General features: G+C 46.3%; 1 protein-coding gene across 3 annotated transcripts; it reads right to left on the bottom strand.

Moving 5' to 3' along the window:
- Positions 1 to 84,282: 84,282 nt before the first annotated feature.
- Positions 84,283 to 273,748, bottom strand: CYSLTR1 (cysteinyl leukotriene receptor 1). 3 transcript variants are annotated; one of them, XM_063937518.1, is made up of 3 exons: positions 273,645 to 273,748; positions 111,928 to 112,061; positions 84,283 to 94,193 (listed from the first exon to the last, which is right to left on the bottom strand). In XM_063937518.1, the coding sequence occupies exons 2-3, from the start codon at positions 111,946 to 111,948 to the stop codon at positions 93,153 to 93,155; spliced, it is 1,062 nt and encodes a 353-aa protein (XP_063793588.1). In that variant the 5' UTR covers positions 111,949 to 112,061; positions 273,645 to 273,748; the 3' UTR covers positions 84,283 to 93,152. The 3 variants fall into 3 exon arrangements, with proteins under 3 accessions (XP_063793588.1, XP_063793589.1, XP_063793587.1); XM_063937519.1 differs by lacking the exon at positions 273,645 to 273,748 and adding an exon at positions 273,216 to 273,340; XM_063937517.1 differs by lacking the exon at positions 273,645 to 273,748 and adding an exon at positions 272,929 to 273,116.
- Positions 273,749 to 288,358: the final 14,610 nt, after the last annotated feature.

The raw sequence follows: 288,358 nt of genomic DNA, 5'->3' as shown, positions 1-288,358 counted from the left end.
TTCAGTATCGCAGGCTAATCCCGAGGAGTTACAACTAGAGAAGGATCTATTATCTTAAAATTTTGGACACTGAGATCGATTTGCGCTATTATCGCCTAACTACAACAATACTATCGTGTGATTTGTATTATGTGGGCGTACCCAGACGCTCCGTTGCGTAATATACGCTCCGTGCGTCGACCCTTGCGTCGCATACGCTAGTCCCGCCCTTTGTTAGAGACACGTGTACGCCAGCCAGGTATATCCACAGAAATACAATTACACGTTGAGTATCCCATATCCAAATATTCCGAAATACGGAATATTCCGAAATACGGACTTTTTTGAGTGAGAGTGAGATAGTGAAACCTTTGTTTTTTGATGGCTCAATGTACACAAACTTTGTTTAATACACAAAGTTATTAAAAATATTGTATTAAATGACCTTCAGGCTGTGTGTATAAGGTGTATATGAAACATAAATGAATTGTGTAAATGTAGACACACTTTGTTTAATGCACAAATTTATAAAAAAATATTGGCTAGAAATACCTTCAGGCTGTGTGTATAAGGTGTATTTGTAACATAAATGCATTCTGTGCTTAGATTTAGGTCTAATCACCATGATATCTCATTATGGTATGCAATTATTCCAAAATACGGAAAAATCCCATATCCAAAATACCTCTGGTCCCAAGCATTTTGGATAAGGGAGACTCAACCTGTAACACGTTTATATCAATGTAGATGATCTTTAACTGTAATCATCTACCGAACACCACACCAAACTTCCTTGTATCTTAGGCAAGCCGTGCGCGTGTATTACAAAAATTCTCCTTAACGTATTAATATTACTTTTAACTACCAATAGCAACACATCTTTCTCAGCACGTTATCAATTGTGAAATGGCAAACAGGAAAGTGATATGTGAAAATACACAAATGAAAAGAAATACAGGTGTGTGCGTGCGTGCGTGTGTACGCAAAACAGAAATAAACATTTTTTTAAAAGACAATAGCGTATTGTTCTTACCTCCGGTTCCGGATTCCACCAGCACTCCATCAACGTAGCGAAACAGACGCTTATCTAGCCAGCACTACTGTATCCCGATACGAAGGGATACTGCCTTCCCGCCCTTGCTGACAGATAAAGTCTGTGTTCGCTAGTGCGGATATGTGGAGGACGGACGAGCCGCCAATTGATAAGGCTATCTATTTATCTTATAACATTCACAATAAATGGGTAAGAGACACAGTACGCAATTGGCGTATGGGGTACCGTAAGGGTACGCACTTAGCGTAGCATACGCTTGGCCGTGATCGAGACGCACATGCGACACGCTCGCTCACAGCTTAATGCGTGGTGTCGAGCACGCTATAGGCGGGGGACTACCGTAATGCTACGCTACCAGCGTAGCGGACGCTCGAGTCCACGAGGAGAACACGAACGGCGCAGACGCTCACGGGATGACAATCAGTAAACCTTGAATGTAACATACAGAAAGGATACTCTTATACTGTAAACCTTGTACTGAAATACTGTAGCAATGTAACGCTGCTTAACCTTATTAATACTAAAGCTGCTTGAGCGTTTGAGATGCTCCTATTACCTTCTGCAATATAATAAACACACGATACCTTGCTAAGGTTCCAACACCTTTACTAACAAGCTTTTAGTTATCTCGAAAAGGGGAAACAGTTTACAAGTCATACACTACAAGCTAACATATAATTCTAACAGAATATCTAGACAGAAATATACAATTGCGTCACAATCTTATACAATAACGGAGAGAGAGAGTATGGCCAATACAAACAGGGAACAAGTTAATTACAGAGAATTACTTACACACACTGGGAACGATCGCTGCGCAGCTTCTGGTACCAGCTCCAAGTTAGTCAAGATGAAAACCGATTGTGGAGAGTGAGAGAGCTGCCCAGGCTGGCTGATCTTATATACACTGAGTACAGTACACTACAAAGGGACCTATAATCTCATTGTTCATTGGACACAAGAATGTCTCCTCGCATCATAACAAAAGGTCATAGGTTAGTTTGAACAGGTGGGCTGTGACTATATCAAACTGCTCAGGTGGGAGGGAATCTGGAGATTCCCGCCGCATGGGTAATGAATCGCAAATATAGTAAATGTCCAGAAAATACTAATGGCCATAACTATACGCAGGAGCGACTAATCTTTACCTAACCAGCACCGGATTGTTTCTAATAAAAAGTTCTTTAGTTAGGTACCAGACACAGCTGTTCAAACCCTGTTTGACCCTTCGTACCATACAAAGAGGAATTCCTCTGTCCAGCGACCATTTACTTTAAACAAACTTACAGTCATTATTAAGGGGAACATTATCTATAAAACATACTATTTGGTTTTATTATTTAACGATTGAGTTGCCCGCTAGACGCACACAAACTCTACCGTAAATGCACATACCACGCGCTCGAGCGCATGGCCAAGGTGCCATCACGCGGCTGCGAGTATCCGCACGCACGGGAGAGAATGTGCACGTGCAGCAGGCACGCGCATGGGGTGGATATATGGCAACGTGTAGCATGATATTTTTCCGACTTTGACAGAGGTTACTTCCAGAAAATGTGGAGAAGATGATGTTCATCAAAATGAATTATAATCAATTCCTCCGTGGAGACATTGACCAGCAGCAATTGCCTCCACAAAGTACACAGGGACCTGAGATGGTGGATTCCAGTGGGGACGAATTAATAATCTGTGAGGAGGGGGATGTACACAGTGAAAGGGGTGAGGAATCGGAGGATGATGATGAGGTGGACATCTTGCCTCTGTAGAGCCAGTTTGTGCAAGGAGAGATTGATTGCTTCTTTTTTTGGTGGGGGCCCAAACCAACCAGTCATTTAAGTCACAGTCGTGTGGCAGACCCTGTCGCTGAAATGATGGGTTCGTTAAAGTGTGCATGTCCTGTTTATACAACATAAGGTTAGGTGGGAGGGCCCAAGGACAATTCCATCTTGCACCTCTTTTTTCTTTAATGTTTATTTGCATCATGTGCTGTTTGGGGACAATTTTTTTGAAGTGCCATCCTGCCTGACACTGCAGTGCCACTCCTAGATGGGCCAGGTGTTTGTGTCGGCCACTTGTGTCGCTTAGCTTAGTCACACAGCGACCTTGGTGCGCCTCTTTTTTTCTTTGCATCATGTGCTGTTTGGGGACAATTTTTTTGAAGTGCCATCCTGCCTGACACTGCAGTGCCACTCCTAGATGGGCCAGGTGTTTGTGTCGGCCACTTGTGTCGCTTAGCTTAGCCATCCAGCGACCTCGGTGCAAATTTTAGGACTAAAAATAATATTGTGAGGTGTGAGGTGTTCAGAATAGACTGGAAATGAGTGGAAATTATGGTTATTGAGGTTAATAAAACTATGGGATCAAAATGACCCCCAAATTCTATGATTTAAGGTGTTTTTTAGGGTTTTTTGTAAAAAACACCTGAATCCAAAACACACCCGAATCTAACACAAAATTTTCGGTGAGGTTTTGCCAAAACGCGTCCGAATCCAAAACACGGCCGCGGAACCGAATCCAAAACCAAAACACAAAACCCGAAAAATGTCCGGTGCACATCACTAACCGTAAGCCATTTAAGGTCCACAGACTCAAAAGCCTCAAATGGAGACTCTTGCAGGGCATTCAGAGCAAAAGACAATCCCATGGAACCACAGGAGGGACATAGGTAAGTTGAATCCATAAAACACCCTGAGTGAAAGTGTGAACGTCAGGAAGAGACACAATCTTTCTCTGAAACCACACCGACAAGGCAGATATATGAACCTTGAGGGAAGACAGATGAAGGCCTAAGCCCAGGCCCTGTTGCAGAAAAGCCAAAAGTTTTGTCAGTACTGAACTTGTATACATCATAATTCTTAGCCGCACACCAGGTGAAGTAAGAATTTCAGACCCTATAATAAATTTGAGCCGAAGCTGGTTTACAGGCTTTCAACATAGAGTGAATGACTGCCTCAGAAAATCCTTTGGCCCTCAGGAGGGAAACTTCAAGAGCCACGCTGTCAAAGCCAGTCGGGCCAGATCCTGGTAGACACAAGGGCCCTGAACGAGGAGGTCTGGGCATTGCGGAAGCAGAAGAGGACGCTCTATCGAGAGCCCCTGCAGGTCTGAGAACCAATGCCGTCTGGGCCACGCTGTAGCAATTAGAAGTAGTATTCCTCCTTGCTTGAACTTCCTTATTACCTTGGGCAGGAGTGACGCCGGAGGGAACACGTACGGCAGCTGAAAGTTCCATGGAATTGCCAGTGGATCCACGAATGCTGCTTGAGGATCCCTTGATCTTGCTTGGAAGATCGGAACCTTGTGATTGTGTCGAGATGCCATCAGGTCTACATCTGGTAGGCCCCACTTGTCCACTAGGAGTTGAAATATTTCTGTATCAAGGCTCCACTCTCTGGCATGTACGTCCTGACGACTGAGGAAGTCTGCTTCCCATTTGAGGACCCCCCGGAATGAACTGCCAATATGGCTGGCAGATGGCGTTCCGCCCATTGAAGAATCTTTGACACTTCCAACATTGCCATGCGGCTTCGTGTGCCGCATTGATGATTTATGTATGCCACCATGGTGGCATTGTCCGACTGTACTTGAACAGGCCTGTTCTGTACCAGAGGCAGGGCAAGTTTCAGAGCATTGAACACTGCCCGCAATTCCAGAATGTTTATCCGGAGGAGAGATTCCTCTCTGGTCCACGACCCAGAAGAGAGCGTTGCGCCAACACCGCACCCCATCCCCGCAGACTGGCATCCGTCTTTAGAGGGACCCAGTTGGAGATCCAGAAGGGACGACCCCTGCTCTATTGTTGGTCCTGTAGACACCAGCTCAGTGACAAACGAAGCTCCGGAGTCAAGGAGATCATGTGAGATCTGATCCGGTGAGGCAGTCCGTCCCACCTTGCAAGGATTAGCTTCTGCAGAGGGCGAGAGTGAAATTGAGCATACTCTACCATGTCGAAAGACGACACTACGAGGTCTAGTACTTGCATCGCCGAGTGTATCGACACTCGTGGGCGAGAGAGGAAGTAACTTATCCTGTCCTGAAGCTTCAGGACCTTCTCTGGAGACAAGAAAAAACTTTGTTTGTGTGTGTCCAGTAATGCCCCCAGGTGCACCGTGCTCTGAGCAGTAACCAGTGAGGATTTCTTCCAATTGATGAGCCAACCATGTGCTAGAAGGAATTGGACCATCAGTTTCCAATGACGTGTGAGAACCTCTGGGGAGTTCACCAGGATCAGCAAGTCATTCAGATATGGCAGGATCCTGATACCTTGCCGACGGAGAATGGCCATCATGACTGCCATGACCTTGGTGAAGATCCGAGGAGCTGTAGTCAGTCCAAAGGGCAAGGCTTGGAATTGATAATATAGGTTGCCAATAGCAAACCATAAATACTGCTGATGCGATACGGCAATAGGTATATGTAGGTAAGCATCCTGTATGTCCAGGGATGCCATATAATCCTTGGGCTCCAAAGCCAGAACAATAGAGCGACGAGTTTCCATACGGAATTTGGATACCTTCACAAATTTGTTCAAAAATTTGAGGTTGAGAATGGGCTGGGGGATCCATTCGGCATCGGGACTAGGAACATCGTTGAATAGTATCCCCTGCCCCTCTGAGACAGAGGCACCCTCACTATCACTCCCGTGTCCAGGAGTGATTGCACCACCAAACGTAGAGTTTTTGCCTTTAACGGATCCGAAGGGATAACCGTCGAGCAGAACCTATGAGGGGGACATGTCTTGAAATAGATGGCGTATCCGCGAGTGACGACTTCCCTCACCCAGGCATCCGAAGTGGTCTGTAACCATACCTGGGGGAACCGCAGAAGTCAGCCTCCTACCCTGGGATCCTCCAGGGGGAAGCCCACCCCATCATACAGTAGGCTTGTCTGGTTTGGAAGCAGGCTGACGGGCAGCCCAAGAACGTTTAGGCTCGGGCTTAGAGCTTTTGGAAGTGCGAGCCTGTTTTGGGTACGCCTGACCCTTTGCTTTACTTGGACATTGAAAGGAACAAAAGGAGGTACTTTTAGCCTTCAGATCCAAAGGATTAGTACTTGGTTGACATGCAGTTTTAGCAGACGCTAAATCAGCAACAATCTTGTTCAAATCTTCCCCAAATAGGATGTCTGCCTTAAAAGGGTTCACCTCCAAGGTCTTTTTAGAGTCCAGGTCTACCGACCAGGACCGCAACCACAGAATTCGGCAAGCCAGAATGGACGTAGTAGATGCTTTGGCCGCCAGAACACCGGCATGAGAGGTCACCTCCTAAATGTAATCAGAGGCTGTGGTAATATATGAAAGACACTGTCTGACATTATCAGAAAAATTCAGAGGTAGCTCTGCCTCAACAGCTTGAACCCAGGCTTCAATACCTATAGTGGGTCTATGTACAGCACCTGCATGAGTGTAAATAGACTTCAAGCAACCCTCCACGCGCTTATGCGTCGGTTCTTTCAGAGAAGTGATGGTAGTGACAGGCAGAGTAGAAGACACCACAAGACAAGCTACATGTGAGTCCACCGATGGTGGTGTTTCCCAATTCTTGCTTAACTCTGCAGAGAGGGGATAACAAGCTTGAATCTTTTTAGACAGGGAGAATTTGTTCCCTGGAGACTCCCAGGATTCCTGACGTATGTCAACCAAATGGTCAGAATGTGGCAAAACTAATTTAGTAACCTTCTGACATTTAAATTAATCAGGTTTCTTAGATGTATCTGGAGGATCAGTTTCATCCTCAATCTGAAGAATCAGTTTGATAGCCTCCAATAGGTTAGGGACATCAACCTGTAGATTCCTCATCAGAAGCATCTGCATCAGTGTCTGATGGGTTAGTATATACCCCATCTTCATCGAATGAAGTATCTGAAACTTGAGTGGATTGTGAGGAAGAAATGGCCTGCTTAGATGACACCTTGGTCCTAGGAGGGTGAGGGTTAGGCTTTTGTTTAACCAAAGACTGATTTATTGTTATAACTGAGTAGACAGAGTATCTACCCATGGTAGATTAACTACAGGGACAATATGTGACTGTAAATACACAGCGCTGATGAGGCAGGCGGCTTTACAGACAGTGCTCAGCAGTCCCAGAATCAGCGCAGCTCTGTGTAATGGCGCCCAAACTCTGACAGGGAGTGAGGGAGAGAGAGAGATGCAGCTCCAGGGTGGGAACATCTACTGTAGATGGAGCCTGGTGCTGGGGGAGGGGCTACAGGTCAGCGCCTTATCCCCTCTGCTGGGCTTCACCACTGGGTACTATGGAGCCTGTAATAAACGGATTTTTGTAAATCCGACCTGTGCTCCTTGCCCTGGTGGATATAGTGGAGTCCCTGCACGGCCACAGTGTTCATGCCAGCGGTGCGATCCGTCTCTGGGGACCGCGTCCGGATCGCGATTTCGGCGGGTCCCACCTGGGGGACCCTCTTACCTCCTCCCTGTAAATGCGGCCACGCGATCCAGAAGAGCAGCAGCAGTGATGTGTGCCTGATGAGACCGGAGCGCCTCCGCTGTAAGTACCCGGCAACCAGGGCGCGGGAGTATACAGCGCCACTGGGGGAGGTGATTGCGCCGCAGCATGATATGTCAGTATGACATATAGCATTTAGTGCCTGTGCCGCGACCCTTGAAGTCTTCTTTCTTCTCAGAAAAGCTCTTTTCAGGGTTGCCTAACGCAGCCCTCCCTGTTAGCTGCCTGCACTGCAGGCACCAACTTACAAACTGAGCTTCATTTCCTGGAGGCTGGGATATAGAGGAGGCGGTGCAATGCATCTTGGGAACATTCAAAGCTTTAGCCTGTTGGTGCCTCGGATCAAGATCCAACTCTACACCCCGATGTTATTCCCTGTGGAATCCCAGTGTACCCCGCTGCAGAAATGGGATTTTAATTACCTACCGGTAAATCCTTTTCTCATAGTCCGTAGAGGATACTGGGGTCAATTTAGTACCATGGGGTATAGACGTGTCCACTAGGAGCCATTGGCACTTTAAGAATTTGATAGTGTGGGCTGGATCCTCCCTCTATGCCCCTCCCCTCCTACCAGACTCAGTCTAGGAAACTGTGCCCCAGGAGACGGACATACTTTGAGAGAAGGATAGATAAGGATAGTAGTGAGATTCCGAAGCAGCACACACAACAAGAGTAAAGCCAAGCTAATCAAACTTGAAACAGGAACAGCAATGGCTGAACCAACATTACTTAACCAAGTAACAGTGCAGGAAGGATTTACCGGTAGGTAATTGAAATCCAATTTTTCTTACGTCCTAGAGGATGCTCGGGTCCATTTAGTACCATGGGGATGTACCAAAGATCCCAAACCGGGTGGGATAGTGCTGAGGTTCCTGCAGAACCTACTGACCAAACTGAAGGTCCTCAAAGGCCAAAGTATTGAACTTGTAGAACTTAGCAAACATGTTCAAACCTGACCAAGTAGCCGCCCAGGAAGAACCCACTGACCTAGTAGAGTGGGCCTGTACAGATTTTGGACACAGCAAACCTGCCGTGGAATAAGCATGCTGAATAGTAAGCCTGATCCAGCATGCAATGGACTGCTTTGAAGCAAGACACACAATTTTATTAGGATCATAAAGACCAAACAGCGAGTCAGATTTTCTGTGACGAGCTGTTCGCTTTACATACACCTTCAAAGCCCGGCCTCACAACATCCAAAGACTATGAAATAGCAGAGGCGTCGGTGACAACCGTAACCACAATAGGTTGGTTGATATGAAATGCGGACACCACTTTAGGAAGAAATTGCTGACGAGTTCTGAGTTCAGCTCTGTCCTCATGGAAAATTAAATAGGGACTTTTTGTGAGACAAAGCCCCCAGCTCTGACACACGTCTTGCTGAAGCCAAGGCCAACAGTGTGACGGTCTTCCACGTAAGATATTTTTTTACGTCCACCTACTGTAACGGTTTAAACCAGTCCGATTGGAGGAACTGCAGTACCACATTGAGATCCCAAGGTGCCGTGGGAAGCACAAAGGGAGGTTGGATGTGCAGAACACCTTTCAAAAACGTCTGGACCTCAGGGAGAGAAGCCTATTGTTTCTGAAAGAAAATGGACAAGGCCGAAATCTGGACTGTTGTGGAGCCCAGTCGCAGGCCCACATCCACGCCTGCCTGCAGAAAAAGCAGGAAACGTCCCAGATGAAATTCCACCACAGAATAATTTCTGCTCTCACACCAAGAGACGTATTTCATCCAAATACGATGGTAATGCTTAGACGTTACCCCCTTCCTGGTTTGGATCATAGGTGGTCATTCCGAGTTGTTCGCTAGCTGTTTTCGTTCGCAGCGCAGCGATTAGGCAAAAAAGTGGCACTTCTGCGCATGTGTATGCAGCGCAATGTGCATGCGCAACGTACTTTCACAACAGCCGATGGTTTTTTACACAAGGTCTAGCGAAGCTTTTCAGTCGCACTGATGGCTGCAGAGTGATTGACAGGAAGGGGGCGTTTCTGGGTGTCAGCTGACCATTTTCAGGGAGTGTTCGTAAAAACACAGGCGTGCCTGGAAAAACGCAGGCGTAGCTGGCCGAACGCAGGGCGTTTGTGACGTCAAAACAGGAACTGAATGGTCTGAAGTGTTCGCAAGCGCTGAGTAGGTCTGAAGCTACTCTGAAACTGCTGAAAAATATTTTGTAGCCGCTCTGTGATCCTTTCGTTCGCACTTCTGCTAAGCTAAGATACACTGCCAGAGGGCGGCGGCTTAGCGTTTGCACGGAAGGTAAAAGCAGCTAGCGAGCGAACAAATCAGAATGAGGGCCATAGTCGGGATGACCTTGTGAGAGATCCCTCTCCTGGCTATAATCAGCCATTTAACTTCCATGTCGTCAAACGTAACCGCGGTAAGTCCTGAAAGACGAACGGGCCTTGTTGTACAAGATCCTCACGAAGATGTAGAGGCCACGGATCTTCGAAGAGCATCTCTAGAAGGTCCGCATACCAGGCACTTCTTGGCCAGTCCAGAGCAATGAATATTGCTTGAATTCTTTCCCTTTTTTTTCCTCTTTAGAATTCTTGAGATCAGAGGAAGTGGAGGAAACACGTACACCATCTGATAGACCCATGGAGTCGTCAAGACGTCCACCGCCACTGCCTGTGGGTCTCTCGACCTGGAACAATACCGCTTGAGCTTCTTATTGATATGAGAGGCCATCATGTTGATCTGTGGATATCCCCATCGACTTGTCAAGCACCTGAACACTTCCGGGTGAAGGCCCTACTCCCCCGGGAGCAGGTCGTGTCTGCTGAGGAAGTCAGCTTCCCAGTTGTCTACTTTCGGAATGAAGACCGCTGACAATGTCACAGCGTTTCTTTCTGCCCAGAGGAGAATTCTTGATACCTCTGAAATTGCTGCTCTGCTTTTCTTCCACCCTGTCGGTTTATGTACATCACTGCCGTCACTGCCGTCACAATGTCCGACTGGACCTGAATGGCCCAATCTTGAATTAGATATGAGGCCTGCAGAAGGGCATTGTATATGGCCCTGGGATCCATAATGTTGATTGGAAGGATGACTTCCTGATGACCATCTTCCTTGAAACTGCACCCCCTGAGTGTTATGATTCCAGCACTCTGGTCAGAGGAGATCTTATGGCAAGGACCGGAGCACTGGAACGGAATGCTGGGGAAGGGAGCAGGACAGGAAAATAGCCCCTGGCGCCCTAACTCTGTTGTCTCACCCGTGTTGTCAGAAATCCCCTGCGAGACTATGGTTTCTTGAGCCCTTGGCAGCCGCGTTTGAAGGGCGGATTATGTCTGCCCAACTTCGATGCCCCCCGGTCTTAATGAGAGACAAAGGGAAACCCGAGACAGGGTGATAACAAGAGGCCCTCTAACTAAACAACCAGGCCAGGGGCTAAGTAAACTCAAAACTATAATATGTGCGGAGAAACCGCCAAGGAAAAGGACAACCAAAATATCCACTTGTCCAATTCTCCTACCCGGCACCGCCGAGTACCAGAGAGGACTTGTGGAAGCGGAACCCTCCGCAAATGCTCCAAACACAAAATATAAAAGGTAAAGCGGCTGAGCCGCAACACACGGCAGAGCCGCAACTCACGAACACCACTGGATATAAAACGGTGATCAGTCAGGACTCCAGGGAACCAAACGACCTCTTGGGATGAGATGACAACTCCCGAATACCGGACTTCTGAGGACTGGAATGACCGGATACAGCAGGACTGGAAACAGACTCTCAGCAAACAAAGGCAGCATGCAGGAAGCTATTACCGGCGTCTGTGAGAAGCCCTGGGAGTGTATTTAACAAGGAGTCCTCCAATCAGCTGCTAAAGGCTGATTAGAATAAATGCCGTGCAGCTGCCTTGCTGCACGGCCAGAGAGCAGGTGAATATCTGAATTTCCTAAAGCCTAGCAACGGGGAACGCGGTCCGCCAGTGGCGTCCCCGTTGCTAGGGTCCGTGCGGCTCAGCGCGCCCGGCGTCTAGCGTTGCTAGGGAGCCGGCGGCTGTACGCGCACAGCGTCTCTAGTTGCTAGGCGCCGGGCCGCGCAGACAAGCGGACCCCGGCGCCTAACACTGAGTAACTGCTCCCCAACCTCTGAGGCTTGCGTCTGTGGTTAACAGAATCCAGTTCTGAATTCCGAACCTCCAACCCTCGGTGAGGTGAGAAGTCTGTAGCCACCACAGAAGGGAGATCCTGGCTTTTGGCAACAGACGGATCCTCTGGTGCATATGAAGATGTGATCAGGACCATTTGTCCAAGAGATCGAGCTGGAAGGGTTGTGAGTGAAACCTTCCGTATTGAAGAGCCTCGTAAGAGGCCACCATTTTCCCCAGAAGGTGAATGCACAGATGCACCGACATCCAGGTTGGCTTCAGGACATCCCAAACCATCGACTGGATTACCAATGCCTTCTCCAATGGAAGGAACACTTTCTGCGACTCCGTGTCCAGTATCAATCCCAGGAATGGGAGCCTCCTTGTTGGCTCTAGGTGAGACTTTGAAAGGTTCAGAATCCACCCGTGATCCTGGAGGAGTTTGGTTGAGAGACCAGTGCTGTCCAGCAGCAACCTTTACCTGGAAGAAATCTTCTCTGCCATCACCTTAGTGAAAACTCTTGGTGCCGTGGAGAGACCAAATAGCAGGGCCTGGAACTGGTAGTGACAGTCCTGCAATGTAAACCGTAGATAAGCCTGATGAGGCGGACAGATCGGAATGTTAAGGTACACTTCCTTGATATCCAGAGACACTAGGAATTCCTCCTCCTCCAGACCTCCATCTTGAATTTGAACACTCGTAAGTACGGGTTCAAAGACTTGAGGTTCAGAAACGGTCTTACCGAACTGTCTGGTTTCGGTACTACAAACAAGTTGGAGTAGTACCCCTTGTTGAGCAGATGAGGTGGAACTGAAACAATGACCTGAGTCTGTATTAGTTTTTGGATGGCATGCTGTAAAGTAATACTTGCCTTTTGTGAAACTGGCAAGCCTGATTTGAAGAATCTGTGAGGTGGGAGCTTTTGGAACTCCAGTCTGTAGCCCTGGGAAATAAGATCTATGACCCAGGGATCCTGGCACGAACCTGAGCTCTGTTCCTGTGCACCTGCAGTTGCTGGTTTGTGTGGTTTACCACTTGCACCTCTGGAGGACATAGAGGCACCTCTGGATTTGCTCTTGAACTTGGCCGTACGAAGGACTGTAACATAGAAGCTGAATAAGTCTTCTTGGTTGGGGGGCTGAAGGAAGATATGTAGACTTACCGGCAGTAGCTGTGGAGATCCATTTATCTAGTTCAACTCCAAACAAGGCCTCTCCTGTGAATGGTAGGCCTTCCACGCCTTTCCTGGAGTCTTTGTCAGCAGTCAACTGGCGTAGCCACAAGCCTCTGCGTGCCGACACTGCCATAGTGGTGATGCGTGCGTTAAGCAAGCCTATCTCTTTTATGGCTTCCACCATAAAGTTTGCAGAGGCATGTTTATGCTGCAGGAGTAAAACAACATCCCCCTAGACAAGGAATCTAACCCCTCAATTAGGTTACCTGACCATTTTGCAGTGGCTTTTGTGATCCACGCACATGCAATAGTGGGTCTTTGGGCCACCCCAGCAGCTGTGTACAATGATTTGAATGTTGTCTCAATTTTACGATCAGCCGTGTCTTTTAGGGAGACTGCACCAGGAACAGGCAATATAATTTTTCGGGACAATCTAGAGACTGATGTGTCCACTTTCGGTGAATTTTCCCATTTTTTACTATCCTCGAGAGGAAAGGGAAAAGATGAGAGTAACCTTTTAGGGATCTGAAATTTCTTATTAGGATTAACCCACGGTTCTTCAAAAAGGGTATTCAATTGCTTTGACACAGGAAAAGTGACTGAGGACTTCTTTTTTACATTAAAATAAGATTCCTCACACTCCTCTGACACCTTATTAGAAATATGCAGAACATCTCTGATAGCCTCTATAAGGGCCTCTATTCCCTGTGACAGAGCCGCATCACCGCACTCCAAGTCCACCTCACCCACCTCCAAGTCTGACCCATCAGCATCACAGTCAGATTGCAGGATATGGGCCAGAGATCGCTTTTGCAGACAAATGAGGGGGGGAGGGGGGGATTGAGACGTTGTTTTGTGGACTGAGTCTCTGTTTATAAACTCATCCACAGTCTATTTTAAGTATTGTGTCTCTTTCTCCTTTAAGAGAATTAACCCACTCCGGTTCAGGCCCGCTGTTCTGTGAACCCCGAGTACCCAGTAGTGAGCCCCCTGTTGAAGAAGAACACTCCGCTGTACAGCACACACACACACACACACACACACACACACACACACACACACACACACACACACACACACACGAAAAGGTTAAGCACAAGTAACCCACAAAGAGCCCTTCAGGGAGACACAGAGTTGTTTGGAGCTAGCCCACACTGCGCCCTTGCCACTAATGCCAAGCTTAGCCAGGTCACAGACTAAGTACCCTGATAGGGGACTTAGTACACTAATAGTCGCTCTCCCCCTGCTATGACCCCCTGGTACCACTGAGGTAATTTGGAGTCACACCGGAGTAGCTGCGCATCCCTGTCAGTCAGCGTCTGTGTCCAATGCAGAGGGAAAATGGCGCTGGTGAGCTGCTGGATCCTCTCATAGTGAAACCCCGCCCCTTCAATGGCACGGTCTTCCTGCTTTTTTTATACTGGCTGAGGTTATTTATGTGCTTAATATGGTGCAGAACCGTTTTAAGGCTGTGTTTGCCAGTTTGTGTACTGTGTACACAGTCGTGTACTGTGTCTGGAGACGCATTCCACCCCGTTTAGAAGCCATGCATCTCCGTACCCTCGTGTCTTCATAATGGCCGGCACCCCGCTAACCGGGACGCCGGCTCAGTACTCCCCCGTTCTTCATTCTTCTGGCTCTATTAGGGGTGGCGGCATGCTGCGGGAATGTATGCTTGCTGGGGTGGGGCTTACGAATAGTTCCTTCAGGAGCTCAGTGTCCTGTCAGCAGCGAATGGGACCATTAACCCTTCAAGAGGTTGGGCCGTTCCCCCCTCTAAGTCCCATGAAGCAGGCATGCTGGTGCCAACCAGCCCTGCCTGAAAATAACAAACATAGAAAATAAATGCAGAAAACTCTTCAGGAGCTTCCTTCAGCGTGACCGGCTCCTCTGGGCACATTTTCTAAACTGAGTCTGGTAGGAGGGGCATAGAAGGAGGAGCCAGCCCACACTATCAAATTCTTAAAGTGCCCATGGCTCCTAGTGAACCCATCTATACCCCATGGTACTAAATGAACCCCAGTATCCTCTAGGACGTAAGAGAAAGAAGTAGACAGCAGCACACAGAGTCATGTGAAGCAAATCATTTGTATTCAGTGGTCACATAAATTTCAATGTTTCGGGGCCCATAGCCTTTTGTCAAGGTGTGTACTAAATAAAAGTGCAAACAATCTTACCTTTAAAGGATGGAAGCCTGCCAGTGAGGAAGAACAGTGCTGGCGAAAACGCTAACTTGCTGGTCGCCAAGAATTTTTGGAATCCCCAGCTTGTGACGTTACACGTGAAAACCGCCGGGTTTCCATGGCAACTCCAGATGCTGTCTGTCTTGCCCGTGCCAGCTCTGTAAATTAAACAATAAAGTGCATGATAGTAAATGGAGAAGCCGAAAGTAAGAAATATACAGCACACTTGTTATTCACTTATAGTATAATGTCTTTTTAAACACTATTTTATTCCCTTCAGGGTCTTAACCACCTTTTAGTATACCTCTGGGTTTCTACAATTGAAATATTTATTCTACAAATGAAATATTTTCCTATTATAACCTACTGTTGCTGGTGAAAACCCTGACAGCAGTACAGTCTGCTAGTTTTCGCTAGTAAAGCTTCCAATATGAACTGTATAGGTAATTCCTAGCGTGAAAACTTTTATTGCAAATGAAAATCAAACATTTTTTTTAAATTTTCATCTGCAATAAAAGGTTATACTCTAAGCGAATATAGATTTTGGCGCCCCTTAGAGGAATAAATGATATTATACATAAACTTAAAAGCACTTTGGGGTTTTAACTGTAGTTTCTGCATAATTTTATGAAGAACCACATTGATAAATAGGCCCCATAATGTTTTAACTTTATATGTGTATTATATAATTTATTCCACTAAGTGGCGCCAAAATCTATATTTTCTTGCCAAAACAATTAGGCTCGGGCTAACCCTGTATATTTGCCAAATAAATGTGTTTTTTGTATTGTTTTGCACATGGCCATCTCAACAGGTGTGCCGTGGTAAACCACACATTGACAGAAAACCTCTGGTCTGGACCGGCATATTACTCTATCATAATAAAAAGAATACACATGGTTTGGGAATAAAATAGTTTAAAAACTAAAACTGTTCCTTGTGATTGTCAGCACTAGAGGGCACCCACACTGCAGTCATTATTGTGTAAGCAATTCTTCTAAATCTCTGCAACCTCAGTAAGTGAAACAGGAGTATTGTTCTGCATTTATTAAAAGTTTATCAGTATTTCTACATGTATAAAAATGTGCCCCAGCAGAGCATTTGCCATGACAATATTATTGCTGTTCAGAGGTGCCATTGTCCATGCTGAAAAGCTCTATCAAATTGGTTTTTATCATTGCTATTTTATACTGATCTTGTAAATACTGTAAATACATCATCGCCATATCGTTGCATACCATATAAGGTTATTCAAATTTCTTTGATGTTTAAGACCCCTGATGAAGTCTATTGGACGAAATGCATTGGGTTACTCACGGTTGTGAGATCATCAAACATCCAATGATTCGCTTTGGAGATGTCATTGGATTAACCAAGGTTGCTGGATGACTAAGCTAAGCAAAACATGTGGACAACACAAACACCTGGCCCATCTAGGAGAGGCACTGCAGTGTAAGAAAGGAGGGCAGATATAAAAAAAGGCCCCAAACAGCACATGATGCAAAGAAGAAAAAGAGGTGCACCGAGGTGCACTTTAAACTTGTCATTTATTATGTACTGTCTGGACATGGCTACTACTAACAGATGCACAGACAAAAATCTTAAAGCTATGTGTGCAAATGCTAGGAGCTTAGGAGACAAAGTTCCAGAGATAATCGCGATAATTACAAGGGATAACCTGGATATTGTGGCAATTACAGAATCATGGTGCAATGAGAATCATGACTGGGTCATAGCTATACCAGGATACAATTTTTTTAGGAGAGATAGAATGGGAAGAATAGAATAGAATAGAAGAAGGGGTAGCAATGTATGTGAAAAAGTATAAATGCTACTTTAATACAAAATTTTGATGACAAAACCGGGGAGAAGGACATTATTCGCATTGGGGTGATCTATAGACCACAGGCCAGGGGCAGGATTTGGACAGGAACCAATTGTTGGACATCACTAAAATGACTTTAAAGGGAGAAGTCATAATTATGTGAGACTTTAATTTACCTGCTGTAAATTGGAAGGGGTCTTTTGCAAGTTCAGCTACAAGTGGCAAATTTCTAAATTCCTTACAGGGAGCATCTCTCAAGCAATTGGTGAGGAAGCCCACTCGCAAAGACTCAATATTAGATTTCATTCTTACAAATGGAGATAGGATATATGACATATATGTCGGTGAGCACCTGGGATCCAGTGATCATCAAGCAGTATGGTTTAATATAAAGACATGATCCAACTCTTGTCACACAAAAACAAAAGTGTTGGATTTTAGAAATGCTGACTTTGCAAAAATGGGGAGATGTTTAAGTGATTCATTGGTGGACTGGAAGAACTTGGAAGGAGTGCTGGAGAGGTGGGAAAAACTAAAAAGTGCAATACTAAGGGCAACAGACCTTTGTATCAAAAGGGTTAGGATAAGCACCAGGAAAAGGAAGCCAGTGTGGTTCGCAAAAGAAGTAGCAACTAGTGTGAAAGCAAAAAAGATGGCTTTTAGGAAATACAAACAGACTCAAAATAATAACGACAAAGAGGTGTATCTTGACAGATGGAAGGATGCTAAGAAAGTGATCAGACGTGCAAAGGCAGAAGGAGAAAATGGCCCAGTCAGTAGATAAAGGGGGCAAAACTTTTTTTAAGTATATAAGTGAAAGGAGAAAATCAAATGGAGGAATAATAAGACTTAAGACAGAGAGTGAGCATTTGGTGGAGGGAGACAAGGCAATAGCAGATCACCTAAATAATTATTTTTGCTCAGTATTTACTACAGAAGGAGAAGGGAAGGGGCCACAGTTAAGTTGCAAGGACATTCATAAAAATAAGGTAGATGAAAGTACATTTACAGAGTAGAAGGTCCTAACAGAACTTTCAAAACTATAAGTGGATAAATCAATGGGGTCAGACGGGATACACCCAAGGATACTAAAAGAGCTAAAAGATGTGCTGGTGACACCTTTAACAGAATTCTTTAACCAGTCACTAAATACAGTTGCCATTCCAGAGGACTGGAAAAGAGCAAATGTACAGTATATATATATATATATATATATATATATATATATATATATATAAAACAATCCAGCAGTAACAGCACTCGGAGACCATGCAGAAAGAGAAAAAAGGTGTATTTCACAACATTGACGTTTCGGAGCAGCAAGCCCCGTCCTCAGAATGTACACCACATCAAACAAAGTGAACAAACTTACCCCGTTAAGTAGCTCCCCACACCACCGGTGTCGCCATCCATCACTTCCGCCGCCGCGTCCCGCATCACCTAACTGAAAACACCACGTCATATCCGGGCGCAGAGTAGCAGTTACCAAGGGAACAGCAGCATGCGTTCCACCGGTGGCCTGCGCTGCGGTCCACAGCTGACGGGCGAATGGACTCAGTGAGGGAGGGATCTGCCGGAGGGGGAAAGAGATGCAGGACACCGCAGTTAAAGCATGAAACAAAATACATAAAACAAAATACATAAAAGACATCAAAAAAATATCAACTCAAAAATAAACGCACCAAAAACATAACCTAGAAAAAAGCAAAAAGAAACATAGAAAATACACTTTCTAGGAAATAAAGCATATAACAAACCAATACGCTAAAACACACACAAGGAGACCCATGACAGCCATCAAGAAAAAGACAGAGTTACACAAGGGTGTTTCAATTAATTTTCTCCTTGAGTCCACCGGGATAGGTGGTACCCAACCTAGTAATCCACTGTGCTTCTTTAATCAGTAGTGTTTTGGCTCTATCTCCCCCACGTAATGTCAAAGGGACATGGTCAATCATAAAATAGCGGAGAGAGTCTAGAGAGTGGCCTGCCTGTTTGAAATGTTTGGCCACAGGTTGGTCAACCTGTTTACCCTCAAGGGTCAATTTGATTGCCAACCTGTGTGCAGCCATGCGTTCTGAAAATTTCCGGATAGTTTGCCCTACATAAAACAGTCCACAAGGACAGATAATGATGTAAACGACATGGGTGGTAGAGCAAGTTAAAACAAACCTAATGTCATACTTATTCTGACAGTGGGGATGTTGGAAAGCTTTGCAGTTAAACATAAGACTACAGGTGGTACATCCACTACACCGGTAACGTCCTGGTGCTTTATAATGTACATTAGGAATTTTAGAAGCTCCCATACCCGTAATGTCGGTTCTAACTCCTTTGCATTTTGGATCTGCTCAGAATATATATGCATCAGTGATAGTGTTATTATAACTAGGTAATCTACACTCCTTTGCATTTTGGATCTGCTCAGAATACATATGCATCAGTGATAGTGTTATTATAACTAGGTAATCTACACTGTCAGTTTGTATATCATAAGCTATATTGTATTCTAGGATGAAACTGTTTTGCAGCTTTATATAGTTGGTAACTGCTATCTTAGTATTTGTTTTAGTTGAGTTTTATGGCATGCTCTGTAAACGGGGGTGGGATGTTAGGTCTTGATTGCAATTACTACAGACACATGGATACTTACCATTCATAAGGAAAGATGCTTGGCTGAACAACAGCCGGCTGAACAGGGCTTTATTATAATGGCTTTTTTAAAAGGGTTATGAAAATATTACAATATAGACTTACCCAGGACTTACCAGGACGAAAACAGACGGAAACAACCCACCGGCAAAACAGAAAACATCGTCCCTTCCTTACATTCCCAATCATCTGTGTATTTCAGCGTATGTAAATATTTTACCAACTAAAATCCTCATGACCTCTAAGAACAAAATGCAACCAATTTGGTAGACAACTATATACATTGTGATTTACATGTGATTGTACATACCTGTTTGTCACTTTGCTCTATAATGCACAGTTAACATACAGCAGAACAACACCAGTAGGCACCTGCACTTTTAACTTGAACAAGCTAAACCTTACACTCTCAGCCTAGAAAACACTGGTTTCATCTCAAACTATGTTCCACAAATTGATTTTCTGCATTGCTCTTCATGGAGTATTCATAAAGGCCATTGCATCATTCAGTCTCCCAGCTACTCACCCCTCTGTACATGTTGCCCCCTCAATTCTACACTCCCCTCTTATTAGCACTCATGAGCTTTTTACTTCCCTATACTCATTGACAATAACATCTACAACCTCTCACCATAAAAAACTTTCACAAACCTCTGACACCCACATTTATCTCTCTCTTCTGCTTCTGATAGCTGGTGACATTTCACCAAATCCAGGACCCAGCCACTTGCATCACTCGCATTCACCTGATTCACAGCAACATAGAAATCCAGCTAACCTCATAAACATCACATGTCTTCCATCACCCTCCAGATCACTAAAATGTGCCTTATGGAATGCACGCTCTGTTTGTAACAAATTAACATCCATCCATGACCTCTTCATATCTAACAACATCAATCTGCTGGCTATAACAGAAACCTGGCTCACACAATCTGACACAGCCTCCCCTGCAGCACTGGCACATGGTGGTCTCCACTTTACACACACCTCCAGACCCGATAACCATAAAGGAGGAGGAGTTGGACTTTTACTTTCCCAATCTTTTGCATATACTGTTCTACCACAGGTTCCATCACTCACATTTACATCATTTGAAGTACATTCCATTAGGGTTTACTCTCCTTTCTCTCTGCGTGTTGCAGCTATCTACCGCCCACCTGGGCATCCAAAACAATTTTTGGAAGATTTTTCTGCCTGGCTCCCTCACTTCCTATCCTCTGACATCTCCACCATTATCATGGGTGATTTCAATATTGCTATTGATTGTCCAAAATCTGCTGCGCATGCCTCCAAACTACTCTCTCTAGCCTCCTCTCTTGGCCTCTCCCAATGGACTGACTCCTCTACTCATCAGGCGGGCCACTGCCTTGATCTAGTATTCACCAGACTATGCTCCATCGCTGAACTCACCAACACTCCTTTCCCCCTCTCAGATCACAACCTTATCACCTGCATGCTTTCCTCTGTTAATTCAAACCCTGTGTTGCGGAAGTTCTCCAATCTTCCTCAAACTCGCAGAAATATTAACACAATTAATCTTCAAGAACTTTCCACTTCACTCCAACAACTGCTTTCACCTATTTCTGCATTCACCTCTCCTGAGATGGCTGTATCACACCTTAATGAGACTCTAGAACTAGCCCTTGATGAAGTGGCTCCAGCTACCCATCACACTCCACGTAGGCCTAGATGTCAACCATGGCACTCCAAATTAACAAGACAACTACAAAAACTCACACGAAAACTTGAACGTCAGTGGCGTAAATCTCGTATTTCAAGTGACTTCCTCACATATAAGAAAGTCTACCATTCTTATAAAAATGCCCTGGACACTGCCAAACAAACATATTTCCAAACTCTTATCTCTGCTCAAGCCTCTAACCCCAAACGACTCTTTAATACATTTAAATCACTTCTGAATCCTCCCGCACCTACCCCACCAGCCACTATCAAGGCACAGGATCTTGCTTCCTACTTCAAGGAGAAGATTGCTAAGATCCGAGATGAAATGGTATGCTCTTCGGCAGCCAGTGACCTGCTCCGTTCTTTACCTGAACCCTCTGGCACTCTTTCTTCATTTGATCCCACAAATGAAGATGAAGTATCATCACTCTTCTCATCCTGCTTCTCTACTACCTCTCCTCTTGATCCTTTACCCTCACAAATAAGTAAAGCTCTGTCTCTGGTGCTCATCCCTACCTTAACTAACATCTGTAATCCATCTCTCTCTACTGGTATTTTTCCTTCACTCTTCAAGCATGCAGTGATTACTCCAATTAAAAAAAAACAAAATTCTGATCCTAATGCTCTCTCAAACTACCGCCCTATCTCTTAGCTCCCTTGTCTCTCTAAGCTACTTGAGAGACTTGCCTACACTCGACTCACACACTTTCTTAACTCATACACTTTGTTGGACCCACTTCAGTCAGGCTTCCGTTCCCAACATTCCACAGAGACGGCACTGACTAAAGTGGTTAATGATTTGGTCACTACGAAGTCTAAAGGCCACTACTCACTACTTATTCTTGTAGACCTATCTGCTGCATTTGACACTGTAGACCACTCTCTTCTCATACAGACACTACAATCCCTAGGTCTTAAAGACACAGCCCTTTCTTGGTTCCTATCGTACCTATCTAATCGCTCCTTCAGTGTTCGCTTCTCTGAATCTACCTCCTCTTCGCTACCTCTTTCAGTTGGAGTACCGCAAGGCTCAGTCTTGGGTCCTCTGCTTTTCTATATCTATACCTCATCTCTTGGTAAACTAATCAGCTCTTTTGGTTTTCAGTATCATCTGTACGCAGATGATACTCAAATCTACCTATCCTCCCCTGACTTGTCCCTATCTGTACTGGACCGTGTCACTGAATGCCTTTCTGCCATCTCATCCTGGATGACATCTCGCCACCTCAAACTTAATATTTCAAAGACAGAGTTAATTATATTTCCACCAGCCAATAGTAGGTACCAACCTGATATCTCTATCACTGTTGAAAACTCGACTATCTACCCTACCCCACAAGCTCGCTGCCTAGGTGTCATCCTTGACTCTGATCTGTCCTTTGTTCCCCACATTCAATCTGTCTCAAGATCATGTTACATGCATCTAAAAAACATATCCAAAATACGACCATACCTTACACAAGACACTGCTAAAACTCTAATCCACACTCTCATTATCTCCCGCATTGATTATTGCAATAGTCTCCTAACTGGTCTTCCCAAAACGAGACTCTCACCACTACAATCCATTCTGAATGCAGCGGCGAGGCTTATCTTCCTCGCTAGACGTTCATCGTCTGCAGATCCACTCTGTCAGTCCCTCCATTGGTTACCTGTACTCTACCGCATTCAATATAAAATACTTTTACTCACACACAAGGCCATTAACCAAACTACACCAACGTACATCACTTCGCTTATCACAAAATATCTCCCAACCCGACCTCTTTGCTCTTCACAGGACCTGCGTCTCTCATCCACACTCATTACTCGCTCCCACTCACGACTGCAGGACTTTCATCGGGCTGCACCCACTCTGTGGAATGCCCTACCACACACAATAAGACTCTCCTCTAGTCTCCAAACCTTCAAGCGTTCCCTCAAAACTCACCTCTTTAGGCAAGCTTATCACATTCCAGAACCGCCCACATAACTTTCATAAACCTTCCTATCAAATTACATCCACTCTGTACAGTCCACACATATCCTCACATGTCTTTTCATTCTATGCAATAGATAGCACCTTTCCTTGTGTACATATACCTATTTCCCTATAGATTGTAAGCTTGCGAGCAGGGCCTTCCTACCTCTATGACTGTTATCACCCAGTTTGTTATTGTTATTTCAAATTGTAAAACGCAACGGAATTTGCTGCGCTATATAAGAAACTGTTAATAAATAAAATAAATAAATAACTACTCTGTCCCTAATATTCCTACCCCGTCTTAAGGCCATCATGGGTGCAGATTGGTTTAGCCCCTTAAGACCCGGGTCAGTGGCTACTATTGGCCATAAGGCCCGGGTGGCCCATCTCATAATTGGATTAGAGGTGGAAAAATCACAAGGGAACAGGATCTTAGCATTACATCTCCTGCTAACTGGTTCAAGTAGCGCTTGTCTAGATATCGACAGAACCTCCTCCGTTTGAGCAAATAAAGGCCCACTGTCATAGCCACGAGCCACAAACTTGGAGATCAATACATCTACTTTACTATTTAGTACACGGGGATCACTGATATTATGTGCTAGATGCATCATCTGTGATCGGGGTAAGCCCTTCTTCAGGGCTTCCGGATGGTAACTAGTTGCCATCAATAGGGTATTCCGATCGGTGGGTTTATGGAACACATCAGTAATCAGTGTACCATTATTGACCTTAATAGCAACATCCAAAAAGTGTGCTTCACTAGTGCTACAAGAAAAGGTAAATTTAATAGAAGAATCCCTAACATTGATGGCTGCCATCAGTTCTCTGAAGGCACTTTCGCCCCCCGTCCACAGAAGAAAAATATCGTCGATATAGCGACAGTATAATAAAATACTATTGCTAATCTTACGATCAGAAAAAAACATCTCACATTCTTGTGTAAACATGTATACATTAGCATGCGATGGGGCCACTGGGGACCCCATCGCCCACCCCCTTAGTTGCAGATAAAACTGTCCGTCGAACAAAAAATAGTTACGGCGGAGAGTTAATTCCCACAAGGACAAAAACAAATCATGGTCAAACACATCAGTGGGAAGATGAGAATTAAGAAACATGGTCATAGCCGCCATGCCCCCTACATGTGGAATCACAGTATAGAGGCTACAAACGTCCAAACAACAAAGCAACGTCCCTTCAGGAAAATGGCTAATCTCCTGCAATTTCAGCAAAAATGAAGTAATATCTTTCAGAAATGTTGATTGGAGAGGAAGAAGAGGCTGGAGAATAGAGTCTAGAAATTGTGCCATGGATCTGTAAAGCGAGTCCGGGGCCGAAATAATCGGCCTACCAGCGGGTTTTGTACTATGTTTGTGCAGTTTAGGCAAAGTGTAAAGAACTGGAACTTTAGATAATGCCTTCAGCATCTTGGGTGGTAGTTTTCCTTCCTGCACAGCCAGATTTAGGATGGACTCTAATTCCCTCTGATATTGTAACGTAGGATCCGTGGTCAACTTGCGGTACACTTCCACCTGTGCCAACTGTGAATTGATCTCTGCCTTGTAATCTTCCAGGTCAAGGATCACAATGGCTCCACCCTTGTCGGAGGGCCTAATTACTATGTCCTCATAGGACTCCAATGTTGACAAAGCTTGGGACTAAGAATGCCAAATTGATTTCTCACAAATATTTAAAATGCCCGCTCTAATATATATTGCAGACGCCAGGTGCATCTTATTACCATATACGTTAAAAGTGCGCTGTACATCGCAAAACACTGTATCCCATAAGAGAAAACAATACACCCACACATTATCTGAGTTCCAAAGCTCATTGATGTATATATTTGTTATTAAAAAGGATATGGATTCAATATATTACAAAGTACAGTATACCTATAGTTACATGGTTACACTCACACAGTAAGCAGATTTAACTTACAGTTACATACAGTTACATACAGTTACATGCCAGCGATACAATACCATTATCCTTGTTATATAAATTCGTCTTTCCATATCACTCTCTCTCTCTGTAAAGTAATGATGGGACTCCATCTTCCTCTGAGAGCTTACAGCAACTCTGAGACCAAAACAGGAACTACCTTCCTGTGTGATCAGCAAAATGTGTTATCTAGTTTGGGGGAGGGGACTCTCTCTCATTCATGATGAGTCACTAGTTTCTTTGTATATGCTGAACAGGTTTAGCCTTGGGGATGTCCAAAGGGGCTGGCTGAGTTTACTGTCCACCACCTGTTTGGAATATCTATTGTTCTAATAAAAGTGATTTTAGCTTTTATACATGTAATCATAATTATCCGCTGCAATGTCCCACAACTTCACAACAAGCATCAAATGAATCTACACATCAATCTGGTTGCTTCAATAGTAAACATGACCGGTCTATCTGGTTCCGTTCAAATAATACACATACATGACACCACTCCATCATATACAATTCTAAATCATCATGATGTCTGGCGCTTGATACCACCACAATTATGTACTGCATGAAATAAGTGTCGAATCCATCTCTGTGGCATGTCCGTGTAAATGCGTGTGTTACCATATATTGCTGTGCTCGCTGCGCGTATTTGCAAGTATAGCGACTTATATGTGTGTAGTTTGTATGTTCTCTTTATGTAATTTTTTTTTAACTTCGACAGTCCACCCTTTGGCGGTAAACAATAACTGCCATCAATTATTAACATAAGAAAAAAATATTTCATACCATAATCGGTGACCTAGATACAAGTATGTATGCATTTCGCAAATCAGACACTTGACTATATTTGGGGAAGACAGGGAGGAGGATGAGACATCCTCTATATGCACTCGGCGGTCACGGGACCACTGGTTGGGTGTGGGACAACATTCAACCTATAGAGTATGCTGGGACAGTGCTTTGGCCTATAATGTCTGATTTGCGACGAACATTTCACACATACATGTACCTACGTCTTTGTACACTGATGTTTGGATTCGATTGAGGTTCTGCTGGCTAGGTGAAGAAGACACAAATCGTGACAGTGACATATAAAATTTTCATGATCTACATATTCCTATCATTTTCTGAACATTGTTTCCATTTCTGGAACGTATGCTAGGTCTGTTTAATCATTGAACAAGGTTTATAAGTAGTGTCCTTCCTAAATAACGTAAACCTTTGGAGTTCGGTGAGAGCCACTCATAAACCTTTCTTCCACATATATTAATGAGCTTTTTATCTGCAATGTGTGAATAGCCATTGTCTGATTTTTCCTGATTACCTCTGAACTCCATAACTACTAGACCTTTGATTTTTCTCTGATTTTAACAAACTGATCGACTAATCCTGGGATCCTATAAGGAAATCACTCCTTCCTTCAGAACCAGTTCCAGTCCCACACTCGACTCCTCATAAAAAAACAACCTCGCAAAAAAATAGAATATCTTGAAAGAAAATGTTTGTCAGCGGGAAAGAGAGAAAAGAGAAATAGAACAAAACAACTCTTGTTCATAACAAATCAATTACAATGACTGGTCTTTCTGCAGTCCTTTAGTACGCTCAGGTAGTGTTCAACAGTGCCGCCTCTCAGTCTTCACGGAACAGAGTCTCTGGTGATATGAGGTTCTCTTTGCCTTGCTCTTTGGACACACAGTTCACTTGGAACACACAGTTCACTTTGTTCTCCACCTTGCTCTTTGAACACACAGTTCACTTCGAACACACAGTTCACAAACTCGATGAATGTGAGCAATAAACTACTTTGTCACGAGTTCTCTCCGGGTCAGCGACCTTCTTGCAGTGGGACGAGTGGACCAAAGTCTCTCTTTCGGCGACCTTTAGTGCTGTCAACAAATCTTGGTATGGTCCTTCCCACCTGTCTATTAGGCAACCTGAGCGTAAGAACAATCACACAGTCTCTTGGTTCACAATCAAGACAGTTAGCATTTGGCATACTAGCAATCAACAGTTTCAAGTTCTTTTGTCAAGTTCTCAAATGCTGTGCATCCTAAGTTCATAGGGAACCCGGTATCTGTGAGTTAATTTTCTCTACCTGTGATGGACATGCATCTAGAACAGTGAAATGTAACATTAGTCTTCAAGTTTTGTCAAAGGGTAATGTTGCATTTATTTTGTTCTTCCCATTAGACGAATCTGTGATTTCTATATGGCTCGTGATTCCTTACTATATGTCCCTTGGTCCCGTCTATGTGTTTAATAATGTGGCTTGTGTTTTCTGTCTAGGGGATCTATATTGACTATGTGTCCTACTGCTCCTACAATCTCTAGCAAAATGCCCTTCCTTCCTACAAGTGTAACATATTATTGACCATTAAGGATCTGGGGTTTGGACTGATGGGTCTTTCCTGTATGTGCCAGTATACTTACCATCCTCAACCTCTCCACCTATTGTTCTCTGCACCTAACACTATTCTTGTGATGTTCAATAGCACACTATCTAAGATTAGCTACTGTGACCTTTCCAATTTTGCAAAGAAGTCTGCACCCTGACACTTAATGCCTTATTGAGCCCGTCCATTTGCACAGAGACAGCCACCTCCCATTTGCCGAATTAGTGTTTACCAGTGGTCTTATCCAGATGGAGAGTTTTCTATTACTGCAAGAGACAAAAACAAAAAAAGTTTAACAAGCTTCTAGGTCATTCGAAGTATTTCATTCAATCCTTCTCATCCCGTATTAAGGGTCTGTACGTGGTCCAACAAACATTTCCAAGCTCATCTTTACTAGGGGCATTACTAGGAATGCATACTTCTTATATGGTAACTGAAAGAAATACCCTGGGGTTACCTTGTCTCTGTCCGCTTTCCTACTGGCAAATACTAATGTGCAGACAGTTTTTTTTCTCCATTTCTGACGTTACTTACTTGATTTTTATTTTTATTTTTGGGTTTTACTATATATGTACATGAATGATACCATGCTTACCTGTTCCACTGGTCTCAGCCACTTCCCCCACAGGCTACTGCTCTTCTTTTACCGGTTGGATACTCCTCTGGGTGCATGAGAAATGGCTGAAAACGATCAGGTCACCTTCTCCTCCTAAATAAAACTTCAACATTCATTAGTACATATATAGGTTACAGTCATATTTTTCATATTTTTATTATTTTCTATAGTTTGTATGTTGGCCGTAACTGCTTCCACATCTACATAAGGCGGTGTACTTGCATTCTCTTTTTTCTTCCTACTTGGTTATTGTTGCTACAAGTTCAAACAGTTCTTATATTTCCATTCTTGTCTTATATGACTTTGGTTAGACATACCACCTGCAATACCTTAGGATCAAACTCACCAACCCCTCTTGCTGTCACAGGTTTAAACAATTTGTATGTCTGACCCTTTGTTTTCGGGATTTTATCAGACATATTCTTATCCTTAATTTCTGCAATACCTCTGGTTCAAAGCTGTCCACCTTAGGGAATGGTACCCTATCTTTGTCAGTCATACATACCCATTCAGACAAAAAGTCTTCCATGTGTGATCCATATTTACTACACATAATAAACCTCGCTGACACCCTTGGGCCGCGGCACCTCAACCTGAACTCTTGTTACCAAATGCCCACTGCTTGTGCAATTGGATCCCATCTGGGACTTTTTCCTTTTTACGCAATCCCCAATGCACACCGCAGATAGACGGTGAAAGTTCTTAAAGCGCTTTCACCCACTCCTTCTCCACTGAGTACCACGACTCACTGCAATAGTGACTACCGCGTACCCAGCGAGGTCCCTATCTGATTTCTATTTACTGGAAGTGTTAGGAGTGACTTACCTATTCCAGTGAATATACACCGCTGGAGATTTTCCTGAGAGAGACCAGCGAAAACTCCCTATACACTTATACACAAATCACACTTGCGTATGCTCTATACAGCGCTAATGATACCGCGATTTTACGCACAAGCTCATAAAGGGGTATCCAGTTGCACTATATATATCGCACCCACAAATGCGCGGTCCAACCGCACAGCATATAGGTACTTGTTACCCATCTGCCATACAACCACGGGTCGATGTACAAACTGCGACCCTCAGTTCGGAGCATAATACAAAAACCTTTTAACTTCAATCGCAATACTATGCACTATCACGCTCCTCTGCAAATCTCCTCACGATTTGCGTATTTCAATCTATATTAACGTGAGTCAGCCACTTCACGCCACCAAGCCTCCTCTTACTTGATGTACCACGGGACCCGACTTCCGGGGTTCAGTTCCACTCACTCCTACGTTCACTCGCTCAAGTACGCTTTGTCTTTTCTGTACAGAAAATTTGGATTCATTCAGGTTGGCAGCTTTACCCCAGAGGCAATACAGTTTTTAAACTAAATTTAGAGTAACCTGCTTTTGAAATCTAATAGTTATGTGCTATTGTATTAAATGTCTACTATCCCACCTTTGAACTAAACGACACTATTGTATAATTTGTACTTAGCGCCCGCATTCTTACACACTTTGCGCAAACACGCAACCGTGCATGTCCCTTACGCTGCATGCGCAGTCCTTTACTTTGTCCGAGACACGTGTACAAAACCCTGCGTCTGCAATAAAACAAATCACACAGCTTCTATAAATGTGAGCAAAACTAACTACTATTGTCCACTAGACACAACTTGTTCTGTATAAACTTTTATGCAGACCTGCGTTTGTGTCTTTACGCTTACTTCCTTAAACACTGTTATTTTAGTTTTAACTATATAGCAACAAATGTATCCGGTTTCACACAGATCTATAATGACTCTAGCAATAATCAATAATTTAAATGATATGATTCAGATTGGATAGCTATCTTGCAGAACATACACTGATATAAATATACACATAATTATAATAATATTATATATATGTACCATTCACTGGTCTCCTATGAGACTCATTTACCCATTCAGTGCTTCTAATTTGCATATCAACAGAGGTTCATTTGCCTGTTCAAGAGGGTAGTGGGACAGGTTAATTAACATTTCAATGGCTATCCTAAACTAGCAAGCAGAGTTAACTGAATCCTAGAGGTAAAAGAAAAAAAAACTTTTTTTATATCTGTGTGTAATTCTTACATCAAGTATTCATCTATTAACTCTCACTAGGCCCAGCTGAAACTATTTGTAATTGACTATGGCATGGGTTAAATAAATGCATTGGTAACTCATAAATGGTGTTTGATGTGACCAAGGAAAGCTGATTATTCTGAGCAGTGAAAATCAGCCATTTAGAAAATGACCTTCCAAAAATGGCTGCTGCTACTCCCCCTTTCACATCCATGAGGGTTACACAAAATGGTGGATAGGCCATTTGGTTAGTCCAAAATGGAGGACAGACCATGCGGCTTCCTTTGTCACAAAGAAATCACACATCATAAAAGCAAAATAAGTTATTTTAGGCCTGAGTTAAAAATAAAAACTATATCAAGGCTATGCAGCAACTTTTAAATATACTTTTAATCCTACTTAAACAGATAAACAATCCAATCTGAATCAAACACAATATGACTTATTTGAATCTTGTTTTGCAACAATAAAAATACATTTTAGCATCTTAAATATTATGAGAAACGCATTGTCCCTTGAATTTCATATCAGCGTCTTACTAATAACACAACAATACACACGGATATGATTATTTTCTCAGCTTTAGGATGCGTCCATCACAAGCTGATCGACCACAGCGTTGCATTTATAATGTACAGTGCATCATTAAGAACGTGATATCGCGGACCAGCCCCCATCTAAGAATGCCAAATTGATTTCTCACAAATATTTAAAATGCCCGCTCTAATATATATTGCAGACGCCAGGCGCATCTTATTACCATATACGATAAAAGTGCACTGTGCATCGAAAAACACTGTATCCCATAAGAGAAAACAATGCACCCACACATTATCTGAGTTCCAAAGCTCATTGATGAATATATTTGTTATTAAAAAGGATATGGATTCAATATATTACAAAGTACAGTATACCTATAGTTACATGGTTACACTCACACAGTAAGCAGATTTAACTTACAGTTACATACAGTTAAATACAGTTACATGCCAGCGATACAATACCATTATCCTTAAGTTATATAAATTCGTCTTTCCATATCACTCTCTCTCTCTGTAAAGTAATGCTGGGACTCCATCTTCCTCTGAGACCTTACAGCAACTCTGAGACCAAAACAGGAACTACCTTCCTCTGTGATCTGCAAAATGTGTTATCTAGTTTGAGGGGAGGGGACTCTCTCTCATTCATGATGAGTCACTAGTTTCTTTGTATATGCTGAACAGGTTCAGCCTTGGGGACGTCCAAAGGGGCTGGCTGAGTTTCCTGTCCACCACCTGTTTGGAATATCTATTGTTCTAATAAAAGTGATTTTAGCTTTTATACATGTAATCATAATTATCTGCTGCAATGTCCCACAACTTCACAACAAGCATCAAATGAATCTACACATCAATCTGGTTGCTTCAATAGTAAACATGACCGGTCTATCTGGTTCCATTCAAATAATACACATACATGACACCACTCCATCATATACAATTCTAAATCATCATGATGTCTGGCGCTTGATACCACCACAATTATGTACTGCATGAAATAAGTGTCGAATCCATCTCTGTGGCATGTCCGTGTAAATGCGTGTGTTACCATATATTGCTGTGCTCGCTGCGCGTATTTGCAAGTATAGCGACTTATATGTGTGTAGTTTGTATGTTCTCTTTATGCAATATTTTTTTGACTTCGACAGGACTCTTCTCTGGAAAGATTAAATTTTATCTTAGACGGAGCAGAAGTAAATTTAATAACAGACTCATCAAGGAGTCTATGAAACGATTTCAAGGAGGCATTGGTGGAATATGGATCATAAGTAGATCTATAGGATTTTTTAAGGAAACTGGAAAAGATGGACGATATCCTAAAGTACCAGTTCTTTACACTTTGCCTAAACTGCACAAACATAGTACAAAACCCCCTGGTAGGCCGATTATTTCAGCCCCGAACTCGCTTTACAGATCCGAGGCACAATTTCTAGACTCTATTCTCCAGCCTCTTCTTCCTCTCCAATCAACATTTCTGAAAGATATTACTTCATTTTTGCTGAAATTGCAGGGGATTAGCCATTTTCCTGAAGGGACGTTGCTTTGTTGTTTGGACGTTTGTAGCCTCTATACTGTGTTTCCACATGTAGGGGGTATGTCGACTATGACCATGTTTCTTAATTCTAATCTTCCCACTGATGTGTTTGACCATGATTTGTTTTTGTCCTTGCTGGAATTAACTCTCCGCCGTAACTATTTTTTGTTCGACGGACAGTTTTATCTGCAACTAAGGGGGTGTGCGATGGGGTCCCCAGTGGCCCCATCATATGCTAATGTATACATGTTTACACTAGAACGTGAGATTTTTTTTCTGATCGTAAGATTAGCGACAGTATTTTATTATACTGCCGCTATATCGACGATATTTTTCTTCTGTGGACGGGGGGCGAAAGTGCCTTCAGAGAACTGATGGCAGCCATCAATGTTAGGGATTCTTTTATTAAATTTACCTTTTCTTGTAGCACTAGTGAAGCACACTTTTTGGATGTTGCTATTACACACTGATGTGTTCCATAAACCCACCGATCGGAATACCCTATTGATGGCATCTAGTTACCATCCAGAAGCCCTGAAGAAGGGCTTACCCCGTTCACAGATGATGCGTCTAGCACGTATTATCAGTGATCCCCGTATACTAAATAGTGAAGTAGATGTATTGATCTCCAAGTTTGTGGCTTGTGGCTATGACAGTGGGCCTTTATTGGCTCAAAAGGAGGAGGTTCTGTCGATATCTAGAAAAGCGCTACTTGAACTAGTTAGCAGGAGATGTAATGCTAAGATCCCGTTCCCTTGTGATTTTTCCACCTCTAATCCAATTATGAGACGGGCCACCCGGGCCTTATGGCCAATAGTAGCCACTGACCTGGATCTTAAGGGGCTAAACCAATCTGCACCCATGATGGCCTTTAGACGGGGTAGGAATATTAGGGACAGAGTAGTTAGAACAGACATTACGGGTATGGGAGCTTCTAAAATTCCTAATGTACATTATAAAGCACCAGGATGTTACCGGTGTAGTGGATATACCACCTGTAGTCTTATGTTTAACTGCAAAGCTTTCCAACATCCCCACTGTCAGAAGAAGTATGACATTAGGTTTGTTTTAACTTGCTCTACCACCCATGTCGTTTACATCATTATCTGTCCTTGTGGACTGTTTTATGTAGGGCAAACTATCCGGAAATTTTAAGAACGCATGGCTGCACACAGGTTGGCAATCAAATTGACCCTTGAGGGTAAACAGGTTGACCAACCTGTGGCCAAACATTTCAAACAGACAGGCCACTCTCTAGACTCTCTCCGCTATTTTATGATTAACCATGTCCCCTTGACATTACGTGGGGGAGATAGAGCCAAAACACTACTGATTAAAGAAGCACGGTGGATTACTAGGTTGGGTACCACCTATCCCGGTGGACTCAACGAGAAAATGAATTGGAACACACTTGTGTAACTCTGTCTTTTCCTTGATGGCTGTCATGGGTCTCCTTGTGTGTGTTTTAGAGTATTGGTTTGTTATATGCTTTATTTCCTAGAAAGTGTATTTCCTATGTTTCTTTTTGCTTTTTTCTAGGTTATGTTTTTGGTGCGTTTATTTTTGAGTTGATATTTTTTGGATGTCTTTTATGTATTTTGTTTTATGTATTTTGTTTCATGCTTTAACTGCGGTGTCCTGCATCTCTTTCCCCCTCCGGCAGATCCCTCCCCCACTGAGTCCATTTCGCCCGTCAGCTGTGGACCGCAGCGCAGGCCGCCGGTGGAACGCATGCTGTTCCCTTGGTAACCGCTACTCTGCGCCCAGATATGACGTGGTGATTTCAATTAGGTGACGCGGCGGCGGAAGTGATGGACCGCGACACCAGCGGTGTGGGGAGCTACTTAACGGGGTAAGTTTGTTCACTTTGTTTGATGTGGTGTACATTCTGAGGACGGGGCTTGCTGCTCCGAAACGTCAATGTTGTGAAATACGCCTCTTTTCTCTTTCTGCATGGTCTCCGAGTGCTGTTACTGCTGGATTGTTATTGTTTCATTCTGACATGCACCGGAGCAAGCTGTTTTCAAGTATGTGAGTGCCGGTGAACACTGTATGTAAGGATATATAATATATATATAATCTATAAGAGTTTAGACTATGAATGTTATTACCTAAGATAGCTAAATGTCTGGTATGTAATTTGTCAGCCATTGCTAATCGAGTTCCTTCCAGTTAATCAAGTTTCCTGGACATTGTCTTCTTGTTTGTCCTGTCTACAAGTAAGACAATGTCAGTCCACTATTTACTGTTTTTGACAGATACTGGACAACTCTAGAACAATGGGGGTAACCAAAGGTATTTGCCTTCTTCATAGGATTTCAAAGCTTTGCGTAAACTAGTCAGTCTGGTACATTGTGCTTGAGTTTCTAGGAGGATAATTTATGTGTGACCAGTAACTGGCTATTAGAAGGATGTACAGACAACGTGTGATTTATGCATTATATGGGCTAAATATTGAACATGGCTTTTGTTGGCTTTTCCGTGCGAATGCGTATGCTACCGTATTTACTCATACCACGTGCTAACAGGCAAGACCGCGTGAGCGGTTATACGTAGCTTGCATGTATGTGTACGCACAGCAGAACAAGCACACGCACGGAGATCATCTGTGTGGTGTTTGCACGTGATGTATGTACTGTAATATTTTCAGACTTCGACAGCCTTGTACTGTAAGTCATTGTTTTCTTGTTTTGCTCATTGTTTATGTACTTTGTTAGGCGCTGCGGAACCCTTATGGCTCCATATAAATAAATGATAATAATAATAATAATAATAATAATAATGTCACTACCACCACTACTATTACCATCCCTGCACTACAGCAATAATAAAACTACCACCATCATCATCACCATCATAGCTGCACTACAGCAATGCTATCACCACCATCATCCCTGAGCCACAGCAATACTATCACCACCATCATCATTCCTGCACCACAGCAATACTATCACCACCATCATTACCGCACTACAGCAATACTACCACCACCACCATCCCTGCACTACAGCAATACTATCCCCACCATTATCACTGCACTACAGCAATACTACCACCACCATCCCTGCACTACAAAATTATGCCACCACCATCATCTCTGCAGTACAGAAATACTACCACCACCATCATCCCTGCACTACAGCAATACTATTACCACCATCATCACTGCCCTACAGCAATACTATCACCACCATCATCCCTGCACCACAGCAATACTATCACCACCATGATCACTGCCCTACAGCAATACTATCACCATCATCATCCCTGCACTACAGCAATACTATCACCACCATCATCCCTGCACTACAGCAATACTACCACCACCATCATCCCTGCACTACAGCAATGCTAACACCACCATCATCCCTGCACTACAGCAATACTATCACCACCATCATCCCTGCACTACAGCAATGCTACCACCACCATCATCCATGCATTACAGCAAAATTAACACCACCGTTTCTGCACTACAGCAATAATGCCATCACCTCCATCCCAGCACTACAGAAATACTAAAACCAAAGAATCTATACGAATCATGAATAAAGGTGGAGATAGATACAGTAAAATATGTAGATGAGAGGCCTGCTGGATCTATACGTTGGGGTCACTTATGCCACATGGCATCAATCATACTATTGAATTGAATAATGTGTGATGTTTCAATTCCCTTGGGCATATACTGTAAGACATAACCAAATGATTTGTGTAGCACTGAAACTGTATAAAGTTCACTAAGACCCAAGCTAAGTCTGTGTGTACTTACCTGTATAAATGTAAAATACCTATATGTAAACCATGACTATACTCTGTGTGTGGAAAGGTAATAAGTTCTTTACCTCATTGCCTCAATAAAATGATACTAGAAAAGCATTTTATGTTAGGCCTTCTACTGTATGTATATTTTTGTACTTGTGTTAATTTATAATATTCATATGAAAACGGGTTGGGACTGAAATGCTGGCGGTCAGAATATAGACCGCGGCATCCCGCTATTAAGATTCCTGACAGGGGTCAGGGCGCTAGCTACCCCTCACCCCCTCACTTACTGCAGCCTAACCTTGAACCTCCATGGTTGTGCCTAAATCTAAACCCCACTCCGCGCAGTCTAAATCTAACCCTTCCCCCCGCAGCCTAACCCTCCCCAGGGGAGCCTAACTCTATTCCCCCATCCCCGCCGCCTAATACTAACCCCCCTTCCTGCAGCCTAACCCTAACCCTCCCCAGGGGTGCCTAACCCTACCCTTCCTCCCCACCCCTAAACTTAACCCCGCCCCCCACCAATGCGGCTAACCTCTCCGATGTACCGGCTTTCATGGATCAAGATGCTGGCTGTCGAGATGCAGGCGCCGGCATTCTGACCAGTGTCGGTATTCCGGCTACATTCTTTTCACCGTCGGGATCCCAACCGTGGGATCCTAATCGGATCCCATGTAAACTTTGAGTATAATCTGTGTGGAAAGAAACTTAATAAACTCTATACCTCACTACCTTCGTAAAAATATACTTGAATTATATACTATACAAAAAATGTATAATGCTATGCACACTATGAACACACTATGGGGGTAATTCAGAGTTGATCGCAGCAGCAGCAAATTTGTTAGCAGTTGGGAAAAACCATGGGGGTAATTCTGAGTTGATCGCAGCAGCAAGTTTGTTAGCAATTGGGCAAAACCATGTGCACTGCAGGGGGGGGCAGATATAACATTTACAGAGAGAGTTAGATTTGGATGGATTATTTCGTTTCTGTGCGGGGTAAATACTGGCTGCTTTATTTTGACACTGCAATTTAGATTTCAGTTTGAATACACCCCACCCAAATCTAACTCTTTCTGCACATGTTATATCTGTCCCCCCTGCAGTGCACATGGTTTTGCCCAACTGCAAACAAATTTGCTGCTGCGACCAACTCAGAATTAGGCCCCATGTGCACTGCAGGTGGGGCAGATACAACATGTGCAGAGAGAGTTAGATTTGTGTGGGGTGTGTTCAAACTGAAATCTAAATTGCAGTGTAAAAATAAACCAGCCAGAGTTTACCCTGCACATAAACAAAATAACCCACCCAATCTAACTCTCTCTGCAAATGTTATATCTGCCCCACCTGCAGTGCACATGGTTTTGGCCAACTGCTAACAAATATGCTGCTGCGATCAACCCTTAATTACGTACCATGTGTGTGAGAATAATAGTAGTTATATTTTCACTTTGTTTCACAATTATATATATATATATATATATATATATATATAACAAAAAGGAAGTGAAAGGCGCCTAATAGTGCATCAACCCAATCAATTTAGTTTCAACGATAGTGTATATTACCACACGTACCAGATAGGAAGCCCTAGGATAAACCTATATGGGCTAACAACGCATTATGATAGTAGATCCTGGAACCGTCCACCGCTAATATGGTCCACTGGACTCCAAATGCCCATTAGTGACCCAATAATAAATAATAAAATATATAGTGTAATACATTTAAAAAAAGGGGGGCATTTATTATACACACAGAAAAAAATAGTTAAGCGTAAATAAAAAATGTGCACAGATTTTTAGACCGTGCATAACAAGCTTTTCTGATCAAAGATAAACGGCTCAAAAATCCCCGAGCAGGAGTATCAGTGCCTCAACGCGTTTCGTGCTTCAACAATTCAGTAGGACTTCATCCTAATGAAGTGGATGGTTCCACGATCTACTATCATAATGCATTGTTAGCCCATAATGGTTTATCCTAGGCAGCGGCGTTCCTAGAGAGGAGGGGACCCGTGTGCAGACTCCGTGTGTGGGCCCCCTCCTCTCCTGTAGCTCTCACCACCGCTGTTAGCACTCTCAGTGCTGAGACTCTGGCACCGCCACGCCATTTTTCCGGAGTCCTGCGCATGCGCTGTAGACTCTGGCACTGTGCCAGAGTCTCTAGCGCTCAGTGCGCTAGCAGCGGCGGTGATGGCTACGGGAGCGGTGGGGGCCCACACACAGTCGCCGATGGACGCCGGAAAGGTAAGTATAGAAGAAATGGGTGCAGTGTGTCCGGTGTGGGCCCCCTCTGGACCCAGGGGCCCGTGTGCACCGCACACACTGCACCCATTAAGGATACGCCAGTGACCCTAGGGCTTCCTATCTTGTACGATTGGTAATATACACTATCGTTGAAAGTAAATTGATTTGGTTGATGCACTATTAGGCACCTTTTTGTCCCAGAAAATTGCCTATGGAGATATAGATCTCCGGCCTGTTCGGCAGCCAGTGGTCAACCCAGGAAGTGCATACACAGGGATTCAGCGGTGGAGGAATCTTCTCTAAAAATCTGGATGGTGATAAATTATAAGTTAAGCGCCCATTTCACTATTTGTTGTGTGTATGTATATATATATATATATATATATTTATATACCAGTCTGATTTAGCAGGCACTCCAAGACAAATCCATGTAAGGCTGCGGTGCACAGCTCAGAAAAAATACAGGGGCAAGGCAGCAGCACTCACAGCAGGCTCAAATAAAACACAAGACACCCAGGTCCAGCAGCAACGTTTCAGATTTTACTCCGTCCTCAGGCTACAGAAAAAAGCATAAGACAATACAAACACAGTACATACCTTTATACCTCTTCAAAAAACAGTGATATGATAGGTAACAGTATCCACCAAGCCGCTGGAGCCGGGGCCGCCCGCACTTCCGGCATCCTGTTCTCCGTGACGTAGCAGTACAGCACTGGGATCCTGGGGGCGTTGCCATGGCAACCAGACGCGGCATCGGCGGTGAGCGCTGAGGAACAAAAAGCAACAACATTATAATCCTATGTAAATAACACTTCTCCAGGGTGAACAAAAGTGGATCAAAGCTTAAATAGACACATATAACTAATATAACTATGTCATGCATAAATGGATAATAACTCCAACAAGAAAATCCTATAAATTTGACATGATTTTCTTGTTGGAGTTATTATCCATTTATGCATGACATAGTTATATTAGTTGTGACAGGGCCAGTGACATGATGTGAGGAGGGGAATGGAAGTAGCACTAACCCACACATTGACAGTTACATAGTGGAAGTAGCACGGTCCCCCAGCAGAACAGAATATATCAGGAAATACATAACATGGCCGTAACTAGGGAGGGGGGCTAAGGGGTTACGTGCCCCGGGCACTGGGTTTGAGGGGGCGCCGAGAACCGTGTCCGGCTCCCTCGACCAGCTGCTACTCTACTACTCCTGCCGCGATCTTCCGTAGTCAGGGCAACCGGCCCATTAAATAGTTATGGAGCCGCACATTGCGCTGTCATGTTAACAGTGCAGTCACAGTCCTGCGCCGCTGCACATCAGCGCCTGTCACCTTCCGCGCATCCATCTGCACGACCTTCCGCCAGAGCCTCCCTCTCACTGTCCGTGCGGCAAAGCTTCTCTCTCCCTGACCGCCCGCCAGAGCCTCCCTGTCCACCCGGCAAAGCCTCCCCCTGACTGAGAGTCCGGCAACCTCTACTGCCAATCCACCGCGCCGCTGCACGTCAGCGCCTGTCACCTCACGCGCATCCATCTGCACGACCTCCGGCCAGAGCCTCCCTCTCACTGTCCTTGCGGCAAAGCTTCTTTCTCCCTGACCACCCGCCAGAGCCTCCCTCTCCCTGACCACCCGCCAGAGCCTCCCTCTCCCTGTCCACCCTGTAAAGCCTCCCCCTGACTGACAGTCCGGCAACCTCTACTGCCAATCCACCTGCCTGGCTGCCTTTCCAGCGCCTTCCTGTACAGCAGACAGCCAGTGGCATGCAGCATCTGTAGAGAAGAGGGAGAAGACAGCCAGCAACAAAATCATCTCCTCTCATCTCCCACTGTGGGGCTGAGGCAAGTGGGCTATGTGAGGGGGGAGGCCGGGCAGGAGTACAGTATATGTGTTTTATATACCGTTGTGCTCATAAGTTTACATACCCTAGCAAAATTTGTGATTTTCTGGCCATTTGTCAGAGAATATGAATGATAACACACAAACTTTTCTTTCACTCATGGTTAGTGGTTGGGTGAAGCCATTTATTGTCAGACAACTGTGTTTACTCTTTTTAAATCATAATGACAACAGAAACTACCCAAATGACCCTGATCAAAAGTTTACATACCCTCGAGATTTTGGCCTGATAACATGCACACAAGTTGACACAAATGGGTTTGAATGGCTACTAAAGGTAACCATCCTCACCTGTGATCTGTTTTGCTTGTAATCAGTGTGTGTGTATAAAAGGTCAGTGAGTTTCTGGACTCCTGAAAGACCCTTGCATCTTTCATCCAGTGCTGCACTGACGTGTCTGGATTCTGAGTCATGGGGAAAGCAAAAGAATTGTCGAAGGATCTGCGTGAAAAGGTAATTGAACTGTATAAAACAGGAGAGGGATATAAAAAGATATCCAAGCAATTGAGAATGCCAATCAGCAGTGTTCAAACTCTAATTAAGAAGTGGAAAATGAGGAATTCTGTGGAAACCAAATTACGGTCAAGTAGACCAACAAAAATTTCAGCCACAACTGGCAGGAAAATTGTTCGGGATGCAAAGAAAAATCCACAAATAACTTCAGCTGAAATACAGGACTCTGTGAAAAAAAGTGGTGTGGTTATTTCAAGATGCACAATAAGGAGGCATTTGAAGAAAAATGGGCTGCATGGTCGAGTCGCCAGAAGAAAGCCATTACTACGCAAATGCCACAAAGCATCCCGCTTACAATACTCCAAACAGCACAGAGACAAGCCTCAAAACTTCTGGAACAAAGTCATTTGGAGTGATGAGACCAAAATTGAACTTTTTGGCCACAATCATAAACGTTACATTTGGAGAGGAGTCAACAAGGCCTATGATGAAAGGTACACCATTCCTACTGTGAAACACAAAGGTGGATCGCTGATGTTTTGGGGATGTGTGAGCTACAAAGGCACTGGAAACTTGGTCAGAATTGATGGCAAAACGAGAAAATACTGGAGGAAAATTTGCACTCATCAGCCCGGAAGCTGCGCATGGGACGTACTTGGACGTTCCAACATGACAATGATCCAAAACACAAGGCCAAGTCGACCTGTCATTGGCTACAGCAGAATAAAGTGAAGGTTCTGGAGTGGCCATCTCAGTCTCCTGACCTCAACATCATTGAGCCACTCTGGGGAGTGCAATTCATGCAAGACACCAGCCCAAGAATTTACAGGAACTGGAGGCTTTTTGCCAAGAAGAATGGGCAGCTTTACCATCTGAGAAAATAAAGAGCCTCATCCACAACTACCACAAAAGACTTCAAGCTGTCATTGATGTTAAAGGGGGCAATACACGATATTAAGAACTGGGGTATGTAAACTTTTGATCAGGGTCATTTGGGTAGTTTCTGTTGTCAGTCATTATGATTTAAAAAGAGTAACCACAGTTGTTTGACAATAATTGGCTTCACCCAACCACTAACCATGAGTGAAAGAAAAGCTTGTGAGTTATCATTCATATTCTCTGACAAATGGCCAGAAAATCACAGATTCTGTTAGGGTATGTAATTGTATGAGCACAACTGTGTGTGTGTGTGTGTGTGTGTGTGTGTGTGTGTGTATGTATATATATATCTATCTTAGAGCAAACTCATTTTCTTAGACCTAAGATGGGGTGCTATAGGTGTCTGGGATGTGCCACCTGTAACACTTTGCAGACTGGCACCACTTTTAATCATCCACAAACAGGCAAGAAAATACCCATTAAACACCGTCTCACATGTACTACCACCCATGTGATATATTTACTTACTTGCCTGTGTGGTCTTGCCTATGTAGGCAAGACCATACGACAATTTAGGGAAAGGATGGCCCTGCATAGGAGTGCAATTAAAAAGGCATTTGAGAAGGGATCCAGTGACCAGCCATTTGCTCGCCATTGCCTGTTGGCCAAACATGGGGTGGCTAGCATTCGAGCTATCCTTATTGACCATACCCCCATTATGTTGAGGGGTGGCAATAGGGATAAACTGCTTTTGAAAAAAGAGTCACGATGGATCTTTAAATTGGGAACACTGTCCCCTGGTGGCCTAAACGAGAACCTAGGGTTACAATGTTTTCTTTAACCCACCTAGTGATCTCTTGTTTTCTTCAGCTTTTTGTAATTTATTTTATTTCGCTATTATGATGTTTATATTCTTCTTACGGTAGAAAGCGTGGCTCCGGGACAAGTATATCAGGACCTTTTATCACTATAGAGTGGTCTTCTATCCAGCAAGGGTATAAGATAATATTCATGCATATGGTCTATTTATATATTAATGGTTATGGGCTGTTAGTATATTTCCCCGATTGGTGATATTCATGTATTTTAAGTGTGCTGTCTTTTGTTATTTTTGTATGTTCTCTACAGGCTCTACAGTGCGAGAGGAGCCTGTGATTTTGCTTCACTAGTTACCATGACAACGATCCTGTCCCGCGGCGCACCGTGACGTCACAGCCCGGCGACTCGGAAGCGAACAGCGTGTGCAGGCGGGCGGCAGCGCCGTGAGGACAGGTGAGTACAATCTGCACACTAATATCTTTGTACGTGATGTATTTATATGTTGTGTATGTGGGTTTTCACTGTTGTCTAGCCCTGAGGACGGGGAGCTTCCCCGAAACATGTAGGCTATTAAAGGGACACGTTTCTGCATCTTTGTACCAGTCTGCTTGAGTGCCGCCGATTCTTCCAGCTTGTTTAGTCCTTACCTGACCTGGAGGGCACCGCAGCCAAGTAACCCTTTGTCGTTTGGAGTGCCGGTATATTTTCTCCTTTTTTATATATATATATATATATATATATATATATATAAAATTTTGTTTTTATGAAGCATATACTGTGTGTGTATTACTGGCGGTCAGAAGGATGTCTGTAATATTTTCTCTCTCTCTGCCCTCTTCCATTTCTTTCCTCTCTCCCATTTCTCTCACCCCTCTCCCTATCTCCTTTCTTACCCTCCCTCTCTCTCTCCCCCTCTCTCCCCTGTGGGGAGTACTACTGTGCAGCTTAATGAGAATAAACTTGCACCACTGTGTGGCGTAGTTTGAATTTTATTTATTTATTGTTTTTTATTTATTTATTTATTTAATTATATTATTTGTTTTATTATTATTATTATTTTTTTAGGTCGGGGGGTGGGGGGGTGGGGGGTGGATAACTGAATTACTGCCTTGCCCCGGGTGCCGAAAATCCTAGTTTCAGACCTGTACATAATGTGCTACGCTATATAAGAAACTGTAAATAAATTGTTAATTTCACAGGGGCACTGACATGATGTGAGGAGGTGAATGGAGGAAGCAGGAAGCCACAGACTGAGAGTTGTGCAGTGGGAAGAGCAGGGTCCCTTGGGGGGACCAAAAAGGTGTCCGGCCACTACACAAAGTGCGTCACGGAAGCAACATATGCTTATATACTAGATCTCCAACCAACGTAAATTAAAGAACAACTATCATTCTAATTTACCATCCTCATCCCGTAGTGAAGCACGGGTATTCAGCTATCTACAATGTTATTTATACTGTGTGTTTAATATTTACATTTATTTTTAGAAACAGACATTCTTCAAATCCCAAGCAATGCCGGGTACTTAGCAATGCATAAAATGAGTTATAAATATAATAAATTAACATTTACATATATATTCATATGTGCTAGAAACACATGTTTTGGATAGGTGTTCAGAGAAATCAGAATAAGCCAAATGTCACATTAATTCTACACACTATGGGGCATATGTAATAGAGTCCGAGTTTGCCAGAGGTGAGGTATGCTGGCCGATCTCCGACGTTTCTTAAAGTGGCAATCATGTACAAGGCAAAACCATACCTTGTATATGATTGCCACTGTAAAAAACGTCTGAGATCTTCTGGCATCCAGCAGCTCCAGTAAACTCGGACCCTATTACTTATGGATTCACTATGGTATGCAGGCGGTCGGGCTCCCGGCGACCAGCATATCGGCGCCGGGAGCCCGACCGCCGGCTTACCGCTATTTTATTTTCCCTCCAGGGGGGTCGTGGACCCCCAGGAGGGAGAATAAGTGTCGGTATGCCGGCTGTCGGGATTCCGGCACCGGTATACTGTGTGCCGGCATCCCGTCAGTCGGCATACTGAAGACCACCCATTACATATGCCTCCATGTTTCTATGTCTCAGCCATATTATGTAATCACACTTTGAGCGCTGCGTATGCGTGATAAGAACAATAAAGGAGTATGTTTTGGAATGTCCAGATGGCGATAAGAAGGTGGCCTTCTTATCGAATTAATGAACAAAAAGTGATAAAATATGTCCAGGAATGCTAAAATGCTGTGAGACTGTGGGCAGAACTGCTGTGACGGAGAGTCGAGGAAGCCGGAAACCAGAAGTGACAGAGTAGCGGAGGGCACCCACGGTGGCTGTGAGGCTGTACAGCTCTAGCAGGACGGGTGACGTGAGCCGGTGCGGGGGGTGAGCGAGCCGGTGTGTGGGGTGAGCAAGTCAGGAGCCGGAGGCACAGAAGGAACAGGAGGGAGCTCAGCTCAGTGGTACAGTGCACAGAGACCAGCTGGAGAAGCACAAGAGGAGTGTGTGTGAGTGTGTGTAAGCTGTGAGAGCAGCGTGTGTGTCTGTGAGTACAGAGGGCTGAGCAAGGAGAGAGAGAGTGCTGCTGCTGATCAAAGTGTGAGTGTGTGTGCATGTGTCATAGCCAAAGACTGAGCCACTGCCTGAGCCACAGCATCTGAGCACTGATCGGAGGAGCAGCAGGCAGATAAATATTAACCTATAATTTATCTTATATTTATCCCTTATTGTCCTTTTGGTCCCTTATAGATTGTCCCTCTCTTTTTCATTTAATGTTTCTCTTGTCCCTTACTTAATTTGTATTTAATTTATCTTAAAATTGTCTTTTGTTAAATTTATTGCCCCTTTATATATTGCCCTTATATACAGACTGTCCCTCTCTCTTTAATTTTCAGAGGGATGCTTGCGAACGCAAGAAGCCTATCGGGTAAAATGTGGGAATTAGAATGGCTTGCATTATAGTCTATGTATAATATTATAGGTATTACGGAAACATGGTGGGACAACTCTCACGACTGGGTTGCGAATTTGGAGAGTTATTCTCTTTTTTTAGGAGGGACAGGGCTACCAAAAGGGGAGGAGGGGTATGTCTCTTTGTTAAACCATCTCTAAAACCAAACTTAATGGAGGGTATTTTCGAGGGGGCAGGAGATAACGTGGAGTCACTATTAGAGATGAGCGGGTTCGGTTTCTCTGAATCCGAACCCGCCAGAACTTCATGTTTTTTTTCACGGGTCCGAGCGACTCGGATCTTCCCGCCTTGCTCGGTTAACCCGAGCGCGCCCGAATGTCATCATGACGCTGTCGGATTCTCGCGAGGCTCGGATTCTATCGCGAGACTCGGATTCTATATAAGGAGCCGCGCGTCGCCGCCATTTTCACACGTGCATTGAGATTGATAGGGAGAGGACGTGGCTGGCGTCCTCTCCGTTTAGAATTAGAATAGATTAGAGAGACACTTGATTTACTAATTTTGGGGAGCATTAGGAGTACTCAGTAGTGTACAGTGCAGAGTTTTGCTGATAGTGACCAGTGACCACCACTTTTATTTATAATCCGTTCTCTGCCTGAAAAAAGCGATACACAGCACACAGTGACTCAGTCACATACCATATCTGTGTGCACTGCTCAGGCTCAGGCCAGTGTGCTGCATCATCTATATATATTATATATCTGTCTGACTGCTCAGCTCACACAGCTTATAATTGTGGGGGAGACTGGGGAGCACTACTGCAGTGCCAGTTATAGGTTATAGCAGGAGCCAGGAGTACATAATATTATATTAAAATTAAACAGTGCACACTTTTGCTGCAGGAGTGCCACTGCCAGTGTGACTAGTGACCAGTGACCTGACCACCAGTATATAATATTAGTAGTATACTATCTCTTTATCAACCAGTCTATATTAGCAGCAGACACAGTACAGTGCGGTAGTTCACGGCTGTGGCTACCTCTGTGTCGGCACTCGGCAGCCCGTCCATAATTGTATATACCAGTGACCTAACCGTGGTTTTTTTTTCTTTCTTTATACATACATACTAGTTACGAGTATACTATCTCTTTATCAACCAGTCTATATATTAGCAGCAGACACAGTACAGTGCGGTAGTTCACGGCTGTGGCTACCTCTGTGTCGGCACTCGGCAGCCCGTCCATAATTGTATATACCACCTAACCGTGGTTTTTTTTTCTTTCTTTATACATACATACTAGTTACGAGTATACTATCTCTTTATCAACCAGTCTATATATTAGCAGCAGACACAGTACAGTGCGGTAGTTCACGGCTGTGGCTACCTCTGTGTCGGCACTCGGCAGCCCGTCCATAATTGTATATACCACCTAACCGTGGTTTTTTTTTCTTTCTTTATACATACATACTAGTTACGAGTATACTATCTCTTTATCAACCAGTCTATATATTAGCAGCAGACACAGTACAGTGCGGTAGTTCACGGCTGTGGCTACCTCTTGGTCGGCACTCGGCAGCCCGTCCATAATTGTATATACCACCTAACCGTGGTTTTTTTTTCTTTCTTTATACATACATACTAGTTACGAGTATACTATCTCTTTATCAACCAGTCTATATATTAGCAGCAGACACAGTACAGTGCGGTAGTTCACGGCTGTGGCTACCTCTGTGTCGGCACTCGGCAGCCCGTCCATAATTGTATACTAGTATCCAATCCATCCATCTCCATTGTTTACCTGAGGTGCCTTTTAGTTGTGCCTATTAAAATATGGAGAACAAAAATGTTGAGGTTCCAAAATTAGGGAAAGATCAAGATCCACTTCCACCTCGTGCTGAAGCTGCTGCCACTAGTCATGGCCGAGACGATGAAATGCCAGCAACGTCGTCTGCCAAGGCCGATGCCCAATGGCATAGTACAGAGCATGTCAAAACCAAAACACCAAATATCAGTAAAAAAAGGACTCCAAAACCTAAAATAAAATTGTCGGAGGAGAAGCGTAAACTTGCCAATATGCCATTTACCACACGGAGTGGCAAGGAACGGCTGAGGCCCTGGCCTATGTTCATGGCTAGTGGTTCAGCTTCACATGAGGATGGAAGCACTCAGCCTCTCGCTAGAAAACTGAAAAGACTCAAGCTGGCAAAAGCACCGCAAAGAACTGTGCGTTCTTTGAAATCCCAAATCCACAAGGAGAGTCCAATTGTGTCGGTTGCGATGCCTGACCTTCCCAACACTGGACGTGAAGAGCATGCGCCTTCCACCATTTGCACGCCCCCTGCAAGTGCTGGAAGGAGCACCCGCAGTCCAGTTCCTGATAGTCAGATTGAAGATGTCAGTGTTGAAGTACACCAGGATGAGGAGGATATGGGTGTTGCTGGCGCTGGGGAGGAAATTGACCAGGAGGATTCTGATGGTGAGGTGGTTTGTTTAAGTCAGGCACCCGGGGAGACACCTGTTGTCCGTGGGAGGAATATGGCCGTTGACATGCCAGGTGTAAATACCAAAAAAATCAGCTCTTCGGTGTGGAGGTATTTCACCAGAAATGCGGACAACAGGTGTCAAGCCGTGTGTTCCCTTTGTCAAGCTGTAATAAGTAGGGGTAAGGACGTTAACCACCTCGGAACATCCTCCCTTATACGTCACCTGCAGCGCATTCATAATAAGTCAGTGACAAGTTCAAAAACTTTGGGTGACAGCGGAAGCAGTCCACTGACCAGTAAATCCCTTCCTCTTGTAACCAAGCTCACGCAAACCACCCCACCAACTCCCTCAGTGTCAATTTCCTCCTTCCCCAGGAATGCCAATAGTCCTGCAGGCCATGTCACTGGCAATTCTGACGAGTCCTCTCCTGCCTGGGATTCCTCCGATGCATCCTTGCGTGTAACGCCTACTGCTGCTGGCGCTGCTGTTGTTGCCGCTGGGAGTCGATGGTCATCCCAGAGGGGAAGTCGTAAGCCCACTTGTACTACTTCCAGTAAGCAATTGACTGTTCAACAGTCCTTTGCGAGGAAGATGAAATATCACAGCAGTCATCCTACTGCAAAGCGGATAACTGAGGCCTTGGCATCCTGGGTGGTGAGAAACGTGGTTCCGGTATCCATCATTACTGCAGAGCCAACTAGAGACTTGTTGGAGGTACTGTGTCCCCGGTACCAAATACCATCTAGGTTCCATTTCTCTAGGCAGGCGATACCGAAAATGTACACAGACCTCAGAAAAAGAGTCACCAGTGTCCTAAAAAATGCAGCTGTACCCAATGTCCACTTAACCACGGACATGTGGACAAGTGGAGCAGGGCAGGGTCAGGACTATATGACTGTGACAGCCCACTGGGTAGATGTATGGACTCCCGCCGCAAGAACAGCAGCGGCGGCACCAGTAGCAGCATCTCGCAAACGCCAACTCTTTCCTAGGCAGGCTACGCTTTGTATCACCGCTTTCCAGAATACGCACACAGCTGAAAACCTCTTACGGCAACTGAGGAAGATCATCGCGGAATGGTTTATCCCAATTGGACTCTCCTGTGGATTTGTGGCATCGGACAACGCCAGCAATATTGTGTGTGCATTAAATCTGGGCCAATTCCAGCACGTCCCATGTTTTGCACATACCTTGAATTTGGTGGTGCAGAATTTTTTTAAAAACGACAGGGGCGTGCAAGAGATGCTGTCGGTGGCCAGAAGAATTGCGGGACACTTTCGGCGTACAGGCACCACGTACAGAAAACTGGAGCACCACCAAAAACTACTGAACCTGCCCTGCCATCATCTGAAGCAAGAAGTGGTAACGAGGTGGAATTCAACCCTCTATATGCTTCAGAGGTTGGAGGAGCAGCAAAAGGCCATTCAAGCCTATACAATTGAGCACGATATAGTAGGTGGAATGCACCTGTCTCAAGTGCAGTGGAGAATGATTTCAACGTTGTGCAAGGTTCTGATGCCCTTTGAACTTGCCACACGTGAAGTCAGTTCAGACACTGCCAGCCTGAGTCAGGTCATTCCCCTCATCAGGCTTTTGCAGAAGAAGCTGGAGGCATTGAAGGAGGAGCTAACACGGAGCGATTCCGCTAGGCATGTGGGACTTGTGGATGCAGCCCTTAATTCGCTTAACAAGGATTCACGGGTGGTCAATCTGTTGAAATCAGAGCACTACATTTTGGCCACCGTGCTCGATCCTAGATTTAAAGCCTACCTTGGATCCCTCTTTCCGGCAGACACAGGTCTGCTGGGGTTGAAAGACCTGCTGGTGACAAAATTGTCAAGTCAAGCGGAACGCGACCTGTCAACATCTCCTCCTTCACATTCTCCCGCAACTGGGGGTGCGAGGAAAAGGCTCAGAATTCCGAGCCCACCCGCTGGCGGTGATGCAGGGCAGTCTGGAGCGACTGCTGATGCTGACATCTGGTCCGGACTGAAGGACCTGACAACGATTACGGACATGTCGTCTACTGTCACTGCATATGATTCTCTCAACATTGATAGAATGGTGGAGGATTATATGAGTGACCGCATCCAAGTAGGCACGTCACACAGTCCGTACTTATACTCGCAGGAAAAAGAGGCAATTTGGAGGCCCTTGCACAAACTGGCTTTATTCTACCTAAGTTGCCCTCCCACAAGTGTGTACTCCGAAAGAGTGTTTAGTGCCGCCGCTCACCTTGTCAGCAATCGGCGTACGAGGTTACATCCAGAAAATGTGGAGAAGATGATGTTCATTAAAATGAATTATAATCAATTCCTCCGCGGAGACATTGACCAGCAGCAATTGCCTCCACAAAGTACACAGGGAGCTGAGATGGTGGATTCCAGTGGGGACGAATTGATAATCTGTGAGGAGGGGGATGTACACGGTGATATATCGGAGGGTGAAGATGAGGTGGACATCTTGCCTCTGTAGAGCCAGTTTGTGCAAGGAGAGATTAATTGCTTCTTTTTTGGGGGGGGTCCAAACCAACCCGTCATATCAGTCACAGTCGTGTGGCAGACCCTGTCACTGAAATGATGGGTTGGTTAAAGTGTGCATGTCCTGTTTTGTTTATACAACATAAGGGTGGGTGGGAGGGCCCAAGGACAATTCCATCTTGCACCTCTTTTTTCTTTTCTTTTTCTTTGCATCATGTGCTGATTGGGGAGGGTTTTTTGGAAGGGACATCCTGCGTGACACTGCAGTGCCACTCCTAGATGGGCCCGGTGTTTGTGTCGGCCACTAGGGTCGCTAATCTTACTCACACAGTCAGCTACCTCATTGCGCCTCTTTTTTTCTTTGCGTCATGTGCTGTTTGGGGAGGGTTTTTTGGAAGGGACATCCTGCGTGACACTGCAGTGCCACTCCTAGATGGGCCCGGTGTTTGTGTCGGCCACTAGGGTCGCTAATCTTACTCACACAGTCAGCTACCTCATTGCGCCTCTTTTTTTCTTTGCGTCATGTGCTGTTTGGGGAGGGTTTTTTGGAAGGGACATCCTGCGTGACACTGCAGTGCCACTCCTAGATGGGCCCGGTGTTTGTGTCGGCCACTAGGGTCGCTAATCTTACTCACACAGTCAGCTACCTCATTGCGCCTCTTTTTTTCTTTGCGTCATGTGCTGTTTGGGGAGGGTTTTTTGGAAGGGACATCCTGCGTGACACTGCAGTGCCACTCCTAGATGTGCCCGGTGTTTGTGTCGGCCACTAGGGTCGCTAATCTTACTCACACAGCTACCTCATTGCGCCTCTTTTTTTCTTTGCGTCATGTGCTGTTTGGGGAGGGTTTTTTGGAAGGGCCATCCTGCGTGACACTGCAGTGCCACTCCTAGATGGGCCCGGTGTTTGTGTCGGCCACTAGGGTCGCTAATCTTACTCACACAGCTACCTCATTGCGCCTCTTTTTTTCTTTGCGTCATGTGCTGTTTGGGGATGGTTTTTTGGAAGGGACATCCTGCGTGACACTGCAGTGCCACTCCTAGATGGGCCCGGTGTTTGTGTCGGCCACTAGGGTCGCTAATCTTACTCACACAGTCAGCTACCTCATTGCGCCTCTTTTTTTCTTTGCGTCATGTGCTGTTTGGGGAGGGTTTTTTGGAAGGGCCATCCTGCGTGACACTGCAGTGCCACTCCTAGATGGGCCCGGTGTTTGTGTCGGCCACTAGGGTCGCTAATCTTACTCACACAGCTACCTCATTGCGCCTCTTTTTTTCTTTGCGTCATGTGCTGTTTGGGGAGGGTTTTTTGGAAGGGCCATCCTGCGTGACACTGCAGTGCCACTCCTAGATGGGCCCGGTGTTTGTGTCGGCCACTAGGGTCGCTAATCTTACTCACACAGCTACCTCATTGCGCCTCTTTTTTTCTTTGCGTCATGTGCTGTTTGGGGAGGGTTTTTTGGAAGGGACATCCTGCGTGACACTGCAGTGCCACTCCTAGATGGGCCCGGTGTTTGTGTCGGCCACTAGGGTCGCTTATCTTACTCACACAGCGACCTCGGTGCAAATTTTAGGACTAAAAATAATATTGTGAGGTGTGAGGTATTCAGACTAGACTGAAAATGAGTGTAAATTATGGTTTTTGAGGTTAATAATACTTTGGGATCAAAATGACCCCCAAATTCTATGATTTAAGCTGTTTTTTAGTGTTTTTGGAAAAAAACACCCGAATCCAAAACACACCCGAATCCGACAAAAAAAATTCGGTGAGGTTTTGCCAAAACGCGTTCGAACCCAAAACACGGCCGCGGAACCGAACCCAAAACCAAAACACAAAACCCGAAAAATTTCAGGCGCTCATCTCTAGTCACTATAGGTTGAGATCACTAGTGGGGGCACTGAGGCAAAGAAACTAGTCATTGGCACGTGCTAAAAGCAACCAGATATTAGTGTACATGACGAGGAACAACTCTTACACCAAATTGAAAAAGTAGCAGGAATGGGGGACATCCTAGTGTTAGGGGACTTTAACTATACTGATATAAATTGGAGTAATGATTCATGTGTAAAAACTAGGAGCAGCAGGTTTTTAAATATATTGAAGGATCAATTCTTGACTCAATTAGTTGAGGACTCAACTAGAGGTAAAACAATTCTGGACCTAGTTATTACCAATAACGTGGACATTATATCAAACACTAAAGTTGGGGAGACCCTGGGAAACAGTGATCAGTTTTAAGAAACATAGCTATAAGGGAGCGACCAAAACATTTAACTTTAGAAAAGCTAACTTCAATATGCTGAGATGGGCACTAAACGATATTGACTGGGAAGTTTTGTTTCAAGGCAAGGACACATCGGAAATGTGGGAGGCTTCATTCCCATCAGCAGTAAACGCAGGAGTAGTAAACAAAAACCAACGTGGCTTAATAAGGAGGTCAAGGAAGCAATAACTAATAAGAAACGTGCTTTCAAAACATTTAAATCTAATGGAGGGGAGGAGTCATTCCAGTATTACAAGGAATGCAATAAAAAAATTAAAAAAGCGATAAGGGCAGCTAAAATTATAAATATAAATTTAAAATTGCTATAGAGAGTAAAACCAATCCTAAAAAGTTTTATAAATATATAAACAGTAAAAGGTTAAATAAATAGAACGTAGGCCCTTTAAAAGATGAATTGGTAGCTTTGATAAATAATGACAAATTGAAAGCGGAAATATTGAACACATTTTTTTCATCTGTATTTACCATGGAGGATGATCTGGTGACATTAGTGCATAACGACAGTGAGGGTAATGACTCTTGGCTTGATGCTTGTTTAAGTGAGGAAGTAGTCCTGGAGAGAATAGGTAACTTGAAGATTAATAAATCCCCAGGTCCAGACGGTATTCATCCAAGGATTATTATTGAGTTTAGGTTACAGCTAGCAAAACCCCTGTACTTAATTTTCCATAGTTCAATTAGATCAGGCATGGTACCAAGGGATTGGCGCATAGCGGAGGTAGTGCCTTTATTCAAAAAGTGAAATAAAAATGATCCTGGAAACTATAGACCAGTTAGTTTAACCTCTATAGTGGGTAAAATATTGGAAGGCATTTTGAGGGATAGCATAGGGGATCACCTACAGGCTACAAAGTTTATTAGTAAAAGTCAGCATGGGTTTGTAAGGGACAGATCATGCCAAACCAACTTAATTAGCTTAAATGAGGAAGTGAGCAAGAATCTTGACCATGAAAAAGCAGTGGATGTGGTGTATTTAGATTTTGCAAAAGCCTTCGATACAGTGCTTCATAGGAGACTGATCAACAAATTACGGGAACTTGGCATAGGTAACATTATTTGTACATGGATAAGTAATTGGCTGGATAACAGAGTGCAACGAGTAGTGGTCAATGGGATGTTCTCCAGTTGGGCACCAGTAGTCAGGGGAATACCACAAGGGTCAGTTCTTGGCGCTCTGCTCTTCACTATATTTATCAATGATCTAGGAATAGGCCTGGAAAGCACAGTATCAATCTTTGCAGATGATACTAAACTGTGGGGGTCATTCCGAGTTGTTCGCTCTGTATTTTTTTCTCGCAATGGAGCGATTAGTCGCTAATGCGCATGCACAATATCCGCAGTGCGACTGCGCCAAGGAAATTTGCTATGCAGTTAGGTTTTTTACTCACGGCATTACGAGGTTTTTTCTTCGTTCTGGTGATCGTAATGTGATTGACAGGAAGTGGGTGTTTCTGGGCGGAAACTGGCCGTTTTATGGGTGTGTGCGAAAAAACGCTACCGTTTCTGGGAAAAACGCGGGAGTGGCTGGAGAAACGGAGGAGTGTCTGGGCGAACGCTGGGTGTGTTTGTGACGTCAAACCAGGAACGAAACTGACTGAACTGATCGCAGATGCAGAGTAAGTCTGGAGCTACTCAGAAACTGCTAAGAAGTGTCTATTCGCAATTCTGCTAATATTTCATTCGCAATTTTGATAAGCTAAGATTCACTCCCAGTAGGCGGCGGCTTAGCGTGTGCAAAGCTGCTAAAAGCAGCTTGCGAGCGAACAACTCGGAATGACCCCCTGTGTAAGGTAATTAATTCAGAAGGCGATGTGGAGTCCTTACAGAATGACTTAGTTAAACTGGAGACCTGGGCGTCTAAATGGGGAATGAGGTTTAATATAGACAAATGCAAAGTTATGTATTTTGGAGAAAAAACACATACATATATCCTACACTGTAGATGGGGAACATATAGGGGTAACTATGGTGGAAAAAGATTTGGGGGTGCTCATAGATAATAGGCTTTAATAACAGTACACAAAGTCAAAGTGCAGCAAAGAAGGCAAGTAAAGTGTTTGCGTGCATTAAATGGGGCATAGAGACAAGAGACGAGTGTTATGAGCCACGGCTGTGGCTCATTCCTGTTTTGCATTTTGGTTATGTATTTTATGTTATACTTCTGTTTATGTTCCCCGTGGGTGTCATGGGGTGTTCGGAGCTCACCCTTAAGGAGAGGGTACTGTTATGAACCACAGGTAGTGGTTCATTCCTATTCTATGTTTATAGTTGTCTTGCAGGCCAGGATTTCCCGTTGCTCTGGTTTGAGAAGACTCTTGTTTGCTGCCGGTTGTGAGTCTGTGTGATTGCAGCTTGTTCCCATGTGTTCAGCCTCACCTGTCTGTTGATTGCACCTCTAATTAAGACTCTCTGTTATATTCTGTTATATTCTGGCTCAGTGCAATTCACAGACGCTGGTGATATTTCCAGAGTTCCAGGGTTCTTGAGTTCTGAGCTAGTCCCTGCCAGTTCCTGAGCTCCTGTCTAGCAGTGTCTGTCTAGCTGCTTCCAGTGTAGGTTCCTGTGTCGGTTCCAGTGTCTGATCCCGTGTCCTGCCGTGAAGCGTTCCTGTCCAGAAGTCCTGTGGCTTTGTCTGTTCCTGGTCGAGTATCTGGCTTCTTGATGTCCACCGGTCTGTCGTTTGGGATTCTGCCTGTCCTCCGGTTCTGAGAGCCTGTGTCGGCTACATTGGGGGTTCCCGTCCGTTTGCCAGTATTTGTACCGGTTCCGTGAGTAGCGGCTTTGCCGCGTCCGTCGGCCTAGGCCGCTGTATTCCTTGGTTATATCTGTCACTGGTGTTTTGCAGAGGGTTCTGCATATGCTGTCACCGCCGGTACACAACAGTATTGTGCCGGCATGTGGACAGCATTTCCTTTGTTGTTCTTTTCCTTTGGCGGCGTGCCGCACATATACTTAGTTTTAGGGTTGTTAGTAGCCCCTAGCCTTCTGTTTGCTTTAGTTAGAGGTCCCCTTGTTATTATCCTGTCTCGGTTCACGCCTTGTCTCACTCTAAGACCTGGGGGCATCGGAGTTAATCCGCCCTTCAAACGCGGCTGCCGTGGGCCCAAGAAACCAAGAAACCATAGTCACTCAGGCGTGAACTGACCACACGGGTGAAACAATGGAGGTAGGGTGCTAGGGGCTATTTCCACACCACACCTTATTTCAGCGTCACGTTCTGGTGCTCTGGACTCACTACGCAACATCTCCCTTGTTCTGAGCACCAGGAACCTAACATTGAGGATGTAATCCTGCCACTGTACAAATCATTGGTACGTCTGCACTTGGAATATTGTGTTCAGTTCTGGGCACCGTATTATAAAAAAGAAAGAGTTCAAAGAAGAGCTACTAAACTGATAAAAGTGTTAGAGTCTCTGGAGTACGAGGAAAGGCTTGCTAGGTTAAATATGTATACACTAGAAAAGAGCTATCTAAGAGGAGACATTATTAATATCTTCAAATATGTAAAGGGTAATTACAAGGAGCTAGCAGCGGATTTATTTGTTAAAAGAACTCTATATAGGACGCGTGGGCACTCGCTTAGGTTAGAGGAGAGGAAATTCTGTACACAACATAGGAAAGGGTTCTTCACGGTAAGGGCAATAAAGATTTGGAACTTCCTGCCGGAGAGGGCAATAATGGGAGACTCTGTAAATGTATTTAAAAGCGGATTGGGCAAATTCCTAACTGGTAAATGTATCCAGGGCTATAGCATTTAACATATTGACATTATATTATCTGGGGGTGGTAAGAATCATTTGGTATTAAGCCATTACAGCAGCATACACATTATAATATGAATAGATTAATGCAGATTACAGGTTGAACCCGATGGGCAGTTTGCCTCTTTTCAACCTCACTGACTATGTAACTATGTAACTATGTAAAATTGATTTAATTAAAGAATTGTTTATCTTTGCACAGGGTGTACTTTGATTGGCTAATACACTGGCATGCCTTTATTCCTTTGTTCATTTGTGTATAAATAAACGCTCTTAGAGCAACGAGGCAGATTAGAAAAGACCTGCTGAGCTTCTACATATCTCCTGTGTGTTGTTTCATTATTTCTGGTCTCCAGCCGGCTGCTAAGTACAGAACCACTGATTGATGTTCAAAGGTATTTGATGTTCAGACCAAGAGGTGGTCCTTGAACCCTAACAGTGTCCAGACTCCCAACACCCCAAAGATAGCTTGCAGTTCTACATCTGCTCTTACACAGATCTTTCTGGCCACTGGATGACTCACCCTCCTATTTTTTAGCCAAAGGTAATACTTGCAAAGGTGTAACCGCTGTTTTGCTATTCTTAGAAATTACTTGATCACTGACATTTGAAAATGAGATTCAGATTCAGTCAAGCAGAATGATGAACATTCATAAGTCCTGCAGTTTGGGATAGACTCACCCCTCCCACTGCACCTTACGTTACTGGTGTAACAGCCAGGTGACTCCCCAACACTCTAAACATATGTTGCTGATCGATGAGAGGCCTATCTATAGCACAGGCTGGGTAATTCAACTTAAACAGAAGCAAAATACCTCTGCTAGAAATACAGAAATTGATGTAACAGAATATAAAATAAAATAACAAAAATGTTCTTTGTGGTAGAGTACCATTAATGAAGAGAATAATCCTATTAAATTACAACCTTAGGTGGTGTACAGAAAATATTTTACTTCCATTTTTACCACTGATTAATTATATACATAAAAAGCTAACAATATATTGTATATCTAGGTTTCAATATCAGGGCAAGCAGCCATGGCTATCTGTAAACCCTATTTTTTCAGAGAGGTGGAACAGATGTCAGTGCTACCAGCACACATGCACTTTATAAATGGGTCCCTAACCATGAAGAAGGACCCTGGCCTATTGCAAATAATCCCTGAAAATAACGATACAAATGTAAACTCTCCGACGTCAGAATAATGAAAGTCCTCAATGTAAACCTAAGTCATGAAGATACGGGGGCCCTGGGCTGGATGGGAAGGGGGCAGTGAGAAAGGGGTAGGAGGAACACTAGGCTGAGTAAGGGGGTGCACTGGGCTGAATGAAAGGAGGTCATTGTGACTGGACTGGGTTGGGGCTTCTTACTAGGGGAGCATTTAGTTGGGGCAGTGGGCTAATTGGGGAGGGACTGGGGGAGACAATGTGCTAGAAGTGTGGCAGACACTGTGATGGGAGGTCAGTGAGCTTGGAATGGATGGGGAACAGTATGTAAATGGGGGACACTGGGCAGGATGGGATGGGGGCTGTGACATATAGTTGAGAGGTGGGAACACTGGTCTGGACTGGTTGGGGGGTGCCAGGGGGGGCAGTGAGATGGGTGCAGTGGGCTGATTAAGTAGGAAAGGGGGGAGACGCTTGGATGGGGGGATCAGTAATCTTCGGGGACAATGGACTGGAGAAGGAGCAGACACTGGGACTGGAGCACTGACCTGCTGTTTTTCTGTTTATGCCGGGCCCCAGTGCTCACACAGCATCCCCAAGAGCAGCCCCTAAGCACTGGCTGCTGCTGGGATCTGGCTGACAGCAATCACTGCCTCACTTGCGGTGCGGCCCGGTGCAGTGGGAGGTCTCAGGCAGCCACTGTCAGTGAGTGGCCGGGCTTTGAGAAAAGAAGGCGGGGTATCTCTCCAGCTCTGTCTCCTGTGAACATGTGACACTATAGACTCATGATTCAGGGAGCCGGCCACAACAAGAGCCCAGTGTAAGTCAATGGCATGTGGGCGGTGCAGCGAAGCGGGGATGGTATACATTATTACAGAAGCACTCCCTATATTATACTGGGGTTACTACAATACTCTATTGTCTTTAATGGTCTAGATGGCAGTGCTTTCTGCATTATATGGTGGCCACAACAATGTTTTCTGAATTACCTGGCCATGATTACAATGCTCTCTGTATTATCTGGCTGTCACTACAATGCTCTTTATATTATATAGAAGTCACTGCGATGTTCCCTGTATTATATGGTGATCACTGATGTACTCTGCTTTATTGGTGCTCCAATATAATATTCTCTGCATTATATGGTAGTCACTATAATATTTTTAACATTATCTAGCAGACACTGCGATGCTCTTCGCAGGGTCAATGACAGGGGGACATACAGGGCCCCCAAAGTTCAGGGTGGCCCCAAAGATCAGGGGTACAAAAAATGGGTCTGCAGCACCCAATAATGCTTTTTAAAGTGTATGCTCCAACCCCCTTCCCCCTCCTTTTACCCAAAGATTTCTGTTGCCGGCCCTGCCTGGACGCAGCTTGTTCTGTGCATGAACGAACCGAAAAATGGCAGTATTTGAACATAGAAGTGCAGCATTGAAATATTTCCTTCTGAGAAAGCCATTGGTACTAACAAAAGGCAGGGTAATGTGTTAAGGACACTCTAAGGACATTGCACTTAATTCAACATCATACGCTAAAGTCCAAAAATCGCAAATTAGTGATTTTCAGTCTTCTGCGCATGTGCTGCATCCTCACAGCGCATATGTGGCCTAGCAAAGTGCGATAGCATCCTGGAGGGGTACAGTCACTCTTTGATTGACAGCGGCAGCTGTGTGTGTGTGTTTGTGGGGGGGCGGCGGCGATGGATCGTAGTGGGGAGTGGTCTGGTGGTCTGGCCAACGCAGACGTGGCCTGACCATTTTTGGGGCGGCTGCAGGACCTCACATGCAGCCGCTCCAATAAAGAAAATGGAGTCACTGCGCCATGCTGAGTATGTAGGAGGGCATCTGCAATTTCCTGGTCAGCAGTACGATTGCAATTAGATTGTGGTCGCAACGCTGGATGGGACTTGGCATACTGGGCGGCCTTACCGTGTGCTTTTTAATAGAATCTGCAACTCAACATGAATTGGGTCCTTTATACCATCATACCAGCTGGTATCTACCGGCATCCCTTATCCTCTGCATACCTGTGACGTGGGCACTCCAGAAAAGGCTGCGATATCAGCTGAGTACCAGCTGCTGGGAGTCACCATTTTTGTATACAGCACTCTCTACTTGATTGACAATAACGGACCCAATCTTATCAATAGTGCACACATATCCAGCGGCTATCGGGGGTCATTCCAAGTTGATCATAGCTGTGCTAAATTTAGCACAGCTACGATCTTCTTCCCTGACATGCGGGGGGATGCACAGCACAGGGCTAGCCCGCCCCGCATGTCAGTCCGCCCCCCCCCCCTCGCAGAAGTGCAAAGGCATCGCACAGCAGCGATGCCTTTGCACTTCAAGAGTAGCTCCCGGCCAGCGCAACTTTAGCGTGCTGGCTGAGAGCTACTCATCGCTTCCCGGCCCGCATCGGCTGCGAGTGACGTCACGCAGCCACAGCGGCATGCCCCCCGTTCGGTCCGGCCACGCCTGCGTTGGCAGGACCAAACCCACAAAACAGTCGACAAACGCTGCCGTTCCGCACCCTACCGCCCAGCGATCGCCTCTACCTGTCAATCAGGCAGAGGCGATTGCATCCCTTCTACGGCCTTTGGCCGTCTGGCATGCGCCGGCACACTACGCAGCGAGCGAACGGGCCAGAATGACCCCCATCATGCGTTGCCTGGCTGGGAATGTATATCAAAAGATCAAGCACTTGGAAAGCTTATAAGAACTACTGCAGAGTTTTAGGAGTTCAGTGCTGCAAATGCTTAACTACTCTGCATGCTGTATTGAGGAGTTAAAAACAAACTTTACCTGCACTAAGAGACTGCTTCACTAATCTAAAGGTGCATGCACACGGTTCAATATGAACTACTGATATGGACTATATAGTTCATATCGGTAGAAAACATAGTGCATATCACAACGCTTGTATACAACTTGCGATGCCAATGTGCGGTCCCGCGGGGTCGGTATCTCAAGAAAAAAAAGGCTGTGCAGGCATGGCAGTGTTCACTATATTATGTACAACCTAGTGCATATCGCATGTGTTTCCAATACTGACCGATATTAGCTTGAAATACTGATTTACGTCCCCCTGAAATAACATCCCAGTGTTCAAATAAGCTGTCAAAATCGGCCATAGCCAAAATCGTACATAGTCAAAATCGCAAGTACATACTGTATAGTCAAAATTGGTGGTTCTGGGCAACGGGGAGTTCAAGGGAGAACACATAGGAGGAAAGGAAACAGATTAAATGCATGCCATTATCCACACTTATTTGCAGCATGCAGATTCAGATGTGAAAATGTTTCATTAAAAATGTTGAACATGTTTACAATCTTAAAAAAAAACATTTATAGGCAATCTTATCTGTAATGTATTTTGCCCCAAAACATATATGTTTATTTTGTGCCAAACATGATTAATGTAGCTTATTAGGGGGTATATGCAATTAGCGGCGAATCGCTGCAATTTTTCGGCCGTTTTTTAATTCGACACAATTCGACCATCTGATTTCGGCAAGTGGGTGCCGAAATTGACCATATTCAATAAAAAAACGGATTCGACAGTCCCACTGACGAAAAACGGCCGATTTGACGGATTTTGTTCCGTTTTTTTAAAAATGGGGAAAAACGGGAAAAAAACGAAAAAAAATGGCGTGGGGTCCCCCCTCCAAAGCATAACCAGCCTCGGGCTCTTCGAGCCGGTCCTGGTTCTAAAAATCCGGGGGAAAAATGGACAGGGGATCCCCCATATTTTTAAAACCAGCACCGGGCTCTGCGCCTGGTGCAAAAAATATGGGGGACAAAAAGAGTAGGGGTCCCCCGTATTTTTTACATCAGCATCGGGCTCCACTAGCTGGACAGATAATGCCACAGCCGGGGGTCACTTTTATACAGCGCCCTGCGGCCGTGGCATTAAATATCCAACTAGTCACCCCTGGCCGGGGTACCCTGGGGGAGTGGGGACCCCTTCAATCAAGGGGTCCCCCCCCAGCCACCCACCCTGCCGACTGCCACGTCTCCTGATCCGACGATCCGGGGTACCTGTGAATAAAATTATACTCACCTCAATCCAGTGTCCAGATATAAATCCTTGTACTTGGCAAAACAAATAAACGAACACCCGGACCAGCGGACTGAAAGGGGTCCCATGTTACACATGGGACCCCTTTCCCCGAATGCCGGGACCCCACGTGACTCCTGTCACAGAGGTCCCTTCAGCCAATCAGGAAGCGCTACTTCGTTGCACTCACCTGATTGGCTGTATGCGCGTGTGAGCCCAGACAGCGCATCGCACAGCTCCCTCCATTACTCTCAATGGTGGGAACTTTGCCGTCAGCGGTGGGGTTACCCGCGGTCAGCCGCTGACCGCGGGTGACCTCACCGCTAACCGCAAAAGTTCCCACCATTGAGTATAATGGAGAGGCTTTGCGATACGCTGTCTGACAGCTCAGACGTGCAGCCAATCAGCAGAGTGCCAGGACGTTGCGCTCGCTGATTGGCTTAAGAGACCTTTCTGTGACAGCAGTCACGGGGGGGGGTCTCTGCATTCGGGAAAAGGGGTCCCATGTGTAACATGGGACCCCTTTCAGTCTGCTGGTCCAGGTGTTCGTTTATTTTTTTTGCCAAGTACGAGGATTCCATTTGGATATGAACAGTCAGGAACAAAGCCTTCATATATACCCAGTTTGGACATCACCTCAGTATATGTTTCTATGTTGTATGTCATTTGTCTGTATGTTTACCGATAATAGGCACAGTACTTTTCTTATACACTTTATAAATATATTTTTATTCAAGCCAAAACCTATTTAGGAACGTAAAGACTAGATACAAGTTATTTCATACTTTTTATTAATAAAAAAACAATAAACAAAAATAAATACCTTTATTGTGATATTGTTTTTATTCACTCTAGTTTACGCTGGGGATACTATCCATCCATACAGTAAAATGACCCAAAAATCAAAATTGAAAGCGTCTGAGGAGAAGCGTAAACATGCCAATATGCCATTTACGACACGGAGTGGCAAGGAACGGCTGAGGCCCTGGCCTATGTTCATGGCTAGTGGTTCAGATTCACATGAGGATGGAAGCACTCATCCTCTCGCTAAAAAAATAAAAAGACTTAAGCTGGCAAAAGCACAGCAAAGAACTGTGCGTTCTTCTAAATCACAAATACCCAAGGAGAGTCCAATTGTGTCGGTTGCGATGCCTGACCTTCCCAACACTGGACGGGAAGAGCTTGCGCCTTCCACCATTTGCACGCCCCCTGCAAGTGCTGGAAGGAGCATCTGCAGTCCAGTTCCTGATAGTCAAATTGAAGATGTCACTGTTGAAGTACACCAGGATGAGGATATGGGTGTTGCTGGCGCTGGGGAGGAAATTGACAAGGAGGATTTTGATGGTGAGGTTGTTTGTTTAAGTCAGGCACCCGGGGAGACACCTGTTGTCCGTGGGACGAATATGGCCATTAACATGCCTGGTCAAAATACAAAAAAAAATCAGCTCTTCGGTGTGGAATTATTTCAACACAAATGCGGACAACAGGTGTCAAGCCGTGTGTTGCCTTTGTCAAGCTGTAATAAGTAGGGGTAAGGACGTTAACCACCTCGGAACATCCTCCCTTATACGTCACCTGCAGCGCATTCATCATAAGTCAGTGACAAGTTCAAAAACTTTGGGTGACAGCGAAAGCAGTCCACTGACCACTAAATCCCTTCCTCTTGTAACCAAGCTCCTACAAACCACACCACCAACTCCCTCAGTGTCAATTTTCTCCTTACCCAGGAAAGCCAATAGTTCTGCAGGCAATGTCACTGGCAAGTCTGACGAGTCCTCTCCTGCCTGGGATTCCTCCGATGCATCCTTGAGTGTAACGCCTACTGCTGCTGGCGCTGCTGTTGTAGCTGCTGGGAGTCGATCGTCATCCCAGAGGGGAAGTCGGAAGACCACTTGTACTACTTCCAGTAAGCAATTGACTGTCCAACAGTCCTTTGCGAGGAAGATGAAATATCACAGCAGTCATCCTGCTGCAAAGCAGATAACTCAGGCCTTGGCAGCCTGGGCGGTGAGAAACGTGGTTCCGGTATCCACCGTTAATTCAGAGGCAACTAGAGACTTGATTGAGGTACTGTGTCCCCGGTACCAAATACCATCTAGGTTCCATTTCTCTAGGCAGGCGATACCGAAAATGTACACAGACCTCAGAAAAAGACTCACCAGTGTCCTAAAAAATGCAGTTGTACCCAATGTCCACTTAACCACGGACATGTGGACAAGTGGAGCAGGGCAGACTCAGGACTATATGACTGTGACAGCCCACTGGGGAGATGTATTGCCTCCCGCAGCAAGAACAGCAGCGGCAGCACCAGTAGCAGCATCTCGCAAACGCCAACTCGTTCCTAGGCAGGCTACGCTTTGTATCACCGCTTTTCAGAAGAGGCACACAGCTGACAACCTCTTACGGAAACTGAGGAAGATCATCGCAGAATGGCTTACCCCAATTGGATTCTCCTGGGGATTTGTGACATCGGACAACGCCAGCAATATTGTGCGTGCATTACATCTGGGCAAATTCCAGCACGACCCATGTTTTGCACATACATTGAATTTGGTGGTGCAGAATTATTTAAAAAACGACAGGGGCGTGCAAGAGATGCTGTCGGTGGCCCGAAGAATTGCGGGCCACTTTCGGCATTCAGCCACCGCGTACAGAAGACTGGAGCACCACCAAACATTCCTAAACCTGCCCTGCCATCATCTGAAGCAAGAGGTGGTAACGAGGTGGAATTCAACCCTTCAGAGGATGGAGGAGCAGCAAAAGGCCATTCAAGCCTATACATCTGCCCACGATATAGGCAAAGGAGGGGGAATGCACCTGACTCAAGCGCAGTGGAGAATGATTTCAACGTTGTGCAAGGTTCTGCAACCCTTTGAACTTGCCACACGTGAAGTCAGTTCAGACACTGCCAGCCTGAGTCAGGTCATTCCCCTCATCAGGCTTTTGCAGAAGAAGCTAGAGACATTGAAGGAGGAGCTAAAACAGAGCGATTCCGCTAGGCATGTGGGACTTGTGGATGGAGCCCTTAATTCGCTTAACCAGGATTCACGGGTGGTCAATCTGTTGAAATCAGAGCACTACATTTTGGCCACCGTGCTCGATCCTAGATTTAAAACCTACGTTGGATCTCTCTTTCCGGCAGACACAAGTCTGCAGAGGTTCAAAGACCTGCTGGTGAGAAAAATGTCAAGTCAAGCGGAACGTGACCCGTCAACATCTCCTCCTTCACATTCTCCCGCAACTGGGGGTGCGAGGAAAAGGCTAAGAATTCCGAGCCCACCCGCTGGCGGTGATGCAGGGCAGTCTGGAGCGAGTGCTGACATCTGGTCCGGACTGAAGGACCTGCCAACGATTACTGACATGTCGTCTACTGTCACTTCAAATGATTCTCTCACCATTGAAAGAATGGTGGAGGATTATATGAGTGACCGCATCCAAGTAGGCACGTCAGACAGTCCGTACGTATACTGGCAGGAAAAAGAGGCAATTTGGAGGCCCTTGCACAAACTGGCTTTATTCTACCTAAGTTGCCCTCCCTCCAGTGTGTACTCCGAAAGAGTGTTTAGTGCAGCCGCTCACCTTGTCAGCAATCGGCGTACGAGGTTACTTCCAGAAAATGTGGAGAAGATGATGTTCATCAAAATGAATTATAATCAATTCCTCCGTGGAGACATTCACCAGCAGCAATTGCCTCCACAAAGTACACAGGGATCTGAGATGGTGGATTCCAGTGGGGACGAATTAATAATCTGTGAGGAGGGGGATGTACACAGTGAAAGGGGTGAGGAATCGGAGGATGATGATGAGGTGGACATCTTGCCTCTGTAGAGCCAGTTTGTGCAAGGAGAGATTGATTGCTTCTTTTTTTGGTGGGGGCCCAAACCAACCAGTCATTTCAGTCACAGTCGTGTGGCAGACCCTGTCGCTGAAATGATGGGTTTGTTAAAGTGTGCATGTCCTGTTTATACAACATAAGGGTGGGTGGGAGGGCCCAAGGACAATTCCATCTTGCACCTCTTTTTTCTTTCATTTTTCTTTGCATCATGTGCTGTTTGGGGACAATTTTTTTGAAGTGCCATCCTGCCTGACACTGCAGTGCCACTCCTAGATGGGCCAGGGGTTTGTGTCGGCCACTTGTGTCGCTTAGCTTAGTCACACAGCGACCTTGGTGCGCCTCTTTATTTCTTTGCATCATGTGCTGTTTGGGGACTATTTTTTTGAAGTGCCATCCTGCCTGACACTGCAGTGCCACTCCTAGATGGGCCAGGTGTTTGTTTCGGCCACTTTTGTCGCTTAGCTTAGCCATCCAGCGACCTCGGTGCAAATTTTAGGACTAAAAATAATATTGTGAGGTGTGAGGTGTTCAGAATAGACTGAAAATTAGTGGAAATTATGGTTATTGAGGTTAGTAAAACTATGGGATCAAAATGACCCCCAAATTCTATGATTTAAGCTGTGTTTTAGGGTTTTTTGTAAACACACCCGAATCCGACAAAAAAATTTCGGTGAGGTTTTGCCAAAACGCGTCCGAATCCAAAACACGGCCGCGGAACCGAATCCAAAACCAAAACTCAAAACCCGAAAAATGTCCGGTGCACATCACAAGTTTTGAGTAGTCTTTTTATGTTGCTAAATCTTTTTTTAACGTTTACCACTTTTCGCTTGAAAATGCTAACCGCATTAACTGCGTCTGTAATATCCACCCACATTTTGCACTTCTGACTAGGGCACAGTTTTCCTCATAGGAGAAACCCACATGGCGACCACTGGGAGTACGCCCTGGCATTGGGCCTTCCTCACCCTCCTCATCCTCCTCTGCGGGCCTCCCTCTCCAACTGGCCCCAATCACACTCCTCCTCCTGCCAGTTGATGTCACTAAGGAGAGGCTCCTCCAGCTCTTCCTCCTGCTCCCTCTCAAAATCCTCCTCCTCTGTGTCAGTTGTTTGCCTGCTTCCAGCACCAGCCTCCACCTGCTCTTCATGCTGAGCCTGCTGCTCCTGACTCCCCCCATCCACTGCCCTCCTTGCCACCATGCTGTCTCTCTCCATGCTGCTCTCTCTGCATTGCACACTCTCCTCCCCATCTTACACTCCCCCCAGCCTAACAAAGGGCAAAATGGCGCCATAGCCCTTTTTATAGGGAGTGTGATGCAGATCAGTGACGTGCGGTGAGGTCACTGGTTGGGGAGGCACTGGCAGCTAACAAGCCAGCACTAGGCAGAACCAGCCAGGGGGAGTAATGCCATAGCAGGGGAGACACTCAGTGTGGGGTCCCCCTGCCATAACATTAATCATCCCCCCAGCCAGTCAGCCCAGGGTTGGAATTCCTCGGAAAGTGGGAACCCCAAAAAATAAAAATGGGGTCCCCCCTCCCGAGCAATAACCAGCACTGGGCTGATAGCCCAGTGCTATGCCCCGCACCCCTGGTGGCGGTGGGTGCGGGGTTCATTGTGTGTTAATATTGTTCTTTACAGGTGGTCTACAGGTCCCAGCAAGCCAACCCCAGCAGGCTGGCACTTGGAGAACCACAAGTGCCAGCATGCCCGGACATAAAGGGCCCGCTGGCACCTGTAGTCCACCTGCAAAGAATAGTAATATTGTTCTTTACAGGTGGCCTACAGGTCCCAGCAAGCCTGCCCCAGCATGCTGGCACTTGGAGAACCACAAGTGCCAGCATGCCCGGACATAAAGGGCCCGCTGGCACCTGTAGTCCACCTGTAAAGAAAATATTAAAATAAAACACCACACGGTCTTAAAAATAAGTTTTATTAAACTGGATCTTCACCTGGGGGCGGCGGCCTTTAAGCTCTTTTGCGTGGCCGCCGCCTTCCCAGGGCTTCCTGCGTCTTCACCTGGGGGGGCGCCACCTCCCCAGGGCTTCCAGCGTCTTCACCTGGTGGGCGGCGGCTGCTAAGCTCTTTTGCATAGCCGCCGCCCATCCAGGACTTCCGGCCGTCTTCTTTCTTCAGGAGCTCTTCACAGCTGACTCTGCCTCGCGCTGACTTATATAAGTCAGCCGGAGGGGGCGGGGTGATGACGCGGCGAGCCGTGATTGGCTCGCGGTGGCCATCTTGAATTTCAAAAATGACGCTGAGGCGCCATTTTTTAAACTGGTACCGCTCGGCTGCCAAACTCTGCAGGCTAAAGGTAATCCTCCGCCGCACCCAGCGCCGCCGCAACCCGCCGCCCGCTCCACCGCCGCCCGCACCACCGACGCATCCCGCCGCCCGCCCCACCGCCGCATCCCGCCGCCCGCACCACCGCCGCACCTCCTCCGCCAGCGTCGCCCACACAGTGATTGACAGCGGATCCAGTGACGGATCCACTGGCCAATCACTGTGGCCTCACTGACAGGAACGTGCTTTCATAGGTTGAAAGCACGTCCCTGTATGAAAGCGGCACCTCTAATGGTGCCGCTTTCCCATATGTTTTCAATGGGCTTTTACTGCCCATGGCTAGTCCCCGCCCGTGCCCGCCCCCCGCTCCCCATACTTTCCCCAGTGACAACGGGAGGCACCACGATCGGTGCCTCCCAAACACATAAGGAGGGGAGCAATGATCAGAATAATATTAAGAGGATACATATGACACAATATGTGTCGTATGCATCTTCTTTGTATTATCTTAATCATTAATGACAGGGGAGGCACTGCCTCCCCTGCCTCCCCTGACTGCACGTCCCTGATGCAGATTCCAGAGGACTTAGCTCGGCCAATTAGTGGGGTTCTTTGCTTGTGTGTAATGGTGGTGTTGTAAATCGCATTCTGGTTGGTCAGAAAAGCGCACATTACCGGGTCATAATATCACGACAAATCGCATGACATCACATGTTTCACTCCCGAATTCGCATCCTATTACATTTGCGATTTCGACAAAAAAATTAACACTTTCATAACATGCGATAGGGGGCGATTTCGGAATCTTACTAAAAATCGCATCCTATTACATGTCACCCATAGAGTGGAATGTGAGACTGTTAGTGGAGCATATCTTATATGTTTCTACACATGCACGAAACAGAGCAATACTACATATTTGGGTGTAATAGGGTGTTCTCACGAATATCAAATTCAGTGATAGTGTCCCGGCAGTGATCTAGGAAGACCTGGATAAAAGTGTAAGAAATTTCCACCAACAGACTTCAAGCTATTACTGCAGCGAAAGGTTATTATACCAAGTACTAGTTTAGTGCAGGGGTTGAATACTTATGCAAGCATTTAATTTTTTTTTTTTTAATCTTCAGACAAATAATGAATTATGAAGATTTACTTGAAGTGTCTACTGGGTCTGGAGCAATCTGTCAAAGTGTCATTTGTAATTTAGAAAAATTTGTAAATTTTTTTAGATGTTGAATACTTTTGCAAACTGTTATATATTAGCCAAGTTATTGCTACCTACAGTACATTACTAGCTACAATATGTTCAGCAGATATCACGCACACATAACATCCTTTAGTAGGACACAAAAACATTCAAAAACATTCATAAACCTTGGACAGGATGTAATGTAGTCTGAGTTCGGCGGCCGTGGAGGATGCCAGCAGAACTCGGACGTTTTTTTTAAAGGGGCAATCATGCACAAGGCATGGTTTAGACATGTATATGATTGCCCCTTTAAAAAGACAACCAAGTTCGGCTGGTATCCTGCGTGGCCGCTGAAGTCAGACTTCATTACATCCCGGCCCTTAGTAGAGTTTTGGGTAACTCCAGAAACTGGAAATGCTTGTATTGCCCCATTCCTTTTCTACCTGATATGACCATTACCTATTTGTACATGCAAGAAGAGTTCCAGGCATCTGAATGATGGCTCTGGTGGGTGTTTCCAGTGGTGGTAGTGCCTATTACAGTGGTTCACAAACTTTTTTGGATAACAGCACCATGGCACCATAGAGTATCAGACTTTTTTTCAGGGCACCCCTAGGCCTAAAATATATTACATTAAGTAAATTGTGTTTAAATGTCATCCTTAGGCTCAGTTATGTGGTGAGGGCCAGGATTCACTTCTGTTTGTCCATGTATTTTATGATTAGCAGTCACAAGCACTGGATTTGCTTATTGCATTGGCCATAAAAAATATTGATTTGGTCATGGACCACTAACCCAGGGTGCCCCAGAAAGTCCTCCAAGGCACCCCAGAGTGCCACATCGCTTAGTTTACGAACAATTTGCCTATTGTTAGGAAGCGCAAGTGTCACAAGGAGTGTGTACAGATGGAGCCTCCGTTATCTTGGCTGTTTCTCCACCTAAACGGAGGTTTAGTCGCACCTAGGTGATAGCTTAGGTTGCTGAGTTTCAGTGCCGTAACTAGGCATTTTAGTGCTGTGTGCAAGAAACGGCATTGGTTGCCCCCCCCCACCTTATGGAAAACATGGGCAGTGCGCGCCGTAGGCGCGCGCAAAAAAACATAGGGACGAGGCTTCATGGGGAAAGGGTGTGGCCACAAAATAATACCAATTCATACTACGGTGCACAGTAGTCTCCATTATTCAAATTACACCGCACAGTAGCGCCACTACACCAGGTAGAGCCCCTTTTACACATTACGGCAGACAGCGTCCCCCTTTTTACACATTACGGCAGACAGCGTCCCCCTTTTTATACATTACGGCAGACAACGTCCCCCTTTTTACACATTACGGCAGACAGCATCCCCCTATTTACGGAGTATGGGAGCGGGGAAGACCCGCCAACATGCCCCACCCGCAAGCCGCCTCAGCTCCACTGTACGGAGAGAGAGGTGATGGGGAAAAAGAGATGCGAGTTAGTGGGTGACAGGAGAGAGGTGACGGCCTGGGAGAAGCACTGGGTGAAAAGCAGTGGGAAAATGCATTAATTGACAAAAGAAACACATTAATATGCCACTTCCCCCCCCCCCAGCATACATTAATATGCCACTCCCCAGCACACATTTATATGGGTGGTCTTCAGTATGCCGACTGACGGGATCCCGGCGCACAGTATACCGGCGCCGGGATCCCGACAGCTGGCATACCGACAATTGTTCTCCCTCGTGGGGGTCCACGACCCCCCTTGAGGGAGAATAAAATAGCGTGGCGCGCACAGCGCGTCACCGTGCCCGTAGCGTGGCGAGCGCAGCGAGCCCGCAAGGGGCTCATTTGCGCTTGCCACACTGTCGGTAAGCCGGCGGTCGGGCTCCCGGCGGTCGGTATGCTGGTCGCCGGGAGCCAGTCCGCCGGCATACCATAGTGAACCTCATTTATATATCATTCCCCCTCTTTCCCAGCACACATTTATATACCATGCCCCCCCCATTCCCCAGCACACATTTATATACCATCCCCCCCCTTCCCCAGCACACATTTATATACCATCCCCCCCCCTTCCCTAGCACACGTTTATATACCAGTCCCCTCCCCTTCCCCAGCACACATTTATATACCAGTCCCCCCCCTTCCCCAGCACACATTTATATACCCCCCCCCCCTTCCCAAGCACACATTTATATACCAGCCCCCCCCTTCCCCAGCACACATTTATATACCAGTCCCCCCCCCCCCACTTCCCCAGCACACATTTATATACCATCCCCTTCCTCCCTCCCACCCTTAGCACACAATAATATATCAGTTTCCCCATGTGTGCCAGCAGCAGCATTTACCTGACTGTCTGCTCCTCCAGTAGGTATGGCTGCCTGCTAGATCTGCTGGGCTGGCTGCGCTGCTCCTCTTCTCATGTGTGAAGGATCCTCCAGTGCAGTCACATGTGCACACGTGACTTCCTGTTCCTGCCTAAGCCTAACGAGGAAGCAGGCACAGCAGAGCATCGTTGTCTGCCCGACTTCTGCAGTCTCAGCAAAGTGCAGCATGTGGCTGCAAAGGAAAAATAAAGGTGCCCGGGCCCCGCGGAATGTCCACTGATGGGAGGGGGCGAGGGAGCAGGCACCTGCTGAAGACTGCAGACTCTTTAGTGACAGGGGGAGGGAAGAGGGGGGGGGGGGGGGGTGGACGCGACGCTGCTGCCTGTCTGTCATCCGGATTGACAGGTGCAGCAGGGAGGTGGGAGGGCCCTGAAACCGGAGATCAGACTGAGGAGCCTTCTGTTTATGCTGCCAGTGCCGCCGCTGCTTGTCAGTGTGACAGGGTGCGGCAGCTGGCAGCAATACTAGAAAGCCAGGTGTAGCAGAGTGGAGAGAGCGCCTTTGATGTGCGGCGCCTCCCTGCATTGCTGAGCGAGTAGCGCCGGCACATTGGGCTGCGGCTGGGCAGTGGAGCTGTACGGAGCTCTGATGCTCCGTACAGTGTTAAACAGGGCCGTGACCGTGCGCTCCCCAGGGCTCTGCGCTGTGTGCGAGGCCCCTCTCGCACACACCTAGTTACGGACCTGCTGAGTTTAATCACGGATAGGTGCGTTGAGGCACGACTACATACTCAGCGTGCAATACACATCTCTACCACTGGGTGGCTAATGCTCCACTAATCCAGTACTTTAGAATAGCGGATAGCGGCAGAGTAATCTACAGTACAAGCTCTGGCAAATGGTCAGTGACGACTGTAATGTTAATGTACACACAGAACAATGGTCAGACGGAGAGGGTCAATTAAAAAAAAAAATATAGTTTATACAAATGCAAACAAACGTATTAAAACACTTGTCAATTGCCGTGATATTGCATACAAGCGCCCAAGTCCCGTAGACAAAGCAATAAAGTAAAAATGAATAATAAGATTTTAAACCTACCGGTAAATCTTTTTCTCCTAGTTCGTAGAGGATGCTGGGGACTCCGTAAGGACCATGGGGTATAGATGGGCTCCGCAGGAGACATGAGCACTATAAAGAACTTTAGAATGTGTGTGCACTGGCTCCTCCCTCTATGTCCCTCCTCCAGACCTCAGTTAGAGAAACTGTGCCCAGAGGAGACGGACAGTACGAGGAAAGGATTTTGGTAATCTAAGGGCAAGATTCATACCAGCCCACACCATCCACACCGTATAACCTGGAATATACACAACCAGTTAACAGTATGAACAAACAGTATCAGTCAACGACTGATCTTAACTGTAACATAACCCTTATGTAAGCAAGAACTATATACAAGTCATGCAGAAATATTTCCGCACTGGGACGGGCGCCCAGCATCCTCTACGGACTAGGAGAAAAAGATTTACCGGTAGGTTTAAAATCTTATTTTCTCTTACGTCCTAGAGGATGCTGGGGGCTCCGTAAGGACCATGGGGATTATACCAAAGCTCCAAACCGGGCGGGAGAGTGCGGATGACTCTACAGCACCGATTGAGCAAACATGAGGTCCTCATCAGCCAGGGTATCAAACTTGTAGAATTTAGCAAAAGTGTTTGAACCCGACCAAGTAGCTGCTCGGCAAAGCTGTAAAGCCGAGACGCCTCGGGCAGCCGCCCAGGAAGAGCCCACCTACCTAGTGGAATGGGCCTTTTTCCGAATTTGGTACTGACAATCCAGCTGTAGAATGAGCCTGCTGAATCGTGTTACAGATCCAGCGAGCAATAGTCTGCTTAGAAGCAGGAGCGCCAACCTTGTTGGCTGCATACAGGACAAACAGAGCTTCTGTTTTCCTAATTCGAGCCGTCATGGCTACGTAAATTTTTAAGGCCCTGACTACATCAAGGGATTTGGAATCCTCCAAATCTCCCATAGCCACAGGCACCACAATAGGTTGGTTCATATGAAACGATGACACCACCTTAGGCAAAAATTGAGAACGAGTCCTCAACTCTGCTCTATCCACATATAAAATGAGATAGTGGGTCTTATGAGACAAGGCCGCCAATTCGGACACCCGCCTTACAGATGCCAAGGCCAACAACATGACCACCTTCCAAGTGAGAAATTTTAACTCAACAGTTTGAAGAGGCTCAAACCAGTGAGATTTTAGGAACTGTAACACCACGTTAAGGTCCCATGGTGCAACTGGGGGCACAAAAGGAGGCTGGATGTGCAGCACTCCCTTTACAAAAGTCTGGACTTCTGGGAGAGAAGCCAATTCTTTCTGGAAGAATATAGAAAGGGACGAAATCTGTACCTGAATGGAGCCTAACTTTAGGCCCATATCCACTCCAGTCTGTAGAAAGTGGAGAAACCGGCCCAAGTGGAAGTCTTCCATAGGAGCATTCTTGGCTTCACACCAAGAAACATACTTCCTCCAGATACGGTGATAATGTTTCGCCGTCACTTCATTCCTAGCCTTTATCAGAGTAGGGATGACTTCTTCCGGAATACCCTTCCCAGCTAGGATTTGGTGTTCAACCGCCATGCCGTCAAACGTAACCGCGGTAAGTCTTGGAACACGCAGGGCCCCTGCTGTAACAGGTCCTCCCTGAGAGGTAGAGGCCATGGATCTTCTGTGAGCAGCTCCTGAAGATCTGAATACCAGGCCCTTCGAGGCCAATCTGGAACAATGAGTATTGTCTGCACTCTTTTTCGCCTTATGATTCTCAGTATCTTTGAGATGAGAGGAAGAGGAGGGAACACATAGACCGACTGAAACACCCATGGACGAGAGCGTCCACCGCTACTGCCTGACGGTCCCTTGACCTGGCACAATACCTCCGAAGCTTCTTGTTGCGGCGTGACGCCATCATGTCTATTTGAGGAAGTCCCCAAAGACTTGTTATTTCTGCAAAAACTTCTTGATGAAGTCCCCACTCTCCTGGATGGAGATCGTGTCTGCTGAGGAAGTCTGCTTCCCAGTTGTCCACTCCCGGAATGAATACCGCTGACAAAGCGCTTACGTGATTTTCTGCCCATCGCAGAATCCTGGTGGCTTCCGCCATTGCCACTCTGCTCCTTGTCCCGACTTGGCGGTTCACATGAGCCACGGCTGTGACGTTGTCTGATTGAAGCAGAACCGGTAGGTCGCAAAGAATATTCTCCGCTTGTCGTAGGCCGTTGTATATGGTCCTCAATTCCAGTATGTTGATGTGTAGACAAGCCTTCTGGCTTGACCAAAGTCCCTGAAAATTCCTTCCTTGTGTGACTGCCCCCCATCCTCGGAGGCTCGCGTCCGTGGTCACCAGAACCCAGTCCTGAATGCCGAACCTGCGACCCGCTAGAAGGTGAGCACTCTGGAGCCACCACAGGAGAGTCACCCTGGCCCTGGGGGACAGAGTTATTTTCTGATGTATTTGAAGGTGGGACCCGGACCACTTGTCCAGAAGGTCCCACTGAAACGTCCTCGCATGAAACCTGCCGAAGGGGATGGCCTCATAGGTCGCCACCATTTTCCCCAGTACTCGAGTGCATTGATGGACTGACACTCTTTTCGGTTTTAACAGGTCTCTGACCATGTTCTGGAGTTCCTGGGCTTTTTCCCTCGGGAGAAAAACCCTCTGTCATTCTGTGTCCAGAATCATGCCTAAGAAAGACAGCCGAGTTGTTGGAACCAACTGCGACTTTGGCAGATTTAGAATCCATCCATGTTGCTGTAGCACTCCCAGGGAGAGCGACATGCTTTTCTGCAACTGTTCCTTTGATCTCGCTTTTATCAGGAGATCGTCCAAGTACGGGATAATTGTGACTCCTTGCCTGCGTAGGAGCACCATCATTTCCGCCATTACCTTGGTGAACACCCTCGGGGCCGTGGAAAGCCCAAACGGCAACGTCTGAAACTGGTAATGACAGTCCTGTACAGCGAATCTCAGGTATGCCTGATGAGGAGGATATATGGGGACGTGAAGGTATGCATCCTTTATGTCTAATGACACCATAAAATCCCCCCCTTCCAGGCTGGGGATGACTGCCCTGAGCGATTCCATCTTGAACTTGAACCTTTTTAAGAACAGGTTCAGGGATTTTAGATTTAGAATGGGTCTGACCGAGCCATCTGGTTTCGGGACTACAAATAGGGTTGAATAGTACCCTTTCCCCTGTTGTGTTAGGGAAACCTTGATAATCACTTCCTGTTGACACAGCTTTTGAATTGCAGCTAAAATTATCTCCCTCTCTGGGGGAGAAGCTGGTAAAGCCGATTTGAAGAATCGACGAGGAGGCACGTCTTCGAATTCCAGCTTGTAGCCCTGGGATACAATTTCCATTGCCCAAGGATCCACGTCCGACTGAACCCAGACGTGGCTGAAGAGTCGAAGACGTGCCCCCACCGGTGCGGCCTCCCTCAGTGGAGCCCCAGCGTCATGCGGTGGATTTAGTAGAAGCCGGGGAGGACTTCTGTTCCTGGGTACTGGCCGTAGCAGGCATTTTTTTCCCTCTACCCTTGCCTCTGGCGAGGAAGGAAGAGCCCCGACCTCTTCTGGACTTATGCGACCGAAAGGACTGCATCTGATACTGTGGAGTTTTCTTTTGCTGTGGGGGAACATAAGGCAAAAAGGTAGATTTACCCGCGGTAGCTGTGGAAACTAGGTCCGCGAGACCTTCCCCAAATAAAAACTCACCCTTGTAAGGTAAAACTTCCATATGCCTCTTTGAGTCGGCATCACCCGTCCATTGGCGGGTCCACAGTGCTCGCCTAGCCGAGACCGCCATCGCGTTGGCCCTTGAACCTAGTAGTCACGTCAGACGTCTCTCTGAGCGTCTCTCATATATAAGACTGCGTCTTTGATGTGACCTAAGGTCAACAAAATGGTATCCCTATCTAGGGTATCAATATCAGCTGACAAGGTATCTGTCCAAGCTGCTACCGCGCTACAGACCCAAGCCGACGCTATAGCCGGTCTGAGTAAAGCACCAGTATGTGTATAAATTGATTTTAAAGTAATTTCCTGTCTGCGATCAGCAGGATCTTTGAGAGCTGCCGTGTCTGGGGAAAAGGCTTTGTCCACCCTGGGCGAGGATTCCCACCGTACCCTGTCCTGTGCCGGGAAAGGATACGCCATAAGAACTCTTTTGGGAATCTGCAGTTTTTTGTCTGGAGTTTCCCAAGCTTTTTCAAATAACGCGTTCAGCTCATGAGATGGGGGAGATGTTACCTCAGGTTTCTTTTCCTTAAACATGTGTACCCTCGTGTCAGGGACAGAGAGGTCATCTGTGATATGCAAAACATCTTTTATTGCAATAATCATATAATGAATACTTTTGGCCACCCTTGGGTGTAGCCTTGCATCATCGTAGTCGACACTGGAGTCAGAATCCGTGTCGGTATCAGTGTCTGCTATTTAGGATAGGGGATGTTTTTGAGACCCTGAAGGGCCCTGTGACACCGTCAAAGCCATTGATTGACTCCCCGTATTATCCCTGGACTCTGCTTTGTCCAATCTCTTATGTAACAAGGTCACATTTGCATTTAAAACATTCCACATGTCCAACCAATCAGGTGGTGGCATTGCCGACGGAGACACCACAATCATCTGCTCCACCTCCTCCCTAGAAGAGCCTTCCGCCTCAGACATGCCGACACAGGCGTACCGACACCCCAAACACACACAGGTATTGTATATATATATATATATATATATAGAGAGAGAGAGAGAGAGTCAGTTCCCCCAATAAGGCCCTTTGGAGAGACAGAGAGAGAGTATGCCAGCACACACCCAACGCCAATAACACTGGAAACAAAATTCTCAGATAAACAGCGCTTGTATATAATCATATAGATAAATCTATACACTCACTGCGCCTTACAAGTGCCCCCCCCCCCCCTCTTTTTTGCCCTCTGTCACCGTGTTCAGCAGGGGAGAGCCCGGGGAGTCAGCTTCTGCAGTGTGCTGTGGAGAAAATGGCGCTGGTTAGTGCTGTGAGATCAAGCTCCGCCCCCTCAGTGGCAGGCTTCTGTCCCGCTCAAATTTATTTATACTGGCGGGGGATTATAAAATATACTGCCTCCGCAGCCTGTCTATTCATATGAGCCAGTCCTAGAGGTTTATTGCTGCTCAGGGCGCCCCCCCCCTGCGCCCTGCACCCATCAGTGCCTGCAGTGTGTGTAGTGTGTGGGAGCAATGGTGCGCAGCGTTACCTCTGCGCGTTACCTCATAGAAGATCTGAAGTCTTCTGCCGCCTTTGAAGTCTTCTTTCATCATATACTCACCCGGCTTCTATCTTCCGGCTCTGCGAGGAGGATGGCGGTGCCGCTCCGGGACGAACGGCGAGGGTGAGACCTGCGTTCAGACTCTCTCCTCAGTCCCACGATGCAGGGAGCCTGTTGCCAGCAGTGCTCTCTGAAAATAAAAAACCTAACAAAATTCTTTTTCAGAGAAACTCGGGAGAGCTCCCCTGTAATGCACCCAGTCTCCTCTGGGCACAGGATCTAACTGAGTTCTGGAGGAGGGGCATAGAGGGAAGAGCCAGTGCACACCCATTCTAAAGTTCTTTATAGTGCCCATGTCTCCTGCAGAGCCCGTCTAAACCCCATGGTCCTTACGGAGTCCCCAGCATCCTCTAGGACGTAAGAGAAATAGTGTATGTAGACGCGGGTGGTCTTCAGGTTGCCGGCAGCTGGGCTCCCGGCGACCACCATACCGGCGCTGGAATCCCGACTGCCGGCATACCGACATCTTTTCTCCATCTTGGGGGTCCACGACCCCCCTGGATGGAGAATAGATAACATGGCGTGTATAGCGCACCACCGTACTCACAGTGTGGCGAGCGCAGCAAGCCCGCAAGGGGCTCATTTGCACTCGCCCAGCTGTCGTTATGCCGGCGGTCGGGATTCTGGTGCCGGTATGCTGGTCGCCGGGACCCCGACCACCGGCAAACCATACTACACCCGCAGACGCAACTAATGTGTGAAAGCAATAATGTAGTTCATTGACGTTAAAGTATGTACAGTATACTGTATGTTTTGTACAATATGAGCGTCCACGTCTCTTAATGGCATAAACAAACACCAATGGGAAGGAATCGCTGCTTACAGTACTTTTACACATGAGCTTGTGTATCATCCATGAAGCGGCATGGGCAAGCGGTGAAGTCTCCCATGCTGAGAGTCCCGGGTTTGATTCCCAAAGTGCAAATGTTTTTCTTTTTTTTCTGACACTCACTTTATAATTTTTTTTATCTATTGTAATATACCTTCACATTCAATAGAAGTGTGCACACAGGTTTTACATAAATCAGGGTAAATCTGCAGGAGCGACTCATTCTGTTATCTAAAATACACAGTGGCAATGAGGACCCATAGACATACCAATTAATATAAATTAGTGTATTCTGCCTCAACTAACTGTTTGAGCAACACAGTACTGTAGATCGTCGGCGTTAGAGAATCTGTGTTGTACATTATGAGAAAGGATCACTGCTACTGTACCATTTACACATCTACTGTATCATAGCAACTGCAGTTCTCTATCTGATTTTCATATACAGTACAGTATTGTGGTGTACATTTATTCTAACCTGCCTTCCCTCCCTCCCTCCCTCCCTGTCTACTGTATGAACTGTGCAGGCTCCCAAGGGGGAAGGGGGAAGTGGGATGGGGGTAGGGGGAGGTGGTGGCTAAACACCATGTTTTGTACAATATGAGCGTCCAAGTCTCTTAACGGCATAAACAAACACCAATGGGAAGGAATCGCTGCTTACATTACTTTTATACATGAGCTTGTGTATCATCCATGAAGCGGCATGGGCAAGCGGTGAAGTCTTCTGCCTCCCATGCTGAGAGTCCCGGGTTTGATTCCCAAAGTGCAAATGTTTTTATTTTTTTCTGACACTCACTTTATAATTTTTTTTATCTATTGTAATATACCTTCACATTCAATAGAAGTGTGCACACAGGTTTTACATAAATCAGGGTAAATCTGCAGGAGCGACTCATTCTGTTATCTAAAATACACAGTGGCAATAAGGACCCATAGACATACCAATTAATATAAATTGTGTATTCTGCCGCAACTAACTGTTTGAGCAACACAGTACTGTAGATCGTCGGCGTTAGAGAATCTGTGTTGTACATTATGAGATAGGATCACTGCTACTGTACCATTTACACATCTACTGTATCATAGCAACTGCAGTTCTCTATCTGATTTTCATACACAGTACAGTATTGTGGTGTACATTTATTCCAACCTGCCTTCCCTCCCTCCCTGTCTACTGTATTAACTGTGCAGGCTCCCAAGGGGGAAGGGGGGAGTGGGATGGGGGTAGGGGGAGGTGGTGGCTAAATACCATGTTTTGTACAATATGCGCGTCCAAGTCTCTTAACGGCATAAACAAACACCAATGGGAAGGAATCGCTGTTTACATTACTTTTATACATGAGCTTGTGTATCATCCATGAAGCGGCATAGGCAAGCAGTGAAGTCTTCTGCCTCCCATGCTGAGAGTCCCGGGTTTGATTCCCAAAGTGCAAATGTTTTTCTTTTTTTTCTGACACTCACTTTATAATTTTTTTTATCTATTGTAATATACCTTCACATTCAATAGAAGTGTGCACACAGGTTTTACATAAATCAGGGTAAATCTGCAGGAGCGACTCATTCTGTTATCTAAAATACACAGTGGCAATGAGGACCCATAGACATACCAATTAATATAAATTAGTGTATTCTGACGAAACTAACTGTTCGAGCAACACAGTACTGTAGATCGTCGGCGTTAGAGAATCTGTGTTGTACATTATGAGAAAGGATCACTGCTACTGTACCATTTACACACCTACTGTATCATAGCAACTGCAGTTCTCTATCTGATTTTCATATACAGCACAGTATTGTGGTGTACATTTATTCTAACCTGCCTTCCCTCCCTCCCTGTCTACTGTATGAACTGTGCAGGCTCCCAAGGGGGAAGGGGGAAGTGGGAAGTGGGATGGGGGTAGGGGGAGGTGGTGGCTAAATACCATGTTTTGTACAATATGAGCGTCCAAGTCTCTTAACGGCATAAACAAACACCAATTGGAAGGAATCGCTGCTTACATTACTTTTATACATGAGCTTGTGTATCATCCATGAAGCGGCATGGGCAAGTGGTGCCCATGCCGCTTCATGGCGCTCCCATGCTGAGAGTCCCGGCTTTGATTCCCAAAATGCAAGTGTTTTTCGTCTTTTTTTTCTGACACTCACTTTCTAATATTTTTTTTAATCTATTGTAATATACCTTCACATTCAATAGAAGTGTGCACACAGGTTTTACATAAATCAGGGTAAATCTGCAGGAGCGACTCATTCTGTTATCTAAAATACACAGCGGCAATGAGGACCCGTAGACATACCAATTAATATAAATTAGTGTATTCTGCCCCAACTAACTGTTCGAGCAACACAGTACTGTAGATCGTCGGCGTTAGACAATCTGTGTTGTACATTATGAGAAAGGATCACTGCTACTGTACCATTTACACATCTACTGTATCATAGCAACTGCAGTTCTCTATCTGATTTTCATATACAGTACAGTATTGTGGTGTACATTTATTCTAACCTGCCCTCCCTCCCTGTCTACTGTATGAACTGTGCAGGCTCCCAAGGGGGAAGTGGGATGGGGGTAGGGGGAGGTGATGGCTAAATACCATGTTATACCTTATGAGTGTCCAAGTCCCTTAAAAGCATAAACAAACACCAATGGGAAGGAATCGCTGCTGACAGTACTTTTACACATGAGCTTGGATATTTTCTGTAAAGTAGCGTGTGCAAGCGGTGAAGTCTTCTGCCTCCCATGCTGAGAGTCCTGGTTTTGATTACCAAAGTGTGAGTGTATTTTTTTTTTCTGACACTCACTTTATTAAAATTTTTTAAATCTATTTTAATATACCTTCACATTCAATAGAAGTGTGCACACAGGTTTTACATAAATCAGGGTAAATCTGCAGGAGCGACTCATTCCGCTATATAAAATACACAGCAGCAATGAGGACCCGTAAACATACCAATTAATATAAATTAGTGTATTCCGACGCAACTAACTGTTCGAGCAACACAGTACTGTAGATCGTCGGCGTTAGAGAATCTGTGTTGTACATTATGAGAAGGGATCACTGCTACTGTACCATTTACACATCTATCAAAGCAACTGCAGTTCTCTATCTGATTTTCATATACAGTACAGTATTGTGTTGTACATTTATTGTAACCTGATCTCCCTCCCTGTCTACTGTATGAACTGTGCAGGTTCCCAGGGGGGAAGTGCGATGAGGGTAGGTGGAGGTGGTCTTAACGGCATAAACCAACACCAATTGGGAGGAATCGCTGCTTTCAGTACTTTTACACATGAGCTTGTGTATCTTCCATGAAGCTGTATGGGCAAGCAGTGAAGTCTTCTGCCTCGCATGCTGAGAGTCCCGGGTTCGATTCCCAAAGTGCGAGTGTATTTTTTTGCCATTACAGCAGAGTACGTTACAAGCTGTTCATGCTATTTAGTACTCAAATACAAAATACTGTACAGAGATGCTAAGCATGGTAATTTGGCATCCAGGAACAGAGGGAGGATCTTTAATTTCTCCCCATTATACATATAAAGATAACGCTTGCTGCTGTAGTCATTACAGCAAAATACTGTACAGAGATACTAAGGACGGTGATTTGGCATCCAGGAACTGAGGGAGGATCTTTTATCTCTCCCCATTATACTTATAAAGATAACACTTGCCGCTGTAGCCTTTAAAGCAGAGTACATTACAAACTGTTCGTGCTATTTAGTCTCAAATGCAAAATACTGTACAGAGATGCTAAGCATGGTGATTTGGCATCCAGGAACTTAGGGAGGAGCTTTAATCTCTCCCCATTATACTTAGAAAGATAACACTTGCCGCTGTATGTTACAAGCTGTTCGTGCTATTTAGTACTCAAATGCAATACACTGTACAGAGACGCTAAGCACAGTGATTTGGCATCCAGGAACTTAGGATGGAGCTTTTAGCTCTCCCCATTATACTTAGAAAGATAACACTTACCACTATACGCTACAAGCTGTTTGTGCTATTTAATACTCAAATACAAAATACTGTACAGAGATGCTAAGCACGGTGGTAGGTTGCACATGATGGTGTCAGGAACTGGAGGAGCCTCCTCCACAGTGACAGGAACCGGGTGCTGCAGTGTGTCACTATACAGCTGCAACCGACTCCTGTAACTGAAAAGGACCCGGATTTTCAGGAACTAATCACCAGGGGCAGCCCAGCACCTGTGTGGATGCTGGGCATGCTCCCCTGGAGTGATATAACTGGGGTGGTGGGATTCCTGCCAGGCCGCACCCCATAGTGATGTCAGCAGGGAAAATCCCACGAGCTTAGTTCACAACTAGCACGACCCCTATACTTGATTTTCAATAGTTCAATTAGATCAGGCATGGTACCGAGGGATTAGCGTATAGCTGAGGTAGTGCCATTATTTAAAAAGGGATCCAAAAATCTTCCGGGAAACTACAGACCAGTTAGTTTGACATCTATAGTGAGGAAAATATTGTAAGGAATTCTAAGGGACAGCATACAGGAGTATCTACAGTCAGCTAGGATTATTAGCAAGAACCAGCATGGGTTTGTGAGGGACAGGTCATGTCAGACTAACTTAATTAGCTTCTACGAGGAAGTGAGCAATAATCTTGATCAAGGAAAAGCAGTGGATGTGGTCTTCCTAGATTTTGCAAAAGCCTTTGATACAGTGCCTCACAGGAGACTGATGATCAAATTAAAGGAGCTTGGCCTAGGAAAAACTATTTGCACATGGATAAGCAACTGGTTGGATAGCAGGGTACAGTGAGTAGTGGTCAACGGGAAGCCCTCAACCTGGTCCCCAGTAGTCAGCGGAATACCACAAGGGTCCGTACTCGGACCACTACTGTTCAACATTTTATCAATGGCCTAGAGATAGGCCTGGAAAGCACAGTGTCAATCTTTGCCGATGATACTAAACTGTGTAAGGTAATTAATTCAGAATTGGATGTGGAGTCCTTGCAGAATGATCTATCTAAACTTGAACTCTGGGCGTCTAAATGGAAAATGAGGTTCAATACAGACAAATGCAAGGTTATGCATTTTGGGACTAAAAACAAACTCGCAACCTGCATATTAAATGGGGAAAGCCTGGGGGAATCAGAGTTGGAAACAGACTTGGGGGTATTCATTGATAATAGGCTTAATAACCATACACAATGTCAAAATGCAGTAAAGAAGGCAAATAAGGTGCTAGCGTGCATAAAAAGGGGAATTGAGACAAGGGACTCGGATATAATCCTGCTACTGTATAAAGCATTGGTATGTCCGCACCTGGAATAGTGTGTTCAGTTTTGGGCACCATTGTATAAAAAAGACATCAGTGAACTCGAAAGGGTTCAAAGGCGAGTCCTGTTGGAGAAAGAGCGCTATATAAATAAAATTATTATTATTATTATTATTATTATTACTAAATTGATTATAGGCCTAGAGGGACTGGATTATGAAGAAAGGCTTATTAGGTTGAATATGTATACTCTAGAAAAGAGGCGCCTAAGAGGAGATATTATTAATATCTTCAGATATGTAAAGGGACATCACAAAGAGTTATCAGAGGCATTATTTATTAAAAGAACACAGTTTAGGACACGTGGGCACTCGTTGCGGCTGGAGGAGAGAAAGTTCCGAACGCAACAGAGGAAAGGGTTTTTCACTGTTAGGGCAATCAGGATGTGGAATTCCCTGCCAGGGAAGGTGGTAATGGCAGACTCTGTAATTGGATTTAAAAAAGGAATGGATACATTTCTGAATGAAAATGATATACAAGGTTATAATACTTAAAATATCAACGTGGTTAATTCGGGCATAACATGAGTTATAGTAGCTAACTAGTCATAAAACTTAGTCAGCAAGTATGTAGAATCATCACAACTTAATACAGGTTGAACACGATGGGCAATTTGCCTCTATTCAACCTCAATTACTATGTTACTATGTTACGAGGTAACATCCTTTTTTCTGAGGTCATGTTCCTTTTTCGGCTGGGGGGTACTACTGGCTGCTCCGGGTGTCACCGGCCCTAGTGCTGCCACTGCAAGAAGTAACATAAATAAGAACACACAATATATATTCACATAAATAATCTTTAATACACCCTCAGATGGCATAATGCACAGGAGTAGTATTTATCGAGATATATATAGATGTTATTTTTGTTATATAAAGTGAATATCTTATTTACAATAAAACAGTTTCACGTGAACAGTATTACGCACCACAGATAAGCATTTACTTTGGTTTTTAATTTGTATTCGACAATCACAGTACTCTGACCTTTACAAATATAGAATACCTATTTTATGTTCATGCCAAACGTTTTTTGTTAAAAACCTACATTATTGTAAATAACTTAATTTAAAAGAATTCTACAAACTAAGATATAAAAATAATGGCCCTCATTCCGAGTTGATCGGTCGCAAGGCGAATTTAGCAGAGTTACACACGCTAAGCCGCCGCCTACTGGGAGTGAATCTTAGCTTCTTAAAATTGCGACCGATGTATTCGCAATAATGCGATTACTAACTACTTAGCAGTTTCAGAGTAGCTCCAGACTTACTCTGCCTGTGCGATCATTTCAGTGCTTGTCGTTCCTGGTTGACGTCACAAACACACCCAGCGTTCGCCCAGGCACTCCCACCGTTTCCCCGGCCACTCCTGCGTTTTTTCCGGAAACGGTAGCGTTTTTAACCACACGCCCCTGAAACGCCGTCCAGTAACACCCATTTCCTGTCAATCACATTACGATCGCCGGAGCGAAGAAAAAGCCGTGAGTAAAAATACTTTCATCATAGTAAAGTTACTTGGCGCAGTCGCAGTGCGAACATTGCGCATGCGTACTAAGAGGATTTTCACTGCGATGCGATGAAAAATACCGAGCGAACAACTCGGAATGAGGGCCAATATTTGTATATCTTTTAGCAAAGGCAGGAAATACCTTAAGGGGGGGGGGGGGGGGTACTCACGGAGCGATCACTGCTTAAAATCTAAGCAATCTGACTAGATTGCTTAGATTTTAAGACTGATCACTCCGTGTGTACCCCCTACAGCGATAGCGATGCGCAGCCACCCGCATCGCTATCGCTGCTGCTAGATTGGCCTGCCACCCAGCGGGTGAAATGAGCGCCCTCCCCCCCGTCTCCCCCCACAAGCTCAGCACACATTGCGCTGTGCTGAGCGGTGAGAGAGATGTGTGCTGAGCGGTTCGTTCAGCACACATCTCTCCCGCATCGGCCAGTGAGTACTGGCCTTTAGATCCTGTTCAATATTATTGTGCATACAGTATATAACACAAATGTACTATATAGTACTCCACATTATTCATTCAACTAATAGTACACCAGTCTGTGCTATTGGTTGCTACATATTATACCACATTTGGTTCATTTACACTACTGTATTAAATAAACCCTTTTTGTGTTCAACCATTGTGTCTTTCTCGACACATACTCAATGGACCTGATTCATGTTTGTAAGCAAAGCAAAAAGGCAAACAACTGGGCAAAACTATATTGCACTACAGAAGTGGCAGATGTAACATGTGCAGAGAGATTTAGATTTGGATGGGGTGAGTTTAAACTGAAATCTTAATTGCAGTGTAAAAAATAAAGCTGTCTAACATTTGTGGGCTACTTGCAAAAGTATCTATTATTTACCCTGTACAGAAACAATATGACCCAACCAAATCTAAATCTCCCGGCACATGTTACATCTGCGGGATCCCGTCATGTGACCTGCGCTCGGGATCCCGGCGACACCTGGGTCCCGAGCGATCAAAAACCCTACAGTCGGCATGCCGACTAACAGGGACTATTTCCACTCTATGGGTGTCCACGACACCCATAGAGTGGGAATAGAACCTGTGGTGAACGCAGTGAGCCACCATTCCTGCAAAGGGCTTTGTTGCGCTCGCCCCTCCCCCTTCCGGCATTCTGTGGCCGAGATCATAGGGCTGGTATGCTGACCACCGGCATCCCCACCGCTGGTCACCCAGCCCCAAACCACATCTGCCTCACCTGCAGTGCAACATGGCTTTGCCCAGGTTGTGTGCTTTTTTGCTCTGCTTATGCTGGGCATACAAGTTAGAATTATCTGGCCGATCCACCGGATATTAGCAGATTGGCCAGATAATTTCAGCATGTATGCGGGAGAGCGATCCCAAAAAATTGATTGGTCAGGCATGCCGGATTGGCCAGCATGTCCCTCTGATTTGATATTTTGTAAGTGCTTGGTTAGCCACATTGGGCAGTGTATGACCCACCATGGTCGACGACAGATATTCCCCTGTTCCTTCACATGGGAGGAAATGTCTCCTTCCCGTTGGGCGGATCGATGATATCACGTGACATACACTGTGAGATATGTCCCGGAAATTAGCAAGGTCAGGTAAAATGCCGGTCAGTCAGACAGGCATTTTATCTGACTCTGTATACCCAGCACTACAAACATGAATCAGACTCCATAAGCATACTAACAATACAGGATTTTGTAATACCATATACTGTAAATACGTTTGGTAACAGAACATGTACGGCAGTGACATATACCAGCAAATACATTCTACGACTTGTTTGACTATCAACAATATGAAGATCTCAGATGAAAATTTCATTTGGGTGTCAGGTTTTGTCATTTTTAACTATTATTTAAATAAGTTAAATAAATTGTAGCCTTTTCCCAAAGAAAATTCAGTTTAATGAAACCTCCTAGACTTAAGCAATTTGTGCATGTGGATATCTGTGACATCTCACATGTAAATGGGAATGGCTAGGATTGTGTACAATCATACACCAGTGGTTCTCAAACTTGGTCCTCAAGACACCCAATGGTCCAGGTTATAAGTTTATCCATGTTCGGCCAGAGATGACTTAATTAGCACCTCAGTCAGTTTGATTTAACAATCTGTACTGAGCCATGGATATACCTAGAACCTGGACCGTTGAAGTGCCTTGAGGACCGCATTTGAGAACCCCTGTCATAGACGTTAATATTTTAATATCAATAATAAACTCACTATAAACAACAAAATTCTCCTTGGTGCCCCACTCGCATATAAAAAGTTTAGAAACCGCTTTCATGAATTTTTGTTAACGACCCTTTTACCATCACTTCAGGAACTGCTCTTACTGTACATTCAAATTATAATTTATTCTTCTAAAATATTGCTTAGTTATTTTTACTGTATGTCTTAAATTAATTATAAGAGTGAAGGGACATTGGGACCTTATTTTTTACAGGTTACTGCTGTAAATATCAGTGTAGGTGGTGCATTTGATAAGGGGACAAGAGGCTTGAGGGAGCCCTGGACCAAGGTCATACACAGTAGTTGTCTACCAAGTTTTAAATAATTGGCTGCTAAGCAATTTGGTGTAGCCCATTGCCTAGCCTGAGAAAAGGGGACTCATTAGCCATCATATAGCTGATGGTCTCTGTCTCCCGCTCTCCATACTGATTCGATCCATCTCCCACCCACCAATTCAATTCTCATAGGCACAGTTTAGCTAATCAGTGATAAAATAGGCGTCTTCATGAATACAGCCTTTGTGTATTGAGTTGGGAGGGGTGGGGGGTGGAGCTTGATCTCGAGATTAGGACTGTCCCGGAAAGGCAATGTGCTGAAATTACGAAACTCAAAGTGGAATTTCCTGCATCAGAATGTAGTTACATAATATGAACTAATGTGGCACAATATGAACTGGGGGCACTTTGAGGTTGTATAAAATAACCTGGGGCACTGTAATATGGCATAATCTGTATTTGGTGTACTATAATGTGCCATAATATGAAGTGGTGGGAACTTCAATTTGGCAATATATGTACTGGGGACACTTTGTGGCATAATGTGAACTGCGGACATTGCATGCCATAATGTGAACTGTGTGGCATAATGTGTACAGGCAACACTACAATGTGACATAATGTGAAATGAGGGAACTACTGTACAATGTGACAAACTGTGAAATGAGGGCACTACAATGTGACATAATGTGAACTGGAGGCACTGTTTGGTGTAATGTGAACTAGGGCAATACTATGGGGCATAACATTAACTAAGACACTTCTGTGGACATCAATTGAACATTTGCTGCAGAGAGAGGTGTCCCCTAGAAGCACTGGGGTGGGTGCCCCTTCGAAATGTTCAATTAGGACCCACAACTTTCTGGTCTATACCCTTAATAAAACCTACTATGCATGTAGATTCCATCTTTCTCACACTGCAGCATGTGTCATACATACAGTAGCTTGTATGTTGTTCATACATGTGCCTTAATTTGAATTGGGCCACATGCAAGACACAACCTATTTACTTATTTCTGTTTAGTAGACTTTTGGAAGTGTTGCAGAGGGCGTCTACAGTACCATCTATCTGCTAATAGACTCAACATATGTAATTTGTATATAAACTGACTATTGCTATTATATTACACTTGGACATACCAATAGCTTATAGCCATACAATACTGTACAACATTAGCCTAATTTGCTGAAATTGTCCCTAGTCTGGTCAGCATTGCTTGTGATAAATATCATTGTGAAACATAAATACGTTTCCACCCCTCCCCCCCCCACACCCCCCGATACCTTCTGTGCGAACAATGGAATGTGTTCCCTTTCTTTACACAAATCAATTTAACTTGGCGCTTTGTACTTAAACATTGTATTAGACCAACTTAAGTGTATGGTTCTGCCTAGTGCACATAAGTGCCAGTTTATCATTATTTCACTAGGATAAAAAAAGAAGTATGCTGCCTCAACAAGACAAAAAAATAATGTGTTTTATCACCACTTTTCATAACAATAAATGACCTTTCTGACTACATTTTAAAAAGAAAATAAAAACAAAAAAAATTAAATAAAAAGGAAAGTTATAGCAAGTGAGCATTGCTATGCTGTCCCCAAACTACTGACCTGAAGCCGGAATACTTAATAATCCACCAGGCTAGTCTCCATCAAACTACCCAAATATGTAAATAAAGCATTTTAATATCCACAAAACAAGCTACCACACAAAAATCATTATATATAATATAAAGCTAATATACAAAAATTCCCAGTGTTTTCCTTTACTGCTACCTTATTGCTCCAGTTGGCGGAATTGGGACCGAAACGTCTTGTGTTTTTGGACCTGGTATGTTCATTTATATTTTTTTGAATACATTTTTGGTAATTGTGTAGCACTGAATGTGCTAGTCTGGAGAGTCCATTCATTCCCTCCAGGAATGTTCGTGTATTATGTTATGGGTCTCCCACTTTGATGGTCGGACCTTGATTATGCACCCTTTAATATGAAGCTAATCTTGAATGTTTTTTTTAGATTACATTTTAAAATACTTATTTTTAGCAGTACAATTTTTAACATATATATTTTTTGTTCGTGTAATTTCATTCACAGATGGGTTAAATAGACTCCCCAGTACAAAACCAAGGGGGAGTCAGTCAGTGGTGGGAGCTACAGTATAAATATAATTAGAGATGGTGAACTTACTGTCACACACAATTACTACATACTACATAATTTCACCAGCAGTGGGTGGGGAAAGTAGGCTATAAATAAGGATATTTAGTAGATGGCTTTACTATAGGTTTTAACAAATGTTTTGTTTGTGGGTTATTTTTTTTTTTAGAATAATGGAAATTCAGATTTCAAAGCATAGATCACCAGCGTCAACACATATCCATCAAATTGTACTTTCACAATGTACAGGAAATGATTTATGGTAAAAGCTAATTTGTAGATAAGAAGGAAGGAATGTCCAGTGTTATATAGTAGTTACGCTGTGTTTACTGGAAGCTGCAATTTTCTTGTGAAACCTCAAGTGTGAGAAACTATGTCCTTCAACAAAGAAAATGTAAACAGTATTCTGTCTTGTTTGATGTTTTTATATAGATACTTCAAATAGAACATGGATCACAAATTGCAAACTGCAGTAAAATCAGCTCAAACATCTAACATTCTCAAAGGGGAATTCAATTTAATTTGGTATTTTTTCACACAAAAAAAAGGGGTTTTCTTAATTTTTGGCTGATGGTCATTATTAGGCAGTTCAATTACCCCCCTTTTTTCACATGCTTATTTTAGCATACAAAAAAAAGGAATCCAGGAACTTATCCCAAATCTCTGTGTTTTTATGATCGCGGGATGCAAAAAAACCCAAACACAATTATCAGGGATTTTGTTTCACTTGCCCGAAGGCAGGTGAAACAAAATCTCTGATAATTGTGTTTTGTTTTTTGGCTTTCGGGGCTAACTGATAACTGTTGGCTATCGGGGATAACTGAATTACTCCCTGAGGATCAATTAGCCATTGAATTCCCCCCTTAGAGTGGGTAATAAAAAGTCATACACAACTACATTCTTGTATACTGTAAATAGTCCTGAGTGACCCACATCAGGTCATTTACTGTACACAATCCCTTGTTGAACACTGACGAGCTATACCCAACATTTTACCAACTTCAATGGATTCAGGTACTTCTTTCTCCAGATCTGTCAGTAGTTATATTGGGATTTAGTTATAGTTTTCTTTTGACTATACAGTATATTAATCAGAAATATGCCTCAATATACTCATTCATAAATATATTTTTTAATTTTTGCTGAACAATCTTATCACTTGCTTAAGGAGGCAGAGATCAGCGAAATGCGTTGCAGCTATTTTGAGGTTATCCTGTTCCCATTCATCCCTGCATTTGTTTTTCTCTATTATTCCATATCTATATTACATATATGCCAAATGCAATTATTTTATGCTTTAATGTTGAAGTTCATTTTAGCTTTGAATAAATATGAATATATTTTTATATATAGGGAGTCTTTTCTTAAATTGGGACAACTACCCCTAATTAGACACCGCTTTTTCTAAATAGACCCTAGTACTCTAAGTTATTTATGTCCTTACACCTCTCTGTGATGAGATAAAAGGACCTTACTCCATTTCTACAACACCGACATAGAGGTTATAAATGAATGTCCAAAGTGATAAAGGATGAGTTTGATCCTGAAGGATTAATTTTATCGCATTCACCATACACTATAGTAGACACAATATTGGTTTTTTTTTCTGTAACCCTCCTTGAGCATCCTGAGGACAACCCACCAGAAGGTCTATAAGACATTGTTGAATTCTACAATAACTGGCGGGTAACTGCAATATTACCAAGGCTTGATTACATCTTAAGGTGTGTACACACAGTGAGATAAATCTGTAAGATTTTGACTATATAGTCAAAAGCTTAAGGAAAGTTAGTGCATATCTCATGGTGTTAGGCAGCTTGTGATACAGATTTGATCCCGATGCGCGCTCAAATGGCGTTGGTATCGTAAGGCTAGACAGACCGTGCAGGCAAGTCAATCTTGACTATCTACTGTACTATCTAGCAGGGACATGTGGAGAGGTAATTTTCTCAGGAGGCACTGGTTAGTACCAAAGCCAGATATACACACAATATATGAGCAAAATGGTGTATGTGGGCATTATATACAGGTGCAAAGGTATAAACTCCGGAAATTTGGTTGGTTTTGATCAGAGATGGGCTTAAAAGGTAAGCAGGTGAGGCACTGCCTCACCTGCCATAGACTTTTTATTTCAGAGATTTGACTATAAAAATGATTAGAATAATACAAAGAAGATATTTTTAACATATTCTTTGTATTTTTCATATACTTTATACAGTATAAACTCTAGCACAGACGTTAGTATGACAGGAAAGGCTCTGCCTCACCTGCCTCACCCCACCGCACGTCACTGCTATCTAGTATAAAGTATAGTCAAAATTGGCACTTAGTCAAAATCGTACATAAACAAAATCTGAAGCATAGGTAGTCAAAATCTGTACTATCTGTGCTATCTGGGCTCTGGGGGAGTTCAAGCAAAATCGCATAGTCAAAATCGGGCATAGCAAGGATATCACCATGTGTACACACCTTAAGAAACTGTGAACATACTGTATATCACATTGAGTGTATGTTTGTTTTATTTACACCTTGTCTATATTATATTTGTTTTCCTATCTTTGCGGTAACATAACCAACATAGTTTGAAACTAAAGGTTGGAGTAGAGCTGGAACACCACCCAGATCCTGCTACAGTATCTTCTAGGAATTTACTGGTTTAGTGCCAAGGTTCTAGCTGCATACTCCAAGCCTTCATTGGACCTTCTTCCATTTGCTAGACATATTCATTTTCCTATTAAATACCTAATTATTTATCTAGACTCCCAAAACATATATGGTGCATTTATCACACCAGGCGGAGTGGATGCAACTTATCCTGAGATTGCAAAATATAACAGTGCAATATGCTTATACACGGCAGCTATGACATATTGTGTAGCATATTTGTCCTAAGAAGAACAAATAAAGAAATGTGCAGCAACAATAATCTATTATCAGCATAGGTTTGTCACAGTTTATCCTTTGAATTATCCCTGAAGTATGTAACACATTAAGGTATGTTACTGCTACTTTCTAGCTAAGTGAACAAGAAAGGTGCTAGTGCTACATTTTTCCATTTGAAATATGCAGCCAAAAACGTCCCACATACTGTTTGATGGTTCCTGTAAACCCACTCCTGAGGCTCGGTGGCTCAGTACCATGTATTTAGACCTGTACCCATGAAACAAATCCTCCCGTAGCTTAATTGATTCAATGCATGCAGGTTTATATTTAATATCAACTGGTGCTACAGCACTGAATCAGTTGAGTGGGCTACTCCAAGGATATCTTTTTGATAATCTATCGAAAAAATTTTCTTTGAGCATGTTGACAGGGCGGCAAATTAAAATTGATTTGAAAACTAAGTCAATAGGGCAATGCTATCATAATGGTTATGATCTTTTTGCCAATTTGTTCAGCTCTGAGAGTGCATTCCGTAACCTTATTTGATTTGTATAGAAGTAGTTGTCAACCTGGACATCTGCAAATGTAACGTTCATGCGCCAACCTAACTTTCATCGCTGTACTGTTTCTCCAGGGCAGGAACTACTTCAGACTTCTCGTGTAAGCTTTCCGACTTTTTCCTTTTCGCGTCCTGGAAGATACTTGTAACTGACTGTTTTCTAAAGGTAGAAAGTCTCCTTCGAAAGTTTTCACCTGAGAAGAAGTAAAGCATGGGATCGAAGCAGCAGTTAGAGGCTGCAAGGGCCAGTGTTATAACAACCTTCTTCTGCTCCCAGACCTGCGTACTACAATCACTTTTACTCGAAACTGCATAAAGGTGTATTGTCCGCTGGATGTGATAGGGCATGAAACTTAGAAAGAACACGGACATTACAATAATTATCATCCGGATTGCTTTCTTTCTGGAAGCCTGCTGTTTCTTTAGAGAGTTTTTCAGCAATGTCCTTATTATCATAGTATAGCAAAACAGTATGATGAGAAATGGAATGATGAAGCCAATGGTCAGGGAGATATAGTTGAGAATGAGCACCATTAACTTCCTTTTATTGGAAGGAGGGGGCTCAAAGCACTTTGTCGTATTTCCATATTTGTATGAACCTGACATAAGGAAAGGTGAACTTGTCAGAGTGACAAACAGCCATATTCCAACACAGACCCATTTGGCTGTCTTTATGGACACAAACTTTAGGTTTTTCACTGGGAAGACTATTGCCAGGAAGCGAGAGAAGCTCATCGCTGTCAGAATGAAAATGCTGCAATACAGGTTGACGTAGAAGACGTAGGAGCTGATTCTGCACAAGAAGTCGCCAAAAAACCACTGTCCTTTCCTGACGTAGTAGACCACTCGCAGGGGGAGAGTGCAGATGAAGAGCAAATCGGAGATGGCCAGGTTCAGCATGTAGATGTGGAAAGCTGTTCTCATGCTGTAGGTTTTTAGGAGAACAAACAAAGCAAAGCTGTTCCCGACAAGACCAAAGAGGGTAAACATGGAGTATGCCGTAGAGTAAACTTGGTTACGAAAGTCATCAATACTGCAACCTGATGTATTCGCCATGGCTTCTTCCAGAGGATATAAAGATGAAATCTAGAAAAACAAAGACATTGTATCTAAATATATACATATAGCATGTATTTAATATACATACTTTGGAACATAAGTTATTTAGCATTTTCAAATATGTCTACATGACCTGCGTTGTGAATAGCCTCAATGTTGGAAGAATGCAAATGTGATAGAGCATAATAAAGGTAAAAAAAGGTAAAGGTGGCTCCTGCTGCTAAAGCCTTTTCTACTGTAATGACAGCAACCCTGCAATTCTTATACAATTCTCATGGCTCTCACATACACTATCACCCTGCAAATCATGACTATCATATTAAGCATAAGCTCAGTTGGTAACAATGGTGACACTCCATCCACCCCATGCCTCTGTCTATCTATCTATCTATCTATCTATCTATCTATCTATCTATCTATCTATCTATCTATCTATCTATCTACAGTATATATATGAGATGCAGTCAATTTGACGGCGGTTGGCATCCTGGCATACAGAATAACGACAGCCAACAATAGGTGTCCACATGTGGGAATAGCTCTGAGTGGCAATAGATCCTGTGGTGAGCGCAGCTCACAAGAGGAATCTTAGCGCTCGCCTCGCTGCCGGCATTCTGGTGGGTGGGATGCCACTGTTGGGTTATTGACAGCTAGTAACCCATCCGCCGGTAATACATTACGAACCTATATGTCTATATATATATATACACAAAGATAAGGTGCGGCACTGAAGACTTAACTCTCACAGTGTAAAAAACGGACATGGTTCGTATGTTAGAGCAACGTTTCAATTTAGTGAAAATTGTTGTCAGGATACCCTGATGACAATTTTCTCTAAATTGAAACGTTGATCTAACATACGGGTCATGTCTGTTTTTTAAACTGTGAGAGTTAAGCCTTGAGTGCCGCACCTTATCTTCATCTATGTACCACATCGGCAAGAGAGGGCACTGGGCGCAGCTATACATATTTTTCTGGAGTGCCGGACATTCTTCATCTATACGTATATATATATGAAGACACTGAAATGTTGCTGTATGCTGCTGTACGTGTAAGTCATTTATTTGAGAGGTAGGAGTGCTGCATCCCCATTACTGGATGCAGGCACCCAGCCTATTGACATTTACTGTGGAGGGACGGACACATGGACTGTATATACTGTATATATGTGTGAATAGAGAGAAGAGAAGGGGCGGTTCCATAGTGCATAAACATTTTATTTTTTAAAAACCCACTTAAGGTACTGCAGATATATAGTAAGATGCCCATACCAAAATGTAACCAGTGTGGGCTGGTTACCACATAATCTAAAACAGATTCCCACTGGCAAACCGGTACTGCTGTTCTAGGGGGATATCGAACTCCAGAAATCCTGCCGCAGGCCGGTTTATGAATACCGCTGAAGCCGAGACACTCGGAAGCCAGGTGTGATGACGTCACAGAGCACTGCCCTAATGCGTTTCATCAACAGACTTCATCAGAGGGCTGAGCTTTGTGATGTTCAAGGAGAATATATTAGTATTAAAGGGTTGTTAATTACTGCTAGGGGCAATATGTTTTTAAACACACTAAATGATAACTACTTAGTCCAACTAATTGAGGAACCAACTAGGTACAATGCAATCTTAGACCTGGTATTAACTAACAATCAGGATTTGGTATCGGGTATTATAGTAGGGGAACCCATAGGAAACAGCGACCACAATATGGTCACATTCAATATCAGTTTCTACAAACAGCCCTATACTGGCTCAACTAGGACTTTAAACTTTAGCAAAGCAAATTTTGAAAAGATGAGGGTATTTTTCAGGGATATTGAATGGGAAGGTTTGTTTTTAGGAAAAAATACTACGGAGAAATGGGAGGTACTAAAATTCCTGCTAGCTAAAAATACACTCAAATATATTCCTATGAGTAGCAAAAAAGGGAATAAAAATCATAAACCGATGTGGCTTAACAAAAAGATTAAGGAACTTATGGGCAAGAAAAGGCGAGCATTTAAAAAATACAAATCTGACGGGGAAGCAGAGTCATTTCAGCACTATAAGGAATGTAACAAAAATTGCAAAAAGGAAATAAGAGCTGCTAAAGTAGAAACTGAAAAACTAGTAGCAAAGGAAAGCAAAGCGAATCCCAAAAAATTATCTAAATACATTAATAGCAAGAGATTAAAAAAGGAGAGTATAGGCCCTTTAAAAGACAAGTTGGGAGTCTTAAGCAAAAATGATAATGACATAGCGGACACACTAAATGAGTTTTTTTCTACAGTATTCACTAGAGAGGACCCAATTCAGGGACTGACACACAATCTCAATAATGAGAATATCACACTGATAGGTACTTATTTAAGCGAGGAAGTAGTCTGTGACCGATTAAAACATTTAAAGATTAATAAATCACCAGGGCCCGATGGTATTCATCCAAGGGTTCTAATGGAGCTTCACTCTGAACTGGCAAAACCGCTATCTTTGATCTTTGAGGATTCAGTTATATCAGGTATGGTTCCCAAAGACTGGCGTATAGCGGAAGTAGTGCCTATATTCAAAAAGGGAAGTAAAGCTGAACCAGGTAATTATAGACCAGTTAGTCTTACATCTATAGTGGGGAAAGTATTGGATGGTATTCTAAGAGATAGTATTCAGAAGTTCCTTGAAACCAATAAGGTAATTAAAAGGAATCAACATGGGTTTATGAAGGACAGATCCTGTCAAACCAACTTACTTGGCTTTTATGAAACAGTAAGCGCAAACCTAGATCAGGGTAAAGACGTGGATGTAATCTTTTTAGACTTTGCCAAAGCGTTCGATACTGTACCACACATGAGACTTATCTACAAGCTACAAGAATCAGGGCTAGGAAGCACAATATGCACTTGGGTCAAAAACTGGTTAGATAATAGGAAGCAGCGCGTTGTGGTTAATGGATCTTTTTCAACTTGGACTGAAGTGCTAAGTGGTGTGCCGCAAGGCTCAGTATTAGGACCGCTATTGTTCAATATTTTCATTAACGACCTAACAGAAGGTCTAGAGAGCATGGTGTCAATTTTTGCAGATGATACCAAATTGTGTAAGGCTATAAATACAGAGGAGGATGCCGAGTCTCTTCAGAATGACTTAGTTAAATTAGAAGCATGGGCAGCCAAATGGAGAATGCGCTTCAACACAGACAAGTGTAAGGTAATGCACTGTGGTAACAAGAACAAAAATTACACCTACCTACTAAATGGGGTAAAAATAAGAATTTACTTACCGATAATTCTATTTCTCGTAGTCCGTAGTGGATGCTGGGGATTCCGTCAGGACCATGGGGTTTAGCGGCTCCGCAGGAGACAGGGCACAAAAGTAAAAGCTTTAGGATCAGGTGGTGTGCACTGGCTCCTCCCCCTATGACCCTCCTCCAAGCCTCAGTTAGGATACTGTGCCCGGACGAGCGTACACAATAAGGAAGGATTTTGAATCCCGGGTAAGACTCATACCAGCCACACCAATCACACTGTACAACCTGTGATCTGAACCCAGTTAACAGCATGATAACAGCGGAGCATCTGAAAAGATGGCTCACAACAATAATAACCCGATTTTTGTAACAATAACTATGTACAAGTATTGCAGACAATCCGCACTTGGGATGGGCGCCCAGCATCCACTACGGACTACGAGAAATAGAATTATCGGTAAGTAAATTCTTATTTTCTCTGACGTCCTAAGTGGATGCTGGGGACTCCGTCAGGACCATGGGGATTATACCAAAGCTCCCAAACGGGCGGGAGAGTGCGGATGACTCTGCAGCACCGAATGAGAGAACTCCAGGTCCTCCTCAGTCAGGGTGTGCCCCTGACCAAGTATCAGCTCGGCAAAGTTGTAAAGCCGAGACCCCTCGGGCAGCCGCCCAAGATGAGCCCACCTTCCTTGTGGAATGGGCATTTACATATTTTGGCTGTGGCAGGCCTGCCACAGAATGTGCAAGCTGAATTGTCTGCTTAGAAGCAAGAGCACCCAGTTTGTTGGGTGCATACAGGATAACAGCAAGTCAGTTTTCCTGACTCCAGCCGTCCTGGAAACTATATTTTCAGGGCCCTGACAACATCTAGCAACTTGGAGTCCTCCAAGTCCCTAGTAGCCGCAGGTACCACAATAAGCTGGTTCGGGTGAAACACTGACACCACCTTAGGGAGAAACTGGGGATGAGTCCGCAGCTCTGCCCTGTCCGAATGGACAATCAGATATGGCTTTTTTTAAGACAAACGCCGCCAATTCTGACACTCGCCTGGCCGAGGCCAGGGCCAACAGCATGGTCACTTTCCCTGTGAGATATTTCAAATCCACAGATTTGAGCGGTTTAAACCAATGTGATTTTAGGAATCCCAGAACTACGTTGAGATCCCACAGTGCCACTGGAGGCACAAAAGGGGGTTGTATATGCAGTACTCCCTTGACAAACTTCTGGACTTCAGGAACTGAAGCCAATTCTTTCTGGAAGAAAATCGACAGGGCCGAAATTTGAACCTTAATGGACCCCAATTTGAGGCCCATAGACACTCCTGTTTGCAGGAAATGCAGGAAACGACCGAGTTGAAATTTCTTCATGGGGCCTTCCTGGCCTCACACCACGCAACATATTTTCGCCACATGTGGTGATAATGTTGTGCGGTCACCTCCTTCCTGGCTTTGACCAGGGTAGGAATGACCTCTTCCGGAATGCCTTTTTCCCTTAGGATCCGGCGTTCAACCGCCATGCCGTCAAACGCAGCCGCGGTAAGTCTTGGAACAGACATGGTATTTGCTGAAGCAAGTCCCTTCTTAGCGGCAGAGGCCATGAGTCCTCTGTGAGCATCTCTTGAAGTTCCGGGTACCAAGTCCTTCTTGGCCAATCCGGAGCCACGAGTATAGTTCTTACTCCTCTACGTCTTATAATTCTCAATACCTTGGGTATGAGAAGCAGAGGAGGGAAGACATACACCGACTGGTACACCCACGGTGTTACCAGAACGTCCACAGCTATTGCCTGAGGGTCTTTTGACCTGGCGCAATACTTGTCCAGTTTTTTGTTCAGGCGGGACGCCATCATGTCCACCTTTGGTCTTTTCCAACGGTTCACAATCATGTGGAAGACTTCCCGATGAAGTCCCCACTCTCCCGGGTGGAGGTTGTGCCTGCTGAGGAAGTCTGCTTCCCAGTTGTCCACTCCCTGAATGAACACTGCTGACAGTGCTATCACATGATTTTCCGCCCAGCGAAAAATCCTTGCAGTTTCTGCCATTGCCCTCCTGCTTCTTGTGCCGCCCTGTCTGTTTACGTGGGCGACTGCCGTGATGTTGTCCCACTGGATCAATACCGGCTGACCTTGAAGCAGAGGTCTTGCTAAGCTTAGAGCATTGTAAATTGCCCTTAGCTCCAGTATATTTATGTGGAGAAAAATCTCCAGACTTGATCACACTCCCTGGAAATGTTTTCCCTGTGTGACTGCTCCCCAGCCTCTCAGGCTGGCCTCCGTGGTCACCAGCATCCAATCCTGAATGCCGAATCTGCGGCCCTCTAGAAGATGAGCACTCTGTAACCACCACAGGAGAGACACCCTTGTCCTTGGAGATAGGGTTATCCGCTGGTGCATCTGAAAATGCGATCCGGACCATTTGTCCAGCAGATCCCACTGAAAAGTTCTTGCGTGGAATCTGCCGAATGGAATCGCTTCGTAATAAGCCACCATTTTTCCCAGGACTCTTGTGCAATGATGCACTGACACTTTTCCTGGTTTTAGGAGGTTCCTGACTAGCTCGGATAACTCCCTGGCTTTCTCCTCCGGGAGAAACACCCTTTTTTTTTGGACTGTGTCCAGAACCATCCCTAGGAACAGCAGACGTGTCGTCGGAAACGGCTGCGATTTTGGATATTTAGAATCCACCCGTGCTGTCGTAGAACTACTTGAGATAGTGCTACTCCGACTTCCAACTGTTCTCTGGACCTTGTCCTTATCAGGAGATCGTCCAAGTAAGGGATAATAAAGACGCCTTTTCTTTGAAGAAGAATCATAATTTCGGCCATTACTTTGGTAAAGACCCGGGGTGCCGTGGACAATCCAAACGGCAGCGTCTGAAACTGATAGTGACAGTTCCGTACCACGAACCTGAGGTACCCTTGGTGAGAAGGGCAATTTGGGACATGGAGGTAAGCATCCTTGATGTCCAGGGACACCATATAGTCCCCTTCTTCCTGGTTCGCTATCACTGCTCTGAGTGACTCCATCTTGATTTGAACCTTTGTATGTAAGTGTTCAAAGATTTCCCATTTAGAATAGGTCTCACCGAGCCGTCTGGCTTCAGTACCACAATATAGTGTGGAATAATACCCCTTTCCTTGTTGTAGGAGGGGTACTTTGATTATCACCTGCTGGGAATACAGCTTGTGAATTGTTTCCAATACTGCCTCCCTGTCGGAGGAAGACGTTGGTAAAGCAGACATCAGGAGCCTGCGAGGGGGAGACGTCTCGAATCTCCAGTCTGTACCCCTGGGATACTACTTGTAGGATCCAGGGGTCCACTTGCGAGTGAGCCCACTACGCGCTGAAACTCTTGAGACGACCCCCCACCGCACTTGAGTCCGCTTGTACGGCCCCAGCGTCATGCTGAGGACTTGGCAGAAGCTGTGGAGGGCTTCTGTTCCTGGGAATGGGCTGCCTGCTGCAGTCTTCTTCCCTTTCCTCTATCCCTGGGCAGATATGACTGGCCTTTTGCCCGCTTGTCCTTATGGGGACAAAAGGACTGAGGCTGAAAAGACGGTGTCTTTTTCTGCTGAGATGTGATTTGGGGTAAAAAAGGTGGATTTTCCAGCTGTTGCCGAGGCCACCAGGTCCGATGGACCGACCCCAAATAACTCCTCCCCTTTATACGGCAATACTTCCATGTGCCGTTTGGAATCTGCATCACCTGACCACTGTCGTGTCCATAAACATCTTCTGGCAGATATGGACATCGCACTTACTCTTGATGCCAGAGTGCAAATATCCCTCTGTGCATCTCGCATATATAGAAATGCATCCTTTAAATGCTCTATAGTCAATAAAATACTGTCCCTGTCAAGGGTATCAATATTTTCAGTCAGGGAATCCGACCAAGCCACCCCAGCGCTGCACATCCAGGCTGAGGCGATCGCTGGTCGCAGTATAACACCAGTATGTGTGTATATACCTTTTTAGGATATTTTCCAGCCTCTCAGCTGGCTCCTTGAGGGCGGCCCTATCTGGGGACGGTACCGCCACTTGTTTTGATAAGCGTGTGAGCGCCTTATCCACCCTAAAGGGTGTTTCCCAACGCGCCCTAACTTCTGGCGGGAAAGGGTATACCGCCAATAATTTTCTATCGGGGGAAACCCACGCATCATCACACACTTCATTTAATTTATCTGATTCAGGAAAAACTACAGGTAGTTTTTTCACACCCCACATAATACCCTTCTTGTGGTACTTGTAGTATCAGAAATATGTAACACCTCCTTCATTGCCCTTAACATGTAACGTGTGGCCCTAAAGGAAAATACGTTTGTTTCTTCACCGTCGACACTGGAGTCAGTGTCCGTGTCTGTGTCTGTGTCGACCGACTGAGGTAAATGAGCGTTTTACAGCCCCTGACGGTGTTTGAGACGCCTGGACAGGTACTAATTTGTTTGCCGGCCGTCTCATGTCGTCAACCGACCTTGCAGCGTGTTGACATTATCACGTAATTCCTTAAATAAGCCATCCATTCCGGTGTCGACTCCCTAGAGAGTGACATCACCATTTCAGGCAATTGCTCCGCCTCCTCACCAACATCGTCCTCATACATGTCGACACACACGTACCGACACACAGCACACATACAGGGAATGCTCTGATAGAGGACAGGACCCCACTAGCCCTTTGGGGAGACAGAGGGAGAGTTTGCCAGCACACACCAAAAACGCTATAATTATACAGGGACAACCTTTATATAAGTGTTTTTCCCTTATAGCATTTTAATATATATATATACATATCGCCAACTAAGTGCCCCCCCTCTCTGTTTTAACCCTGTTTCTGTAGTGCAGTGCAGGGGAGAGCCTGGGAGCCTTCCCACCAGCATTTCTGTGAGGGAAAATGGCGCTGTGTGCTGAGGAGAATAGGCCCCGTCCCCTTTTCGGCTGGCTTCTTCTCCCGTTTTTCTGAGACCTGGCAGGGGTTAAATACATCCATATAGCCCCCAGGGGCTATATGTGATGTATTTTTAGCCAGAATAAGGTACTATCATTGCTGCCCAGGGCGCCCCCCCCCAGCGCCCTGCACCCTCAGTGACCGCTGCTATGAAGTGTGCTGACAACAATGGCGCACAGCTGCAGTGCTGTGCGCTACCTTATGAAGACTGAAGAGTCTTCTGCCGCCGTTTCTGGACCTTCACTTTTCGGCATTTGCAAGGGGGGCGGCGGCGCGGCTCCGGGACGAACCCCAGGGTGAGACCTGTGTTCCGACTCCCTCTGGAGCTAATGGTGTCCAGTAGCCTAAGAAGCCAATCCATCCTGCACGCAGGTGAGTTCACTTCTCTCCCCTAAGTCCCTCGTAGCAGTGAGCCTGTTGCCAGCAGGACTCACTGAAAATAAAAAACCTAACAAACTTTTACTCTAAGCAGCTCTTTAGGAGAGCCACCTAGATTGCACCCTTCTCGGCCAGGCACAAAAATCTAACTGAGGCTTGGAGGAGGGTCATAGGGGGAGGAGCCAGTGCACACCACCTGATCCTAAAGCTTTTACTTTTGTGCCCTGTCTCCTGCGGAGCCGCTAAACCCCATGGTCCTGACGGAGTCCCCAGCATCCACTTAGGACGTCAGAGAAATTAGGGAATTCTGTACTGGAAAAGGACTTAGGTGTCCTCATAGATAGCAAGCTAAGCAGTAGTACCCAAAGTAGGACTGCAGCAAAGAAGGCTAATAAGATATTAGCATGCATAAAACGGGGTATTGATGCTAGGGACGAGAGTATTATACTCCCGTTATATAAATCACTAGTGAGGCCACACCTTGAATACTGTGTACAATTCTGGGCACCGTACTACAAAAAGGATATCCTGGAGCTTGAAAAGGTACAGAGGAGGGCGACCAAACTAATTAAGGGCATGGAGACGATGGAATACAAGGAAAGGCTTGAAAGACTAGGCATGTTTACATTGGAAAAGCGGAGACTAAGAGGGGATATGATCAACATCTACAAATATATAAGGGGACAATACACAGAGCTTGCGCGGGACCTGTTTTTGGTTAGATCAACACAGAGGACTCGTGGACACTCGCTCAGGTTAGAGGAGAGGAGATTCCGCACAATACGGCGTAAAGGCTTTTTCACGGTAAGGACAATACGTGTTTGGAATTCCCTGCCCGAGGGAGTTGTAATGGCGGAATCTGTCAACACCTTTAAGAATGGGTTAGATAAATTCCTATTGGATAAGGATATCCAGGGGTATGTTGCATAGTCATGCATTATAGTTACTATAAATAGGGATAAAATGCAATGGCTGACAGCAGCATCAGTCAGAAATTTTAGTCAAATCATCATGCATAGGACACCACAAATAGGTTGAACTCGATGGACAATTGTCTTTTTTCAACCTCAGATACTATGTTACTATGTATGTTACTTGTATGTCTTAATGGATATTAACTAACTTCCCTATTCCCTTGTCTAAAAACTGTTACAATTGTTTACAATGTTTTGAAAGTATGTCTGTACATTGTATCACTCTTACCCCTTACTTTTGTGAACTAGTTTTGTGTATGTATATAACGTTAATTTTTATAGAGTGTGAGCAGCATGTGATAATTGTGTGCTGCGGTAATACAAAAATGAAAATCTTATGAGATTATTGTTATGTCCTAAATACATCTATGGACACAAATTAAAACGTTTATGCACAACGGAAGCGCCACTTCTCTTCTCTCTATTCACAGAAATAACCACCTGACGGATCCAGGTTTACTCTGAGAGGACTGCGGCGGTCCTAATATATTGAAGTGGATTCTGGTGCCCCCACACAGTGATTTTCAATGGTTGGACTAAATTGGTGAACATTTAGTTTTATGTGGTAAAGCGTATGTTTTAAATTTATGATTCTTTCTACAGTTTAATATAGGGACAAGCGCAGCACCTATACTACATTTTGTGTGTGTGTGTGTGTGTGTGTGTGTCTATATATATATATATATATATATACAAACAGAAAACCCAGCACTCCCCAGAGTAAGCTCACTTATCCTCAACAATTCCATAAATAAATGATGGGGGTTTAGTTAGTGGTTTGGCCAATGCACGGAAGCCTGCAAACCGATCGCCAAGGTACCCCACCTTCAAGCAGGTCCTACACTATCACAGAGTCTTAAAACCTGACTACTTCACTGCTGTTGCACACATCATCTGCCTGCTAGATGTAATGTGCACCTGCCCAAACTTTGTGGCTTTTATATATATGAGAAGAAAACAGAGGGCACACTCTGTGGGATAAAAGCAGCTTTATATTTTAATCTTTGATGTATGTGACCATATTAAGAAAGTGAAGTGTAAAGTTGCTTTTATCTCACAGTGTGCCCCTCTGTTTTCTTCTCTTTTACATTTACCATTTACTGCCTGTGGTTGAGGCAGATTGGAGGAGCTGACGCTGTTACATCAAAAGACTCACTGTTGCCGTTGTCTGAGCAACTTGGTCCGGAGATTTGCATAAAAAATAAGATTTTAAACTTACCAGTAAATCTTTTTCTCGTAGTCCGTAAAGGATGCTGGGGACTCCGTAAGGACCATGGGGATAGACGGGCTCCGCAAGAGACATGGGCACTCTAAGAAAGACTTTAGGTATGGGTGTGCACTGGCTCCTCCCTCTATGCCCCTCCTCCAGACCTCAGTTAGAGAAACTGTGCCCAGAGGAGACGTACAGTACGAGGAAAGGATTTTTGTTAATCCAAGGGCAAGATTCATACCGGCTCACACCATTCACACCGTATAACTTGTGCTATACTAACCAGTTAACAGTATGAAAACAACATAGCATCAGTCCCAGACCGATGAAAACTATAACATAACCCTTATGTAAGCAAAACTATATACAAATCTTGCAGAAGTAGTCCGCACTTGGGACGGGTGCCCAGCATCCTCTACGGACTACGAGAAAAAGATTTACCGGTAGGTTTAAAATCTTATTTTCTCTTACGTCCTAGAGGATGCTAGGGACTCCGTAAGGACCATGGGGATTATACCAAAGCTCCCAAACGGGCGGGAGAGTGCGGATGACTCTGCAGCACCGATTGAGCAAACAGGAGGTCCTCCTCAGCCAGGGTATCAAACTTATAGAATTTTGCAAAGGTGTTTGAACCCGACCAAGTAGCAGCTCGGCATAGTTGTAGTGCCGAGACCCCTCGGGCAGCCGCCCAAGATGAGCCCACCTTCCTAGTGGAGTGGGCCCTGACCGATTTTGGTAACGGCAATCCAGCCGTAGAATGCGCCTGCTGAATCGTGTTACAGATCCAGCGAGCAATAGTCTGCTTCGAAGCAGGGGCGCCAACCTTGTTGGCTGCATATAGGACAAACAGTGCTTCTGTTTTTCTGACTCTAGCAGTTCTGGCCACGTAAATTTTCAAATCCCTGACTACATCAAGGGACTCGGAATCCTCCAAGTCTCGCGTAGCCACAGGCACCACAATAGGTTGGTTCATATGAAAAGATGACACCACTTTAGGCAAGAATTGAGGACGGGTCCGCAATTCCGCTCTATCCATATGGAAAACCAGATAGGGTCTTTTATGAGACAAAGCCGCCAATTCCGACACTCGCCTAGCCGAAGCCAAGGCTAATAACATGACCACCTTCCAAGTGAGATATTTTAACTCCACCGTTTGAAGTGGTTCAAACCAGTGCGACTTAAGGAAACTCAACACCACGTTAAGGTCCCAAGGCGCCACCGGAGGTATAAAAGGAAGCTGAATATGCAGCACTCCCTTCACAAAAGTCTGTACTTCTGTGAGAGAAGCCAATTCTTTTTGAAAGAAAATGGATAAGGCCGAAATCTGAACCTTAATGGAGCCCAATTTTAGGCCCAAATTCACTCCAGTCTGTAGGAAGTGAAGGAAACGGCCCAGATGGAATTCCTCCGTAGGAGCATTCCTGGCCTCACACCAAGAAACATATTTTCGCCATATACGGTGATAATGTTTAGCTGTCACGTCCTTCCTAGCCTTTATCAGCGTAGGAATGACCTCATCCGGAATGCCTTTTTCCGCTAGGATCCTGCGTTCAACCGCCATGCCGTCAAACGCAGCCGCAGTAAGTCTTGGAACAGACAGGGCCCCTGTTGCAACAGGTCCTGTCGTAGAGGAAGAGGCCACGGAACTTCTGTGAGCATTTCCAGCAGATACGGATACCAGGTCCTTCGTGGCCAATCTGGAACAATGAGAATTGTTCTCACTCCTCTTTTTCTTATTATTCTCAACACCTTGGGTATGAGAAGAAGAGGAGGAAACACATAGACCGACTGGAACACCCACGGTGTCACTAGGGCGTCTACTGCTACCGCCTGAGGGTCTTTTGATCTGGCGCAATACCTCTGTAGCTTTTTGTTGGGGCAGTCCCCACTGACGTGCAATCTGTGCGAAGACTTCCTGATGAAGTCCCCACTCTCCTGGATGCAGGTCGTGTCTGCTGAGGAAGTCTGCTTCCCAGTTGTGCACTCCCGGAATGAACACTGCTGACAGTGCGCTTACATGATTTTCCGCCCAGCGAAGAATCCTGGTGGCTTCCGCCATTGCCACTCTGCTCCTTGTGCCGCCTTGGCGGTTTACATGAGCCACTGCGGTGATGTTGTCTGACTGGATCAGAACTGGTTGGTCGCGAAGTAAGGTCTCCGCTTGACGTAGGGCGTTGTATATGGCCCTTAGTTCCAGGATGTTGATGTGAAGACAAGTCTCTTGACTTGACCAAAGACCTTGGAAGTTAATTTTCTGTGTGACTGCTCCCCAACCTCGGAGGCTCGCGTCCGTGGTCACCAGGATCCAGTCCTGAATGCCGAACCTGCGGCCTTCTAGAAGGTGAGCACTCTGCAGTCACCACGGGAGAGATACCCTGGCTCTGGGGGACAGGGTGATCAACTGATGAATTTGTAGATGTGACCCAGACCACTTGTCCAGTAGGTCCCATTGGAAAGTCCTTGCATGGAACCTGCCGAAGGGAATGGCTTCGTATGATGCCACCATCTTTCCCAAGACTCGAGTGCAGTGATGCACTGACACCTGTTTTGGCTAAAATAGGTTCCTGACCAGAGTCATGAGTTCCTGAGCTTTTTCTATCGGAAGATAAACCCTTTTCTGGTCTGTATCCAGAATTCTGCCCAAGAAGGTCAGATGAGTCGTAGGAACCAACTGCGACTTCGGAATATTGAGAATCCAGCCATGTTGCTGTAACACCTTCAGTGAAAGTGAGACGCTGTTCAGCAACTGCTCTCTTGATCTAGCTTTTATGAGGAGATCATCCAAGTACGGGATAACTGTGACACCTTACTTGCGCAGGAGCACCATCATTTCCGCCATTACCTTGGTGAAAATCCTCGGGGCCGTGGAAAGCCCAACCGGCAACGTCTGAAATTGGTAATGACAATCCTGTACCGCAAATCTCAGGTACGCCTGATGAGGTGGATAAATGGGAACATGAAGGTATGCATCCTTTATGTCCAGAGATACCCTAAAATCCCCCCCTTCCAGGCTGGCGATGACCGCTCTTAGCGATTCCATCTTGAACTTGAACCTTTTCAAGTATAGGTTCAGGGATTTTAAATTTAAAATTGGTCTGACCGAACCGTCCGGTTTTGGGACTACAAACAGGGTTGAGTAATATCCCCTCCCTTGTTGAAGCAGGGGAACATTGACCACCACCTGTTGAAGATACAGTTTGTGAATCGCATTTAACACTATCTCCCTTCCCGGGGGAGAAGCTGGTAGGGCCGATTTGAAAAACTGGCGAGGAGGCACCTCTTCGAATTCCAGCTTGTAACCCTGAGAAACAATTTCTATTGCCCAGGGATTCACCTGTGAGTGAACCCAGACGTGGCTGAAAACTCGAAGACGTGCCCCCACTGGGGCGGACTCCTTTAGCGGAGCCCCAGCGTCATGCGGTGAATTTTGTAGAGGCCGGGGAGGACTTCTGTTCCTGGGAACTAGCTGTGTTGTGCAGCTTTTTTCCTCTTCCCTTACCTCTGGCAAGAAAGGACGCACCTCATACTTTCTTGTTTCTTTGTGATCGAAAGGACTGCCTTTGATAATGTGGCGCTTTCTTAGGCTGTGAGGGAATATAAGGCAAAAAATTTGATTTACCAGCTGTAGCTGTGGAGACCTGGTCCGAGAGACCTTCCCCAAACAATTCCTCACCCTTGTAAGGTAAAACCTCCATATGCCTCTTTGAGTCGGCATCACCTGTCCATTGCCGGGTCTATATGACTCGTCTAGTGGAAATCGACATCGCGTTGATTCTAGAACCCAGTAGACTAATGTCTCTTTGAGCATCTCTCATATATATAAGACAGCATCTTTTATATGCCCTAGGGTCAATAAAATGGTATCCTTATCTAGGGTCTCAATATCCGCATATAAGGTATCTGTCCATGCTGCTGCAGCGCTACAAACCCAGGCCGACGCAATCGGCGTTCTGAGTAAGGTACCAGAATGTGTGTAAATGGACTTCAAGGTAACCCCCTGCTTGCGGTCAGCAGGATCCCTGAGGGTAGCCGTATCTTGGGATGGCAGCGCTACCTTTTTGGATAAGCGTGTCAATGCTTTGTCCACCCTAGGGGAGGATTCCCACCGTATCCTGTCCGTTGGCGGGAAAGGATACGCCATAAGAATCCTTTTGGGAATCTGCAGTTTTTTGTCTGGAGATTCCCAAGCTTTTTCACATAATTCGTTCAACTCATGTGAGGGGGGAAAGGTTACCTCAGGTTCTTTCCCTTATACATGTGTACCCTCGTGTCAGGGACAGGGGGTTCCTCAGTGATATGCAAAACATCTTTTATTGCAATAATCATATATCAAATACATTTAGCCAATTTTGGCTGTAACTTTACATCATCGTAGTCGACACTGGAGTCAGAATCCGTGTCGGGATCTGTGTCTACTATTTGGGATAGTGGGCGCTTTTGAGACCCCGAAGGTCCCTGCGACATAGAGACAGACATGGGTTGACTCCCTGGCTGTTCACTAGCTTCCGCTTTGTCTAATCTTTTGTGCAATAACTTTACATTAGCACTTAAAACATTCCACATATCCATCCAGTCAGGTGTCGGCGTTGTCGACGGAGACACCACATTCATTTGCTCCTCCTCCTTCCTAGGAAAGCCTTTTACCTCAGACATGTCGACACACGCGTAGAGACACACCACACACTAAGGGAATCCTCTTATCTGAAGACAGTTCCCCCACAAGGCCCTTTGGAGAGGCAGAGAGAGAGTATGCCAGCACACACCCAGCGCTATATGACCCAGGAAAAAACACACACAATATGTTTACCCTGATAGCGCTGTAATCTTTATTTTTGCGCCAAATTATGTGCCCCCCCCCCCTACTTTAAAACCCTCTTTCACTGTGGATAAGCAGGGGAGAGTCCGGGGAGCTTCCTCTCAGCGCTGTGCTGTGGAGAAAATGGCGCTGGTGAGTGCTGAGGAAGAAGCCCCGCCCCCTCAGCGGCGGGCTTCTGTCCCGCTAAAATATATAAAAAACTGGCGGGGGCTCTTTATATATACAGTGCCTAGCTGTATATATCTACTTTTGCCAGAAAAATAGGTTTTATTGCTGCCCAGGGCGCCCCCCCCTGCGCCCTTACAGTGACTGCCGTTTGTGTGTGCTGTGTGGGAGCAATGGCGCACAGCTTTACTGCTGTGCGTTACCTCAGTGAAGATCTCAAGTCTTCTGCCGCCTCTGAAGTCTTCTTTCTTCTCATACTCACCCGGCTTCTATCTTCCAGCTCTGTGAGGAGGACGGCGGCGCGGCTCTGGGACGAACTCCAGGGTGAGACCTGTGTTCCGACTCCCTCTGGAGCTAATGGTGTCCAGTAGCCTAAGAAGCAGAGCCTTGAAACTCACAGAAGTAGGTCTGCTTCTCTCCCCTCCGTCCCTCGATGCAGGGAGTCTGTTGCCAGCAGGCTCCCTGAAAATAAAAAACCTAACAAATATACTTTCTGACAGGAAACTCATGAGAACTCCCTGTAATGCACCCTGTCTCCTCTGGGCACAGTAGTAAACTGAGGTCTGGAGGAGGGGCATAGAGGAAGAAGCCAATGCACACCCATACCTAAAGTCTTTCTTAAAGTGCCCATGTCTCCTGCGGAGCCCGTCTATCCCCATGGTCCTTACGGAGTCCCCAGCATTCTCTAGGACGTAAGAGAAATATTGGTGTTGTAATTGGTTACTTCATTTTGGAGTTATGTGGTAAAACACCCACCTGCCTATTACAATGCATCACTATTGTGCTCTGGAAAATGTGAGTTTGTGAACTCTCCCTGAGCACCTGCTGGATGACATGGAACATCTGACCTGCTTGGTGGTCTGAAAACAGTGACAGTTATTTGTAGCCACCCACTAAGCAGGGAGTTTTCAATTTAGCAGCTCATGTCACCTGTCTGTCTCCTCCCACCCCCTAGATTGTGTGCTCCTTGGAGCAGGGCCCTCTTCCCTCTTATTCCCACAACCCCCTACTCTGACACTTCAATGACAGCTTACGTAGCGAATGTCTATACCTGCATCTCCTCTCGCTCATTACTGTTTATCTCTTCCAGTGGCTGCCTGCCCCCAGTAGTAGAACAACTACTCTTTTGCTATCTTTCATCTCAGCTGTAGTGTGTACTGAGAAATGTGGTGCTAATTGTTACCTGTGCTCTGTTTTTCTGTTACTGTAATGTTAAGCTCTGTGTACCCTGTATTGTCTAATGTTTGCCATATGTATGGCACTGCAAAACACTTGTGGTGCCCTATAAATAAAAAGTAATACTAATAAGGGGTTGAAAAGGTTTAAACCATGCACACCAGCTAGTATATATATATACTAGCATAATATTTTCCACTATGGTGACGGGTTAAAACCCACTGATACTGCAACAAGTAATACCACAATTATTAATAGAGTAACTTAACGCACACTGTGTACTACTACTAGTGTAAAAGTTATTCTCCTGATTCACAGTCTATTGTAAACTCCAGAATGTTTTACATCAGTAATAAGTGTGGGCATATACCCCTGAACAGAGAGATAACGTGGAAAGAGATAAAGTACTAACCAATCAGTGTCTAACTGCCATTTTACAAGCTATGGGGCAGCTGTATAAAGCCTGGAGAAGGGCTAAAGAAGTGATAAATCAGTGATAAGCGCAAGGTGATAACTCACCAGCCAATCAGCTCCTGTCATTTTTCAAATCCGTAATGATTGACTGGTGTGTTATCACCTTGCGCTTATCACTGCTTTATGACTTCTTTATCCCTTCTCCAGGTTAATACATCTGCCCCTATGTTTGACCAATGACAGGAGCTGATCGGTTGGTACTTCATCTCTCTCTACTTTATCTCCCTCCAAGCTTTGATGTATCTGCTTCATGGTACCTTTTCTTAATCACTTACTCCTCATCTTAACTATTTACACAATGTATAAAGACATAACAATAATATAAACACATAATATAACTTTTTCCTTAAATCTTTTACAATAAGAAATCATGTTATAAATATTTTGGGGATGAACAGAATGATGTACCTGCGTGGTCATCTGTAACATCTGACTTCCTACAGAGGGTGCTCCGTCTGTGCCACCCAGCAGGTCCAAGGTTGCTCACTATTGTTTCTGGCAGTGCTGTAATGTTCTTCCACCTTACACCGGAGATCCTAAAACTTCAAAGAAACAAAGTCATTCATTGACCTTTTCCTTACAAATATGTACATGAGAGAGGCAATATACAGTGCATCCGGAAAGTATTCACAGAGCTTCACTTTTTCCACATTTTGTTATGTTACAGCCTTATTCCAAAATAAAATAAATTATTTTTTCCCCCTCAAAATTCTACACACAATACACCATAATGACAACATGAAAAAAGTTTTTGTGAGATTTTTGCTAATTTATAAAAAAAAAAAAACTAAGAAATCACATGTACATAAGTATTCACAGCCTTTGCCATGAAGCTCAAAATTGAGCTCAGGTGCATCCTGTTTCCACTAGTGATGTGCACCGGCAATTTTTCGGGTTTTGTGTTTTGGTTTTGGGTTCGGTTCCGCGGCCGTGTTTTGGGTTCGAACGCGTTTTGGCAAAACCTCACCGAAATTTTTTTGTCGGATTCGGGTGTGTTTTGGATTCGGGTGTTTTTTTCAAAAAACCCTAAAAAACCGCTTAAATCATAGAATTTGGGGGTCATTTTGATCCCATAGTATTATTAACCTCAATAACCATAATTTCCACTCATTTTCAGTCTATTCTGAACACCTCACACCTCACAATATTATTTTTAGTCCTAAAATTTGCTCCGAGGTCGCTGGATGACTAAGCTAAGCGACCCAAGTGGCCGACACAAACACCTGACCCATCTAGGAGTGGCACTGCAGTGTCACGCAGGATGGCCCTTCAAAAAAATACTCCCCAAACAGCACATGACGCAAAGAAAAAAAGAGGCGCAATGAGGTAGCTGTGTGACTAAGATAACCGACCCAAGTGGCCGACACAAACACCTGGCCCATCTAGGAGTGGCACTGCAGTGTCACGCAGGATGGCCCTTCAAAAAAATACTCCCCAAACAGCACATGACGCAAAGAAAAAAAGAGGCGCAATGAGGTAGCTGTGTGACTAAGCTAAGTGACCCTAGTGGCCGACACAAACACCTGGCCCATCTAGGAGTGGCACTGCAGTGTCACGCAGGATGGCCCTTCAAAAAAATACTCCCCAAACAGCACATGACGCAAAGAAAAAAAGAGGCGCAATGAGGTAGCTGTGTGACTAAGATAACCGACCCAAGTGGCCGACACAAACACCTGGCCCATCTAGGAGTGGCACTGCAGTGTCACGCAGGATGGCACTTCAAAAAAATACTCCCCAAACAGCACATGATGCAAAGAAAAAAAGAGGCGCAATGAGGTAGCTGTGTGAGTAAGCTAAGTGACCCTAGTGGCCGACACAAACACCTGGCCCATCTAGGAGTGGCACTGCAGTGTCACGCAGGATGGCCCTTCAAAAAAATACTCCCCAAACAGCACATGACGCAAAGAAAAAAAGAGGTGCAATGAGGTAGCTGTGTGACTAAGCTAAGCGACCCTAGTGGCCGACACAAACACCTGGCCCATCTAGGAGTGGCACTGCAGTGTCACGCAGGATGGCCCTTCAAAAAAATACTCCCCAAACAGCACATGACGCAAAGAAAAATGAAAGAAAAAAGAGGTGCAAGATGGAATTGTCCTTGGGCCCTCCCACCCACCCTTATGTTGTATAAACAGGACATGCACACTTTAACGAAACCATCATTTCAGCGTCAGGGTCTGCCACACGACTGTGACTGAAATGACTGGTTGGTGTGGGCCCCCACCAAAAAAGAAGCAATCAATCTCTCCTTGAACAAACTGGCTCTACGGAGGCAAGATGTCCACCTCATCATCATCGTCCGATTCATCACCCCTTTCACTGTGTACATCCCCCTCCTCACAGATTATTAATTCGTCCCCACTGGAATCCACCATCTCAGGTCCCGTGTACTTTCTGGAGGCAATTGCTGCTGGTGAATGTCTCCACGGAGGAATTGATTATAATTCATTTTAATGAACATCATCTTCTCCACATTTTCTGGAAGTAACCTCGTACGCCGATTGCTGACAAGGTGAGCGGCGGCACTAAACACTCTTTCGGAGTACATACTGGAGGGAGGGCAACTTAGGTAGAATAAAGCCAGTTTGTGCAAGGGCCTCCAAATTGCCTCTTTTTCCTGCCAGTATACGTACGGACTGTCTGACGTGCCTACTTGGATGCGGTCACTCATATAATCCTCCACCATTCTTTCAATGGTGACAGAATCATATGCAGTGACAGTAGACGACATGTCAGTAATCGTTTGCAGGTCCTTCAGTCAGGACCAGATGTCAGCACTCGCTCCAGACTGCCCTGCATCACCGCCAGCGGGTGGGCTCGGAATTCTGAGCCTTTTCCTCGCAGCCCCAGTTGCAGGAGAATGTGAAGGAGGAGCTGTTGACGGGTCGCGTTCCGCTTGACTTGACAATTTTCTCACCAGCAGGTCTTTGAACCTCTGCAGACTTGTGTCTGCCGGAAAGAGAGATACAACGTAGTTTTTAAATCTAGGATCGAGCACGGTGGCCAAAATGTAGTGCTCTGATTTCAACAGATTGACCACCCGTAAATCCTGGTTAAGCGAATTAAGGGCTCCATCCACAAGTCCCACATGCCTAGCGGAATCGCTCTGTTTTAGCTCCTCCTTCAATGCCTCCAGCTTCTTCTGCAAAAGCCTGATGAGGGGAATGACCTGACTCAGGCTGGCAGTGTCTGAACTGACTTCACGTGTGGCAAGTTCAAAAGGTTGCAGAACCTTGCACAACGTTGAAATCATTCTCCACTGCGCTTGAGACAGGTGCATTCCACCTCCTTTGCCTATATCGTGGGCAGATGTATAGGCTTGAATGGCCTTTTGCTGCTCCTCCATCCTCTGAAGCATATAGAGGGTTGAATTCCACCTCGTTACCACCACTTGCTTCAGATGATGGCAGGGCAGGTTCAGGTGTTTTTGGTGGTGCTCCAGTCTTCTGTACGCGGTGCCTGTACGCCAAAAGTGGCCCGCAATTCTTCTGGCCACCGACAGCATCTCTTGCACGCCCCTGTCGTTTTTTAAATAATTCTGCACCACCAAATTCTAGGTATGTGCAAAACATGGGACGTGCTGGAATTTGCCCAGATGTAATGCATGCACAATATTGCTGGCGTTGTCCGATGCCACAAATCCCCAGGAGAGTCCAATTGGGGTAAGCCATTCTGCGATGATCTTCCTCAGTTGCCGTAAGAGGTTTTCAGCTGTGTGCGTATTCTGGAAAGCGGTGATACAAAGCGTAGCCTGCCTAGGAACGAGTTGGCGTTTGCTAGATGCTGCTACTGGTGCCGCCGCTGCTGTTCTTGAAGCGGGAGGCAATACATCTACCCAGTGGTCTGTCACAGTCATGTAGTCCTGAGTCTGCCCTGCTCCACTTGTCCACATGTCCGTGGTTAAGTGGACATTGGGTACAACTGCATTTTTTAGGACACTTGTGACTCTTTTTCTGACATCTGTGTACATTCTCGGTATCGCCTGCCTAGAGAAATGGAACCTAGATGGTATTTGGTACCGGGGACACAGTACCTCAATCAAGTCTATAGTTGGCTCTGAAGTAACGATGGATACCGGAACCACGTTTCTCACCGCCCAGGCTGCCAAGGCCTCAGTTATCCGTTTTGCAGCAGGATGACTGCTGTGATATTTCATCTTCCTCGCAAAGGACTGTTGGACAGTCAATTGCTTACTGGAAGTAGTACAAGTGGTCTTCCGACTTCCCCTCTGGGATGACCATCGACTCCCAGCAGCAACAACAGCAGCAGCAGCAGCGCCAGCAGCAGTAGGCATCAGTGGCGTGCGGTGAGGTCAGTGGCTGGTGAGGTACTACAGCCATAATGTCATCCGAATCCTGCCGATGACCCCTACCGCCGCCGAGCCAATGCCCACTACTGCCCCTGCACCGATGCCTGCTGCCACCGCCAATTACTTACAAACTCGCCCACCATCAACTGACCCAGCCATCCGTCACTAATTTGCATCTCAGTCCGATGCCACCAATGCCCGCTGCCTGCCTGCTCATCATACTTGTGATATATTGTACATTTTTATAGAAAAAAATAATAATAATTAGTGTTTGGAACTGGGAAGGGAGTGGGAGGAGGACATGAATGCAATTTTGTTGTCCAGGGCTTCCATTAGTCAAATTACGCCGCATAGTAGCGCCACTTACACAAATTACGCCAGGCAGAGCTCCCTTTTACACATTACGGCAGGTAGAGTTCCCTTTTACACATTACGGCAGGTATAGCCTCCTATTACACATTACGGCAGGTAGAGTTCCCTTTTACACATTACGGCAGGTATAGCCTCCTATTACACATTACGGCAGGTAGAGATCCCTTTTTTCAAATTATGCCAGGTACAGCCCCATATTACACATTACAGCAAGTAGAGCCAGTGGCGGAACTAGCGAGCGTTGGGCCCAGGTGCGACAAAATGCTTTGGACCCCCTTCCCCATCCCATCCAAGTCCACCCCCTCACCCCTGGAGAGGATATGGTGAGGGAGAACTGCTCAGGGCCAGGGAAATGGACACCTAGCAACAGTGCCGTAACTAGACATTTTAGCGCTGTGTGCAGGAAACGGCATCAGAGCCCCCCGTTTATGTAAAACAGGAGCAACGTCCACCTTTTTACACGTTACGGCAGACAACGTCCCCCTTTTTACACATTACGGCGGACAGCGTCCCCTTTTTACACGTTACGGCAGACAACGTCCACCTTTTTATACATTACGGCAGACAACGTCCACCTTTTTACACATTACGGCAGACAACGTCCACCTTTTTACACATTACGGCAGACAGCGTCAACCTTTTTACACATTACGGCGGACAGCATCCCCTTTTTACACGTTAGGCAGACAACGTCAACCTTTTTACACATTACGGCAGACAACGTCCACCTTTTTACACATTATGGCAGACAACGTCCCCCCTTTTTACACATTACGGCGGACAGCGTCCCCTTTTTACACGTTAGGCAGACAACGTCCACCTTTTTACACGTTACGGCAGACAACGTCCACCTTTTTACACATTATGGCAGACAGCGTCCCCTTTTTACACATTACGGCAGAAAGCGTCCACCTTTTGAGACATTACGGCAGACAGTGTCCTCTTTTAACACATTACGGCGGACAGATTGCCCTTTTTTACACATTACGGCAGACAACGTCCACCTTTTTACACATTACGGCAGACAACGTCCCCCTTTTTACACATTACGGCAGACAACGTCCCCCTTTTTACACATTACGGCAGACAGCGACCCCTTTTTACACATTACGGCAGACAGCGTCCCCTTTTTACACATTACAGCAGACAGCGTCCCCTTTTTTTACATATTACGGCGGACAGCGTCCCCTTTTTACACATTACGGCGGACAGCGTCCCCTTTTTACACATTACGGCGGACAGCGTCCCCTTTTTAGACATTACGGCAGACTGCGTCCCCTTTTTAGACATTACGGCGGACAGCGTCCCCTTTTTAGACATTACGGCAGACTGCGTCCCCTTTTTAAACATTACGACAGACAGTGTCCCCCTTTTTTACACATTTTAGCAGACAGCCCTCCTTTTTTGTACACATTACGACAGGTAGAGCACTTTGCAACCCCCCCTTCCCCCCTCTACCCTTAGGGTGTGGTGTAGTGCAGTGTAGTGTAGGTGTAGTGCAGTGTAGTGTAGTGTAGGTGCAGTGTAGTGTAGGTGCAGTGCAGTGTAGTGTAGTGCAGTGTAGTGTAGGTGTAGTGTAGTGTAGTGTCAGCCACTTACTTGATTTCTGCTTCTGGCTGCAGGCTCCTGACACGGCACTCCCTCGGTCTGTACATTGCACTGCAGGCCAAAGGGAGTGTGTGGGGGGGGGGGGGCGCAGGAGCTCAGCAGTGAGCACGGGGGTCCAGGAGAGGAGGCAGCCCATTGAGCACAGGGGGGACAGAGCGGGGGGCCGAGACCGAAAACACGGGGGCTAAGGGAGCGGGGGGAGGGGGCGCGGGAGCGCAGCTGAGTTTGCTGGAGTTTTAAGGGAGGGGGGCGAGACAGCATCCCGTGAGGCCACGCCCCTTCACGATAGGCCACGCCCCTTTTGGCGCCGTCTTCCAGCAATCCGAAAGTTGGGAGGTATGGTTAAGGGGGTGGGCGAGACAGCACAGCACACAGCGGCTCCCACTGGTCCTGCAAGAGCGGACCGGGGACGGGAGGAGCGGCTGAAAGCAGTGTGGAGACGCAGCCACTAGGTATGGGGGCATCTGACTCTGCCCATCCGTTCCAGCCCACCCGCTGCTGCTGTCCAATGATTGACAGGGGTGTGCCTTGATGTGAGCTCAAGGCACAGCCCCTGTCAATGAGGCAATTGTGATGGTGCCGCTTTCCATTCAATTTTCAATGGGCTTTTCCAGCCCGTGATTTGGCTCCGCCCCCTGCCCGCCCCCTCTACAGACACTTTATCATTGTCACTGGGAGGCAGCGCTCTCGCTGCCTCCCATAGAGATTTAGCAGCATTGTCAGGTTAAAAATGATTAAAATAATACAAAGTATAATGTGTTATTATCTTTGTATTATTTTAATCATAATGACAGGGGGTGGCACTGCCTCCCCTGCCTCCCCTGACTGCACGTCCCTGGTAGGCGTTACACTCAAGGATGCATCGGAGGAATCCCAGGCAGGAGAGGACTCGTCAGACTTGCCAGTGACATGGCCTGCAGGACTATTGGCTTTCCTGGGTAAGGAGGAAATTGACACTGAGGGAGTTGGTGGTGTGGTTTGCAGGAGCTTGGTTACAAGAGGAAGGGATTTACTGGTCAGTGGACTGCTTCCGCTGTCGCCCAAAGTTTTTGAACTTGTCACTGACTTATGATGAATGCGCTGCAGGTGACGTATAAGGGAGGATGTTCCGAGGTGGTTAACGTCCTTACCCATACTTATTACAGCTTGACAAAGGCAACACACGGCTTGACACCTGTTGTCCGCATTTCTGTTGAAATAATTCCACAATGAAGAGCTGATTTTTTTTTGTATTTTGACCAGGCATGTCAATGGCCATATTCCTCCCGCGGACAACAGGTGTCTCCCCGGGTGCCTGACTTAAACAAACCACCTCACCATCAGAATCCTCCTTGTCAATTTCCTCCCCAGCGCCAGCAACACCCATATCCTCATCCTGGTGTACTTCAACACTGAAATCTTCAATTTGACTATCAGGAACTGGACTGCGGGTGCTCCTTCCAGCACTTGCAGGGGGCGTGCAAATGGTGGAAGGCGCAAGCTCTTCCCGTCCAGTGTTGGGAAGGTCAGGCATCGCAACCGACACAATTGGACTCTCCTTGGGGATTTGTGATTTCGAAGAACGCACAGTTCTTTGCTGTGCTTTTGCCAGCTTAAGTCTTTTCATTTTTCTAGCGAGAGGCTTAGTGCTTCCATTCTCATGTGAAGCTGAACCACTAGCCATGAACATAGGCCAGGGCCTCAGCCGTTCCTTGCCACTCCGTGTCGTAAATGGCATATTGGCAAGTTTACGCTTCTCCTCAGATGCTTTTAATTTTGATTTTTGGGTCATTTTTTTACTGATCTTTTGTGTTTTGGATTTTACATGCTCTGTACTATGATATTGGGCATCGGCCTTGGCAGACGACGTTGATGGCATTTCATCGTCTCGGCCATGACTAGTGGCAGCAGCTTCAGCACGATGTGGAAGTGGATCTTGATCTTTCCCAATTTTTTTAACCTCCACATTTTTGTTCTCCATATTTTAATGCGCACAACTAAAAGACACCACAGGTATACAATGTAGATGGATGGATATACTACTAGTATACTTTATGTATGACGACGAGTGACGACACAGAGGTAGGTACAGCAGTGGCCTACCGTACTGCTATATACAGTATAATGGACCTGGTGGACACTGTCAGCAGACTGCGTTTATAGTATAAAGAAAAAAAGACACCACAGGTATACAATGTAGATGGATGGATATACTACTAGTATACTTTATGTATGACGACGAGTGACGACACAGAGGTAGGTACAGCAGTGGCCTACCGTACTGCTATATACAGTATAATGGACCTGGTGGACACGGTCAGCAGACTGCGTTTATAGTATAAAGAAAAAAAGACACCACAGGAGTGTTTTTCAGGCAGACAAACGTATACTGGTGGTCACTGTCAGCAAAGCTCTGCACTGTACTCCTGCTATAGCTGCTCCCCAGTCTCCCCCACAATTAAGCAGTGTGAGCACTCAGCACAGTCAGATATATCATGCAGCACACTAAGGCTGAGCACAGATATGGCATGGAGCGTTTTTTTTCAGGCAGAGAACGGCTAAAAAAAAACTAGCAAAACTCTGCACTGTACTCCTCCTGTCCTAACAGCTGCTCCCCAATCCTCCCCACAATAAGCTAAGCAGTAGCAATCAATCAGATCAACTAACTCTAAGGCTCTATAACTAAACGGAGAGGACGCCAGCCACGTCCTCTCCCTATCAATCTCAATGCACGTGTGAAAATGGCGGCGGCGCGCGGTTGCTTATATAGAATCCGAATCTCGCGAGAATCCGACAGCGGGATGATGACGTTCGGGCGCGCTCGGTTTACCCGAGCCACACGGAAGAATCCGAGTACGGCTCGGACCCGTGTAAAAAGGCTGAAGTTCGGGGGGGTTCGGTTTCCGATAAACCGAACCCGCTCATCACTAGTTTCCACTAATCATCCTTGAGATGTTCCTACAGCTTAATTGGAGTCCACCTGTGGATTTGTTCAGTTGATTGGACATGATTTGGAACACCCCCGTCTATATAAGATCCCACACTTGACAGGGCATGTCTGAGCACAAACCAAGATTGAAGTCAAAGGAATTGTCTGTAGACCTCCGAGACAGGATTTTCTCGAGGCACAAATCTAGGGAAGGGTACAGAAAAATATCTGCTGCTTTGAAGGTTCCAATGAGCACAGTGGCCTCCATCATCCATAAATGGAAGAAGTTCAGAACCACCAGGACTCTTCCTAGAGCTGGCCGACCGTCTAAACTGAGCGATCAGGGGAGAAGGGCCCTAGTCAGGGAGGCGACCAAGAACCCAATGGTCACTCTGTCAGAGCTACAGCATTCCTCTGTGGAGAGAGGAGAACCTTCCAGAAGGACAACCATCTCTGCAATCCACCAATCAGGCCTGTATGATAGAGTGGCCAGACGGAAGCCACTCCTTAGTAAAAAGCACATGGCAGCCCGTCTGGAGTTTGCCAAAATGCACCTGAAGGACTCTCAGACCATGAGAAACAAAATTCTCTGGTCTGATGAGACAAAGATTGAAATCTTTGGCGTGAATGCCAGACGTCATGTTTGGAGGAAACCAGGAACTGCTCATCACCAGGCCAATACCATCCCTACAGTGAAACATGGTGGTGGCAGCATCATGCTGTTGGGAAGTTTTTCAGCGGCAGGAACTGGCAGACTAGTCAGGATAGAGGTAAAGATGAATGCAGCAATGTACCGAGACATCCTGGATGAAAACCTGCTCCAGAGCACTCTTGACCACAGACTGGGTTGACGGTTCATCTTTCAGCAGGACAACGACCCTAAGCACACAGCCAAGATATCAGGACAACTCTGTGAATGACAGCGAGTGGCCCAGCCAGAGCCCAGACTTGAATCTGATTGAACATCTCTGGAGAGATCTGAAAATGGCTGTGCACCAACGCTTCCCATCCAACCTGATGGAGCTTGAGAGGTGCTGCAAAGAGGAATGGGCGAAACTGCCCAAAGATAGACTTGAGGCTGTAATTGCTGCCAAAGGTGCGTCAACAAAGTATTGAGTAAAGGCTGTGAATACTTATGTACATGTGCTTTCTTAGCTTTTTATTTTTAATAAATTAGCAAAAATCTCAAAAAACTTTTTTCACGTTGTCATCATGGGGTATTGTGTGTAGAATTTTGAGGGAAAAAATGAATTTATTCCATTTTGGAATAAAGCTGTAACATAACAAAATGTGGAAAAAGTGAAGCACTGTGAATACTTTCCAGATGCACTGTATAAAAACTGTTTCTTACAACACAAGCATACTTCAAAAATGAGCAAAGCTGACCCCCGCCATCTGTGAAGAGACAGGATTTTATGGCACAGAGCAGGGTAGTCAGTGTCATACAGGTGACAGCGTAAACATGGAGGAAAGAGTGGGAATGGGGCATTCTTGCCCCCGTAAAAGTTCATATTACTTTTATTTCTGAACATTAAAATTTTTCCAAGATAAAATACCAGGCTTGGGAAACTTGAGGATCTCCAGCTGTTGCTCCACCATTTCATGTAAGCTTTTACTCAGCTGAATATATTCATGGGCGTTTCATACAGTATATTCAATCATTATATACAGATTTGTCACTGGCGTATTTACAATGGGTGCAGTGTGTGCAGTGCACACGGGCCCTCGGTGTCCTGGGGGTCCCACACCCTGAACCCATTTTTCTTCAATACTTACCCTCCAGAGTCCTGCGTCAGCAGTAGCGGCACTGAAGAAATCACCAGGAAAATTGTGGTGCAGACATTTTTCTAGTGTTTCGCGCTTACGCAGTTAGAGAACCACTGTAAAAATAGCCGCTGTGCCATTTTCCCAGAGATCTGCACATGCACACTAGACTCTGGGACAGCACTAGGCTTCCCTAGTGACCCTAGTGCCCAGATTTTATAGCGCAGCTGGCTAGAGAGGGTGGGGCCCAGACAGAGTCTGCACACGGGCCTCCTTCTCTCTTGAAGCGCCCCTGAGATGTGTCGACATGCACTGATCCTCAAATCACACTAAGGCAGTGGTTCTCAAACTCGGTCCTCAGGACCCCACACAGTGCATGTTTTACAGTTAACCCAGCAAGTGCACAGGTGTTTAATTACTCACTGACACATTTTAAAAGGTCCATAGGTGGAGCTAATTATTTCACTGTGAGGAGATCTGCAAAACATGCACTGTGTGGGGTCTTGAGTAGTGATGAGCGGGTTCGGTTCCTCGGGATCCGAACCCCCCCGAACTTCACCCTTTTTTGCACGGGTCCGAGCAGACTCGGATCCTCCTGCCTTGCTCGGTTAACCCGAGCGCGCCCGAACGTCATCATCCCGCGGTCGGATTCTCGCGAGATTCGTATTCTATATAAGGAGACGCGCGTCGCCGCCATTTTTCACTCGTGCTTTGGAGATGATCGTGAGAGGACGTGGCTGGCATCCTCTCAGTTTCTATGTTCAGTGTGCTGCAAATATCTGTGCTCAGTGTGCTGCAAATATCTGTGCTCAGTGTGCTGCAAATATCTGTGCTCAGTGTGCTGCAAATATCTACGTTCTCTGCCTGAAAAACGCTCCATATCTGTGCTCAGTGTGCTGCAAATATCTGTGCTCAGTGTGCTAATTGCTTTATTGTGGGGACTGGGGACCAGCAGTATTATATAGTAGGAGGACAGTGCAGAGTTTTGCTGACCAGTGACCACCAGTATTATACGTTCTCTGTCTGAAAAACGCTCCATATCTGTGCTGCATTGTAGTATATAGTAGGAGGACAGTGCAGAATTTTGCTGACCACCAGTATATATATAGCAGTACGGTACAGTAGTCCACTGCTCTACGTCTGTGTGGTCAAGTATACTATCCCATCCATACCTGTGGTGCATTTAAGTTTTGCACAGTATATATATAGTAGGAGGACAGTGCATAATTTTGCTGACCACCAGTATATAATTTATAGCAGTAGGTACAGTAGTCCACTGCTCTACCTACCTCTGTGTCGTCAAGTATACTATCCATCCATACCTGTGGTGCATTTAAGTTTTGCACAGTATATATATAGTAGGAGGACAGTGCATAATTTTGCTGACCACCAGTATATAATATATAGCAGTACGGTACAGTAGGCCACTGCTCTACCTACCTCTGTGTCGTCAAGTATACTATCAATCCATACCTGTGGTGCATTTAAGTTTTGCACAGTATATATATAGTAGGAGGACAGTGCATAATTTTGCTGACCACCAGTATATAATATATAGCAGTACGGTACAGTAGGCCACTGCTCTACCTACCTCTGTGTCGTCAAGTATACTACAAAAGTTCAGTAAAATGACCCAAAAATCAAAATTAAAAGCGTCTGATGAGAAGCGTAAACTTGCCAATATGCCATTTACGACACGGAGTGGCAAGGAACGGCTGAGGCCCTGGCCTATGTTTACGGCTAGTGGTTCAGATTCACATGAGGATGGAAGCTCTCATCCTCTCGCTAGAAAACTGCAGTGCCACTCCTAGATGGGCCAGGTGTTTGTGTCGGCCACTTGGGTCGCTTAGCTTAGTCACACAGCTACCTCATTGCGCCTCTTTTTTTCTTTGCATCATGTGCTGTTTGGGGACAATTTTTTTAATCTGCCATCCTGTCTGACACTGCAGTGCCACTCCTAGATGGGCCCGGTGTTTGTGTCAGCCACTTGGGTCACTTAGTTTAGTCATCCAGCGTCCTCGGTGCAAATTTTAGGACTAAAAATAATATTGTGAGGTGTGAGGTGTTCAGAATAGACTGGAAAGGAAATGAGTGTAAATTATGGTTATTGAGGTTAATAATACTATGGGATCAAAATGACCCCCAAATTCTATGATTTAAGCTGTTTTTGAGGGTTTTTGTAAAAAAACACCCGAATCCAAAACACACCTGAATCCGACAAAAAATTTTCAGGGAGGTTTTGCCAAAACGCGTCCGAATCAACAACACGGCCGCGGAACCGAATCCAAAACCAAAACACAAAACCCGAAAAATTTCCGGTGCACATCACTAGTCCTGAGGACCGAGTTTGAGAACCTGTGCACTAAGGTGTATATTCAATTTGAGTCGAACACTGCTGTCTGTCGACTTTTTAAGTTCGAATAGTGATTTGACCTATTCAATCCCATCAATTTTTATTTGACAAGTCGTGGAAATCGACTTGTGAAATAGTACGTGAATCAGCGGTATACCTGCCGATTCACGTTTTTTTTTTAGAGAAACGGGGCCAAATTCGACAGGATTTGGCCTCGTTTCCGACCATCTCAGTCCGACATAAAAAAATGTTGAACTGAGATGTGGGACCCAGAGGAGGAGGGAGGGGGAGCCGTGGGGAGACGGGGGACAGCCGCGGGCATACAGGGGAGAGTAGTGCTACAGCACAGCGCTGCAGCAGGATGTCTCACGGCAGCGTCCACCCGGCTCCAGCAAGTGAGCTTGCTGGAGCCAGGTGGACACTGCCGTGAGGTCTGGCGGCTGTGAGACAACCTCCTGCAGCGCTACTGTAGCGCTGCTCTCCTCCGTCTGCCCGCGGCTGTCCCCGCTGGTCTCCGCGCGGCTCCCCCCCTCTCCTCCTCTGGGTCCCTCATCTTAATTTGACTTTTTAAAACTCGAATTGAGATGAGATTGAATCGGGGTTGTCGGATCCATTCCGACAAATGCATGTCGGAATGGATCCAACCCTAATTGAATATACCCCTATATATCCCTGTTTGGCACATAATGGACTTTGCCACTAAGCCGTATCTCGCCATAAACACATATCTAACATTGAACTGCTGTACATTATTGTACATGAGCATTATTACACTTTATAGCTGGTATACATAAGTATCACCTGATTACCTTTTGATACTGTTATATTTGTATGTTTATGTAATTGCACTTTTAGGGAGTACTCATTCAATTAGGTCCATTTTTTTTCATCTAGGCGAAAAAACTGGATCTTTTTAGCTATTGTTAGGGTGAATAGGGTGAATAGGGATTTGCCCTATCCAATAGCATGGCCTTTTTTTGGCCTAGGCAAAAAATTCAGCAGGAGAAATAAAAACGTGTATTTGCAAATCCACATGTTTTCCCCCCTGCACTGAAAATGCAATTTTTGCCAATGCCCCCCCCAAAGGAGGTGAAAAGCCATTGCCAAAAATGTATTAAAAACAGGTAAAAAGAGCCTCAATTGAATAGGCGGGGGAGAATTCAATAACTCCAGGATTACTGGAGCTAATTGAATACCCCCCTAAGACTGTGATTTGGATATTCACTTCATGTAGTCATAATAAACCTGATGGGTATGGGACTCAGGGTCGACACACATTAGGTCGACACCCATAAGTTGACAGTGAGTAGGCCAACACAGGAAATGGGTCAACGCGGCCATTAGGTCGACATGAACAAGGTCGGCATGGAAAAAGGTCGACATGAGTTTTTTAATGGTTTTTTGGTGTCGTTTTCTTCATAAAGTGACAAGGAACCCCAATTAGTGCACCGTGTCCCCTTGCATGGCTCGCGAAGCAAGGTTACCGTTCCCAATTGTAGTCCACCTGGATCGTAAAGTATGAAAAAGTTAAAAAAATGAAAAAAATTGAAAAACTCATGTCAACCTTTTTCATGCCGACCTTGTTCAAGTCGACCTTATGGCAGTGTCGACCTATTTCAGGTGTTGACCTACTCAATGTTGACCTAATGTGTGTCGACCTAGAGTCCGGATACCCACTTGATAGTGTAAGCTTTCTTATAGACGTTACATAGAAGGAGAGAGAGCCATGTATGTAATAGTGATAAAACAATTTGTGATACAATAAAATTAAACCAGGTGCTGCACGCATATGGTTAATGTGTGCTAGACTGGCTTAATAATAGGTAAAATGATTATTTTCTGTTTATTCTGTTTAAGTAAAAAACATTTTAATTGTGTTCAGTTTTATACCTTGGTAAAATAATGTTGAGCTGATATCCTGACTGAACAATGTTCCAGATATTTTATGTTTTTCTGTTTTTTTCAGCGTTTATAGTGATAATCCACTGCTTTGTGTGGGAAGGAAGACGGTGAGGAAACTGCCTTCACGACGTTTGCAAACGGGATGTCTGCTAATTTCATTATGATGTCCGGAAATCATTTTATGTACTGCTCGGAAATGTTAGCCTGCTAAAAAGTATTTGTGAAATGAAAGCATGAATTTAATATGTTAATGTGTGTTTTATCTTTTAAGAAGGGAAGGGTTGAATGAAACCATTGAAATACTGGTAGGTGAAATTAATTAAAATTTTGTCCCAGTAGACATGCATTGTGCTCAATTCTGAAAGAAAAGGGACTGCCGCAATTACACACAGAACATAGGCATGCCGCATATCGGGGGTAATTCCAAATTGATCGCAGCAGGATTTTTGATAGCAATAGGGCAAAACCACGTGCACTGCAGGGGAGGCAGATATAACATGTGCAGAGAGAGTTAGATTTGGGTGTGGTGTGTTCAATCTGCAATCTAATTTGCAGTGTAAAAATAAAGCAGCCAGTATTTACCCTGCACAGAAATAAAATAACCCACCCAAATCTAACTCTTTCTGCACATGTTATATCTGCCTCCCCTGTAGTGCACATGGTTTTGTCCAATTGCTATAAAAAATCCTGCTGCGATCAACTTGGAATTACTAGAGATGAGCGCCGGAAATTTTTCGGGTTTTGTGTTTTGGTTTTGGGTTCGGTTCCGCGGCCGTGTTTTGGGTTCGACCGCGTTTTGGCAAAACCTCACCGAATTTTTTTTGTCGGATTCGGGTGTGTTTTGGATTCGGGTGTTTTTTTCAAAAAACCCTAAAAAACAGCTTAAATCATAGAATTTGGGGGTCATTTTGATCCCAAAGTATTATTAACCTCAAAAACCATAATTTAAACTCATTTTCAGTCTATTCTGAATACCTCACACCTCACAATATTATTTTTAGTCCTAAAATTTGCACCGAGGTCGCTGTGTGAGTAAGATAAGCGACCCTAGTGGCCGACACAAACACCGGGCCCATCTAGGAGTGGCACTGCAGTGTCACGCAGGATGTCCCTTCCAAAAAACCCTCCCCAAACAGCACATGACGCAAAGAAAAAAGAGGCGCAATGAGGTAGCTGTGTGAGTAAGATAAGCGACCCTAGTGGCCGACACAAACACCGGGCCCATCTAGGAGTGGCACTGCAGTGTCACGCAGGATGTCCCTTCCAAAAAACCCTCCCCAAACAGCACATGACGCAAAGAAAAAAAGAGGCGCAATGAGGTAGCTGACTGTGTGAGTAAGATAAGCGACCCTAGTGGCCGACACAAACACCGGGCCCATCTGGGAGTGGCACTGCAGTGTCACGCAGGATGGCCTTCCAAAAAACCCTCCCCAAACAGCACATGACGCAAAGAAAAAAAGAGGCGCAATGAGGTAGCTGACTGTGTGAGTAAGATAAGCGACCCTAGTGGCCGACACAAACACCGGGCCCATCTAGGAGTGGCACTGCAGTGTCACGCAGGATGGCCCTTCCAAAAAACCCTCCCCAAACAGCACATGACGCAAAGAAAAAAAGAGGCGCAATGAGGTAGCTGACTGTGTGAGTAAGATAAGCGACCCTTGTGGCCGACACAAACACCGGGACCATCTAGGAGTGGCACTGCAGTGTCACGCAGGATGGCCCTTCCAAAAAACCCTCCCCAAACAGCACATGACGCAAAGAAAAAAAGAGGCGCAATGAGGTAGCTGACTGTGTGAGTAAGATAAGCGACCCTAGTGGCCGACACAAACACCGGGCCCATCTAGGAGTGGCACTGCAGTGTCACGCAGGATGGCCCTTCCAAAAAACCCTCCCCAAACAGCACATGACGCAAAGAAAAATAAAAGAAAAAAGAGGTGCAAGATGGAATTGTCCTTGGGCCCTCCCACCCACCCTTATGTTGTATAAACAGGACATGCACACTTTAACCAACCCATCATTTCAGTGACAGGGTCTGCCACACGACTGTGACTGATATGACGGGTTGGTTTGGACCCCCCCCAAAAAAGAAGCAATTAATCTCTCCTTGCACAAACTGGCTCTACAGAGGCAAGATGTCCACCTCATCATCATCCTCCGATATATCACCGTGTACATCCCCCTCCTCACAGATTATCAATTCGTCCCCACTGGAATCCACCATCTCAGCTCCCTGTGTACTTTGTGGAGGCAATTGCTGCTGGTCAATGTCTCCGCGGAGGAATTGATTATAATTCATTTTAATGAACATCATCTTCTCCACATTTTCTGGATGTAACCTCGTACGCCGATTGCTGACAAGGTGAGCGGCGGCACTAAACACTCTTTCGGAGTACACACTTGTGGGAGGGCAACTTAGGTAGAATAAAGCCAGTTTGTGCAAGGGCCTCCAAATTGCCTCTTTTTCCTGCCAGTATAAGTACGGACTGTGTGACGTGCCTACTTGGATGCGGTCACTCATATAATCCTCCACCATTCTTTCAATGTTGAGAGAATCATATGCAGTGACAGTAGACGACATGTCCGTAATCGTTGTCAGGTCCTTCAGTCCGGACCAGATGTCAGCATCAGCAGTCGCTCCAGACTGCCCTGCATCACCGCCAGCGGGTGGGCTCGGAATTCTGAGCCTTTTCCTCGCACCCCCAGTTGCGGGAGAATGTGAAGGAGGAGATGTTGACAGGTCGCGTTCCGCTTGACTTGACAATTTTCTCACCAGCAGGTCTTTCAACCCCAGCAGACTTGTGTCTGCCGGAAAGAGAGATCCAAGGTAGGTTTTAAATCTAGGATCGAGCACGGTGGCCAAAATGTAGTGCTCTGATTTCAACAGATTGACCACCCGTGAATCCTTGTTAAGCGAATTAAGGGCTCCATCCACAAGTCCCACATGCCTAGCGGAATCGCTCCGTGTTAGCTCCTCCTTCAATGTCTCCAGCTTCTTCTGCAAAAGCCTGATGAGGGGAATGACCTGACTCAGGCTGGCAGTGTCTGAACTGACTTCACGTGTGGCAAGTTCAAAGGGCATCAGAACCTTGCACAACGTTGAAATCATTCTCCACTGCACTTGAGACAGGTGCATTCCACCTCCTATATCATGCTCAATTGTATAGGCTTGAATGGCCTTTTGCTGCTCCTCCAACCTCTGAAGCATATAGAGGGTTGAATTCCACCTCGTTACCACTTCTTGCTTCAGATGATGGCAGGGCAGGTTCAGTAGTTTTTGGTGGTGCTCCAGTCTTCTGTACGTGGTGCCTGTACGCCGAAAGTGTCCCGCAATTCTTCTGGCCACCGACAGCATCTCTTGCACGCCCCTGTCGTTTTTTTAAAAATTCTGCACCACCAAATTCAAGGTATGTGCAAAACATGGGACGTGCTGGAATTTGCCCATATTTAATGCACACACAATATTGCTGGCGTTGTCCGATGCCACAAATCCACAGGAGAGTCCAATTGGGGTAAGCCATTCTGCGATGATCTTCCTCAGTTGCCGTAAGAGGTTTTTAGCTGTGTGCGTATTCTGGAAAGCGGTGATACAAAGCGTAGCCTGCCTAGGAAAGAGTTGGCGTTTGCGAGATGCTGCTACTGGTGCCGCCGCTGCTGTTCTTGCGGCGGGAGTCCATACATCTACCCAGTGGGCTGTCACAGTCATATAGTCCTGACCCTGCCCTGCTCCACTTGTCCACATGTCCGTGGTTAAGTGGACATTGGGTACAACTGCATTTTTTAGGACACTGGTGAGTCTTTTTCTGACGTCCGTGTACATTCTCGGTATCGCCTGCCTAGAGAAGTGGAACCTAGATGGTATTTGGTAACGGGGGCACACTGCCTCAATAAATTGTCTAGTTCCCTGTGAACTAACGGCGGATACCGGACGCACGTCTAACACCAACATAGTTGTCAAGGCCTAAGTTATCCGCTTTGCAGCAGGATGACTGCTGTGATATTTCATCTTCCTCGCAAAGGACTGTTGGACAGTCAATTGCTTACTGGAAGTAGTACAAGTGGGCTTACGACTTCCCCTCTGGGATGACCATCGACTCCCAGCAGCAACAACAGCAGCGCCAGCAGCAGTAGGCGTTACACGCAAGGATGCATCGGAGGAATCCCAGGCAGGAGAGGACTCGTCAGAATTGCCAGTGACATGGCCTGCAGGACTATTGGCATTCCTGGGGAAGGAGGAAATTGACACTGAGGGAGTTGGTGGGGTGGTTTGCGTGAGCTTGGTTACAAGAGGAAGGGATTTACTGGTCAGTGGACTGCTTCCGCTGTCGCCCAAAGTTTTTGAACTTGTCACTGACTTATTATGAATGCGCTGCAGGTGACGTATAAGGGAGGATGTTCCGAGGTGGTTAACGTCCTTACCCCTACTTATTACAGCTTGACAAAGGGAACACACGGCTTGACAAATGTTGTCCGCATTTCTGGTGAAATACTTCCACACCGAAGAGCTGATTTTTTTGGTATTTTCACCAGGCATGTCAACGGCCATATTCCTCCCACGGACAACAGGTGTCTCCCCGGGTGCCTGACTTAAACAAACCACCTCACCATCAGAATCCTCCTGGTCAATTTCCTCCCCAGCGCCAGCAACACCCATATCCTCCTCATCCTGGTGTACTTCAACACTGACATCTTCAATCTGACTATCAGGAACTGGACTGCGGGTGCTCCTTCCAGCACTTGCAGGGGGCGTGCAAATGGTGGAAGGCGCATGCTCTTCACGTCCAGTGTTGGGAAGGTCAGGCATCGCAACCGACACAATTGGACTCTCCTTGTGGATTTGGGATTTCGAAGAACGCACAGTTCTTTGCGGTGCTTTTGCCAGCTTGAGTCTTTTCAGTTTTCTAGCGAGAGGCTGAGTGCTTCCATCCTCATGTGAAGCTGAACCACTAGCCATGAACATAGGCCAGGGCCTCAGCCGTTCCTTGCCACTCCGTGTGGTAAATGGCATATTGGCAAGTTTACGCTTCTCCTCCGACAATTTTATTTTAGGTTTTGGAGTCCTTTTTTTACTGATATTTGGTGTTTTGGATTTGACATGCTCTGTACTATGACATTGGGCATCGGCCTTGGCAGACGACGTTGCTGGCATTTCATCGTCTCGGCCATGACTAGTGGCAGCAGCTTCAGCACGAGGTGGTAGTGGATCTTGATCTTTCCCTAATTTTGGAACCTCAACATTTTTGTTCTCCATATTTTAATAGGCACAACTAAAAGGCACCTCAGGTAAACAATGGAGATGGATGGATACTAGTATACAATTATGGATGGACTGCCGAGTGCCGACACAGAGGTAGCTACAGCCGTGGACTATTGTACTGTACTGTGTCTGCTGCTAATATAGACTGGATGATAATGAGATGTAGTATGTATGTATAAAGAAGAAAGAAAAAAAAACCACGGGTAGGTGGTATACAATTATGGATGGACTGCCGAGTGCCGACACAGAGGTAGCTACAGCCGTGGACTACTGTACTGTGTCTGCTGCTAATATAGACTGGTTGATAAAGAGATGTAGTATGTATGTATAAAGAAGAAAGAAAAAAAAACCACGGGTAGGTGGTATACAATTATGGATGGACTGCCGAGTGCCGACACAGAGGTAGCTACAGCCGTGGACTACTGTACTGTGTCTGCTGCTAATATAGACTGGTTGATAAAGAGATGTAGTATGTATGTATAAAGAAGAAAGAAAAAAAAACCACGGGTAGGTGGTATACAATTATGGATGGACTGCCGAGTGCCGACACAGAGGTAGCTACAGCCGTGGACTACCGTACTGTGTCTGCTGCTAATATAGACTGGTTGATAATGAGATGTAGTATGTATAAAGAAGAAAGAAAAAAAAAACCACGGGTAGGTGGTATACAATTATGGACGGACTGCCGAGTGCCGACACAGAGGTAGCTACAGCCGTGGACTACCGTACTGTACTGTGTCTGCTGCTAATATAGTCTGGATGATAATGAGATGTAGTATGTATAAAGAAGAAAGAAAAAAAAACACGGGTAGGTGGTATACAATTATGGATGGACTGCCGAGTGCCGACACAGAGGTAGCTACAGCCGTGGACTACCGTACTGTGTCTGCTGCTAATATAGACTGGTTGATAATGAGATGTAGTATGTATAAAGAAGAAAGAAAAAAAAACCACGGGTAGGTGGTATACAATTATGGACGGACTGCCGAGTGCCGACACAGAGGTAGCTACAGCCGTGGACTACCGTACTGTGTCTGCTGCTAATATAGACTGGTTGATAATGAGATGTAGTATGTATAAAGAAGAAAGAAAAAAAAAAACCACGGGTAGGTGGTATACAATTATGGATGGACTGCCGAGTGCCGACACAGAGGTAGCTACAGCCGTGGACTACTGTACTGTGTCTGCTGCTAATATAGACTGGTTGATAAAGAGATGTAGTATGTATGTATAAAGAAGAAAGAAAAAAAAACCACGGGTAGGTGGTATACAATTATGGACGGACTGCCGAGTGCCGACACAGAGGTAGCTACAGCCGTGGACTACCGTACTGTACTGTGTCTGCTGCTAATATAGACTGGTTGATAAAGAGATGTAGTATGTATGTATAAAGAAGAAAGGAAAAAAAACCACGGGTAGGTGGTATACAATTATGGATGGACTGCCGAGTGCCGACACAGAGGTAGCTACAGCCGTGGACTACTGTACTGTGTCTGCTGCTAATATAGACTGGTTGATAAAGAGATGTAGTATGTATGTATAAAGAAGAAAGAAAAAAAAACCACGGGTAGGTGGTATACAATTATGGACGGACTGCCGAGTGCCGACACAGAGGTAGCTACAGCCGTGGACTACCGTACTGTACTGTGTCTGCTGCTAATATAGACTGGTTGATAAAGAGATGTAGTATGTATGTATAAAGAAGAAAGAAAAAAAAAACACGGGTAGGTGGTATACAATTATGGATGGACTGCCGAGTGCCGACACAGAGGTAGCTACAGCCGTGGACTACTGTACTGTGTCTGCTGCTAATATAGACTGGTTGATAAAGAGATGTAGTATGTATGTATAAAGAAGAAAGAAAAAAAAAACACGGGTAGGTGGTATACAATTATGGACGGACTGCCGAGTGCCGACACAGAGGTAGCTACAGCCGTGGACTACCGTACTGTACTGTGTCTGCTGCTAATATAGACTGGTTGATAAAGAGATGTAGTATGTATGTATAAAGAAGAAAGAAAAAAAAACCACGGGTAGGTGGTATACAATTATGGATGGACTGCCGAGTGCCGACACAGAGGTAGCTACAGCCGTGAACTACCGTACTGTGTCTGCTGCGACTGGATGATAAATAATGATATAAATAATATATATATATCACTACTGCAGCCGGACAGGTATATATTATATAATGACGGACCTGCTGGACACTGTCTGTCAGCAGAATGAGTTTTTTATAGAATAAAAAAAAAAACACCACACAAGTCACACGACGAGTGTTTAACTTTTTCAGGCAATCACAATATAGTATACTACTAACTATACTGGTGGTCAGTGTGGTCAGGTCACTGGTCAGTCACACTGGCAGTGGCACTCCTGCAGCAAAAGTGTGCACTGTTTAATTTTAATAATATGTACTCCTGGCTCCTGCTATAACCTATAACTGGCACTGCTCCCCAGTCTCCCCCACAATTATAAGCTGTGTGAGCACAGTCAGATATATACATAGATGATGCAGCACACTGGGCTGAGCAGTGCACACAGATATGGTATGTGACTGAGTCACTGTGTATCGTTTTTTTCAGGCAGAGAACGGATTATATTAAATAAAACTGCACTGTCTGGTGGTCACTGTGGTCAGTCACTACTAAACTCTGCACTCTCTACAGTACTCCTAAGCTCCAGTAAATCAAGTGTCTCTGTCTCAAATCAATCTCACTCTCTCTCTTCTAATCTAAATGGAGAGGACGCCAGCCACGTCCTCTCCCTATCAATCTCAATGCACGTGTGAAAATGGCGGCGACGCGCGGCTCCTTATATAGAATCCGAGTCTCGCGAGAATCCGACAGCGTCATGATGACGTTCGGGCGCGCTCGGGTTAACCGAGCAAGGCGGGAAGATCCGAGTCGCTCGGACCCGTGAAAAAAAACATGAAGTTCGGGCGGGTTCGGATTCCGAGGAACCGAACCCGCTCATCTCTAGGAATTACCCCCATCATTTTAATCAGCAGAAGCAGCATATGCTGATTAAAATGATAAAAAAAGATGATAAAATCTCCTATATAATAGCCCAGATCTGTGACTTTGTGATTCATTTGCTAACGCTGGGCGGAGTCACAACACTGGGCGGAGTTAGTCAAATGAGTCACAGATCTGGCCAAATCTACAGGAGACTAGGAGCAGAAACAGATAGTATGGGCATGGCACAGGCAGGGGTGCATACCTCCCAGCTTTCTGCAAGAGCTTTCTTCAGGCAGAAGGAGGGACACACACTCGGCGAAAAGGGGGCGTGGCTTCACGGGAGGGCACCCGTTTTCGTCAGTGAGGGGGCATGCCCAGCACTCTGTGAGCTGCTGGCATGCCCCCAGGGGCTGATTATGAGTCCGGGGGGCCCAGGGCACTTGAGACAGGGGAGCCCTATCTCATTGCTGTGCCTGCTGTGGGTTGGGGGCGTGGCCTAATCGCGGGACGCGCGGCCACGCCCCCTTATGCAAATTCTGATTTTTCTTTTTCTTTTTTTAATGGGATTTTGGCCCCTCAGCTAGGGCTAAATCCAGAGGAGGTGGTCGCTCCCCCCTACACACCCGCACAGGCAGAAGAAAGCAGGGAGACTGCTGCCTCCCTGTAACACCACAGACCTGCCAATACGCAGCAGCGTGTGCTGACTGTAGCACAATGCTGCCGTTGTTGCTGGCAGGGGGGGGGGGGAGAGCTTCTGAGCTGGGACAGAGCTACTCCAGCCGGGGGGCCCCCTAAAACTGTGGGGCCAACGCAACGGTACGTACCCCCTGCCCCCCCCTTAATCCGGCTCTGCTGCTGGAACCCCCCCTTAATCCGTACCCCCTGATGCCCCCTCTCCCTCTGTCTCCACTATTCGCTGCTCTGCTAAGCAGAACAGCGAGTACAGGAGCTTTCCAACTGCCCCCCCCACCGCGGGACACTGCGACCCGCGGGTGGGACAGCGGGACAGACCCCAAAAAATGGGACTGTCCCGCGAAAATCGGGACATTTGGGAGGTATGGGGGTGTGTGAGGGGTATGTCATACAGACAGACGGGCACCGGCTCACTGTGTGCTTGACCCCCCACATCGGCATACTCAGCAGGGTCTCTCTGGTGCGGAGGAGCGTCACTTTCTGGCACACTCCACGCTTCTTAGCTGCAGTTTTGTGGGGCACCTGCCGCTGTGCAGGTTCCGTACTGCCTCTGTTATCTCCAGCCCCGGCAACCCCACCGCTAGCTGCAGCGCTGCCACCCGCTGTGAGGTGCACCCAGCTCATTCACACACTTTAGCTGGCGGGTAGCGCTGCAGAAATCCGAGCTGCTTGCAGGCTCCGACCCACTCCTCCCTCCAGCCGCAGCGTCTCCTGGGAGCTAACCAGTCACTCCCAGTCTCCCCTTACCACAGTGCCCGGCAGCCGTGAGGTCCGCGCCACGTGCATGCTATGACTCCCTCCTCCCTCCAGCTGCAGCATCTCCTGGGGGCTAACCAGTCATTTCCAGTCTCACCTTACCACAGTGCCCTGCAGCTGCGCGAGGTCTGCGGTGTGTGACTGAGGAGGGGGGGGGGGATGCGGACGGGCAGAGGAAGCAGGACTCCAGCCTGAGAGAGTCAGCCATGCCAAGTCTCCAGCAGCAGCAGATCCCAACAGGTTGGAGTGGAACAGCAGCAGCCAGCAGCAGTGACTCCGGTAAGACACATCTGTATGTCACCACTGTTTTGTCCCTAATACCAATCTCTCCCGTGCCCTGTGTTCTGTCATGTCCCTGTCACCCCTGGCCTTGCCCTGCCACCCTTATCCTGGCCCTTTCACCCTTATCCTGGCCCTGTCACCCTTATGCTGGCCCTGTTACCCCTATCCTGGCCCTGTCACCCCTGTGCTTGCCCTGTCAACCCTATACTGGCCCCGTCACCCCTGTCCTGGTCCTGCCGCCCCTACCCTGGCCCTGTCACCCCTATCCTGTCCCTGTAATTTCTGTCCTGGCCCCGTCGCCCCTGTCCTGGCCCCGTCACCCCTGTCCTGGCACCGTCACCCCTGTTCTGACCCTGTCACCCCTGTCCTGGCCCCGTCAACCCTGTTCTGACCCTGTCACCCCTGTCCTGGCCCTGTTACTGCATACCCTCCAACTACCTTTTATGGCATGTACAGTACCCGCAGCGCCTCCAGACCTCTCCCCAATGCACCACACCTCCGCACCTTCCCCTCCACCACATGCGGCACTCCACCCCTCCCCCACATGCTGTGCCTCCAGACCCCCTACACCACCCGCGGCTACCACTCCTCCGCCCCTTCACCACCCACAGCACCTCCAGGCCCCCTCCACCATTCACCCCCCTTATATGTCTCCCCACACACCTGCCCCCCTCCACCTGCAGCATCTGGAGACACCCTCCTCCATCCGCGGTCCCCCCCTCTCCCACCCCTCCCCCACCAATGGCACCCCCGCACCTGCCCCTCCACCACCTGCAGCACCTCCGGACCTCCTTTCCCATCCGCCGCACCACCCGTACCTGCCCCTACCCTACCCATGGTGCCTGCGGTCCCCTACCCCACCCCCGGCACTCCCGTCCCTTCCCATCCCACAGCACCTCCGGAACCCTTCACCCATCCACAACATCCCCACATCTGCCCCTCTCCCACCCGTGGCACCCCTGCCCCTCCCCCACCTGCAGTGCCTCCGGACCCCTCCCCCATCTGCATCCTCCACTCCTCTGCCCCTCCCCCACCCGCAGCACCTCCCGAACCTTCCCCATCCGGGCCCCACCCCCACTTCTGCCCCCCCTCCACCCGCAGCATCTACAGATACCATCCGCAGTCCTCCCCGCACCCGCTACATTCTGTACATCGTGCCCTGCAGGTGCTGTTCACGCCGTCGCAAGGGGCTGCGCCTCCTTCACCATCGCACGCCCTTTCATTGTGCAATATTTAACCACTAACAAAGGAAAGCAGGTAATACTCCATATAATACAAATATTAAACCCCAGAAAGGCATGCAAGGGTTAAGGGGGCGTAGCCCCTTGCGACGGTGTGAAGAGCGCCCGTAGGGCGCGATGAAGCACCTAGTTATAAAATAAATGCAAAAAAAAAAAAAGACACCCGGCGCTACAGAGTACCGCCACGGCATAGAGCGACTTCAAGGGCTGTTTATCGTGACTGCAGCAGGAATGTAAGTGGACACATCTGTATCAGAGCATCTCCCCCATGAGATTCCCATTCATTCTTGTATAACATATGACACCTGACTCTATTGAAAACTATTTTTTATTGCGGGAAGGAGGAGGTGTAGAACTCTTGTTTAAACACATAAAGCCAAGAATATCACAAAGCATTACAACACAGCCATTAATCTGATCAGAAATTACCAAGCTGTTTTTGACGGAAGCAACAAGATTAACTCAGATATGTCACAAGATGTCACTGATTCTTCACCCAATACACAGCCGCCCTAGGGGCCTGGTTGACAGCGCTTAACACCATCTGTGATGGGGCGATGGGGAAGTGTTACACAATAGAAGCAATGACAAAAGGTTGCCAGGGTAGCAGTGCATTTATTATTTAAGCAATGAGAGTAACTTTTCCTAAGAACAGCAAACATAACCTGTTAGACAATCTTTAATTGATGTTCATCGGAGTGTATGCTAGATTCGTGTCACGGAATTATGTGCAAATATTTAGCTTAGCATACATAAAATATAATGCAGCATACTGTATATACATAATTAAAAATATGTCAAGTAATCAATGTCGGGAATATATGAGCTCTTATTTATAGAAAGGGTAAATTCAATCCTTTCTAGCAAGAAAAGATCATCTACTACCTTAATGCGCTATCCAACACAATACAAGTACAAGTAAAAATGGGGGGCAGATGGAATCAAGCAGACTAGAACCTGGATGGTGGTGAGTTCCGGACCTACACACTCCCAGGAACTGAACCCCCAAGAAAACAGGTGTCCTTCAGTTAAAACCAGGTTTTTACTTGTACCTTTAACACACATGACATTGGCCCTCATTCCGAGTTGATCGTTCGCAAGGCGATTTTAGCAGAGTTGCTCACGCTAAGCCGCCGCCTACTGGGAGTGTATCTTAGCATCTTAAAATTGCGAACGATGTATTCGCAATATTGCGATTACAAACTACTTAGCAGTTTCAGAGTAGCTCCACACTTACTCGGCATCTGCGATCAGTTCAGTGCTTGTCGTTCCTGGTTTGACGTCACAAACACACCCAGCGTTCGCCCAGACACTCCTCCGTTTCCCCGGCCACTCCTGCGTTTTTTCAGGAAACGGTAGCGTTTTTTCCCGCACGCCCATAAAACGGCCTGTTTCCGCCCAGTAACACCCATTTCCTGTCAATCACACTACGATCGCCGGAGCGATGAAAAAGCAGTGAGTAAAAATACTATCTCCATTGTAAAATTACTTGGCGCAGTCGCAGTGCGAATATTGCGCATGCGTACTAAGCGGAATTTCACTGCGATGCGTTGAAAAATACAGAGCGAACGACTCGGAATGAGGGCCTTTGTGTTTTGTTTTTTAATAATAAATACCCATCAACATTTTTTGAAGTCCCCCTTTTTTTGACCTTCACTTGGGGTTTGGCCCCTGGTTTTATCTTTTGGGAGGACGCCACGAACTAATCAGGAGGAGACCACCAGTGAAAGATCATCTACTGGCTCGGGACCTCCAACCATCCACTAAGGAGAAACAACTGAAAGATACCTTTATGAGCATCATTTATTCTTCCCAAACGTGAGTCGGGTACGCTTTATTAAGAGATATCCTTCATGTTCTTTTTTTTTTACGGCCTTACTGATCCGTTAAAAGATACCTTTATATGGGGATTCATATACGCACCTATGTAAGTTGGGTACGTTTGAGAATCCTCTATCTGCTATCATAGCTTCCAGTTATCACTACAACTGATTTTCATGATATTTGCTGAAACCTACTACACTATCAGTATTTCTACTGTTTATATTTCCGGGTCCATACGGGAAATCGAACACTGATATGAAGAGGTTCCATCTCAAGGACATCTAATAAAAATTTCTACTGGAGAAAGAAACCTTTATGAGCTTTGAACAGCCTACATCTACGTGAGTACAGTGTGTACCCCGTGAAAACCTTCCCCCCCTTTTTCTGCTTTCAAGAATATTCCACTTGACATTTTCATCATATTGAACTATACACTACCAGGACTGTAGAAATATCATTTTGGGAACACCTCGTGATCCACCATTTGTGACATTGTAGTCTTGCTGTATGTTATGTATTGTGTTGGATAGCGCATTAAGGTAGTAGATAATCTTTTCTTGCATCTATTGTATTGGAGATTGTGTGACATCTCCCTCTACAGACCCATTGCAGCAATCCAGAGGGCGCGGTAGGATTTCATCCACTTTGTTTGTATCATCAATCCTTTCTATGCTGGTGAGGATGATACATGGACAACAAACATCTGTTCTCTAGTGACACAGCCACAGCAGGTGACTGGCCTGGTGGGGTCCCCTGGAAGTCATTCGTAAGCAGCGAATCGCATACCTCCCAACTTTTAGTGAAGAGAATCTCTACCCAGGAAGAGGGCATGGCCATGGATGGGAGGGTGTGGCCTCTACAGAATGGCACGTGGCCTCACGGCTTGAAACCGATTTTCTGAATTTTGGAGGGCGTGCCCAGTACTTTCCGAGCAGCTGGGCAGCCCCCGACTCATCTCCCGGCACTGAATAGATACCATGCATGTGCACATGGCATCTATTCAGAGATCACATGGTGGTTTGTGGAGCAAAACAACGGGTGATCAAAGGATCCCCCAACTGCCCCCCCCTGCCCACAGGACACTGCGGATGGGACAGCATCCGAATATCAGAACTATCCCACTGAAATCGGGACATTTGGGAGGTATGGAATCGTGATGTGGGAGATGGGAGATAAGGATGGGGCTACTGTGACATTCGGATAGTGCCAACATAAAGGGAGTGGCACCGGTAGTGACGTGATGTGTGGGAGGAGGGTCACACAATGTTTTGCCTTTGAGCAACTTGGCCCCAAAACCTGCCCCTGTCTAAAGCAGCGCTATCAGGTAGAATGGTAAAGTAACTTTACCCAAGGCACTTTTCACAAGTGCTCCAGGGATTGCAACCAACTGTGGTTCATCTCATATCCCAAGCTGGAAATGTCCAAGTGACGCTATGGGGCCGTGTGAAGTCATAGACCACTGCTGCAAGAGGTGAGCTTAAACAGTTTGTTACACTAGGTGATATTACAGCTGTAAGAGGAACATTTATTAGTAGATTTTACACCAGATAATTATAATTTCTTATTGTTGCTTTGGCATTGCAGTAACAAATTAAGGTTTGCCTGGTTTGTATAAGACAACTCAACCAGGGACACATCCCTGCAATGAGTCAAAGTAAAATGATCATCTTTTTTTAACATAGTAAATCTGACTACTAACATGACAAGACAGTGGCGCCTGCCCACCAATATTGCTCTATACCAGGCATGTCCAAACTGCGGCCCTCCAGCTGTTGTGAAACTACATATCCCAGCATGCCCTGACACAGTTTTGCTGTCAGAGAATATTAAAGCTGTGTCAGGGCATGCTGGGATGTGTAGTTTCTCAACAGCTGGAGGGCCGCAGTTTGGACATGCCTGCTCTATACCATAGAGCACAGGTTCTCAAACTCGGTCCTCAGGACCCCACACGGTGCATGTTTTGCAGGTATCCTCACAGAATCACAAGTGACATAATTAGCTCCACCTGTGGACCTTTTAAAATGTGTCAGTGAGTAATTAATACACCTGTGCGCTTGCTGGTTTATTAGCAAAACATGCACTGTGTGGGGTCCTGAGGACCGAGTTTGAAAACCACTGCCATAGAGAATGGGGAGCAGAAATAGAAACACCAGGACGGGAGGGGGTAAAAAAAATAGTACCAGCCAATCAGCTTCTAACTAGAGATGAGCGGGTTCGGTTCCTCGGAATCCGAACCCGCCCGAACTTCATGTTTTTTTTCACGGGTCCGAGCGACTCGGATCTTCCCGCCTTGCTCGGTTAACCCGAGCGCGCCCGAACGTCATCATGACGCTGTCGGATTCTCGCGAGGCTCGGATTCTATCGCGAGACTCGGATTCTATATAAGGAGCCGCGCGTCGCCGCCATTTTCACTCGTGCATTGAGATTGATAGGGAGAGGACGTGTCTGGCGTCCTCTCCATTAGAATAGAGATAGATTAGATAGAGAGAGAGAGATTGTGCAGAGTCGCAGACAGAGTTAGTTTACCACAGTCAGTGACCAGTGCAGTTGCTAGTTAACTTTTATTTAATATAATATATCCGTTCACTTCTCTCTGCTATATCCGTTCTCTGCCTGAAAAAAAAAACGATACACAGCACAGTCAGTCACACAGTGTGACTCAGTCTGTGTGCACTCAGCTCAGCCCAGTGTGCTGCACAGTCATCAATGTATAAATTAAAAGCTTATAATTAATTGTGGGGGAGACTGGGGAGCACTGCAGGTTGTTAGCAGGAGCCAGGAGTACAATTATATTAATTAACAGTGCACACTTTTGCTGCAGGAGTGCCAGTCAGTGCCAGTCAGTGCCTGACCACCAGTATAGTATTGTTGTATACTACTAATATCTCTTTAAATATCAACCAGTCTATATTAGCAGCAGACACAGTACAGTGCGGTAGTTCACGGCTGTGGCTACCTCTGTGTCGGCACACGGCAGGCAGTCCGTCCGACCAGAATTGTATTATTTATTATTATATACCTACCACCTAACCGTGGTTTTTTTTTCATTCTTTATACCGTCATAGTGTCATCCTAATTGTTACGAGTATACTACTATCTCTTTATCAACCAGTGTACAGTGCGGTAGTTCACGGCTGTGGCTACCTCTGTGTCGGCACACGGCAGGCAGTCCGTCCGACCAGAATTGTATTATTTATTATTATATACCTAACCACCTAACCGTGGTTTTTTTTTCATTCTTTATACCGTCATAGTGTCATCCTAATTGTTACGAGTATACTACTATCTCTTTATCAACCAGTGTACAGTGCGGTAGTTCACGGCTGTGGCTACCTCTGTGTCGGCACACGGCAGGCAGTCCGTCCGACCAGAATTGTATTATTTATTATTATATACCTACCACCTAACCGTGGTTTTTTTTTTCATTCTTTATACCGTCATAGTGTCATCCTAATTGTTACGAGTATACTACTATCTCTTTATCAACCAGTGTACAGTGCGGTAGTTCACGGCTGTGGCTACCTCTGTGTCGGCACACGGCAGGCAGTCCGTCCGACCAGAATTGTATTATTTATTATTATATACCTACCACCTAACCGTGTTTTTTTTTTTCATTCTTTATACCGTCATAGTGTCATCCTAATTGTTACGAGTATACTACTATCTCTTTATCAACCAGTGTACAGTGCGGTAGTTCACGGCTGTGGCTACCTCTGTGTCGGCACACGGCAGGCAGTCCGTCCGACCAGAATTGTATTATTTATTATTATATACCTACCACCTAACCGTGGTTTTTTTTTCATTCTTTATACCGTCATAGTGTCATCCTAATTGTTACGAGTATACTACTATCTCTTTATCAACCAGTGTACAGTGCGGTAGTTCACGGCTGTGGCTACCTCTGTGTCGGCACACGGCAGGCAGTCCGTCCGACCAGAATTGTATTATTTATTATTATATACCTACCACCTAACCGTGGTTTTTTTTTCATTCTTTATACCGTCATAGTGTCATCCTAATTGTTACGAGTATACTACTATCTCTTTATCAACCAGTGTACAGTGCGGTAGTTCACGGCTGTGGCTACCTCTGTGTCGGCACACGGCAGGCAGTCCGTCCGACCAGAATTGTATTATTTATTATTATATACCTACCACCTAACCGTGGTTTTTTTTTCATTCTTTATACCGTCATAGTGTCATCCTAATTGTTACGAGTATACTACTATCTCTTTATCAACCAGTGTACAGTGCGGTAGTTCACGGCTGTGGCTACCTCTGTGTCGGCACACGGCAGGCAGTCCGTCCGACCAGAATTGTATTATTTATTATTATATACCTACCACCTAACCGTGGTTTTTTTTTTCATTCTTTATACCGTCATAGTGTCATCCTAATTGTTACGAGTATACTACTATCTCTTTATCAACCAGTGTACAGTGCGGTAGTTCACGGCTGTGGCTACCTCTGTGTCGGCACACGGCAGGCAGTCCGTCCGACCAGAATTGTATTATTTATTATTATATACCTACCACCTAACCGTGGTTTTTTTTTCATTCTTTATACCGTCATAGTGTCATCCTAATTGTTACGAGTATACTACTATCTCTTTATCAACCAGTGTACAGTGCGGTAGTTCACGGCTGTGGCTACCTCTGTGTCGGCAGTCGGCAGGCAGTCCGTCCATCCATAATTGTATTATTATTATAATATATACCACCTAACCGTGGTTTTTTTATACCACCTAACCGTGGCAGTCCGTCCATAATTGTATACTAGTATCCAATCCATCCATCTCCATTGTTTACCTGAGGTGCCTTTTAGTTCTGCCTATAAAATATGGAGAACAAAAAAGTTGAGGTTCCAAAATTAGGGAAAGATCAAGATCCACTTCCACCTCGTGCTGAAGCTGCTGCCACTAGTCATGGCCGAGACGATGAAATGCCAGCAACGTCGTCTGCCAAGGCCGATGCCCAATGTCATAGTACAGAGCATGTCAAATCCAAAACACCAAATATCAGAAAAAAAAGGACTCCAAAACCTAAAATAAAATTGTCGGAGGAGAAGCGTAAACTTGCCAATATGCCATTTACCACACGGAGTGGCAAGGAACGGCTGAGGCCCTGGCCTATGTTCATGGCTAGTGGTTCAGCTTCACATGAGGATGGAAGCACTCAGCCTCTCGCTAGAAAACTGAAAAGACTCAAGCTGGCAAAAGCACCGCAAAGAACTGTGCGTTCTTTGAAATCCCAAATCCACAAGGAGAGTCCAATTGTGTCGTTTGCGATGCCTGACCTTCCCAACACTGGACGTGAAGAGCATGCGCCTTCCACTATTTGCATGCCCCCTGCAAGTGCTGGAAGGAGCACCCGCAGTCCAGTTCCTGATAGTCAGATTGAAGATGTCAGTGTTGAAGTACACCAGGATGAGGAGGATATGGGTGTTGCTGGCGCTGGGGAGGAAATTGACCAGGAGGATTCTGATGGTGAGGTGGTTTGTTTAAGTCAGGCACCCGGGGAGACACCTGTTGTCCGTGGGAGGAATATGGCCGTTGACATGCCAGGTGAAAATACCAAAAAAATCAGCTCTTCGGTGTGGAGGTATTTCACCAGAAATGCGGACAACAGGTGTCAAGCCGTGTGTTCCCTTTGTCAAGCTGTAATAAGTAGGGGTAAGGACGTTAACCACCTCGGAACATCCTCCCTTATACGTCACCTGCAGCGCATTCATAATAAGTCAGTGACAAGTTCAAAAACTTTGGGTGACAGCGGAAGCAGTCCACTGACCAGTAAATCCCTTCCTCTTGTAACCAAGCTCACGCAAACCACCCCACCAACTCCCTCAGTGTCAATTTCCTCCTTCCCCAGGAATGCCAATAGTCCTGCAGGCCATGTCACTGGCAAGTCTGACGAGTCCTCTCCTGCCTGGGATTCCTCCGATGCATCCTTGCGTGTAACGCCTACTGCTGCTGGCGCTGCTGTTGTTGCCGCTGGGAGTCGATGGTCATCCCAGAGGGGAAGTCGTAAGCCCACTTGTACTACTTCCAGTAAGCAATTGACTGTTCAACAGTCCTTTGCGAGGAAGATGAAATATCACAGCAGTCATCCTACTGCAAAGCGGATAACTGAGGCCTTGGCATCCTGGGTGGTGAGAAACGTGGTTCCGGTATCCATCATTACTGCAGAGCCAACTAGAGACTTGTTGGAGGTACTGTGTCCCCGGTACCAAATACCATCTAGGTTCCATTTCTCTAGGCAGGCGATACCGAAAATGTACACAGACCTCAGAAAAAGAGTCACCAGTGTCCTAAAAAATGCAGCTGTACCCAATGTCCACTTAACCACGGACATGTGGACAAGTGGAGCAGGGCAGGGTCAGGACTATATGACTGTGACAGCCCACTGGGTAGATGTATGGACTCCCGCCGCAAGAACAGCAGCGGCGGCACCAGTAGCAGCATCTCGCAAACGCCAACTCTTTCCTAGGCAGGCTACGCTTTGTATCACCGCTTTCCAGAATACGCACACAGCTGAAAACCTCTTACGGCAACTGAGGAAGATCATCGCGGAATGGCTTACCCCAATTGGACTCTCCTGTGGATTTGTGGCATCGGACAATGCCAGCAATATTGTGTGTGCATTAAATCTGGGCCAATTCCAGCACGTCCCATGTTTTGCACATACCTTGAATTTGGTGGTGCAGAATTTTTTAAAAAACGACAGGGCCGTGCAAGAGATGCTGTCGGTGGCCAGAAGAATTGCGGGACACTTTCGGCGTACAGGCACCACGTACAGAAAACTGGAGCACCACCAAAAACTACTGAACCTGCCCTGCCATCATCTGAAGCAAGAAGTGGTAACGAGGTGGAATTCAACCCTCTATATGCTTCAGAGGTTGGAGGAGCAGCAAAAGGCCATTCAAGCCTATACAATTGAGCACGATATAGTAGGTGGAATGCACCTGTCTCAAGTGCAGTGGAGAATGATTTCAACGTTGTGCAAGGTTCTGATGCCCTTTGAACTTGCCACACGTGAAGTCAGTTCAGACACTGCCAGCCTGAGTCAGGTCATTCCCCTCATCAGGCTTTTGCAGAAGAAGCTGGAGGCATTGAAGGAGGAGCTAACACGGAGCGATTCCGCTAGGCATGTGGGACTTGTGGATGCAGCCCTTAATTCGCTTAACAAGGATTCACGGGTGGTCAATCTGTTGAAATCAGAGCACTACATTTTGGCCACCGTGCTCGATCCTAGATTTAAAGCCTACCTTGGATCTCTCTTTCCGGCAGACACAGGTCTGCTGGGGTTGAAAGACCTGCTGGTGACAAAATTGTCAAGTCAAGCGGAACGCGACCTGTCAACATCTCCTCCTTCACATTCTCCCGCAACTGGGGGTGCGAGGAAAAGGCTCAGAATTCCGAGCCCACCCGCTGGCGGTGATGCAGGGCAGTCTGGAGCGACTGCTGATGCTGACATCTGGTCCGGACTGAAGGACCTGACAACGATTACGGACATGTCGTCTACTGTCACTGCATATGATTCTCTCAACATTGATAGAATGGTGGAGGATTATATGAGTGACCGCATCCAAGTAGGCACGTCACACAGTCCGTACTTATACTGGCAGGAAAAAGAGGCAATTTGGAGGCCCTTGCACAAACTGGCTTTATTCTACCTAAGTTGCCCTCCCACAAGTGTGTACTCCGAAAGAGTGTTTAGTGCCGCCGCTCACCTTGTCAGCAATCGGCGTACGAGGTTACATCCAGAAAATGTGGAGAAGATGATGTTCATTAAAATGAATTATAATCAATTCCTCCGCGGAGACATTGACCAGCAGCAATTGCCTCCACAAAGTACACAGGGAGCTGAGATGGTGGATTCCAGTGGGGACGAATTGATAATCTGTGAGGAGGGGGATGTACACGGTGATATATCGGAGGGTGAAGATGAGGTGGACATCTTGCCTCTGTAGAGCCAGTTTGTGCAAGGAGAGATTAATTGCTTCTTTTTTGGGGGGGGTCCAAACCAACCCGTCATATCAGTCACAGTCGTGTGGCAGACCCTGTCACTGAAATGATGGGTTGGTTAAAGTGTGCATGTCCTGTTTTGTTTATACAACATAAGGGTGGGTGGGAGGGCCCAAGGATAATTCCATCTTGCACCTCTTTTTTCTTTTCTTTTTCTTTGCATCATGTGCTGATTGGGGTGGGTTTTTTGGAAGGGACACCCTGCGTGACACTGCAGTGCCACTCCTAGATGGGCCCGGTGTTTGTGTCGGCCACTAGGGTCGCTAATCTTACTCACACAGCTACCTCATTGCGCCTCTTTTTTTCTTTGCGTCATGTGCTGTTTGGGGAGGGTTTTTTGGAAGGGACATCCTGCGTGACACTGCAGTGCCACTCCTAGATGTGCCCGGTGTTTGTGTCGGCCACTAGGGTCGCTAATCTTACTCACACAGTCAGCTACCTCATTGCGCCTCTTTTTTTCTTTGCGTCATGTGCTGTTTGGGGAGGGTTTTTTGGAAGGGCCATCCTGCGTGACACTGCAGTGCCACTCCTAGATGGGCCCGGTGTTTGTGTCGGCCACTAGGGTCGCTAATCTTACTCACACAGCTACCTCATTGCGCCTCTTTTTTTCTTTGCGTCATGTGCTGTTTGGGGAGGGTTTTTTGGAAGGGACATCCTGCGTGACACTGCAGTGCCACTCCTAGATGGGCCCGGTGTTTGTGTCGGCCACTAGGGTCGCTTATCTTACTCACACAGCGACCTCGGTGCAAATTTTAGGACTAAAAATAATATTGTGAGGTGTGAGGTATTCAGAATAGACTGAAAATGAGTGTAAATTATGGTTTTTGAGGTTAATAATACTTTGGGATCAAAATGACCCCCAACTTCTATGATTTAAGCTGTTTTTTAGTGTTTTTTGAAAAAAACACCCGAATCCAAAACACACCCGAATCCGACAAAAAAAATTCGGTGAGGTTTTGCCAAAACGCGTTCGAACCCAAAACACGGCCGCGGAACCGAACCCAAAACCAAAACACAAAACCCGAAAAATTTCAGGCGCTCATCTCTACTTCTAACTGCCATGTCACAGGCCCTGTTTGAAAAATGACAGTTAAGAGCTCATTGGCTGGTCATTTATCACTCTCCATTTTATCACTCTCCAAGCGATGATGCATCTAGCTCATCTCGGCTACATGCTAATCATTTAATTTCATACTGTGTACAGATTTAATTAGCGTCACCACTTGCTGCACAGCTGCAGTTTCAAGTTTTAACTTTTAATGCTCAGTGCTGTTTAACTGTTTTGCCACTTTCCATGTGCGTTAAGCCTCTGGCCACCGTGCGTTAACTCATAGGGGGGAATTCAAATGTTTGAAAAGTCGGTTGGGTGTCTGTTTTTTCCTGTCTATTAGATAGGAAAAAACAGACACCCAACTGACTTTTCCAACAATTGAATATCCCCCATAGCGTCTGGGTTAAGTGCCGGGATCTCTGGATTTGCGCTGTAAGGCGCAGAGGGCTCTATTCCTGAAGCAGTCAAAAATGTGTAGAAGTGAGCCAATGGAGAAGTTGCCCATGGCAACCAATCAGCTGTTATGTATAATCATTTTATAGAATGCATTTTATAAATGTTACCTCAACACTGATTGGTTGCCAACTTCTCCACTGGCTCACTCCTCCACACTTTTCACTGCTTCAGGAATAGACCCCAGAGGCTGCACTTTTTTGCAGATTTTTCCACTCAGCTCCAGAGGATACAAGGAAGAATCCACATTAAGGGGCTAATTCAGTAAAGATAGCAAATTCTGCTAATAAGCAGAACTTGCTATCCTTTTCCTAGCATATCGGGGGCCGCCCATCGCTGGGCAAGGCCACCGACCATGCTGACACTAATACCAAATAGAATGGAATGCAAAAAAGCATATTAAGGGACAGTATAACACTCCTCCAAAACATTCCTAGCCACAGGTGCATGCACATGATGCGGTGTAAACCTCGATGGCATCCCCACGTTTCAGACTATGACAATAGAGACAGGCAAGGATAGAGGATGACATCGCCACACAATCAATTCACAGTTGCACATATAGGGTGGTATTCAATTCTTTTCACCCCCTTCCACACCCGTTCTGTTTCTGCTGATGGGCGTGATATAATCATTGCAGCTCGATACCCCTGGGGTAGTGAGGGCACCCAATTCTTTACGCAGCTAAACCTGATTACTATGGGCGGAATATATGCGATAATAGGGATCACTTTAGAAAGGAGATTGGGCGTGATATATCATTTGAATACCGCCCAAACTTTGGGTCAGATGCATCATTGCTTGGAAAGTGATAAAATGGACGGGCTGACATCGGGTTGTGGGCCCTACACCATCGACCATCAATGTTATCGACCAATGATATTATCGATGGTCGATTTTACCTACACACTGGACGATATCGATCATCAATTTGGATGATATAAGAGTACATACATCTATATCGTCCAAATTGACTGGTATGTATCAACGATGATCGATCAACGATGAACAGTTGCGGACACGCGCATTTCACCGTTGACGTATGCACACTGAAAGACATGAATGATTTATTGTTCATTTATGAATGATATTGTTCAAATCTTTCAAGATATCGCCCAGTGTGTAGGCCCCTTTAGGTGAGCCGGAGAAGGCGGAACTGGTTCCGTCTCCAAATGGAACTGCAGGAACGCAGTTTCGTCCCGTTCTGGCTCACTTTAACCCCTGATAACACCCACACAGTTGGGAGGTGTCACTTGCCCCAGCAGGGTGAAATCAGTGTACCCAGTGTACTACATGGGAGTGCACAACCAGACTGCAGCAAACTGGACGCTGGACAGCTGTTCATTCTATCCATGCAAGGTTCTCAGTGAAGAAGCGAGCCAGTCGCCATATAAATAACTATCTCAATGAGGGGCCGATTTATCACCATCTGCATCTGATGATGCAGATGACAGGTGATAATATCGGCCAAACTCGCACTGCGATAATTGAGCACATTGCATGGATGTATCAATTATCGCATGCATGGACAGAGCTTGCAAGAAAGCTCTGTCCATGTGATGCCTCCCCCCACAGCATCATCAGGGTATTTTTTGTAAAAACTACCCCGATGTCCTGCTGCGCATGCGCCACCGTCCGTCACTCCCGCAGCCGCCAGGATCCCCCCCATCGCGACTACCCCAGCGCAGCAAAATGTACACTCTCCCCCCAGATTTATATTTACCAGTCATAGGAGCCGGTGTCCGCTGCTCTAGGAGGCTGCCGAGCGCCGGATCCTCCTTCTGTGCTGTGACCGCCGATGCTGTAAAGTGAGGTGCCGCTTTGCAGCGTCATTTCACTGCAAAGGGGTCACAGTGCAGCACATGGAGGATCTGGTGCCCGGCAGCGCTCACCGGATCACCAATCCCCGGCTCCTGGGACAAGAAAGTATGGGGTGTTTTTTTTTTTTAAAGGTGATCAGCCTGTGTACCTATTGGACACACAGAGCTGATCACACTGGCCAGGTCCTGCACAGCTTTCTCTGCAAGGCAACAGAGAAAGCTGGGCAAATGGCCGCTTATGGCAGTGCTGCACTGTGATTACGCCACCCTGAGCTGGCGTTATTATCACAGGACACACTGCGGTGTTTATTACATATTTTTTTTCTTATTAAATTTGGCCATATTTCATTTCCCATTATAAGTGTGGCAAATGCGATGTGGGTTACCAAAAAAAAAAAAAGGATTTTAATTACCTACCGGTAAATCCTTTTATCGTAGTCCGTAGAGGATACTGGGGTCCACATTAGTACCATGGGGTATAGACGGGTCCACTAGGAGCCATTGGCACTTTAAGAGTTTGAGAGTGTGGGCTGGCTCCTCCCTCTATGCCCTTCCTACCAGACTCAGTCTAGAAACTGTGCCCGAGGAGACGGACATCTTCGAGAGAAGGATTTAAACACAGATAGTGGCGAGATTCACACCAGCTCAGACAGAAGTCAAAACAAGCTAACCAGCTTGAAATTCAGCAACCGCTGAAACATTACTTACAAGTAACAATGCAGTACATAACTAAAAACCAAAGTTGTACTGAACCAGATAAACACTGCAGGAAAACGAAGCGCTGGGCAGGCGCCCAGCATTCGCTACGGACTACAAGAAAAAGATTTACCGGTCGGTAATTAAAATCCTATTTTCTCTTACGTTCTAGAGGATGCTGTGGTCCACATTAGTACCATGGGGATGTACCACAGCTCCCAGAATGGGAGGGAGAGCGTGGAGGCTCCTGCAGAACTGATTGACCAAACTTAAGGTCTTCAGAGGCCAAAGTATTGAACTTGTAGAACTTTGCAAACATGTTCGACCCCGACCAAGTAGCCGCTTGGCAGAGTTGTAAAGCTGAGACACCCCGGGCATCCGTCCGGGAAGAACCCACCTTACGAGTAGAGTGGGCCTTAACAGACATAGGACACGGCAAGCCTGCCATAGAATACGCATGCTGGATAGTGAACCTGATCCAGCAAGAAATTGTCTGCTTAGAAGCAGGACACCCAATTTTCTTGGGATCATACAGGACAAACAGAGAGTCTGATTTTCTGTGACGAGCAGTCCTCCTCACATAGATTTTTAGAGCCCTTACCACATCTAAGGACTTTGATAAAATTGAGGAGTCAGTCGCAACTGGCACCACAATAGGTTGGTTGATATGAAATGCCAACAAAACCTTTTGAAGAAACAGCTGACATGTCCGGAGCTCCACTCTATCTTCATGGAAGATCAAGTTTGGGCTTTTACATGACAAAGCACCCAACTCCGACACAAGTCTAGCAGAAGCTAAGGCCAACAAAGTGACAGCCTTCCACGTGAGAAACTTGACCTCAACTTCCTGTAGAGGCTCAAACCAGTCCAACTGGAGGAACTGCAACCCCATGTTAAGATCCCAGGGCGCCGTAGGCGGTACAAAGGGAGATTGGATGTGCAGAACTCTCTTCAAAAAAGTCTGAACCTCAGGAAGGGCAGCCAACTGTTTCTGGAAGAAAATGGATAGGGACGAAATCTGGACCTTTACGGATCCTAACCTCAGGCCCATATCCACACCTGCTTGCAGGAAGAGGAGGAAACGTCCCAGTTGAAACTCCACTGTAGGAAACTTCTTGGACTCACACCAAGATACATATTTTTTCAAAATACGATGGTAATGTTTAGACGTTACTCCTTTTCTAGCCTGTATCAGGGTAGGAATAACTTTGCTCGGAATGCCCTTCCGAGCTAGTATCTGGCGTTCAACCTCCATGCCGTCAAACGTAGCTGTGGTAAGTCTTGATAGGCAAACGGCCCCTGCTGCAGCAGGTCCTCCCGAAGAGGAAGAGGCCTCGGCTCTTCTAGCAGTAGATCCAGAAGATCCGCGTACCAAGACCTTCTTGGCCAGTCCAGAGCAATGAGGATTGCCTGAACTCTTGTTCTACTTATGAGTTTGAGAACTCTTGGAATGTGTGGAAGTGGAGGAAACACGTACACCGACTGGAACACCCACGGAGTCACTGGGGCGTCCACCGCCACTGCTTGCGGGTCCCATGACCTGGAACAATACCTCCAAAGCTTCTTGTTGAGACGAGAGGCTATCATGTCGATTTGGGGTACGCCCCAAAGATCTGTTACCTCCTTGACCAACCTCCAGATGGAGACCCCACTCCACTGGATGGAGATCGTGTCTGCTGAGGAAGTCCGCTTCCCATTTGTCTACTCCCGGAATGAAGATTGCTGACAGCGCCAACACGTGTTTTTCTGCCCAGAGGATGATTCTTGTTACCTCTGACATTGCAGCTCTGCTCTTCGTTCCACCCTGTCAGTTTATGTAAGCCACTGTTGTTACATTGTCCGACTGCACTTGAATGGACCGATTTCGCAGAAGATGGGCCGCTTGGAGAAGACTGTTGTAAACGGCTCTTAGTTCCAGAATGTTTATCGTTAGGCCGGCTTCCAGACTTTACCACCTTCCTTGGAAGGTTTCCCCTTAAGTGACTGCGCACCAGCCCCGGATACTTGCATCCATGGTTAGAAGGATCCAGTCCTGAATCCCGAACCTGAGGCCCTCCAGAAGGTGAGGTAATTGTAGCCACCAGAGGAGTTAAATCCTGGCCTTTGGCGACAGACATATTCTCTGGTGCATGTGTAGATGTGATCCTGACCACTTGTCCAGGAGATCCAGTTGGAAGGACTGGGCATGAAACCTCCCCTACTGAAGAGCCTCGTAAGAGGCCACCATCTTCCCCAGTAGGCGAATACACTGATGAACCGACACCCGGGCTGGCTTCAGGACATCCCGGACCATTGTTTGTATCACCAATGCTTTTTCCTCTGGAAGAAACACCCTCTGCACTTCTGTGTCGAGGATCATTCCCAGAAAGGACAACCTCCTTGTTGGTTCCAAATTTGATTTCTGATGATTCAGAATCCAACCGTGTTCCCTGAGTAGATGGGTCTTGAGAACAATGGACTGTAACAGCTTCTCCTTGGACGATGCCTTTATCAGCAGATCGTCCAGATATGGAATTATGTTCACCCCCTGTCTGCGGAGGAGAACCATCATTTTCGCCATCACCTTGGGGAATACTCTCGGTGTTGTGGAGAGGCCGAATGGCAGGGCCTGGAATTGAAAATTACAATCCAACAGTGCGAATTGGAGATAAGCTTGATGCCGCGTCCAAATCGGAATGTGGAGGTGCGCATCCTTGATATCCAGGGATACCAGGAATTCCCCCTTCTCCAGACCTGATCTCACCGCCCTTAGAGACTTCATTTTAAACTTGAACTCCCTCAGGAAGGGGTTTAGTGATTTTAAGTTCAGAATGGGTCTCACCGAACCATCCGGTTTCTGTACCACAAAAAGGTTCGAATAGTAACCTTTGATTTGCATATGGGATGGAACTGGTACAATAACCTGTGCCACCACCAAGTTTTGGATGGCCTCCTGTAGGATAGGCCTGTCTGCCAGCGAAGCTGGCAAGCCTGATTTGAAGAATCAGTGAGGAGGGAGATCTTGAAATTCCAGCCTGTACCCCTGGGACACAATATCTTGCACCGAGGGATCCTGGCCAGACGACACCCAGACGTGACTGAAATGTCTGAGTCTCGCCCCCACTGGCCCCACCTCCAGGCCGCGCTGTCCACCGTCATGCTGAGGACTTTGGCGTACCTGAAGTAGGTTTCTGTTCCTGGGAACCCACAGCAGCAGGTTTCTTGGATTGTGGCCGACCTCCTCGAAAGAAGGTGTTGGACGGCTTGGTCTTTCTTGCTTTGGCAGTCCGAAAGGGCTGTGATGCAGCTGAAGAAAAGGGTTTCTTCGTAGCAGGTGCAGATGAGGTAAGAAAAGGAGACTTACCCACTGTAGCCGTGAAAATCCATGCATCCAACGCTTTCCCAAAGAGAGCCTGACCTGTGTAGGGTAGGGTCTCCACACCTCTCCTTGATTTCACGTCGGCAGACCACTGGCACAGCCAAAGTCCCCTACGAGCTGAGACAGACATGGAAGATATCCCTGCAGCCATGGAACCCAGGTCTTTCATGGATTTGCTTTCTCAAATATAGCATTTAATTATTTGGACGTAGGGAAGGTTAGCGAGGCTTTCTTATTGTCAGTGAAGTAAGCCACCTCAACCTGCTCCGGTGTTGTATCTGCAATATTCAACACATCCCTAATAACCTCTATCATCAACTGCACCCCTTTAGCAAGAGATGCGGCCCCCCTCAGCACATCCTCATCACCGTCTGCCGTTTCAGAATCGGTATCCGTGCCAGATTGCATAATCTGGGCAAGAGCACGTTTGTGGGAACCTACAGTGGGGGGCCCTGAGGTAACAGAACCGGACCAAACTGCCATAGAGTTCTGTAAAACCTGAGTTGCAGATTCATTCTGTGCAACCCTAGTAGAAATCTGAGAAATCATAGATTTCATAGAGGATAACCATTCAGGCTCCCTTGCTGGTATCTGCGCTAAATCAGTGCAATCCTGATTACATGGAATGGGATCATCCTGAGAGGACATGTCCTCTACAGCATATGACAGAGAGTTCCTGGACTTAGCTTAATGGAGACCACAGACACTCCACACACACACACAGAGGAGGCAGACAGAGTTTCACCCCCAAGAATGGCAAGAGAGACACAGAGATTGGAGCCAACCCACACACAGCGCTTTCAAGGTATTGGCAGACCCCCAACCAGCGCTGACTGTGCACCTTAATAGGTTACACAATCTGTACACAGCCTCCCCTTCCTTCTACAACCCCCTGGTACCGTAAGAGATAGCTGGAGTTGAATTGGAGGGACAGCTCTCACTGACAGCGCTTCTGCAGGCAGGAAAATGGTGCTGAACGCTGCTGGGTCTGCTCTGAGGAGAAGCTCCGCCCCCTTAATGCGCTGTCTTCCCGCTCTTCTGGGGATTATACTGGCCTGAGGAATTATGCTGGCAGCGATCTTGGGACCCTGACAGGCTTGGAGGTAAGTGTAGGGTGTAGGTGCTGGCTCATGGCGCCCCTCACAGCGCCACACTATGTACCGCTGAGCCCCGGAGCGCAGTTAGTACTGCGCTCCATACCCTATTGCCACCATCTTCACACTGGCTCCCCGCTTGCTAGGGGGGGCAGTGACTGACTCGCCACCGATCTTCTGGCTCTATAAGGGGGTGGCGGCATGTTGCTGGGGTGAGCGATCCCCTGTGGTGGGGAACGTTCGATCCCCTCAGGAGCTCAGTGTCCTGTTAGCGGGGATAATGGCTCAGACCCCGCAGGGCGGACACTACTCCCCCCCCTTAGTCCCACGAAGCAGGGAGGCTGTTGCCAGCAGCCTCCCTGTAAAATAATAAACTCTAAGAAACAACTTTACTAGAGAAACTCTGGAGAGCTCCCTTAGCTGTGACTGGCTCCTCCGGGCACATTTTCTAAACTGAGTCTGGGGCATAGAGGGGCATAGAGCGAGGAGCCAGCCCACACTCTCAAACTCTTTAAGTGCCAATGGCTCCTAGTGGACCCGTCTATACCCCATGGTACTATTGTGGACCCCAGCATCCTCTAGGACGTAAGAGAAATGACAATTAAAGTGCCTGAAACTGCCTTTTAATACATTGAGTGATACTAAAATAATGTGAAAAGGGTGTGAAAACAGCCTTTTCCACATTATTTTAGTAAAAATAATGTTAATTAATAGGCCCCTAAACCCCCTAAAACAGCAAAATGCTCACCAACAAATGCCCTCCCCAACCAATGACATGACACTAATACCAAATAGAATGAAATGCAAAAAAACATATTAAGGGACAATGTAACACTCCTCCAAAACATGCCTAGCCCCAGGTGCATGCACATGGGCCCTCATTCCGAGTTGTTCGCTCGCAAGCTGCTTTTAGTAGCATTGCACACGCTAAGCCGCTGCCTACTGGGAGTGAATCTTAGCTTATCAAAATTGCGACCGAAAGTTTCGCAATATTGCAAAAAGACTTCTCTGTGCAGTTTCTGAGTAGCTCGAGACTTACTCTTCCAGTGCGATCAGTTCAGTGCTTGTCGTTCCTGGTTTGACGTCACAAACACACCCAGCGTTCGCCCAGACACTCCTCCGTTTCTCCAGCCACTCCCGCGTTTTTCCCAGAAACGGTAGCGTTTTTTCACACACTCCCATAAAACGGCCTGTTTCCGCCCAGAAACACCCACTTCCTGTCAATCACATTACGATCACCAGAGCGAAGAAAAAACCTCGTAATGCCGTGAGTAAATTACCTAACTGCATAGCAAATTTACTTGGCGTAGTCGCACTGCGGACATTGCGCATGCGCATTAGCGACTACGCTCTGTTGCGAGAAAAAAAATAACGAGCGATCAACTCGGAATGACCACCATGATGCGGTGGCCACGTTTCAGACTATGACAATAGAGACAGGCAAGGATAGAGGATGACATCGCCACACAATTAGTTCACAGTTGCACATTTAGGGCGGTATTGAATTCTTTTCACCCCCTTCCACACCCGTTCTATTTCTGCTGATGGGCGTGGTATAATCATTAGAGCTCGATACCCCCGGGATAGTGAGGGCGTCCAAGTCTTTACGCACCTAAACCTGATTACTATGGGCGGGGATATGTGCGATAATAGGGGTCACTTTAGAAAGGAGATTGGGCGTGATACATCATTTGAATACTGCCCAAACTTTGGGTCAGATGCATCATTGCTTGGAAAGTGATGAAATGGAGAGTGAAAAAGTGCCAGCCAATCAGCTCCTATCTGCCATTTTTCAAACACAGCCTGTGGCATGGCAGTTAGGACCTGATTGGCTGGCACTTTCTCTTTCTCCATTTTATCACTCTCCAAGTGATAATGCATCTAGTCCTATGATAGTCTCAAAGATATAGACCGCTCAGTGATGTCTCCAAATATGTCCCTGACATAAAACATTACCCCTTCATGCACAGCACACACTTCAGGGGCATCCAATACAGCCGCAGACCAATGAAGTCCAGGTGACAATTCATTCCAGACCATACCCCCTAACAGTGTCGGACTGGAGCATGAAGGGCCCACCGGGGAAATACAATTGTGGGGGGCCATGTTTAGGGGGGTGGCCAGTCTACAGAGGGGGTGTGGCCAGCTGCCACAGGGGCTTGGCTAACCATTAGAGAGTGCATGGTCTGGGCTCCTTAATAAATATATATAGTAACTGAGCCGTAACTAAACTTATTGGTGCCCTGTGCCAGAAAGAGAATTGGCGCCCCCACATTTTTCCAATAGGGACATAGGGTGCATGCCTCGCGGGGAAGGGTCATGACATATACACACACATTTATAGAACAATGCAAGAAAATGGAAATCCTCTTAATACCACATTCATACGCTCAACCCGAGAGCTTGCTGCCATTCAGCCACAATTCCCCTTATTAAATAGCAAATTTCAATATACTGCCACACCCAGGACTCAAATCCACAACCTGCTGCATCAAAGCCAAACACCCCACCCACCGAACCACTTGATCCCGCATAAAAACTATGAGATTTCTAACTATAGGAAGCTACCCGTACCCAATAAAAAATAACCAGCACCTTGGGGGTAATTCAGAGTTGATCGCAGCAGCAAATTTGTTAGCAGTTGGGTAAAACCATGTTATATCTGCCCCCCCCCCCCCTTCAGTGCACATGGTTTTGCCCAACTGCTAACAAATTTGCTGCTGCGATCAACTCTGAATTAGGCCCCATAATCGAAGAGATCCATGCAGTGTGCAGCCACACATCCAATCCCTTGCAGCCACACACTACCCAGATCTGCTCAGCTGCAACGCTGATCACTTCTTCACAAAGTACAAGGTAAGAATCATATACTGTAGTTAAAATTAGCTTAGAATTCTCTAGCTTTCTTTGCAAGGGCAGTTAGCTCAATGAATAGAGTGTTTGCCTGCAATGTTACAAGCAACAGGTTTGAATCCTGGGCACATCAGCATCCCGTAATTTAATAAAGGACAGTGCGACTAAACAACAAAGAGCTATCAATTCAAGTCCATGAATGCTGTATAGGTATTAGCGACAAAAGGGTGGGGTTAGGAGGCATGGGCAGTCAGGAGGTTCTGGGCTTTAAAAAGGGGGGAAGCTGCAAGTGAAAGTAATTAGATAATTCATAATCGACAAGTGCTGCCAACAGCGCCCCCTACCCTGCAGCGCTATGTGTGGAGCACACTCCGCACACACCTAGTTACGGCCCTGTATAGCAAATACTTGCAGTGCATGCATGATAATGTATCAGATTAATAACTGCAATGCACTGTAGAAAATACACCATTGTCCTGTGCAGTCTAAGGTAACATATGTATAATTGAAGTGCATAGTCTGGAAGGTGTGGGCCAGTCCTACCCTGACCTCTAAACTAGAGATGAGCGCCTGAAATTTTTCGGGTTTTGTGTTTTGGTTTTGGGTTCGGTTCCGCGGCCGTGTTTTGGGTTCGAACGCGTTTTGGCAAAACCTCACCGAATTATTTTTGTCGGATTCGGGTGTGTTTTGGATTCGGGTGTTTTTTTCCAAAAACACTAAAAAACAGCTTAAATCATAGAATTTGGGGGTCATTTTGATCCCAAAGTATTATTAACCTCAAAAACCATAATTTACACTCATTTTCAGTCTATTCTGAATACCTCACAATATTATTTTTAGTCCTAAAATTTGCACCGAGGTCGCTGTGTGAGTAAGATAAGCGACCCTAGTGGCCGACACAAACACCGGGCCCATCTAGGAGTGGCACTGCAGTGTCACGCAGGATGTCCCTTCCAAAAAACCCTCCCCAAACAGCACATGACGCAAAGAAAAAAAGAGGCGCAATGAGGTAGCTGTGTGAGTAAGATTAGCGACCCTAGTGGCCGACACAAACACCGGGCCCATCTAGGAGTGGCACTGCAGTGTCACGCAGGATGGCCCTTCCAAAAAACCCTCCCCAAACAGCACATGACGCAAAGAAAAAAAGAGGCGCAATGAGGTAGCTGACTGTGTGAGTAAGATTAGCGACCCTAGTGGCCGACACAAACACCGGGCCCATCTAGGAGTGGCACTGCAGTGTCACGCAGGATGGCCCTTCCAAAAAACCCTCCCCAAACAGCACATGACGCAAAGAAAAAAAGAGGCGCAATGAGGTAGCTGACTGTGTGAGTAAGATTAGCGACCCTAGTGGCCGACACAAACACCGGGCCCATCTAGGAGTGGCACTGCAGTGTCACGCAGGATGTCCCTTCCAAAAAACCCTCCCCAAACAGCACATGACGCAAAGAAAAAAAGAGGCGCAATGAGGTAGCTGTGTGAGTAAGATTAGCGACCCTAGTGGCCGACACAAACACCGGGCCCATCTAGGAGTGGCACTGCAGTGTCACGCAGGATGTCCCTTCCAAAAAACCCTCCCCAAACAGCACATGACGCAAAGAAAAAAAGAGGCGCAATGAGGTAGCTGTGTGAGTAAGATTAGCGACCCTAGTGGCCGACACAAACACCGGGCCCATCTAGGAGTGGCACTGCAGTGTCACGCAGGATGTCCCTTCCAAAAAACCCTCCCCAAACAGCACATGACGCAAAGAAAAAAAGAGGCGCAATGAGGTAGCTGACTGTGTGAGTAAGATTAGCGACCCTAGTGGCCGACACAAACACCGGGCCCATTTAGGAGTGGCACTGCAGTGTCACGCAGGATGTCCCTTCCAAAAAACCCTCCCCAATCAGCACATGATGCAAAGAAAAAGAAAAGAAAAAAGAGGTGCAAGATGGAATTATCCTTGGGCCCTCCCACCCACCCTTATGTTGTATAAACAAAACAGGACATGCACACTTTAACCAACCCATCATTTCAGTGACAGGGTCTGCCACACGACTGTGACTGATATGACGGGTTGGTTTGGACCCCCCCCAAAAAAGAAGCAATTAATCTCTCCTTGCACAAACTGGCTCTACAGAGGCAAGATGTCCACCTCATCTTCACCCTCCGATATATCACCGTGTACATCCCCCTCCTCACAGATTATCAATTCGTCCCCACTGGAATCCACCATCTCAGCTCCCTGTGTACTTTGTGGAGGCAATTGCTGCTGGTCAATGTCTCCGCGGAGGAATTGATTATAATTCATTTTAATGAACATCATCTTCTCCACATTTTCTGGATGTAACCTCGTACGCCGATTGCTGACAAGGTGAGCGGCGGCACTAAACACTCTTTCGGAGTACACACTTGTGGGAGGGCAACTTAGGTAGAATAAAGCCAGTTTGTGCAAGGGCCTCCAAATTGCCTCTTTTTCCTGCCAGTATAAGTACGGACTGTGTGACGTGCCTACTTGGATGCGGTCACTCATATAATCCTCCACCATTCTATCAATGTTGAGAGAATCATATGCAGTGACAGTAGACGACATGTCCGTAATCGTTGTCAGGTCCTTCAGTCCGGACCAGATGTCAGCATCAGCAGTCGCTCCAGACTGCCCTGCATCACCGCCAGCGGGTGGGCTCGGAATTCTGAGCCTTTTCCTCGCACCCCCAGTTGCGGGAGAATGTGAAGGAGGAGATGTTGACAGGTCGCGTTCCGCTTGACTTGACAATTTTGTCACCAGCAGGTCTTTCAACCCCAGCAGACCTGTGTCTGCCGGAAAGAGAGATCCAAGGTAGGCTTTAAATCTAGGATCGAGCACGGTGGCCAAAATGTAGTGCTCTGATTTCAACAGATTGACCACCCGTGAATCCTTGTTAAGCGAATTAAGGGCTGCATCCACAAGTCCCACATGCCTAGCGGAATCGCTCCCTTTTAGCTCCTTCTTCAATGCCTCCAGCTTCTTCTGCAAAAGCCTGATGAGGGGAATGACCTGACTCAGGCTGGCAGTGTCTGAACTGACTTCACGTGTGGCAAGTTCAAAGGGCATCAGAACCTTGCACAACGTTGAAATCATTCTCCACTGCACTTGAGACAGGTGCATTCCATCTCCTATATCGTGCTCAATTGTATAGGCTTGAATGGCCTTTTGCTGCTCCTCCAACCTCTGAAGCATATAGAGGGTTGAATTCCACCTCGTTACCACTTCTTGCTTCAGATGATGGCAGGGCAGGTTCAGTAGTTTTTGGTGGTGCTCCAGTCTTCTGTACGTGGTGCCTGTACGCCGAAAGTGTCCCGCAATTTTTCTGGCCACCGACAGCATCTCTTGCACGCCCCTGTCGTTTTTAAAAAAATTCTGCACCACCAAATTCAAGGTATGTGCAAAACATGGGACGTGCTGGAATTTGCCCATATTTAATGCACACACAATATTGCTGGCGTTGTCCGATGCCACAAATCCACAGGAGAGTCCAATTGGGGTAAGCCATTCCGCGATGATCTTCCTCAGTTGCCGTAAGAGGTTTTCAGCTGTGTGCGTATTCTGGAAAGCGGTGATACAAAGCGTAGCCTGCCTAGGAAAGAGTTGGCGTTTGCGAGATGCTGCTACTGGTGCCGCCGCTGCTGTTCTTGCGGCGGGAGTCCAAACATCTACCCAGTGGGCTGTCACAGTCATATAGTGCTGACCCTGCCCTGCTCCACTTGTCCACATGTCCGTGGTTAAGTGGACATTGGGTACAACTGCATTTTTTAGGAGACTGGTGAGTCTTTTTCTGACGTCCGTGTACATTCTCGGTATCGCCTGCCTAGAGAAGTGGAACCTAGATGGTATTTGGTAACGGGGGCACACTGCCTCAATAAATTGTCTAGTTCCCTGTGAACTAACGGCGGATACCGGACGCACGTCTAACACCAACATAGTTGTCAAGGACTCAGTTATCCGCTTTGCAGTAGGATGACTGCTGTGATATTTCATCTTCCTCGCAAAGGACTGTTGAACAGTCAATTGCTTACTGGAAGTAGTACAAGTGGGCTTACGACTTCCCCTCTGGGATGACCATCGACTCCCAGCGGCAACAACAGCAGCGCCAGCAGCAGTAGGCGTTACACGCAAGGATGCATCGGAGGAATCCCAGGCAGGAGAGGACTCGTCAGACTTGCCAGTGACATGGCCTGCAGGACTATTGGCATTCCTGGGGAAGGAGGAAATTGACACTGAGGGAGTTGGTGGGGTGGTTTGCGTGAGCTTGGTTACAAGAGGAAGGGATTTACTGGTCAGTGGACTGCTTCCGCTGTCACCCAAAGTTTTTGAACTTGTCACTGACTTATTATGAATGCGCTGCAGGTGACGTATAAGGGAGGATGTTCCGAGGTGGTTAACGTCCTTACCCCTACTTATTACAGCTTGACAAAGGGAACACACGGCTTGACACCTGTTGTCCGCATTTCTGGTGAAATACCTCCACACCGAAGAGCTGATTTTTTTGGTATTTTCACCTGGCATGTCAACGGCCATATTCCTCCCACGGACAACAGGTGTCTCCCCGGGTGCCTGACTTAAACAAACCACCTCACCATCAGAATCCTCCTGGTCAATTTCCTCCCCAGCGCCTGCAACACCCATATCCTCCTCATCCTGGTGTACTTCAACACTGACATCTTCAATCTGACTATCAGGAACTGGACTGCGGGTGCTCCTTCCAGCACTTGCAGGGGGCGTGCAAATGGTGGAAGGCGCATGCTCTTCACGTCCAGTGTTGGGAAGGTCAGGCATCGCAACCGACACAATTGGACTCTCCTTGTGGATTTGGGATTTCAAAGAACGCACAGTTCTTTGCGGTGCTTTTGCCAGCTTGAGTCTTTTCAGTTTTCTAGTGAGAGGCTGAGTGCTTCCATCCTCATGTGAAGCTGAACCACTAGCCATGAACATAGGCCAGGGCCTCAGCCGTTCCTTGCCACTCCGTGTGGTAAATGGCATATTGGCAAGTTTACGCTTCTCCTCCGACAATTTTATTTTAGGTTTTGGAGTCCTTTTTTTACTGATATTTGGTGTTTTGGTTTTGACATGCTCTGTACTATGCCATTGGGCATCGGCCTTGGCAGACGACGTTGCTGGCATTTCATCGTCTCGGCCATGACTAGTGGCAGCAGCTTCAGCACGAGGTGGAAGTGGATCTTGATCTTTCCCTAATTTTGGAACCTCAACATTTTTGTTCTCCATATTTTAATAGGCACAACTAAAAGGCACCTCAGGTAAACAATGCAGATGGATGGATTGGATACTAGTATACAATTATGGACGGGCTGCCGAGTGCCGACACAGAGGTAGCCACAGCCGTGAACTACCGCACTGTACTGTGTCTGCTGCTAATATATAGACTGGTTGATAAAGAGATAGTATACTCGTAACTAGTATGTATGTATAAAGAAAGAAAAAAAAACCACGGTTAGGTCACTGGTATATACAATTATGGACGGGCTGCCGAGTGCCGACACAGAGGTAGCCACAGCCGTGAACTACCGCACTGTACTGTGTCTGCTGCTAATATATAGACTGGTTGATAAAGAGATAGTATACTCGTAACTAGTATGTATGTATAAAGAAAGAAAAAAAAACCACGGTTAGGTGGTATATACAATTATGGACGGGCTGCCGAGTGCCGACACAGAGGTAGCCACAGCCGTGAACTACCGCACTGTACTGTGTCTGCTGCTAATATATAGACTGGTTGATAAAGAGATAGTATACTCGTAACTAGTATGTATGTATAAAGAAAGAAAAAAAAAACACGGTTAGGTCACTGGTATATACAATTATGGACGGGCTGCCGAGTGCCGACACAGAGGTAGCCACAGCCGTGAACTACCGCACTGTACTGTGTCTGCTGCTAATATATAGACTGGTTGATAAAGAGATAGTATACTCGTAACTAGTATGTATGTATAAAGAAAGAAAAAAAAAACCACGGTTAGGTCACTGGTATATACAATTATGGACGGGCTGCCGAGTGCCGACACAGAGGTAGCCACAGCCGTGAACTACCGCACTGTACTGTGTCTGCTGCTAATATATAGACTGGTTGATAAAGAGATAGTATACTCGTAACTAGTATGTATGTATAAAGAAAGAAAAAAAAACCACGGTTAGGTCACTGGTATATACAATTATGGACGGGCTGCGGAGTGCCGACACAGAGGTAGCCACAGCCGTGAACTACCGCACTGTACTGTGTCTGCTGCTAATATATAGACTGGTTGATAAAGAGATAGTATACTCGTAACTAGTATGTATGTATAAAGAAAGAAAAAAAAACCACGGTTAGGTGGTATATACAATTATGGACGGGCTGCCGAGTGCCGACACAGAGGTAGCCACAGCCGTGAACTACCGCACTGTACTGTGTCTGCTGCTAATATATAGACTGGTTGATAAAGAGATAGTATACTCGTAACTAGTATGTATGTATAAAGAAAAAAAAAAAAACCACGGTTAGGTCACTGGTATATACAATTATGGACGGGCTGCCGAGTGCCGACACAGAGGTAGCCACAGCCGTGAACTACCGCACTGTACTGTGTCTGCTGCTAATATATAGACTGGTTGATAAAGAGATAGTATACTCGTAACTAGTATGTATGTATAAAGAAAGAAAAAAAAACCACGGTTAGGTCACTGGTATATACAATTATGGACGGGCTGCGGAGTGCCGACACAGAGGTAGCCACAGCCGTGAACTACCGCACTGTACTGTGTCTGCTGCTAATATATAGACTGGTTGATAAAGAGATAGTATACTCGTAACTAGTATGTATGTATAAAGAAAGAAAAAAAAACCACGGTTAGGTGGTATATACAATTATGGACGGGCTGCCGAGTGCCGACACAGAGGTAGCCACAGTCGTGAACTACCGCACTGTACTGTGTCTGCTGCTAATATATAGACTGGTTGATAAAGAGATAGTATACTCGTAACTAGTATGTATGTATAAAGAAAGAAAAAAAAACCACGGTTAGGTGGTATATACAATTATGGACGGGCTGCCGAGTGCCGACACAGAGGTAGCCACAGCCGTGAACTACCGCACTGTACTGTGTCTGCTGCTAATATATAGACTGGTTGATAAAGAGATAGTATACTCGTAACTAGTATGTATGTATAAAGAAAGAAAAAAAAACCACGGTTAGGTCACTGGTATATACAATTATGGACGGGCTGCCGAGTGCCGACACAGAGGTAGCCACAGCCGTGAACTACCGCACTGTACACTGGTTGATAAAGAGATAGTAGTATACTCGTAACAACTAGTATGACGACGGTATAAAGAATGAAAAAAAAACCACGGTTAGGTGGTATATAATACAATTATGGTTGGACGGACTGCCTGCCGAGTGCCGACACAGAGGTAGCCACAGCCGTGAACTACCGCACTGTACACTGGTTGATAAAGAGATAGTAGTATACTCGTAACAACTAGTATGACGACGGTATAAAGAATGAAAAAAAAACCACGGTTAGGTGGTATATAATACAATTATGGTTGGACGGACTGCCTGCCGAGTGCCGACACAGAGGTAGCCACAGCCGTGAACTACCGCACTGTACACTGGTTGATAAAGAGATAGTAGTATACTCGTAACAACTAGTATGACGACGGTATAAAGAACGAAAAAAAAACCACGGTTAGGTGGTATATATTATAATACAATTATGGATGGACGGACTGCCTGCCGAGTTCCGACACAGAGGTAGCCACAGCCGTGAACTACCGCACTGTACACTGGTTGATAAAGAGATAGTAGTATACTCGTAACAACTAGTATGACGACGGTATAAAGAACGAAAAAAAACCCACGGTTAGGTGGTATATATTATAATACAATTATGGATGGACGGACTGCCTGCCGAGTGCCGACACAGAGGTAGCCACAGCCGTGAACTACCGCACTGTACTGTGTCTGCTGCTAATATAGACTGGTTGATAAAGAGATAGTATACAATACTACTAATATACTGGTGGTCAGGCACTGGTCACCACTAGTCACACTGGCAGTGGCACTCCTGCAGCAAAAGTGTGCACTGTTTAATTTTAATATAATATTATTTATCATGTACTCCTGGCTCCTGCTATAACAACCTGCAGTGCTCCCCAGTCTCCCCCACAATTATAAGCTTTATATACAATACATTGATGTGCAGCACACTGGGCTGAGCAGTGCACACAGACTGAGTCAGTGGCGTAAGTTCGTCCTAGACGCCCGGAGGCAATATAAATACAGGTGCCCCCCTATATAGAGGCAAAATTTTTTTTTTTATATATATATATATATATATATATATATATATATACATACACACCACACCAATATTGATCCTGCAGGCTATATATATATTTATATATATATATATCCTGCCATTCTTTGCAAGCATAATGGCGTATGCATGAAGAAATTTCCAAAGGACAGCTCTTGCGGTGAGAGCTATTCTTTGCCATGATACAGTAGAACTTCCCGGTGTATGATCCGGAGTCCTATCTGTGCATGCGTGGGCTGATGCGCCCCACTAGGGGGTGCTGGGAGGGGTCCAATGGGTAATGTGATAGAAGCCCATCTAAAGATGGTGTTGCCCACCGCATCCAAGCCCTGGGGTCTAGGCTTGGTGGATAAGTAGTAAGCCGCCAAACCTCTGAAAACTGCATTTTTGGAGGTTTGGCTGCATTTTTAACCTTGTGCCAATGATACATCCCTGCAGACCAGTGCCAGTTTGGGGTCCACATGGGCCTGGAGCTGAAAGTGAGTCTATTATGTGACCGATACTGCGGGAGGGGAGGCAATCATTTTGCTGGCTGTCGGGATTCCTAGCGGTCAGGATACCGACACCAGAATACCGTCTCACAGGTCTTATTCCCATTCGTGGGTGTCCACAACACCAATAGAGTGGGATGGGAACCACCGAGACCACTGCGTTGCGAGCGCAACAAGCAAGGGCCTTCATTGCGCACGCCCCCTGCCAGAATTCTGACGGACGGGATGCTGCTGTCAGGATGCTGACAGACGGCATCCCGTCTGTCGGTAAAACATATGTATTCCCTGCGGGAGGACAATTAATTATGGGAGGAAGATGGGGAGGGATGGTCGCGGGCGGGCAGAAGGACTTGGCAAATGGGGGGGGGGGGGGGGGGGCGATGGAGTAACAGAGGTCTGGAGGACGGGATGAGGCAGAATGGGGGTCATTGTATATATGACAAAAATGCAGATTCATTAAACGGGCATTGAAACGTTGCACTACTTCAATTGGTGTCAGTGTGCAAATCATTGGAGTGCCGCACCACCTCTATTTTGCTAAACTACTTTGCTGTGAGGGCACCCAATGTATTAGTCTATTATGTGGCTGTGCCAGACCCCTACCTCAATCTATATATACAAACATACATACAGTATACTGGCAGTGCACTTATGCAGGGAGAAAGGGAGCATAGATGGATACCTTGTGTAGTGAAAGAAGGCTCTTCTCTCCTCCCCAATTACCAGAGGCAGAGCGCAATAAGAAGTGTAATCCAAGGCAAGCGTGGTACCAGCTCTTAAACACCGCCTCGCACGTGTGTCCATCCATCCCGTCCCCCCCTTCCCCACAGCAGCGGGGCAACGGTAGCAGCAGCTCCTCTCCTACCTCCCACAGCAGGCGCGCACCAGCGTACTCTCCTGGGGTTTGCGCTGTAGTGGCGGCTTACAGGAATGAGTCAGTTCAGTGACGTAACTAGAAATTTTTCTCCCCCAAGCCAAAAAATTATTCGCCCCCCCCCCCCCCCCTCCATAATTGGCAGTATAGAGTGTGTGGCTTCATTGGGATGGGCATGGCTTACCATAAAGGGGTGTAACATTGCAGGAAAAGACTGCGTTATACCCCAGTTTTCCAACCTGCACGCCCAGGCGGGAAAGAAAATTAATCCTGATTCATGCCCCTTACATTATTTGTAATTTTTCCTCCTTATAGTAATGCCCAGTATACATTATGCCACATACTGCAGTGGCCCTTAGACATTATGCCACACACAATAATGCACATGACACAATATGAACACACCATAATGCCCCCGACACATTATGCCACACACCGTAATGCCCCCGACACATTATGACAGGAATCGTAATGCCCGTTATACATTATGCTACACACTGCAATGCCCCTGATACATTATACCACACACCGTAATGCCTGTGACACATTATGACAGGAATCACAATGCCCGTTATACATTATGCTACACACTGCAATGCCCTTGATACATTATAGCACATACGTCTTTGACACAGTATAACACACACCACAATGAGCCTGAGACATTATACCACATATCACAATGCCCGCGATATAGTATACCATACACCGTAATGCCCGACACATTATGACACACACCGCAATGTCCGTGATACATTATGCCACACACCGTAATGCCCATTATACATTAAGTTCTACAGTAAGGCTTCTAATTACTTTTAAATTACCTGCTCGTTGCCAGGGGTTTCATGCTCTTGGTTCCATGCACGGTGCCAGGGGTTTTCATGCTCAGGTTGTCATGCTCGTTGCCAGGGGTTTCATGCACTGGGTGTCATGTTCGTTGCCAGCGGTTTCATGCTCTTGGTTCCATGCACGGTGCCAGGGGTTTTCATGCTCAGGGTGTCATGCTCGTTGCCAGGGGTTTCATGCACTGGGTGTCATGCTCGTTGCCAGCGGTTCCATGCACGGTGCCAGGGGTTTCATGCTCAGGGTGTCATGCTCGTTGCCAGGGGGTTCATGCACTGGGTGTCATGCTCATTGCTAGGGGGTAGTGCGTGTTGCTAGGGCCGTGCTCCCAGTGCCACATATGCCCTCAGTGCCAGATATTCCCCCACAGTGCCAGGTATATGCACCCAGTGCCAGATATTCCCCCACAGTGTCAGGTATATGCCTCCAGTGCCAGGTACATGCCCCCAGTGCCAAATATACCCCCCCAGTGCCACATATGCCCCCTCAGTGCCTGCTCCCCCACAGTGCCAAATATTCCACCACAGTGCCACCTATGCCCCCTCAGTGCCAGCTATATGCCCCCAGTGCCAGATATTTCTCCACAGTGCCAGGCATATGCCCCCAATGCCAGATATTCCCCCACAGGGCCAGGTATATGCCCCCAGTGCCAGATATTCCCCCACAGTGCCAGGTGTATGCCCCCAGTGCCAGATATTCCCCCCACAGTGCCGGGTATATGCCCCCAGTGCCAGATATTCCCCCACAGGGCCAGGTATATGCGCCCAGTGCCAGGTATATGCCCCCAGTGCCAGATATTCCCCCACAGGGCCAGGTATATGCCCCCAGTGCCAGATATTCCCCCACAGGGCCAGGTATATGCGCCCAGTGCCAGGTATATGCCCCCAGTGCCAGATCTTCCCCCATATGCCCCCAGTGCCAGATCTTCCCCCACTGTGCCAGGTATATGCCCCCAGTGCCAAATATACCCCCCTCCCCAGTGCCACATATGCCCCCCGCCCCAGTGCCAGGTCTCCCCCCCCAGTGCCAGGTATATGCCCCCCAGTGCCAGGTCTTCCCCCACAGTGCCAGGTATATGCCCCCAGTGCCAAATATACCCCCCTCCCCAGTGCCACATATGCCCCCCGTCCCAGTGCCAGGTCTTCCCCCCCAGTGCCAGGTATATGCCCCCCAGTGCCAGGTATATGCCCCACAGTGCCAGGTATATGCCCCCCAGTGCCAGGTCTTCCCCCCCAGTGCCAGGTATATGCCCCCCAGTGCCAGGTCTTCCCCCACAGTGCCATGTATATGCCCCCCAGTGCCAGGTCTCCCCCCCCCAGTGCCAGGTATATGCTCCCCAGTGCCAGGTATATGCCCCCCAGTGCCAGGTATATGCCCCCCAGTGCCAGGTCTTCCCCCCCCAGTGCCAGGTATATGCCCCACAGTGCCAGGTATATACCCCACAGTGCCAGGTATATACCCCACAGTGCCAGGTATATGCCCCCCAGTGCCAGGTCTTCCCCCCCAGTGCCAGGTATATGCCCCCCAGTGCCATGTATATGCCCCCCAGTGCCAGGTCTCCTCCCCCCCCCAGTGCCAGGTATATGCCCCCCAGTACCAGGTATATGCCCCCAGTGCCTGCTCCCCCCTTGTGTTGGAGGGACATGGAGCGCATCGCGCGTCTCCTGTGTCCCTCCCTGGCTCTCTCCCCCGGCCGGTCTAATACAGGAAGTGCCGGTTCGTGAGCCAATCAGAGCTCACGAATGGCACTTCCTTAGACCGGCCGGGAGAGAGCCAGGGAGGGACACAGGAGACGCGCGATGCGCTCCATGTCCCTCCAACACAGCAGGGAGGGAGACATCAGATTGACATGCGGGCGCTCGTCCGCATGTCAATCTGTGTAATGTCAGAGGCGCCACTGCGAGGCGCCCTCTGCGGGTCAGGAGCCCGGCGGCAGCCGACTCCGCTGCCTCCCGGACTTCCGCCCCTGGACTGAGTCACTGTGTGACTGTGTATCGTTTTTTTCAGGCAGAGAACGGATATATTAAATAAAACAAACAACTGCACTGTCTCTGGTGGTCACTGGTCACTGTGGTCGTCAGTCACTAAACTCTGTCTGCACTCTGCACTCTCTTCTAATCTACAGTATCACAGCAATCTCTCTCTCTCTCTCTCTTCTAAATCTAATCTAAATGGAGAGGACGCCAGCCACGTCCTCTCCCTATCAATCTCAATGCACGTGTGAAAATGGCGGCGACGCGCGGCTCCTTATATAGAATCCGAGTCTCGCGATAGAATCCGAGCCTCGCGAGAATCCGACAGCGTCATGATGACGTTCGGGCGCGCTCGGGTTAACCGAGCAAGGCGGGAAGATCCGAGTCGCTCGGACCCGTGAAAAAAAAAGTGAAGTTCGTGCGGGTTCGGATTCAAAGAAACCGAACCCGCTCATCTCTACTCTAAACCCTACCCACCAAAGTTGCATATATCAAAGAGACAACAAAACAAAACGAAGCCGGGAGAGAAGATTGGGAGAGAAGGGGGAAGGGGGTTCGGATTGGTAACTTGTACTTAATGATGAGCGGGTTTGGTTCCTCGGAAACCGAACCCCCCGAACTTCAGCCATTTTACACGGGTCCGAGGCATACTCGTATTCTCCCATATGGCTCGGTTAACCCGAGCGCGCCCGAACGTCATCATCCCGCTGTCGGATTCTCGCGAGATTCGGATTCTATATAAGCAGCCGCGCGTCGCCGCCATTTTCACTTGTGCATTGGAAATGTTAGGGAGAGGACGTGGCTGGCGTCCTCTCCGTTTATTGTTGATTGTGCTTATTGCTTAATTGTGGGGACTGGGGAGCAGCTGTATAATATAGGAGGAGTACAGTGCAGAGTTTTGCTGATCAGTGACCACCAGTTTTATCCGTTCTCTGCCTGAAAAACGCTCCTTATCTGTGCTCAGTGTGCTGCATATATCTGTGCTCACGCTGCTTAATTGTGGGGACTGGGGAGCAGCTGTATTATATAGGAGGAGTACAGTGCAGAGTTTTGCTGACAGTGACCACCAGTATACGTTGTCTGCCTGAAAAACACTCCATATCTGTGCTCAGTGTGCTGCATATATCTGTGCTCACACTGCTTTATTGTGGGGACTGGGGACCACCAGTATATTATATAGGAGGAGTACAGTACAGAGTTATGCTGACCAGTGACCACCAGTATACGTTGTCTGCCTGAAAAACACTCCATATCTGTGCTGCATTGTAGTATATATAGTAGGAGTACAGTGCATAATTTTGCTAACCACCAGTATATAATATATAGGAGTACGGTACAGAAGGCCACTGCTGTACCTACCTCTGTGTCGTCAAGTATACTATCCATCCATACCTGTGGTGCATTTCAGTTTTGCACAGTTTGCTGATTACCAGTATATAATATATAGCATTACGGTACAGTAGGCCACTGCTGTACCTACCTCTGTGTCGTCAAGTTTACTATCCATCCATACCTGTGGTGCATTTAAGTTTTGCACAGTTTGCTGACCACCAGTATATAATATATATAGCAGTACGGTACAGTAGGCCACTGCTGTACCTACCTCTGTGTCGTCAAGTTTACTATCCATCCATACCTGTGGTGCATTTAAGTTTTGCACAGTTTGCTGACCACCAGTATATAATATATATAGCAGTACGGTACAGAAGGCCACTGCTCTACCTACCTCTGTGTCGTCAAGTATACTATCCATCCATACCTGTGGTGCATTTCAGTTTTGCACAGTTTGCTGATCATCAGTATATATAATATATAGCAATACGGTACAGTAGGCCACTGCTCTACCTACCTCTGTGTCGTCAAGTATACTATCCATCCATACCTGTGGTGCATTTCAGTTGTGCACAGTATATATAGTAGTAGGCCATTGCTATTGATATATTACTGGCATATAATTCCACACATTAAAAAATGGAGAACAAAAATGTGAAAGGTAAAATAGGGAAAGATCAAGATCCACTTCCACCTCGTGCTGAAGCTGCTGCCACTAGTCATGGCCGAGACGATGAAATGCCATCAACGTCATCTGCCAAGGCTGATGCCCAATGTCATAGTAGAGAGCATGTAAAATCCAAAAAAATAAAGCTCAGTAAAATGACCCAAAAATCTAAATCAAAATCGTCTGAGGAGAAGCGTAAACTTGCCAAAGTGCCATTTACGACACGGAGTGGCAAGGAACGGCTGAGGCCCTGGCCTATGTTCAAGGCTAGTGGTTCAGCTTCACCTGAGGATGGAAGTACTAATCCTCCTGCTAGAAAACTTAAAAGAGTTAAGATGTCAAAAGTACAGCAAAGAACTGTGCCACTCCTAGATGGGCCAGGTGTTTGTGTCGGCCACTTGTGTCGCTTAGCTTAGTCACACAGCGACCTTGGTGCGCCTCTTTTTCTTTGCATCATGTGCTGTTTGGGGACTATTTTTTGAAGTGCCATCCTGTCTGACACTGCAGTGCCACTCCTAGATGGGCCAGGTGTTTGTGTCGGCCACTTGTGTCGCTTAGTTTAGTCACACAGCGACCTTGGTGCGACTCTTTTTTTCTTTGCATCATGTGCTGTTTGGGGACTATTTTTTTGAAGTGCCATCCTGTCTGACACTGCAGTGCTACTCCTAGATGGGCCAGGTGTTTGTGTCAGCCACTTGTGTCGCTTAGCTTAGTCACACAGCGACCTTGGTGCGCCTCTTTTTTTCTTTGCATCATGTGCTGTTTGGGGATTATTTTTTTGAAGTGCCATCCTGTCTGACACTGCAGTGCCACTCCTAGATGGGCCAGGTGTTTGTGTCGACCACTTGTGTCGCTTAGCTTAGTCACACAGCGACCTTGGTGCGCCTCTTTTTTTCTTTGCATCATGTGCTGTTTGGGGACTATTTTTTTGAAGTGCCATCCTGTCTGACACTGCAGTGCCACTCCTAGATGGGCCAGGTGTTTGTGTCGACCACTTGTGTCGCTTAGCTTAGTCACACAGCGACCTTGGTGCGACTCTTTTTTTCTTTGCATCATGTGCTATTTGGGGACTATTTTTTTGAAGTGCCATCCTGTCTGACACTGCAGTGCCACTCCTAGATGGGCCAGGTGTTTGTGTCGGCCACTTGTGTCGCTTAGCTTAGTCACACAGCGACCTTGGTGCGCCTCTTTTTTTCTTTGCATCATGTGCTGTTTGGGGACTATTTTTTTGAAGTGCCATCCTGTCTGACACTGCAGTGCCACTCCTAGATGGGCCAGGTGTTTGTGTCGGCCACTTGTGTCGCTTAGCTTAGTCACACAGCGACCTTGGTGCGCCTCTTTTTTTCTTTGCATCAAGTGCTGTTTGGGGACAATTTTTTTGAAGTGCCATCCTGTCTGACACTGCAGTGCCACTCCTAGATGGGCCAGGTGTTTGTGTCGGCCACTTGTGTCGCTTAGCTTAGTCACACAGCGACCTTGGTGCGCCTCTTTTTTTCTTTGCATCATGTGCTGTTTGGGGATAATTTTTTTGAAGTGCCATCCTGCCTGACACTGCAGTGCCACTCCTAGATGGGCCAGGTGTTTGTGTCGGCCACTTGTGTCGCTTAGCTTAGCCATCCAGCGACCTCGGTGCAAATTTTAGGACTAAAAATAATATTGTGAGGTGTGACGTAGAGATGAGCGCCGGAAATTTTTCGGGTTTTGTGTTTTGGTTTTGGGTTCGGTTCCGCGGCCGTGTTTTGGGTTCGACCGCGTTTTGGCAAAACCTCACCGAATTTTTTTTGTCGGATTCGGGTGTGTTTTGGATTCGGGTGTTTTTTTCAAAAAACCCTAAAAAACAGCTTAAATCATAGAATTTGGGGGTAATTTTGATCCCAAAGTATTATTAACCTCAAAAAACATAATTTACACTCATTTTCAGCCTATTCTGAACACATCACACCTCACAATATTATTTTTAGTCCTAAAATTTGCACCGAGGTCGCTGTGTGAGTAAGATAAGAGACCCTAGTGGCCGACACAAACACCGGGCCCATCTAGGAGTGGCACTGCAGTGTCACGCAGGATGGCCCTTCCAAAAAACCCTCCCCAAACAGCACATGACGCAAAGAAAAAAAGAGGCGCAATGAGGTAGCTGACTGTGTGAGTAAGATTAGCGACCCTAGTGGCCGACACAAACACCGGGCACATCTAGGAGTGGCACTGCAGTGTCACGCAGGATGTCCCTTCCAAAAAACCCTCCCCAAACAGCACATGACGCAAAGAAAAAAAGAGGCGCAATGAGGTAGCTGTGTGAGTAAGATTAGCGACCCTAGTGGCCGACACAAACACCGGGCCCATCTAGGAGTGGCACTGCAGTGTCACGCAGGATGTCCCTTCCAAAAAACCCTCCCCAATCAGCACATGATGCAAAGAAAAAGAAAAGAAAAAAGAGGTGCAAGATGGAATTATCCTTGGGCCCTCCCACCCACCCTTATGTTGTATAAACAAAACAGGACATGCACACTTTAACCAACCCATCATTTCAGTGACAGGGTCTGCCACACGACTGTGACTGATATGACGGGTTGGTTTGGACCCCCCCCAAAAAAGAAGCAATTAATCTCTCCTTGCACAAACTGGCTCTACAGAGGCAAGATGTCCACCTCATCTTCACCCTCCGATATATCACCGTGTACATCCCCCTCCTCACAGATTATCAATTCGTCCCCACTGGAATCCACCATCTCAGCTCCCTGTGTACTTTGTGGAGGCAATTGCTGCTGGTCAATGTCTCCGCGGAGGAATTGATTATAATTCATTTTAATGAACATCATCTTCTCCACATTTTCTGGATGTAACCTCGTACGCCGATTGCTGACAAGGTGAGCGGCGGCACTAAACACTCTTTCGGAGTACACACTTGTGGGAGGGCAACTTAGGTAGAATAAAGCCAGTTTGTGCAAGGGCCTCCAAATTGCCTCTTTTTCCTGCCAGTATAAGTACGGACTGTGTGACGTGCCTACTTGGATGCGGTCACTCATATAATCCTCCACCATTCTATCAATGTTGAGAGAATCATATGCAGTGACAGTAGACGACATGTCCGTAATCGTTGTCAGGTCCTTCAGTCCGGACCAGATGTCAGCATCAGCAGTCGCTCCAGACTGCCCTGCATCACCGCCAGCGGGTGGGCTCGGAATTCTGAGCCTTTTCCTCGCACCCCCAGTTGCAGGAGAATGTGAAGGAGGAGATGTTGACAGGTCGCGTTCCGCTTGACTTGACAATTTTGTCACCAGCAGGTCTTTCAACCCCAGCAGACCTGTGTCTGCCGGAAAGAGAGATCCAAGGTAGGCTTTAAATCTAGGATCGAGCACGGTGGCCAAAATGTAGTGCTCTGATTTCAACAGATTGACCACCCGTGAATCCTTGTTAAGCGAATTAAGGGCTGCATCCACAAGTCCCACATGCCTAGCGGAATCGCTCCGTGTTAGCTCCTTCTTCAATGCCTCCAGCTTCTTCTGCAAAAGCCTGATGAGGGGAATGACCTGACTCAGGCTGGCAGTGTCTGAACTGACTTCACGTGTGGCAAGTTCAAAGGGCATCAGAACCTTGCACAACGTTGAAATCATTCTCCACTGCACTTGAGACAGGTGCATTCCACCTACTATATCGTGCTCAATTGTATAGGCTTGAATGGCCTTTTGCTGCTCCTCCAACCTCTGAAGCATATAGAGGGTTGAATTCCACCTCGTTACCACTTCTTGCTTCAGATGATGGCAGGGCAGGTTCAGTAGTTTTTGGTGGTGCTCCAGTTTTCTGTACGTGGTGCCTGTACGCCGAAAGTGTCCCGCAATTCTTCTGGCCACCGACAGCATCTCTTGCACGCCCCTGTCGTTTTTTAAAAAATTCTGCACCACCAAATTCAAGGTATGTGCAAAACATGGGACGTGCTGGAATTGGCCCAGATTTAATGCACACACAATATTGCTGGCGTTGTCCGATGCCACAAATCCACAGGAGAGTCCAATTGGGGTAAGCCATTCCGCGATGATCTTCCTCAGTTGCCGTAAGAGGTTTTCAGCTGTGTGCGTATTCTGGAAAGCGGTGATACAAAGCGTAGCCTGCCTAGGAAAGAGTTGGCGTTTGCGAGATGCTGCTACTGGTGCCGCCGCTGCTGTTCTTGCGGCGGGAGTCCATACATCTACCCAGTGGGCTGTCACAGTCATATAGTCCTGACCCTGCCCTGCTCCACTTGTCCACATGTCCGTGGTTAAGTGGACATTGGGTACAGCTGCATTTTTTAGGACACTGGTGACTCTTTTTCTGAGGTCTGTGTACATTTTCGGTATCGCCTGCCTAGAGAAATGGAACCTAGATGGTATTTGGTACCGGGGACACAGTACCTCCAACAAGTCTCTAGTTGGCTCTGCAGTAATGATGGATACCGGAACCACGTTTCTCACCACCCAGGATGCCAAGGCCTCAGTTATCCGCTTTGCAGTAGGATGACTGCTGTGATATTTCATCTTCCTCGCAAAGGACTGTTGAACAGTCAATTGCTTACTGGAAGTAGTACAAGTGGGCTTACGACTTCCCCTCTGGGATGACCATCGACTCCCAGCGGCAACAACAGCAGCGCCAGCAGCAGTAGGCGTTACACGCAAGGATGCATCGGAGGAATCCCAGGCAGGAGAGGACTCGTCAGACTTGCCAGTGACATGGCCTGCAGGACTATTGGCATTCCTGGGGAAGGAGGAAATTGACACTGAGGGAGTTGGTGGGGTGGTTTGCGTGAGCTTGGTTACAAGAGGAAGGGATTTACTGGTCAGTGGACTGCTTCCGCTGTCACCCAAAGTTTTTGAACTTGTCACTGACTTATTATGAATGCGCTGCAGGTGACGTATAAGGGAGGATGTTCCGAGGTGGTTAACGTCCTTACCCCTACTTATTACAGCTTGACAAAGGGAACACACGGCTTGACACCTGTTGTCCGCATTTCTGGTGAAATACCTCCACACCGAAGAGCTGATTTTTTTGGTATTTTCACCTGGCATGTCAACGGCCATATTCCTCCCACGGACAACAGGTGTCTCCCCGGGTGCCTGACTTAAACAAACCACCTCACCATCAGAATCCTCCTGGTCAATTTCCTCCCCAGCGCCAGCAACACCCATATCCTCCTCATCCTGGTGTACTTCAACACTGACATCTTCAATCTGACTATCAGGAACTGGACTGCGGGTGCTCCTTCCAGCACTTGCAGGGGGCATGCAAATAGTGGAAGGCGCATGCTCTTCACGTCCAGTGTTGGGAAGGTCAGGCATCGCAAACGACACAATTGGACTCTCCTTGTGGATTTGGGATTTCAAAGAACGCACAGTTCTTTGCGGTGCTTTTGCCAGCTTGAGTCTTTTCAGTTTTCTAGCGAGAGGCTGAGTGCTTCCATCCTCATGTGAAGCTGAACCACTAGCCATGAACATAGGCCAGGGCCTCAGCCGTTCCTTGCCACTCCGTGTGGTAAATGGCATATTGGCAAGTTTACGCTTCTCCTCCGACAATTTTATTTTAGGTTTTGGAGTCCTTTTTTTTCTGATATTTGGTGTTTTGGATTTGACATGCTCTGTACTATGACATTGGGCATCGGCCTTGGCAGACGACGTTGCTGGCATTTCATCGTCTCGGCCATGACTAGTGGCAGCAGCTTCAGCACGAGGTGGAAGTGGATCTTGATCTTTCCCTAATTTTGGAACCTCAACTTTTTTGTTCTCCATATTTTATAGGCAGAACTAAAAGGCACCTCAGGTAAACAATGGAGATGGATGGATTGGATACTAGTATACAATTATGGACGGACTGCCACGGTTAGGTGGTATAAAAAAACCACGGTTAGGTGGTATATATTATAATAATAATACAATTATGGATGGACGGACTGCCTGCCGACTGCCGACACAGAGGTAGCCACAGCCGTGAACTACCGCACTGTACACTGGTTGATAAAGAGATAGTAGTATACTCGTAACAACTAGTATGACACTATGACGACGGTATAAAGAATGAAAAAAAAACCACGGTTAGGTGGTATATATTATAATAATAATACAATTATGGATGGACGGACTGCCTGCCGACTGCCGACACAGAGGTAGCCACAGCCGTGAACTACCGCACTGTACACTGGTTGATAAAGAGATAGTAGTATACTCGTAACAACTAGTATGACACTATGACGACGGTATAAAGAATGAAAAAAAAACCACGGTTAGGTGGTATATATTATAATAATAATACAATTATGGATGGACGGACTGCCTGCCGACTGCCGACACAGAGGTAGCCACAGCCGTGAACTACCGCACTGTACACTGGTTGATAAAGAGATAGTAGTATACTCGTAACAATTAGGATGACACTATGACGGTATAAAGAATGAAAAAAAAACCACGGTTAGGTGGTAGGTATATAATAATAAATAATACAATTCTGGTCGGACGGACTGCCTGCCGTGTGCCGACACAGAGGTAGCCACAGCCGTGAACTACCGCACTGTACACTGGTTGATAAAGAGATAGTAGTATACTCGTAACAATTAGGATGACACTATGACGGTATAAAGAATGAAAAAAAAACCACGGTTAGGTGGTAGGTATATAATAATAAATAATACAATTCTGGTCGGACGGACTGCCTGCCGTGTGCCGACACAGAGGTAGCCACAGCCGTGAACTACCGCACTGTACACTGGTTGATAAAGAGATAGTAGTATACTCGTAACAATTAGGATGACACTATGACGGTATAAAGAATGAAAAAAAAACCACGGTTAGGTGGTAGGTATATAATAATAAATAATACAATTCTGGTCGGACGGACTGCCTGCCGTGTGCCGACACAGAGGTAGCCACAGCCGTGAACTACCGCACTGTACACTGGTTGATAAAGAGATAGTAGTATACTCGTAACAATTAGGATGACACTATGACGGTATAAAGAATGAAAAAAAAACCACGGTTAGGTGGTAGGTATATAATAATAAATAATACAATTCTGGTCGGACGGACTGCCTGCCGTGTGCCGACACAGAGGTAGCCACAGCCGTGAACTACCGCACTGTACACTGGTTGATAAAGAGATAGTAGTATACTCGTAACAATTAGGATGACACTATGACGGTATAAAGAATGAAAAAAAAACCACGGTTAGGTGGTAGGTATATAATAATAAATAATACAATTCTGGTCGGACGGACTGCCTGCCGTGTGCCGACACAGAGGTAGCCACAGCCGTGAACTACCGCACTGTACTGTGTCTGCTGCTAATATAGACTGGTTGATATTTAAAGAGATATTAGTAGTATACAACAATACTATACTGGTGGTCAGGCACTGGTCACCACTCCTGCAGCAAAAGTGTGCACTGTTAATTAATATAATTGTACTCCTGGCTCCTGCTAACAACCTGCAGTGCTCCCCAGTCTCCCCCACAATTAATTATAAGCTTTTAATTTATACATTGATGACTGTGCAGCACACTGGGCTGAGCTGAGTGCACACAGACTGAGTCACACTGTGTGACTGACTGTGCTGTGTATCGTTTTTTTTTTCAGGCAGAGAACGGATATAGCAGAGAGAAGTGAACGGATATATTATATTAAATAAAAGTTAACTAGCTGCTGCACTGGTCACTGACTGTGGTAAACTAACTCTGTCTGCGACTCTGCACAATCTCTCTCTATCTAATCTATCTATCTCTATTCTAATGGAGAGGACGCCAGACACGTCCTCTCCCTATCAATCTCAATGCACGAGTGAAAATGGCGGCGACGCGCGGCTCCTTATATAGAATCCGAGTCTCGCGATAGAATCCGAGCCTCGCGAGAATCCGACAGCGTCATGATGACGTTCGGGCGCGCTCGGGTTAACCGAGCAAGGCGGGAAGATCCGAGTCGCTCGGACCCGTGGAAAAAAAAGTGAAGTTCGTGCGGGTTCGGATTCAAAGAAACCGAACCCGCTCATCTCTAGGTGTGAGGTGTTCAGAATAGACTGGAAATGAGTGGAAATTATGGTTATTGAGGTTAATAATACTATGGGATCAAAATGACCTCCAAATTCTATGATTTAAGCTGTTTTTAGGGTTTTTTGAAAAAAACACCCGAATCCAAAACATACACGAATCCGACAAAAAAATTTCGGTGAGGTTTTGCCAAAACGCGTCCGAATCCAAAACACGGCCGCGGAACCGAATCTAAAACCAAAACACAAAACCCGAAAAATTTCCGGTGCACATCACTACTTGTACTAAAGTAAAAACCTGACAAAAGAATATCTTTTATGTTTTTTATTTATTTCATTTTATGTACTAGCCGTTCTACCTGTTCTTCGCACGGGAGTTTCTGATTTTCACTGTTGTAAATATAAATGAATGTTAGAAATTTGGTAAGTCTATAGAGATGTAAATTTGAGACGTCTTAATGTAATTAAATATTAATCCATGGTTACCCGAGGAACACCTAAAGCAGATACAGTAAAAAGTGACAGGACCATTTTTGTAGTTTATTAAATTGTATCCACTGGAGGTGCAATCAAAATTTTGATCCGATTGTCCGCTTGGGCATCGGTAATGATGTCATTATGTCAACACCTGTTCATTCCGTTAGGGGAGGTTTATTAAAATTCTAATTACATCATTTTTTCTATTTTCCACCTGAAGAATACCTATGTTAAATTTCAGCTTCCTAACATATCGGGAAGTAAGAGAATTAGTGATGAGTCAGTGAGTAAGTGAGTAAGTGAGGGCTTTCGCATTTATATGTACATTATAGATTAGCCAAGTATTGTGCTGAAGCAGGGGATAAAAAACAAACAAACAGGCAAAATGGCCTAAAGACTGTCAATTGGTATAGTTGACATTAGAGATGAGCGGGTTCGGTTTTACTCGGTTCTCAAAACGGCATCTTATTGGCTCACGGATGCCTCTTGTTTTGGATAGCCAATAAGATGCCGTTTTGAGAACCGAGTAAATCCGAGTAAAACCAGAACCCGTTCATCTCTAGTTGGTATGCAATCAGCATACCGATAGTCGGGATCACGGCTGCCAGAATACCGCCGCCGGTATCCCGACAGGGCCACCATACCGCCACCGGTATACTGGCGAGGTAGGTGATTCCCCCTTTATGGGTGTCCACAACACCCAAAGAGGGAGGATAGAACCTGTGGCGAGCCCGCAAGGGGCTTCTTTGCGCTCTCTCCCCTGCCAGCATTCCACTGCTCGGGACGCAGATGTCAGACTCCTGACGGTCGGCATCCCAGCTGGCGGGATATCATACTGATCCCGTACAGTTATGAGTGACCAAAGCTCTCAGGTTGAAATAAAGAATAATCTCCAGGATGGCTGCTCAGATTTCCACCACCACCAAGTTAGCTGAATAACATCCATAGGCGTGCGCAGCACATTTTATTAGGGGGTGCACTGTCGGAGGGGTGTGTCTAGCACCGCCTTTTGGGCGTGTTTAGCACCATCTATTGACGGTCAACGCAATATAAAATATCCACCCTTGTACCAATCCTAATAAAGCAGATGCATTGTCAGATGTTGTGGTGTGCACCAAACAAACACCCCTGATGGCACTCACTGCAATTACACTGCTCCTCCTCAGCCTGGTCTGGCTCCCCCTCTCTTTCCCCTGCAAGCTGCAGCAGCTTACTTACAAGTCAGTCACTCACTGACACTGACAGTCGCAGACTAGTACTCCTGCTGCTGGAAAAACGAGTGACGTGTCAATGCTGCTGCCGACCGCCTGCCAATATTGAATTTGTCTTCCTAAGAGGAACGCTGGCTGCATGCTGATCCTCATCAGTGGCTGGCGTTGGCATAGCATAGAAGGAGAGAGGTGAGCATGTGGCGGGTGTGACGGGTAGGCGTGCGAGCAGCATGACGTAATCACATCACATCACGCTGTTTTTGTACATGGAGGTGGAGCCGGGAGTTTGAAAGCCGGTGGCAGTGGCACCCTTGATTAACCCAGGCATCCGGTCAGTAATGCAGTCCTGACAGGGTGCAGCGCAGAGGGGACAGTAATCAGCCTGCTCTGCAATCGCTGCATCAGGCATGTGAGATTGGGGTGCCAGATATTAGGGGGTGCCTGTGCGCACCAGGCACCCCCCCTGCGCACACCTATGATAACATCTGCACCATGGCGATAGCGCTTCCTCGGTTTTGAGCTGCCTAATATTTTAAAATGTAACAAAGTGATCCAGCTATCATCCCTCTTGGCACACCATAAAAGACAAAGCTTCAGGGGAAGAGCTGGTTCTGTACTTGGCATGTAAGATGCAAATTAGAGTACTAATATTTATTTCTGAAACAAGACTGTTTATATCTGTGGGTAAAATATGTATTGTTACTGCCATTAGTTACACTTTTATGGTTGCAAAATATGTCTTAGCTCCTGGGTTGCTGACAGTATGCTTTATAAATGAATGTCACAATATCGACACTAAAAGAAAGCTGACGGTGGTCTTTATTCAGTAAGGATTGCAATTTCTGCTAAAAAGCATTTGCTGCGATCAAATAGTTGCCGCCCAGAAATAGAGAAAAAACGCCCATTGCAGAAATTGCGAATACATCGCAATATGCAGGCTGATCGCAAAACCATGCGCAATTGCCGGAACATCGAAGATTTCTCCTATCTGCGCCACAATTCTTGCGACACAAGAGGCCATCGCTGACGTCAGAGGCCCTGCTCAAAAATGCCTGGGTGCAACTGCGTTTTTTCAGACACACCCAGAAAACAGCAGGTTTCCGCCCAGGAACACTGGCTTCCTGTCAGTCAAACGCTGTTCATGTGCAGTCGTTTGATAATCGCCCGGATTTTGTTTCGCAAATTTTGCAATCCTTACTGAATGAGGGCTCTCATTCCGAATTGATCGCTCGCTGCCGTTTTTTGCAGCGCAACGATCAGGTGAAAAATCGGCATTTATGCGCATGTGCATGGTACGCAGCGTGCATGCGCTAAGTACTTTCACACAAAACGTTGTAGTTTTACCCCAGCTCGAGCAACGTTTTCCAGTCGCTCGAGTGTTCGCAGTATGATTGACAGGAAGTGGGTGTTTCTGGGCGGCAACACAACGTTTTCAGGGAGTGTGCTAAAAAACACAGGCGTGCCAGGCAAAAACGTAGGAATGGCTGGAGAAACAGGGGAGTGGCTGGCCGAACGCAGGGCGTGTTTGTGACGTCAAACCAGGAACTAAACAGACTGCAGTCATCGCAAGATAGGAGTAGGTCTGGAGCTACTTAGAAACAGCATGACATTTTTTAGTAGCAATTCTGTTACTCTTTCGTTCGCACTTCTGCTAAGCTAAGATACACTCCCAGGGGGCGGCGGCTTAGCGTGTGCACTGCTGCTAAAAGCAGCTAGCGTGCGATCAACTCGGAATGAGGGCCCAGGTCCACTATCCTAATGTCAACAATGTTAGGCTGCGGTTGGGGTTAGGTTTAGGGTTACAGTTAGAGTTATGGTAAGTTGTTAAGTGTATGGAATAGTATTGATTTATGGAATCATATTTATGAATATTAATATTTAATATATCATATATGGTATTTAATATATGGATATATTTCAATTAATATGCATTTATCATATATATCTGCAAGTATATTATGTCAGGCTTATTAAGTGGCTGATAAATATATGCAGTCCTTATATATATATATATATGACTTATGAAATTATGAAATTAAGATTCCTTAAAGAAAGTTCAAGCTTGAATATTACCGCTCTTTTTATATGATTATTTATTTACAGGCAGATCAAATCGTACAGAATAAGATATACACAGTAGTGATATATATACTAATTATTATATTAAGCTATGCTATGCTTCCTTCGTTACATAACATAAAACAACATGACATAAGTTTCACAAACAGTTTCAATTACTATCATATTTATACTTGCAAGTTAAAGATTGCCATCCCAAGAATCATTCCTTCTGCATGTTCTCCATGACTTCTCCTCCTGACTGACTTCCTTCCTTCTCCTTCTCCTCCTTCTTCTCCCTCTAATCCTAACTAAAAAGTCTGCTGCTTTTTATCCCATATTTTACCAATTCAAACTATCATATTCTCATAGTTTCCAATGGAATAGGTAATTATAGGTTTGTCATTTACATTCCAAGGTGTCGTAAAACATGCTCTGCTCCAAGTTGGATATTCTGCTCAAGCAGGTATGGTGCCATAAAACGTGTCCTTTCCTTATACTGTACATCAAAGACCTTCCTTTGGTTATTTGAAGTGTAACAATATTTGTTTTCCTGAAGCATGTTTTATCAATGGATGTGATCTTTTTTCGTAGTAGTTAATTTATGGTCCTACTGGACAATTGACCAGCTAGTTTTATAATTGCTAAAGGTATTGCAATCTTGATTCTGATCTACTGTAAGCACACCTGGGAATTCCAATGACCAACAGAGCTCTGTCACACACCTATTATCATTTATGGCCTAATACCTTTTCTCTACAATGACTCTTGATCTTACTGTGACCTCTCTAGCCTTATTTATGACTAGAGCAGAATAAACCTGTTCCCTACACTGTTTTACCATCTTGCAGTAAAACACAAATATACAGTATATCTATATAAACACATACACAAACCTAATCTCTTAAATCAGCTAAACATTACCTCATACATTCAAACTTATTTCATATCTATTCCTTACTATATATATCCACTATACACTATGGTTACATCACTTATTTATAATGAATTATTTTAATTCAGACAATATCCATTGCCCTAATATTATACTAAGTGCAGACAATTACCTATAAGGCAACAGTAGGTCTGGAGCTACTTAGAAACAGCATGACATTTTTTAGTAGCAATTCTGTTACTCTTTCGTTCGCACTTCTGCTAAGCTAAGATACACTCCCAGGGGGCGGCGGCTTAGCGTGTGCACTGCTGCTAAAAGCAGCTAGCGTGCGATCAACTCGGAATGAGGGCCCAGGTCCACTATCCTAATGTCAACAATGTTAGGCTGCGGTTGGGGTTAGGTTTAGGGTTACAGTTAGAGTTATGGTAAGTTGTTAAGTGTATGGAATAGGTAATGCCGACATGAGACTGTCAGCATTCACAATGTTGGCATTCTGGCAATGACAACTTTTCACATGTCGACTAGCCGTCCTCATCGGCATTCTGAATGTCAGCTTTGTGTACCACACCCTAATTCAGGCTACTTCCCGAATCCCTGCCACATCCTATTGGTCTGTCGGCAGCTACCTCCCGCCTCTTAGGAACTTCGGAAACAAAGATGGAGTAGTGCAGTGTCAGTGGGATGTTTATTATGTAAAACATTATCCTGCGGGATGTCAAGCAGCGGACAATTCTCCAGGTAGTACACTGCCCTAACTGGCAGCACCTCCCTCTGGCAGTCCTGCCACAGTGCTCAGGGCACATGCCCCGCTCGGCCTACCCTTGTTACGCCACTGGCCAGACATCTTGTGCTGCATGGCATATTGAGGCTGAATGACACATCTGCTGTTTGCCCACTGGCTTTAAAAAAAATCCCTAGCATACTTTTAGGGGTGGGGGAAAAAAACTACAATAAAAAAAGTATAACCTAAAGCCAGTAGACAACCGACCTAAACTAGATTCCACCCTGGACCATAAATCCAACATTATTCCGGCACCAGAAATGAGTCCCTAGAAACATCTGATATGGGATGAGATGCTATTATATTGCAATTTATGGTTAGTATAAAATACAACAGTTTTGGGAAAAAATTCTGAAACAAAAAATCATCAGGAACATTAATAAAAGCAAAACAGGATAATTGTTACCACAGACTAGATTATAATTAGTCTCTCGTCTGTAGTTGTCACAAGATGGTACAGTAATTGACTTGCTCATCTCTAATCGTTACCACAACCTTTCCTAATGGGAAAACATCAGCATTATCATTTAATATATGTACAGTATACAGCCATTTACCCAACATCAATGTTTTGCTGTATCTCAGTAAATATATATTCTGCAGCACAACATGATGTATGTACTATGTCAGTTTGGATGGACAAACTTCCAAAAGACAATCCGCTGTATTAAAAACAGAAAAATTAACTCATTCCTTTAAAAAACTAAATTACATTTCTGAATATTTTATTTTGCAAGAGATGTAGTACCACACCATATACCCCTGATACACATTATGCACCACAATAGTAGGACCCCTTATACTATCTAGTACTGGTGCCCCTTACACATTATGGCACACTAAATGAGATAAAATTCCCATGGAAAGAGACAAAATTCACATTACGCCACACAGTATGAACCAAAATTCACATTATGCCACAGAATATGATCCACAATTCAGGGACAAGGAGAGTGACAGCAGGGACAGTGACAAAGAGGGTGACAGCTGGGACAGAGAGGGTGACAGCTGGGACAGAGAGAGTGACAGCTGGGACAGAGAGGGTGATAGCTGGGACAGAGAGAGTGACAGCTGGGACAGAGAGGGTGACAGCTGGGACAGAGAGAGTGACAGCAGGGACAGTGACAGAGAGAGTGACAGTAAGGACAGAGAGAGGGACAGGGAGAGTGACAGCAGGGACATAGGGACAGGGAGAGTGACACGGAGAGTGACAGCAAGGACAGTGACAGAGAGAGTGACAGCAGGGACAAAGAGAGTGACAGGGAGAGTGTCAGCAGGGACAGTGACAGAGAGAGTGACAGCAGGGACAGAGAGTGACAGCAAGGACAGTGTGAGTGACAGAATGACAGGGAGAGTGACAGCAGTGACAGAGGGACAAAAGAGGGACGTAGGGAAGCAGCATAAAAGTACCTAATGAGCAGCAGAGGGGGCTGTGGTCGGCAGCGGTGCAGAAGCTGTAGTCGGGGGTGGTGAGGAAGAGAAGGCCCTGGGCAGCGGTGGTGCGGAGGACATTGGTGGCGGCGGTGAGGTGGACGGGTATGGGTCATTAGGTCGACCACAGTTAGGTCGACAGTCATTAGGTCGACCACTATTGGTCAACATGCATCAGGTCGACATGGTCACTAGGTCGACATGGTCATTAGGTCGACATGAACAAGGTCAATATGGAAAAAGGTCGACATGAGTTTTTCATGTTTTTTTGTGTCGTTTTCTTGGTAAAGTGACCGGGAACCCCAATTAGTGCACCGTGTCCCCTCGTGTGGCTCGCTTTGCTCGCCATGCTTCGGGCAAGGTGCCTCGCTCCACTACCGCTGCGCTTGGCACAGGTTACTATTCCCAATCATTCAAATAAAAGAGAGAGTGAACTCTGGCGCACTATAATTAATCTGCCCAATCACACCCCTATACCTGCCCAAATACAGGTGGAAATACAATACAGAAAGGAGTGAGGGAGTGTGATCAAAGGCGCCCAAAATTTAAAAAGAAAGTTCAGAGACAATGAACATCATAAAATACCAAAAAACATTGACTAAATGAAATAATAGTCGAAGTTGCAGCAATACTTAGGGATTCTTCAAAATGATCTCAATCAGTCATCCGTCTACGGTCAAAGTCCTCAATCGATATGTAAAACAAAATATTAAAAGAGAACCAATGTGTAGTAAGATTGGTAGAGAAATGTCTTATTAAATGGTGTCCAGAAAATGAGGCCCTAGTGAATGGGGAGCTTGATAGCAGAAAGGACAGAATCTCGCCACCAATTTTCTCAGGGTCTGGGACGTACCGAAACTCACATGGGGTAAAGCAGGAACAGGCATATAACGGTATCTTTATCTGGTCAATAAATTTAGGTACAGCGTACCTCACTCACATGTCCGGTAGATGTTCTCCACATGTAAAGGTATCTTTAAGAATGGTCCAACGAGGTCAATTTAAAAGAAAAAACCCCCAATGTACCTTAAGATGGTCAAACTTGTTAGAAATATAAAATCCACTTTCAGCATGCACCAACGTCGTTTCAACCATATAGGTCTTTCTCAAGATGTCTTAATCTTAAGGTACATTGGGGGTTCCTTTTTACAGAGGGGATTCCGGACTACCCTCGTGTATTGGAGTTTTTTTTAACATCTTCTCCCGATACCCCCATTGTTACCCCACGAACAAGGTCAAACCGTATTCACTTGTTTATTTTATTGGCCTTTGTCAAATAAAAAAAATTTTTCTTTTAAATTGACCTCGTTGGAAAAAAATTTTTATTTGACAAAGGCCAATAAAATAAACAAGTGAATACGGTTTGACCTTGTTCGTGGGGTAACAATGGGGGTATCGGGAGAAGATGTTAAAAAAACTCCAATACACGAGGGTAGTCCGGAATCCCCTCTGTAAAAAGGAACCCCCAATGTACCTTAAGACACCTTGAGAAAGACCTATATGGTTGAAACGACGTTGGTGCATGCTGAGAGTGGATTTTATATTTCTAACAAGTTTGACCATCTTAAGGCACATTGGGGGTTTTTTCTTTTAAATTGACCTCGTTGGACCATTCTTAAAGATACCTTTACATGTGGAGAACATCTACCGGACATGTGAGTGAGGTACGCTGTACCTAAATTTATTGACCAGATAAAGATACCGTTATATGCCTGTTCCTGCTTTACCCCATGTGAGTTTCGGTACGTCCCAGACCCTGAGAAAATTGGTGGCGAGATTCGTTCCTTTCTGCTATCAAGCTCCCCATTCACTAGGGCCTCATTTTCTGGACACCATTTAATAAGACATTTCTCTACCAATCTTACTACACATTGGTTCTCTTTTAATATTTTGTTTTACATATCGATTGAGGACTTTGACCGTAGACGGATGACTGATTGAGATCATTTTGAAGAATCCCTAAGTATTGCTGCAACTTCGACTATTATTTAATTTATTCAATGTTTTTTGGTATTTTATGATGTTCATTGTCTCTGAACTTTCTTTTTAAATTTTGGGCGCCTTTGATCACACTCCCTCACTCCTTTCTGTAGTTTATTCCCAATCGTTGTCCATGTGGATCGCAAAGTATGAAAAAGGAAAAAAATAAATAAAATAAAAATGCATGTCGACCTTTTCCCCATGTCGACCTAGTGACCATGTCGACCTAGTGACCCGGGGAGCCTCTTCTGGGCCTTCCACTGGATGGCTTTAGCAGGGGCGTATCTACCTATTGGCCAGGATGGCACTCGCCAGGGGCGCCAGGCAAGGAGGGGGCGCCGCCTGGCGGTGCCACCCACAGCCAAAGGGTAGAAAAGTAGTACTGTCAGACTGTACCTGGTGAAAGTCTGCTGGGGCGGCGCAGCTGTCCGGCAGCACTGCACTTGTAATCAGACTCAAAATAAACTACAGCTCTCAGCAGCCCTTGTTGCTGGGAGCTCCCGACAGCAAGGGAGTCGCACCGGCAGTAACAGACTCTCACCAGGTACACAGCAATTGTTATATAGCACAGTGCTATAGATCTATTTGTTGTTGAAGATAATAAAAAAGTGTCAGTGGTTGGGAGAAGGGACTGTAGTACCTGGAAAGCTACACGATTTTCATGCATGTTAGATGTAAGTAAGAAGTAAGTAAGCAAAACTTTAACTTGTTGAGTGTAATAAAGAAAATACAAATCTTATCTATTTCAAAGCCAGGTTCAAGGAAATGTATACCAGTTAATTGTATAATTGATAATTTTATCTTGGAAGTGATGGCACCCTAATTTTTTTTCTAACAGGAAGTACTTCTACCATCCAACTAATGGTGTTTGGTTAATGGCTGGGTCCATTTGAGGCTCATCTCACAGCATCTCATTTGAGATGCAGTAAAGATGCCGGCGTTTGGCATCCCGGCGGTCGGAAAGCTGACGCCATGTACTATAAAAAAATAGAAGGAAGACAGTGCGCTACCACAGCTGCTATCCGGGTAAACTAAAAGGAGTTTCACCACTCTCCACTTCCAATTAGACACACACAGACATATAGGATACCACTGAACCAGCGCTGCGAGGAGGTCAAGAAATTCGTGTTCATGCAATTTCCTTCTTTTGGCTCAATGTACCCAAAAAAAAGAAAATATAAAGGAACATAGTGTAGTACCTTCTAATAAAAACAGATTTAATATCACAAAATCACATATAACAATTCAATAAAAATTGAAATAAAAATAGTGGTCAGTTGAAAAAAACCACTTTCTATCACTATGTTTAGACAGCAATAGATGTGTTGGCATTCAATGGTGGACTAAATCCTGAACAGGTAGGCAATGGGTAATTACCAAATGCAGGTTGAAAACTGGCATAACAGTTTAACAGACGTATGGACATCAGGCTTCCCAGCTGCAGCAGGAGAGTTCCTCTGGTGTCTGACCGCCTCCCTTCTTTGGCATTGATCGTACCACGACCTCCTTTCACAGGTATATCCACCGGGGCACCCACGCGTTCCGACCCTGCCTGGGTCTTTTTCAAGGTCCCCGAAACTGCTCGGAATGCTGATGCTGGCATCCCAACATAGATAGTGATGCAGAATGCCAAAATTCGAATCGAGTTGGTGCCAAAGTCTCCACTGGCAAGCCGCGTGGGAGGGTTAGGCCGCGAGGCTGGGAGGGCCAGTTAGGATCAGGCTGTGGGAAAGGTGGGTTAGGGGTAGGGGGGAGGGATGGTGTAATGTGAATATGAGACACTACTGTGCGGTGTAATGTGAATGAAGGACACTATTGTGTGGCATAATTTGAATTTTGGTACTATTGTGTCCACGCCCTTCCCCCACAAGATCATGCCCCATTTCCAATACTCCCACCTTATTTCAAATGTGTGTAGGGGGTGGTGGGGGGGGGGTGCCTGCCCCTTACTTTGCCAGGGGTGCTCAGACTCCTAGATACACCCCTGGGCTTTAGATAAAAACTTGAATGAGCTGTAATAACTGACTGAAATAACCATAAATCAATGAACAAAAATAACTGACAGAAATGGAAAAATAATGTGTACCCAAAAGGCTTGGGATAGCAACATTGATAGCAGAAGGAAATCTTTAAACCCGTCTTGCAATGTAGAAGTGATTATAAAACTGAACAGAAATGAAAACGACACTGGGCAGCCACCTCCTGGTTGTGTTGAAAGAGCTGCTAAGCTATTAATTACTTTTTAAAATTATGACTGTTACATCCAATTCATTGATAACTTAATAACTTGAAGATTAAGGGGTCTATTTACTAAGCCTCAGGTAGAGATAAAGTGGGCAGAGATAAGGTCAGTGCCAGCCAATCACTTCCTACATATCATTTTTCAGACCCAGCCTGTGACATGGCAGTTAGGAGCTGATTGGCTGGTACCTTATCTCCGGCCACTTTATCTCCACCTGAGGTTTAGTAAATAGACCCCTTAATCCTGATTAACACCGGGTACTTCAGCTAGTGATTTAAGTGATCTCTATCACTGCTTCCTTGTAGCTGTTTTCATATAATTTAAGCAAGTAATTTTTTTCAGTTTGTATGCTCTTTTCTCTAAAACCACAAAGTATAGCAGTGTATTATATTGTTTGGGTATAAGTTATTAATAACCGAGATGTGATTAGCAACACAGTATGTGTCGAAGTCATCCTACACAATCCTTCTTTTATAGTAGGACTCACTCTATAGATTAGATTCAAAGAACAGGACATTCTTAGCAATGCCAAGTGCAGGGCTGTTTCTAGCCAATTTGGCTCCCAGTGCAAGATTTAAAAATGCGCCCCCCATGACATAAACCCCCCCCCCCCCCACACACACACACCTAGATGAAAAAACAAAAACAAAACTTGTGCGCGCACCCGGAAAGGGGGCGTGGCCTCATCTAAATGGGTGTGGCCTCATTTAAATGGGCATGGCCTCGTCTGAAAAGACTACCTCACAATCCAGTTTTTGACCCTGCTCCAACAGATCACGACCACCACAGGAAAAAAAAATTCTACCATATTAAGCCCCACACAGTAATGCCCCCTGCACCATATTATGCCACACACCGCAATGCTCTTGATACATTAAATCCCCACACTACGGCAGGCAAGAGTCCCCATTTCACACATTGAGAGAGAGAGAATACTTACAGAGGCGATTACCGCTCTTCGGCCCGCCTCACCAGTCGCTCCTCGCGCCGGCCTTTCCCTCTTCCTAACTTGGATCCCCCTCTGTACTCTGCTCGGGGGGGGGGGGGTTTCGCGGAGTGACGGGGTTGCGTCGTGATGTAACGACGCAACCGCGTCATTCCGTGAAACTCCGCCCCCCGAGCAGGTTACTCAGGGAGAAATAGGAGGGGGAAGCAGGGAGCCACAGTTAGTGCCGCGGCAGGCGCCCAGTGCGGTTGCACTGCTCGCCTGCCCCAAGAAACGGCCCTGGCCAAGTGCAACCTCAGTTTCTTTCTAGGGGCCTAACTCTGACCTGATCGCAGTTTTCTCTAATGGGCAAAACCAGATATAACGTGTGCTGAGAGAGTTAGTTTTGGTTGCGGTGTGTTCAAAATGAAATCTAAATTGCAGTGTAAAAATAAGGCAGCCAGTATTTACCCTGAATAGAAACAATATAACCCACCCAAATCTAACTCTCTCTGCACATGTTATATCTGCTCTACCTGCAGTGCCCACTGGTGGTCATTCCGAGTTGATCGCTCGCTAGCAGTTTGTAGCAGCCGTGCAAATGCTATGCCGCCGCCCACTGGGAGTGTATTTTAGCTTAGCAGAAGTGCGAACGAAAGGATCGCAGAGCGGCTAAAAAGTATTTTTGTGCAGTTTCAGAGTAGCTCAATACCTACTCAGCGCTTGCGATCACTTCAGACCATTCAGTTCCTGATTTGACGTCACAAACACGCCCTGCGTTTGCCCAGCCACGCCTGCGTTTTTCCTGGCACGCCTGCGTTTTTCTGAACACTTCCTGAAAACGGTCAGTTGACACCCAGAAACGCCCACTTCATGTCAATCACTCTGCGGCAGCCAGTGCGACTGAAAAGCTTCGCTAGACCCTGTGTGAAACTACATCGTTCGTTGTAATAGTACGTCGCACGTGCGCATTTCGCCGCATACGCATGCGCAGAAGTGCCGTTTTTTAGCCTGATCGCTGTGCTGCGAACAAATGCAGCTAGCGTTCCAGTTGGAATGACCACCATGGTTTTGCCCATTAGAGAAAGATTTTGCTTTTGCGATCAAGTCTGAATTAGGCCCTAAGTCACTAAGCTATACAATAGTGAACGCAATCCAAATTCATCCAGAAGTTTTTGTTTGATGCCAGAACAAGCAGACAGACATACTGACATACAAAAATTCAGATTTTTTTTTCCATCTCCATAGTTCATAAACAGTCTCTAGACATATATTTCTCAATGAAATTGCTATGTACAGACACATCTCTTACAGTTTTATTATATGTATATATATATTTTTGTTAAACCATTATTAACAAGCCTCTGTAAGGGACATACTTATCAAAGTAATTTTGCACGATATCACCTAACTTGCAGTGTATTAATAAAGCAGACTGGCATGTGTGTGCTACAAGCAAAAGCAGCCAGTATATACCATGCATGCAAACAATTTAATGTATTCGCTCCCCTTGCTTTGCAGCATGATTTTTGGTGCAGTTACTTGCTTTTTTGTTCCCAACTTAGAATCAGCCCATATGGGCAGTGGCACTAAGAGGGGGGCAGGTACTAGTGACATGGACCTAGTTTTCGCCGCTAAACCTGCTACCCCCTTACCTGGCAGTGGCGCGGCTTCTACCTGTCGGCCCACTACACACTGCCATATGCAGGGCTGCAGTGGGTGCAGGAAGACTTCTGCCACTGAACAGCAGCTGTCTCCTCTGACTGTGCGGGAGGGGGGGGGGGGTCAATTTTCCTTCTATTTTTCTCTTTTGTATGGTGGCGTCATCTCTACGCCTTACAATAGGCCATGCCCCCTAAGTACTGTGGACCAGCCTTCTTTTCTACGGCCCTGTCTAGGGGGGAAAATCAATTACCCACATTAATTTTTTACGCATTAAAAACAGGACTTTACCGCATTTTTTCCCCCAGGCTATCCAGTTACAGTCCATTTTTACCATACAAAACATTATCCATTTCTGGGTGAAAACACATAGGATCCTGGATAAGTTCCCAGAACCATGTGGTTTCATGATCACTGCCGAGAAAACAGGTGACTTATTGGGGATTTTTGGTCTCCTGCTTCTGGGCAGATGGAAAAAAATTCCCTGGTAGTGCCAGCTATCACGGACTATTGAATAACCCCCAAGGGAGCCATAAATTAACAACAGTAAGTAATTTGCCACAGCTAATTGAACTCCCACCTAAACGTGATCTTCAGAATGCTGACAGGATTATGAGCAAACAGTTACCTGTCTGCTCTATTTGTGTGACTGCATAACATATGGCAGGACTTTATTTGGGAGGGGCAGGTGGAGAAGCCTAGTAAACAGGAAGCCACAGACTGAGAGCTGGATAGGAGAATGAGTACATTTGCCAAATTACACAGAAAGTCAATTTATCAGACTGATGTCTATGTTTAGATAAAATGAGTTTGATATTGAAGAGTTTCCAAAGAGTAAGGAAGTATATATATATAGGTATAAAACATGAGTAAAAACCCTTAGCAACCAAGGGGGTCATTCAGACCTGATCGCTCGCTGGCTGGATTTTGCAGTCCTGCGTTCGCATAGTCGCCGCCCACCGGGGAGTGTATTTTAGCTGTGCAAGTGTACGATCGCATGTGCAGCCGAGTTGTACCAAAAAACTTTGTACAGTTTCTGAGTTGCCCAGAACTTACTCAGCAGCTGCGATCACTTCTGCCTGTCCTGCAAATGCTTTGACACGCCTGCGTTTTTCCAACCACTCCCTGAAAACGGTCAGTTGCCACCCACAAACGCCTTCTTACTGTCAATCTCCTTGTGATCGGCTGTGCGAATGGAATCTTTGTAAAACCCATTGCACATCAACGATCTTTGTACCGTGTGACGCGCCTGCGCATTGCGGTGCATACGCACGCGCAGTTCTGACCTGATCGCAGCGCTGAAAAAGACACTAGTGAGCGATCAAGTCTGAATGACCCCCCCAAGTTCATTAGCTCTCATTAATCTGCTTACACTAGATTGCAATAAAACAGAGAGATGATTGCTTCTTACTTTTTGCATCACCATTTTGCTCTTTGTATAATCTATCTATCTATCTATCTATCTATCTATCTATCTATCTATCTATCTATCTATTCCCTGAGAACCGAACCCCCCTGAACTTCCGGATACGAGCCTGGCTCAGGACTTCCAGCCAGACTCGGAAACCAGAACGTGGCAAAACATTGTCATCCCGCTGTCGGATTCCCGCGGGTTTAGGATGCGGGATTCCATATAAGGAGCCGCGCGACAACGCCAGTTTCACTCCAGTCCTGGAGAGTGTAGCGAGAGGACGTGTCTCTCTCCTCAGTGTCTGTCTGAAAGTGGTGTGGCGACCTGCTCTCTCTTATGTGTCATTCCAGTGCTGTCTTGTGCTGCATCAATCCAGTGGTGGTGTCTTGTGCTGCATCAGTCCAGTCACAGTGGTGGTGTCCTCTGCTGCCATATGTCCAGTGCTGCTGTATAAGTCAAGTCCAGTGGTGCTGTGTTGTGCTGCATCAGTCCAGTGGTGGTGTTTTGTGCTGCACCAGTCCAGTCAGTGGTGGTGTCCTCTGCTGCTATATATCAAGTGCTTCTGTATAAGTCCAGTCCAGTGGTGCTGTGTTGTGCTGCATCAGTCCAGTGGTGGTGTCTTTTGCTGCATCAGTCCAGTCACAGTGGTGGTGTCCTCTGCTGCCATATGTCCAGTGCTGCTGTATAAGTTCAGTCCAGTGGTGCTGTGTTGTGCTGCATCAGTCCAGTGGTGGTGTCTTGTGCTGCATCAGTCCAACCACAGTGGTGGTGTCCTCTGTTGTCATATGTCCAGTGCTGCTGTATAATCCAGTCCATTGCAGTGGTGCTGTGTTGTCCTTCATAAGTCCAGTGGTGCTGCTGTATAAGTCCAGGGGTGCTGCCGTATAAGTTCAGGGGTACTGCTGTATAAGTCCAGGGGTACTGCCGTATAAGTCCAGTCCAGTGGTGCAGCCGTATAAGTCCAGTGGTACTGCCGTATAAGTCCAGTCCAGTGGTACTGATGTTTATGTCCACTGGTACTACCGTATAAGTCCAGTGATACTGCTGTATAGGTCCAGTGATACTGCCGTATAAGTCCAGTGGTACTGCTGTATAAGTCAAGTCCAGTGGTACTGCTGTATAAATCTAGTGATACTGCCGTATAAGTCCAGTGATACTGCCGTATAAGTCCAGTGGTAGTGCCGTATAAGTCCTGTCCAGTGGAACTGCCATATAAATCCATTGGCAATGCCGTATAAGTCCAGTGGTACTGCCGTATAAGTTTATTGGCACTGCCGAATAAGTCTATTGGTACTGCCGTATTAGTCCAGTGATACTGCCGTATAAGTCCAGTGGTACTGCCGTATAAGTCCAGTGATACTGCCGTATAAGTCCAGTGATACTGCCGTATAAGTCCAGTGATACAGCCGTACAAGTCCAGTGGTAGTGCCGTATAAGTCCATTGGTACTGCTGTAAAAGTCCATTGGTAGTGCCGTTTTAGTCCAGTGGTACTGCCGTATAAGTCCAGTGGTACTGCCGTATAAGTCCAGTGATACTGCCGTATAAGTCCAGTGATACTGCCGTATAAGTCCAGTGATACTGCCGTATAAGTCCAGTGATACTGCCGTACAAGTCCAGTGGTAGTGCCGTAAAAGTCCATTGGTACTGCCGTAAAAGTCCATTGAAACGGTCGTATAAGTCCATTGGTACGGCCATATAAGTCCAGTACAGTGGTACTGCCGTATAAGTCCAGTCCAGTGGTACTGCCATATTAGTCCAGTGATACTGCCATATAAATCCAGTGGTACTTCCGTATAAGTCCATTGGTACTGCCGTATAAGTCCAGTGATACTGCCGTTTAAGTCCAGTGGTACTGCCGTTTAAGTCCAGTGGTACTGCTGTTTAAGTCCATTGGTAGTGCCATTTTAGTCCAGTGGTACTGCCATATAAGTCCATTGAAACGGCCATATAAATCCATTGGTACTGCCGTATTAGTCCAGTGATACTGCCGTATAAGTCCAGTGGTACTGCCGTATAAGTCCATTGGAAATGCTGTAAAAGTCCATTGGAAATGCTGTAAAAGTCCATTGGTAGTGCCGTATAAGTCCAGTGGTACTGCCGTATAAGTCCAGTGGTACTGCCGTATAAGTCCAGTGGTACTGCCATATAAGTCCAGTGATACTGCCGTATAAGTCCAGTGGTAGTGCCGTGAAAGTCCATTGGTACTGCCGTATTAGTCCAGTGATACAGCAATAAGTCCAGTGGTACTGCCGTATAAGTCCATTGGTACTGCTGTATAAGTCCATTGGTACTGCTGTATAAGTCCATTGGTAGTGCCATTTTAGTCCAGTGGTACTGCCGTATAAGTCCAGGGGTACTGCAGTATAAGTCCATTGGTACTGCCGTATAAGTCCAGTATAGTGGTACTGCCATATAAGTCCAGCCCAGTGGTACTGCCATATTAGTCCAGTGATACTGCCATATAAATCCAGTGGTACTTCCGTATAAGTCCATTGGTACTGCCGTATAAGTCCATTGGTACTGCTGTATTAGTCCAGTGATACTGCTGTATAAGTCCAGTGGTACTGCCGTAAAAGTCCAGTGGTACTGCCGTAAAAGTCCTGGGGTACTGCCGTAAAAGTCCAGGGGTACTGCCGTAAAAGTCATGGGGTACTGTCGTAAAAGTCCAGTGGTACTGCCGTATAAGTCCAGTGGTACTGCCGTATAAAACCAGTGGTACTGCTGTATAAGTCAAGTCCAGCGGTACTGCCATATAAGTCCAGTGGTACTGCCATATAAGTCCAGTGGTACTGCCATATAAGTTCATTGATACTGCTATATAAGTCCAGTGGTACTGCCGCATAAGTCCATTGGCACTGCCGCATAAGTCCAGTGGTACTGCCGTATAAGTCAAGTGGTACTGCCATATAAGTCCATTGTTACTGCCGTATAAATCCAGTGGTACTGCCGTATATAAGTCAAGTCCTGTGGTACTGCCGTATAAGTCTAGTGGTGCATTCCTGTGCTGTATATTATTTACTCCAAATAAAGGGGTTATTAATATTTAATCCAAATAATTTTTACAGGGTTTGCCCTGTGTGGTGTAGGGGTACGCTCTCCCGTGCCGCATATTGTGTTATATAACTCCAGAAAAATAATGGAGAACAAAAATTTGGAGGATAAAATAGGGAAAAATCAAGAACCACTTCCTCCTAGTGCTGAAGCTGCTGCCACTAGTCATGACTTAGATGATGAAATGCCATCAACGTCGTCTGCCAAGGCCAATGCCCAATGTCATAGTAGAGGGCATGTAAAATCCACAAAGCCAAAGTTCAGTAAAATGACCCAAAAAGATTAATTTAAATGGTATGTGAAGAAACGTAAACTTGCCAATATGCCATTTACAACACGGAGTGACAAGGAAAGGCTAAGGCCCTGGCCTGTGTTCATGACTAGTGGTTCAGCTTCACATGACGATGGAAGCCCTCATCATCCCACTATAAAAATGATAAGAGTTAAGCTGGCAAAGGCACAGCAAAGAACTGTGCGTTCTAACTTGGTATCACAAATCCCCAAGGAAAGTCCAAGTGTGTCGGCGGTTGCGATGCCTGACCTTCCAAACAATGGATGGAAAGAGGTAGCTCCTTCCACCATTTGCACGCCCTCGTCAAGTGCTGGAAGGAGCACACACAGTGCAGTTTCTGATATTCAAATTGAAGATGTCATTGTTGAAGTACACCAGGATGGGGATATGGGTGTTGCTGGCGCTAAGGAGGATTCTGATGGTGATGTTGTTTGTTTAAATCAGGCACCGGGGGAGACAGTTGTTGTCCATGGGATGAATAAGCCCATTGTCGTGCCTGGGCAAAATACCAAAAAAGCCACCTCTTCAGTGTGGAATTATTTCTCCACAAATCCGGACAAAAGGTGTCAAGCCATGTAATGCCTTTGTCAATCCGTAATAAGTAGGGGTAAGGATGTTAACCACCTAGGAACATCCTCCCTTATACGTCACCTGCAGCGTGTTCATCAAAAGTCATTGTCAAGTTCAGAAACTTTGGGTAAGAGTGTAAGCAGTCCACTGACACCTAAATCCCTTCTTCCTCTTGTACCTATTCACCTGCAAGCCACACCACATACTCCATCAACGTCAATTTCCTCCTCAGCCAGGAATGTCAGTATTCCTGCAGACCACGTCACTGGCATGACTGACGAGTCCTCCCCTAACCGGGATTCCTCCGGAGGATCCTTGAGTGGTACGCCTACTGCTGTTGTTTCTGCAGCTGCTGTTGTTGCTGCTGGGATTTGATCGTCATCCCAGAGGGGAAGTCGGAAGACCGCTTGTACTACTTCAACTAAGCAATTGACTGTCCATGGAAACTGAGGGACATCATCGCACAATGGCTTACCCCACTTAGACTCTTCTGGGGATTTGTGATATCGGACAACGCCACCAATATTGTGCGTGCATTACATCTGGGCAAATTCCAGCACGTCCCATGTTTTGCACATACAATTAATTTGGTGGTGCAGAATTTTTTGAAAAATGACAGGGGCGTGCCAGAGATGCTGTCGATGGCCCGAAAAATTGTGGGCCACTTTCGGCATTCAGCCACCGCGTGCCGAAGACTGGAGTGCCAGCAAACACTCCTGAACCTGCCCTGACATCACCTGAAGCAAGAGGTGGTAACGAGGTGGAATTCAACACTCTATATGCTTCAGAGGATGGAGGAGCAGCAAATGCCATTCAAGCCTATACATCCACCTATGATAAAGGCAAAGGAGGGGTAATGCACCTGACCCAAGTGCAGTGGAGAATGATTTCTGTCTTGTGTAAGGTTCTCCATCCCTGCAAACTTGCCACACATGAAGTCAGTTCAGACACTGCCCGCTTGAGTCAGGTCATTCCCCTCATCATGCTTTTGCAGAAGCAGCTGGATAAATTGAAGGAGGAGCTAAGAAGGAGTAAGTATGTGGGACTTGTGGATGGAGCCCTTCATTCACTTTGCCAGGATTCAAGGTTGGTCAATCTGTTCAAATCAGATCACTACATTTTGGCCACCGTGCTTGATCCTAGGTTTAAAGCCTACGTTGTAGCTCTCTTTCTGGCAGACACAAGTCTGCAGAGGTTACAAAGACCTGCTGGAGAGACAATTGTCAACTCAAGCGGATTGTGACCCGTTAACAGCTCCTCCTTCACTTTCTCCTGCAACTGGGGCTGCGAGGAAAAGGACAACATTTCCAAGCCCACCCGCTGGTGGTGATGCAGGTCAGTCAGGAGCGAGTGCTGACATTTAGTCCAGACTGAAGGACCTGCCAACGATTACTGACATGTCTGCTGTCACTGCATATGATGCTGTCACCATTAAAAGAATGGTGGAGAATTATATGGGTGACCGCATCCAAGTAGGCATGTATGTATACTGGCAGGAAAAAGAGGGAATTTGGAGGCCCTTGCACAAACTGGCTTTATTTTACCTAAGTTGCCCCCCACCCTCCAGTGTGTATTCCGAAAGAGTGTTCAGTGCAGCCGGTCACATTGTCAGCGATCGGCGTAAGAGGTTACTTCCACAAAATGTGGAGAAGATGATGTTCATCAAAATTAATTATAAATTCCTCCAGGAAGACCTTTACCAGCAATTGCCTCCAGAACGTACACAGGGACCTGTGATGGTGGATTCCAGTGGGGACAAATGAATACTCTGTGAGGAGGAGGATGTACACACTGAAAGGGGTGAGGAATCGGAGGATGAGGACGACATCTTGCCTCTGTAGAGCCAGTTTATGCAAGGAGAGATGAATTGCTTTTTTCTTGGAGGGGGGATTAATTGCTCTTTTTTTGTGGGGGCCCAAACAAACCAATCATTTCAACCACAGTCGTGTGGCAGATCCTGTCGCTGAAATGATTGGTTTGTTGACGTGTGCATGTCCTGTTTATACAACATAAGGGTGGGTGGGTTGGCCCAAGGACAATTCCATTTCCACCTCTTTTTTTCTTCTTTGCATTATGTGCTGTTTGGGGCATAGTTTTACAACTGCCATCCTGTCTGCCACTGCAGCGCTACTCCTAGATGGGCCAGGTGTTTGTGCCGCCCACTTGGGTCGATTAGCTTAGTCATCCAGCGACCTCGGTGCAACCTTTTGGCCTAAAAACAATATTGTGAGGTGTGAGGTGTTCAGAATAGACTGGAAATTAGTGGAAATTAATGCTATTGAGGTTAATAGTACAGTAGGATCAAAATTACCCCCAAATTCTGTGATTTTAGCTGTTTTTGTGTTTTTTTCAAAAATCATCCAGATCCAAAACCAAAATCCGAAAAGGGTGGTTTTGGCAAAACCAATCCAGATCCAAAACACGAGCGACGATCCAGATCCAAAACCAAATCACAAAACACGAAACGTGCCCGCCGCATATCTCTAATATTTATATATACACTGAAAAATTCTAGCGCACCATAAGTGGTAAGTGATTCTTTTTTAACTAATTGTACACATCTATGTTTATTAAAATTGTATATTTTTAAATAAAACAGTATTATATTATGCATGTATGTTACTTTCCCCTTGTCTTTGGTAACCATAAGGGCCCTACACACTGGCCGATTTTTTGAAAGATATGAACGATCTCGTTCATAAATGAACGAGAACTCGTTCATATCTTTCAGTGTGGAGACTTAAGCGATGAACGATGCGCGGCCCCGCGCTCGTTCATCGCTGGTCTCCCGTCGGCTGTGCATGCAGGCCAATATGGACGATCTCGTCCATATTTGCCTGCACTTCAATGCAGCCGCGTGACGGGGGGAGTGAAGAAACTTCACTCCCCCCGTCACTGCCCCCCCGCCGCCGGGTCGCTCGTCGGCCGTATCCGCCGTCGGGCAGCTCTGCGGCGGGTCGGCCAGTGAGTAGGGCCCTTTAGTCTGAGACTGAGAAATTTGCATTATATCACCAGCACATTCCTTAAAGAATACTCCAGCCACTGGTATAAATTGGCTTGTTACCAACCAAGGAGCACCATAATATGGACCGTAAGACAAGCAGATAAGCACATCTATCCTCCCTTCCACCAGGTGATAAATATGAGGGCATGCCATGAGGCTAGGCCACCTTCCCCTTAAAGTTATTATATCCCTTTTTTGGGTATGTATCTTTGACACATGCCAGATGTTCCTATTTCCAAAAGACAAATGTTGGGTGTGACTTGCGCAACTGCAAACATCCCTAGAGAGCAATGCACCTGTGCTACTTTATGTATCCTGGCATTGCAATTCATAACAACTTTTACATTCTTTTCTTGAATTAGTCCTCATTTGAACCTCATCCATTTATCTACTGCAAACATTTGGATTTACCTTACAGTAATTCATGCTTAAACATTTAAATTTTTTCTTCTAAAATACATTGGTTTATACAGTATCAGTCTATTTACATTCATTGGGCTTAATGAAGGTTGGATGGAAATTGTATCTTCTGTACTGCGTGCATGCAGTAAAAATATGTATATTCACCAGCAGAGGGTGCTGGTGAATACACATATATATTCTAAGGGGGGTCGAGCAGGGCACTTGCCCTGGGTGCTTTGGCAGGTTCAGCAGAGGGGGCGCCGCTGGCGGCCAGGGCATCATGCCCACTTGCCCCAGCTACTATTGCTTTGCCCCCGGGCCGTTCCCCCATCCCGCTGCTATGTGAGGGGAGGAGAGCGTATCGCCTCTTCTGCCCCTCAATGTGCTCAGTGTCTGGTCTCATTGGTTTGGTTTGCTAGCCAATCAGAGTTCGCGGACCGGCTCCTGATTGGCTTCTGGTCCGCAAGCTCTGATTGGCTAACGAACCGGTGTTAATATATCCGCCTTCGGAGATCGGATCGGATTTCATGGAGCACTGAGGGGCAGGAGAGGCGCTGTGCTGTGCTCTCCTCCCCTCACATAGCAGATAACAGGGGTAAGCGGGAGGAAGGGGGGAGGGGTAAGCGGGGGGGGGGGGGTTAATATGTATCTGGCACCGTGGGGCTATGTTTATCTGGCACTGTGGGGCAATGTGTATATGGCACTGTGGGGCAATGTGTATATGGCACTGTGGGGCAATGTGTATCTGGCACTGTGGGGCAATGTGTATCTGGCACTGTGGGGGTAATCTGTATCTGGCACTGTGGGGGTAATCTGTATCTGGCACTGTGGGGTAATCTGTATCTGGCACTGTGGGGCATTTGTGTATCTGGCACTGTGGGGCAATGTGTATCTGGCACTGTGGGGCAATGTGTATCTGGCACTGTGGGGCATTTGTGTATCTGGCACTGTGGGGTAATATGTATCTGGCACTGTGGGGTAATATGTATCTGGCACTGTGGGGCATTTGTGAATCTGGCACTGTGGGGCATTTGTGTATCTGGCACTGTGGGGCATTTGTGTATCTGGCACTGTGGGGCAATGTGTATCTGGCACTGTGGGGCAATGTGTATCTGGCACTGTGGGGTAATGTGTATCTGGCACTGTGGGGTAATGTGAATCTGGCACTGTGGGGTAATGTGTTTCTGGCACTGTGGGGTAATATGTATCTGGCACTGTGGGGTATGTGTATCTGGCACTGTGGGGTAATATTTACTTGTGAGGATACTGGGTTCAAAATCACTTAGTCATGGTGGTAGATGAAAAACCAACGTGGTTTATTGAACAGAATGGGTTATAAACAGCTCAGCACACTTCTGTGATCCAATTCGACACGACAATTCCCTCCTGGAACTCCTGACAGAACATTACTTCTTAGCCAGTCTCCTGTCACTCTCTCACCTTCTCTCCCAGATCTCTCTCACCTCCCCTGTTTGCTATTATCAAAACCTTTGTCTTTCCTACAATAAGGCGACACCCCCATAACAGTTTCAGAGCAAAACTACTTTCACATGCCCAGGCATGTTCCCTAGGCCACAATAGATGTTAACTAAATTAACCTTACTTAACCTGATTGTGTGGCCTGGAATCCATTGTGTGGGGAAGAATGAGGGGGTTGTATGGCCTGACATCTGAGACTGGCTGTATCTACCCAACAGCAAACACACAGGTTATCTGAGCAGTCACATGGGGGGGGGGGGGGGGGGGGGGGAGACATTATTTTACAAACTATAACACAATAACATCATACAATATAATACAATATTGCCTAGTACATAGCCAAATACAAATCAACAATCAGTGTAGTCCATGGGTCAGACCAGGGCTAGGGAAGTAGCTGCGTGTCTTTTACTACTGTGTGACACAACGCGCCGGCTGTGTTGTCACAGTACTGAATCTGGCAGTGTGGGGCATTTGTGTATCTGGCACTGTGTGTACTTTGTAAAAAGGGGACTCTGCCTGTGTACTGTGTAAAAAAGGGACTCTGCCTGCGTACTGTGTAAAAAGGGGACTCTGCCTGCGTACTGTGTAAAAAGGGAACTCTACTGCCGTAATGTGCAAAAATTGAATGAAGGTGTGCTCAGAGACGACACAAGGGGTAGGTGATAGTGTGCTGAGAGACGACACAAGGGGTAGGTGATAGTGTGCTGAGAGGCGACACAGGGGGTAGGTGATAGTAATGTTGGCACGCCCCATTTTCAGTGGCCATGCCCTTCTGGTATGTGACCACGCCCCTTCTGGTGCGTGACCATGACGATTTTCATAACTAATTTTATGGTTACGCCTCTGTTCACCAGTATGCACCAGTATGCAGAATTACTTGCATCTTGAGCAGTTGTCCCCTATGTGTACACACTTTGTTTGCTATTTGTCACCACCACCATCAATGTGCACTTGCAGCTGCCATATACTAGCTGCTAGAGGTACAATACACCTGGAAACCTGCAAAATTCCTGACGCAAAACAATCATCCTGACAAGTAGCTAACTCTTTATTGCTTGTCCAAGGCTTGTTTGGCAATACATTCACATAGCTCAAACATTGTATTTGTCCAGTGGGTTTAGCTGATCAACTAGGTAGAACAAATTTGACTAGTTCCATAACAATTGCAGTCACTGTAACCTTATTTACAAAGCACACTGGATGCTAACAGGAAGAAATATCTCAAGACATGCACTGTTCTAATTACAAACATCTCATTAAAAGGTCATCCTCATGCTGCGTTACAGCAACCACTTTTATTAAGTAAACATTTTTTTAATATGATGCTCAGTTTAGCCTTATTTATTATTACTTACATTCAGCACCATAGCAGGGCATGTTGGAAGCTTTGTTTTACATAATGGGAATGCGTTTCCCTACTGAATTGCAAGTGGAAGGTGCAAAATTAGTCCAATTAAAAGTGTAAAATGAGAGACAGCCATTTGCCAAGTAGAAATGGGCATGGCCTTTTGGCTAGGGGACGTGGTCTCATGGGAAGTGCCGCAATCACGAGCCATGCCCACATTTTGGGGTATGAGCAGCACTCTGTAAGCCACTGGCTATGCCCGCAGTCCCTCTATGCTAGTGAATCGATGCTGTTTGCATGTGGACAGGGTCTATTCACCGCTGTCCTGCTAAGCAGAGCAGCAAGTACGAGAGGGCTCCCAATTCCCCCCCACCCCACCACCACCACCACCACGGGACAATGCTATCCATGGCTGGGATAACAGGACAGTCCATAAAAAACGGGACTGTCCTGCCAAAATTGGGAGGTATGCCTTACTCAAACCATATAATTGGTTGTAGAATAAAAAAAAGCCCCTGAAATAATTGAAACACTTCATATACTGACTGGGCTAAAAGTGTGTCTTGTTTGTCTACATTTGGTATGCATGCGTATATATATATATATATATATATATATATATATATATATATAAAAAAAAATACTCTTAATTTTGCAGGTATAATATGAGCAGCACCGGAGATGGAACTCCTGTTGGTGGGAAACAAAAATATGCATATAAACAAAAAACATTGGGGTCTATTTACTAAGCATTGGATGGAGATAAAGTCGCCGGAGATAAAGCACCAGCCAATCTGCCATGTCACAGGCTGGGTTTGAAAAATGACAGGAGCCAATTGGCTGGTACTTTATCTCCAGCGACTTTATCTCCATCCAAGGTTTTCTAAATAGACCCCATTATCTCTGTGCGCTAATCTATATGTGACTGTGAATTCAGCTCAGGGATAAGCTGTTTGTTCAATGTATCAACCAATATTCAATATGTCGAGGTTTATTAGGATTCAGATGGTCAGGGTGTGGTTCCCTAAAAATACACCCTCTCACCAAAAATCACCCAAAACAGAAGAAAAATCAGACATTTATAGTTCAAGATTGTCTTTTACTTCTTAAAAAATTTAAATAACAAACACGGGGGTAATTCAGACCTGGTCGCATGCAGGCTAATTTTTGCACTGCTGCGACCAGGTAATATATATATATATTTAGCAACACAATTAAGGCGACACTCCAAGGACTTCAAGCAAGAACAGCTTCACACGCTTATGTCAGTCAGTGCCACCCTAATTGTGTTGCTGTCTGCTGTTCCTTTGTGTCCCATGGGAGGTATTTGCCTATGTTAAGCGGAGTGCCGGTCACATGGTTCTATTGTGTATATTATATATATATATATATATATATATACACACACTGCTCAAAAAAAATAAAGGGAACACTTAAACAACACATCCTAGATCTGAATGAATGAAATATTCTTATTAAATACTTTGTTCTTTACATAGTTGAATGTGCTGACAACAAAATCACACAAAAATTATCAATGAAAATCAAATTTATTAACCCATGGAGGTCTGGATTTGGAGTCACCCTCAAAATTAAAGTGGAAAAACACACTACAGGCTGATCCAACTTTGATGTAATGTCCTTAAAACAAGTCAAAATGAGGCTCAGTAGTGTGTGTGGCCTCCACGTGCCTGAATGACCTCCCTACAATGCCTGGGCATGCTCCTGATGAGGTGGCGGATGGTCTCCTGAGGGATCTCCTCCCAGACCTGGACTAAAGCATCCGCCAACTCCTGGACAGTCTGTGGTGCAACGTGGCGTTGGTGGATGGAGCGAGACATGATGTCCCAGATGTGCTCAATTGGATTCAGGTCTGGGGAATGGGCGGGCCAGTCCATAGCATCAATGCCTTTGCTTTGCAGGAACTGCTGGCACACTCCAGCCAAATGAGGTCTAGCATTGTCTTGCATTAGGAGGAACCCAGGGCCAACCGCACCAGAATATGGTCTCACAAGGGGTCTGAGGATCTCATCTTGGTACCTAATGGCAGTCAGGCTACCTCTGCCGAGCACATGGAGGGCTTTGCGGCCCCCCAAAGAAATGCCATCCCACACCATTACTGACCCACTGCCAAACTGGTCATGCTGGAGGATGTTGCAGGCAGCAGAACGTTCTCCTTGGCGTCTCCAGACTCTGTCACATGTGCTTAGTGAGAACCTGCTTTCATCTGTGAAGAGCACAGGGCGCCAGTGGCGAATTTGCCAATCTTGGTGTTCTCTGGCAAATGCCAAACATCCTGCACGGTGTTGGGCTGTAAGCACAACCCCCACCTGTGGACGTCGGGCCCTCATACCACCCTCGTGGAGTCTGTTTCCGATCATTTGAGTAGACACATGCACATTTGTGGCTTGCTGGAGGTCATTTTGCAGGGCTAAGGAAGTGCTCCTCTTGTTCCTCCTTGCACAAAGGCGGAGGTAGCGGCCCTGCTGCTGGGTTGTTGCCCTCCTACGGCCTCCTCCACGTCTCCTGATGTACTGGCCTGTCTCCTGGTACGCCTCCATGCTCTGGACACTACGCTGACAGGCACAGTAAACCTTCTTGCCACAGCTCGCATTGATGTGCCATCCTGGATGAGCTGCACTACCTGAGTTACTTGTGTGGGTTGTAGACTCCGTCTCATGCTACCACTAGAGTGAAAGCACCGCCAGCTTTCAAAAGTGACCAAAGCATCAGCCAGAAAGCATAGTAGCTGAGAATAGTTCTGCGGTCACCACCTGCAGAACAACTCCTTTATTGGGGGTGTCTTGCTAATTGCCTATAATTTCCACCTGTTGTCTATTCCATTTGCACAATAGTATGTGAAATTGATTATCAATCAGTGTTGCTTCCTAAGTGGAGAGTTTGATTTCACAGAAGTGTGATTGACTTGGAGTTACATTGTGTTGTTTAAGTATTCCCTTTATTTTTTTGAGCAGTATATATGTATATATATATATATATATATAAATTATTTTCTTTTTTCATTGGTTTTCATCAAAACCAACAGATTGCATTCCTGCGCTGAGATACACACTAGATTAAAACCTCAGCTTCTCTCCGAGAAGTCCTTGAGTTTGGAATTTACTGTACTCTGCATTGGACATCCCAGACAAGGTACTGTGGACTACAACCTATCTTTGGCTCCATCCGGCCCCTCACTTAGACATCATTCACCTCTGTTCTCTGAGCAACAAATAACTGTGACTTCTTGCATTAATCAACTAATATACAGCATATTCCGGCTCTGAATTACTGAAGGGTCACTGTTCATTTCAAATTGCAGGAGCCATTCCACAGGACACATGTTATCACTACCCCCACAAGAAATCTACTTCAAAGGCCTCTCACACTGAGATCTTTCACACCTACACAATAGGAATTGGATTCTAACACCTTTCCACAAGCCTGCTTTGTCCTGGAACAATTGAGTTAGAATTAGCAAAAAAAGCAAAGTTATTTTATTTATCACTTGCTTCAAATATACCCATTAGAATAAAGAGCAGCAATAGGTTATAGCAACAACGAGTATAGCGATGACAATCTAAGATGGCGCTGCAGATGGCTGCCTCGGAGCTATGCAGCTCAGCCAAAATACCCGTTTCCCCTTGTTTTCCTCTGCCCTTGTCTACCCCACCGGTGACCAAATACAGTAGGGAAGCCCTCCTAAATTGGATCACTCCCGCGGTGCTTACCCCACATTCGGGCCCATTGGCGGGCGGATCAGTGGCCCTTGAAGCCCTCACTGCCCTGTGTGGCAGAGCTGCAGACATCATGGACGCCGAAGTGGATGACCGAGCGGCCGCACCCCCTTCCCCGCAGCCCTGGTGGCGACTGGCGGGTGGATCGCTGGCCCTGGAAAGAGAATTACGGAGGCCCTCATGTCGACCTAGTAGAAGGACCTGGGCTCAGAGGAGAGGCTGTCGCACAGGCGCCCTAGTGAGGTGGCGGCAGCGAGGGCACCGGTCTGCACTTCCTGTGATCCTGCTTTAGAATGTGCGCTCACTGGCAAACAAGTTTGATGAACTGTCCCTCCTTCTGGGCAGCGCTGGGTCAGGCATTACAGGGTCGTCTGTCCTCTGCTTTACTTTATTGCGGACAACCCAATGTCTCTGCTGGGCTCCAGTCTCTTCAGGGCCAATCGCTCCAAGGTTCTCAGGAAAAACGAAGGATGGTGGCATCTGCTTTTACATCAACGAGGGATAGTGCACCAATGTCACGATCCTAGGCAAATCATGTAGCCCTCAAGTGGAGATGCTAAGTATCAACTGTATCCCCTTCTATTCCCACCAAGAATTTGCCTCAATTGTCCTTGTGGGAGCGTACCCCCCCCCCCCCCTTCCTCGCCTGTGCAAACGAAGCCCTGCACAACCTGGCCGTATGCATATCTGACATAGAACAAAAACACACAGACTCTCTGTTTATAGTGCTGGGCGACTTCAACAGAACTAACCTGAACAAGGAGCTACCTAAGTACAACCAACAAGTCACGTGTCCCACTAGTGAAGGGCGCACCCTTGATTACTGCTACACTGCCTTCAAGTCTATTCCGCGTGCTGCACTCGGCCTTTCTGACCACTGCCTCGTCCACCTACTGCCTACCTATACACAGAAGCTGAGAGTGGTTAAGCCTGTCGTCAAGACTGTTAAGAAATGGACCAACGAGGTTAAGATGAAGCTCAAGGCCTGCTTCGACTGCACGGAATGGGGGAGTCGTCGAAGCCTCGGCAACTGACCTGAACGACTTGACCTACATCAGCTACTGTGAGGACACATGGATACCTACCAAGACTTACTGCATTTACAACAACAACAAGCCCTAGTTCAACGTCCAGCTCAGGCAACTTTGTCGGGTCAAAGATGAGGCTTATAGCAGTGGTGACAGAGCACTATACAACCGAACTAGGAACTCTCTGACTAAAGAAATCAGGCTAACAAAAAAGCGGTTCTCGGACAAGCTGACAAACGATCTCTCCACCAGTGACCCCGTATCTGTATGGAAAGGAATGCAATCCATAACAAAATACAAAAAAACATTGAAGTCCACCACCATGCACCAAGACCTAGCAGATGAGCTGAACCACTTTTATTGCAGGTTCACAAAAGAAGTCCCCTGCTGCCCAAACAATCACCTCTACGATGCCCCGAACACTGACGGACATCTCCAGGCACTGCAAGTCGCCCAAGAAGAGGTGGAGGCATTGTTTAATAAGGCCAAACCCAGGAAAGCTATGGGTCCTGATGGAGTGTCACCATCTGCCATAAAAGCATGTGCGGGTCAGCTCGCCCCCATATTCACCAAGATCTTCAACAAATCGCTGGAGCTACAGAAAGTCCCTTCATGCCTCAAAAGGTCTACTATCGTCCCGGTACCCAAGAAACCCTCTATCACGAGCCTGAATGACTACAGGCTGATAGCATGGACGTCTGTGGTCATGAAAACGTTAGAGCGTCTGGTTTTGAAAGCACCTGAAAACTGTGACTGGCCTCCAACTAGACCCCCTACAGTTCGCCTATCGATCAAATCGGTGTGTCGAAGATGCAGTCAACCTGGGCTTGCACTACATTCTACAGCACCTGACATTCCCAGTACCTACGCGAGGGTCCTGTTTATCAATTTCAGCTCGGCCTTCAATACAATCGTCCCCAACATCCTCCACCCCAAATGATTTTGCCAAGGGGTCCCAGAAGCTACCTGTTCCTGGATAGTAAATTTCCTGACAGATAGGACACAGGTGGGGAAAGCAGGGGAATTCACCTCTCAAGCGCGGTCCATTAGTACAGGGGCCCCTCAGGGCTGTGTCCTCTCACCTCTGCTCTTCTCCCTGTACACAAATGACTGCACCTCAGAGGCACAATCAGTAAAGATCATCAAATTTGCCGATGACACCACCGTCATCGGCCTCATCAAGGACAGGGACGAATTAGCCTATAGACGGGAAGTAGACCGGTTGGCCCAGTGGTGCAGCCACAACAACCTTGAGCTCAACCCCGTCAAAACTGTCGAGATGATAGTGGACGTCAGGAAGAAGTCAGCTAGTGCACCTCTGCTAACGATTGCTGACAATGTGGTATCACTAGTTGACTCCTTCAAGTTTCTAGGGACCACAATCTCCCGGGAACTTAAATGGGGGTCCAACGCTGACGCCACCGTTGGAAAAGAGCAGCAGAGGTTGTTCTTCCTTAGGCAACTAAGAAAGCTCAACATCCCACAGAAGCTTCTGCTCCTCTTCTACTCCGCGATTGTGGAGTCGGTACTGTGCTCCTCGATACTGGTATGGTACAGCTCCGCCAGCACGAAGGACAGATGCAGGCTCCAAAAGGTGGTCAGAACCGTAGGGAAGATCATCGGGGCCGACCTTCCCTCAGTCCAGGACCTGTACCTGTTCAGAGCTAAAAAGCGGGCAACAAACATAGTAAAGGACCAGCTACACCCCGGCCACAGCATGTTTAACTTGCTTTCTTTCGGCAGGCGTTACACGGCTGTCCCCGCCAGGTCCACCAGAAGCCTCAAAAGTTTCTTTCCCCAAGCGGTCCGCCTGCTGAACTCCTGGACATTGACTGTCTAGACGTACATGTAACTCACTTGTGTCCCTACAATATTCCAATCTGTATGACCCCTATGGTATTCCTATCTGTATGACTTTACTTCATACCCCCAACCCCCCCACCTCCCCCCCCCCCCCACCCCCACAAACACACCTGCGTATCTGTTACCTGCTTGGCTGTTGTATAGCAAACCAAAGACAAATTCCCAGTATACACAAGTATACCTGGCCAATAAAGCTGATTCTGATTCTGATTTCCAGTGAAAAGCTGTGTCTGGGTGTTTCAGTAAATACCTGCACTTTGCCATTTACTTAGCTGTATTGTGAAAGCTGTGTCACCACTGGGTCACTCGTTGCAGAGTCAGAAGTATTTTAAGATGAATTTATCACACCACAGATTGTAATCTAGCAACTTTGAAACAACAGGATGTAGCTTACAAAATTATCTGTCGGTGAATAAACGCAACATTCTTTTTGCTCATGCACAAAGCCTCAGTTCCTCCTCCCAAAATGGTAGGCTAAAGGATCCCACAATGCATTTTAAGAAGCCATACAAATTAGAAAATGGAAATATGGTATACAGGAATAATACTTAGTGCTACAAATCAAGCAGCCTGCCTTTGTCACGACTAGGTTCTAATCATAGGCATATTTATAGAGATGAGCGCCTGAAATTTTTCGGGTTTTGTGTTTTGGTTTTGGGTTCGGTTCCGCGGCCGTGTTTTGGGTTCGAACGCGTTTTGGCAAAACCTCACCGAATTTTTTTTGTCGGATTCGGGTGTGTTTTGGATTCGGGTGTTTTTTTAAAAAAACACTAAAAAACAGCTTAAATCATAGAATTTGGGGGTCATTTTGATCCCAAAGTATTATTAACCTCAAAAACCATAATTTACACTCATTTTCAGTCTATTCTGAATACCTCACAATATTATTTTTAGTCCTAAAATTTGCACCGAGGTCGCTGTGTGAGTAAGATAAGCGACCCTAGTGGCCGACACAAACACCGGGCCCATCTAGGAGTGGCACTGCAGTGTCACGCAGGATGGCCCTTCCAAAAAACCCTCCCCAAACAGCACATGACGCAAAGAAAAAAAGAGGCGCAATGAGGTAGCTGTGTGAGTAAGATTAGCGACCCTAGTGGCCGACACAAACACCGGGCCCATCTAGGAGTGGCACTGCAGTGTCACGCAGGATGTCCCTTCCAAAAAACCCTCCCCAAACAGCACATGACGCAAAGAAAAAAAGAGGCGCAATGAGGTAGCTGACTGTGTGAGTAAGATTAGCGACCCTAGTGGCCGACACAAACACCGGGCCCATTTAGGAGTGGCACTGCAGTGTCACGCAGGATGTCCCTTCCAAAAAACCCTCCCCAATCAGCACATGATGCAAAGAAAAAGAAAAGAAAAAAGAGGTGCAAGATGGAATTGTCCTTGGGCCCTCCCACCCACCCTTATGTTGTATAAACAGGACATGCACACTTTAACCAACCCATCATTTCAGTGACAGGGTCTGCCACACGACTGTGACTGATATGACGGGTTGGTTTGGACCCCCCCCAAAAAAGAAGCAATTAATTTCTCCTTGCACAAACTGGCTCTACAGAGGCAAGATGTCCACCTCATCTTCACCCTCCGATATATCACCGTGTACATCCCCCTCCTCACAGATTATCAATTCGTCCCCACTGGAATCCACCATCTCAGCTCCCTGTGTACTTTGTGGAGGCAATTGCTGCTGGTCAATGTCTCCGCGGAGGAATTGATTATAATTCATTTTAATGAACATCATCTTCTCCACATTTTCTGGATGTAACCTCGTACGCCGATTGCTGACAAGGTGAGCGGCGGCACTAAACACTCTTTCGGAGTACACACTTGTGGGAGGGCAACTTAGGTAGAATAAAGCCAGTTTGTGCAAGGGCCTCCAAATTGCCTCTTTTTCCTGCCAGTATAAGTACGGACTGTGTGACGTGCCTACTTGGATGCGGTCACTCATATAATCCTCCACCATTCTATCAATGTTGAGAGAATCATATGCAGTGACAGTAGACGACATGTCCGTAATCGTTGTCAGGTCCTTCAGTCCGGACCAGATGTCAGCATCAGCAGTCGCTCCAGACTGCCCTGCATCACCGCCAGCGGGTGGGCTCGGAATTCTGAGCCTTTTCCTCGCACCCCCAGTTGCGGGAGAATGTGAAGGAGGAGATGTTGACAGGTCGCGTTCCGCTTGACTTGACAATTTTGTCACCAGCAGGTCTTTCAACCCCAGCAGACTTGTGTCTGCCGGAAAGAGAGATCCAAGGTAGGCTTTAAATCTAGGATCGAGCACGGTGCCAAAATGTAGTGCTCTGATTTCAACAGATTGACCACCCGTGAATCCTTGTTAAGCGAATTAAGGGCTCCATCCACAAGTCCCACATGCCTAGCGGAATCGCTCCGTGTTAGCTCCTCCTTCAATGTCTCCAGCTTCTTCTGCAAAAGCCTGATGAGGGGAATGACCTGACTCAGGCTGGCAGTGTCTGAACTGACTTCACGTGTGGCAAGTTCAAAGGGCATCAGAACCTTGCACAACGTTGAAATCATTCTCCACTGCGCTTGAGACAGGTGCATTCCACCTACTATATCGTGCTCAATTGTATAGGCTTGAATGGCCTTTTGCTGCTCCTCCAACCTCTGAAGCATATAGAGGGTTGAATTCCACCTCGTTACCACTTCTTGCTTCAGATGATGGCAGGGCAGGTTCAGTAGTTTTTGGTGGTGCTCCAGTCTTCTGTACGTGGTGCCTGTACGCCGAAAGTGTCCCGCAATTCTTCTGGCCACCGACAGCATCTCTTGCACGCCCCTGTCGTTTTTTTAAAAATTCTGCACCACCAAATTCAAGGTATGTGCAAAACATGGGACGTGCTGGAATTTGCCCATATTTAATGCACACACAATATTGCTGGCGTTGTCCGATGCCACAAATCCACAGGAGAGTCCAATTGGGGTAAGCCATTCCGCGATGATCTTCCTCAGTTGCCGTAAGAGGTTTTCAGCTGTGTGCGTATTCTGGAAACCGGTGATACAAAGCGTAGCCTGCCTAGGAAAGAGTTGGCGTTTGCGAGATGCTGCTACTGGTGCCGCCGCTGCTGTTCTTGCGGCGGGAGTCCATACATCTACCCAGTGGGCTGTCACAGTCATATAGTCCTGACCCTGCCCTGCTCCACTTGTCCACATGTCCGTGGTTAAGTGGACATTGGGTACAGCTGCATTTTTTAGGACACTGGTGACTCTTTTTCTGAGGTCTGTGTACATTTTCGGTATCGCCTGCCTAGAGAAATGGAACCTAGATGGTATTTGGTACCGGGGACACAGTACCTCCAACAAGTCTCTAGTTGGCTCTGCAGTAATGATGGATACCGGAACCACGTTTCTCACCACCCAGGATGCCAAGGCCTCAGTTATCCGCTTTGCAGTAGGATGACTGCTGTGATATTTCATCTTCCTCGCAAAGGACTGTTGAACAGTCAATTGCTTACTGGAAGTAGTACAAGTGGGCTTACGACTTCCCCTCTGGGATGACCATCGACTCCCAGCGGCAACAACAGCAGCGCCAGCAGCAGTAGGCGTTACACGCAAGGATGCATCGGAGGAATCCCAGGCAGGAGAGGACTCGTCAGAATTGCCAGTGACATGGCCTGCAGGACTATTGGCATTCCTGGGGAAGGAGGAAATTGACACCGAGGGAGTTGGTGGGGTGGTTTGCGTGAGCTTGGTTACAAGAGGAAGGGATTTACTGGTCAGTGGACTGCTTCCGCTGTCACCCAAAGTTTTTGAACTTGTCACTGACTTATTATGAATGCGCTGCAGGTGACGTATAAGGGAGGATGTTCCGAGGTGGTTAACGTCCTTACCCCTACTTATTACAGCTTGACAAAGGGAACACACGGCTTGACACCTGTTGTCCGCATTTCTGGTGAAATACCTCCACACCGAAGAGCTGATTTTTTTGGTATTTTCACCTGGCATGTCAACGGCCATATTCCTCCCACGGACAACAGGTGTCTCCCCGGGTGCCTGACTTAAACAAACCACCTCACCATCAGAATCCTCCTGGTCAATTTCCTCCCCAGCGCCAGCAACACCCATATCCTCCTCATCCTGGTGTACTTCAACACTGACATCTTCAATCTGACTATCAGGAACTGGACTGCGGGTGCTCCTTCCAGCACTTGCAGGGGGCGTGCAAATGGTGGAAGGCGCATGCTCTTCACGTCCAGTGTTGGGAAGGTCAGGCATCGCAACCGACACAATTGGACTCTCCTTGTGGATTTGGGATTTCGAAGAATGCACAGTTCTTTGCTGTGCTGCTTTTGCCAGCTTGAGTCTTTTCATTTTTCTAGCGAGAGGCTGAGTGCTTCCATCCTCATGTGAAGCTGAACCACTAGCCATGAACATAGGCCAGGGCCTCAGCCGTTCCTTGCCACTCCGTGTCGTAAATGGCATATTGGCAAGTTTACGCTTCTCCTCCGACAATTTTATTTTAGGTTTTGGAGTCCTTTTTTTTCTGATATTTGGTGTTTTGGATTTGACATGCTCTGTACTATGACATTGGGCATCGGCCTTGGCAGACGACGTTGCTGGCATTTCATCGTCTCGGCCATGACTAGTGGCAGCAGCTTCAGCACGAGGTGGAAGTGGATCTTGATCTTTCCCTAATTTTGGAACCTCAACATTTTTGTTCTCCATATTTTAATAGGCACAACTAAAAGGCACCTCAGGTAAACAATGGAGATGGATACTAGTATACAATTATGGACTGCCTGCCGAGTGCAGACACAGAGGTAGCCACAGCCGTGAACTACCGTACTGTACTGTGTCTGCTGCTAATATAGACTGGTTGATAAAGAGATGTCTATGTAACTATGTATGTATAAAGAAGAAAGAAAAAAAAACCACGGTTAGGTGGTATACAATTATGGACGGACTGCCTGCCGAGTGCAGACACAGAGGTAGCCACAGCCGTGAACTACCGTACTGTACTGTGTCTGCTGCTAATATAGACTGGTTGATAAAGAGATGTCTATGTAACTATGTATGTATAAAGAAGAAAGAAAAAAAAACCACGGTTAGGTGGTATACAATTATGGACGGACTGCCTGCCGAGTGCAGACACAGATGTAGCCACAGCCGTGAACTACCGTACTGTACTGTGTCTGCTGCTAATATAGACTGGTTGATAAAGAGATAGTATACTCGTAACTAGTATGTATGTATAAAGAAAGAAAAAAAAAACACGGTTAGGTGGTATATACAATTATGGACGGGCTGCCGAGTGCCGACACAGAGGTAGCCACAGCCGTGAACTACCGCACTGTACTGTGTCTGCTGCTAATATATAGACTGGTTGATAAAGAGATAGTATACTCGTAACTAGTATGTATGTATAAAGAAAGAAAAAAAAACCACGGTTAGGTGGTATGGTATATACAATTATGGACGGGCTGCCGAGTGCCGACACAGAGGTAGCCACAGCCGTGAACTACCGCACTGTATTGTGTCTGCTGCTAATATATAGACTGGTTGATAAAGAGATAGTATACTCGTAACTAGTATGTATGTATAAAGAATGAAAAAAAAACCACGGTTAGGTGGTATATACAATTATGGACGGGCTGCCGAGTGCCGACACAGAGGTAGCCACAGCCGTGAACTACCGCACTGTACTGTGTCTGCTGCTAATATATAGACTGGTTGATAAAGAGATAGTATACTCGTAACTAGTATGTATGTATAAAGAAAGAAAAAAAAACCACGGTTAGGTGGTATATACAATTATGGACGGGCTGCCGAGTGCCGACACAGAGGTAGCCACAGCCGTGAACTACCGCACTGTACTGTGTCTGCTGCTAATATATAGACTGGTTGATAAAGAGATAGTATACTCGTAACTAGTATGTATGTATAAAGAAAGAAAAAAAAACCACGGTTAGGTGGTATATACAATTATGGACGGGCTGCCGAGTGCCGACACAGAGGTAGCCACAGCCGTGAACTACCGCACTGTACTGTGTCTGCTGCTAATATAGACTGGTTGATAAAGAGATAGTATACACGTAACTAGTATGTATGTATAAAGAAAGAAAAAAAAACCACGGTTAGGTGGTATATACAATTATGGATGGGCTGCCGAGTGCCGACACAGAGGTAGCCACAGCCGTGAACTACCGCACTGTACTGTGTCTGCTGCTAATATAGACTGGTTGATAAAGAGATAGTATACTCGTAACTAGTATGTATGTATAAAGAAAGAAAAAAAAACCACGGTTAGGTGGTATATACAATTATGGACGGGCTGCCGAGTGCCGACACAGAGGTAGCCACAGCCGTGAACTACCGCACTGTACTGTGTCTGCTGCTAATATAGACTGGTTGATAAAGAGATAGTATACTCGTAACTAGTATGACTATAAAGAAAGAAAAAAAAACCACGGTTAGGTGGTATATACAATTATGGACGGGCTGCCGAGTGCCGACACAGAGGTAGCCACAGCCGTGAACTACCGCACTGTACTGTGTCTGCTGCTAATATAGACTGGTTGATAAAGAGATAGTATACTACTAATATTATATATACTGGTGGTCAGGTCACTGGTCACTAGTCACACTGGCAGTGGCACTCCTGCAGCAAAAGTGTGCACTGTTTAATTTTAATATAATATTATGTACTCCTGGCTCCTGCTATAACCTATAACTGGCACTGCAGTGCTCCCCAGTCTCCCCCACAATTATAAGCTGTGTGAGCTGAGCACAGTCAGATATATATATACATTGATGCAGCACACTGGGCTGAGCAGTGCACACAGATATGGTATGTGACTGAGTCACTGTGTGTATCGTTTTTTTCAGGCATAGAACGGATATATTAAATAAAACAAACAACTGCACTGTCTGGTGGTCACTGTGGTCGTCAGTCACTAAACTCTGCACTCTCTTCTACAGTATCACAGCCTCAGGTCAATCTCTCTCTCTCTCTCTCAACCCTAATCTAAATGGAGAGGACGCCAGCCACGTCCTCTCCCTATCAATCTCAATGCACGTGTGAAAATGGCGGCGACGCGCGGCTCCTTATATAGAATCCGAGTCTCGCGATAGAATCCGAGCCTCGCGAGAATCCGACAGCGTCATGATGACGTTTGGGCGCGCTCGGGTTAACCGAGCAAGGCGGGAAGATCCGAGTCGCTCGGACCCGTGAAAAAAAACATGAAGTTCGGGCGGGTTCGGATTCAGAGAAACCGAACCCGCTCATCTCTAATATTTATAATGAGTGCAAGATGTGTGGTACATACACCACACACCTGGCGACCATATAATTATACTTACGGTACATTTCCGGAGTCTTGCAGCCGGGGCCGGTGCTGCAGACGAAAATCAATGGGAAAATGGCCGCCGCACCCAATATGCTGGAGATTTGGGTATGAGTAATAGAGATGTCCACGGGAACAAGGTGTGGGCGCCATGTTCCCAGAGACTTGTGCAAGTGTAAGCCAAAGTCTACTCGCTGCCAGAGAGGGGGTCTGCTCGGAGCCTACACCTGGGCCCTTTCTTAGAACACCAATGGTTCTACCCAAGATGAACAAATACAAGGAAAATGGAAGAAAAAAACAAGAAAGAGAGGGTGGTGTGAAAAAGATGGTACTGACTCTAAAAGCATAACCATAACATACAAGAATGAATAAAACATACCTTGTATCACACAGTAATGTGATACGCAACTGTGCTCATACAAAAATTAACTATAGTCATAGCTCACACGATATAAAAAGGGGGTCCATCAGAACTCTCCTCAGCAATGGCCAGTGCACATATGTAGTCAGCTGACCGCTCATGCACACAACGGCCCCAGCTCCCGATATAGAAGAGAAAGGATTGCTTTTGTGATTATTTCACTTCTGTACACATCACAGGGACAGATTGCGGATTTTTACTACATTCAGATTTTTAGTACATTCAAGCAAATGAAGTCAATTTCTTATTGCCACAAATAGCAGTGATAATAAATTCTAAATTTTGAGTCTAAAACCAGATGATTAGTAAATATTACCCATAATGTTTTATCACAATAGGCACAACATTTAATACATAAAACAGCAGAATACATGAGGTAAAATAAGAAAATTGAGTGATCTTAACAGATGGCAGCGTAAAAGGGGTAATAAGTCCCCTATATATTACCAACATGACCGTTTAGATACCATCAAATTGCCGTCATTGATTGCACATGTGCACTATAGTAACCATCAATGTTTGTAATCATAAATTTTATTGAGTGAGACTGAGGTCTGCAACAAACACAGAGTCATTGCAAAAATACAGTCACAATAAAAACAATCCAAATCTGCATGAACGGAGTTACAAAGAACAACAATTTTTTTTTAAGTAGCTACAGTAGGAAAAAAATAAGATTTTAAACCTACCGGTAAATCTTTTTCTCGTAGTCCGTAGAGGATGCTGGGGACTCCGTAAGGACCATGGGGATAGACGGGCTCCGCAGGAGACATGGGCACTTTAAGAAAGTCTTTAGACCTGGGTGTGCACTGGCTCCTCCCTCTATGCCCCTCCTCCAGACCTCAGTTAGAGAAACTGTGCCCAGAGGAGATGGACAGTATGAGGAAAGGATTTTGTTAATCCAAGGGCAAGATTCATACCAGCCACTCCAATCACACCGTATAACTTGTGATAACTACCCAGTTAACAGTATGAACACAACATATCATCAGTTCAAGACCGATGCAACTATAATATAACCCTTATTGAAGCAATAACTATATACAAGTATTGCAGAAGTAGTCCGCACTTGGGAGGGGCGCCCAGCATCCTCTACGGACTACGAGAAAATGATTTACCGGTAGGTTTAAAATCTTATTTTCTCTAACGTCCTAGAGGATGCTGGGGACTCCGTAAGGACCATGGGGATTATACCAAAGCTCCCAAACGGGCTGGAGAGTGCGGATGACTCTGCAGCACCGACTGAGCAAACGAGAGGTCCTCCTCAGCCAGGGTATCAAACTTGGGATCCGGTCTGAAGATCGACAGTGTCTAGGTCGACAATGTTTAGGTCGACCACTATAAGTCGACAGTCACTAGGTCGACATGGATGGAAGGTCGACAGGGTTTCTAGGTCGACATGTGCTAGGTCGACAGGTCTAAAGGTCGACATGAGCATCAAACTTGTAGAACTTAGCAAAAGTGTTTGAACCTGACCAAATAGCAGCTCGGCACAACTGTAATGCCGAGACCCCTCGGGCAGCCGCCCAAGAAGAGCCCACCTTCCTAGTGGAATGGGCCCTAACCGATTTAGGCAACGGCAATCCAGCCGTAGAATGAGCCTGCTGAATAGTGTTACAAATCCAGCGGGCAATAGTCTGCCTTGAAGCAGGAGCGCCAAGCTTATTGGTGTTATGAACCACAGGTAGTGGTTCATTCCTATTCTATTTTTATAGTTGTCTTGCAGGCCAGGATTTCCCGTTGCTCTGGTTTGAGAAGACTCTTGTTTGCTGCCGGTGGTGAGTCTGTGTGATTGCAGCTTGTTCCCATGTGTTCAGCCTCACCTGTCTGTTGATTGCACCTCTCAGTTGTGCAGCAGGGCAGCTGCACGACATAATTAATTAAGACTCTCTGTTATATTCTGGCTCAGTGCAATTCACAGACGCTGGTGATATTTCCAGAGTTCCAGAGTTCTTGAGTTCTGAGCTAGTCCCTGCCAGTTCCTGAGCTCCTGTCTAGCAGTGTCTGTCTAGCTGCTTCGAGTGTCGGTTCCTGTGTCGGTTCCAGTGTTGGATCCCGTGTCCTGCCGTGAAGCGTTCCTGTCCAGAAGTCCTGTGGCTTTGTCTGTGCCTGGTCGAGTATCTGGCTTCTTGGTGTCCACCGGTCTGTCGTTTGGGATTCTGCCTGTCCTCCAGTTCTGAGAGTCTGTGTCGGCTACATTGGGGGTTCCTGTCCATTTGCCAGTATTGGTACCGGTTCCGTGAGTAGCGGCTTTGCCGCGTCCGTCGACCTAGGCTGCAGTATTCTTTGGTTATATTTTGTTACTGGTGTTTTGCAGAGGGTTCTGCTTATGCTGTCACCGCCGGTACACAACAGTATTGTGTCGGCGAGTGGACAGCATTTCCTTTGTTGTTCTTTTCCTTTGGCGGCGTGCCGCACATATATTTAGTTTTAGGGTTGTTAGTAGCCCCTAGCCTTCTGTTTGCTTTAGTTAGAGGTCCCCTTGTTATTATCCTGTCTCGGTTCACGCCTTATCTCACTCTAAGACCTGGGGGCATCGGAGTTGGGCAGACCTAATCCGCCCTTCAAACGCGGCTGCCGTGGGCCCAAGAAACCATAGTCACTCAGGCGTGAACTGACCACACGGGTGAAACAATGGAGGTAGGGTGCTAGGGGCTATTTCCACACCACACCTCATTTCAGCATCACGTTCTGGTGCTCTGGACTCACTACGCAACATCTCCCTTGTTCTGAGCACCAGGAACCTAACAATTGGCAGCATACAGGACAAACAGTGATTCTGTTTTTCTGACTCTAGCCGTTCTGGCTACGTAAATTTTCAAAGCCCTGACCACAACCAGGGACTTGGAGTCCTCGAAGTCACGCGTAGCCACAGGCACCACAATAGGCTGGTTCATATGAAAGGATGATACCACCTTAGGCAGGAATTGAGGACGTGTCCGCAACTCCACTCTATCGACATGGAAAACCAGATAGGGGCTTTTATAAGACAAAGCCGCCAATTCCGACACTTGCCTAGCCGAAGCCAAGGCTAATAACATGACCACCTTCCCAGTGAGATATTTTAACTCTACCGTTTTAGGTGGTTCAAACCAGTGTGACTTAAGGAAACCTAACACCACGTTAAGGTCCCAGGGCTCCACCAGAGGTACAAAAGGAGGCTGAAAATGCAGCACTCCCTTCACAAAAGTCTGAACTTCTGGGAGAGAAGCCAATTCTTTTTGAAAGAAAATGGATAGGGCCGAAATCTAAACCTTAATGGAGCCTAAGTTTTAGGCCCAAATTCACTCCAGTTTATAGGAAGTGAAGGAAACGGCCCAGATGGAATTCTTCCGTAGGAGCATTCCTGGCCTCACACCAAGAAACATATTTTCGCCATATACGGTGATAATGTTTAGATGTCACGTCCTTCCTAGCCTTTGTCAGCATAGGAATGACCTCATCCGGAATGCCTTTTTCCGCTAGGATCCGGATTTCAACCGCCATGCCGTCAAACGCAGCCGCGGTAAGTCTTGGAACAGACACGGGTCCTGTTGCAACAGGTCCTGCCTTCTGTAAGCATTTCCTGCAGATCCGGATACCAGATCCTTCGTGGCCAATCTGGAACAATGAGGATTGTTCTCACTCCTCCTTTTTCTTATTATTCTCAACCCTTGGGTATGAGAAGAAGAGGAGGAAATACACAGACTGACTGGAACACCCACGGTGTCACTAGGGCGTCTACCGCTACTGCCTGAGGGTCTCTTGACCAGGCGCAATAACTCTGCAGCTTTTTGTTGAGGCGGGACGCCATCATGTCTATCTGTGGCAGTCCCCACCGAACTGTAATCTGTGCGAAGACTTCCTGATGAAGTCTCCACTCTCCAGGACGTATGTCTGGTGAGGAAGTCTGCTTCCCAGTTGTTCACTTCCGGAATGAACACTGTTGACAGTGCTTTTACATGATTCTCCGCCCAGCGAAGAATTCTGGTGGCTTCCGCCATTGCCACTCTGCTCCTTGTGCCGCCTTGGCGGTTTACAGGAGCTACTGCGGTGACGTTGTCTGACTGGATCAGAACCGGTTGGTCGCGAAGAAAGGTCTCCGCTTAACGTAGGGCGTTGTATATGGCCCTTAGTTCCAATATGTTGATGTGAAGACAAGTCTCTTGACTTGTCCAAAGACCTTGGAAATTTCTTCCCTGTGTGACTGCTCCCCAGCCTCGGAGGCTCGCGTCCGTGGTCACCAGGATCCAGTCCTGAATCCTGAATCTGCGGCCCTCTAGAAGGTGAGCACTCTGCAGCCACCACAGGAGAGATACCATGGCCCTGGGGGATAGGGTGATCAACTGATGAATCTGTAGATGTGACCCGGACCACTTGTCCAGTAGGTCCCATTTGAAGTTCTCGCATGGAACCTGCCGAAGGGAATGTTTTTCCCAGGACTCGAGTGCAATGATGCACTGACACCTGTCTTGGTTTCAATAGGTCCCTGACTAGAGTCATGAGTTCCTGGGCCTTCTCTATCTGAAGGTAAACCCATTTCTGGTCTGTATCCAGAATCATACCCAAGAAGGGCAGACGAGTTATAGGAACCAACTGTGACCTCTGGAAATTGAGAATCCAGCCGTGTTGCTTTGACACCTTCAGCGAAAGTGACACGCTGTTCAACAACTGCTCTTTTGATCTCGACCTTATTAGGAGATCGTCCAAGTATGGGATAACTGTGACTCCTTGCTTGCGTAGGAGCACCATTATTTCCGCCAATTTACCCTGAAATTGGTAATGACAATCCTGTACCGCAATTGTCAGGTACGCCTGATGGGGTGGATAAATGGGAACATGAAGGTATGCAGCCTTTATGTCTAGATACACCATCAAATCCCCCCCTTCCAGGCTGGCGATGATCGCTTTGGGCGATCCCACTTTAAATTTGAACCTTTTCCCGTATAGGTTCAGAGATTTTAATTTTAAAATAGGTCTGACCGAACCCTACGGTTTCGGGACTACAGCCAAGGTTGAGTCATATCGCCTTCCTTGTTGCAGGAGGGGAACCTTGAGCACCACCTGTTGTAGATACAATGTGTGAATTGTATTTAATATTATCTCCCTTTCTGGGGGAGAAGCCGGTAGGTCCGATAAGGAAAATAAGAATTTACTCACCGGTAATTCTATTTCTCGTAGTCCGTAGTGGATGCTGGGCACTCCGTAAGGACCATGGAGAATAGACGGGCTCCGCAGGAGACTGGGCACTCTAAGAAAGAATTAAGACTACTTGTTATGATTCCAATACTCCGGCCTGGGGAGATCTTATAGCAAGGACCCGAGTACTGGAACGTAATGCTGGGAAATGGGAGTGGGAACGGGAATAGCTCTTGGCGCCCTATCTCCGTTGTCTCGCCCGTGTTGTCAGAAATCTCTTGCGAGACTATGGTTGCTTGAGCCCATGGCAGCCGCGTTTGAAGGGCGGATTACGTCTGCCCAACTCCGATGCCCCCTAAGGTCTTAATGGGAGACAAAGAGAAATCCGAGACAGGGTGATAACAAGGGGCCCTCTAACTAAACAACAAAGCCAGGGGCTATACACTAACTTTAAACTAGAGTATGTGCGGAAAAACCGCCAGGGAAAAGGACAACCAAAATACCCACTTGTCCACTCTCCTACTCGGCACCGCCGAGTTCCGGAGAGGACTGTGGGAGCGGAAACCTCCGCAAATGCTCCAAAACAGAATACGAGATGAAGCGACCTAGGCCGCAGCACGCGGCAGAGCCGCCACTCACGAAAACCACTTGAGATCCTCTAGCGACTGTTGCGGGTAATTGAGGACCGGAAGGCTCCTTGGGATGAGATGACAACTCCAAGATTCAGGAACTCTGAGGACAGGAATGACCGGACACAGCAGAACTGGAACAGACGTTCAGCAAACCAAAGCAGCATGCAGGAAGCTATAACCGGCGTCTGTGTGAAGCACTGAGAAGGCTTTAAGCACTGCATCCTCCAATCAGGGTTCAGAGGCCGATTAACATAAATGTCGTGCAGCTGCCTTGCTGCACGACCAGAAGACCAGTGTGTTTAATTACTTGATTGACCCTGCAACGGGGAACGCGGTCCGCCCGTGGCGTCCCCGTTGCTAGGGTCCTGGCGGCTGAGCGCGCCCGGCGTCCTAGCGTTGCTAGGGACCCGGCGGCTCAGCGCGCACGGCGTCCCAGCGTTGCTAGGGACCCGGCGGCTCAGCACGCACGGCGTCCCAGCGTTGCTAGGGACCCGGCGGCTCAGCACGCACGGCGTCCCAGCGTTGCTAGGGACCCGGCGGCTCAGCCCGCTCGGCGTCCCAGCGTTGCTAGGAACCCGGCGGCTCAGCCCGCTTGGCGTCCCTAGTTGCTAGGCGCCGGGCCGCAACGAGATCTCGGACCGCGCGCCTAACAGTACCCCCCCCTTGAGTAGGGGTCAAAGAACCCCATAAGCCAGGTTTCTGAGGAAATTCCCGAAAAAATGATTTCTTGAGTTTAGGGGCATGAAGATCCTTATCCAGGACCCAAGACCTTTCCTCCGGACCATAGCCTTTCCAGTGAACCAAAAAATAAAGCCGACCCCGGGACATTTTAGAATCAAGAATCTTCTCTACCAAGAACTCCTGTTGTCCCTGCACATCCACTGGAGATCTACCCTGAGAGGTCCTCCGAGGAAATCTACTGGAAGAAACATATTGTTTCAACAGGGAACAGTGAAAAGTATTTCCAATTCTGAGAGATCTTGGTAGACGTAGCCGAAAGGCAACTGGGTTGACCTTCTTAATGATAAGAAATGGTCCAATAAATTTGGGTCCCAGTCTAGCCGAGGATTGTCGAAGCTTGATGTTGCGAGTTGACAACCACACCTTATCTCCCACCTTAAAAGTGCAAGGACGTCGGAGCCTATCGGAAAATGTCTTTTCTCGAAAGGCCGCCTTTCTGAGAGCAAGGTGCACTTTTTTCCAAATTGATCTGAGATGGGAGGTTAAGGTCAGCGAGGAGACTGGAGAATGATGAAAAAAAGAATTGGCTCTGGGGTGAAAACCAAAAACTGAAAAGAATGGAGACTCTTTGGTGGAGGAATGACAAGAGTTAATATAAGCAAATTCAGCCAAAGGGAGAAACTCGGACCAATCATTCTGGAGTTTGGCTGAATACAAACGTAAATACTGTTTTAATGACTGGTTGACTCGTTCGGTTTGCCCGTTAGATTGTGGGTGGTAACCAGACGTTAAAGACAATTTCATCTTCAATGAGGCACAAAAACGTTTCCAGAATTGTGCGATGAATTGTGGACCCCGATCAGAAACAATATCAGTGGGTAAACCATGAAGCCTGAACACATGGCGGAGAAACAAAACTGCCAACCCTTGAGCAGAAGGCAAACGAGGAAGAGCAATAAAATGAGCCATTTTACTAAAACGGTCCACTACCACCCAAATGACTCGGAATCCGGCTGAAAGGGGAAGGTCAACCACGAAATCCATGGAAATATGAGACCATGGCCTAAGAGGAACAGTTAAAGGCATGAGTTGCCCGATAGGCAAGGAACGAGGAACCTTATGCTGTGCACAAACCTGACAGGAATGGACGAATTCCTTAATGTCTTTAGAAAGACTAGGCCACCACACTGAGCGAGAGACCAACTCCAAGGTCTTAGTGATACCCGGATGCCCTGAGACCTTGTTGTCATGAAACTCAGTTAAAACAGTGCCTCTCAAAAATTCAGGAACATAAAGACGACCAGCAGGAGTAAGTCTAGGAGCTTGGTGTTGAAGCTGGTTTAACTGGGTAAATAAATCCTGTGTGAGGCCTGCCCGGATGACCGAAGATGGAACTATGGGGGTAACAACAGGATTGCTATTGTGAACCGGAAGAAAGCTACGAGACAGGGCATCAGCTTTAGTATTCTTGGAACCAGGACTGAAGGTGATTATAAACCTGAAACGAGTAAAAAATAATGCCCAACGTGCCTGCCGAGCATTAAGCCGTTTAGCAGATTCAATATATTGCAGGTTCTTATGGTCAGTAAAAACCGAAATAGTATGTCTAGCTCCCTCCAGCCAATGCCTCCATTCCTCGAAAGCCCATTTTACTGCCAGTAACTCCCGATTACCAACGTCATAGTTGGATTCAGCGGAGGAGAATTTCCTGGACATGAAGGCACAAGGATGTAACTCCAGAGACTCCGGATCTTCCTGAGAAAGGATAGCCCCCACTCCAACCTCTGAGGCATCAACTTCCACAATAAAGGGCAGTTCCGGATTAGGATGTCTGAGGACAGGAGCCGAGACAAAGGCTTGTTTCAAGGCCCGGAATGACAACTCAGCTTCATGCGACCAATTGGAGGGATCCGCTCCTTTTTTAGTCAGAGCTACTATGGGAGCGACCAGGTCAGAAAATGAATGAATGAACCGCCAATAATAATTCGCAAACCCTAAAAAGCGCTGAATTGCTTTTAAATTAATGGGTTGCGCCCAATTAAGGATGGCCTGGAGCTTCTTCGGTTCCATGGAAAAACCCCTTGGGAGAAATTATGTACCCTAAAAAAGATACCTCTGTGATATGAAAATCACACTTCTCCAGCTTGGCATATAAATGATTCTCACGTAACTTTTGAAGAACCAGACGCACCTGGGTTACATGTTGTTCCATCGACTCAGAATAAATCAAGATGTCGTCTAAATAAACGACCACGAATTTCCCTACGAAGTCACGGAGGACATCGTTAATGAGGTCTTGAAAAACCGCCGGAGCATTTGACAGGCCGAACGGCATCACCAGATATTCATAGTGACCCGACTGAATGCTGAAAGCCGTCTTCCACTCATCCCCAGATTTAATTCGGATGAGGTTGTAAGCTCCCCTAAGGTCAATTTTAGAGAAAATCACGGCGGAACGTAACTGATCAAAAAGCACAGAAATTAACGGCAAAGGATAGGTGTTTTTAACAGAGATCTTATTCAGAGCCCTAAAATCAATGCATGGTCTAAGCGAACCATCTTTTTTCTCCACAAAGAAAAAAACCAGCACTCAAGGGAGATTTTGATGGTCTAATAAATCCCTTCTTTAGGCTTTCCTGAATATAATTATTCATGGCCGTGGTTTCTGGCCCGGACAAGGCATATCATCTCCCCTTAGGCAAAGTGGCACCTGGAACTAGTTCAATTGTACAATCATAGGACCGATGGGGAGGCAGAATGTCCGCATTACCTTTAGAGAACACATCGGCAAAATCCTGGTATTCCACAGGAATGAGCTCTGGGACAACTGCTGCAACCCTGACTGGATAAGAAATACATTCTTTAGCACAAAAAGAACCCCATTGGGAAATCTCCCCGGACCGCCAATCAATGGTGGGATTATGAAAGGCAAGCCAAGGGTGACCCAAAACTACAGGAACTGCCGGGCAATGTGTAAGGTAGAACTCAATATCTTCAGAATGTAAGGCTCCTACTGTAAGTACTACTGGAAGTGTACAGTGAGTAATTACCCCATTGGAAAGCGGACCCCCATCTAAGCTGTGCATGGTGATACATCTATCTAACGGTAAATGTGGAATGCCTAAGGCCTTAGCCCAAGTTAAGTCCATAAAGTTTCCTGCAGCTCCACTATCGACAAAGGCAGAAACTAATGAACTGAGGCTGCCAAAGGAAACTTTAACAGGGACTAATAGAGAATTGTTTGAGGAGATAAGCTGCAGACCTAAGTGAACCCCCTCACAATTCACCTGGTCAGAGCGTTTCCCAACTTGTTCGGGCAGTTACGAGCAAAGTGTCCCTTACCACCACAGTACAGACAAAGACCGGAATTTTGTCTTCTGGTTCTTTCCTCAGGAGACAGCCGCGAGAGACCCATCTGCATGGGCTCCTCGACGTCCTCTGGGAAGGTATAAACACAAGGACTAGGCCTTACAGTTGTTCCTCTTTCAGCCCTCCGCTCTCGGAGACGACGATCAATCTTTATAGCAAGCTCCATGAGTTTATCGAGAGTCTCAGGAGCGGGGTACTGGAGGAGACTGTCTTTAATAAATTCAGATAAACCGATGCGAAACTGACTGCGCAGGGCCGGGTCATTCCAGCCACAGTCGTTCGACCAACGGCGAAACTCGGTACAATAAACTTCCGCTGGATTTCTACCTTGTTTGAGAGCGCGCAGATGACTCTCAGCTGACGCCTCTCTATCAGGGTCATCATATAAGAGCCCAAATGACTTAAAAAAGGCATCTACAGATAACAACGCAGGATCCTCAGCTTTTAAACCAAACGCCCAGGTCTGAGGATCCCCCTGAAGTAATGAAATAATAATCCCAACCCGCTGAGATTCAGTACCAGAGGATGTAGGTCTTAAACGAAAATATAGCTTACAAGCTTCTTTAAAATTAAAAAAATCTTTTCTGTCACCGGAAAAACGGACGGGTAAATGCATCTTTGGTTCAGGAACAACCCTCGGGGAGGCTCGCAAAAGATCTTCCTGCGATCTCACCCGAAGAGAAAGATCCTGGACCATCTGAGTAAGTTCCTGAATCTGGTTGACTAAAAACTGACCGGGATTTGGTCCTAAACCTGTCGGATTCATGAGGCCGATAAACTCTCACAAAAACAGAATGAGAAAAAATTAAACCCCCTTTAATTTTAAGTTTTGGTGTGGCCGGTTATAATGTTATGATTCCAATACTCCGGTCTGGGGAGATCTTATAGCAAGGACCCGAGTACTGGAACGTAATGCTGGGAAATGGGAGTGGGAACGGGAATAGCCCCTTGCGCCCTATCTCCGTTGTCTCGCCCGTGTTGTCAGAAATCTCTTGCGAGACTATGGTTGCTTGAGCCCATGGCAGCCGCGTTTGAAGGGCGGATTACGTCTGCCCAACTCCGATGCCCCCTCAGGTCTTAATGGGAGACAAAGAGAAATCCGAGACAGGGTGATAACAAGGGGCCCTCTAACTAAACAACAAAGCCAGGGGCTATACACTAACTTTAAACTAGAGTATGTGCGGAAAAACCGCCAGGGAAAAGGACAACCAAAATACCCACTTGTCCACTCTCCTACTCGGCACCGCCGAGTTCCGGAGAGGACTGTGGGAGCGGAAACCTCCGCAAATGCTCCAAAACAGAATACGAGATGAAGCGACCTAGGCCGCAGCATGCGGCAGAGCCGCCACTCACGAAAACCACTTGAGATCCTCTAGCGACTGTTGCGGGTAATTGAGGACCGGAAGGCTCCTTGGGATGAGATGACAACTCCAAGATTCAGGAACTCTGAGGACAGGAATGACCGGACACAGCAGAACTGGAACAGACGTTCAGCAAACCAAAGCAGCATGCAGGAAGCTATAACCGGCGTCTGTGTGAAGCACTGAGAAGGCTTTAAGCACTGCATCCTCCAATCAGGGTTCAGAGGCCGATTAACATAAATGTCGTGCAGCTGTCTCGCTGCACGACCAGAAGACCAGTGTGTTTAATTACTTGATTGACCCTGCAACGGGGAATGCGGTCCGCCCGTGGCGTCCCCGTTGCTAGGGTCCTGGCGGCTGAGCGCGCCCGGCGTCCTAGCGTTGCTAGGGACCCGGCGGCTCAGCGCGCACGGCGTCCCAGCGTTGCTGGGGACCCGGCGGCTCAGCGCGCACGGCGTCCCAGCGTTGCTAGGGAACCGGCGGCTCAGCCCGCTCGGCGTCCCTAGTTGCTAGGCACCGGGCCGCAATGAGATCTCGGACCCTAACACTACTGGTGTGCACTGGCTCCTCCCTCTATGCCCCTCCTCCAGACCTCAGTTAGGGAAACTGTGCCCGGAAGAGCTGACACAATAAGGAAAGGATTTGGAATCCCGGGTAAGACTCATACCAGCCACACCAATCACACCGTACAACTCGTGATACTATACCCAGTGAACAGTATGAATAACAACTGAGCCTCACGAACAGATGGCTCATAACAATAACCCTTTAGTTAGGCAATAACTATATACAAGTATTGCAGACAATCCGCTTTTGGGATGGGCGCCCAGCATCCACTACGGACTACGAGAAATAGAATTACCGATGAGTAAATTCTTATTTTCTCTGACGTCCTAGTGGATGCTGGGAACTCCGTAAGGACCATGGGGATTATACCAAAGCTCCCAAACGGGCGGGAGAGTGCGGATGACTCTGCAGCACTGAATGAGCAAACTTAAGGACCTCCTCAGCCAGGGTATCAAACTTGTAGAATTTTGCAAACGTGTTTGATCCCGACCAGGTAGCAGCTCGGCAAAGATGTAGAGCCGAGACCCCTCGGGCAGCCGCCCAAGAAGAGCCCACCTTCCTCGTGGAATGGGCTTTGACTGATTTAGGATGCGGCAGTCCAGCCGCAGAATGTGCAAATTGAATCGTGGAGCAGATCCAGCGAGCAATAGTCTGCTAAGAAGCAGGAGCACCCAACTTGTTGGGTGCATGCAGGATAAACAGCGAGTCAGTCTTTCTGACTCTAGCCATCCTGGAAACATATATTTTCAGGGCCCGGACCACGTCCAGCAACTTGGAAGCCTCCAAGTCCCGAGTAGCCGCAGGCACCACAATAGGTTGGTTCAAATGAAACGCTGATACCACCTTAGGGAGGAATTGGGGACGCGTCCTCAATTCTGCTCTGTCCATATGGAAGATCAGATAGGGGCTTTTACAGGACAAAGCCGCCAATTCTGACACCCGCCTAGCCGAAGCCAAGGCCAAAAGCATGACCACTTTCCACGTGAGATATTTTAATTCCACGATCTGAAGTGGCTCAAACCAATGTGATTTTAGGAAATCCAACACAACGTTGAGATCCCAAGGTGCCACTGGGGGCACAAAAGGGGGCTGAATATGCAGCACTCCCTTAACAAACGTCTGAACTTCAGGCAGTGAAGCCAGTTCTTTTTGAAAGAAAATAGATAGGGCTGAAATCTGGACTTTAATGGATCCCAATTTTAGGCCCATAGTCACTCCTGACTGTAGGAAGTGCAGAAATCGACCCAGCTGAAATTCTTCTGTGGGGGCCTTCATAGCCTCACACCAAACAACATATTTTCGCCATATGCGGTGATAATGTTTTGCTGTCACATCTTTCCTAGCTTTTATCAGCGTAGGAATGACTTCAACCAGAATGCCCTTTTCCATCAGGATCCGGCGTTCAACCGCCATGCCGTCAAACGCAGCCGCGGTAAGTCTTGGAACAGACAGGGCCCCTGCTGTAGCAGGTCCTGTCTGAGAGGCAGAGGCCAAGGGTCCTCTGAGATAATTTCTTGCAGTTCCGGGTACCAAGTCCTTCTTGGCCAATCCGGAACGATGAGTATAGTTCTTACTCCTCTCTTTCTTATTATCCTCAGCACCTTTGGTATGAGAGGAAGAGGAGGGAACACATAAACCGACTGGTACACCCACGGTGTCACTAGAGCGTCCACAGCTATCGCCTGAGGGTCCCTTGACCTGGCGCAATATCTTTTTAGCTATTTGTTTAGGAGGGACGCCATCATGTCCACCTGTGGCCTTTCCCAACGGTTTACAATCAGTTGGAAGACTTCTGGATGAAGTCCCCACTCTCCCGGGTGGAGGTCGTGCCTGCTGAGGAAGTCTGCTTCCCAGTTGTCCACTCCCGGAATGAACACTGCTGACAGTGCTATCACGTGATTTTCCGCCCATCGGAGAATCCTTGTGGCTTCTGCCATCGCCATCCTGCTTCTTGTGCCGCCCTGTCGGTTTACATGGGCGACCGCCGTGATGTTGTCTGACCGAATCAGCACCGGCTGGTTTTGAAGCAGGGGTCTTGCCTGACTTAGGGCATTGTAAATGGCCCTTAGTTCCAGAATATTTATGTGTAGGGAAGCCTCCTGACTCGACCATTGTCCTTGGAAGTTTCTTCCCTGAGTGACTGCCCCCCAACCTCGGAGGCTTGCATCCGTGGTCACCAGGACCCAGTCCTGTATGCCGAATCTGCGGCCCTCTAGAAGATGAGCACTCTGCAGCCACCACAGCAGAGACACCCTGGCTCTCGGGGACAGGGTGATAAGCCCATGCATCTGAAGATGCGATCCGGACCACTTGTCTAACAGATCCCACTGAAAGATCCTTGCATGAAACCTGCCGAATGGAATTGCCTCGTAAGAAGCTACCATCTTTCCCAGGACTCGCGTGCAGTGATGCACCGACACCTGTTTTGGTTTCAGGAGGTCTCTGACCAGAGATGACAACTCCTTGGCCTTCTCCTCCGGGAGAAACACCTTCTTCTGTTCTGTGTCCAGAATCATACCCAGGAACAGCAGACGCGTCGTAGGAATCAGCTGCGACTTTGGAATATTCAGAATCCAGCCGTGCTGTTGAAGCACTTCCTGAGATAGTGCTACTCCGACCAACAACTGTTCCCTGGACCTCGCCTTTATAAGGAGATCGTCCAAGTATGGGATAATTATAACTCCCTTCTTTCGAAGGAGTATCATCATTTCGGCCATTACCTTGGTAAATACCCTCGGTGCCGTGGACAGACCAAACGGCAACGTCTGGAATTGGTAATGGCAGTCTTGTACCACAAAACGGAGGTACACCTGGTGAGGTGGGTAAATGGGGACATGCAGGTACGCATCCTTGATGTCCAGTGATACCATGTAATCCCCTTCTGCCAGGCTTGCAATAACCGCCCTGAGCGATTCCATTTTGAACTTGAACCTTCTTATATAAGTGTTCAAGGATTTTACATTTAGAATGGGTCTCAAGGCTGATTTGAGGTAACGGCGAGGGGGAGACGTCTCGAATTACAGCTTGTATCCCTGAGATACCACTTGTAGAACCCAGGGATCCACTTGTGAGCGAACCCACCGGTCGCTGAAGTTCCGGAGACGGGCCCCCACCGCACCTGGCTCCACCAGTGAAGCCCCAGCGCCATGCGGTGGATTTAGTGGAAGCAGGGGAGGATTTCTGTTCTTGGGAACTGGCTGTATGGTGCAGCTTTTTCCCTCTACCCCTGCCTCTGGGCAGAAAGGACTAGTGATGAGCGGGTTCGGTTTCCGAGAAACCGAACCCCCCCGAACTTCACCCTTTTTACACGGGTCCGAGCCATACTCGGATTCTCCCGTATGGCTCGGATAACCCGAGCGCGCCCGAACGTCATCATCCCGCTGTCGGATTCTCGCGAGATTCGGATTCTATATAAGCAGCCGCGCGTCGCTGCCATTTTCACACGTGCATTGAGATTGATAGGGAGAGGACGTGGCTGGCGTCCTCTCCGTTTATAATTGTAGAAGAGACAGTTGATTGCTTGTTTTATTACTAATTGTGGGGAGGATTGGGGAGCAGCTGTTAGGACTCGGAGTAGAGTGCAGAGTTTTGCTGATAGTGACCACCAGTTTTTTTTTATCCGTTCTCTGCCTGAAAAAAACGCTCCATACCATATCTGTGCTCAGTGTGCTGCATGATATATCTGTGCTGAGTGCTCACACTGCTTAATTGTGGGGACTGGGGAGCAGCTATAGCAGGAGTACAGTGCACAGTTTTGCTGACAGTGACCACCAGTATACGTTTGTCTGCCTGAAAAACACTCCTGTGGTGGCTTTTTTTTTATACTAGTTTAGCAGTCTGCTGACAGTGTCCACCAGGTCCATTATACTGTATATAGCAGTACGGTAGGCCACTGCTGTACCTACCTCTATGTCGTCAGTCACTCGTCATCTATTAATAATAATAAGTATACTATCCATCCATCTACATTGTATACCTGTGGTGGCTTTTTTTCTTTATACTAGTTTAGCAGTTTGCTGACAGTGTCCACCAGGTCCATTTATTATACTGTATATAGTAGTACGGTAGGCCACTGCTGTACCTACCTCTGTGTCGTCACTCGTCGTCCATAAGTATACTATCCATCCATCTACATTGTATACCTGTGGTGGCTTTTTTTCTTTATACTAGTAGTACTAGTTTAGCAGTCTGCTGACAGTGTCCACCAGGTCCATTATACTGTATATAGCAGTACGGTAGGCCACTGCTGTACCTACCTCTGTGTCGTCACTCGTCGTCCATAAGTATACTATCCATCCATCTATATTGTATACCTGTGGTGGCTTTTTTTCTTTATACTAGTAGTACTAGTTTAGCAGTCTGCTGACAGTGTCCACCAGGTCCATTATACTGTATATAGCAGTACGGTAGGCCACTGCTGTACCTACCTCTGTGTCGTCACTCGTCGTCCATAAGTATACTATCCATCCATCTACATTGTATACCTGTGGTGGCTTTTTTTCTTTATACTAGTAGTACTAGTTTAGCAGTCTGCTGACAGTGTCCACCAGGTCCATTATACTGTATATAGCAGTACGGTAGGCCACTGCTGTACCTACCTCTGTGTCGTCACTCGTCGTCCATAAGTATACTATCCATCCATCTACATTGTATACCTGTGGTGCCTTTTTTTCTTTATACTAGTAGTACTAGTTTAGCAGTCTGCTGACAGTGTCCACCAGGTCCATTATACTGTATATAGCAGTACGGTAGGCCACTGCTGTACCTACCTCTGTGTCGTCAGTCACTCGTCATCCATTAATAATAATAAGTATACTATCCATCCATCTACATTGTATACCTGTGGTGGCTTTTTTTCTTTATACTAGTTTAGCAGTTTGCTGACAGTGTCCACCAGGTCCATTTATTATACTGTATATAGTAGTACGGTAGGCCACTGCTGTACCTACCTCTGTGTCGTCACTCGTCGTCCATAAGTATACTATCCATCCATCTACATTGTATACCTGTGGTGGCTTTTTCATTTTATACTAGTAGTACTAGTTTAGCAGTCTGCTGACAGTGTCCACCAGGTCCATTATACTGTATATAGCAGTATGGTAGGCCACTGCTGTACCTACCTCTGTGTCGTCACTCGTCGTCCATAAGTATACTATCCATCCATCTACATTGTATACCTGTGGTGGCTTTTTCATTTTATACTAGTAGTACTAGTTTAGCAGTCTGCTGACAGTGTCCACCAGGTCCATTATACTGTATATAGCAGTACGGTAGGCCACTGCTGTACCTACCTCTGTGTCGTCAGTCACTCGTCATCCATTAATAATAATAAGTATACTATCCATCCATCTACATTGTATACCTGTGGTGGCTTTTTTTCTTTATACTAGTTTAGCAGTTTGCTGACAGTGTCCACCAGGTCCATTTATTATACTGTATATAGCAGTACGGTAGGCCACTGCTGTACCTACCTCTGTGTCGTCACTCGTCGTCCATAAGTATACTATCCATCCATCTACATTGTATACCTGTGGTGCCTTTTTTTCTTTATACTAGTAGTACTAGTTTAGCAGTCTGCTGACAGTGTCCACCAGGTCCATTATACTGTATATAGCAGTACGGTAGGCCACTGCTGTACCTACCTCTGTGTCGTCACTTGTCGTCCATAAGTATACTATCCATCCATCTACATTGTATACCTGTGGTGGCTTTTTTTTATATACTAGTAGTACTAGTTTAGCAGTCTGCTGACAGTGTCCACCAGGTCCATTATACTGTATATAGCAGTACGGTAGGCCACTGCTGTACCTACCTCTGTGTCGTCAGTCACTCATCATCCATTAATAATAATAAGTATACTATTCATCCATCTACATTGTATACCTGTGGTGGCTTTTTTTCTTTATACTAGTTTAGCAGTTTGCTGACAGTGTCCACCAGGTCCATTTATTATACTGTATATAGCAGTACGGTAGGCCACTGCTGTACCTACCTCTGTGTCGTCACTCGTCGTCCATAAGTATACTATCCATCCATCTACATTGTATACCTGTGGTGCCTTTTTTTCTTTATACTAGTAGTACTAGTTTAGCAGGCTGCTGACAGTGTCCACCAGGTCCATTATACTGTATATAGCAGTACGGTAGGCCACTGCTGTACCTACCTCTGTGTCGTCACTCGTCGTCCATAAGTATACTATCCATCCATCTACATTGTATACCTGTGGTGCCTTTTTTTCTTTATACTAGTAGTACTAGTTTAGCAGTCTGCTGACAGTGTCCACCAGGTCCATTATACTGTATATAGCAGTACGGTAGGCCACTGCTGTACCTACCTCTGTGTCGTCAGTCACTCGTCATCCATTAATAATATTAAGTATACTATCCATCCATCTACATTGTATACCTGTGGTGGCTTTTTTTCTTTATACTAGTTCAGCAGTTTGCTGACAGTGTCCACCAGGTCCATTTATTATACTGTATATAGCAGTACGGTAGGCCACTGCTGTACCTACCTCTGTGTCGTCACTCGTCGTCCATAAGTATACTATCCATCCATCTACATTGTATACCTGTGGTGCCTTTTAGTTGTGCGCATTAAAATATGGAGAACAAAAATGTGGAGGTTAAAAAAATAGGGAAAGATCAAGATCCACTTCCACCTCGTGCTGAAGCTGCTGCCACTAGTCATGGCCAAGATGATGAAATGCCATCAACGTCGTCTGCCAAGGCCGATGCCCAATGTCATAGTACAGAGCATGTAAAATCCAAAACACAAAAGATCAGTAAAATGACCCAAAAATCAAAATTAAAAGCGTCTGAGGAGAAGCGTAAACTTGCCAATATGCCATTTACGACACGGAGTGGCAAGGAACGGCTGAGGCCCTGGCCTATGTTCATAGCTAGTGGTTCAGCTTCACATGAGGATGGAAGCACTCATCCTCTCGCTAGAAAAAAGAAAAGACTTAAGCTGGCAAAAGCACAGCAAAGAACTGTGCATTCTTCGAAATCACAAATCCCCAAGGAGAGTCCAATTGTGTCAGCTGCGATGCCTGACCTTCCCAACACTGGACGGGAAGAGCTTGCGCCTTCCACCATTTGCACGCCCCCTGCAAGTGCTGGAAGGAGCACCCGCAGTCCAGTTCCTGATAGTCAAATTGAAGATGTCAGTGTTGAAGTACACCAGGATGAGGATATGGGTGTTGCTGGCGCTGGGGAGGAAATTGACAAGGAGGATTCTGATGGTGAGGTGGTTTGTTTAAGTCAGGCACCCGGGGAGACGCCTGTTGTCCGTGGGAGGAATATGGCCATTGACATGCCTGGTCAAAATACAAAAAAAATCAGCTCTTCGGTGTGGAATTATTTCAACACAAATGCGGACAACAGGTGTCAAGCCGTGTGTTGCCTTTGTCAAGCTGTAATAAGTATGGGTAAGGACGTTAACCACCTCGGAACATCCTCCCTTATACGTCACCTGCAGCGCATTCATCATAAGTCAGTGACAAGTTCAAAAACTTTGGGCGACAGCGGAAGCAGTCCACTGACCAGTAAATCCCTTCCTCTTGTAACCAAGCTCCTGCAAACCACACCACCAACTCCCTCAGTGTCAATTTCCTCCATACCCAGGAAAGCCAATAGTCCTGCAGGCCATGTCACTGGCAAGTCTGACGAGTCCTCTCCTGCCTGGGATTCCTCCGATGCATCCTTGAGTGTAACGCCTACTGCTGCTGGCGCTGCTGTTGTTGCTGCTGGGAGTCGATCGTCATCCCAGAGGGGAAGTCGGAAGACCACTTGTACTACTTCCAGTAAGCAATTGACTGTACAACAGTCCTTTGCGAGGAAGATGAAATATCACAGCAGTCACCCTGCTGCAAAGCGGATAACTGAGGCCTTGGCAGCCTGGGTGGTGAGAAACGTGGTTCCGGTATCCATCGTTAATTCAGAGCCAACTATACACTTGATTGAGGTACTGTGTCCCCGGTACCAAATACCATCTAGGTTCCATTTCTCTAGGCAGGCGATACCGAAAATGTACACAGACCTCAGAAAAAGACTCACCAGTGTCCTAAAAAATGCAGTTGTACCCAATGTCCACTTAACCACGGACATGTGGACAAGTGGAGCAGGGCAGACTCAGGACTATATGACTGTGACAGCCCACTGGGTAGATGTATTGCCTCCCGCTGCAAGAACAGCAGCGGCGGCACCAGTAGCAGCATCTCGCAAACGCCAACTCGTTCCTAGGCAGGCTACGCTTTGTATCACCGCTTTCCAGAATACGCACACAGCTGAAAACCTCTTACGGCAACTGAGGAAGATCATCGCAGAATGGCTTACCCCAATTGGACTCTCCTGGGGATTTGTGACATCGGACAACGCCAGCAATATTGTGCGTGCATTACATCTGGGCAAATTCCAGCACGTCCCATGTTTTGCACATACCTTGAATTTGGTTGTGCAGAATTATTTAAAAAAACGACAGGGGCATGCAAGAGATGCTGTCGGTGGCCCGAAGAATTGCGGGCCACTTTCGGCGTTCAGGCACCGCGTACAGAAGACTGGAGCACCACCAAAAATACCTGAACCTGCCCTGCCATCATCTGAAGCAAGAGGTGGTATTCAACCCTCTATATGCTTCAGAGGATGGAGGAGCAGCAAAAGGCCATTCAAGCCTATACATCTGGCCACGATATAGGCAAAGGAGGTGGAATGCACCTGTTTCAAGCGCAGTGGAGAATGATTTCAACGTTGTGCAAGGCTCTGCAACCCTTTGAACTTGCCACACGTGAAGTCAGTTCAGACACTGCCAGCCTGAGTCAGGTCATTCCCCTCATCAGGCTTTTGCAGAAGAAGCTGGAGACATTGAAGGAGGAGCTAAAACAGAGCGATTCCGCTAGGCATGTGGGACTTGTGGATGGAGCCCTTCATTCGCTTAACCAGGATTCACGGGTGGTCAATTTGTTGAAATCAGAGCACTACATTTTGGCCACCGTGCTCGATCCTAGATTTAAAACCTACGTTGTATCTCTCTTTCCGGCAGACACAAGTCTGCAGGGGTTCAAAGACCTGCTGGTGAGAAAATTGTCAAGTCAAGCGGAACGTGACCCGTCAACAGCTCCTCCTTCACATTCTCCCGCAACTGGGGGTGCGAGGAAAAGGCTAAGAATTCCGAGCCCACCCGCTGGCGGTGATGCAGGGCAGTCTGGAGCGAGTGCTGACATCTGGTCCGGACAGAAGGACCTGGCAACGATTACGGACATGTCGTCTACTGTCACTGCATATGATTCTCTCACCATTGAAAGAATTTTGGAGGATTATATGAGTAACCGCATCCAAGTAGGCACGTCAGACAGTCCGTACGTATACTGGCAGGAAAAAGAGGCAATTTGGAGGCCCTTGCACAAACTGGCTTTATTCTACCTAAGTTGCCCTCCCTCCAGTGTGTACTCCGAAAGAGTATTTAGTGCAGCCGCTCACCTTGTCAGCAATCGGCGTACGAGGTTACTTCCAGAAAATGTGGAGAAGATGATGTTCATTAAAATGAATTATAATCAATTCCTCCGTGGAGACATTCACCAGCAGCAATTGCCTCCAGAAAGTACACGGGGACCTGAGATGGTGGATTCCAGTGGGGACGAATTAATAATCTGTGAGGAGGGGGATGTACACAGTGAAAGGGGTGATGAATCGGAGGATGAGGAGGAGGTGGACATCTTGCCTCTGTAGAGCCAGTTTGTGCAAGGAGAGATTGATTGCTTCTTTTTTGGTGGGGGCCCAAACCAACCAGTCATTTCAGTCACAGTCGTGTGGCAGACCCTGTCACTGAAATGATGGGTTCGTTAAAGTGTGCATGTCCTGTTTATACAACATAAGGGTGGGTGGGAGGGCCCAAGGACAATTCCATCTTGCACCTCTTTTTTCTTTCATTTTTCTTTGCATCATGTGCTGTTTGGGGAGTATTTTTTTGAAGGGCCATCCTGTGTGACACTGCAGTGCCACTCCTAGATGGGCCAGATGTTTGTGTCGGCCACTTGGGTCGCTTATCTTAGTCACACAGCTACCTCATTGCGCCTCTTTTTTTCTTTGCATCATGTGCTGTTTGGGGAGTATTTTTTTGAAGGGCCATCCTGCGTGACACTGCAGTGCCACTCCTAGATGGGCAAGGTGTTTGTGTCGGCCACTTGTGTCGCTTAGCTTAGTCACACAGCGACCTTGGTGCGCCTCTTTTTTTCTTTGCATCATGTGCTGTTTGGGGAGTATTTTTTTGAAGTGCCATCCTGCGTGACACTGCAGTGCCACTCCTAGATGGGCCAGGTGTTTGTGTCGGCCACTTGGGTCGCTTAGCTTAGCCATCCAGCGACCTCGGTGCAAATTTTAGGACTAAAAATAATATTGTGAGGTGTTCAGAATAGACTGAAAATTAGTGGAAATTATGGTTATTGAGGTTAATAATACTTTGGGATCAACATGACCCCCAAATTCTATGATTTAAGCTGTTTTTGAGGGTTTTTTGAAAAAAACACCCGAATCCAAAACACACCCGAATCCGACAAAATTTTTTCGGTGAGGTTCTGCCAAAACGCGTCCGAATCCAAAACACGGCCGCGGAACCGAGCCCAAAACCAAAACACAAAACCCGAAAAATTTCCGGTGCACATCACTAGAAAGGACGCGCCTTTAACCCGCTTGCCTTTCTGGGGCCGAAAGGACTGTACCTGATAATACGGTGCTTTCTTTGGCTGTGAGGAAACCTGGGGTAAAAATGTTGACTTCCCAGCTGTCGCTGTGGAAACGAGGTCCGAGAGACCATCCCCAAACAATTCCTCACCCTTGTAAGGCAAAACCTCCATGTGCCTTTTAGAATCCGCATCACCTGTCCACTGCCGAGTCCATAATACTCTCCTGGCAGAAATGGACATTGCATTTATTCTAGATGCCAGCCGGCAAATATCCCTCTGTGCAACTCTCATGTATAAGACTACGTCTTTAATATGCTCTATGGTTAGCAATATAGTGTCCCTGTCAAGGGAATCAATATTATCAGACAGGGAATCAGACCACGCTGCTGCAGCACTGCACATCCATGCTGAAGCAATAGCAGGTCTCAGTATAGTACCTGAGTGTGTATATACAGACTTCAGGATAGCCTCCTGCTTTCTATCCGCAGGCTCCTTTAAGGCGGCCGTATCCTGAGACTGTAGTGCCATCTTTTTTGACAAGCGTGTAAGCGCTTTATCCACCCTCGGGGATATCTCCCAACGTACCCTGTCCTCTGGCGGGAAAGGGTACGCCATTAGTAACTTTTTAGAAATCACTAATTTTTTATCAGGGGATGCCCACGCTTCATCACACACTTCATTTAATTCATCTGAAGGGGGAAAAACCACCGGTTGCTTTTTCTCCCCAAACATAATACCCTTTTTAGTGGTACTTGGGTTAATGTCAGAAATGTGCAACACATTTTTCATTGCCGTAATCATGCAACGGATAGCCTTAGTGGAATGTACATTAGTCTCGTCGTCGTCGACACTGGAGTCAGACTCCGTGTCGACATCTGTGTCTGCCATCTGAGGTAGCGGGCGTTTTTGAGCCCCTGATGGCCTTTGAGACGCCTGGGCAGGCGCGGGCTGAGAAGCCGGCTGTCCCACAGCTGTTATGTCATCAAACCTTTTATGTAAGGAGTTGACACTGTCGGTTAATACCTTCCACATATCCATCCACTCTGGTGTCGACCCCGCAGGGGGTGACATCACATTTATCGGCACCTGCTCCGCCTCCACATAAGCCTCCTCATCAAACATGTCGACACAGCCGTACCGACACACCGCACACACACAGGGAATGCTCTGACTGAGGACAGGACCCCACAAAGTCCTTTGGGGAGACAGAGAGAGAGTATGCCAGCACACACCACAGCGCTATATAACCAGGGATTTACACTAAAGTGAGTGATTTTTCCCTATAGCAGCTTATTATACACAGTTTGCACCTAAATTTAGTGCCCCCCCCCTCTCTTTTTTACCCTTGAAGCCTGGAAACTGCAGGGGAGAGCCTGGGGAGCTGCCTTCCAGCGGAGCTGTGAAGAGAAAATGGCGCCCGTGTGCTGAGGAAGATAGCCCCGCCCCTTTCTCGGCGGACTTCTCCCGCTTTTTTATATGCTTTATGGCGGGGGATTATGCACATATACAGTTTATTAGCTGTATTATGTGCTATTCAGCCATGGAAGGTACTCTAATTGCTGCCCAGGGCGCCCCCCCCCAGCGCCCTGCACCCATCAGTGACCGGAGTGTGTGGTGTGCAGAGGCAGAGAGAGAGTATGCCAGCACACACCACAGTGCTATATACAGGGCCGAAACTAGGGGGGGACTAGGGGGGCAGGCGACCTGGGCGCCGGATTGGAGGGGGCGCCGAGACCCCCTAACACCCTCTCCCTATGCGCCAGTGCAGCGCCGCGGCACTTCTTTGTACTTTGAAACCCCCTTCTCCCTCCTCCCGAGTGCCCAGCTCGGGGGGGCGGAGTTTCGCGGAATGACGCGATTGCGTCGTGACGTCACGACGCAAACGCGTCATTCCACGAAACCCCGCCCCCCGAGCTGGGCACTCGGGAGGAGGGAGAAGGGGGAGCCGCGCAGACGAGGAGGGAGAGGCGGCTGAAGAGCGGCGAGAACCGCTTCAAATGTAAGTCAGCCCCTCTCCCTCCCTCTCTCTCTCTCTCTCTCTCCCTCCCTCTCCCCACCACCTGCCGGAATGTGTAAAATGGGGACCTGTCTGCCGCAATGTGTAAAATGGGGACACTTTTTCCTGCCGCAATGTGTAAAATGGGGACACTTTTTCCTGCCGCAATGTGTAAAATGGGGACACTTTTTCCTGCCGCAATGTGTAAAATGGGGACACTTTTTCCTGCCGCAATGTGTAAAATGGGGACACTTGCCTGTCGTACTGTGTAAAATGGGGACACGTGCCTGCCGCAATGTGTAAAATGGGGACACTTTTTCCTGCCGCAATGTGTAAAATGGGGACACCTGTCTGCCGCAATGTGTAAAATGGGGTCACCTGTCTGCCGCAATGTGTAAAATGAGGACACTTGCCTGTCGTACTGTGTAAAATGGGCACACGTGTCTGCCGCAATGTGTAAAATGGGGACACCTGTCTGCCGCAATGTGTAAAATGGGGACACCTGTCTGCCGCAATGTGTAAAATGGGGACACTTGCCTGTCGTACTGTGTAAAATGGGGACACTTTTTCCTGGATATGAAATTTATGTTAGAAAAGGCAATTTTTCAGGTAAAAAAGTTCTGAAAGAGATATATATATATATATATATATATATATATAAATAAAACAAAAACCAGGGTTGTCTGCACTCACAGTAAAACATGAGGTTGCTGGGGTGTCACTCAAATTTCAATAGGTCCAGGCATATACCTTTTTCCATGAATAAATATGAATCCTGTATGGAGTGCACTCACCAGACTGTTAATAGAGCCAGCAGGGGTTTTATTGAGACATCAAGTACAACATCATACACCTGTGTATGATGTTGTACTTGATGTCTCAATAAAACCCCTGCTGGCTCTATTAACAGTCTGGTGAGTGCACTCCATACAGGATTCATATATATATATATATATATATATATATATATATATATATAATATTTTTATTCATTTATTTATTTATTTTAAAATGGTTTTTTTTTATTTTTTTTATTTATTGTAAAAAAAATAATAAGAATTTACTTACCGATAATTCTATTTCTCATAGTCCGTAGTGGATGCTGGGGACTCCGTAAGGACCATGGGGAATAGCGGCTCCGCAGGAGACTGGGCACATCTAAAGACTATGACCCTCCTCCAAGCCTCAGTTAGGATACTGTGCCCGGACGAGCGTACACAATAAGGAAGGATTTTGAATCCCGGGTAAGACTCATACCAGCCACACCAATCACACCGTATAACCTGTGATCTGAACCCAGTTAACAGCATGATAACAGAGGAGCCTCTGAAAGATGGCTCACAACAATAATAACCCGATTTTTGTAACAATAACTATGTACAAGTATTGCAGACAATCCGCACTTGGGATGGGCGCCCAGCATCCACTACGGACTATGAGAAATAGAATTATCGGTAAGTAAATTCTTATTTTCTCTAACGTCCTAAGTGGATGCTGGGGACTCCGTAAGGACCATGGGGATTATACCAAAGCTCCCAAACGGGCGGGAGAGTGCGGATGACTCTGCAGCACCAATTGAGAGAACTCCAGGTCCTCCTCAGCCAGGATATCAATTTTGTAGAATTTTACAAACGTATTTGCTCCTGACCAAGTAGCTGCTCGGCAAAGTTGTAAAGCCGAGACCCCTCGGGCAGCCGCCCAAGATGAGCCCACCTTCCTTGTGGAGTCGGCATTTACAGATTTTTGGCTGTGGCAGGCCTGCCACAGAATGTGCAAGCTGAATTGTACTACAAATCCAACGAGCAATAGTCTGCTTAGAAGCAGGAGCACCCAGCTTGTTGGGTGCATACAGGATAAACAGCGAGTCAGATTTCCTGACTCCAGCCGTCCTGGAAACATATATTTTCAGGGCACTGACAACGTCTAGCAACTTGGAGGCCTCCAAGTCCCTAGTAGCCGCAGGCACCACCAATAGGTTGGTTCAAGTGAAACGCTGAAACCACCTTAGGGAGAAACTGAGGACGAGTCCTCAATTCCGCCCTGTCCGAATGGAAAATCAGATAAGGGCTTTTTCAGGATAAAGCCGCCAATTCTGACACACGCCTGGCCCAGGCCTGGGCCAACAGCATGACCACTTTCCATGTGAGATATTTTAACTCCACAGATCCAAGTGGTTCAAACCAATGTGACTTTTGGAACCCAAAACTACATTGAGATCCCAAAGTGCCACTGGAGGCACAAAAGGAGGCTGTATATGCAGTACCCCTTTTACAAACGTCTGAACTTCAGGGACTGAAGCTAGTTCTTTTTGGAAGAAAATTGACAGGGCCGAAATTTGAACCTTAATGGACCCCAATTTCAGGCCCATAGACACTCCTGTTTGCAGGAAATGTAGGAATCGACCCAGTTGAATTTCCTCCGTCGGGCCTTACTGGCCTCGCACCACGCAACATATTTTCGCCAATTGCGGTGATAATGTTTTTGCGGTTACATCCTTCCTGGCTTTGATCAGGATAGGGATGACTTCATCCGGAATGCCTTTTTTCCTTCAGGATCCGGCGTTCAACCGCCATGCCGTCAAACGCAGCCGCGGTAAGTCTTGGAACAGACAGGGTCCTTGCTGGAGCAGGTCCCTTCTTAGAGGTAGAGGCCACGGATCCTCCGTGAGCATCTCTTGAAGTTCCGGTTACCAAGTCCTTCTTGGCCAATCCGGAACCACGAATATAGTGCTTACTCCTCTCCATCTTATCAATCTCAGTACCTTGGGTATGAGAGGCAGAGGAGGGAACACATACCCTGACTGGTACACCCACGGTGTTACCAGAGCGTCTACAGCTTATTGCCTGAGGGTCCCTGGACCTGGCGCAATACCTGTCGAGTTTTTAATCATGTGGAAGACTTCTGGGTGAAGTCCCCACTCTCCCGGGTGGAGGTCGTGCTGAGGAAGTCTGCTTCCCAGTTGTCCACTCCCAGAATGAATACTGCTGACAGTGCTATCACATGATTTTCCACCCAGCGAAGAATCCTTGCAGCTTCTGCCATTGCCCTCCTGCTTCTTGTGCCACCCTGTCTGTTTACGTGGGTGACTGCCGTGATGTTGTCCGACTGGATCAACACCGGCTGACCTTGAAGCAGAGGTCTTGCTAAGCTTAGAGCATTGTAAATGTCCCTTAGCTTCAGGATATTTATGTGAAGTGATGTCTCCAGGCTTGACCATAAGCCCAGGATATTCCTTCCCTGTGTGACTGCTCCCCAGCCTCGCAGGCTGGCATCCGTGGTCACCCGGACCCAGTCCTGAATGCCTAATCTGCGGCCCTCTAGAAGATGAGCACTCTGCAACCACCACAGGAGGGACACCCTTGTCCTTGGTGACAGGGTTATCCGCTGATGCATCTGAAGATGCGACCCGGACCATTTGTCCAGCAGGTCCCACTGGAAAGTTCTTGCGTGGAATCTGCCGAATGGGATTGCTTCGTAGGAAGCCACCATTTTACCCAGAACCCTTGTGCATTGATGCACTGAGACTTGGCTCGGTTTTAGGAGGTTCCTGACTAGCTCGGATAACTCCCTGGCTTTCTCCTCCGGGAGAAACACCTTTTTCTGGACTGTGTCCAGGATCATCCCTAGGAACAGAAGACACGTCGTCGGAACCAGGTGCGATTTTGGAATATTGAGAATCCAATCGTGCTGCCGCCACACTACCTGAGATAGTGCTACACCGACCTCCAACTGTTCCCTGGATCTTACCCTTATCAGGGAATTGTCCAAGTAAGGGATAACTAAAATTCACTTCCTTCGAAGGAATATCATCATTTCGGCCATTACCTTGGTAAAGACCCGGGGTGCCGTGTACCATCCATACGGCAGCGTCTGAACTGATAGTGACAGTTCTGTACCATAAACCTGAGGTACCCTTGGTGAGAAGGGTAAATTTTGACATGAAGGTAAGCATCCTTGATGTCCCGAGACATCATGTAGTCCCCTTCTTCCAGGTTCGCAATCACTGCTCTGAGTGACTCAATCTTGAATTTGAACCTCTGTACGTAAGTGTTCAAAGATTTTAGATTTAGAATCGGTCTCACCGAGCCGTCCGGCTTCGGTACCACAACAGTGTGGAATAATACCCCGTTCCTTGCAGGAGGGGTATCTTGATTATCACCTGCTGGGAATACAGCTTGTGAATGGCTTCCAAAACTGTCTCCCTGTCAGAAGGAGACATCGGTAAAGCCGACTTTAGGAAACGGCGAGGGGGAGACGTCTCGAATTCTAATTTGTACTCCTGAGATATCACCTGAAGGATCCAGGGGTCTACTTGCGAGTGATTAGTGCCCCCCTCTCTTTTTTAACCCTTTCTGTAGTGTAGTGACTGCAGGGGAGAGCCAGGGAGCTTCCCTCTAACGGAGCTGTGAGGGAAAATGGCGCCAGTGTGCGGAGGAGATAGGCTCCGCCCCTTTTCCGCAGACTTTTCTCCTGCTTTTTTATGGATTCTGGCAGGGGTTAAATGCATGCATATAGCCCAGGAGCTATATGTGATGCATTTTTTGCCATCCAAGGTGTTTTTATTGCATCTCAGGGCGCCCCCCCCCAGCGCCCTGCACCCTCAGTGACCGAAGTGTGAAGTGTGCTGAGAGCAATGGCGCACAGCTGCAGTGCTGTGCGCTACCTTGTTGAAGACAGGACGTCTTCTGCCGCCGATTTTCCGGACCTCTTCTGCCTTCTGGCTCTGTAAGGGGGCCGGCGGCGCGGCTCTGGGACCCATCCAAGCTGGGCCTGTGATCGTCTCTCTGGAGCTAATGTCCAGTAGCCTAAGAAGCCCAATCCACTCTGCACGCAGGTGAGTTCGCTTCTTCTCCCCTTAGTCCCTCGATGCAGTGAGCCTGTTGCCAGCAGGTCTCACTGAAAATAAAAAACCTAAACTAAAACTTTCACTAAGAAGCTCAGGAGAGCCCCTAGTGTGCACCCTTCTCGTTCGGGCACAGAGATCTAACTGAGGCTTGGAGGAGGGTCATAGGGGGAGGAGCCAGTGCACACCATATAGTCCTAAAGCTTTCTTTAGATGTGCCCAGTCTCCTGCGGAGCCGCTATTCCCCATGGTCCTTACGGAGTCCCCAGCATCCACTTAGGACGTTAGAGAAATAATCTTTTTTTTTTTTTTTTTTTGGGGGGGGGTGTCAAATGACTACCTTGCCCCGGGTGACAAAATTCCTAGTTTCGGCCCTGCTATATAACACAGGGATTTACACTACACAAGTGATTTTCCCTATAGCAGCTATAATACACAGTATTGCGCCTGAATTTAGTGCCCCCCCTCTCTTTTTTACCCTATTGAGCCTGGAAACTGCAGGGGAGAGCCTGGGGAGCTGTCTTCCAGCGGAACTGTGAAAAGAAAATGGCGCCAGTGTGCTGAGGGAGATAGCCCCGCCCCTTTCACGGCGGACTTCTCCCGCTCTTTTATTAATATTATGGCAGGGGATTTTTACACATATATAGTTTGTTAGACTATATTATGTGTTTTTTTGCCATTTTTAAGGTAATCTAATTGCAGCCCAGGGCGCCCCCCCCAGCACCCTGCACCCATCAGTGACCGGAGTATGTGGTGTGCATGGGGAGCAATGGCGCACAGCTGCAGTGCTGTGCGCTACCTTAATGAAGACCGGAGTCTTCAGCCGCTGATTTTCTCCTCGGAATCTTCCGTCTTCTGGCTCTGCAAGGGGGACGGCGGCGCGGCTCCGGGACCGGACGACCGAGACTGGGCCTGTGTTCGATCCCTCTGGAGCTAATGGTGTCCAGTAGCCTAGAAGCACAAGCTAGCTGCAAGCAGGTAGGTTTGCTTCTCTCCCCTAAGTCCCTCGTAGCAGTGAGTCTGTTGCCAGCAGATCTCACTGAAAATAAAAAACCTAATAAATACTTTCTTTACTATGAGTTCAGGAGAGCCCCTAGTGTGCAACCAGCTCGAGCCGGGCACAGATTCTAACTGAGGTCTGGAGGAGGGGCTTAGAGGGAGGAGCCAGTGCACACCAGTAGTCCTAATTCTTTCTTAGAGTGCCCAGTCTCCTGCGGAGCCCGTCTATTCTCCATGGTCCTTACGGAGTTCCCAGCATCCACTAGGACGTCAGAGAAAAACCGGCGAGGAGGCACCTTTCGAATTCCAGCTTGTAACCCTGAGAAACAATTTTTATTGCCCCGGGATCCACCTGTGAGTGAACTCAGATGTGGCTGAAGAGTCGAAGACGTGCTTCCACTGGGACAGACTCCCTTAGCGGAGCTCCAGCGTTATGCGGTGGATGTAGTAGAGGCCGGGGAGGACTTCTGTTAATGGGAACTAGCTGTGCCCTGTGCCCCTACCTCTGGTAAGAAAGGACGCTCCTCGTACTTTCTTGTTATTCTGCGACCGAAAGGACTGCATTTGATAATGTCGTGCTTTCTTAGGCTGTGCGTTAATATAATGCAAAAGATCAGAATTACCAGCTATAGCTGTGGAGACCAGGTCCGAGAGCCCTTCTCCACACAATTCCTCAGCCTTGTAAGGTAAACCTTCCATATGCCTCTTTTAGTCGGCATCACCTGTCCATTGCATGTTCCACAGGACACGTCTAGCAGAAATCGACATAGCGTTGACTCTAGAACCCAGTAGACTGTCTCTTTGGGTATGTTTTATATATATATATATATATATATATATATATATATATATATATATATAAGACAGCATCTTTTATATATATATATATACACATATACTAGGGTCAATAACATGGTATCCTTATCTAGGGTTTCAATCTCTGCTGATAAGGTATCTGTCCACGCTGCTACAGCGCTATAAACCCATGCCGACACAATCGCCGGTCTGAGTAGTGTACCAGAATGTGTGTAAATGGACTTCAAAGTACTTTTACTGCATGCTATCTGCAGGATCCCTGAGGATAGCTGATAAGTCAGTGCTACCTTTTGGGTAAACGTGACAAGCTTTGTCCACCCTAGGGGAAGATTCCCATCGTATCCTGGCCCTAGTAGGGAAAGGATACTCCCTGAGAATTCTTTGTGGGAATCTGCAGTCTCTTGTCTGGAGATTCCCGCTCTTTTTCTTCATGAGAGGAGGGAAATTTACCTCAGCTTTCTTCCCCTTAAACATGTGTACCCTCGTGTCAGGGACAGATGAGTCATCAGTGATATTCAAAACATCTTTTATTACAATAATCATATATTGAATACTTTTCTGCCAGTTTGGCTATAACTTTGCATTATCGTAGTCGACACTGGAGTCAGACTCCGTGTCGATATCAGTGTCTATTATTTTGGATAGTGAGCGTTGTGAGACTCTGAAGGTCTCTGCGACATAGGGACAGACATGCGTAGATTCACTGTCTGTTCTCTAATCTTTTGTGCAATAAATTTACCTTAGCACTTAATTTCACATATCCAATCAGGTGTCGGCGTTGTCGATGGAGACACCACTCACACACACATTTGCTCCATCTCCACCTTAGGAGAGCCTTTACCTCAGACATGTCGACACACACGTACCGACCCACCACACACTCAGGGAATGCTCATCTGAAGATAATTCCCCCACAAGGCCCTTTGGAGAGACAGAGAGAGAGTATGCCAGCACACACCCCAGCGCTATATGATCCAGGAAAAAACACAGCAATTTAATGTTTACCCAGTAGCGCTGTTATTATCTGCGCCGAATTATGTGCACCCCCTCTTCTTTAAAACCCTCTCTTCTACCGTGGTATAAGCAGGGGAGAGACCGGGGAGCTTCCTCTCAGCGGTGCTGTGGAGAAAAACATGGCGCTGGTGAGTGCTGAGGGAGAAGCCCCGCCCCCTCGACGGCGGGCTTCTGTCCCGCTAAAAGTAAAATTGGCGGGGGCTCCTGCATATATACAGTGTCCAGCTGTATATATGCTCCTTTTGCCAAATAAGAGGTTTATATTGCTGCCCAGGGCGCCCCCCCCTGCGCCTTGCACCCTTACAGTGACCGAAGTATGTGAGGTGTGTGGGAGCAATGGCGCACAGCTGCAGTGCTGTGCGTTACCTCAGTGAAGATCATGAAGTCTTCTGCCGCCTCTGAAGTCTTCTTTTCTTCTCATACTCACCCGGCTTCTATCTTCCGGCTCTGCGAGGAGGACGGCGGCGCGGCTCTGGGACGGACGGCTAGGGTGAGATCCTGCTTACCAATCCCTCTGGAGCTAATGGTGTCCAGTAGCCTAAAAAGCAGGACCTGCACTCAGAGAGTAGGGCTGGTTCTCTCCCCTCAGTCCCTCGATGCAGGGAGTCTGTTGCCAGCAGAGCTCCCTGAAAATAAAAAACCTAACAAAATACTTTCTATCAGCAAACTCAGGAGAGCTCACTGAAAAGCACCCAGCTCCTCTGGGCACAGTATCAAACTGAGGTCTGGAGGAGGGGCATAGAGGGAGGAGCCAGTGCACACCCAGGTCTAAAGACTTTCTTAAAGTGCCCATGTCTCCTGCGGAGCCGTCTATCCCCATGGTCCTTACGGAGTCCCCAGCATCCTCTAGGACGTTAGAGAAAGAACGAATATGAAAGATGCATACAAATAACCTCCTACAGTAGAAGACAGGGAGATTTAGTAACCATCAATGTTTAATCCATCATTAATGGTTACCTTGCAATGGCGATCGCACCACTGTTGATCAGTACAGTGGTGTTCTCTACACCACGGTATCGCCACCACTGTTGACCCCAACAAACATTTAGGACATGACACGTGAGGGTTTATTTGCTAAAATGTGACAAAAAAAAGAAAAAAGGTCCATATACTGTATGACGTGATATCATTGCGTAAATGCAAAAATATATAAAATCAAAGAAAAAGACAAAAGAAATGTGTCACATAAAGAAAATGCAACATATAAGAAATGGCAGAGTAAACACACTGAACAGTTAGGAGTAGACTATAGTAAGTACTGTGCTACATATTGGAACTACAGTGCATACTGCTGAAAACAAAATATCTGGCAAAGAAAATAAAACAGGAGAAATCGCTCTTCACATCCTCAAGTAAAAACATCAATTGTAAATCACACTGTGCACAGTATTCATCAAAGGAACTGCAATGTAACAACAAAGGAATTAACTTGCCAGGATGTCCTGTGACTATGAAAGTTCCTAAGCTAAGCATCATCATTGTACTAACACACTTACATATCCTAGGAGCACAAGTCTAAAGGTGCATACACACGATGCTACTGTATATAGCCAAAATTGTAAGGACAGTTAGTGCAAATGGCACCGCGTGTAAACAGCTTGCGTTACCGATGCGCGGCCCTGCGGGATCGGTATCGCAAAAAACACTGTGCAAGCAAGTAAATCTTGACTATCTAGTTCAAAGTATGCCATAGTCAAGAATCGCACAGTCGCACACAGACAAAATCGCACCGTGTGTATAGACAATATCGGTGCTTCTGGGCTCTGGGGGAGTTCAAGGGAGACAATATCTCACTCTGTGTATGCACCTTAACAGAACGGCTGATCAAAGGGTGACAATATAAGCCTGAGGGGCATTAAACCACAAAGGGTTTTGAGTGTTGCTACTTAGTAATGTGCTGGGATATCCTCTTTAGAGCAGTCAGCTTAGCTCACAACCAATAGTTATTAAATGGGGATGAGCGTTTAGAGTTAATTCTAGTGAGAGGTAGAATGTCTGCCCCTTTGTTTTCCATTTTTCCCACCCTATCACCCTTTTTCTGTGTGGTTTGTGAGTTGGTGCATGGCAGTAACGAACGGTAGCTTATTTGTGAAGTTTTAGGCTTAGTGGGTGCGCTCTCCTTGCATTGGGGTACATTATGTCATAAAGCTAAAATCCTGGACGGTAAATGGTTTCACCACCTGAACGGGTGTGTTGTGGAATGGAGAGTTGAACACCAGCGTTTGGTTCTGTGTATGTGTGTATGTTTGGATTTTCCTGTCGGTTCTTTAGTGCTGCCAAACATATGCATATATAGTTGATTATAGAGAACATGTCAAGGGTAATACGAAAATACGCCATTAGTGAGTTTACAGCTGGGAGCATGGTCATTGCTCCTGAGGTGATTGGAATGCCGTTGTCATGGTACCAGTCATTGAGACACAAGGGGTCATTGGAACTGAGTGCCTTCCTACTGTAAATACGTTTTGTCCACAAGGTCGCACTTAAACTGGGTACACACTTGTAGATATATCTGCAGATCAATAGATCTGCAGATATATCTATAGCTGGATCGAGCAATGTTTTGTGCATACACACTGCCCGATCCGTCGTGACTTGACGTTACAAAAAGGGTGGGCATTTACATGTGCCCGCCCAGTTCAGCTGTCAATCACCGCCGGCTACTGCAGCATGTGTACAGACAGTCGGCTGACCACCCATGCACACACAACGATGTACCAATATATCTGTAGATATATTGGTCATCGTGTGTGCTGCAGGGCCGACGAGATGTGTCTGTGAACAAGGCATTTACAGACATGTATCGTTGGTACACACTGGCCGACGGGACAGCGATATATCAATGACCAGTGTATACCTAGCATTACATCCAACAGGGGATCTCATTCAGACCCGATCGCACGTTGCACTTCTTTGCAGCCGTGCGATCGGGTCTGAACTGCGCATGCATGTGACCCGCAATGCGCATGCGCGACGGCCCTGCCATGCTGTGATGACTCACAGAAGGCATTCGTGGGCGTAAACTCACCGTTTTCTGGGAGTGGTCGGAAAAACGCAGGCGTGCCCGGCCGATTCACGGGAGGGATCCTGACGTCAGCTTCTTCCTGGATCATCGAAGCGGGTGAGTAAGTCCTGGGCTGTGCAGAAACTGCACAAACTTTTGTTTGTGCAGCTCACTGCACAGCCGAACGCATCCCTGCAAAGCCCTAACCCCCTCCCCTGTAGGCGGTGATAACCTGGACGCAGCAGTGCAAAAAATAGCCTGCATGCGACCATGTCTGAATTAGGCCCAGAATCCTTAGCAGCAAATGGGGTGACACTCAAAACTTCATAGAAAATACGAACAGTGCCACTCACCAGAGATTTTTTAAAATAAAGTGCAAAAATAGATGTAATGCTCAAGTAGCAGTGTACATCCTTCAATCCACATTAATCATCCTCCCCTTGTGGAGAGGATGATTAATGTGGATTGAAGGATGTACACTGCTACTTGAGCATTAGATCTATTTTTGCACTGTATTTAGAAAAAAACTCTGGTGAGTGCCTCTGTGTTTTATCTCTCTCTCTCTCTCTCTCTCTGTATATATATATATATATATATATATATATAATCGTTCCCAATGTTTACCCAGCAAGGTCATACATAAGGAGACCAGCACACCACCAAGTAGAAAAATGAAAAAAACATTTAATATTTAAGCAGCATTATCAGGCCTTTTGAAAAAAGTTATTGGTACTCATCAAAGTTCGCTGAAAAGAGTCCATAATACATCATATCAGCCATCCCTACGGCCCGTTTCGGTTGTTACACCTTCATCATGGGGTCAGCTACAACATACTGTGCAAACATAGGTCCTTATAAAGCTACATAATCAGTGTAAATAGAATACACCTGCTTCACCCAATTAACTTTTACTAGGAAAGACCTTCAAACATCCAATTACTAATAGCAACTACACGCTAAGACATCGTCTGACCTGTGAATCTCGCTACGTGGTATACATCATTCTTTGTCCATGTAACAAACTTTATGTGGGTAAAACCATCCGCATGCTAAAGGAACGAATATCCATGCATAGGAGTTCAATCAAAAAGGCCTTCAATGTTTTAGATTCTAGCACACCACCGGTAGCCAGACATTTTGTCACCTGCGGTCATACATTGTCGGACTTTAGATGTATTCCTATTGACCACATTCCCCCACTGCGTAGGGGTGGAGGTAGACATCGCATACTTCTACAACGTGAATGTGAATGGATATATAAACTCAACTCTATTGCTCCCACTGGTCTAAATGAAGAATTAATTATGACTCCATTCCTTTAGTTTTTCTTGCTGTGATTATTAACATCAAATAGAGAGATTAGGTTATGCTGTTATTGTTGATAATCTCTTTTTCTGCTTTGGAATATTTATGGAAACATTATTATTATGTTTCACTAATATATATATGGCTATTTGTGATTGATGACATCATGCCGTTGCGTCAACATTTTTTCTAACATAAGTTGAATATTATGTTTTTCAAAATTTTATAAGTCTGCAGTTTGTGCAAACACTAGCTAACTACTACGAGAATTTTTTCAACTTTTTTTGGTTACAAAAATGCTGACGCTTAGGCAATATTATTTATTATTTATAATTTTTTCCTTTTTTTCATTCACTGTATTTGCATTTTTTGTTACTTTAATTTAATTTTGATTAGATTTGGTCCACCTGGAACATGCAGCGAGCCTTGTGTCTTGAGCCTGTGCACAGTGTCATTGCCCATGACCTGAGGCTGGTCGATAGCCTGGCGGAAGTTGATTGTCGCGGTTACGCGACGTCACTTCCGGCAGAGCGGCACCGATGTGAGTGTCCAGGATAACTTTTCCTGGCGCCTGGGTTCCGCTTCTTGCGGATGTTGATAGTCGCGGTTGCGTGACGTCACTTCCTGCACGGCGGAACCAGTGACAACGGTGTTGGGAATTTTGTCCTGTTCTTTAGGTTCCACTCTGGCTCTCTGCATTGTCTGGGAGGTGCTGTTCAACACTAGTTAATTGGGTGAAGCAGGTGTATTCTATTTACACTGATTATGTAGCTTTATAAGGACCTATGTTTGCACAGTATGTTGTAGCTGACCCCATGATGAAGGTGTAACAACCGAAACGGGCCGTAGGGATGGCTGATATGATGTATTATGGACTCTTTTCAGCGAACTTTGATGAGTACCAATAACTTTTTCAAAAGGCCTGATAATGCTGCTTAAATATTAAATGTTTTTTTCATTTTTCTACTTGGTGGTGTGCTGGTCTCCTTATGTATGACCCTGCTGGGTAAACATTGGGAACGATTGTATTACTAGGAATTGACACGGCACCCCTGGATCTCATTTAAGTGTGTGCGCTTCATTTCTGGCCCTGAGGACGGGGTTTTGGTCCCCGAAACATGTTGGCCCAATAAAGTATTGTTTTACTCATGCTGCGAAGTCTGTGTGGAGTGCCGCCCACATCACCACGTTTATATATATATATATATATATATATATATATACACGTAGGATTGAGGTGCCCCAATGGGTGAAAAGTGAAATTACATATTCCTTTCTAGCAGTGCCGAAACTATACATTTTAGCACTATGTGCAAGATAGCCCCCCCCCCCTTATCTAAAATAGGGTCAGTGCGCGCCTTAGGGGCAGTGCGCGTCGTTGGCGCGTGCAAAAAATATAGGGTCGTGGCTTCATGGGGAAGGGGTGTGGCCACAAAATACTATCAATTCATATTACATATTATGGTAGTCTCCATTATTCAAATTGCGCCGCACAGTAGTGCCACTACACCAGGTAGAGCCCCTTTTACACATTACGGTGGACAGATTCCCCTTTTTACATATTACGGCAGACAGAGTCCACCTTTTACACATTACGGCAGACAGACTCCACCTTTTACACATTACGGCAGACAGCGTCCCCTTTTTTACACATTACGGCAGACAGCATCCCCTTTTTACACATTACGGCAGACAGCATCCCCTTTTCACACATTACGGCAGACAGTGTCTCCTTTTTACACATTACGGCAGACATCGTCTCCTTTCTACACATTATGGCAGACAGCGTCCCCTTTTTACACATAACGGCAGACAGTACCCCTTTTTACACATTACGGCAGACAGCGTCCCCTTTTTACACATTACGGCAGATAGTGCCCCTTTTTACACATTACGGCAGACAGCGTCCCCTTTTTACACATTACGGCAGACAGCGTCCCCCTTTTTTCACATTACGGCAGACAGCATCCCCTTTTTACACATTACGGCAGACAGCATCCCCTTTTTACACATTACGGCAGATAGCGTCCCCTTTTTACACATTACAGCAGACAGAGTCCCCCTTTTACACATTAGGTAGACAGACTGATAAATAGATAGACAGACAGACAGACAGATAGATAGATAGATAGATAGAATCTCTCCGCTGGCTCTGGCAGTCAGGCTCCTCGGTGCTGGCAGCTCTGGGGGCAGGGGAGAAGGAAGAGGAGGGAGGGGGAGGAGGGAGCTGCAGCAGTGCACTGTAATTGCCGGCGGCGCCGCTGCAGCTGTCCCTCTCCTTCCGCATTGGATGGCCGCCGCCGCTGTGAATGCTGGGATGAGGGAAGCGCATCCCAGCATTCACAGCAGAGGCGGCTATCCTATGTGGAAGGAGAGGGACTGCTACAGCGGCGGCGCCACCAATTACAGTGCGCTGCTGCCGCTCCCTCCTCCCTCCTCTTCCTTCTCCCCTGCTCCTCTCCTCCTCCGACACAAGCAGGTTGTAATGAGTCAATTTGACTCTTTACAAGCTGCTGACTTTAGGGAATGGGGGCCGATGCGCCCTCAGGGCTACTGCGCTGTGTGCCAGGCACACCTGGCACACACGTAGTTACGGCACTGCTTTCTAGCAGTGCTAAATAATACTATTAAATATTCTTTTTGGGTAGTCAAGTGGCTACAGAGTTATGCCAAGCATATATTATGTGGGATCGGTATGAAATACCTCCAATCAAAATTCAGACGTTCAAAATCCCGACACCAATTGACCGATGGTCAAAATCCCGACAAGGTCAAAATCCCGACATGGACAAAATATCGACATTTAAAATACCGACAAGGTCAAAATACTGACATGTAAAATGCCGATAGGTCAAAATACCGACATGTGTTTTTGTTGTTTTATTTGTGTGTATGTCGACATAAGTCAACATGGACGCCATATAATGTGTACCGTGTCCCCTCGCATGGCTCGCTGTGCTCGCCATGCTTCGGGCACAGTGTCTCGCTGCGCTCGGCCCACTATTATATTCCCCCTCCAGGTCCACTGGGATGGTAAAGTATGAACAAGTCGGTTACAATGAAAAACTCATGTCAGTATTTTGACCTCTCGGCATTTTACATGTCGGTATTTTGACCTTGTCGGTATTTAAATGTCGGAATTTTGTCCATATCGGGATTTTGACCTTGTCGGGATTTTGACCATCGGTCAATTGGTGTCGGGATTTGAACGTCGGGATTTTGATTGGAGGTAAACTGACTGCATCTCTATTATATGAGCACACACAATCTAGATGTACAGTAATCATAATACAGTAATACAGTAATGTTTAAGTGAAACAAAACAGTATTTATTACATTTATTGGACAGATAACCGTATATCAGAGATTGCTATTAATACAAAATCTTCTTAGAAGGGAAGGGACAGTGGACTATTAATCCTTTAATGAGAAGTAGCATTTTGGACCTGTAGATCAGGGCTGTTTCTAGACAATTTGGATCCAAATGCGAGCATAAAATAAATGCGCCCACCCCCCCTCATTACACATTCAAAAATGTGCTCCCCCATTAGACATACAAAAATGTAGTTTGCGCATGTCAGAGGCGTGTTCTCGCTAGAATGGGTGTTGCCTCGCTAAAATGGACGAGGCCTCGCATGATGAAAAGACTACCTTACACCCCAGTTTTAGACCCTGCAATAACAGACATAGCCATCACAGGAACAAAAAAACATTCCCCCATAATAAACCCCACATAGTAATGCCCCTTTCACCATATTATGCCCCCTGTACCATATTATGCCATACATAGCAATGGTTGTGATACATTATGCCCTACAGTAAAGCTGCCAAGGGCAATGCTCGTTACTAGGGGTTTCATGCCCTGGGATGCATGCTCATTGCCAAGGGTAATGCTCGTTGCTAGGGGTATATACTTGCTGGCGGCCGCCTGTCCGCCAGTACTGTTATGCAGCTCCCCCTCCTCCCTCTCCACTAGAACTCCATTCAGGGGGGTGTAGCTTTGCAGAATGATACAGTTGCATCAAGACATCATGACAAAACCGCGTAATTCTGCGAAGCTCTGCCCCCTCCCGCCCCCCCGAACGGAGTACTATAGGAGGGGGAGCAAGAAGCCACAAAAGTGCCATGGCGGGTGCCCTGTGCGATCGCATGGCTCGCCCTGTCGCTAGAAACGGCACTGCTATAGATGCCCCTTGGGTAGGAGCCCCAGAGTCTAATTTATACATGGCCTGAACTAGGGTTGTGCAACGTGTCACTGCGCAGGGCACCACTAGGCAGCACCTGTAAATTTATTTTTTAATGTTTTTATTAAAAAAACAGTACAAGAGGTTATAAACATGCTATACAGTTATGCCATGATCACATTTTGGATGTAGCAATATCAATTTCTGTTTTAAATCAATCTCACTTGCAACTTCTCTTTTATTTAAAGAATACATTTCAAGATACTGTCATATTTCCCAAACAGTTGCAAATAGCAATGAGTATGATGTCTGACTGCATTATGGAAGGTCATAGGTTTGAATTCTGTGTATGACAGTATTTTTGAAAATTGTGCTTTAACTACTTAATTGACAATTCCCCCCCCCCCCCCACACACACACACACACACAAAAACGCTTAGAAATTGGTGTGTGTATTTGTGTTTTTTGAGTGAATCAGGCGAAGAATGTGTTTTTAAACTTATCCAAAAGAATATTATAACTAAAACCCAAATTTTTCCCCCTGATATTTCTAAAAAAAAAGCAGTTTTTCAATCATTGAAACATCAGATCACCACCATTGGAACATCAGTAACATTGATAACATCAAGACCATAACGACTTTCATTTTACCAGTAACAGGTACCAGGTACACACTGTGGAGGAGGCTTGGTGGGGGGGGGGGGGGGGTAATTTACATTTCCCCACCTGCTGCTAATGTCTGCAGCTGCTGGGTGGGGGTCCTGCCGTGCTGACCGATCAGCAGTGATGAGCAGCACAGCAAACACTGGGGAAGGGTGCAGGAAGGCAGAGGGACTGGAAGGTCCATCTGAAAGCAACAGCTGCGGGAAGTTTCTCTAGCTGCAGCCGTACACACTATGGGGTAAATTTACTAAGGTCCCGATTTTGACCGAGATGCCGTTTTTTCTTCAAAGTGTCATCTCGGTAATTTACTAAACTCAAATCACGGCAGAGATGAGGGCATTCGTATTTTTTTGGAAGTAGTTGTAAAAAAATACGAATGAATACACCATCGGTCAAAATACACCAGCAAATTAGTAGAACTCGGTCATTTACTAAAAAGTGCAAATCTCCAAAGAGGAAAACACTGCCGTGAAAAATTACAAATCGCAAAAAAGTGCTAAAAAAAAGCAGACCTGCTTTTTTGAGCCGTGATTGCATAGGCATGCAGGGATCCATGAGATCCGTGCATGTCTATCAGTGGGAAGGGGTGGGAAAGTGGTTATTTTCACACAAAAAAATGCGTGGGGTCCCCCCTCCTAAGCATAACCAGCCTCGGGCTCTTTGAGCCGATCCTGGTTGCAAAAATATGGGGGAAAAAATGACAAGGGTTCCCCCATATTTAAGCAACCAGCATCGGGCTCTGCGCCTGGTCCTGGTTCCAAAAATACGGGGGACAAAAAGAGTAGGGGTCCCCCGTATTTTTAAAACCAGCACCGGGCTCCACTAGCTGGACAGATAATGCCACAGCCGGGGGTCACTTTTATATAGTGCCCTGCGGCCGTGGCATCAAAAATCCAACTAGTCACCCCTGGCCGGGGTACCCTGGGGGAGTGGGGACCCCTTCAATCAAGGGGTCCCCCCCCCAGCCACCCAAGGGCCAGGGGTGAAGCCCGAGGCTGTCCCCCCCCCATCCAATGGGCTGCGGATGGGGGGGCTGATAGCCTTTGTTGTAAATGAAAAGATATTGTTTTTAGTAGCAGTACTACAAGTCCCAGCAAGCCTCCCCCGCATGCTGGTACTTGGAGAACCACAAGTACCAGCATGCGGCGGAAAAACGGGCCCGCTGGTACCTGTAGTACTATTACTAAAAAAATACCCAAATAAACACAAGACACACACACCTTGAAAGTAAAGATTTATTACATACATGCACACAAACATACATACATACTTACCTTATGTTCACACGCAGGTCGGTCCTCTTCTCCAGTAGAATCCAAGGGGTACCTGTAGAAAAAATTATACTCACAAAATCCAGTGTAGATCGGTCCTCTTCAAATCCATTTGTAATCCACGTACTTGTGAAAATAAAAAAACGGTGTCCCGACCACGAACTGAAAGGGGCCCCATGTTTTCACATGGGACTCCTTTCCCCGAATGCCAGAAACCCACTCTGACTTCTGTCTAAGTGGGTTTCTTCAGCCAATCAGGGAGCGCCACGTTGTAGCACTCTCCTGATCGGCTGTGTGCTCCTGTACTGAGTGACAGGCGGCACACGGCAGTGTTACAATGTAGCGCCTATGCGCTCCATTGTAACCAATGGTGGGAACTTTCTGCCCTGCGGTTGACCTAAAGTGACGTCACCGCTGACAGGAGTCGCTGACCGCTCAGCGCGTCTCCCCTCCAGCGGCTCCCTCCCCGCCAACGGCTTCATTGTAGCTGAGCCGCTGATGGGAGCAGCTGGAGGAGGGGAGACGGTGACTGATCAGCGTCTCCATCCACTGCCCCACCAATGTACCCACTGCCCCACCAATTATATTTCCACTGTGCCACCAACGTAATTGAAAATGAATTATAATGGGTTATAGAACAGATCCCTATAGATATAGATATTTCAACCACCACTAACATCCAGTGGTGGTCCACATAAGAGCAGATATACAAATATTTATTTTGCGAACTCCTCCTTCAAGGATTGTAAGTTGGAGGTCAGATCACAACAAATTTGATAACCCAACGCGTTTCGTCTCTCGCAGAGACTTCATCGGGAGTACATCTTATTCGAGTAATTAGACTCAAACAATCAATGGATTCATTTGCTCTGGGATATTAACATCGGTAAAAAGTGGATTATCCACTATGAGTACATAGCCAATAATGCCTGGCCAATAATGCCTGTGCTGTGTGTCCCAGTATCACATATATGTGATACTGGGACACACAGCACAGCACACTATACTTTATATACCGATGTTAATATCCCAGAGCAAATGAATCCATTGATGTTAGTGGTGGTTGAAATGTTTTATGGACAGTAATATCAATACAGTATCAGATGATCTTTTATAAATTTTAATAAATTTTGCATATTGGAACATATAGTTTGTTTTCCTAAACAAGATTTTATTTGACATTAGGTCACTCTGTCACAAAAATAGGGGTGTTATAACAACCCCAAGGCGCCAATTACACTAATACTACATATATATATATATATATATATATATATGTAAAAAAAAATATATATATATGTATATGTATAAATATAAAAAAAAAAAAATATATATATATATATATATATAAATATATAGGATGTATGTAGATAGGCAGGTGTGGCACTCTTGGTGTATGAGAAACTTAAATGGAGACATGCATGTCTCCATTTAAGTTTCTCAGATGCCAGGCGTGCCACACCTGCCTATATATATATATATATATATATATATATTGAACCCAATATAATTGATTTTGAATTACATTGGTGGCACAGTGGAAATATAATTGGTGGGGCAGTGGGTGATAAAAAACTTCATTGGTTCCCCCTTCTACAGCCCTGCCCACACACCCAGAAATGCCTCCCCAATATTAAAATATGTAAATAAGGTGCCAATTCCAAAGATATCTTTCGTCTTTCAAGTTGTTTGAAAAATTGCTTAGTGTGTACACTCAGTTTCGTTTGTCAGGACTCCTGGGAGTTCAAGGGAAATTGGTCATCTTTCACATTGGTCATATCTTCTAGTATGTAGGGCCCTTAAGATTCATCTGGAGAAAAAAGTTGCATACTTGCTACCTATATGGAATTGGCCACGGACACTAGATGCAATCTACTTAGCATAGGGAACACATGCACCTTGATCCTCACGCAAGTAACAGAAAGAAGTGTGCCAGGAATATGACAAGACGTGACTTCATTGTGAGTACAAAAATGATCAAAACAAACTACGCAATTCATACCCATTTCAGTGAATGGCAGGAAAAGTGTAGATAATGTGTGTGCAAGTGCTGATATTGCAGTGTTACATAGGTAAGCAGTGCTTAAAGTGGTCCTAGAGAGGTGGTGGTACTCACTCTCCCCACACCCCACTCATGCTCGTGAAACAAAGGGATTGTGCGCGCTGCAGGCGCTTGTCATAAAAGGCGCGTGTCCTCAAAAGGAGCGTGGTCACCCAACAGTATCCCCAATTCAAATTACGCCGCACAGTAGCACAATCTTATTCACATTACACCACATAGTAGTGTCCCTTATTCATGTTATGACACACATTAGTGCCCCTTATACACAAAGCCCACAGTAGTAGCACCCCTAATACACATAATGCCCACAGCAGTAGCGCCCCTTATGCAATACCCACTGTAGTGGTAGTGCCCACAGTAGTAGTGCCCCTTATGTAGAGCCCATAGTATTTGTGCCCCTTATTCAGTGCCCCCAGTAGTAGTGCCCCTTATGTCCCCAGGAGTGATACCCCTTATTAAGTGCCCCCTATGCAATGTTCTCACTAGTATTGCTACCAGTAGTAATGCCCCCATAGTTATGCCCCCGTAGTTATGCCCCCTGTAGTTAGTAGTCAGTGCTTCCAGTAGATATGCCCCCTGTAGTTATGCCCGCTGTAGATATGCCCCCAGTTGGTGTGCCCCCAGTAGTTATGCCCCCAGTTGGTGTGCCCCCAGTTGTAATCCCCTGTAGTTAGATGAAGGGCTTATGCTAATAAACCTTGGTGTGCCTAGGCGCAGCAGAGAAGCCAAGATGAGCGTGGCTCCATCTGTATGTCCCCAGTAGATGTGCCCCCTGTAGTTATGCCCGCTGTAGATATGCCCCAAGTAGGTTTGCCCCCAGTAGTTATGCCCCCAGTGTCAGAATCCGTTTGGATTTCCCATTGTGAGGACATATTAGCAGGGACTGATGTTCACGGTACAACAGCAAGTTTATTAAAGCAATGTACAACTGTAAACAATAAGTATAAACCAGGAATAACTAGAGAACACAAAATGAAAGGGAGAACTGAGGGGACATGGGATGCCAGGAGATTGTGAATATACGGGATGCCAGGAGACTGTGAGTACATGAAAACGGTGTAGACTGTAGAAATACTAGAGACACTGTGGACTGTGAAGGCACTTTGCAATAGGATTGTTCAGTAGCGGATATAGCACTATAGCAGGATGCACTTGGACAGGGAATGCAGGGTTGCAGGATTGCACTGTGGTAAAGTATGTCACATACCAGGATAACAGGATTGCACTGTAGCAGGATCACAGGATAGCACTGTGGTAGAGTATGCACTGTAGCAGGACAACTGGATTGCACTGTAACAGGATCACAGGATAGCACTGTGGTAGAGTATGCACTGTAGCAGGACAACAGGATTGCACTGTAACAGGATCAGCGGATAGCACTGTGGTAGAGTATGCAACGAAAATAATAACAGGATTGCACTGTAGCAGGATCACAGGATAGCACTGTGGTAGAGTATGCACTGTAGCAGGATAACAGGATTGCTGGATCACAGGATAGCACTGTGGTAGAGTGTGCAACGTAGCTGGATCACAGGATAGCACTGTGGTAGAGTGTGTAACATAGCAGGATAACAGGATGGCACTGTAGCAGGATCACAGGATAGCACTGTGGTAGAGTATGCACTGTAGCAGGATAACAGGATTGCACTGTAGCTGGATCACAGGATAGCACTGTGGTAGAGTGTGCAACATACCAGGATAACAGGATTGTACTGTAGCAGGATCACAGGATAGCACTGTGGTAGAACCTGGCAGTTCTATGGATAATTTAGCAGTAGAGACCAGCATAACCCGGACCAGGAACTGAGACAACCTTTACACGATGAACTGGCAACAGGGAGCCTGTGTGGCTGGCCTAAGTAGTGAGTTCAGGTGCTGCTCACAGCTGTGGTAACAGCTAATAATCAAGCTGCAGATACAGAGCAGAGTGCTGAGCACCAGAACAGAGAGCGCCACCCCATGGAGGAGAAACTGCATGGATCGTGACACCCAGTAGTTATGCCCCCAGTAGTAATGCCCCCGTAGTTATGTCCCCAGTAGATGTGCCCCATGTAGTTATGCCCGCTGTAGATATGCCCCCAGTAGGTTTGCCCCCAGTAGTTATGCCTCCAGTTGGTGTGCCCCCAGTTTGTTTGCCGCCCAGTAGATATGCCCCCCGTTCCCCCCTCTAGAAGTGCTGCTTACACACACAAAAGATAAAAAAAAAACAAAGTACTCACCTGCCCCACACCTGCTTCCGGACCGCAGGCTCCATCTGGCGCCCGCTCCTCGCAGCTATGGGAGAGACGTCATGACGTCTCCCTCTGCCTCCTTCTGCTGATGTCAGCAGGGGGGCTTTGGTGTAGACCCCTACCCACAAAGCCACACCCCTTTTCGGGCATGCACGCAGGATGGCTGTTGGCCACACCAGTTGTCACTGACCCTGGTGCCGCTACTGACTGCACTTACAAGATGGCCCCTCGTGCGAAAATACTAAAGAACAAAAAAAAAAGCTGCGACTTGCATTTATGTCCCATTCTGAATGAAATCCCATGTGAACAAATGCAGGAGTACAAAAATAAAACTGAATCATAAAGATTTTACTAGCGTAATAGTATAACATATTTATATTACAAGAACAATTAGCTGAAATAAAATACACTGGCTACAGATTTGGGAAGATTCATCTTATGTTGAAAAAAGTAAGATGCAGATTTATATAAGTATTTTTAAAATCAAGATTGTAATGACACTGGAGGCATTTAACAGAGTATTGTTTAAAACCAAATAATTACGTGTCAGTGCTCCCCCCCCCTGACATACTATAGCTGCTCAAATAACATGTTACAATGGTAAAACACTGGCAAACTTCTGCTATATTTATAGAGTAGTGTATACCCAACACTGCTACAAGTACAGTGTCACTGAGTAAGCACAATCCTCCCCAGAGTGGTATCACAACCAATTCATGAGTACATTTTACCATTTGGCAGGGCTGGCTCCAGGCCTACTAGCACCCTGAGTGAGAAAATTTTGAAGCCCCCTCCCCAGTAAGGGGTACAGATAGAGGCAGTAAGGGGTACAGATAGAAGCAGTAAGGGGTACATATAGAGGCAGTAAGGGGTACAGATAGAGGCAGTAAGGGGTACAGATAGAGGCAGTAAGGGGTACAGATAGAGGCAGTAAGGGATACAGATAGAAGCAGTAAGGGAGACAGATAGAAGCAGTAAGGGGTACAGATAGAGGCAGTAAGGGTTACATATAGAGGCAGTAAGGGGTACAGATAATAGAGGCAGTAAGGGGTACAGATAGAGGCAGTAAGGGATACAGATAGAGGCATCGGGTAGCAGCAGGGGTGCAGATAGAGGCAGTAAGGGTTACAGATAGAAGAAGTAAGGGGCACAGATAGAGGCAGTAAGGGGCACAGATAGAAGGCAGTAAGGGATACAGATAGAGGCATCGGGTAGCAGCAGGGGTGCAGATAGAGGCAGTAAGGGTTACAGATAGAGGCAGTAAGGGTTACAGATAGAGGCAGTAAGGGGCACAGATAGAAACAGTAAAGATTATATATAGAGGTAATAAGGGGTACAGATAGAGGCAGTAAGGGGTTCAGATAGAGGCAGTAAGGGATACAGATAGAAGCAGTAAGGGGTACAGATAGAGGCAGTAAGGGGTACAGATAATAGAGGCAGTAAGGGGTACAGATAGAGGCAGTAAGGGGTACAGATAATAGAGGCAGTAAGGGGTACAGATAGAGGCAGTAAGGGGTACAGATAGAGGCAGTAAGGGGTACAGATAATAGAGGCAGTAAGGGGTACAGATAGAGGCAGTAAGGGGTACAGATAATAGAGGCAGTAAGGGGTACAGATAGAGGCAGTAAGGGATACAGATAGAGGCATCGGGTAGCAGCAGGGGTACAGATAGAGGCAGTAAGGGTTACATATAGAGGCAGTAAGGGGTACAGATAATAGAGGCAGTAAGGGGTACAGATAGAGGCAGTAAGGGATACAGATAGAGGCATCGGGTAGCAGCAGGGGTACAGATAGAGGCAGTAAGGGTTACAGATAGAAGAAGTAAGGGGCACAGATAGAGGCAGTAAGGGGCACAGATAGAAACAGTAAAGATTATATATAGAGGTAATAAGGGGTACAGATAGAGGCAGTAAGGGGTTCAGATAGAGGCAGTAAGGGTTACAGATAGAGGCATCGGGTAGCAGAAGAGGGCACAGATAGATGCAGGAGGGGGTACACATAGAGGCAAAGTGGTTTCTGTGAGAAGGATCAGACAGGTACACACCAATAGGGTTAATGTCAGTAAAAGTACACATGCCAGGCTATACTGATAGTGCATGGGTGGATCAAATGTGGAGGGGCCACAAATATGTATGTATGTATGTATGTATGTAACATAGAGGGGACGGCACTCAGAGGATTTTTCAAGTGTACTTGTATTTAAGCTGTAAAGATAGACATTATGTATAGTATTACATCTTAAATACAAGTACACTTGAAAAATCCTCAAAGTCCCGTCCCCTCTACGTTCTAAATTGGTGGGTGCCTGCCTTGGACACAGACACCGGGGTAAGAACATTGCATATTCATTGAGTGCCGGACTGCGCGAATATATATACATATACAGGTTGAGTATCCCTTATCCAAAATGCTTGGGACCAGAGGTATTTTGGATATCGGATTTTTCCGTATTTTGGAATAATTGCATCCCATAATGAGATATCATGGTGATGGGACCTAAATCTAAGCACAGAATGCATTTATGTTACATGCACACCTTATATACACAGCCTGAAGTTAATTTTAGCCAATATTTTCAATAACTTTGTGCATTAAACAAAGTGTGTGTACATTCACACAATTCATTTATGTTTCATATACACCTTATACACACAGCCTGAAGGTAATTAAATACAATATTTTTTATAACTTTGTGTATTAAACAAAGTTTGTGTACATTGAGCCATCAGAAAACAAAGATTTCACTATCTCACTCAAAAAAGTCCGTATTTCGGAATATTCCGTATTTCGGAATATTTGGATATGGGATACTCAACCTGTATATATATTTGATAATCTGATTATGTGCTATATACATTTTTCACAAGTGGGTGGTAAAGAGGGGCGTTTATGAACTTTGCCAGTCGGGCCTACATATATCTAGCTACGCCACTCTATCCGCAATAAACTCTAGAGATTGTGAGTACAATGTACAATGTTTCCAGCCCTGTTCTGTCTCAGAAGTCATTATGGCTTTGCTGCAAAATTGACAATTCAGTGTTTATGGTATGTTTTTTCGAGTATAAAGGTCTTCGGGGTAAATGTAGGAAGCAGTGATAAGAGTGGAGAGGTGAGACAGTGGAGAAGTTGCCCATGGCTACCAATCAGCATTGAAGTAACATTTATAATTTGCATACTATAAAATTATACAGAGCTGCTGACTGGTTGCCATGGGCAACTTCTCCACTGGCTCACTTCTCCACTCTTATCACTGCTTCATACATTTATCCATTAATTAGAACCCATATACTGTTCACATTAGACTTTTGCTATATAAGAATTTGTACATTAATTAAAAAATGAAATGCCAAAACAGAATTGTTTAGTATTGTGACCTACCAATGTTTTCTTAAATATATTTATTTGGTTCATCTTTGTAAAACTCCTAATTTTATTGTATTTTCACCAGTCTTCAATAGGTTTTTCTACATTTTCTACAATTATTAACAATAATCTAGATTATTGTTCTCTTATTGGTGAGACGTACTAAAGCCTTGGAGAGAGATAAAGTGGAGATAGATAAAGTACCAATCAATCAGCTCCTAACTACCATGTTCGGAAAATGACAGTTAGGAGTTGATGGGTTGGTTGATAGTGCATCTCTCTGTACTTTATCACCCTCTGTGGCTTAGTACATCTGCCCCATTGGCAGAAAAAAAATTATATTTGCTACTGTGTTACTGTATGCTACTGCAAAGTCAGAAAAGCTTCTAACTTTCTCTTACTGATCATCAGTGATAGGTGATAGGTAAATGTGACTTCATTTTTATTGACTGTCAGCAGCGTAACAGGTGTTTGATAACCTTCCTTATACACTACTTGAGGATTAATTGTGAATCGATATGGCAGTAAATATCACTCATACTGCAGTAGCGCACGCAGGGGGGGGGGGGGGGTTTCTGAGTACCCAAACTCCCCCCTGAACAGTCAAATTCTATTTTTCTGAGACGGAGACAGCGCCGTCTCCGTCTCGGTACAAACCGCGATTGCGATCACAGAAGCTGCTGCTGCACGGAGCTCTCCTCGGCAGAACTCCGTCTCTTCTCAAAAGCACAGAAGCGCATGGAAATTTCTGCTCCCTCTCCTGTAGCTGCTTCTCACATTCTGCTGCCGTGTGTGTGTGTGTGTGTGTGTGTGTGTGTGTGTGTGTGTGTATATGTATATGTGTGTGTGTACTAATATGTAAATATATATTTTCATACACACCATATATAGTATATATACATACTATATATTATATATGTGTTGGGATTGGGTTACCGGCGGATTCATAATACACATTACTTCAGCCTGGTGCCTACACAGAGAATCAATGTACAGTGCAAAAATGTGGCACTCCCGGCATATCATAGAGAAATGAACTCACAACCACCCGGTCGGTTTAATCAGTCAACGTTTCAAAATGCCGCACTTTTGCACTGTGTATGTATGTATGAATGTATATATATATATATATATATATTTATATATATATATATATATATATATATATATTTAGACGGAAACCCCCCTCAGTAAATCCTGCGTTTGCCCCTGTACTGTACAACAAATCGCAGCACCACGCTATTACGTTAATTTTTAATATCTTGTTCAAGATCACATTACAAGCACTCATTTAAAATGCTACCCGTCTGTAAATATAAATACTGAATTATAAATACTTCCTTTTAACAACTTGAGAGTGCTACCAGTTGTGCAAACCGGGTTGCGCCGGTATACTGAGCGCCGGGAGCCCGACCGCCGGCATACAGAAGACCACCCGTGCAAACCATCTCCAGCAAAAAGATGCACCTAGCAATATGTATGTACAATCAGTAATACTGGTTACACAATGTCACATCTACAGTGGATGCTATTATTTTGGAAGGCTGCATTAAGCAGAAAACAATAAATTCATTAACTTAATAATAAGTATTTAGCTGACTTACCCATTAATTTCCTGAAAAGATCTTGGTCAGTAGTTTATCACTGGTGCGAAAAGTGGAAGTCACAACGCTGGGTACATGAAAGTCTGTGCTCAGCAGCAGAACTGACATGAGATTGTCTGCAGAGTACAATAAATAGTGCACATGCCTTCATTCGTAGAACCGCCCCACCTTAGCAAACCCAGGCTTCAGCAGCCTCCCAATGTGGGATATATACTACTGTACAGGAAATTATTTATGAGCACTGTATTAATCAAATACACACTTTATATACACAGAGAAAGTCTAACCTCTTGTCCTTCTGACACTTGCAGCAGCAGAGCTTTGAGTTCATATGCAGACTGGGAAGGTTTCTTCTCATCGCAGTACTGAGTCACTTTCAGAAGGAGTACAGTGACTTTTTTATCCACTTAGTTGAAGAGAATTTTATATTGTTTTTCTTTTTTTTTCCCCCCCAAGAACGTTCGGGCTCTCATTTGGTTTTGTAGATAATAAATATAGTTTATAGGCATTATATATATATATATATATATATATATATATATATATATATATGTATATAGATAGATATATATAGATATATGAAGCTGGAGACAGGCGGCACTCACGGGACTTGCTCACAGAATACACGGGACAGCACCCGTGAATATCAACGTTTCGATTTTATTAATCGTCTTCAGGATAAAATACATACCATAAAACAGACATTTATAACTCACCAAGTGAATGCATGCCTCCTCCCGCCGCCAGGCTCCGGGCGTCCATCCGCTCCCGATGACGTCACCCCACCGCGACGTGCGCCCGCCAGCGCTCACACCAAGATCCGTGCCGGACTCCCGTTGCCTAGCTACAGTGAGAGGCATAATCATGTGACTTTCCACCACCATGCTGAATGAAAAAACAAAACAAAACATATTGTAACAGCTAAAAAGCAATCCATCCTGCCCTGCATGCTGCAATTATGTTTCATTATCTTATCGACTATACATATGCATTATGCACTTTGTTAGATAAATCTTTAATAATAAAGTACAGACTACATCATGCCCTATTATTGGTACTTTTAGAGAAAAAAATTCAATCCAAAATTCTCATTCAGTCCATGTGGGGATACAGTGTTTAATCTATGTATCCACCTCACCTCGCATTGCAGGAGAGACCTATCTCTGTCACCACCTCTCACCTTTTTCTCTACTTGATCTATGATCTTGTATCTTAAGGTAGACAGTCCATGTTTGTGAATTCTAAAGTGCCTCGCTACTGGCTGTTCCTGGGCTACTATTTGTCCCTCAACTGCTTTTCTGATGGATGAACGATGTAAATTCATCCATTCTTTAAATTGCCTGGTGGTCTTCCCTACATAGAGAAGACCACATGGGCACCTAATAAAATACACTACATGAGTGCTTGTACAGGTTAGTACTTTCTTAATGGGAATTCGTTTACCAGTGTGGGGGTACGCAAATGTGTCACCTTTTTCAAGGTAACTACACGTGGTGCACCCCACACACCGGTAACAGCCTGGTCTTCTGGTAAGAAAATTAGGCTTGTTCAGAATTTTGGTATTTTCAGAGATGTAATTTTTTACCAGCCACTGCTTGAGGTTTTTGCTGTGTCTAAAACTTGGCATTATTTTAGCTTTTTCAAAGACCTTTAGGTCGGATCTGTGGTGACTAATGGCCAGAGAGTCTTAGTTTCCTTAACCACCAGTTCACTCTGTGCATGAAACTGTTGTACAAATGGTATTCTAGGATCATCCCCCAATTTTTGCTTATTGGTTACCAATAATTGCTCTCTGGGTATCGCCAGGGCTTTTGTTTTAGCCTCAAGCAATTGCTCATATTTGTAAACCCTCACCAGAAATTGCGGAATCATACGATCAATTTCATTATTTGCTTCTTCCGTATTGTCAGAAATGCGATGTGCCCTGACAAACTGGGAAAAAGGAAGCCCTTCCTTAGTTGCTCTGGGATGCTGACTAGAATGATGTAAAACATTATTACTATCTGTTTTCTTCCTATATAGTGTGGTATGCAATCTGTCATCTCTTAGAGATTATGTCTCTCACTGTAGCTAGGCAACGGGAGTCCGGCACGGATCTTGGTGTGAGCGCTGGAGGGCGCACGTCGCAGTGGGGTGACGTCATCGGGAGCGGACGGACGCCCGGAGCCTGGCGGCGGGAGGAGGCGTGCATTCACTTGGTGAGTTATAAATGTCTGTTTTTTGGTATGTATTTTATCCTGAAGACGATTAATAAAATCGAAACGTTGATATTCACGGGTGCTGTCCCACGTATTCTGTGAGCAAGTCCCATGAGTGCCGCCTGTCTCCAGCTTCATACTGTTTGGTGTGCATACACCTAGGAGGGCACCAGGGCCAGGTGACTTTGTGTTTGAGAGTGCCGACCATCACCACATGTATATATCTCCTATATAATAGCCCAGATCTGTGATCTTGTGATTCATTTGCTAACGCTGGGCGGAGTCACAACAGTGGGCGGAGTTAGTCAAATGAGTCACAGATCTGGCCAAATCTATAGGACACTAGGAGCAGCTGCAGAAGCAGATAGTATGGACATGGCACAGGCAGGGGTGCATACCTCCCAGCTTTCACACACACACACACACACACACACACACACACACACACACACACACACAGCGAAATCGCGGGAGGGCCCCCGTTTTCGTCAGTGAGGGGCATGCCCAGCGCTCTGTGAGCTGCTGGCATGCCCCCAGGAGCTGATTATGAGTCCGGGGGGCACAGGGTACTTGAGACAGGGGAGCCCTATCTCATTGCTGTGCCTGCTGTGGGTTGGGGGCGTGGCCTAATCGCGGACCGCGAGGCTACGCCCATTATGCAAATTCCGGGATTTTTTTTTTTTTTTTTTTTTTTTATGGAATTTTGGCCCCTCAGCTAGGGGTAAATCCAGAGGAGGTGGTCGCTCCCCCTACACACCCGCACAGGCAGAAGAAAGCAGGGAGACTGCTGCCTCCCTGCAACACCACAGACCTGCCAATACGCAGCAGCGTGTGCTGACTGTAGCACAATGCTGCCGCTGTTGCTGGCAGGACGGGGGAGCTTCTGAGCTGGGACAGAGCTACTCGAGCCGGGGGGGGGGCCCTAAAACTGTGGGGCCAACGGTACGTACCGCCTGCCCCCCCCCCCTTAATCCGGCTCTGCTGCTGGAACTCCCCCCCCCCTTAATCCGTACCCCCTGATGCCCCCTCTCCCTCTGTCTCCACTATTCACCGCTGCTCTGCTAAGCAGAACAGCGAGTACAGGAGCTTTCCAACTGCTCCCCCCTCCCCCACCCGCAGAACACTGCGACCCGCGGGTGGGACAGCGGGACAGACCCCAAAAAATGGGACTGTCCCGCGAAAATTGGGACATTTTGGAGGTATGGGGGTGTGTGAGGGGGTATGCCATACTTGACCCCCACATCAGCATACTCAGCAGGGTCTCTCTGGCGGGGAGGAGCGTCACATTCTGGCACACTCCACGCTTCTTAGCTGTAGTTTTGTGGGTCACCAGCCGCTGTGCACTTTCCGTACTGCCTCTGTTATCTCCAGCCCCTGCGACCCCACCGCTAGCTGCAGCGCTGCCACCCGCAGTGAGTTGCGCCCAGCTCCTTCACACACTTTAGCCGGCGGGTAGCGCTGCAGAAGTCCGCGCTGCTTGCAGGCTCTGACCCCCTCCTCCCTCCAGCATCAGCGTCTCCTGGGAGCTAACCAGTCACTCCCAGTCTCCCCTTACCATAGTGCCCAGCAGCCGTGAGGTCCGCGCCACGTGCATGCTATGACCCCCTCCTCCCTCCAGCCGCAGCATCTCCTGGGGGCTGACCAGTCACTCCCAGTCTCACCTTACCACAGTGCCCGGCAGCTGCGCGAGGTCTGCGGTGTGTGACTGAGGAGGGGGGGAGTGATGCGGACGGGCAGAGGAAGCAGGAATACAGCCTAAGAGAGTCAGCCATGCCAAGTCTCCACCAGCAGCAGATGCCAACAGGTTGGAGTGGAACAGCAGCAGCCAGCAGCAGTGACTCCGGTAAGACACATCTGTCTGTCACCACTGTTCTGTCCCTAATACCAATCTCTCCCGTGCCCTGTGTTCTGTCATGTCCCTGTCACCCCTTGCCTTGACCTGCCACCCTTATCCTGGCCCTTTCACCCTTATCCTGGCCCTTTCACCCTTATCCTGGCCCTGTCACCCTTATGCTGGCCCTGCTACCCCTATCCTGGCCCTGTCACCCCTGTGCTTGCCCTGTCAACCCTATACTGGCCCTGTCACCCCTGTCCTGGTCCTGCCGCCCCTACACTGACCCTGTCACCCCTATCCTGTCCCTGTCATTTCTGTCCTGGCCCCGTCGCCCCTGTCCTGGCCCCGTCACCCCTGTCCTGGCCCCGTCACCCCTGTCCTGGCCCCGTCACCCCTGTTCTGACCCTGTCACCCTGTTCTGACCCTGTCACCCCTGTCCTGGCCCAGTCAACCCTGTTCTGATCCTGTCACCCCTGTCCTGGCCCTGTTACTGCATACCCTCCAACTACCTTTTTGGCAGGTACAGTACCCGCAGCACCTCCAGACCTCTCCCCAATGCACCACACCTCCGCACCTTCCCCTCCACCACATGCGGCACTCCACCCCTCCCCCACATGCTGTGCCTCCAGACCCCCTACACCACCCGCGGCTCCCACTCCTCCGCCCCTTCACCACCCCCAGCAATCTCCAGGCCCCCTCCACCATTCACCCCCCTTATATGTCTCCCCCACACCTGCCCCCCTCCACCCGCAGCATCTGCAGACACCCTCCTCCATCCGCGGTCCCCCCCTCCCCCACCAATGGCACCCCCACACCTGCCCCACCACCACCTGCAGCACCTCCGGACCTCCTTCCCCATCTGCCACAACACCCGTACCTGCCCCTCCCCTACCCATGGCGCCTACGGACCCCTACCCCACCAGCAGCACTCCCGCCCCTTCCCATCCCACAGCACCTCCGGAACCCTTCACCCATCTGCAACATCCCCACACCTGCCCCTCCCCCACCCATGGCACCCCTGCCCCTCCCCCACCTGCAGTGCCTCCGGACCCCTCCCCCATCTGCATCCCCCACTCCTCTGCCCCTCCCCCACCCGCAGCACCTCCCAACCCTTCCCCATCCGGGCCCCACCCCCACTTCCGCCCCCCCTCCATCCGCAGCATCTACAGACACCATCCGCAGTACCCCCCGCACCCGCTACATTCTGTACATTGTGGCCTGCAGGTGCTGTACACGCCGTCGCAAGGGGCTGTGCCTCCTTCACCATCGCACACCCTTTCATTGTGCAATATTTAACCACTAACAAAGGAATGCAGGTGATACTCCATATAACACAAATATTGAACCCCAGAAAGGCATGCAAGGGTTAAGGGGGCGTAGCCCCTTGCGACGGTGTGAAGAGCGCCCGTAGGGCGCGATGAAGCACCTAGTAGATATATATATATATACAGCAGTCGGAATTGGCGGCACTCGATATCAATAATAGTAGAAGATACAGATATGAATATCAACATTTCGATGATTTTATTTCACCATCATCAGGGCCTGATAATGGTGAAATAAAATCATCGAAACGTTGATATTCATACCTGTATCTTCTATTATTATTGATATTGAGTGCCGATGATTCCGACTGCTGTATTTTGGACTCTACTATGTGAGTACCTACGGAGGGCACCGGCTATACCTTTATAATTAATTGGTGTGCTGCCTATGTGGACTAATATATATATATATATATATATATATATATATATCAAATTCTCAAGTGGCCGGCACTCCATGTTTGACTATGAAAGTCGTCTGACTGCCGTCCCTCGGCTAACATATATTATATATATATATATAGGGTTCCAAAGGGCAGCACAACCATACAAAAAGGTGAACACGGTGCCTTCCATTAGGTGCTCAATAGCAAAGAGCCCAAAGTCGCATGTAGATACGGCGGCACTCTGCAAAAAATAGTCAGAAGACAGGTATCACGTCAACATTTCGATGGTTTAAGCCATCGTCATCAGGAATAACAGTGCATAACAAACTTACCAACTTATATCCCATACACCACACCACGTGAATCGGCGAAGTCCCGGGACGGGAAGCACGGCGCACACTGACGTCATGTTCCCCGGCCCGACACGGCAGCCGAATACATTCAGCACCATGTAGTCGTCCTTGCTGATAACTTGCAGCTTGCTGCCAGAGCTGTAAGTAGACTTTTTGGTGCCCTGTGCCAGAAAGAGAATTGGTGACAACCCCCATTGGTGACAACCCCCATTGGTGACAACCCAATTGATGACAACCCAATTTTTCCAATAGGTACATAAGGCGCATGCCTCGCAGGGAAGGGACATGACAAAATTGGTCCCACAGAAAGTCCATGCTATGATGCCCCTTCCTACATACACATTTATAGAACACTGCAAAAAAATTAATTTGGACACAAATCCTCTTTATACCACATTCATGCGCTCAACCCGAGAGCTTGCCGCCATACAGCCACAATACCCCTCATTAAATAACACATTTCAATGTACTGCCACACCCAGGACTCAAACCTATAACCTGCTGCATCCCAGCCAAACACCCCACCCACCTAGCTGTTTGCTCCCGCATAAAAACTATGAGATTTCTAACTATATGAAGCTACCTGTATCCCGTAAAAAATAACCAGCACCATAATTGAGCAGATCCATGCAGTGTGCAGTCACACATCCAATCCCTTGCAGCCACACACTACATAGATTTGACCAGCTGTAACGCTGATCATCCCTTCACAATGTACAAGGTAAGATTCAAATAGTTAAAACTCTCCAGCTTGGAATTGTAGCTTTCTATGCAAGGGCAGATAGCTTAATGAATAGAGTGTCCAACTGCAATGTCATGAGTTCGAATCCTGGGCACATCAGCATCCCGAAATGTGATAAAGGACAGTGTGACCAAACAACAAAGAGCTCTTAAGTCAAGTCCATGAATGCAATATACAGTAGGTATTAGCGACAAAAGGGGTGGTGGTAGGAGACAGGGGTGGGCAGGAGATGCTGGGCTTCAAAAAGGGGGGAAGCAGCAAGTTAAAGTAATTCGATTATTGACAGACGCTGCCAACAGCTCTATGTGCAGAGCACACTCCGCACACACCAGGTTACGGCCGTCTGCTGCTTTGGGATAGCAGTCACAGAATCTTTTGCCGTAGCCATGATCAGATGAGGATTCCTCCCTCTTCTCAATCAGACCTCACAGCCTCTCACAGCCCACGTTTGACACTCTATCTACATCTGGGCTCCCCGGCATTGCCAGGGGCATTAATCTATTGTGGAGAATTGAGCATCCTGACACCTCATCTCTTACTGGAGGTGCCTGCCATTAATACCGGTACTGTTACTACAGCTGGTGCTGCTAGACTAAGGTGTCATGGCATTAGGTGCAGGCGCCGGTCTTAACGATTAATCCATCCTGTTCAGTGAGCAGGGAGGGCTGGCTTCTCCCGGTGCCTAACTCTGATGGACAGAGAGCAGCGGCCTTTCAAATTTTGCACCATCCGCTCGCCGTCCTGCAGCCAATCAAGAGCGGCCACTACTGATTGGCTGCCAGTCTGTGAGCTGTGATTGGTTCATGGCGGCACCAAGTTTGAAATGCCAGCACTGTCTGTCCATGACTTGCTTCCAGAAAGCAGTCTGCTATTGGCACAGGCCCCCTCTCTATCCCCCATGATGGCAGACTTGGCAGTGGCCGCAAGCAGGAGCGGACAGGCGCCAGTGGGGTGACAGCGGCTGCGCCCACAGAATGCAATGCCCCGGCCATTAGCCATACTTGCCTGTGCCTAGAACCGCCACTGAGTCAAGCATTATATTGTGCTATCTAATATAAAACAACACAACAATGAAGGGGAGTCACTGGTTTACTGTCCCATCCAATTACTTTTATTCTGACATAAGTGTGGAGTCATGGATTTGTAGCACTTGGATTACTGGTTATAAGTATACCTAAAAAATCAATATAGGTGTCTCTTTGAAGAATTTCAAAGGTTGCTAAATAATAGGGAGCAGCAAAGGTCTAAAAATAAGATTGGCGGATCGGAAGAACCCAGGACTAGCGCCAGCACTGGTTAGATAAGTACTGTATATGCCAAGCATTAGTAGTACAGAGAAGATAATAAGATAAGCAGATCGGAAGAACCCAGGACTAGCGCCAGCACTGGTTAGATAAGTACTGTATATGCCAAGCATTAGTAATACAGAGAAGATAATAAGATTAGCAGATCGGAAGAACCCAGGACTAGCGCCAGCTCTGGTTAGATAAGTACTGTATATGCCAAGCATTAGTAGTACAGAGAAGATAATAAGATTAGCGGATCAGAAGAAACCAGGACTAGCGCCAGCACTGGTTAGATAAGTACTGTATATGCCAAGCATTAGTAGTAGAGAGAAGATAATAAGATTAGCAGATCGGAAGAACCCAGGACTAGCGCCAGCACTGGTTAGATAAGTACTGTATATGCCAAGCATTAGTAGTACAGAGAAGATAATAAGATTAGCAGATCGGAAGAACCCAGGACTAGCGCCAGCACTGGTTAGATAAGTACTGTATATGCCAAGCATTAGTAGTACAGAGAAGATAATAAGATTAGCGGATCAGAAGAACCCAGGACTAGCGCCAGCTCTGGTTAGATAAGTACTGTATATGCCAAGCATTAGTAGTACAGAGAAGATAATAAGATTAGCGGATCAGAAGAACCCAGGACTAGCGCCAGCTCTGGTTAGATAAGTACTGTATATGCCAAGCATTAGTAGTACAGAGAAGATAATAAGATAAGCAGATCGGAAGAACCCAGGACTAGCGCCAGCACTGGTTAGATAAGTACTGTATATGCCAAGCATTAGTAGTACAGAGAAGATAATAAGATTAGCGGATCAGAAGAACCCAGGACTAGCGCCAGCTCTGGTTAGATAAATACTGTATATGCCAAGCATTAGTAGTACAGAGAAGATAATAAGATTAGCGGATCAGAAGAACCCAGGACTAGCGCCAGCCCTGGTTAGATAAGTACTGTATATGCCAAGCATTAGTAGTACAGAGAAGATAATAAGATTAGCAGATCGGAAGAACCCAGGACTAGCGCCAGCACTGGTTAGATAAGTACTGTATATGCCAAGCATTAGTAGTACAGAGAAGATAATAAGATTAGCGGTTCAGAAGAACCCAGGACTAGCGCCAGCACTGGTTAGATAAGTACTGTATATGCCAAGCATTAGTAGTACAGAGAAGATAATAAGATTAGCGGATCTGAAGAACCCAGGACTAGCGCCAGCTCTGGTTAGATAAGTACTGTATATGCCAAGCATTAGTAGTACAGAGAAGATAATAAGATTAGCGGATCAGAAGAACCCAGGACTAGCGCCAGCCCTGGTTAGATAAGTACTGTATATGCCAAGCATTAGTAGTACAGAGAAGATAATAAGATTAGCAGATTGGAAGAACCCAGGACTAGCGCCAGCACTGGTTAGATAAGTACTGTATATGCCAAGCATTAGTAGTACAGAGAAGACAATAAGATTAGCGGTTCAGAAGAACCCAGGACTAGCGCCAGCACTGGTTAGATAAGTACTGTATATGCCAAGCATTAGTAGTACAGAGAAGCTAATAAGATTAGCGGATCAGAAGAACCCAGGACTAGCGCCAGCTCTGGTTAGATAAGTACTGTATATGCCAAGCATTAGTAGTACAGAGAAGATAATAAGATTAGCAGATCGGAAGAACCCAGGACTAGCGCCAGCACTGGTTAGATAAGTACTGTATATGCCAAGCATTAGTAGTACAGAGAAGATAATAAGATTAGCGGATCAGAAGAACCCAGGACTAGCGCCAGCTCTGGTTAGATAAGTACTGTATATGCCAAGCATTAGTAGTACAGAGAAGATAATAAGATTAGCGGATCAGAAGAACCCAGGACTAGCGCCAGCCCTGGTTAGATAAGTACTGTATATGCCAAGCATTAGTAGTACAGAGAAGATAATAAGATTAGCAGATTGGAAGAACCCAGGACTAGCGCCAGCACTGGTTAGATAAGTACTGTATATGCCAAGCATTAGTAGTACAGAGAAGATAATAAGATTAGCGGTTCAGAAGAACCCAGGACTAGCGCCAGCACTGGTTAGATAAGTACTGTATATGCCAAGCATTAGTAGTACAGAGAAGATAATAAGATTAGCGGATCAGAAGAACCCAGGACTAGCGCCAGCTCTGGTTAGATAAGTACTGTATATGCCAAGCATTAGTAGTACAGAGAAGATAATAAGATTAGCAGATCGGAAGAACCCAGGACTAGCGCCAGCACTGGTTAGATAAGTACTGTATATGCCAAGCATTAGTAGTACAGAGAAGATAATAAGATTAGCGGATCAGAAGAACCCAGGACTAGCGCCAGCTCTGGTTAGATAAGTACTGTATATGCCAAGCATTAGTAGTACAGAGAAGATAATAAGATTAGCAGATCAGAAGAACCCAGGACTAGCGCCAGCCCTGGTTAGATAAGTACCGTATATGCCAAGCATTAGTAGTACAGAGAAGATAATAAGATTAGCAGATCGGAAGAACCCAGGACTAGCGCCAGCACTGGTTAGATAAGTACTGTATATGCCAAGCATTAGTAGTACAGAGAAGATAATAAGATTAGCAGATCGGAAGAACCCAGGACTAGCGCCAGCACTGGTTAGATAAGTACTGTATATGCCAAGCATTAGTAGTACAGAGAAGATAATAAGATTAGCGGATCAGAAGAACCCAGGACTAGCGCCCGCACTGGTTAGATAAGTACTGTATATGCCAAGCATTAGTAGTACAGAAAAGATAATAAATTCTTAGCATTCACAGCACTCCACAAAGGCAAACATACACAAACCGTTAAAGTGAGAAACTTAAGGGGATGGGATGATAATGTTTCCCTCAACAACTCTTATAGTATTTGGATTAGAGATGTGCGCTTACCCCCATGGTTTAGTTTTGGATATGGATTCATCCTCAGGTTTTGGTTTTGCAATACCACCCTCACATGTTTTGGTTTTGGATCAGGATTTTTTTTTTTTGTATAAAAACAGCTAAAATCATGTCATTAAAATGAATCTAAAGCCCAAAATTCAAATTTAAAATCTAAATTCTCAACCGTGGGAAGATCAGAACCGTTACTCGGATTAATGTGGATTTCCTCAGGAGAGCAGAACCACAACTCGGTTCGTTTCCATGAAATTTGTGTGGATCTGGATATCTGGAGGACTGAACTTCACATCTCTAATTTGGATAGACATACTATAAAGCTGTGGTAGGCAAAAAGGGCTAACAAAACAGTTATATAAGAATCTCTTGCCCAGAATACTGTCCCCTCGAAAATGCCACGGCCGCATTTTCATGATTTTATTGTATTTTACAGATTTTTTTATCCCCCTATCCAATTACTTCATATGAAAAACACCCGTTTTTCGAGCAAACATACATGGGAGGAATTCAATTGTTTGAAAAGTCGGTTGGGTGTCTGGTTTTTCCTGTCTATTAAATAGGAAAAAACAGACACCCAACTGACTTTTCAAACAACTGAATACCACCCATAGTGTCTGCGAAAAGCCGCGGACCTATGTATGTTTGTTTGCTTAAAAAACTGTCACTTATTGTGGATTTGGCTTTGCCTGCCTGAGGCAGGAGAAACCAATTCCCAATAAGTGCCGGCATCAGGGGATAAGCGCTGGCTATTGGGACTAATAACGTAGGCCCCGGCTAACCAATTAGCCGCTGTAAATTACTGCAGGTACTGTAAATGGATACCACACTATGGGCCTAATTCAGACCTGATCGTAGCCGTGCAAAATTTGCATGGCTACGATCAGCCACCCTAACATGCGGGAGGACACCCAGCACAGGGCTAGTCTACCCCGCATGTCTGGCCCTGCCCCCGCCGCACAGGTACAAAAGCATTGCATGGCGGCGATGTTTTTGTACCTGAAAAGTAGCTCCCTACCACTGCAGCTCCCCCGTGCTGGCAGGGAGCTACCCGTCGCTCTCAGGGTCGCAGCAGCTGCATCTGACATCGGGGGTCATTCCGAGTTGTTCGCTCGCTAGCAGATTTTAGCAGCATTGCACACGCTAGGCCGCCGCCCTTTGGGAGTGTATCTTTGCTTAGCAGAATTGCGAATAGAAAATTCTTAGCAGTTTCTGAGTAGCTCGAGACTTACTCCTACACTGCGATCAGCTCAGCCCGTTTCGTTACTGGTTTGATGTCACAAACACGCCCTGCGTTCAGCCAGCCACTCCCCCGTTTCTCCAGACACTCCCGCGTTTTATGCTGGCACGCCTGCGTTTTTCCGCACACTCCCAGAAAACGGTCAGTTTCCGCCCAGAAACATTCACATCCTGTCAATCACACTCCGATCACTTCAACAATGAAAGTTCTTCTTTCGGACGTGAGTAAATCTACTAAGTTTTGTGCTAAAATACTTAGCGCATGCGCACTGCGTACCATGCGCATGCACATTTTTGCTTTAATCGCTCCGTTGCGAAAATCGGCAACGAGAGATCAACTTGGAATGACCCCCATCATGCAGCCGCCGCGGGCCGTGCCCCGCACGGTCTGGGCACGCCTGCATTGCCCATACCGTGCCCCCCAAATGGCGACTCAATGCTGCTGGCCCGCCCCCTCCTGCCCAGCGAACGCCTCTGCCTGTCAATCAATTAAGACCTGATCGCCCGCTGTGTAAAAACGCAATGCAGCGATCAGGGTCTGAATTAGCCCCTATGGGCCTAATTCAGATCTGATCTACGATCATTTACTCTGACATGCGGGGGGATGCCCAGCACAGGGCTAGTCTGCCCCGCATGTCAGGCCCTACCCTCCCCGCACAGGTACAAAAGTATTGCAAGACGCAATGCTTTTGTACCTGACAAGTAGCTCCCTGCCAGCGCTGCTCCTGCGCGCTGGCAGGCCGCTACCCACCGTGGCCCGGGGCGCAGTGGCTGCGTGTGACGTCACGCAGCCGCCGCGGCCAGCCCTTCCAACGGTCTGGACGCTCCTCCGTTGTCCGGACCACACCCTACCAACAGTGTTCTAACGCCTTTGGCACGCCCCCTCCCGCCCGCCTCTGCCTGTCAATCAAGCAGAGGCGATCGCACCAGTGAGATACTGGGCTCCCAGGGTGTCCATGCGCACTCCACAAAGTAATTCAGACTGCGATCGCTGCCGCTGCAGCTATGTAGTCTGAATTACCCCCTATGTGTTTGCATACTCTACAAAGCCTGTAATCCTCCGCCTCTTCCCCACTGGTCTCTATACAGAGATGTCTCTCTGTCACGTTTGTAAAGTCATTATTATTTTTCTCCTATAACCAGGCTTTTATGGAAGGGCTTGTGGGTCTATAAAGTCCCATGTAAAGATTTATAGACGGGATATGTAAAGGGAATAAATCAGGAACAAAAATATAATGCTATGAATTGTTTGTGGAATGGAGGCCCCAAATTAGTGAATTGCTTAGGGCCTCATGAGATCTAAATCCACCTCTGCCTGTTTCACACAGAAATCCTGATAACAGGACCTGTTGTGAATGCATTAAGTTGAAGTAAGTACTGTAGTGGCGTATTTTAGGACCACAAGCATCTGATAGAACTTGTATGCCCTGATGCATTGATTCTTACAAGTCTGAAAGCATGTCAGACGGATGCAGAGACAATCTTCCAGAACAAAGACAACTGATACCTGATTTATGGTGGGGAAACACCATTGCAAAATATATCATAAATGCTGGATTGGGTTTAGATGTGGCGACTGAAAAGGCTATGACATATGAATAATAAGCATGTAATGGTCATCAAACCATTTGGTGACCACATGCTCTACAAATGGTGGCTTTGTCATCCGGGAATACATGCCTCTCACCATTAAAGAAATGATTGCTGCATGGGTGATGATAATAACTCAGCATATATCTGTCACGATCCGGGTATCTGGACGCCATTTCTTACCCATCAGATGCCTCCTAAGGCTGGCTCAGCGCTCCAGGACCGGATCCCATCTGTTATCCTGATGTGCATATTCCCGCATCCTCTCCTGTCTCTCTGGACGCTGTCACAGTAACGCCTTATACATCTGGCATGGCGTCTCCCGCGGCCTCCGCCGCCGTTCCTGAGCTTCTGCATTCAGAGTGGCGATTACGTCAGCCGCGGCCTCCGCTGTGTCCGCGTGGTTGGATGTGCACCTGTCAGCCTTGCGTCTCCTGTCTCCGGTGGCCGGCGCCGCCATTACTGTTTTCCAGACCACATGGATTATAAACCAAACTTCCCTCCAAGTGTCTGCATGGGCGCAGCCATCTTGGATTCTGTCATCTGATCATATTCACCAATCTGCTGTCTGTATTATTAATTTGCATAATTGCCTAGCCAATGCCTTCCTTGCTGCAGGTATAAATAGGTTGTGCCTGAGCAAGGAAGGCGTCAGTGCTTTGGTTGTCAAACCTAGTTCCAGTTTGTCTCTCTTCTGTGAATGTCTTCCAGGTTCCAGCTCCTGTCTCCAGACTTCTGCTATAGAGACCCGCACCAGCATTCCATCTGCGGTGTAGCCTGACTCTCCGATCCATACTGGACTCACCTGTTTCCAGCTACAACATCACCTGCTTCCAGCTCAGCTTCCAGCAGTGTACAGCTTCTCTTAAAGGGCCGGTGTCCTTTCTGCAGTTTACCACTCTCCACCGGTATTATTATTTCTCCGCTCTCAAATTCTACATTTCATCTACATTGCATCGCTCTCAAGCTTTATTTATTATTTAACTGGTTCCAGCCAGTATCCACTCCGTGCCAACACCTGTCTGGTTCTAACCAGTACCCACAGCAGCATTTTATCTACAGCAGTCCAGCTTTCCCCGGAACACCAGCTGGTACGACCCTGGGCTTTCCTCATTGCTACAGTTGAGCCTGGTAAGGACTTTCCAACTTGCAGATAATAAGAACTGTCTCATACCACCAGAGCTCTGTGGCCCCTGCCACCCTGTAGTACCCAGGAACTGTATTATTATTTCTCTGCTGATTTTTATGTTACTTTTTACTGCTACTGTGATGCATGGAGTTTGTCATAAATAAATATCATTGACTTTTACTCAAGTTGTCGTGGTCACGCCTTCGGGCGGTTTCTCTTCATGTTACTTACATGTCCAGGGGTCTGATACAACCTCCCAGGTTCCGGTACTTCTCAGCCCCTACAACTGAGGCTGCCTTCCGTCAGCTCAGGCCCTCAGTTGTGACAGTAAGCACTGACCAAATGAATCCAGCCGGAGACCAGGATCAAGCGGCCAGGCCGATGCAAGAACTGGCAGCCCGACTTGAACATCAGGAGGCTGCACAGGGCCACATCATCCGCTGTCTCCAGGATCTC

This window comes from Pseudophryne corroboree, chromosome 8, assembly GCF_028390025.1.
Source record: "Pseudophryne corroboree isolate aPseCor3 chromosome 8, aPseCor3.hap2, whole genome shotgun sequence".
Taxonomy (NCBI): domain Eukaryota; kingdom Metazoa; phylum Chordata; class Amphibia; order Anura; family Myobatrachidae; genus Pseudophryne; species Pseudophryne corroboree.
This window is presented reverse-complemented; position numbering and strand designations above follow the sequence as displayed.

What these genes read in the sequence shown, in the direction of transcription:
- CYSLTR1 (XM_063937518.1), bottom strand. Translation starts at nt 111,948, where the DNA reads ATGTTACAGATGACCACGCAG. An exon ending in TGTTACAGATGACCACGCAG is followed by an intron (nt 94,194 to 111,927) that starts GTACATCATTCT and finishes TTGTTTTTCTAG; the next exon opens with ATTTCATCTTTATATCCTCT.